The following is a 288,358-nucleotide window of genomic DNA, read 5'->3' on the forward strand; positions in this document are numbered from 1 at the left end:
GTATAATAATAATAATAATAATAATAATAAAAGAAAGAAAGAAAAAAAAAAAACAAAAAACAAAAAATTAATGAATCCAGGAGCTGGTTTTTTGAAAGGATCAACAAAATTGATAGACCGCTAGCAAGACTAATAAAGCAAAAAAGAGAGAAGAATCAAATAGACACAATAAAAAATGATAAGGGGGATATCACCACCAATCCCACAGAAATACAAACTACTATCAGAGAATACTACAAACACCTCTATGCAAATAAACTAGAAAATCTAGAAGAAATGGATACATTCCTCGACACATACACTCTCCCAAGACTAAACCAGGAAGAAGTTGAATCTCTGAATAGACCAATAACAGGATCTGAAATTGTGGCAATAATCAATAGCTTACCAACCAAAAAGAGTCCAGGACCAGATGGATTCACAGCCGAATTCTACCAGAGATACAAGGAGGAACTGATACCATTCCTTCTGAAACTATTCCAATCAGTAGAAAAAGAGGGAATCCTCCCTAACTCGTTTTATGAGGCCAGCATCATCCTGATACCAAAGCCGGGCAGAGACAAAACCAAGAAAGAGAATTTTAGACCAATATCCCTCATGAACATTGACACAAAAATCCTCAATAAAATACTGGCAAACCAAATCCTGCAGCACATCAAAAAGCTTATCCACCATGATCAAGTGGGCTTCATCCCTGGGATGCAAGGCTGGTTCAATATATGCAAATCAATAAATGTAATCCAGCATATAAACAGAACCAAAGACAACAACCACATGATTATCTCAATAGATGCAGAAAAGGCCTTTGACAAAATTCAACAACCCTTCATGCTAAAAACTCTCAATCAATTAGGTATTGATGGGATGTATCTCAAAATAATAAGAGCTATCTATAACAAACCCACAGCCAATATCATACTGAATAGGCAAAAACTGGAAGCATTCCCTTTGAAAACTGGCACAAGACAGGGATGCCCTCTCTCACCACTCCTATTCAACATAGTGTTGGAATTTCTGGCCAGGGCAATTAGGCAGGAGAAGGAAATAAAGGGTATTCAATTAGGAAAAGAGGAAGTCAAATTGTCCCTGTTTGCAGACGACATGATTGTATATCTAGAAAACCCCATTGTCTCAGCCCAAAATCTCCTTACGCTGATAAGCAACTTCAGCAAAGTCTCAGGATACAAAATCAATGTACAAAAATCACAAGCATTCTTATACACCAATAACAGACAAACAGAGAGCCAAATCATGAGTGAACTCCCATTCACAATTGCTTCAAAGAAAATAAAATACCTAGGAATCCAACTTACAAGGGATGTGAAGGACCTCTTCAAGGAGAACTACAAACCACTGCTCAATGAAATAAAAGAGGATACAAACAAATGGAAGAACATTCCATGCTCATGGGTAGGAAGAATCAATATCATGAAAATGGCCATACTGCCCAAGGTAATTTATAGATTCAATGCCATCCCCATGAAGCTACCAATGACTTTCTTCACAGAATTGGAAAAAATTACTTTAAAGTTCATATGGAGCCAAAAAAGAGCCCGCATTGCCAAGTCGATCCTAAGCGAAAAGAACAAAGCTGGAGGCATCACGCTACCTGACTTGAAACTATACTACAAGGCTACAGTAACCAAAACAGCATGGTACTGGTACCAAAACAGAGATATAGACCAATGGAACAGAACAGAGCCCTCAGAAATAATGCTGCATATCTACAACCATCTGATCTTTGACAAACCTGAGAAAAACAAGCAATGGGGAAAGGATTCCCTATTTAATAAATGGTGCTGGGAAAACTGGCTAGCCATATGTAGAAAGCTGAAACTGGATCCCTTCCTTACACCTTATACAAAAATTAATTCAAGATGGATTAAAGACTTACATGTTAGACCTAAAAACATAAAAACCCTAGAAGAAAACTTAGGCAATACCATTCAGGACATAGGCATGGGAAAGGACTTCATGTCTAAAACACCAAAAGCAATGGCAACAAAAGCCAAAATTGACAAATGGGATCTAATTAAACTAAAGAGCTTCTGCACAGCAAAAGAAACTATCATCAGAGTGAACAGGCAACCTACAGAATGGGAGAAAATTTTTGCAGTCTACTCATCTGACAAAGGGCTAATATCCAGAATCTACAATGAACTCAAACAAATTTACAAGAAAAAAACAAACAACCCCATCAAAAAGTGGGCAAAGGATATGAACAGACACCTCTCAAAAGAAGACATTTATGCAGCCAAAAGACACATGAAAAAATGCTCATCATCACTGGCCATCAGAGAAACGCAAATCAAAACCACAATGACATACCATCTCACACCAGTTAGAATGGCAATCATTAAAAAGTCAGGAAACAACAGGTGCTGGAGAGGACGTGGAGAAATAGGAACACTTTTACACTGTTGGTGGGACTGTAAACTAGTTCAACCATTGTGGAAGTCAGTGTGGCGATTCCTCAGGGATCTAGAACTTGAAATACCATTTGACCCAGCCTCCCTTTACTGGGTATATACCCAAAGGACTATAAATCATGCTGCTATAAAGACACATGCACAAGTATGTTTATTGCAGCACTATTCACAATAGCAAAGACTTGGAACCAACCCAAATGTCCAACGATGATAGACTGGATTAAGAAAATGTGGCACACATACACCATGGAATACTACGCAGCCATAAAAAATGATGAGTTCATGTCCTTTGTAGGGACATGGATGAAATTGGAAATCATCATTCTCAGTAAACTATCACAAGGACAAAAAACCAAACACTGCATGTTCTAACTCATAGATGGGAATTGAACAATGAGAACACATGGACACAGGAAGGGTAACATCACACTCTGGGGACTGTTGTGGGGTGGGGGAAGGGGGGAGGGATAGCATTAGGAGATATACCTAATGCTAAATGACGAGTTAATGGGTGCAGCACACCAGCATGGCACATGTATGCATATGTAACTAACCTGCACATGGTGCACATGTACCCGAAAACTTAAAGTATAATAATAATAATTTTAAAAAAATACAAAAATTAGCCGGGTGTGGTGGTGTGTGCTTGTAGTCCCAGCTACTTGAGAGGTTGAGGTGGGAGGGTTGCTTGAGCCCAGGAGACCCAGGCTGCAGTGAGTCGAGGTCATGCCACTGCACTCCAGCCTCCAGCCTGGGCATCAGAGTGAGATCCTGTTTTTAAAACAAGAATAGGGAGCCCAGAAATATACCCACATTAATATAGTCAACTGATCTTTGACAAAGGAAGTAAAGAGAATACAATGGAGAAGATAGTCTGTTTAACAAATAGGATGGTAATAACTGGACATCCACATGTAAAAACATGAACCTAGACACAGACCTTTCACTCTTTACAAATATTAAGTCAAAATAAATCATAGATGTAAATGAAAGTGGAAAAGTAAAAACTCCTAGATAATAACACAGGAGGAAATCTATATGACCTTGGGTTTGGCAATTATCTTTTTTTTCTTTTTCTTTTTCTTTTTGAGACGGAGCCTTGCTCTGTCACCCAGGCTGGAGTGCAGTGGCACAATCTCGGTTCACTGCAAGCTCTGCCTCCCGGATTCACGCCATTCTTCTGCCTCAGCCTCCCGAGTAGCTGGGACTACAGGCGCCTGTCACTATGCCTAGTTAATTTTTTTTTTGTATTTTTAGTAGAGACAGGGTTTCACCGTGTTAGCCAGGATGGTCTTGATCTCCCGACCTCGTGATCTGTCTGCCTCGGCCTCCCAAAGTGCTGGGATTACAGGCGTGAGCCACTGCGCCCGGCCTCCTTTTTTTTTTTTTTCTTAAAAACAGTTTATTCAAGCCACTATTTGAATATTTCTTTTTTTTCACCTTTTAATATTTCAATAGGATTTGGGGAACAGATAGTGTTTGGTCACATGGATAATTTCTTTAGTGGTGATTTCTGAGATTGGGTGTACCCACCACTCAAGCAGTGTACACTGTACCCAATGTGTAGTCTTTCATCCCTCACCACCTCCCACCCTTTCTCCTGAGTCCCCAAACCCATTGTATCCTTCTTATGCCTTTGTGCCCTCATAGCTTAGCTCCCACTTATAAGAGAGAACATATGATGTTTTGTTTTCCATTCCTGAGTTACTTCACTTAGAATAATGGTCTCCAACTCCATCCAGGTTGCTGCAAATGCCATTATTTCTTTCCTTTTTATGGCTGAATAGTATTCTATTGTATATATATCACATTTTTTTATCCACTTGTTGATTGATGGGCATTTGAGCTGGTTCCACATTTTTGCAATTGCGAATTGTTCTGCTATAAACATGCATGCACAAGTGCCTTTTTTGTATAATGATTTATTTTCCTCTGGTTAGATACCCAGTAATGGGATTGCTAAATCAAATGGTAGATCTACTTTTAGTTCTTTAAGGAATTCAGACTGGGCACGGTGGCTCACACAGTTTGGGAAGCTGAGGTGGGTGGATCACTTGAGGTCAGGAGTTCAAGACCAACCTGGTCAAAATGGCAGAACCCATCTCTACTAAAAATACAAAAAAAAAAAAAAAAATTAGCGGGGCATGGTGGCACGTGCCTGTAATTCCAGCTCCTTGGGAGGCTGAGGTGGAAGAATAGCTTGAAACCTGGAGGCAGAGGTTGCAGTGAGCTGAGGTCACACTACTGCACTGCAGCCTGGGTGACAGAGCAAGACCATGTCTCAGAAAAGAAAAAAAAAAAAAAAGGAATCCCCATACTGTTTTTCCATAGTGGTTGTACTAGTTTACATTCCCACCAGCAGTGTAAAAGTGTTCCCTTTTCACCAAATCCACGCCAACATCTATTATTTTTTGATTATGGCCATTTTTGTAGGAGTAAAGTGGTATAGCATTGTGGTTTTGATTTGTATTTCCCTAATCATTCGTGATGTTCAGCATTTTTTCATATGTTTGTTGGCCATTTGTATATCTTCTTTTGAGAATTGTCTATTCATGTCCTTAGCCCAATTTTTGATGGGATTATTTATTTTCTTCTTGCTGATCTGTTTGAGTTTCTTGTAGAGTCTGGGTATTAGCCCTTTGTCAGATGCACAGATTGCAAAGATTTTCTCCCACTCTGTGAGTTGTCTGTTTGCTCTGCTGGTTGTTTCTTTCACTGTGCAGAAGCTTTTTAGTTTAATTAAGTCCCATCTATTTATCTTTGTTTTTGTTGCTTTTGTTTTGGGTTCTTGGTCATGAAGTCTTTGCCTAAGCCAATGTCTAGAAGCATTTTTCCAATGTTATCTTCTGTAATTTTTATGGTTTCAAGTCTTAGATTTAAGCCTTTCATCCACCTTGAGTTGATTTTTGTAAGGTGAGAGATGAGAATCCAGTTTCATTCTTTTACATGTGGCTTGCCAATTATCCCAGCACCATTTGTTGAGTAGAGTATCCTTTCCTCACTTTATGGTTTTGTTTGCTTTGTTGAAGATCAGCTGGCTATAACTATTTGGCTTTATTTCTGGGTTCTCTATTCTGTTCCGTTAGTCTATGTACCTATTTTTATATCAGTACCATGTTGTTTTGGTGACTATAGCCTTATAGTATAGTTTGAAGCCAGGTAAAAAGATGCTTCCAGATTTGTTCTTTTTGCTTAGTCTTGCTTTGGCTATGTAGGATCTTTTTTGGTTCCATATTAATTTTAGGATTTTTTTTCTAGTTCTGTGAAGAATGATGGTGGTATTTTGATGGGAATAACATTGAATCTGTAGATTGCTTTTGGCAGTATGGTCATTTTCACAATATTGATTCTACCACCCATCCATGAGCATGGGATGTGGTTCCATTTGTTTGTGTCATCTATGATTTCTTTCAGCAGTGTTTTGTAGTTTTCCTTGTAGAGGTCTTTCACCTCTTTGGTTAAGTATATTCCTAATTTTTAAAAATTTTTTGCAGCTATTGTGAAAGGGGTTGAGTTCTTGATTTGATTCTCAGCATGGTCACTGTTGTATAGCAGTGCTACTGATTTGTGTACATTGATTTTGTACTCTGAAACTTTACTGAATTCATTTATTAGATCTTCGAGTTTTTTGGATGAGTCTTTATGGTTTTCTAAGTATATGATCATATCAACAGTGAACAGTGACAGTTTGACCTCCTCTTTACCGATTTGGATGCCCTTTATTTCTTTCTCTTGTCTGATTACTCTGGCCAGGAATTCCAGAACTATGTTGAATAGAAGTGGTGAAAGTGGGCATCCTTGTCTTGCTCCAGTTCTGTCAACTTTCCCCATTCAGTATAATGTTGGCTGTGGGTTTGTCATACATGGTTTTTATTACCTTAAGCTTTGTCCCTTCTATGCTGATTCTGTTGAGGGTTTTAATCCTAAAGGAATGCTGGATTTTGTCAAATGCTTTTTCTTTATCTATTGAGATGATCATTTGATTTTTGATTTTAATTCTGTTTATGTGGTGTATCACATTTATTGACTTGCGTATGTTAAACCATCCCTGCATCCCTGGTATGAAACCCACTTGATTATGGTGGATTATTTTTTGATATGCTATTTGATATGGTTTAACTGTGTCCCCAACCAAATCTCATCTTGAACTCCCACGTGTTGTGGGAGGGACCTGGTTGGGGGGTAGTTGAATCATGGGGGCAGGTCTTTCCCATGCTGTTCTGGTAATAGTAAATAAGTCTCATGAGGTCTGACACATTTATAAGGGGAAGTTTCCCTGCACAAGCTGTCTCTGTGCCTGCTGCCATCCATGTAAGATGGGACTTGCTTCTTCTTGCCTTCTGCCATGATTGTGAGGCTTCCCCAGCCATGTGGAACTGTAAGTCCGTTAAACCTCTTTTTTTTTTTTTTTTTTGAGACAGAGTTTCACTCTTGTCACTCAGGCTGGAATGCAGTGATCTTGGCTCACCACAACCTCTGCCTCCTGGGTTCAAGTGATTCTCCTGCTTCAGCCTCCCAAGTAGCTGGGGTTACAGGCACCCACCACTATGCCTGGCTAATTTTTTATATTTTTTTCTTTATAGTAGAGATGGGGTTTCACCATGTTGGCCAGGCTGGTCTAAAACTCCTAACCTCAGGTGATCCACCTGCCTTGGCCTCCAAAAGTGTTGGAATTACAGGTGTGAGCCACTATGTCTGGCCCATTAAACCTCTTCCTTTTGCAAATTGCCCAGTCTCAGTTATGTTTTTGTCAGCAGCATGAAAACAGACTAATACAATAAACTGGTACCAGTAGAGTGGGAAACCGATGAACAGATACCAGAAAATGTGGAAGCAACTTTGGAACTGGATAACAGGCAGAGGCTGGAACAGTTTGGAGGGCTAAGAAGAAGACAAGAAAATATGGGAAAGTTTGGAACTCCCTAGAGATTTGTTGAATGGTTTTGACCAAAATGCTGATAATGATATGAACAATAAAATCCAGGCTGAGGTGATCTCAGAGGGAGATGAGGAACTTGTTGGGAACTGGAGCAAAGGTGACTCTTGTTATGATTTAGCAAAGAGACTGGTGGCATTTTGCCCCTGCACTAGAGGTTTGTGAAACTTTGAACTTGAGAGAGATGATTTAGGGTATCTAGTGGAAGGAATTTCTAAGCAGCAAAGCATTCAAGAGGTGACCTGGGTGCTGTTAAAGGCATTCAGTTTTTATAGGGAAACAGAGCATAAACGTTTGGAAAATGTGCAGCCTGACAACGCGATAGAAAAGAAAATCCCATTTTCTGAGGAGAAATTCAAGCTGGCTGCAGAAATTTGCATAAGTAACAAGGAGCCAAATGTCAATCCCCAAGACAATGGGGAAAATGTCTCCAGGGCAAGTCAGAGGCCTTTGAGGCAGCCCCTCCCATCACAGGCCCGGAGACCTAGGAGGAAAAAGTGGTTTCGTGGGCTGGGCCCAGGGTTCCTCTGCTGTGTGCAGTCTAGGGACTTGGTGTCCTGCATCCCAGCTGCTGTAGCATGGTTTAAAGGGGCCAAGATACAGCTCAGGCTGTTGCTTCAGAGGGTGGAAGCCCCAAGTCTTGGCAGCTTCCACATGATATTCAGCCTGCGGGTGCACAGAAGTTAAGAATTGAGGCTTGGGAACCTCTGTCTAGATTTCAGAGGATGTATGGAAACGCCTGGATGCCCAGGCAGAAGTTTGCTGCCAGGATGGGGCCCTCATGGAGAATCTCTGCGAGGGCAGCGTGGAAGGGAAGTGTGGCATCGGAAACCCCACAGAGTCCTTACTGGGGTACCTCCTAATGGAGCTGTGAGAAGAGGGCCATTATCCTCCAGACCCCAGAATGGTAGATCCACTGACAGCTTGCACTGTGTACCTGGAAAAGCCACAGACACTCAACGCCAGCCTGTGAAAGCAGCTGGGAGGGAGGCTGCACCCTGCAAAGCCACAGGGGCAGAGCTGCCCAAGATCATGGGAACCCACCTCTTGCATCAGTGTGACCTGGATGTGAGACATGGAGTCAGAGGAGATCATTTTTGAGCTTTAAGATTTGACTGCCCACTGGACTTGCACGGGGCCTGTAGCCCCTTTGTTTTGGCCAATTTCTCCCATTTGGAATGGCTGTATTTACCCAATGCCTGTACCCCCACCATATCTAGGAAATATCTACTTTGCCTTTGATTTTACAGGCTCATAGGTGAAAGAGACTTGCCTTGTCTCAGATGAGACTTTGGACTATGGACTTTTGAGTAAATGCTGAAATGAGTTAAGACTTTAGGGGACTGTTGGGAAGGCATGACTGGTTTTGAAATGTGAGGACATGAGATTCGCGAGGGACCAGGGGTGGAATGATATAGTTTGGCTGTGTCCCCACCCAAATCTCATCTTGAATTCCCAGGTATTGTGGGAGGGTCCCAGTGGGGGACAGTTGAATCATGGGGCAGGTCTTTCCCATGCTCTTCTCATGATAGTGAATAAGTCTCACTAGATCTGATGGTTTTATAATGGAGAGTTTCCCTGCAGAAGCTCTCTCTTTTCCTGTTGCCATCCATGTAAGATATGACTTGCTCCTCCTTGCCTTCTGCCATGATTGTGAGGCTTCCCCAGCCACATGGAATTGTAAGCACATTGAACCTTGTTCTTTTGTAAATTGCCCAGTCTCGGTTATGTCTTTATCAGCAGTGTGAAAATGGACTAATACACTGCTGGATTCAGTTAGTATTTTGAGGATTTTTGCATCTTTGTTCATCAGGGATGCTGGTCTGTAGTTTCCTTTTTTTGGTATGTCCTTTCTTGGTTTTGGTATTAGGATGATACTGGCTTCATAGAATAATTAGGGAGGATTTCCTCTCTCTATTTTTTGAAATAGTTTAAATAAGACTGATATCAATTCTTCGAATATCTGATAGAATTCAGATGTGAATCCATCTGGCCCTTGACTATTTTTTGTTGGCAATTTTAAATTACCATTTCAATCTCGCTGTCTGTTATTGATCTTTTCACAGTTTCTATTTCTTCCTGGTTTAATCTAGGATGGTTTTGTGTGTATGTGTGTATATGTGTATATATGTCTGTATATATATATGTATATGTACATATACATACACAGACATACATATACATATGTATATGTACATATGCATATACATATGTATATGTACATATGCATATGCATATGTATATGTACATATGCATATACACACATATATATAAAAAATATATATTTTTTAATATATAAAATATATATATATATTTTTTTTTTCTTTGAGACAGAGTCTCACTCTGTTGCCCAGGCTGGAGTGCAGTGGCGTGATCTTGGCTCACTGCAACCTCTGCCTCCCGGATTCAAGCAATTCTCCTGCCTCAGCCTCCTGAGTAGCTAGGATTACAGGTGCACACCACGATGCCCAGCTAATTTTTGTATTTTTAGTAGAGATGAGATTTCACCATGTTGGTCATGCTGGTCTTGAACTCCTGACCTCAAGTGATCCACCCGCATTGGCCTCTCAAAGTGCAGGGATTACAGGCATGAGCCACTGTGCCTGGCCCTTCTAGGAGGGTTGTATATTTCCAGGAATTTATCCATCTCCCCTAGGTTTTCTAGTTTGTGCCTTGAATGTTTTTTTGTACTTCTGTGGTATCAGTTGTAACATCTTCCATTTCATTTCTAATTGAGCTTATTTGAATCTTCCCTCTTCTTTTCTGGGTTAATCTCACTAATGGTCTATCAATTTTATTTTTTGAAAGAATCAGCTTTTTGTTTCATTTACCTTTTGTATTTTTTTTTTGGTTTCAATTTCATTTAGTTCTGCTCTGATGTTTGTTATTTCCTTTCCTCTGCTGGGTTTCAGTTTGGTTTGTTCTTGTTTCTCTACTTCCTTGAGGTGAGACCTTAGATTGTCTATTTGTGCTTTTTCAGACTTCTTGATTTAGGCATTTAATGCTATGAACTTTCCTCTTAACACTGCTTTTGCTGTATCCCAGAGGTTCTGATAGGTCATGTCACTATTATTGCTCAGTTCAAACATTTTTTAAATTTCCACCTTGATTTCAACTCAACAATCATTTAGGCACAGATTATTTAATTTCCATGTATTTGCATGGTTTTGTGAGTTCCTTTTGGAGTTGATTTCCAATTTTATTCCAATGTGGTCTGAGAGGGTACTTGATATAATTTTGATTTTCTTAAATTTATTGAGACTTGTTTTGTGGTCTGTCATATGGTCTATCTTGGAGAATGTTCCATATGCTGATGAAAATGTATATTCTGCAATTGTTGGGTAGAATGTTTTGTAATATCTTTTAAGTCCATTTGTTCTAGGGTATAGTTTACATCCATTTTTTCTTTGTTGGCTTTCTGTCTTAATGACCTGTCTAGTGCTGTCAGTGGAGTATTGAAGTCCCCCACTATTATTGTGTTGCTGTCTATCTCATTTCTTAGGTCCAGTAGTAATTGTTTTATAAATTTGGGAACTCCAGCGTTAGGTGCATACATATTTAGGATTGTGATATTTTCCTGTTGGACTAGACCTTTTATCATTATATAATATCCCTGTTTTTAAAGTGTTGTTGCTTTAAAGTCTGTTTTGTCTGATATAAGAATAGCTAGTCCTGCTTACCTTTGGTTTCCATTTGCATGATATATCTTTTCTTACCCCTTTACCTTAAGTTTATGTGAGTCCTTATGTGTTAGGTGAATCTCTTGAAGACAGGAGATACTTGGTTGGTGAATTCTTATCCATTCAGCCATTCTGTATCTTTTAAGTGGAGCATTTAGGCCATTTACAGTCAATGTTATTGAAATGTGAGGTACTATTCTATTCATCATGCTAGTTGTTGCCTAAATACCTTTTCTTTTCATTGTGTTATTGTTTTATAGGTCTTTTGAGATTTATGCTTTAAGGAGACTCTATTTTGGTGTATTCTGAGGTTTTGTTTCAAGATTTAGAACTTCTTTTAGCAGTTCTTGTAGTGCTGACTTGGTAGTGGTTAATTCTCTCAGCATTTGTTTGTCTGACAAAGACTTTATGTTTCCTTCATTTATGAAGCTTAGTTTTGCTGGATACAAAATTCTTGGCTGATAATTGTTTTGTTTGAGGAGGCTAAAGATAGGACCCCAATCCCTTCTAACTTGTAGGGTTTCTGCTGAGAAATCTGGGGTTAATCTAATAGGTTTTCCTTTATAGGTTACTTGATGCTTTTGCCTCACAGCTCTTAAGATTCCTTCCTTCATCCTGACTTTCAATAACCTGATGACTATGTGCCTAGTTGATGATCTTTTTGTGATGAATTTCTCAGGTGTTCTTTGAGCTTCTTGTATTTGGATGTCTAGATCTCTAGTAAGGCCAGGAAAGTTTCCCTTAATTATTGCCTCGAATAAGTTTTCCAAACTTTTAGATTTCTCTTCTTTCTCATGAACACCAATTATTGTTAGGTTTGGTTGTTTAGCATAATCCCAAACTTCTTGGAGGCTTTGTTCATTTTTTAATTCTTTTTTCTTTGTCTTTGTCAGATTGGGTTAATTCGAAAGCCTTGTTTTCAAGCTCTGAAGTTCTTTCTTCTATGTATTTGATTCTATTTTTGAAACTTTCCAGATAGCTTGCATTTCTCTAAGTCTGTCTTTCATTTCCAGAAGTTGATTGTATTTTATTTGTGCTATTTTTCTGGAGATTTTTTATCCATATCCTGTATGATTGTTTAAATTTATTTAAATTGGTTTTCACATTTTTCTGGTGCCTCCTTGAGTAGCTTAACAATTGACCTTCTGAATTCTTTCTTTGGAAATTCAGAGATTTCTTCTTGGTTTGGATCCATTGCTGGTGAGTCAGTGTGATCTTTTGAGAGTGTTGAAGAACCTTTCTTTGTCATATTGCCAGAATTGTTTTTCTGGTTTCTTCTCATTTGGGTAGACTATGTCAGAAGAAAGATCTGGGGCTCAAGGGATGCTGTTCAGATTATTTTGTCCCATGGGGTGATCTCTTGATGTGGTACTCTCCCCCTTCCTCTAGGGATGGGGCTTCCTGAGAGCTGGACAGTGATTGTTATTGCTGTTGTGGGTCTAGCCACCTAATGGAGCTTGGGCTCCAGGCTGGTACTGGGGAGTGTCTGCAAAGAGTCCTGTGATGTGATCTGTCTTCAGGTCTCTCAGCCATGGATACCAGCAGCTGCTCCAGTAGAGGTAGCATATGAGTGAAGTGGACTTTGTGAGGGTCCTTGGTTGTAGTTTTGTTTAGTACACTGGTTTTCTCAAATGCTTTCTCTTGTCTTTTCTTATATGGGCGCTAGGGCACTAATTGCCCCAGGCTACAAGCCTCCCCACTGAAAAAGCCAGCAGGGCTTTCAGGCCCTACCTCTCCCAGCCTGCCACTGCTTCTGTGGTCCTATCTGCACTTCCCGTCCATGTCCCACCCCTGGATTCTGCCTAGGAAAATTCACACTTGGTCAAAATTATTACAAAGCTCAACTGGAAGTTTCCTTCTCCCTATGGTCCTTCCCCAGTTCCATTGGCAGCCCTCCCCAAGGACCCCAGTGAGCTAAAGTCAGAAATGGCTTCCCTGGTGACTGGGAGCACCTAGAGGGCTCTTCCCAGTGCTGCTTCTACTTTTATATTTTGCTCAGCTCTCTAAATTCATTTCAGCTCTAGGTAAGGTTAAATCCTTCTCCCGCGACCTGGATTTTCAGGTTCCCCAGTGAGGATGTGTGTTCGGAGGTAGGCTTTCCCCCTTCACACTTTGGGCACTCACAATTTTTCAGCTGTCTCACAGAGTTTGCAGCCACAAGCCACTTTTTCAAAGAGTCTGTGAATCCTTTCAGTGTTCCTGGTATATTCCTGAGGTAGTTCTTGGAGCAAAAGCTCATGATATCAGTCTCCACATGCTGTTCTGTTCATCTGAGTGGGAGCTGCAAGTTAGTCCTGCCTCCTATCTGCCATTTTTTTTTCCTGGAGGCTGACTTTGGAAATACAACACTGAAAGCATGATCCATGAAATAAATAATTGATAAATTAGGCTTTATTATAATTAAAAACTTCTACTCTGTAAAAGATATTATCAAGAGAAAGAGAAGACAAGCTGCAGACTAGGAGAAAAATACTTGCAAGAGACTTATCTGAAAAAAGTATTGTTATTCAAAATATATTAAAAATTCATATATTTTTATTTTTGAGATGAGGTTTTGTTCTATTGCTCAGGCTGGACTGCAGCCTTGAACTCCTAGGTTCAAGCAATCTTCCTGCCTCAGCCTCCCAAGTAGCTAGGACCACAGGTGCATACCACCAAACCCAGCTAATTAAAAAAAAAATTTCTTTCATAGAGACAGGATCTCTCTTTGTTGCCCAGGCTGGTGTTGAACTCCTGGCCTCAAGCAATCCTCCCACCTCAGCCTCCCAAAGTGTTGAGATTACCGGCATGAGCCACCGTGCCCAGCCTAAAGAATTAAAACTCAACAATAGGAAAATAAACAATTCCATTAAAAAATAAGCAAAAGACCTGAAGAGATACCTCGGTAAAGAAGACATACAGATGAAAAATAAGTATATGAAAACATACTCAACATCATACGTCATTAGGGAATTGCAAATTAAAACAACAAGATACCACTACACACCTATTAGAATGGCCAAAACTTGTAACACTGAAAATTCCAAATACTGGCAAGTATGTGGAGCAATAGGAACTCTCATTCATTACTGGTGCAAATGTAAAATAATACAGCCACTTTGGAAGATAGGCAGTTTCTTACAAAGCTATGCTTTTACCATACAATCCAGCTATTGTACTCCTTGGTATTTAAAAAAAGGAATTGAAAACTTGTCTTCACAAAAACCTGCACACAGATGTTGACAACAGCTTTATTTGTAATTGCCAAAACTTAGAAAAAAACAAAATGTCCTTTAGTAGGTGAATGAACAAATATGCTGTGACATATTCGTTCAATGGAACATTATTCAGTGCTAAAAAGAATTGAGCTATCAAGCCATGTGAAGACAAAGAAGAAGCTTAAATGCAAAAATGTCAAATGCTTAAATGGAAAAAGCCAATCTGAAAAGGCTAATACCATATGATTCCAAATATCTGAAAAGGAAAAACTATTGTGAAAGTAAAAAGGTGAGTGGTTGCCAGGGGTTGGAGGGAGGGATGGATAGAAGGAGCACAGAGGACTATTAGGGTAGTGTTTTCATCAATTTGGGCTGCTGTTACAGAATACTACAAACCGGGTGGCTTAAACAACAGAAATTGATTTATCATAGTTCTAGAGGCCACAGAATCCAAGATCAAGGTGCTAGCACACCTGGTGTCTGCTGAGGGTACTCTTCCTGGTTTGCAGACAGCCATCATCTTGTTATATCCTCATATGGTGGAGAGAGAGAGATATCTCTCTCCTGTTTTTTCTTATATGGTCACTAGGGCACTAATTGCATTCACGAGGGTTTGACCCTCAAGACCTAATTACCTCCCAAATGCCCCGTCTCCAAATATCATCACATTGGGGATTTAGGTTGCAACATATAAATTTTGGTGGGGGAGGGGGATTGGTAAAGTGGGGACAAACATTCAGTCCACAGCAGGCAGTGAAACTATTCTGTATGATACTATAGTGGTAGATACCTGTCATTATACATTTGTCAAAACTTACAGCCTGCACACAAGTGAACCCTAAAGTATGGACTTTGAGTGATAAGTTGTCAATGTATATTCATCGATTATAACAAATGTACTACTCTGGTGTAGGATGTTAATAGTGTGGGAGAGGCTATGCATATGTGGGAGCAGGGAATATATAGGAACTTTGTACTTTCTGTTAAATTTTGCAATAAACCTAAAACTGCTCTAAAAAGAGTCTATTTTTAAAAAATTAAAATAAGAATAAATATTTCATAATACATGGAACACAGCCACTCTCTTCTTTACATATTGTGTATGATTATCTTTACACTAGATAGTTAAATAGTTGTAAAGGAGAAAGTACAATCCGCAAAGCCTACATATTTATATCTGACCTTTTACAGAAAAAAAAATAGCCAACCCTGAATTATAAGATAGCTCGCTGAAAACTGGCTTACTTGATGTCGAAAAATCAAGGTGCATTAATATCTCCCACCACATGCAAAGTTGAAGTACAATGGAATTTGATATGAAGGATAAAACTATTACAGAAAATGCAGAAGAATGGTGAATTAAGGGTAGAGAACAACTTCTTTAAAAAGATCATAAAAGTACAAACTATAAGGATTAGTATCCTTAATTTTGATTTCCTATACCAAAATTAAAGACTTTCATCCAAGGAAGAACACCATGGACAAAAAGATAGATGACGACTGGAAGAAAATACTTATAATGTTTAAAAGTGGCATGGAATTAATATCTACAATATACAGAACACTACTTGTACATCAAAAAATTTTTGAAAGAATGTGAAAGTAGGTAAATAAAGAGCATCGTTTTTCTCTTATTTTATTCTATTCTCCCTCTCCATATTCTTCACAATAAATATTTTTTGTCTGCCCAACCTAGAAAATTTAAATTGTTGCATTGCTACTAGCCTGACTCACATTTTCTTTTCTTTTCTTCTTTTCTTTTCCTTTTCTTAGACTGGGTCTCTGTTGCCCAGGCTGGAGTGCAGTGGCACAATCTTGGCTCACTGCAACCTCGACCTCCCAGGCTCAGGCAAGCCTTCCGCCTCAGCCTCCCAAGCAGCTGGAACCACAGGCGTGGGCCACTATGTCCAGTTAATTTTTGTATTTTTGGTAGAGACAGGGTTTCACTATGTTGCCCATGCTATTCTTGCACTCCTGGGCTCCAGCAATCCACCCTCCTTGGCCTCCCAAAGTGCTGGGATTACAGGTGCAAGCCACTGTGTCCGGCCTATCTCACATTTTTTAGACTACTTTCTAAAAATTCCCTTTTAACACTAAATCAGTGAAACTTCCACATGAAGACAAACTGCTAGAGAAATTTAAGACCTTTAGGTTGTAAAATTAAAATGTCATATTATAAAACACTGTTGAGCAAAAGATTCTTGTGTTATTTGGTTATTGGTCATTACAAATTTGAGGCAGGACACAAAGCTTTTTGTGCTGTGATATTCAGAACAGAACACAAATGCTTGAAAGGATTAACATAGCACAAAACAATGTCTATTACTACCCACTGAAAAATAAGCCATGATCTTTACTACAAACAAGTGACTTTTTGAAAGTTAAAAACTTAATGCCTACTGAGAATTAAATTTACTAATTGAGAATGATTAGATTCAATGGCTGAAAACTTTAGTATGTGTTATATTTATAATAAATCCTTCAGCCATCTGACTCCAGTAATTTTCCACTCTTACTCTTCTCCCCCCTCAATTCCCGCACACACTCAGATTAAATATTTCTTAGAACCTTGCTACTTACAGAGTGGGACCAGCAGCAGCAGCAGCAGCAGCAGCAGTAGCAGCAGCAGCAGCACCTTCTTGCTAGAAATGCAAAACCTCAGGTCCTACTGAATCAGGCTGCTTCAATAAAAACTCTGGTGACTCATGTGCACATTAATGTTTGAGATCCCCAGATCTCCCTTTTGAAACTATTTCTCCCTCTGCAGGGGTCCCCAAACCCCGGGCTCCAGACTGGTACAGGTCTGTGGCCTGTTAAGAACCAAGCCGCACTGCAGGAGGTGAGCATTGAGCAAGAGAGCAGCGGTTCCATTCGATTCTCATAGGGGCAGAAGCCCTACTGTGAACTGCGCATGCGATGGATCTAAGTTGCAGGTTGTGTGCTCCTTATAAGACTCTAATGCCTACTGATCTGAGGTGCAACAGTTTCATCCCGAAAACATCCTCCCCTCATCCCCCCACCTGTCCGTGGAAAATATCATCTTCCATGGAACCAGTCCCTGGTGCCAAAAGTTGGGGTCTTACTATGTTGCCCAGGCTGGAGTGCAGTTGCTATGCACAAAGCTGGATGATTGCGCACCTCCGATGAAAGGGGCTCAAAACCAAGGAATTTTTGTCTAATAACCCCTTGGAAGTGCCTTAAAAGAGGGTCAATTATGTGTGCTTTATATACATCGTCTGTCCAACTGCTTCTGCCTGTACACGCATATTAAAATAATTACCTGGCAGAATATTCTTTGCCTGAGCTAAACCTGGAGATCTTTTAAACGCTTGCAGACTCACAGAGCCTGGCACTGTGGACTTTGCTGCTGCTACCTCGTGAAAAGGAGGGGTACGAGCTCTAGGAGGCTGTCGGCCACGTCCAAACTACCAAGCCAACATCACTAGGAGCCGAACACGGCTTTTGGTCATGTACTGACGACTCTCATCTCTATGACTCACAAATGGCGACCGACTGTCCGGTTTCCCACAGGCGTCTTCCTTTCGTGCACCAAGAGGAAAGAGCAGCGGCGGCTGCAGCAGGGCCCTGGGTTGCGAGTCCAGCCCTGGGGCCGTGCACCCTCCCTCCGCGCCCGCCGGGCCACGCTGACGCTCCCTCCCGGCTCCCTCCCTTTCATCCCGACGCGGGCGCAGGGCGACTCGCTTTTCCTATTCCTTGCGCGCCGGTCGCACTTTCTAACATCTCAGAAATATGGCCCTTGTCACAGACTTTCATGATCGTGCACTTTAAAGAAAAGCCAGAATGAATGCACTTGTCCGAATGAACTTGTCAGTTTAATGTGACGTCCTCGAGGGAAAGGACCATGTCTTTGTCATCCCAGAGACCACAGTACCCAACGGTCGGCTTGGCTCTCAGTGAGTGTTTCCCTAAGCATCAAAACAGGAATGACCAAAGCAACGGACAAATGAATGCATGTGGAAACAAGAAATGAATGCATGAAAGAGTGAAGAAAAGAAGGGGCCAGGCGCAGCGGCTTACACCTGTAATCCTAGCACTTTGGGAGGCGGAGGCAGGAGGATCGCTCTGGTCCAGGAGTTCAAGATTGCAGTCAGCAGTGATCGCAGCTCAGGCGACAGAGTGAGACCCGGTCTCACCCCCCGCCACCCCTCCCCCAAAAAGGCAGAAACCCCAGAGGGCCGGGAGTGCCAGGTGTGGCCGCCCGGGGGCGGTGTGGAGGGTGCGTGGGCCACTTTGCCGCAGGGCCCACCGCCCGGGTCCCTCTGTAAGGCGCTTCTCCGGCAGACACCCCGAGCCAAAGCGGGCCGCACCGCAGCGCTGGGCACTTGGGTGGAGAGCGCAAGGGCCGCGGGCCTGCGCCCAGACAGGTGTAGCCGTCCCACGCTAGGTGTCCTCCTGCCGCTCCCGGGCCGCGCCATGCCTCGAGGCATGGAGGTGCTGGACCTGCCGGTATGGAACCGCGCCTCGGGTCTGTTCTGGGGGCCGCACCACAGGTCAGTGCCCCAGGGCGCCCTTGGCGCGCCCCACGCCTCCCTGGGGGCCCCACCGCCGCCCCCTTTTGGGACTGCTTACTTCCTCGGCTCTTCTCGCGCGCGCGCGCCTCGGTTCCATCCCCTACGGCCCCCACCCCGCCTCCCCGTCGCCGACCCCCTTCTCCGGGAGCGCTGGGAGGCTGGTCCGCTGAAGCGTGGAATAAGTCCCCTAGGACTCCAAGTGGGGAAGCTCCGGTCCCGGGTGGGAGGCGGCGGGGCGGGGCGGGGCAGCCCCTTGGGGGCGGGGCGGGAGCGCCTGGCCACGCGCCGCATCCTGCAGGGAGCACACAGAGCCGCCTTTCAGCCGCCCGAGTAGGGCCCGCCGCACTCCGCGACTACCGCGCCTGCCCTCGGGCCGGGGTCTGCGCGCACCACGCGGCCAGCAGGAAGGGTAAGAGAAGGGAACCCCGCTTAGCAGGGCTCCAACTTCGGCAGACGCGTTCCGGCGAGGCGAAATGAGTCGGCCGTGAACGGTGTTTCCTGTTCCGAATCCCGAGAGCCCTGGAAAGTTTTGAAGGAGGAGGCATGGCCCAGCAGCCTTATCGTTTTCCCCAGGCAAGGATTCCGGAGAGAGGATCAGGTGTTTTCAGGTTAACCGTCAGGTGAGGAGTCTGGGCTTCATCTTTCAGGATGCTGGACTGGAGAAATCTTCCTAAAGTCGATGGCTTTACTTTCGTAGACTAGAGCTTGCTTGCTGCCTTGGGAATGCTTATATTAACTGCTTGCGTTAGTTAAATAAGGCTAGGCTGTGCCTTCCAGAACAAACAGGCCTTTCCCTCAGGTGGGAGGGTTGTAGTGTGGCTAACCCCAGTTCCTCGGCCTTTATGAAAAGGCGCACAGTTCAGCCGGTTGGCGCTGCCAGCGGGCCCCTCCTCCGTGGTCAAAGCTCCAGCCACCCCAGCACAGTTGAGCCAAAGTTGTGAGTACAAACAGACCTTGGCTCCCCCGTTTCCTGCTCTCCAAACATATATATATATGAAATATATACGTATGTGTGAGTGTGTGTGTCTCTGGTTGTACGGTACTTGTGGGAAACAAAATTGTATGTCATTGTAAACTGAGAATGGAAGAAAAGTTTAGTAAGAGAGAGGTGGGAAAGGTTTCTTATGGGTGTCAGGATGTAGACTCTGATATTTTATGTAGAAGGAACCAACTACGTAGTTCTCCCCCAGAAATGGGATGTGGGTTTCACTCTCAGGAGCTGCTCATCACCTTTGTGATGTGCTAACCAAAATCGCACAAGTTTTGGGAAATTTGATAGCTTTCCCCTATTGAGTCAGAAGTTTCTTGAGACTTTAGCCTGTCTTCCTCTTCATACCTTAAGAGGAGTCAAACTCCCTTTGCCGTGAACTTTCCACAGGCACACCCTTCTCCTTTAGAAAGTCCTTCATAGGTCAGTTTCTGTGGCCAGAACTCTAAAAACGACACATTTTCCATACAGAGGCCATCATAATACCAATTTTATTTAACCTCCTGTAATAAAAAATGAGTGAATCCTAATAAAGTGTTTGAGGTAGCCACATTCTTTTCTGTGAAGAAGAACATATCAAAAGTGTTTTTTTTTTAATAGAGTAATAGATATAAAATATTTTAATGAAGCAAATGAGAAGAACTGAGAGACATAGTTTGAGCAGAGGGGCATGAAATACAGAACTGAAAGTCAAGAATGATCCTATTCACAAGCTGATCTCTTTGGCTAGATCTCTGTCAGCAAAGTGAAACCTAGAACAAGACAATTTTAAAACCGGCGGAAAAAGAGATGGCTTCTTGTGACTATAGCTTTCAAAGTAAAAATAGTGGCCAAAGAAAACTCTTCTGGCCGTAAAAGTAAAAGTGGACTTTCCTGAAGCTGGGCTGTTTTCTTTAAGGCCTAGGGTCTAAGTTCCATGTGTCAGTCCTGAAGAATTAAATCACTCTTTAGTGAGCTCTTGTGTCACATGTTAAGGGGTTCATAGAAAAAAGTGCAGGCATACCTTGTTTTATTGTTCTTTGCTTTATTGCACTTTGTAGATACTGCATTTGATTTTTTTTTTACAAATTGAAGGTTTGTGGCAACCCTGTGTCCAGCAAGTCTATTGGTGCCATTTTTCCAACAGCATGTGCTCACTTTGTGTCTCTGTGTCACATTTTGGCAATTCTCTCAATATTTCAAACTTTTTCATCATTAATATTGTATCTGTTATGGTGATCTGTGACCACTGATCTTTGATGTGACTACTGTAATTGTTTTGGGGTGCCATGAACTGTGCCCATATAAGACAGGGAACTCAATTAATAAATGTTGTATGTGTTCTGACTACTCCACCGACCAGCCATACTTCTATCTCTTTTCCTCTCCCCAACCCTCTCTATTCCCTGAGACACCACAATATTGAAATTAGCCCAATTAATAACCCTACAGTGGTCTCTAAGTGTTTGAGTGCAAGGGACAATCACAGGTCTCTTACTTTAAAGGTAGGAATGATTAAGCTTAGTGAGGAAGGTATGTTGAAAGCTGAGACAGACCAAAAGCTAGGCATTTTGTGCCATTTAGCCAAGTTTTGAATGCGTATGAGATGTTCTTGAAGGAAATTATAAGTGCTATTCCAGTGAAAATACAAATGATAAGGAAGCAAAACAGCCTTATTGCTGTTATGGAGAAAGTTTTTGTGGTCTGGATAGATCAAACCAGCGCCAACATTCGCTAAAGCTAAAGCATAATCTAGAGCAAGGCCCAAACTCTCTTCAATTCTGTGAAGGCTGAGAGAGGTGACGAAGCTGCAGAAGAAAAGTTTCAAGCTAGCAGAGGTTGGTTCATGAGCTTTAAGAAAGGAAGCCATCTCTATAACGTGTAAGTGCACGGTGAAGCAGAAAGTGCTGATATAGAAGCTGCAGCAAGTTAGTTAGAAGATCTAGCTAAGATCATTGATGAAGGAGGCTACTCTAAACAACAGATCTTCAATGTAGACAAAACAGCCTTCTACTGGCAGGGGATGCCATCTAGGACTTTCCTAGGTAGAGAGAACAAGCCAGCATCTGATTTCAAAGGTGCAAAGGACAGGATGACTCTCTAGTTAGGAACTAGTACAGCTGATGACTTTTAAGTTGAAGCCAGTGCTCATTTACCATTCCAAAAATCCCAGGGCACTTAAGAATTATGTTAATCTACTCTGCCTCTGCTTTGTAAATGGAACAACAAAGCCTAGATGACAGTACATTTGTTTACAGCATGATTTACTGAATATTTTAAGCTCATGGTTGAGACCTACTGCTCAGAAAAAAAGATTTCTTTCAAAATATTACTGCTCATTGATAATACCTCCGGTCATCGAAAAGTTCTGATGGAGATGTACAAGGAGATGAATGTTGTTTTCATATATGTTAACACAACATCCATTCTGCAGCCCGTGGATCAAGGAGTAATTTCAACTTTCAAGACTTATTATTTAAGAACTACATTTTGTAAGGTTATAGGTTGCCATAGAAAATTATTCCTCTGATGAATCTGGACAAAGTAAACCCTTCTGGAAAGGATTCATCATTATGGATGCCATTAAGAACATTCATGATTCATGGGAAGAGGTCAAAATATTAACGTTAACAGGAGTTTGGCAGAAGTTGATTTTATCCCTCATGGATGACTTTGAAGGGGTCTAGATTTCAGTAGAGGAAGTATTAGGTCAGTGAAAACGTAATTGTGGGTTTTGCCCTTACTTTTAATGGCAAAAAAACACAATTACTTTTGCAGCGATCTGCTAACCACAGATGTGGTGGAAATACCCAGAGAACTAGAAGAGAAGCCTGAAGATGTGACTGAATTGCTGCAATCTCATGATCAAACTAGAATGGATGAGGAGTTGTTTGTTATGGATGAGCAAAGAAAGTGGTTTCTTGAGATGGAATCTACTCTTGGTGAAGATGCTATGAACATTGTTGAAATGACAACACATAATTTAGCATATTCCATAAACATAGTTGATAAAACAGCAGCAAAGTTTGAGAGGACTGACTCCAATTTTGAAAGAAGTTCTACTGTGGGTAAAATGCAATCAAACAGCGTTGCATGCAACAGAGAAATATTTTGTGACAGGAAGAGTTAATTGATATATCAGACTTCATTGTTGTCTTCTTTTAAGAAATTGCCCTAACCACCCCAGCCTTCAGCAACCACCACCCTGATCAGTCAGCAGCCATCAACAAGGAGGCAAGACCCTCCACCAGCAAAAAGATTACAGCTTGCTGAAGGTTCAGATGATTGTTAGCATTTTTTAGTATGAAGTACTTTTAAATTAAGGTGGGTTTTTTAAAGACATAATGCTATTGCAGACTTAATAGACTATGGTATAGTGTAAACATAACTTTTATATGCACTGGAAAACCAAAAAATTTATGTGACTTGCTTTACTGCAGTATTTGCTTTATTGTGGTGATCTGGAACCAAACTTGCAATATCTCTGAGGTATGCCTGTAATTTTATTTCCAGACTTCATTTTATCAAACTGCAATGTTCTGTTCAGTATTAAATGTTTACAGCCGTGTTTTTGGTTTGTTTATTTGTTTGCTTTGGCAATCATCTGAATTTTTTTTTCTTCCGACTCTTCTCAGCCTGCCTATAGCTGAGCTTTCTACTCTGTTTTGAGCTTGGGCCTCAGCCCCATTTTTCCTGGTATGAGAGACTGTGTCCAGCGAATGTTGTCCATATTCCTTTTCCCTCAGCTGGGTGGGCTGTTTCCTTTCTTCTCTTTTGAAGGTTGTGTTTTGTTTTCTCCCCTTGAATACATCTCTTTAATTTCAGCCTAAAACATCTGCCAGGCAATAATTGATAACCCATGAGGCAGAAGATTCTTGAAAATAGTCTTTGGTGTAATTCTAGAAGACCCACAATTTAAATGGTGGCCTTAAAAAAATCATACTACTTATGCCAACTACAGGGATTTGCTAGAGATAGATAGAATGTAGGGATTCACCAACATGACACTGAGTTGGGCTTGTCCAAAATTAAGGTAACCTCAACGCTTTGAGGAAAAAATGATTATTTCTTTATAACTTCTTTTCCTTAGGGAGAGTCATCAGCATGACTCTATTAAGTTGGGCTCTTACTGAAAATATTGGAGAAAGAAAAATGTTAGGAAATGTCATAATTCCAGTCATCTTCCTCAGTTTTAACTGCATGTGGAATCCTTTATTTCTGAGAAATGGAGTTTCCCTTTCTTTATCTCTTCCTCAGAGAACTATTTCTTCTAGTTTCCAAAGGAGTGTAGCTTGTTTAGAAGAAGCACTTTAAAAGTATGCAGCCCTAGTTCTGTTTTCCTGGTGTTCAGAGGGCAGCAAAGTGGTGATCAGAGGTGATTTTTAGGAACTTGGTGGCACGATTGTCTGTAGGGAAACTCCTGAAAGGTTAGCATGTTCATCTTTCACGAGTGGCTCTAATGGAAAATGAAAAGCCCCTATGGCCTTTCTTCAGGGGGTTTCTTAGGGTTAGAATGACCATGTCATTTATGTTCTGAGAGCTGTGCTGAGAAGGGAACCAAAGTTTTCTTCTTTGCCTTTTTCCCCTTCAACTTCACTTAATTGACATCTGCCTGCCCTACTCAGCTACCTCAAAACCTCAGTTGGCTAGATATTTTTCTTTCTTCCTCTCTTGTGAGACTAGCAGATCACGAGAAAATTTGTTCATTGTAGGAATTGGAGTGAAAAAATGACATGCGAGTTGTTAGGAATGGTCTAAAGTATTTCATCTGTTGGACTGCCCCTGGTATTATCCTGGGGCCAACACAGTCATTACTGTAGAAACATTGAATTTTAGTCTCCGTATCTATCACTCCTTCCACCCTCTACCCCAAACCAATCATGCACAAACTAAGGCAGGGAAATACCTGACTACCTGATACATATCAGACTCTTTCTTTTTGAAATAGCCCATTTTAATTCATAATAATAACTCAAGAATTCAGACGTTAACCACCAAAAATGAAAAAAATATGGAAAACTTAATGAAGAAAATTAAGATTACCTATAATACTACTTCACAGAGATTATAAAAATATGGAGGCTTTTTTGGCTGGTTCACATGCTTCTAGACTTTAAAATGTCTATATACACGTATAAATGCTAGCTTTTTTTTTTCCAGCTTGGGTCGTGTTCTGTCACCCAGGCTGGAGTGCAGTGGCACAATGACAGCTTACTGCAGCCTCAAACTTCAAGGCTCAAGCGATCCTCCTGCCTCAGCCCCCCAAGTAGCTGGGACTACAGGTGCCTGCCACCACTCCTGGCTAGCTTGTTATTATTAATTATTATTATTATTTCTAGAGATGGGGGTCTCCCTAGGTTGCCCAGACTGGTCTCAAACTCCTGGGCCCAAGGGATCCTCCTGTCTCAGCTTCCCAAAGCCCTGGGATTACAGGCCTAAGCCACCATGCCCAGCTTATGCTGACATTTTTTGAAAAATGAGATCTCACTATATCTATTCTGTAACTTTAAAAAAATTGCAATATGTTATAGACATCTTCAAGTCAGTGCAAAGGTACAAATAGGGCTGCAATTAACATTTCTGTAACTAACTCATTTTAAAACTTGTATTATAAATCCATAGAAGTTTGACTCTTTTTTTTTTTTTTTTTTTTTTTTTTTTGAGATGGAGTCTTGTTCTGTTACCCAGACTGAAGTGCAGTGGCGCGATCTCAGCTCACTGCAACCTCCGCCTCCCAGGTTCATGCGATTCTCCTGCCTCAGCCTCCCAAGTAGCTGGGATTACAGGTGCACACCACCATGCCTGGCTAATTTTTTTTGTATTTTTAGTAGAGATGGGGTTTCACTATGTTGGCCAGATTGGTCTTAAACTCCTGACCTCAAACTCCTGACCTCGTGATCCGCCTGCCTTGGCCTCCCAAAGTGCTGGGATTACAGGTGTGAGCCACTGCACCCGGCCCAGAAGTTTGATTCTTAAGTCACTTTTATAGATACTGCCCAAGTGCCAATCCAAATTTACATTTCTTTTAATAGTTTTAAAATCATTCCTCATAAATAAAAATTAAGATAGGTTTTTACCAACCTGATTGTTAGTAAATTTTTATTGTTCAATGTTCACTGGCTTGTTCAGATTCATTGCCTATTATATTGGATTGTCTTTTTCTTAATAGTCTGGAGCTCTTTAGAGATCATAATAGATAGTTAACTTTTGCCTGTGTAAATATATTGCACATTTTTCTCCAAATCTGTTTGTCTTTTAACTTTTTGAAGTCTTAAATTTTTATGTTAAGATCTGTCAGTCATTTTTACATCTTCTAAATTTTTTTGTACTTAAAAAGGCATGTTAAATTATTTTTAAAATCCTATATGTTATACTACTATCAATTTTGTTTTAAAAATATGTCTAAATTTTATTTTTGCACTCAGTTTGAGAGAATACTCTTTCTCTTTCCCAAATGGATAGCAAATTATTATAATAACAACTCATTGAATAATTTATTCTTTGGAAAGACTAGGAATAATGAGTAAAACAAAGTAGGATTTCTATCATCAGCAAACCAGGCAACTAAATTACCTACAACTTGCTAATGTATCTTGACTAAGTAAGATTTACTTTGAAATATATTTTTAATTCACTTTTTAATACTAATATTGTAGACTTTCTATTATTTTTATGTTATTAATATTGTTGTTATTATTATTTGATCACAAAAGATATTAACCAAGGAAAAGTTCATGTAGTCGAGGTTGATGTCTCATTATTGCTTCATTTCTTTTTCCAACAGATTTTCATTGAACACCTATTATGTGTTAGATACTATGCTGTATGCTGGGCTATATGGTTATAAACAAGACCCACCCTTCATAAAGTCCATTGCAGGGGAGACCGATAAAGATTGTGATTGCAATTATGAAGGAAATAAAGTGATGATAGAGGCAGTGGGGAAGACCACATTAATAGAGTGGCCAGAGAGCCCTCTCTACCGAGGTGTCATTTGTGCTGAGAGATGAAGGGTGACAGGAAGAAACCAGACACACAAAGAGCTGGGGGAACAGCAGTAGGGTGGATGAAATGGTGAGTGAAATGTGCAGAGCGGGGACCGTCCACACCCAGGAAGGAAGCCATTGTGTAGTGAGGAAGGGGAAGAGAGTATGGGAGGAGTGGGCAGGAGTCTTTTAGCAGGGGTAGGAGGTTTGGATTTTACTCTGAGAGAAGGGGAAAGCCCCTAAAGGGTTTTAAACAAAGAAGTGGTGTCTGACTTATGCTTTTAAAATTACCCCTCTGGCTACTACGTGAAGAATTGGGAGGCTATTGCAGTTGGGTAAGAGATGATAGTGCTTGGACCAGGGAGGCTGCAGTGCATAGACAGAGATGGGGACCACTACTTGTGGTTTTGAAGGAAAACTTGATAAATTGAAGGTGAGAATTGAATACAAAGGGAACTCAAAGTATACTTTAGAGCAGTGGTTCCCATACTTTGCGACACATTAGAATCACCTGAGTAGCTTATAAAAATCCTGATGCCCAGTTCACTCATCCTACTAATTAAATCAGAATGTCTTGGGGCTGAGAGGCAAGCGCTGAAATATTTTAAAAATCCTCAGGTGGGCTGGACAGAGTGGCTCACACCTGTAATCCCAGCACTTTGGGAGGCTGAGGTGGGAGGATCGCTTGAGTCCAAGAGTTCAAGACCAGCCTGGGCAACATAGCAAAACCTGTCTCCATTTAAAAAAGCAAAAATTAAAATAAAAAAAATCCTCAGATGATTCTGCTCTGCACCCAAGATGGAGAATGGACTAAGGATTGCAGCTGGGTCACTGAATGCACTAAGGATTCCAACTGAAGCATTTTTTAAAAATACTAATAGCAATGCATTTCTTTTAAAAAAATTATTTCAGTAGTTCTTAGGGAACAGGTGGCATTTGGTTACATGAATAAGTTCTTTAGTGGTGATTTCTGAGATTTTTGTGTACCCATCACCCAAGCAGTGTACACTGTACCCAATCTGTATTCTTTTATCTTTTACCCCATTCCAACCCTTTCCCCTGAGTCGCCAAAGTCCACTGGATCATTCTTATGCCTTTGCATCCTCACAGCTTAGCTCACACCTATAAGTAAAAATATATGATGTTTGGTTTTCCATTCCTGAGTTACTTCACTTAGAATAATGGTCTCCAGATCCATCCAGATTGCTGCGAATGCCATTATTTTGTTCCTTTTTATAGCTGAGTAGCATTCAATGGTATATATATACACATCTATATATATACATATACACATCTATATATATATGGCATATATATACATCTATATATATATGCCATATAGATACATCTATATATATGCCATATAGATACATCTATATATATGGCATATATATAGATAGGTAGATAGATAGATAGATAGATATACCTATATATATCACCTTTTCTTTATCCACTCACTGATTGATGGGCATCTGGGCTGGTTTTATATTTTTGCAGTTACAAATTGTGCTGCTATAAACATACGTGTACAAGTATCTTTTTCATATAACAACTTCTTTTCTTCTGGGTAGATACCCAGTAGTGGGCTTGCTGGATCAAATAGTAGTTCTACTTTTAGTCCTTTAAAGAATCTCCACATTGTTTTCCATAGTGGTTGTATGAGTTTACATTCCCATCAGCAGTTTAAAAGTGTTGCTTTTCACCCCATCCCCGCCAACATCTATTTTTTTGATTTTTTGATTATGGCTATTCTTGCAGGATACCAGGTGGTATCGCATTGTGGTTTTGATTTGCATTTCCCTCATCATTAGTGATGTTGAGCATTTTTTCGTATGTCTGTTGGCCATTTGTATATCTTCTTTTGAGAATTGTCTATTCATGTCTTTAGCCCACATTTTGATGGGGTTATTTTTTTTTTCTTGCTGATTTGAGTTCCTTGTAGATTCTGGACATTAGTCCTTTGTCAGATGTATAGATTGTGAGATTTTCTCTCACTCATTGGTTTGTCTATTTATTCTGCTGATTGTTTATTTTGCTGTGCAGAAGCTTTTTTTTTTTTTTTTCTGAGATGGAGTTTTGATCTTGTTACCCAGGCTGGAGTGCAATGGCGCTATCTGGGCTCTCTGCAACCTCCGTCTCCTGGATTCAAGTGATTCTCCTGCCTCAGCCTCCCTAGTAGCTGGGATTATAGGCATGTGCCACCACCATGCCTGGCTAATTTTGTATTTTTAGTAGAGACAGGGTTTCTCCATGTTGGTCAGGCTGGTCTCAAACTCCCAACCTCAGGTGATCTGCCCACCTCGGTCTCCCAAAGTGATGAGATTATAGGCATGAACTACCACACCCGGCCCAATTTTATTCTTCTACATGTGGCCTGCCAACTATTCCAGCACCATTTGTTGAATAGGGTATCCTTTCCCCACTTTATGGTTTTGTTTGCTTTGTCGAAGATTAGTTGGCTATAAGTACTTGGCTTTATTTCTGGGTTCTCTATTCTGTTTCATTGGTTTATATGCCTATTTTTATATCAGTACCATGCTGTTTTGGTGACTGTGGCCTTAGAGTATAGTTTGAAGTCAGGTAATGTGATGCCTCCAGATTTGTTCTTTTTGCTTAGTCTTGCTTTGGCTATGCAGGCTCTTTTTTGGTTCCATATGAATTTTAGGATTTTTTTTCCTAGTTCTGTGAAGAATGATGGTGGTATTTTGATGGGAATTGCATTGGACTTGTAGATTGCTTTTGGCAGTATGGTCATTTTCACAATATTGTTTCTACCCATCCATGAGCATGGGATGTGTTTCCATTTGTTTGTGTCATCTATGATTTCTTTTAGCAGTGTTTTGTAGTTTTCCTTGTAGAGGTCTTTCACCTCCTTGGTTAAGCATATTCCTAATTTTAAATTTTGGGTTTTTTTGCAGCTATTGTGAAAGGGGTTGAGTTCTTTATTTGATTCTCAGCTTGGTCAGCAGCTGAAGCATTTGAATGAGTGTGTACAGATCGCTGCTTTGAGCAGATGAGTGGAGGAGCAGGTGGAGGGCAGATTTGAGAGACCAATTAGACCTGTGGGTGGAGTTTCATAAAAAGGGTTGGATAAGGAAGTCTGCTCAAGAGAGAGATTTGCTGGAGATGCAAATATGGAAACCAACATCATGTAGAGAGTATTTAAAGTCATAGGATTGGACAAGCTGTTTTAGAACAGAGGATAGAGACTAGAAGAACCCATACTGTGCCCCAAGGCACTCTGACATCAAGAGGAGGGGAGTGTCCTGGAAACTGACAGAAGAGGTTGTCCCAAGGAGGTAGTGGTCAGCTGTATCAAATGCTGCTGAGCCAATAAGCCTGAAAAGTGTTTGTTAGAATCTATAGCAAGAGATGGTTTACCCTGAGCATTTTAATGGAGTAATAGAAATGGGAACCCAGTGTTTGTTCTAGAGAATCTGTGCCACAAAGTCAGCTTGAGGAGGTAAATGCTGGGTTCATTCCATCAGATGGCTTTAGTTTTTTTTTTTTCTTCCTCATTTTGATAATATGACCATATAGAAGCTTCTTGAATGTATGGACTAGGATGGCTGTTTGCCAAAATGTCACACATTTTTAATTTTATTTCAATTTTTCTTTTTGAGACAGGGTCTTGCTCTGTTGCAGACTGGAGTACACTGGTGTGATCACGGCTCACTGCAGCCTCGACCTCCCTGGGCTCGAGCAATCCTCCCACCTCAGCCTCCCAAGTAGCTGGAACTACAGGCACAAGCCAGCATGCCCAGCGAACTTTTTGTATTTTTAGTACAGACGGGTTTTGCCATGTTGCCCAGGCTGTTCTCAAACACCTGAGCTCAAGTGATCCACCGCCTTGGCCTCCCAAAGTGCTGGGATTACAGGCATGAACCACCACACTTGGCCATATTGGGTTATTTTATCCTTTGGTATTAATATATTGCTTTCAACATAACAGGAAAAAGAGAGGAATGGATACTGGGCAGGCAACTAGTAGTGTCTGTCACAGGAAGTCTAACAATTTACTTTTCAGGCTTCCTTTCCCAGGAAGGGATTGAAGGATATTCTCCACAAAATGAGAGAGTAAAGAAAGAAGCAGACATGGGATCCAAGAGATGGGGATTCCAATTTAGGAAGGCGGTGAATGAGTTCCCAAAGTCATGGCCTTGAAAAGTGATTAGAAAGCAATCAGGTAAATTTGAGCAAAAGGATGAGGGCTATAGGCATTGATGTCTCTCTGTGGAAGAAAGGAATTGACAGGGTACCTGGCTTGTGTGTATTTAAGGGTGCTGTCAGATTCAGCCAGAGTTTGGTGATAAAGTTATAGTTGGTATGCAGAAAACTAAACAAATGGAGAAAAGGGCAGTTAACTCCAGGAAAACAGTTTGAATGAGGAAGAATATAACATTACAGTATGTTGATAGCCCAACTCTGAAGAGTTTTTACATATTCACTTCATAAAATCTAATGTTAATTTATCCAAAATTTGCATTAAAACTTGGTTGGGAAGATGAGTAGGGAGGTGAAATGTATGTTGGGGAGAAGATATAAGAGCTAAATCCATATTTTCCAAGGGAGGATTCAAGTTGATAATATCTAAAATGAAAAAATAGTGGCATAAGTATCATTTAGAAATTTTAAAGTAGGGCTGGGCACAGTGGCTCACGCCTGTAATCCCAACACTTTGGGAGGCCGAGGTGGGTGGACATAAGGTCAGGAGATCGAGACCAGCTTGGCCAACATGGTGAAACCCTGTCTCTACTAAAAATACAAACATTAGCTGAGTGTGGAGGCATGCGCCTGTAATCCCAGCTACTCGGGAGGCTGAGGCAGGATAATTGCTTGAACCCGGGAGGCAGAGGTTGCAGTGAGCCGAGATCGCACCATTGCACTCCAGCCTGGGTGACAGGGCAAGACTCTGTCTCAAAAAAAAAAAAAAAAAAAAAAAAAATTTTAAAGTAAATGACTTTTAAAAAGACAGATAAAAGTAGTTGCACCTACAGAACAGAAATCAGAGGTGGGGTTTATTAATAATTCATTTAAAATTATGTACAGGCCAGGCGCAGTGTCTCACACCTGTAATCCCAGCATTTTGGGAGGCCAGGGGGAAGGATCATCTGCGTCCAGGAGTTTGAGACCAGTCTGGGCAATGTGGCAAGACCCTATCTCTACAAAAAAATAAAAAATAAGCTGAGCATGGCAGCATACACCTATGGTCCCAGCTACTCTGGAAGCTGAGGCAGAAGGATTGCTTGAGCTCAGGATGTTAAGGCTGCAATGAGCCATGATTGCATCACTGCACTTCCACCTGGGTGACAGAGTGAGATCCTATCTCAAAAAAAGAAAAAGAAAATAAAAGAAAAACAAAAATACAGTTATGTACATTATTAAATTTGGGGGAAATAAAGGTGGTGGGGAGTTAGGTGAGACCAGATTGTGCAGAGCCACACAGATTTGGGTTGCTGGTGTGGAGACCTGGGAGGCTGGTTTTGCCACTCACTGTGATGAGGATAAAAATGAAGGATAGATTTGGGAAGTGATTTGCCCTGCCTACCCTGCCCCAACCCCTGAGACTGGTAAGATATACTTGTGAATTAAAAAAAAAAAAAATTATCTCTGGGCTCAGTGGCTCACGCCTGTAATCCCAACACTTTGGGAGGCCAGGGTGGGTGGATCACCTGAAGTCAGGAGTTCGAGACCAGCCTGGCCCACACAGTGAAACCCTGTCACTACTAAAAATAAAAAATAATAATAAAAAAAAATTAGCTGGGCATGGTAGTAGGTGCCTGTAGTCCCAGCTACTCTGGAAGCTGAGGCAGGATAATTGCTTGAACCTGCAAGGTGGAGGTTGCAGTGAGTCAAGATTGCACCACTGCACTCCATTTTCTGTATTTTTTGTTTGTTTGTTGGGGCCGGGGGAACAAACATAAATTTCTTTAAAGCTAACAAGTTTATAATAGCAGCTGGGACAACAAAGAACAACCACAGCTAAGGGGTGGTTGGAGCTCTGAAACAATAAGGAAGTAGTTCCAAATATTTTTTATAACTTGTTCCGAACAGTTGAAAGAACATCTACCCTCTCTAAATATGTATTCATTTACATATCATATGCCGAACCATATGTATATTATGAAACAGATAAAATGAACATTTTAAGGCATGGGATAGATGAGGATATTAAAAATGAATTGCCAGGCTAGACACAGTGGCTCATTGCCTGTAATCCTAGCACTTTGGGAGGCCAAGGCCAGAGGCTTGCTTGAGGCCAGGAGTTCAAGACCAACCTGGCCAAAATAGTGAGAGCTCATCTCTACTTTTTTATTTAAAAAAATTAAAATAGAAAAAAAGAATTGCCAAATGCAGCAACTTTATGTTATAACTTAATAGTGTCATTAGCAAATATCTTATGGTACTATATATTTAGAGCCATGCACCTCATTTAGCAATAGTAGATTTAACCAATATTTTAAATAGTTTTCTTGATAAATCTGCTTACCCCCACCCCAGCTTCTTTTCAAATCAGATATGCTTTTCATCTTTTTTTTTTTTTTTAAACCCATGGCTAACAACATTTAGAGTGTTAGCTCTCCTATTTTTTGATATTAATTTAGGCTTACATTAGTTTTACAATAAATGTAATTTTTTGCAAGAATTTTTTATCTTATTTTTAATTTTGTGGGTACATTGTAGGTGTAATATTTACGGGATACATCAGATGTTTTGATACAGGCATGCAATGCATTATTATCACATCACGGAAAATGGGGTATTCATTCCCTCAAGCATTTATCCTTTGTGTTACAGACAGTCCAATTATACTCTTTAATTATTTTTAAATGTACAATTATTATTGACTGTAGTCACCTTGGGGTGCTATCAAATACTAGGTCTTATTCATTCTTTTTCTTTGTACCCATTAACCCATCCCTACTGCCCCTTTATCCCCCACCTCTCTGCCACACTATTCTTCCCAGCCTCTGGTAACCATCGTTCTACTCTCTCTGTCCATGAATTTAATTGTTTTGATTTTTAAATCACACAAATAAGTGAGAAAATACGGTATTTGCCTTTCTGTGCCTGGCTTATTTTACTTAACATAATGATCGCCTGTTCCATCCATGTTGTTGCAAATGACAGGATCTCATTTTTTATGGCTGAATAGTACTCCATTGTGTGTATGTACCACATTTTCTTTATCCATTCATCTGCTGATGGACATATATAGGTTGCTTCCAAATCTTAGCTATTGTGATCTGGTCTGCAACAAACATGAGAGTGCAGATATCTCTTTGATATTACTGATTTCCTTTATTTTTGGCATATACCCAGCAGTGGGATTGCTAGATCATATGGTAGCTCTATTTTTAATTTTTTGAGAGCCCTCCAAACTGTTCTCCATAGTGGTTGTACTAATTTACAGTCCTACCAACAGTGTATGAGGGTTCCCTTTTCTCAACATCCTCATCAGCATTTATTATTGCCTGTCTTTTGGATAGAAGCCATTTTAACTGGGGTGAGATGATATCTCATTGTAGTTTTGATTTGCGTTTCTCTAATGATCAGTGATGTTGAGCACCTTTTCTTATCCCTGTTTGTGATTTGTATGTCTTCTTTTGAGACATAATGAGTCTATTCAAGTCTTTTGCCCATTTTTTGATCAGATTATTAGGTTATTTTTTATAGAATTGTTTGAACTCCTTATATGTTCTGGCTATTAATCTCCAGAAATATTTTCTCCCTTTCTATGGGTTGTCTTTTCACTTTGTTGATTGTTTCCTTTGCTGTGCAGAAGCTTTTAAACTTGATTTGGTCCCATTTGTTCATGTTTGCTTTGGTTGCTTGTGCTTGTGGGGTATTGCTGAATAAATTTTTGTCCTGGAGATTTTCCCCAGTGTTTTCATGTAGTAGTTTCATAGTTTGAGGTCTTAAAGTCTTTAATCCATTTTGATTTGATTTTTGTATATGGTGATAGATAGGGGTTTAGTTTCATTCTTTTGCATGTGGATATCCAGTTTCCCCAACACCATTTATTTAAGAGACTGTCTTTTCCCCAGTTTATGTTCTTGTCACCTTTGTCAAAAATGAGTTCACTGTATGTGTGTGGATTTGTTTCTGGGTTCTCTATTCCATTCCATTGGTCTGTGTATCTGTTTTTGTGTTTTGTATCTGTGTGATACCATGCTGTTTTGGTTAGTACAGCTATGTGGTATATTTTGAAGTCAGATAATGTGATTCCTCCAGTTGTGTTCTTTTTGCTGAGGATAGCTTTGACTATTCTGGGTTCTTTGTGGTTCCTTATCAATTTTAGGATTTTTTTTCTATTTCTATGAAGAATGTCGTGGATATTTTGATTGGGATTGCATTGAATCTGTAGATTGCTTTGGAGTGTGGATGTTTTAACAATATTGTTTCTTCCAATTTATGAACATTAAATATCTCCATTTTTGGTGTCCTCTTCAATTTCTTTCATCAGTGTTTTATAGTTTTCATTATAGAGATCTTTCACTTCTTTGGATGAGTTAATTTCTAGGTATTTTATTTGTGGCTATTGTAAATGGGATTACTTTTTAATTTTCTTTTTCAGATTGTTTACTCTCGCACATAGAAATGCTACTGATTTTTGTATGTTGATACTGTATCCTGCAACTTTACTAAAATTGTTTATCAGTTCTCAATGTTTTTTAGTGGAGTCTTTAGTTTTTTTCCAAATATAAGATCATCTCATCTACAAACAAGGATAATATGACTTCTTCCTTTCCAATTTGGATACCCTTTATATCTTTCTCTTATCTGATTGCTGTAGCTAGAACTTCCAGTACTATGTTGAGTAACAGTGGTGACAGTAGGCATCTTTGTTGTGTTCCAGATCTGAGAGGAAAGCCTTTCAGTTTTTCCCCATTCAGTATGATACTAGCTGTGGGTATGTTGTATATGTTCTTATTATGTTGAGGTATATTCCTTCTATATCCAGTTTATAAAGGGTTTTTATCATGAAGCAATGTTGAATTTTATCAAATGCTTTTCAGCATCAATTGAAATGATCATATTGTTTTTATTTTTCATTCTGTTAATATGATGCATCACCTTGATTGATTTGCGTACGTTGAACCGTCCTTGCATCCCAGGGATAAATCCCACTTGGTCATGATGAATGATCTTTCTAATGTGTTGTTGAATTTGGTTTGCTAGTATTTTAGTTGAGGAGTTTTGCATTAATATTCATTAGAGATATTGGCCTGTAATATTTTTTATGTGTCTTTGTCTGGTTTTGATATCAGGGTAATACTGGCCTCATAGGATGAGTTTGGAAGTATTGTTTCCTCTTCTGTTTTTCAGAAAAGTTTGAGTAGGATTGGTATTAGTTCTTCTTTAAATGTTTGGTAGAATTCGACAGTGAAGCTGTGATGGTTAATATGAGTGTCAACTTGATTGGATTGAAGGATACAAAGTATTGATCCTGGGTGTGTCTGTGAGGGTGTTAAGGAGATTAACATTTGAGTCAGTGGGCTGGGAAAGGCAGACCCACCCTTATTCTCGGTGGCCACAATCTAATCAGCTGCCAGCTCGGCTAGAATAAGCAGGCAGAAAAATGGGAAAAGAGAGACTGGCCTAGTCTCCCAGCCTATGTCTTTCTCCCGTGCTGGAGGCTTCCAGCCCTCAAACATCAACTCCAAGTTCTTCAGTTTTAGAACTTGGACTGGCTCTCCTTGCTCCTCAACCTGCAGATGGCTTATTATGGGACCTTGTGATCATGTGAGTTAATACTTAATATATGTATATATGTATGTGTGTGTGTGTATATATATATATTTATACACATATACATTCCATTAGTTCTGTCCCTCTAGAGAATCTGACTAATACAGAAACCATCAGGTCCTGGGCTTTTCTTTGCTGGGAGACTTCCTGTTACAGCTTCGATCTCATTACTTGTTATTGGTCTATTCAGGTTTTGGATTTCATCCTGGTTCAATCTTGGTAGGTTGTGTGTGTCCATTTCTTCTATATTTTCCAATTTATTGGTATATAGTTGCTCATAGTATCCAATAATGATGTGAATTTCTGTAGTATCAGTTGTAATGTCTCCTTTTTCATTTCTGATTTTATTTATTGGATCTTCTCTCTGGCTAAAGTTTTGTCAATTTTTTTTTAGCTTTTTGAAAAACCAACTTTTTCATTGATCTTTTGTATTATTTTCTTTATTTCAGTTTCATTTATTTCTGCTCTGATCTTTATTTATGTTTCTACTAATTTTGGGTTTGGTTTGCTCTTGCTTTTCTAGTTCTATAAGATGTATCATTAGATTGTTTATTTGAAGTTTTTCCTTTTTTTTTGATGTAGGCAGTTAAAGCTATAAAATTCTCTTTTAGTACTGCTTTTGCTGTATCTCATAGATTTTGGTAGGTTGTGTTTCCATTATCATTTGTTTAAATAAATTTTTAAATTTCTTTCTTAATTTCTTTATTGACCCACTGGTCATTCAGGAGCATTTTATTTAATTTCCATACATTTGTATAGTTTCCAAAATTCTTTTTGTTATTTCTAGTTTTATTCTGTTGTGATCAGAAAAGATACTTGATATTATTTCAATTTTTTTAATGTTTCAAGACTTGTCTTGTGACTTAATATATGGTCTGTCCTTGAGAATGATCCATGTGCTGAGGAAAAGAATGTGTATTCTGTAGTCATTGGATGAAATGTCCTGTAAATATGTATTAGATCCATTTGGTCTATAGTGCAGATTAAGTCCAGTGTTTCTTTGTTGATTTTCTGTCTGGAAGATCTATCTAATGCTGAAAGAGGGGTGTTTAAGTCTCCAGCTGTTATTTTATTGGGGCCTATCTCTCTTATTAGCTTTAATAATATTTGCTTTATATATCTGGGTGCTCCAATGTTGGGTGCATATATATTTAAAATTCTTATATCCTCTTGCTAAATTGACCCCTTTATCATTATATAGTGAACTTTTTTGTCTCTTCTTATAGTTGTTGTCTTAAAATCTGTTTTGTCTGATAAAAGCATAGCTACTCCTGCTCTTTTTTGGTTTCCATTAGCGTGGAGTTTCTTTCTCCATCCCTTTATTTTCAGTCTATGTGTGTCTTTATTGGTGAAGTGTATTTTTTGTAGGCAACAGATCAGTGGGTTTTTTTTTCATCCATTTAGCCAGTCTATGTCTTTTGATTGGAGAGTTTAGTCCATTTACATCAATGTTATTATTGATAATTAAGGACCTACTCCTGCCACTTTGTTATTTATTTTCTGATTGTTTTGTGGTCTTCTTTCTCTCCTTCTTTCTTGTCTTCCTTTAATGAAGGTGATTTTCTCTGGTGATATGATTTAGTTTCTTGCTCTACTTTTTGTGTATCTGTTGTATGTTTTTTGGTTTGAGGTTACCATGAGGCTTGCAAATACTATCTTATAAACCATTATTTTGAACTGATAACAACCTAACCCTATTTGCATAAACAAACAAGCAAAAAAAAATAACTAACAAAAACTCTATGCCTTAACATTGTCTCCCCAACTATTAAACTTTTTGTTGTTTATATCTTATTGTACTGTCTTATGTCTTGAAAAGTTGTTGTAGTTATTATTTTTTATTTGTTTGCCATTTAGTTTTTCTACTTAGGATAAGAGTAGTTTACACAAGGCAGTTACAGAGTTATAATATTTTTTGTTTTTCTGTGTACTTTCTGATACCAGTGAGTTTTGTACCTTCAGGTGATTACTTATTGCTCATTAATGTCCTTTTCTTTCTGATTGAAGTACTCTCTTTAGCATTTTTTGTAGGACAGGTCTGGTGTTGATGAAATCCCTCAGCTTTTGTTTGTCTGGGAAAATCTTTTTTTTGAGATGGAGTCTTGGTCTGTCACCCAGGCTGGAGTGCAGTGGCACGATCTCTGCTCACTGCAACCTCTGCCTCCTGAGTTCAAGTGATTCTCCTGCCTCAGCCTCCCCAGTAGCTGGGATAACAGGCCTGCGCCACCATGCCTGGCTAATTTTTATATTTTTAGTAGAGACGGGATTTCATCATGTTGGTCAGACTGGTCTCGAACTCCTGACATCGTGATCCACCCACCTCGGCCTCCCAAAGTGCTGGGATTACAGGTGTGAGCCACTGCACCCGACCTTGTCTGGGAAAATCTTTATTTCTCTTTCATGTTTGAAGAATGTTTTCACCAGACATACTATTCTAGAGTAAAAGTTTTCCTCCTTCAGTACTTTAAATATGTTATGCCTTCTCTCTTGGCCTTTAAGGTTTCCACTGAAAAGTCTACTGCCAGATGTATTAATGCTTCATTGTATGTTATTTGTTTCTTTTATCTTGCTGCTTTTAGGATCCATTCTTTAACCTTGATCTTTAGGAGTTTGATTATTAAATGCCTTGAGGTAGTCTTCTTTGGATTAAATCTGCTTGGTGTCCTATAACCTTCTTGTATTTGGATATTGCTATCTTTCTCTAAGCTTGGGAAGTTCTTTGTTGTTTCCTTTTGAATAACTTTCTACTCCTATCGCTTTTTCTTCCTCCTCCTTAAGGCAAATTACTCTTAAATTTGCCATTTTGAGGCTATTTCCTGGATCCTATAGGCATGCTTCATTGTTTTTTATTCTTTATTCTTTTGTCTTCTCTGACTGTGTATTTTTAAATAGCCTGTCTTGGAGCTCACTAATTCTTTCTTCTGCTTGATCATTTCTGCCATTAAGAGACTCTGATACATTCTTCCGTATGCCAATTGCATTTTTCAGCTCCAGAATTTCTTTTTGATTCTCTTTAATTATGTCAATCTCTTTGTTAAATTTATCTGATAGAATTTTGAATTTTCTGTCTTATCTTGAATTTCTTTGAGTTTCCTTAAAAGAGCTATTTTGAATTATCTGTCTGAAAGGTCATCTGTCTCTCTTTCTCCAAGATTGGGTCCCTAGTGCGTTATTAATTCATTTGGTGAGGCCATGTTTTCCTGGATTATCTTGATACTTGTAGATGTTCATCTGTGTCTGGGCATTGAAAAGTTAGGAATTTATTGTAGTCTTCATTGTCTGGGCTTTTATTATCTGTCCTTCTTCAGAAGGCTTTTCAGATATTTGAAAGGACTTGGGCATTGTGATCTAAGTTGTATCTGCTTTGGAGGGCACCCCAAGCCTAGTAATGCTGTGGTTCTTATAGACTCATGGAGTTACCACCTTGAACAAGATCTAGGAGAATTCTCTGGATTACCAGGCAGAGACTCTTGTTCTCTACCCTTTTTATCTCCCTAACAAATGGAGGCTCTCTCTCAGTCCTGAGCCATCTAAAGCTAGGGATGGAGTGACACAAGCACCCCTGTGGCTACTACCTCTGTGACTACACTGTGTCAGACCTGAAGTCAGCACAGCACTGGGTCTTGCCCAAGGCCGGCTGTAACTACTCCCTGGCTACTTCCTGTGTCCGCTCATGGCTCTGGGGCTCTATAGTTAGCAGGCGGCAAAGCCAACCAGGCCTGTGTTCTTCCCTCCAGGATGGTGAGTTCCCCCAGGACACTGCTGGGTCCAGAGGTGCTGTCCAGGAGTCAGGGACTAGAATAAAAAACCTTGGAAGTCTACCCAGTGTTCTATTGTATCATGCCTGAGCTGGCACTCAAATTACAAGATGCAGTTCTTCCCACTCTTCCCTCCCCTCCTCCAAAAGCAGAGGAGCCCTTCCCCATGGTCATCACCACCAGAGGCCCATGGGCAGTACTGCCAGACTACCACTATGTTCTCTTAAGGCCCAAGGTCTCTTAAGTCATCTTGTCATGAAGGTTGTCTGGCCTGGGACTCATCCTTCAGGGCAGTGGGCTCCCTTCTGGCCCAGGGAAGGTCCAGAAATGCCATCCAAGAGTCAGCTCTTAGAACTGGGGACTCCAGGAGCCCACTTGTTGCTCCACCCCACAATAGCTGAGATGAACCTGAAGCTAGCAAGTCTCAGAGGCTCACCCAAGGCCCTAGATGTAGTACCTGGGTATCGCTGCTGATTATTCAGTGCCCAAGGGCTCTTCAGTTAGCAGGTGATGAATGCTGCCGGGACTGGGTTCTTCCCTTCAAGGCAGTGGGTTCCCTTCTGGCCCAGGGTGTGCCTAGAAGTGTTGCCCAGGAGCTAGGGCCTGGAACAGAGGCATTATGACTCTGACCCTATCATGCTGTGGCTGAGCCGGTATCCAAGATGCAAGACAAAGTCCTCCCCACTCTTCTTTCTCCTCTCCTCAAGCAGATGGAAGGGGTATTTTTTGGAGCCACTAGTTGTGCAGCCTGGTGTTAGGGGAGAGGTGATGTCACCACTCCTTTAGCCACCCTGGTAGTTTGGTAGATTGCATGCCCCTCTAGTCCACTGTTTCTGGGCCCAGTTCAGCGCTAGGACTCGCCTAGAGTTGCAGTCCTTGTGGCCTAAATTGCCTTTCAAATTCACTTAGAGACCCAGAGCACTTTAGCCTGCAATGGTAAAGTTTGTGGGAACTCAAGTTCCAACCACAAGGACCTGTGATTCCCCTCTGGCTAGGGCTGGTTTAAATGTTCCCTCTGTGGGTGGGCATCAGCTGAAATTGGTCCAGTTTTCCTTTCTGCTCTAACCAGACAGAACCGTTTACTGCCTCATTATTGCTGTGCTCTCCCTCCCTCAGCATGCAGAGGCACTCTGTGCACCAGGTGGCCACTGCTGGGGCTGGGGGAAGGGTGGTATCAGTGCTTCAGGACTGTTCTTTCTACCTCTTCAGTGCCTCTTTTAGCAATACAAAGTTAAAAGCAGGTAGTGCGAGTGCTCACCTGATTTTTGGTTCTTATGAAAGTGCTTTGCTTACATAGATAGTTGTTAAATTGATGTCCTCTTGTGAGGGGATGATCAGTGGAGGCTTCTCTTCTGCCATCTTGCTCCACCTTCTGGGCTTTTGCAAGAATCTTTATGTCCTTTGCCTATTTTGCAAGGGTTATTTCCATGCAAACTAGATGATACATTCTAAAAATGCTTAAGTGGGCCCACATAAACCATAACTGGTGGGAATATGCTGAAAATCAATGGGGGCACCACCATGAACCCCCTAATTTGGGAAACTTGACAATTTCCCCAGGATGCCTCACATACCTAAGTGAAACACAGGCACCTGATGTTTTGTTTTGTTTTATATACTTGAGACAGGATCTCTTTCTGTTGTCCAGGCTGGAGTGCAGTGGCAAAATCATAGCTCACTGCAGCCTTGAACTCCTACGCTTAAGCGAATCTACTACCTCTGCCTCCGGAGTAGCTGGGACTATAGGCATGCACCACCACACTGGGCTGATTCTAAAAAGTTTTTGTGGAGACAGAGTCTCACTATATTGTCCAGGCTGGTCTTGAACTCTTGGCCTCAAGTGATCCTCCTGCCTCAGTCTCCCAAAGTGTTGAGATTACAGACATGAGCCACTGTGTCAGTCCCATCAGATGTTACTGACCAAGTGAGGGCACCTTAGGTGTGATAGGTAACAATTCATATATTAAATCTTGGGAATTCTTTACTTCTCTATTTTCTAAATTAACACAATTAGAAGCCCTAATAGTTTCTTCTCACATACCAGTGAATGGTCTTGCATACATCCTCATGCACAAGGACCCCGCTTTGGAGACCACTGCGGCAGGGGATAAAAACAACTTTCAGGCCCCTTGTCAAGTAGGGTAAGGATCACATAAGCCAAAGGCAATAGCAGCCTGGGCTGGTTAGCTTATTTGCTGACAAAGTATCATCACTGAAACTGGTGTATGCATTTTCCTGGGGCAAAGGTCAAGAGCCTTTTTCTGTTCTCATAGGGGTTTATAACCCCAATAAGGTTAAGAATTACTGATATCTTGTTTTGTTTCAAAACTTCAGGCTTCCATTAGACTCTTAGTCATTGTTTTGATAAAGCTGAAATTGCCCTTGATCATATGATAAGCCTTAAACTTAGCCAATGTCACACAGTCCTGATTATTTGTGGAGAGAGTAGATTTTCTTAATGCCAACCTCATAGTCCTGATTATCTGTGGAGACAGTAGGTTTTCTTAATACCTGACAGTAGCTTTGTTGTGCCTTCCTCCTGTTTTCTTACCACAGTACCAGTCTCTGCCTTCTTTTCTTTCATTTTCTATTCCAGCATCTCTGGCTTTTATTTAGCCCACTGTATGGGTGGCTTTCTATTCTATTCCAGATCTTATTTTTATGCCTTCAAATACTATGCTTTTTTTCTTTGATATTTTGTTCTTTAGTGGTGCCATTATTAAGCTTATAAAAATCCAGATCATGCATTTCCTCTGGGTTAATGAAACATAAATAATTCATAAGAGCTGTGATTGCTCTTATTTATTTCATGCAATTTCAGTTGCGTGACAGCCCTGTAGCTGATGGGTCTGTGTAATTTAGATCTTCATTGATTTCTGTTCCTTAAGTGGTTTTACAGTACAGTTACTTTCATTCTCCTGACTTATGTTACCACAAGTTAGCAGCTCTATGCTTTTCTTAAACTGTTGGTGATTTTCATTTGTGATGGAAGTTGCAGTATTTCTCCCGTCTGCTGACTTAATTTGTTTGTTTGTTTGTTTGTTTTTGTTGTTATTGTTTGTTTTTGTTCCCCAGGTTGGAGTCCAGTGGCACATTCTCAGCTTACTGCAACCTCTGCCTCCTGGGTTCCAAGTGATTCTTGTGCCTCAGCCTCCCGAGTAGCTGGGGTTACAGGTTTGTGCTACCATGCCCAGCTAATTTTCTATTTTTGGTAAAGACGGGGTTTCGCCATGTTGGCCAGGCTGGTCTTGAACTCCTCTCCTCAAGTGATCTGCCTGCCCTGGCCTCCGAAAGTGCTGAGATTACAGGCATGAGCCACCATGCCCGGCCTCTGCTGACCTAATTCTTGGTTATGAAGCCTTGGTTGTAATTTAAGACTCCTGTAAAACACCCAGCCAGGTGTTCAGCATTGCAAGGTATATAGGGTAAATATGTGTTAAATAAAAGAGTGTTTTATTCCTATGATATTGTGTTGTCTCTCTCTTTCTCTGTTTTAAAATATTTTTCTCTCTTTACTTTGCACCATTTTTGTACCATTTTATTTTTGTTATAGCAATAAGATATCGTGTGTGTGTGTGTGTGTGTGTGTGTGTGTGTGTGTAATACCCTTCATCTACCAGGACAAACCTACAAATGGGGAAGAGGGAGGCAATAAAGAGCCCTCAGAAAAGTAAAGTTTAGAAAGTATATACATTTATATTTTCCTTGAAATATCAGAATTTTTAAATTTTTAAATTTTTAAATTTCATTATCTTTTCCTCCCAAATGTACATATTATTTTAAAACTTGTTAGGTTTATTAAAAAACAGTTATCTCATCATGCACCTTTATTATTCATTATCAGCTTTTCTCCCCTGCATGTCTATCATTTTTTCATCAGTTGACTAGTACTAGCCTGTATTTCACTAGTTGACTAGTACTAGCGTGTATTTTACTAGTTGGCTCATGTACTCTTGAGGGAAATGTTTTTCCTGCTAGTTTTTTCATTTTTCATCTTTCATATTGCTAAAAGTATTACAACTGTTCTGTAAATACCCAAATGAAACAATTATGGAAGGATAGATAGTATAAATAGTGTAACACAATGAGTGATCTCACAGTCATTATCTGCTACTTTGACCTTTTTCTTTTCTTTTTGCCTGAGACTTCTTAATAAAGTTTCTTAGGGCAATGCTAACATCAGTTATCATTTCTTGAACACTTAATGGCCGCTCAGTCAAAGGAACCCAGCAGTCAGAAGAATTATTTGAAGCCTCTTGAAAAAATTGGTTTTTTTGTTCTTGCGATAGTTTACTGAGAATGATGATTTCCAATTTCATCCATGTCCCTACAAAGGACATGAACTCATCATTTTTTATGGCTGCATAGTATTCCATGGTGTATATGTGCCACATTTTCTTAATCCAGTCTATCATTGTTGGACATTTGGGTTGGTTCCAAGTCTTTGCTATTGTGAATAATGCCGCAATAAACATACGTGTGCATGTGTCTTTATAGCAGCATGATTTATAGTCCTTTGGGTATATACCCAGTAATGGGATGGCTGGGTCAAATGGAATTTCTAGTTCTAGATCCCTAAAACCAAACACCGCATATTCTCACTCATAGGTGGGAATTGAACAATGAGAACACATGGACACAGGAAGGGGAACATCACACTTCGGGGACTGTTGTGGGGTGGGGGGAGGGGGGAGGGATAGCATTGGGAGATATACCTAATGCTAGATGACGAGTTGGTGGGTGCAGCGCACCAGCATGGCACATGTATACATATGTAACTTACCTGCACATTGCGCACATGTACCATAAAACCTAAAGTATAATAATAATAATAATGATAATAATAATAAAAGAAAAAAAAATTAAAAAAAAAAAAGAAAAAATTGGACTGCATCAAGCACTCTGTGTTTCCAGGGCACTCAGTGAATATTTCCAATATAACTCTTAACTCATTGTATCATACTTTTTTATCTATTCACATTTGCTCCTGGAAGGCAGGAAAATGTCTCCAGCAGAGCATGGCTCACAAGGTATTCTTTTATTTATATTTACTTATTTATGAGACTGAGTCTTGCTCTGTTGCTCAGGCTGAAGTGCAGTGGTGCAATCTTGGCTCACTGCAACCTCTGCCTCTTGAGTTCAAGCTATTCTCGTGTCTCAGCCGCCTGAGTAGTTGGGATTGCAGGCGTGTGCCACCACACATGCCTATAATTTTTTTTTTTTTTTTGTATTTTTAGTAGAGATGGGGTTTTAGTAGCCATGTTGTCCAGGCTGATCTCAAACTCCTGGCCTCAAGTGATCCACCCACCTCGCCCTCCCAAAGTACTGGGATTACAGGCATGAGCCACCATGCCTGGCCAGTATTCTTTAAGTATTTGATTAAATGCCTTGTTTTGCACCACTGTTTCAAGAAAACAACTTCTTCGTCCTTCAGTTCAGCGTTTCTCACCCAGAGGCTGTGTGTGTGTGTGTTGGGGGGTGGGGGGGGAGTCGGGGGGTAGATTCTATGGCTTTATTCTCAAGGGCCTAAGAATTCAGTGTACACCATTTCATATACTCTTTTTGTTAAATGAAAAAGCATATTTTGAGTCGTCAGGAGGGATGCTTTAGCAACACTGATCCACTACAGTGATAGCAGTTAACACTAAATTCAGTATTGCTGAAACGTGCCCACAGGGGCTTCTTATAGGCATGTTCTCAGGAGATCTGAAAGTTCATGTTTGAGGATGTTGCTCTCAGGCACAGTTAAGATGCACTTTTTTCTTGGAAATGCCTCCCTCAATGCGCCCAGTCACGTGCCCCCTGTAGCACTTACCACATCGTCTATTATGACTCATGGGCTTTCCCACCAGCTCTCTCACCCCTCTCTCCAGAGTCAGAACTCTGCTTCCGTAATATTTACTTATTTTACAGCATTCACGGAACTCTTTAATAATTATGCATTGACAAGTCTGTCTCTCCTACTGGACACTAAGCATGTGCAGTTCAGGGTTATTCAGCCTTGTGTACCCAGCACAGTGCTTGCTCCGCGGACTAAGTGCTCATTAAGTTGGTCAAGTTGAGTCAAGAGGTGACTGTGTCAGGCTCAGGACAAACACATGTTTAAGGCCTTCACATTCTTTGGAAATGAGACTCATTGTGGTGATTGCTTTTTCATTTCTTTCTTTTTTTTTTTTTTTTTTTTGAGGCAGAGTCTTACTCTGTCTTCCAGGCTGGAGTGCAGTGGTGCCATATCGGCTTGCTGCAACCTCTGCCTCCCAGGTTCAAACAATTCTCTTGCCTCAGCCTCCGAGGTAGCTGGGATTACAGGCGTGTGCCACCACACCTGGCTAATTTTTGTATTTTTAGTAGAAATGGGGTTTCACTGTGTTGGTCAGGCTGGTCTCAAACTCCTGACCTCAGGTGATCCACCTGCCTCTGCCTCCCAAAGTGCTGGGATTATAGGCGTGAGCCACTGTGCCCAGCCACCTCTGGAAATTCTGACTGTCCAACTTCAAGTTAGGGTTCCCATGACTCCCTCTTTGGGTTTGAATAATTTGCTAGGGTGGCTCACAGAACTCAGGGAAACACATTTACTGGTTTATTGTAAAGGATGTTACAAGGGATACAGTGAAGAATACATGAGGTAAGCTATGAGGAAGGAGTGTAGAGCTTCCATGCCCTCCCCGGGTACAACACCCTCCGGGAACTGCCATGTGTTCTGGAAGCTCTCCCAACCCTGTCCTCTTGGGCCTTTTATGGAGACTTTATTGGATAGGTATGATTGACAACCATGTAGAAATGTGCCTGGACAAAAAGGGTATGATCAAACACTAATAGACTGAGTGAGGGAAACCCAGCAAGCCCTGTCTGTTCAGCTCCTTCTGGCTTCTCTGTGCAGCCTTCCTTCTTCCAGGGTTTGGGCTAGGACCCCTTCTGAAATGGGAGTCTTGTGACCTACAATCAGACAGGGTAGGTCAGAGAATTTTTTTATGGCTGGCTCGTACACAGCAAGGTGGGGAAGATGCCTGTCTTTGGGACAAGAAGGAGCAGGTTAAAGGAGATCGGGAGAAGGTCAGAGAGATTATGTTTTCTGAGGCCTGCTCCTGAGGACTTAAGGTGCCTCAACATTATAACAAAAGCTATGGGAGTTATGAGCTAGGAGCTGCGGACAAAAACCAACATGTATATATGTCATAATATCACAGATGGTAAGCATGGTTATTTTCTAATGTGTCTGATTTCCAATATACTTAGTCCTGTTTCTGTTTTTAGTCTATTTCATGTCACTTGGTTTCCTCATGTGCTTAGTTATATTTAACTACCTGCTTGTCATTGTGTTTTATAAGTTGTTAGAGTGCCAAGTCTTAGGATGAACCTAAGACACAGAGTTCTGTGGGTGTTTCCTGGGATATGAAGAACAGTTCCAGTCTGGGTCCTCCAGAACCAAGCAGGCCCACAGTTTGAAGTTCCCTGGCTCACCCAGGTGTAAGGCTCAAAGGTTTATGAGCCTTATTTCATCATGGCCTGGTTTATGGGCATTCTTTATCAGGATGGGTCTATTTTTAAATTTCCTTTTTCTTTTCTTTGATTTGGAACCACTCTGGCCTTCTCCGTAGTCCTATAAATTTGAGGACAGGCAGTTTTGATGCCTTTGGGCCTAGAATCTTGGCTCTCTTGTTCCCCTTTCCTGAGGCCACAGAACGGAAACTGAGTGTACTTGAATGGTGGCAATTGGCTGTTACTCGTGTAGGTATCCCCCAAGATTGACCCAGAAGTTCTTGCTCTCCTTAACTCTTCAATCTTTTAAAGGTACTTCTTCACCCTCCTCAAGAAGTATGTATTGTATCTAGGATTTTTCTTTTCCTTCCTTCCCTCCCTCCCTCTCTCCCTCTCTCCCTTCTTCCTTCCCTCCCTCCACTACTTTCTCTCTCCTCCCTCCCTCTCTCCTTTTCTTCCTTCCTTCCCTCCCTCCCTCCCTCTCTCCTTCCCTCCTTTCTTCCCTTCTCTTCTTCTCTTCCTCTTTCCTTGCTTTCTCTCTTTCTTTCCTCTTTTCCTTCCTTTCCAGCAGGATAGTTCTGAATAATTTAGCCCACTAATCCTAGAAACAGGAGATTTAAAAATCTATTTAGAAATAGTAAATTATTAACAACTGACAATAAGCCTTAAAATGGGCATCCCCTTTTAGGATTCTTTTAGATTTGTCAGTCAAGGCAGATAACATAGATCATCAGTCAGTATAAAAATATGTCACTTACATATTTCCAGTAAACAGATCTTTAAAAAATGACCCACAAATATAAAACCTTTCCAAGAAATGAGTAACTTGAATGATTAGCCTAACTTACTAGAATTTATTCTTTACGCCTACCATCAAGATACTTCCTAAGGCAAGAAGTCAAACTCAAACTGGCTTAAGCCACGAAGGGTATTTGTTGACTCAAATAGAAAGACTTGGGATGGATTACTTCAGGAATAGCTGGATCCAGGAATTCAAATATTGTCATTAGGCATAGCATCTGTCTACCTGATCTTCAGTCTCTGACAAGCTCTCCTTTGGTGGTGAGATGGATTTTAGGAACTCCGGACTCACAGTCTATGCTTGAAGTCAATGATCTCCAAACTTTGTTGATTATGTACCCAACAGTAAAAGTTGAGCATAATAGTCCCAATGTGTATATATTTCTTTATATATGATATGCTACTGGATACTACTTTTATGTGTTATATAATGTATATTCTTTGTTATGGTGTACATATGCTGTAAGTTATATTGCTGCGTTGTATGTATATTCTATGTTATACTAATTATGGAGTTCAATTTTTAGTTTTTAATATAAATAATAAAATAGAAATACTAATATTTTTTATACTCCCAATGGATTGTTTTCTGCACCCCACTTTGGGGACTACAATAACAGTCCTGTGAACCATGTCTCATTGGTTCTTTTTGGCCTACCTTGAGTCATGTGCCCATTCCTGAGTCCAGAGTTCTTGAAATAGTAAAAGCAAAATTTTATTAATATAAAGTGACAAATATCTGACTAGGCTTAAATAGAGAGATGCTATTTATCTTTTTGAAGCTATTTATATTCTGGAATCATATAATCACTGATATTTTATCCAAAAAAGGAGTCATAGTCCTTCTCTCAGTACAGAGTTACAGAACAAAGATTCTCTTCTTCCATAACAATCTAATTCCATCTATTTATACTAAGTTTCTGTAATGTTGTACCTGGAGTATCATGAAAATGTCCTGTCTGGTTTTTGTTCATATACTCACTCACGTACAATTCATACACACACACTCACACAAACATAAACATATATACTTTCTGTAGTGACAGATGAATGCTCTGTGTTAAGATGTAGGAATTGATGAGTGTTGTAAGTAAAATCCAATTTTTATAATTCTTGAGATTGGCCATTTTGTTTTTTTTATTTTGTTTTTAATTTTTAATTTTTTTGAGAGGGAGTCTTGCTCTGTCACCCAGGCTGGAGTACAGTGGCATGACCTTGGCTCACTGCAACCTCCACCTCCTGGATTCAAGCGATTCTCCTGTCTCAGCCTCCCAAGTAACTGAGATTACAGGTGCCCGCCACCACACCCAGCTAATTTTTGTATTTTAGTAGAGATGGGGTTTCACCATGTTGGTCAGTCTGGTCTCGAACTCCTGACCTCAAATGATCCACCGGCCTCGGTCTCCCAAAGTGCTGGGATTACAGGTGTGAGCCACCACGCCTGGCCGAGATTGGCCATTTTGAACAAGATGGGTGGCTGTGTGGAAAGGTAGGAGGTAGAGGGTCTGGAATAATTTTTCATGTCATTTTAGAAATGGGAGAAGCTCCCTGCCATAACTAGAGTTGCTTTTTTATTTTGTGTTCATAAAGAGACTTTTCAGTATATGACATGTCATATGTACCAGCTCAAGTTTAGGGAAAGCAAGTTACTTCAAAAGGAACTGAGGGAGAGGCTTTCCTGGATATTTAAAATTAATCTTCTGTGGCAGAAATGCAATGGCACATCATGATTCTGAGATGAAAGAAGAATGTCTAAGGGAAGACCTGAAGTTTTACTTCATGAGCCCTTGTGAAAAATACCGAGCCAGACGCCAGATTCCGTGGAAACTGGGTTTGCAGATTTTGAAGATAGTCATGGTCACCACACAGGTAACTTATATTATTATTTCATTTGGTTTTTCCCTTACCCCAAGACAAAAATCTTTTCATGTGTTCTGTACTTGACTTTTGTTCTGAAAAGCCCACACTCAATTTCATAAAACTAAAATTATGTTGACTCTGGAGAGCAGAGGGTAGGTTGAAGTTCTGTTTAGACGACAACCTTGTCTTAGTAAGAGATCCTGAGGTCCTCTCTGTACAGATTCTATAAATGCTGAATAAATGTAGATCTGTGGTGAGGGGTTTCTATATCTGAGTGACACACATTTGTGTTCTGGAACTCTCTATTAAACACAGCTTATTCAAATATACTTTCAAAATCCGCATTTTTTTGTCTTCAGACTTATAGAATACTAAGTTTTCCTTTTATCATACCAGTGTGCTCTAAGTAAATACTGATCCCAGGTGCTATCAGGATTATACAAAAGCTACATTTAGACCTTTTGTTCAAGTTCATATTGTTGAACTCTTTATTACCGGTATCAAAACAGCCATCAGAGTTTTCCTCTAGTTTTGGGGCATTTATTGCTGAACCAGTATTGGGGAGGCTTCTCTGTAGGTCGGGGGTCCCTAATCCCTGGGCCACGGACCTGTTAGGAACCAGGCTGCACAGCAGGAGGTGAGTGGTAGGCAAGGGAGCAAAGCTTTATCTGTTTTTTTAGCTGCTCCCCATGGCTTGCAGTACTGCCTGAGCTCCACCTCCTGTCAGATCAGTGGTGGCATTAGATTCTCATAGGAGCGCAAACCCAATTGTTAACTGCACATGCGAAGGATCTAGGTTGGTATTCCTTATGAGAATCTAATGCCTGATGATCTGTCACTGTCTCCCACACCCCTAAATGGGACCTTCTAGTTGCAGGAAAACAAGCTCAGGGCCCCCACTAATTCCACATTATGGTGAGTTGTATAATTGTTTCATTATATATTATAATGTGGTAATAATAGAAATAAAATGCACAACTAATGTAATGCACTTGAATCATCCTGAAACAATTACCCACCCGCCCCTCCCGCCCCACTCCAGTCCCTGGAAAAATTGTCTTCCACAAAACCAGTCCCTGGTGCCAACAAGGTTGGGGATCATTGCTGTAGTTAACTATATTTGAAACACATGCCCTTTTAAACTGATTGGGGATATTTGGCTCTCTTGGCAAATAATCATTCTGTTATCAGTGTAGAGGTGTGTAAAGATGTTATTTCTGGAACATAAAAATAAATACTTAAAAATACCTTTATGTAGTTTTAGAAATTGGAGAAGGTCCCTGCCATAACTAGAGTTGCTTCTTTATTCTGTGTTCATAAAGAGGCTTTTCATTGTATGACATGCCATATGTACCAGCTCAAGTTTAGGGAAAGCAAGTTACTTCAAAAGAAACAACAAGGTTGAGATGCAAAGACATTGTTAAACGTGTATGCTTATTGTTAGCTTATTTTCATTCTTGGTTTTGAAGTTTTGGTCTTGGCAACCAATAAAATAGATACATTGATACATTGTTAGTATTACTTGGAAGGAGAAGAAATAATGTCCCCTTTTGTCAGCTGGTTAATTTTAATTGTTTCCCAATTTCTTTTCTTGCTAAACTAACTTCCTTTAATTATTTGATCTATTAACGTTACTGAAATTCTAATTTACCCAGGCATAAAATATCATTGCCATCTGTATTAGTGTGTTCTCCCATTGCTATAAAGAACTACTTGAAACTGGGTAATTTATGAAGAAAAGAGATTTAATTGACTTAGTTCTGCAGGCTGTACAAGAAGCATGGCTGGGGAGGCCTCAGGAAACTTACAATCATGGGGGAAGGTGAGGAGGAAGCAGGCACATCTTCGTATGGCAGAGCATGAGAGAGAGCAAAGGGGAAGGTGATACACACTTTTAAACAACCAGATCTCCTGAGAACTCACTCACTATCATGAGAAAAGCAATGGGGATGTCTACCCCCATGATCTAGTCACCTGTCACCAGGAGGCCCCTCCTGCAACATTGGGGATTACAGTTCAACTTGAGATTTGGCCAGGGACACAAATATAAACCATATCACCATCTTGGATTTACCTTCTTTTTCCTGATACCTACTAAATCTTATTGATTCTTCCTTCAAAACTGCATCTATTTATGTTTTCCCATACTCACTATCTTCTCTCTAGCACAGACTCTTTAGTTAATGAAAAATAAATGTGAAGCATCTCATATTGTGGGCCTTCTGTTGGGAATACAACTGTGACTGTATTACCAGTGCTGCTGACAGCTAACAGTTAGCTTAGTGTTTGCCATGTCCTAGGCACAATAAATGTTTTATGTACTTCAACTCATTTCATCCTCATTGCAACCCTATGAGGTAGGTTCAATTATAATCCCCTTTTTATGGATGAAGAAACTGGAGCAAAGGGAGTTAAGTAATTTGCTTACAATCCTTCAGTTAGTAAGTGACAGAACTGGGATTTGTGCCTGGGCAGTCTGGCTCTGGAGTTTGTACTCTTCTCAGACTGTTTCTGTTCTAGATATAGGTCCTGTCCTCAGAGTTTGCAGTGTTGGAATATAGATAAGTTAATTAGGCTGCTTCTAGCTTTGTCTTATGCCTACCTTTCTTATCCATATACATTCGATGCTAATATCAGCTTATTTTTTCGTAGAATAGACTTTATTGTGTCACTCTCCTGTTCAGAAACTCCTATAAAACTCTGCTTCCCAAGAATAAAATTTCACCTCTCTAGCCAGGAATTCAAAGAGTTCCAGTCTCCTTCAGCTTGTCTTTCCAACAAGTTTTCATCTACTATTTCCTACCCAAATCCCAGCCAGACAGGCCAACCCAATGATTCTCTTCCACATCCTGTTTGTTCCTCCAAGTCCAGGGTGATTCTTTTTCTCCCTCACCTTTCAGGTACTGTTTGAAGTCCCATCTCCCCCACTGGGCCTTGCCTGACCATCCAGCACATGGTTTTCTTTAGTACTTCTTCCTGTCTACATGACTACTTTTATTTTTTATTATTTTTTCAAGATGGGGTGTCTCTCTGTGTCACCCAGGCTGGAGTGCAGTGGCACAATCATAGCTTACTGCAACCTCGAACTCCTGGGCTCAAGAGATCTTCCCACCTCAGCCTCTTAAACAGCTGACTAAAGGCACATACCACTGCACCTGCCTTTTTATTTTCTTTATGTAGAGATGGGGTCTTGCTTTGTTGCCCAGACTTGATTTGAACTTGTGGCTTCAAACAGTCCTCTCGCCTTGGCCTCCCAAAGGGCTGGGATTACAGGCATGAGCCACTGTGCCCAGCCTACTAATTTTGCTTTAAATAACAAAATATTTCTGGGAACTATAGTTTACTTTTCATGTGGGCATACCCTGTTTCCCCTAATAAAATTGGGAAGGATTAAACTTTTGTTTCCATATAGGATCATTCTAACAGATTTTGCTATTTGGGTGATATCTAATTGGAGCAGATTTCTTGATTACCTTTCCTTGCATAATATCTCACTTTTCCCTCCCTCTCTTTTTCTGTCTTTTTGTGTTTCATCCTCAAGTCTAATGGGATGGGTATGAGGGCTGATGAGAAAGAATTTTTTTTTTAAATTCTTGCTCTGAATTCTGCAGTAATTTATAATCTTGAGGGAGGTGTCTACATTCTTTTGCTAGTTCTACTCTTTCTCTCCCATATCCTTTGTACATAATTAGAGCAGTATCTTGTTTTTACCTGGTACAGAATATTTTATCCTACATTGATTTCATAATGAGGTTTTAATTCACAATCTTTGCCAGACTACACTTATAAGTAATTATTTTTCTGTCTTGTATCATACTCTCAGCAAATCTTAATGTCTAATTAGTGGGACTAGGATGCATTTTGCTGTCAATGCCTTTAAAAAAAACCCAGTCATTTGGCCAATACCATCTTCCCTTACTCTTACTCTGCAGGGAGTGTTTGGTTCTGTCATAACAAGAAAGGGACTTTGCAGTTTCCTCCCAACTGCAAATGTATGGCTGGGCCATACATTTTTCTCTTGGCTTGTTCTATGAATAGAATGGAGGAAATTTCTTTCTCCTGATGCCAGATAGGGGAGGTTCCAAGCAGATTACAACGGAGTCCTCTCATCCTCAAAGCTGAGTTTTGATGAGCTTTGAGTTTAAGGTTGTGGCTTCAAATATCAGCAAACTATATACCACTTTCATGGTCAGTTTGTTCATTCCCTAGTTTACATTTTTTTTTTGTATTTCTTTAGCTTCACTATTAATGTGGGAGGAATGGGTCTAATATCCCTGCCTCTAGAGTTAAACTGGCAGCATTTCAGTTTAAGAGGTTGTGGGGCCAAGAGGTTGAGAGAACAAACAGACTCTAGAATCAAACAGACCTGGGTCCAGATCCTCACTCTAACATTTTCTGGATATTCCAACCTGGATAAATTACTTGACTTCAGATTGCATATGTATCAAATGGCATTATATTCATCAGCTGATTCAGTGTTTGACATTGTGATGGGCATTATTTCATTTCATTTCATTTCCTGAGTATGTAATAGCAGGCAAAAAGGAAAAACATTCCTGTCCTTGCAGAGCCCAGTGTAATAGCTCCCTCATAGGGTGTTGAGAATTAAATGGAAAATAATAATTATAAATTTTAGCACAATGCCTGGTTCTCAACAGATAAGAGTTGTTATTCAATACCATGCAGTGTTGTTCTTTTCCACGTTGTATCCCAGCTTGGCTTAGAGTAAGCACTTAGCAAACTTTGATTGAAGAACTTCATTCATGTGTGGTGTGTGTACCAGTGTTTTCATATGTGTCAGTAGTTTTAATAAAACCTTGAAGCAATCATGTATGTGTTGCTTCCCTGGTTTACATTTTAGCTTTCAAGAGCAACATGACCTTTTCTGGCTTCTCCTACAGGCACCATTGACTGACATCACATGCTTAGAAGAACTTATAACCTACTGTTGCTTAATTTTCAGCACAAGCTGGATGATGTGGGACTTCTTATCTGATGTTTTCCTTAGAATAGCTGAGTTTTAGCAGTTGCACAATCCTTTGACATGGCATTTGAAGAATGTGACATGGTGAGACTCAAATGCTGAACAGTAGCATCTGTGTACATTCTCAAGCGATAATTGCCTTTCCTAATTTTGAAAAGCTAGCACTTAAATTCGTTATAAGAAGCATCCCAAAGAACTTTTTCAGCAGAAGGAAGTTGTTTTTATAGCATAACACAGATGACTTTGGAATTAGACTTGGCTTCCATTCTGGTGACTTGGGCAATTTAATGAGGCTAAATCTCAGGTTGCACATGTGTAAAATGGAATAACAGTAGTAACATTTTCATAGACCGCTTGGGGTAAATGAGGCACTGCATGTAAAGCAGTTAGCACAGTACCTGGCATATAATAATTGCTGAAAATGGTGACTATTTTTCCTAATTGTTTAGTATTTTTTAAAACAACAAAATATAAAGGCTAAAAAATGTAAACCATGAAAAAACCTTATGCCTGTATGTTGTTTGCATATGCAAATTAATATTAGCTATTTTACTTTATTTTTTTAGAGACAGGTCTTGCTATATTGCCAAGGCTAGCCTTGAACTCCTGGGCTTAAGTGATCCTCCCACCTCGGCCTCCCAAGCAGCTGGGACTACAGCCACAGGCCACCTCACCCAACTAAATTAACATTAGTTTTATCTGAATTGTTCAGAATTGTATCTTGTATATTATTGTTCAGATGTATCATATTGAACCATGGAATGACAACAAATAACAGAACTGTCAGGGTCATCTAGTTACACTTGCTAATTTTACATAGGAAGAAAACAGTCCCAAAATTTGGTGGCTTAGTTGAGTGAGGACTTGGAGCAAACTTTCTAGTCTCATTGTTTTATAAGGCAGCTGAAGAAATCACTTAGGGAGGTGGGGAAAGATGTGTGGGACAGGGCTTATAGAGATTTGACTACCGTCACTGCCTTTGTATATATGTGAGAGAGACAGAGAGGACGCACGTGAGAGAGTGTGAATGTGCTTGTGAGAGTGCGTGTGTGATGAGGTATGTGTGTAGCTGTGTGTGTAGTTTCCTAGGTTTTTTGTAAACTTTTGGTGCTGACTAATTTTCTCCATTTATTGGGTTCCAAGAAGAAAACTTTCACTTCTGGTAAAGAGAGCCCTTGGGTGCCTAAATTCTGCCAGAATACAGTGAAAGGGAGAATAAGTGGGCATTTTTTCAGGAGTAGGTGGATGCTTGGTGACAATGAATGGGTTTGACATCATACAGGTAAAGCATGCTCTGTTATTCTTTCATGTGCTTTGATACTGTAGAATTTGGTGAGGGAAACTCTCAGGTGTAAATTTTATACAGAATTCTTGCAGAGCTGAATTAATTGAATTCTTTCGACAACTATTACCTCCTAGCTGGAGTAAGTATTTATGTAGGCTACTTTTCAAAAAACACTTTTAAAAGCCATATGTAAAACATAGTTGTGATTTTAAAAAATACTACAATTTCTAAATCTGAAATCAATACAATGAGTTACTGCTTTACTAAGTAATTGATTTTGAAAACAATTAACTTGAAATCCAAATATAAGAAAAATGGATTGAGACTTAGCTGATATGGATTCTTTCTTTCTTAATTAAAGGCCAGTAGAGTCAGTAGTCATTGGGAGCAGTAATCTCTTCTAATTTTATGCTACTTTGAATTGGTGGTGTAGCTTGATGAGGTTATTCTTCTGTGGGACTTGTATTTTGACATTGATGCTATTAGTATAAACCAAAAAAATTGATATTATTTTCTGATGTTTATAGGTAATGGTTGATGATAGTGAGAAGACATTTACCTCCCCTGATAAATGGTAAAATTCATGTATTTCTATTTTATTTTATTTTTTAGCTTGTTCGTTTTGGTTTAAGTAACCAGCTGGTGGTTGCTTTCAAAGAAGATAACACTGTTGCTTTTAAGCACTTGTTTTTGAAAGGATATTCTGGTACAGATGAAGATGACTACAGCTGCAGTGTATATACTCAAGAGGATGCCTATGAGAGCATCTTTTTTGCTATTAATCAGGCAAGTGTTTTGTTGTGAATGACCTATACTTTAACAATGTATTGATACTTGGCCTTGTCTTAGCAAACAAACAAAAATTATACACATGTTAAAATATTCTAATGTAAGTTTTGCAGTCTGCCAAAAAATGTTTATTGCTATTTCTGAAGCTACATTTCTACACAAAAGAGTTTGCCGATTTTGACTTTTTAAAAAATATTTATCTTTTTAATTTATCATTTCATACCTACTGCTTTTGGAAAATTACCCCAGATCAAATAGCAAGAGTAGATTTTTAATCTCAGAAGGCTTGATGAAAGCTTAATATAAAATCAAAAATTCCAGCCTGGCATGGTGACTCATGCCTGTAATCCGAGCACTCTGGGAGGCTAAAGTGGGTTGATCCTTTGAGTCCAGTCTGGGCAGCATTGTGAAAACCCATCTCTACAGAATAAATAAATAAGTAAATAAATAAAAAAATCAGGGATTCTGTGGCCTTAATTGTGATGTTTTAGCATTAATAACCCTACCTGAATCTTAAGAATACGGAATATAAAATAGTTGTATCTAGACAGGTATGAGAAAGCAGATTAGTAGACTTGAAGAAATAATTTAGGAAAGAGAAACTGTTCCTGCTCTTTTTCATTCATTCAATAAATATTGAAGTATCTCATATGTAGCAGGTGTTATTCCAGACATTGAGGATGCAGCAGTGAATAAAACAGACAAAACGCCTTCCTTTATAGAGCTTAATTCTAGAACGAAGAGCTAGACAAAAAGAAGTGAAATGTATAGTATCAAATGCTGGCTCCCTGAGAACACCACACAAAAAACATGTTGATGAGCAAAGCTGAGCTTATTACTTAGAGTGGTAAGGGAGATGCTATATTGATCAGATGCCATATTGCCTTGGGTGAGGAGGGAGTTCTTTAATGTGAGGGGAGCTTGATTAGAATTAGGTAAGGATGATGATATAATAATTTAGGACTGATGGACACGGCAAGGTGAGGATTGGGGAGGCAGTTTCAAAGAATCTTGGAATTGTTTTCAGACAAAATCTTCCAATTGTTATCTATTTCAATGAATTTTTTGGATGTTCCTGAAATAATACAGGGACTTTTATGGTCCAGGGCAAAAATTTTCAGGAATAGTAAAGTCGTATTAATGAAGACAGAGCTAGTAAAGCCCTATTAGTGCAGATAGCCAACGGTAAAGCCATATTAATGTAAGCTCAGGTAAGCTAATGTTGGTTCATGTTAGTCATTGACGCAAGCTGTGGAGTGTGGATGGCTCATGTCCTCAGTAGATATTAGAAAGTAATAACTGCTAAGGAGTAAAGCAGGGAAGGAGATGGGAAGTACCTGGGTGTGGTGATGGTTGTTTGTGATTTTCTTTCTTTCTTTATTTTTTACTGCATTTATTTTATTTTTATTTGACAGGGCATAATTGCACCCAGTATATAGTTATGGGGTACAATGTGATGTTTTGATATATGTTTGCAGTTTTCCTTGGCTTGGGGAGGGAAGGCCTCATTGAGGTGCGGAATTGAGAGCTGAAGGAGTGAGTAAACCGAGCGGGTATGTACATGGGTCTCCAGGCAGAGGAAACAGCAAAGGCCAGAGGCAAAAATATGCCTCTGTGTGAGCTCCAGGAACTGCCTGGAGGCCAGTGCAGCTTTGTGGGGTGGAGCCAAGGGACTGGAGTAGGAGATGAGGTCCTAGAGATAAGGCAGGACCTTGGCTTTGGCTGAGTGAGGTGGGAGCCGTCCATCACCTTGTTTTGTTTTGAGTTCTGTGAGGCAGTGTCTTGCTGAATAACCTGAGAAGATTTCTTTGTAGTATTTTAAATTGGGAAGTTCTATTGAGGGCCATGATGTAAACAATACAAAGTAACTGAAAGTACATTCTATATGCTGTAACCTCTGATCAAAGTTTTAAAAGGTCATATGTGGTTTTTATTTGACTATTTTTTAATAGTATCATCAGCTAAAGGACATTACCCTGGGGACCCTTGGTTATGGAGAAAATGAAGACAATAGAATTGGCTTAAAAGTCTGTAAGCAGCATTACAAGAAAGGGACCATGTTTCCTTCTAATGAGACACTGAATATTGACAACGACGTTGAGCTCGGTAATGCAGTGATAATTTCATGATGTACCTTTATCATCTTCTGGTAAGAGCAAAAATGCCCTCATGTGCTAGCAACCCAAATGGAACAACTTTGTTTTGGTGAGAGCTAACCTGTTAGGGGCTGACACACTCCAACACTGGCCTGCAGAGGGGCTTTGGCTCAGGAAACTGTGGGGTTGCGGCGATGGGACAGGGACAGCATTTGTGGATCTACTTGGAGCAACTCAAGATTGTTGGTTTTGGGGTATATTCACAGGTCCTGTTTTTTGTTTTTTTCCCCTATGAAGGGGTGATTAGGCTTTTTGAAAAAATGGTCTGTACGTGTTAAATGAAATAATATACATAAAGATGCTTTGTACACTTGTTTTTATTATTTGTAAAATATAGAAATTGTGATTAATAACTCATTTTCTCTCTTAGGAGATCCCTTGGCAACAAGTTAATGGCTAATCAAGTCGAATTGTTTTGTGCTATTTTGTTAAGAATTTAGGAGCATACCGTATGTAAATGCGAGGTGTTTGGCTTAAGACTTTTTGTTTTTTAAAATATTGTTTTATTATTTTATTGTTTTGTTATTCACTCAACAAACCTCTGGTGTGTAGTCATCATGTCCAGAGCACTCAGTTTTATGTGCTGGGGTTGCAAAGATTAATCAGTTGTGGCTCCTCAAGTACTAACAGTTTAGGAGTAGGGATTCTAACAGCAGTTTAAATTTGGAATGCTTTTATTAAAATTAGAGCTTCACATTGATGAGTTCATTTGTTCGTACTTCCTATAATCTGATCTTAAGGTGCCTCGATGACACAGCAGGAGAATACCCTATAAGACAGAGGTTTTAATTGTTTCTATAGGCTGCCCGCTCAGAATCTCTTCGTGAGTAAATGTGTCATGTGCTCTTGACTCTGAAAGAACCAGCCCATAAGCCGGCACCATCAAGGGTACATGTGGTATCTGGCTCCCACGGTGCTTTCAGAGACCATCCAGAGGAGAGTTACCTGGTTCTGTAGCCGGCAACACTGAAATGTCAGTTGTCACTTGTCTTATCTCCCTGGAAGCTTCTGCTAACCTGAGATGTGTTTGGAGTCCACCCACGGGGGCTAATCCTGTTTTAATCTTTTACCTGGGTGGTCAGCTATGCTCTTCCCTGTAGGTGATTCCAGTAACTGTGACAGGAGGACTTGTCCTGTTACCCTCTGTTTCAAGTAAGCCATCTGTCCCTTGCCCTTTTAAAAATAAGTGACTCAAATTGGATGTACCATACAGTGGTTTCCCTGTGATTCATATACTGTTTTTCTCAATTAATTTTTCTTGGAAAATTGATTGAAGAAATGTGGCCAAAGTCATGTCAGTGGCTAGATAGCACTGGCAATGCTGGAAAGCAGGATTTATTTCCTGACCATTGGACAGTCTTTCCCTTGTTCATTTCATTTCTCTCAGAATGTGGACTATGTTTAACTAAATGGACAGAGGTTGGTTATTAATTTGAGTTTATTTTAAGAGAGTTGCTTAAATATGTTAATTGTATTCTTTGACTTATTAAATAGAACTTGTCAAAGAGAATCTTCTGACGTATCCAAAAGGTATAATGAAGATTCTTCAAATATGTGATACCAGATTTTAGGCCCTCTTTCCTTGGATATATTGAAGGAAGCCTGCAGATATAAATAGGATTGAGTTTGACTTCATTCATTTGGCACTATATTTGATGTAGGTGAATTAGCAGAAGCTGTTCCAGATTAACTGCTCATGAATTTTGCACTATCTTTACTATTAAGGGAATAGTAATAGAGCTAGGAGGACTTTAAATATCCTTCAGTATTCTAAACACAGATATCTGCCTATACGCCCAGCTTTCCTAGTGGGCTTATATTTAGCTGCACAGCTGATTGTGTAGATCAAGATTAGTGTTTCCCTTAATTTATGCTAATGGGTATATCCCTCCTGGTTCTGCCTCTAAGAACTATAGCTTTCCAGGTCAGCCTCATTGGGAGGACTGTTATGAATCCTGTTAAAAAATGTTTGGCTGGGTGCAGTGGCTCATGCCCACGCCCTTAATCCCAGCACTTTGGGAGGCCAAGGCAGGTGGATCACCTGAGGTTGGGAGTTCGAGACCAGCCTGACCAACATGGAGAAGCCCCATCTCTACTAAAATTACAAAATTAGACGAGCGTGGTGGCACATGCCTGTAATCCCAGCTACTGGCAAGGCTGAGGCAGGAGAATTGCTTGTACCTAGGAGGCAGAGGCTGCGGTGAGCCAAGATTGCACCATTGCACTCCAGCCTGGGCAACAAGAGTGAAACTCTGTCTCGAAAATAAATAAATAATTTTTTTTACAACATTTGGGTAACTAACATTTTAATATAGTGTTTCATTTTCTGTAATACAATTTTTGAATGTCTTATATTCTTTTCCATATGTTCTTTGCATGAGACATTATGACCATTTCATCATTTTTCCTGCTGTTTTAAGAACAGCAGGAATCTAACCTCCCCCTGAAAGGGTTATTTCTTTGGCTGGAGTATTCTGTGAGATCATATTCATTTGAGTTATGAGGTTGTTACTGTAGATATCAGTTTATTCTGCTTGAAGTTTGATGTTTTACTTAGGGCTTTTGCTATCTTGAAAAAAAAAAAACCAAAAACTCAGTTTTGTTGCCACCACGTGCTTGGCGGCCTCAGTAGCAATGACGATAAGTGGAAAGTCAGCCAGACTTCAGAGTTCTGAATGAGTATTTAAACAAAATGTAACCCTATAATTACAAAATAATACAAAATTTGAACAACCAAACAGACTTTTATAAGGCAAATTTTACAAATAGTATAAAATTAACTAACAGAATTCTGTCCAATTTCTGTGACTCTAAGATACCATTTTTTTTAAAGACTCGTCTGCTTTAGAGATGCTTAAAAGTGAAGAAAAGTTACATCTTAGAATAAATGAAATACAGGAGAAAAAGGCCTAGGACAGTGTGTGGCACAGAGAGCTCAAACATGTTTCTTCTTTCAGAATATAGTACTCAGATCAGTTTAACTTTTTTTTTTTTTTTTTTTTTTTTACTTCACCTTAGAATAAGAATGTTAGAGGTAGGAGGACTTTAAATATCATCAGCTTGACCTTTACAGTTGAGGAAACTGATGCTCAGTCAAGGTAAGCAACTAGGTCATGTAATGATTTGGTGACAGTAGGTCTTTGCTACTGAAAGACCAGCAACATGGGCATCAGCTGGGAGCTTATGAGAAATGCAGAATCTCAGGCCCCGCCCTAGAGCCACTGAATCCGAAAGTACTTCTTTTTTTTTTTTTTCTTTTTTTTTGAGACAGAGTTTCGCTCTTGTTGTCCAGGCTAGAGTGCCATGGCGCAATCTCGGCTTACTGCAACCTCTGCCTCCTGGGTTCAAGCAATTCTCCTGTCTCAGCCTCCCAAGTAGCTGGGATTACAGTTATGTGCCACCACGCCTGGCTAATTTTTTGTATTTTTAGTAGAGACGGGGTTTCTCCGTGTTGGTCAGGCTGGTCTTGAAATACCGACCTCAGGTGATCTGCCCACCTCGGCCTCCCAAAGTGCTGGGATTACAGGCATGAGCCACCGTGCCTGGCCCTAAGTGCTTCTTAGCAGCAAGCTCCCCAAGTGGTTCACACACATTAAATGTTTGACGCACTGGTTCAGTGATCTCAAACTAAAGATCTTTGACTTGACATAGACATCTTTTTTACTGACTTCATCCAATTCCTCACTGTCCATCACCACCTCCTGCCTTCAGTGCCTTCTGGATCCTGCTTAGAAACCTTTGTGCATCAATATCACATTACAAAAGCTGTCAGAATGCTTGCCTTTCCTCTCTTCTCAACTGGATCCACTCAATCACCATTAGTCCCCAGCCTCTTCCATCCCTGTGCCCAGCTGATGCTTACTGGAGAAGTGTGCCAGATAGAAAGAACACCCTCATCTTCTTGCCGTCATGTCTTCAAAGCTTCTTGCATAACTTCCTTCCACTTCTTTTCACCCTTGTGTTACAAAGGAGCACAGAGGTGAAGCCACAGTTAAAACCCTCACCAGAGCAGCAGGACCCACTCCTTCCAGTTTCCGAGGAGTTGTGCCCTTTCTCTAGAAAGGTGTACCCAAATTTGCATCTCTAATCCAGACTTCCCTGAGCTCCACGCTCCTCATATATCCAACTGACTGTCTGACAACTCCACTGGGTTGCCTAATAGGAATTTCAAAACTGCTGTATCTAAAACAGAACATTTTAAGTCTCCCCCATCTCCCTACCTACCCCGTGGCCTAAGCTGTTTCTTACTTAGACTTCCCGATTTTGAAAATGATACCAACATTTTCATATCTGTAATAATCTCGGTTATTCAAGCCCCGTACTTGAAGTTGTCAATTTCCCCATTTTCACTGCCACCACTGTCATCCAAGCCACTACTTGCTTAGATGGTCTCCCTGCTTCTGGTCTTGCCTCTACAAGCCCCTGCCCTGCCCTGCAGAAACCGCAGTGGTAAATCAGGTCATATCTCTTCCAGGCTTAAAAATCATTAGTGGCTTCCCATCCCATTTAGAATAAAATCCACAAGTCCTTATAGAAACTAGCCCCCTGCCTGCCTCTCCAGACCCCTGTCCTCATTTCTCTGTTGTAGCATCGTTTCTGTTTGTTGAGCAAGCCAGGCTCTTTCTTGCTCAGAGGCCTTAGTGCTTGATTTTTTTCTTATTTGGATCTATGCATAGGTGGTTTTTTTTCCTTTTAGGAAAAAGGTTTCAGTTCAAACATCTTTCGCACCTTGAAAGTCATTCCCTAACTATCTTTCTTAAGGTGGACTCTCCCTCTGTATTAGTCCGTTCTCATGCTCCTAATAAAGGCATACCCAAGACTGGGTAATTTATAAAGGAAAGAGGTTTAATTGACTCACAGTTCTGCAGGGCTGAGGAGGCCTCAGGAAACTTACAATCATGGTGGAAGGGGGAGCAAACACATCCTTCTTCACATGGTGGCAGGAAGGAGAAGTGCAGAGCAAAGTGAGGAAAGCCTCTTATAAAACCATCAGATCTCATGAGAACTCACCCATTAACACAAGAACAGCAGCATGGGGGTAACTGCCCCCATGATTCAATTACCTCCTACTGGGTCCCTCCCACAACATGTGGGGATTATGGGAACTACAATTCAAGATGAGATTTGGTTGGGGACACAACCAAACCATATCACCCTCTAAGTTATTCTTGTTCACTTTATCTTCATAGTACTTCTCACACTGTGAAATTATCTTGTATATATTTTTACTTATTGTTATCTACCCCCCTAGAATGAGAGCTCCATGAAGATGGTAACCATGTCTGTCTTGTTCATTGCTTTACCTTCAGTGCCTAGCACAGTGCCTGGCTTTCAGCAAATATTTACTGAATAAACGAATGAGTTGGGTATGGAGCCTGGCTCTTTGATGTTCTTCTAAAATACGTGCTCAGAGGTCAACCTCCTCAGTGCACTGGTAGAGCTCAGGCTCTAGAACCAAGCACAAGTAGATTTAACTTTTGGATAGGTAGTAGCTACCTGTGTGACCTTGAGGAAGTTTCTTGGCCTCTCTGGGCCTTGGTTTGTTCGTTCGTGAAATGGCGGTAATAGTGCCTATCTCACAAGGTTGCTTTGAAGATTAAATGGGATGATGCATTAATTGAGAGAATATATAAAGTCCAGAACAGTGCCTGGTATGGAGTTAAGTGCCCAATATGTTTTTGCTATTTCTGTCATCAGTCTTTTCCTGCCTAAAAACAAGTTTCTTTTGACCAACTGCCCTCACTGTACTAATTAAGGTCTAGTCAGGAAAACCAATATTGAGTTGTTTTCTGACACTAATACTCCATCTGCCAAACACAGGGAGACACACTCTCTGCAACTGTCTTTTAAAAATATTATATCTATTGAGTCGTCTGTTCAGCTCTGGGCCCTGTTTTTGGCTCAGGACATCTAATTTTCATTAAACATAAGTGTATCCCGTGTATCAGGACATATTTTGAGTGCCAGCTAGATGCTAGGCAATGGGAGTTTAGCAAGGTGCAACAAAGTTGTGCTCTTGATCTCAAAGACCTTATACTCTAGTTGGAAGGATAAACAAGCAAATGAAGAGTTGCAGTTGTGGAATAACACTTTTAAAGAATCAGGCAGTGAGTTTTCCAAGATTCATGAATACCTACTAGGTGCCAGGCACTGCACAAGGCCCCAACTTTTCCATTTCAGAGTCAGCATTGGAAGGGGCAGCAACAGCCTGGGCGAGGTTCACCCATGCTGGTTTCATACCAGTTCTGTCACTAGGTTTCTATGACCTTGAAAGGTAATTGTCTTTAGAGCTCCTTGTTTCCTGCCCTGTAAAACAAGGGTGTTAGCCTACACAATAATGAGACTAATTTTTATGTGAGGTTCTTGGAATCATTCTTCTATCATTTACAGCTCATAATCTGTTTTTACTTGAATACAACCTGTGTTCTTTTTCTATTTTTTTACTTTGAAAAAGTGCCAGACTTACCAGAAAAGTTACAAAATAACACAAATATTTGCTGTATACCCTTCATCCAGATTTCCCCAATACTAACATTTTTTTTTTTTTTTGAGATGGGGTTTCGCTCTTGTCACCCAGGCTGGAGTGCAGTGGCGCAATCTCGACTCACTGAAACCTCTGCCTCCCGGGTTCAAGCAATTCTCCTGCCTCAGCTTCCTGAGTAGCTGGGATTACAGGTGCACACCACCACACCCGGCTAAATTTTGTATTTTTAGTAGAGACAGGATTTCACCATGTTGGTCAGACTGGTTTTGAACTCCTAACCTCATGATCCGCCCACCTTGGCCTCCTAAAGAGCTGGGATTACAGGCGTGAGCCACCGCGCCCGGCCAATACTAACATTTTATCACATTTGCTTGATCATTCTTTCTATGCATTAATATTTCTCCTGGAGGTGCAGACATGCTATTCCTTTGCCCCTAAATACTTCAGTGTGCATTTCCCCAAAACAAGAACATTCTCCTACACAACCACTATACAGTGCTCAAAATAATGAGTTAACATTGATACAATACTGTAATCTACAAACCCTATTCACATTTCATAAATTTTCCTAATGTTCTTTATCATAAAATAAAAACTGCACCCAACTCCAAGATCCTATTCAGGATAACATCTGGCATTTAGTTGTCATGTTGTGTCTTTTTAGTCTAAAGTTTCTTGGTTGTTTGTTTAACTTTTATGATCTTGATACATTTAAAGAGTAGAATGTCTCTCACATTGGGTTTTTCTGTTTCTTCATGACTAGATTGAAGTTATATATTTTTTGGCAGGAATACCACACAAGTGATGTCATATGCTTCTCAGTTCATTGTATCAGGAGGTACATGTCTGTTTATCTCATTACTGTGATGTAACTGATCACTTGGTTAGTGTGGTGTCTGCCAGGTTCACTTCACAGGTGTCTGTGAGGTTACTATCATTTTTCCTAAATAATTGGTAAGTATTTTCTAGGGAGATACTTTGAAACTCCCTAAGTAACCTGCTTCTTGTCACACTTTCACCCATTAGTTTTAGCACCTAATTCTTGCCTGAAACAACCATTTCTTGTTCTTTCATTGCCCTAGATTGTGTTCAATTAGACCTTCAGGACCTCTCCAAGAAGCCTCCAGACTGGAAGAACTCATCATTCTTCAGACTGGAATTTTATTGGTAAATACATTTTAAAGTGTTATTCCCCAAGAGATGAGGGTGGGAGAAGGAGAATAGTATATAGTAAGATTATGACAATTTATACCTTTCAATATATTTTATTCAGGCTCTTACAGGTTGAAATCTCCTTTCATCTTAAAGGCATTGACCTACAAACAATTCATTCCCGTGAGTTACCAGACTGTTATGTCTTTCAGAATACGGCAAGTATCATTTATACTTCCTTTTAAAAGGAATACTTTTATAAAAGTATTTTTATAAAAGTATTCCTTTTATAAAAGTATTTTATAAAAGTATTCCTTTTATAAAAGTATTTTATAAAAGTATTTTTATAAAAGTATTCCTTTTATAAAAGTATTTTATAAAAGTATTTTTATTTTATTTTATAAAAGTATTTTTCTATAAAAGAAATACTTCCTTTTATTTTTTTCCTACACTTTTTGTTGATGCAGAGTGTAAAACGCAGCAGCCTACAGATGTGTTAAATGCAGTCATGTTTAAAACAGATATAGTGATACAATATGGTACTCTTTTTTTTTTTCTGATACGTAGTCTCGCTCTGTCACCCAGACTGGAGTGCAGTGGCGTGATCTCAGCTCACTGCAATCTCTGCTTCCCAGATTCAAACGATTCTCATGCCTCAGCCTCCCAAGTAGGTGGGATTACAGGCATGTGCCACCACACCCAGCTAACTTTTTTGTATTTTTATTAATAGTAAAGACAAGACAGGGTTTTGCCATGTTGGCCAGGCTGGTCTCGAACTCCTGGCCTCAAGTGATCTGCCCACCTCAGCCTCCCAAAATGCTGGGATTACAGGCATGAGCCACCATGCCCGGCCTCATTATGGTATTATTGTTGATCCAGAGACCATTACTTCTGAAGATGAAGCAAGCCCTTTTCAACTTTTAAAAACCAAGTTTCTACATTGAAAAGAAGAGTTTAAAAAATTAGCTTTGACTTTCTACTCTCCTAATACATTTTTAAAAATGTTTATGAAGGTGTTTTAAATGTTTATTGTGTTCTTCCCAGCTTTAGAGGAAGGTCTTTGCAAATGCTGTAGCAAATATTTTCAAACCTCGAGGCATGAACTGCTCCACTGCTGTGAAGACCAGTCTGCAAAGGAGCAGTTGTTTCTCTTTTTATTTTGGGAGTGGGCATGTATAGCAGAAGAGACAGTTCACTTTTATGGGGAAGTAAGCTACCTTCTCATTTTCATAGACTTTCTCTGTCCTTCTCTCCTTCCTTCTTTTTCTCCCTCCCTCCCTTCCCTGTTCATTAAGGGACTAAACTGAATACCTAGTTGAAAGTGGTATATACTGTCTTTTAGCAATTCAGAAGAGTGTTTCATTCAACTATCAATAAATACTTAATGAGTCTGTACTATGCACCAGGCATTTTGCTATGCCCTAGAGGCACAGTGGCCCTCAGGAAAGCTTACAGCCTAGTGGGGGAAACAGAAAAACAAGTAAATGAAATAAAAGTAACTACAGGTTGTGATATGTGGTAAGGAAGAATGTCTCCAGCTGCAAGCTCTCTGGGGTGGGTGGGCCAGAGGAGCACTGGGAGCATCTGCAGGGATGAGGAGAAAGGCAGGAGAGGAGCATGGAGTTTGGTCTGCAAGGATGAGGTCATTGATGACTTTGTCATGATATGGTCAGAAATGTGGGTTTAAAAATATTGGCTTTTCATTTTTATTTTGTTCTTTGGACTTCTATCTGCTTTGAGAAAAGCATTTTAGGGGCTCTTCTGGGGGAAACAGAGACCTTGAGTGCCAGTGCTAGTGGAGGTTTAATCATAACTTACAGGTATAGAAATGAGGATGGTATGGTTTAATTCTCAAACCTCTAGTTTGAGCGTGTGATCTTCTTGGGCAAACTTGGCTTGTGTTCAGAGACAGGCAGGTGCATGTGGATTTGATCACCTACATATCCGGCTCTCCAAGCTCTGCCAGTGAACTTTTTGGTTTTCTTAATGTGTTCACCCTAATAAGTACTTGGCATATAACACTTATAAACTGTAAATGATTTAAATGATTGATTTAAATTTCATAAGATAGAAGATTGAGGGCATTTGGACATCTTAAATTCAGCCTGCAGTCTTGCAGCAATCTTTGTTCTTTCTGAAAGCATTATATGTAGCTCTTGAAACAAATAGAAAAATAATTTCTAGCCTAACAAAAACTAGAGTTTCATACCCAAAGAACTAAATTGAAGGAAATGCTTTTAAATTCAATTCAGAATAATAAATGAGATCATTGTGTTCTTTCAAAGGTTAGTTAATTTTGGTTTTTATTCTTAGGACTGGTTGTCTGTTTTTCTCTAGGATTTCTCTGAACCAGATATCTGATATCCTGTATTTAGTATAACTTCACATATTAGCCCTTTCAGTCATATTTGTTTCATTAATAACAGAAAGTTGTGAAGAAACCCTGTGATGTGAGCATTTTCATTGGCATAATTCTCTTTGTTGCCTTAATTTATGTCTTTATTGTGAGTTCCTTAGCCTCTAATTGTACTTGTTTGTTTTTTACAATTTTGACTTAAAACCTTCATACTAGAGGACTGAGAGATTTATATAGCACCATTCCAATACTGGGGTATTCTGAATTTGATTATAAACTTACCTCTACTGTTGAGTTTTATGCTTTCACATGTTTTCATGATAATTATTGTTCATTTCCAGTTTTAGTGGAATCCCTCAAGCATTTCTTGAAAGGCTGGTCTAGTGGTGAAAATTCCCTTAGCTTTTGCTTGTCTGGGGAGGTCTTTATTTCTTCTTCATTTCTGAAGGATGGCTTTGCTGGATATAGTATTCTTGACTGACAGTTTTTTTTTTTTCTTTAAACCCTTTGAATATATCATCTCATTCTCTCCTGGCCTGCCTGGTTTCTGCTGAGAAATGTTCTGATAGTCTAATGAAGATTCTGTTATGTGTGACTTCATGTTTTTCTCTTGCAGCATTTTTTCTGTTTTTGAGACAGAGTCTCACTCTGTTGCCCAGGCTGGAGTGCATGCAGTGGCACGATCTCTGCTCACTGCAAGCTCCGCCTCCCGGGTTCACACTATTCTCCTGCCTCAGCCTCCTGAGTAGCTGGGACTACAGGCACCCACCACCACACCTGGCTAATTTTTTTTTGTATTTTTAGTAGAGACGAGGTTTCACCATGTTACCCAGGATGGTCTCGATCTCCTGACCTCATGATCTGTCTGCCTCAGCCTCCCAAAGTGTTGGGATTACAGGCGTAAGCCACCGTGCCTGGCCTACTTGCAGCTTTTAGAATTGTCTCTGTCTTTGACTTTTGACAGATTGATTATAATGGGCCTTGGAGAGAATCTTTTTGGGGTGAATCTAATTGGGGATCTTTGAGCTTCCTAGATCTGGATGTCCATATCTCTCCAAGACTTAAGAAGTTTTCAGCTGGGTTATTTGAAAAGACCTGTCTTCAAGTTCAGAAATTCTTTTTATTTTATTTTATTATTATTTTTTTTTTTGAGACAGAGTCTCAATCTATTGCCTAGGCTGGAGTGCAGTGGTGTGATCTCAGCTAAGTGCAACCTCCGCCTCCTAGATTCAAGTGATTCTCATGCTTCAGCCTCCCCAGTAGCTGGGATTACAGGCACCTGCCACCGCACCCAGCTGATTTTATATTTTCTATTAGAGATGGGGTTTCACCATGTTGGCCAGGCTGGTCTCAAACTCCTGACCTCAAATGATCCACCTACCTTGGCCTTCCAAAGTGCTGGGATTACAGGCATGGCCACTGCACCCAGCCAGAAATTCATTTTTCTTTGCTTGATGTAGTCTGTTGTTGAAGCTCTCAATTGTAATTTTTTAATTTCACTCATTGAGTAATTCAGCTCCAAGATTTTTGTTTGGTTCTTTTTTATGCTGTCTCTCTGTTGAATTTCTCAATCAAATAATAAATTATGTTCCTGGTTTCACTGAATTGTTTCTATTCTCTTATATCTCACTGAGCTTTCTTAAGATCATTATTTTGAATTTTTCAGGCATTTAATGAATATCCTTTTCTTTGGGTCCTGCTACTTGCGAATTATTGTGTTCCTTTGGGTGTCATGTTTTCTTGCCTTTTCATGTTTCTTGTGTCCCTACACTGTTATCTATACATCTAGTGAAATAGTTGCTTTTTCCAATTTTATGGAATAGCTTTCACAGGGATACTTTTTCCTGTAGATGGGCCCTAGGGTGTTAGTTGGGTATAGTGGCTTTGGTTCTGGGCAGACTCAGTAGTATAGTGTCCATGCAGTTTGTTCAGTTGTGCTCCTTGTCAGTGATGTCTGTGATTGGCTCAGTGGCCTAAGCTGAGGGAGTTTTTAACAGCAATGACACAGTTTTGCTGGAGGCAGGGATGCTAGACTGGTTGTCAGGCTGGACATGTGCATACATGATAAGCAGCAGGCTGTGTGGCAGGCTCTTCAACTGGGTAGGGGCAATTGCTGCCCAGCTGGCTGTCAGGCCAGGTGTGCATGGTTGTGGTGGGCCAGTAGGCTGTGAGGCAGGCTCTTTAGAGATGCGAGGTTACTGCTGAACTGGCTGTCAGGCCTGTGTGGGTGTGGAGAGACAGCCAACTGTGTGGCCCAAGTGTGCACAAGCACAGCACACCAGCCAGCTGTTTGGCAGCTTCCTGCTGTGCAGTTCTGCGTGTTCCCAGGGTCAGGGGCAGGAAGGGGTGCTGCATGGATTCAGATGTTGGGGTCTCAGATGTTCCATCAGGTTTAGGCTCTGGGCAGCCAGTGTCATGGTGTTGCAGGCACCTTTGTGAACATGGTAGAATAATGGTAGGACTTCAGGGATGGAGAGAGACAGTGAGTACTGGCCCCCAGGGCAGAACACACTCTGTTAGCTATCTGGTCTCTAAATGGTGTCATGCCATAGCAGCTTAGGTCACAGAGGTAAAGAGTTCGCAATGTGTGCTTCCACTCTGGGGCAACGTGGCTGCATGAACTCCCGGCACCTCTCCAAACTGGATTCAAAGCCTGTGAGGACTGGAGGGCTCTCCTGTAGCAATGACTGCTGGCATTCTATGGCCGTAATGAGGACCACCAGAGTCTCTAGCCTAACGTTTTCCTATCCAAAGAGATCCCCCTGGCTCTAAGCTGATCCTGGCTGGGGAGACAGTATGGCAGAGGCAGGGTGCCTTGCTCCCCTTCCTATGTTGCTGTCCTGCGCTTTCATGCTCCACAGGATTTTGTTGCTACCCTGGTGCTCTCCAGTGTACTTCTTTAGTGATTTCAGTCAAAATATAGTTGTTTATTCATTATTTTGGTCCCTTGTGTGTGTGTGTGTGTGGTGGGGGGTGCAGGAAATGAGTGTCAAGTAATTCTAGTCAGCCATTTTGCTGGCCTGTGTAATTCTCTTTGGGTCAGCACACTGTTTGGATGTCAGTGATTTTTTTTTTTTAAAGCAGAGTTGATCTAACATGTTATACTTTCTTCTGTGTTGTAATCTCTCTATACATTTGTGTCTCCAGATTACCTTTGACAATAAAGCTCACAGTGGCAAAATCAAAATCTATTTTGACAGTGATGCCAAAATTGAAGAATGTAAAGACTTGAACATATTTGGATCTAGTAAGTAGCTATATACTTGCCCATGGGAATTATAGATGATTTTTTACACTTTATTTTGTGGCTTGGGGTATTTAAATAGTTTGTTTGCATGGTAATAGGAAGAAAACTGCATCTTGAGCATTAGATTCTGTAAAGAATATCCCAAAGCCTTGTATTTTTGTTTAATTCAGCAAATGCTTATTATATACCTCTTAGAAGAGGTAGCATGATTCAGTGGTTAGGAGCTTAGCTCTGGAGCCAGATTGCCTGGGTTTCTGTTCCAGTTCTGTTTACTGTGCCTGTGATCTTGGACAAATTACTTAACCTGTCTGTCTCAGTATCTTTCTATGTAAAATGAGAGTAATAGTATAGGTTGAGCATCCCAAATCAGAAAAATCTGAAATCAAAATGCTCTAAAATTTGAAACATTTGAGCACTGATATGACCGAAGCTCAAAGGAAATGCTTATTGGAGCATTTTGGATTCTGAATTTTTGGATTTGGGATGCTCAACCTGTAAGTATAATGCAAGTATTCCAAAATCAAAAGAAATCTGAAATACTTTTGGTCCCAAATCATTCTGGATAGGGTATACTCAGCCTAAACTTACCTTCCAGGATATTGAATATTAAATGAATTAGTATATAAAGCAAAGCACTGAACACAAGAGTTGGCATATATTAATTCGTAGGCATTATGGGAAGAGGAACAAAATTCCTTAGTGAGGGAGACTGACGTGCTTGTAAAATCTGTGACGTGTTATGGAGAGAAATAAGGGTATACATACAAAAAGTATGAGGAGAAAAAAAGCAGAGGTTAAGTTTGAGTGGGGCAGAGTGGGAAAAGAAATGATTCTTGGAGAAGGTATGCTTTGATCTGAGTCTTGGACAGTGGGGAAGGATCAGGGCTTCCAGAGCCCAGAGAGCAACCGCTGCAAATGCTGAGTCATTTACTCAGTCATTGCTCAGAAAACATCTCTTAATCCACATGTTTAAAATGGGCTACTGCTGAGCACGGTGGCTCACACCTGTAATCCCAGCACTTTGGGAGGCCTAGGTGGGTGGATCACTTGATGTCAGGAGTTCGAGATCAGCCTGGTCAATGTGACAAAACCCCGTCTCTACTAAAAATACAAAAATTAGCCGGGCATGGTGGCACATGCACCTGTAATCCCAGCTACTTGGGAGGCTGAGGCAGGAGAATTGTTTGAACCTGAGAGGCAGAGGCTGCAGTGAACCGAGATCATGCCACTGCACTCCAGCCTGGCAACAGAGTGAGACGTTGTCTCAAAAATAAGTAAAATAAATTAAAAAATTAAAATAAAATAAAATATAATGGGCTACCTATGGAACCTGTTCTGTTTGCTCAGTAAAGAATTGGGATGATGTTAATGATGGATGCTCAGTATTTTTTATTTTGCAAATTTTGTTTAAATGACTTTCGTTTTGACCAGGTTATCAGAATGAAATAAAATGTAAAATACCTGTGGCTTCTGTTTTATATTTGTTTTAAAGTATATTTGATTTGTGGCCTGCTGCTTTTCAGATGTATAATATGTCCTGACGATTGAAGTTTTGGTTTCAATAATTTCACTGACTGACTTAAGCCTCCGATTATAGTTTCGGTTTGTGTTGAAAAGTGGTTACTATTCCCCAGCATACACCACTCTCTTACAGACACAGAGAAATCAGGGGCATATTTTCTAAGTCCAAGTATAGGTTGCCAATTTTCTGTGAAAAGAAACTAACCTTTGTCAAATATGTGATTTGGAATATCATTATAAAGATCAAAATGATGGAAATTTCCAAGCTAGTCAGTCAAACGCATTTCCAGAACAGTGAGTTTTTCCTTCTGCTTGCTGCCCTCGTTGCAACATTAGGGGTTTTCCTTGCTTGTGCTCAGAAGAGAGTATCTCTAGCCCCCTCCTGTGGCCAATGAGGAGAAACAGAAGCCTCCTAGACCACTGGGTGAAAGCTCTTTAAGATTTACATATTCTCCTCGAGCTGTGTCTTAAGAAACCAGGTTCTCTCACTAGGAGAATGTGAATTTAAAATAAGATGATGTGATGTGAAAGCCTTAAAAAACTTATGTTTGGAAACCATCTTAGGAAATGGACTTTTTCCCCTATATGAAGCTGTCAGGTGGATTGAGATTGCCTTGGCTTTGGGGGAAGTGGACAAGGACAAGGGCGACATCTGGTGGGACACTTACACTATTTCTAACAGTTCAGAGGCTCATTCACACCCACATGCTTACCCCCAGGCTCCTCTCTCCTTTGTCATTACCCATATTGAAGCAAATGCAGGTGAATGTCCATTTTCACATACAAACCTCATGCTGCCTTTTGTGACTCCCAAGTCCCCTCTCTAAATGTGCCATGTCTTCATTTAACTTGGTTTCATAAATACAGGAATTTGGAGATGAGGGGCTTGGGGAGGAATTAGAGGGACTCCTTCTTGGCGGGATTCCCCAGGGATGGGTGATATAGATGTTTTTTTTTTTTTTCTTTTTTTTTGAGACAGAGTCTCGCACTGTCTCCCAGGCTGGAGTGCAGTGGCACGATCTCGGCTCACTGCAACCTCCACCTCCTGAGTTCAAGCAATTCTTCTGCTTTAGCCTCCCGAGTAGCTGGGACTACAGGCACACACCACCACGCCTGACTATTTTTTGTATTTTTAGTAGAGACAGAGTTTCATCATACTGGTCAGGCTGGTCTTGAACTCCTGACCTCATGATCTGCCCGCCTCGGCCTCCCAAAGTGCTGGGATTACAGGCGTGAGCCACCACGCCTGGCCAAGATGTTCATAAAATACATATTTTTAGCATACCAAACTAGTCTTCTCAGTAATTCAAAGAAAAACAGAATCCTATACTGGATTCTGTTGGGAGGACTGGTTTCTGTTTCTAAGCCTGCTTGTTTTCCCATCTGTAAACAAGGTCCAATGCAAACTGTCTTAGAGATTTGTGTTCTAGTTGTATGTCAGAAAGGAAGGTACTAGATTCTATCCTTGCATTTCATAAGATTTTCAGTCCTATCTTCCCAAGAGCTGCCTCTGTTTCCTCTGCCCCATTCCATGGATCCAAGGGAAAAAAAAAAACTTGCATTATGATAGCGCTAAGTTGTTTTCTTACCTACCCATTAGATGATACCTCAAGATAACTTTCTTGAGTGTAAATGGCTAAGGGTAAATGTAAGTGCTAGGCACTGGGCAGTATTCTAACGAGCACTTCACACAGACTGTTCCACATGATTCTCATGGCAGCCTCAGGAACCAGTACGCTTGCCCTCCCCATTTTGTAGGTGGGACATCTGAAGCTTAGTAAGATGAAATCATTTGCTCAGAGAGTTGCATTTACCGGCTGGCTGTCTCTGCTTACCACCCATTGTAAGAGCTGCTTTGCCCTCAGACACTCATGCCAGTGTCACCCACATCTTTGCATTACTAAGTCCATAGACACTCTAGCATTTCTCTTCAACGCTGTCTCTGCAGAGGTGTTGCTGTGGAAGACTCCGACCGCAGTCTGTCCTCTGAAGGTCGCCTGTCCCTGGTTCTGTTTGCTTCTCCTCTGGCCTTTCTGCTCCATCCCATTCCTGAGCTCATCTCCTTTTCTAATTCTCAAATGTCGCTCCCCATCCCCGACGCTGTCCTTCCCAGTGGTCTCTCTGAGGGGCCATCACTCCCATGGCTTTAACTGCCACTGAATAGTCTTCTCTTGTCATGAATATCCAGAGTAAACTTGGTTTGCCCAAGGCTGGGAACCAGGAATCATTCTTGGTTGTCCTTCCTTATTCCCCAAGTCCAGTTAGAGACCAGGCCATGACTCTCTCCATCTCTTACGATTCTGTGCCCTCGTTTGCTCTGCCACAACTTAGCTCAGACCAACATAAGTTCTAACTTATTCAGTGGTCTTATGTTCTGCTTGATTCTCTTCATTAATTTGAAAGTATACTGAAACATTATACTAAGCACAGGTGCTTTATTCAACACTCTGTCTTAGTCTGTTTTCTGTTACTTACAACAGAATGCCTGAAACTAGCTAACTTATAAAGAAAATAAATGCATTCTTTCAGTTCTGGAACCTAAGAAGTCTAAAGTCGGAGGACCACTTCTGGTGAGGACCTTCTTGCTGGTTGGGAGTCTCTGTGGAGTCCCAAGGCAGTGCAGGGCATCACATGGTGAGGGGGGGTGAGCATACTAGCTCAAGTCTCTCTTCCTCTTCTTATAAAGCCACCAGAGCCATTCCCTTGATAACCCATTAATCTGTGAGTGGATTAATCCATTTATGAGAGCAGAGACCTCATGACCCAATCACCTTTTAAAGGCCCTCCCTCTCAATACTGTCACATTGGGGATTAAATTTCAACATGAGTTTTGGAGGAGACAAGTAACTCAAACCATAGCAACTACCTATGGCCCCTGCTTCACAAAGCCTATCACTTGATGGGGAAGATGGACACTGAATGATAAAATAAAATGTAAGTGTTTGCTATTGTTATTTTCCTGGGGCTGTTTCATGGGCTCTTTGTATATGAACTTGCATAATTTTCACAATAGCCCTATGATGTAGGTATTTTTAAATTCTACCCACTTTTCAGAGGAGGAAACTGAGGCGCAGGGGTTAAGCAACTTCCTCAAGGCTCTACAGCTTCTGAGTACAGAGCTGAGATTCAGAGCCAGGCTGTCGGGCTCCAGAGACCATGTTCTTTCCCATTGTACACTGTCTCTGTGCTCCATGCTGTGCTGCCTTTGCAGATGTAATGAAAGGTCAGTGTCTGTTGTGCAGAGGAAAGTAAAGGAGCTCTGGGTGTGTGTAGTAACCAAGAACCATGAAAGTATATAGGAGGGGGCTAATAGAGATGAGAATTGAAGGAATTCTTTTCTGAGATGGGAGATTTTTCATTTGGAACTTGAGGCTGAAAATAAATAAGCTGAGCCATGTGTGTGAGAGAAGTGCTGTTCCAGGCAGACGGATCAGCATGTGCAAAGTCCCTGAGGTGAGAGCAGGAAAGAAGGAAGACCAGTGTGGCTGCAGGGTGAAGAAGGTGGGGGCCAGGCAGAAGAGAGCTGGGCTGGGATCAGAGACACTATCGTGAAGTCTGAGAGAAACTAAGGTTAGATTCATCTCCTTCCCATACATTCTTCTTGCTTCTCTGTGCTCCAAACCAAAAATCTGATTACCACTCTCCTCCTTGCTTCTGCTCCAAGAAGCAATTTTCTCTACGTACAGAGAAGGCTTATAAGATTGGCACTATGTCCTGGGAAAGTACACAGTGAGGTTGAGAAGCAGAAGTGGGGATTCTGAGTGGTGGTGTTTTAATTTGTTTGTTCTCTTATTAATGGTGAACTTGATGTCTCTGCTTTTATGTGAAAGAACTCAGAGTAGGTCAGCAGTTTTGCCTTTTTTTGAATGGAGCCCAAATGGATCACTTTCTGTTGAATTCTGTTCTACAGTAAATATTTATACATAAATTTGAGTGCATTTATTAGCAGCTCACATGTTTTTTGCTTTCGTTTTTGTTTTTTGTTTTGAGATGGCGTCTCGCTCTGTTGCCCAGGTTGGAGTGCAGTGGCGCGATCTCGGCTCACTGCAAACTCTGCCTCCCGGCTTCACGCCGTTCTTCTGCCTCTGCCTCCCAAGTAGCTGGGACTACAGGCGCCCGCCACCATGCCTGGCTAATTTTTTTTGTATTTTTAGTAGAGACGGGGTTTCACCGTGTTAGCCAGGATGGTCTCGATCCCCTGACCTCATAATCCACCCGCCTCGGCCTCCCAAGGCATGGGAGCCACCATGCCTGGCCCAGCTCACATGTTTTTAAATGTATAGCTTTGTATCAGGGAATGTTTTGCCTTATATATGTACTTCTGAATGAATGCAGTGTGATTTGTTTCTGATATTTACCATTTTGTTTTAACAATAGACAAAACATTTATTGTTTGAACTTCTTTTCACACTGCCATTTTGTTTGGAAATTATTCTCCGGTAAGGTGTGTTTAACATTTGAATTCTGTTTTATTCCTCAGCTCAGAAAAATGCTCAGTATGTCCTGGTGTTTGATGCATTTGTCATTGTGATTTGCTTGGCATCTCTTATTCTGTGTACAAGATCCATTGTTCTTGCTCTAAGGTTACGGAAGGTAAGAGTGTGTTCGCATTCTCTTCCTGCCCTCTTGGCCTGCGCCCTCAGTTTGCCCAAGCAGTGGACCACCGATATTGTGCACCTGCCTTTTTTGGAGACCTTTGACTAAATTAGATTCCTTTGAGTAGTTGCCCCCTATGAGGCATTCATCAGCCTGAGGTGTAGGAAGTGAGTAAAGGCTCTGAGTATGTCAGGTGGGATCAGATAATTATCCTGCTTAAAACTGAGCTGATGTGTACAGGCGCACAGTGGTGAACTCTCAGGCTTTTGAATGTTTCCAGAATAATAAGTCCCTCTTCAATTCAGGAGTGATCTGAAGAACAGAGTAATAGCATGTGTGGGTTTCATCTTTTGTCTTCAAATCAGAGTTCATTTTGACAGGGAGGCATGGTAAATGGATTATAATGAAGCATAAAATACTTTATTCTGTTTTTAAAATAGTTTTAAAATTCTCCCCTGAGTTTCATTTTGCCTTTTTACCCTCAGGGCTCTTATGAATATATACTTCTGCTCCCCACATATCTTATTTTGGCTGTGACATGTGTACAAATGCACACTGGGGTCAGGGGAAATCGGAAGTCCACAGAGTACCACTTGTGGAGCAGGGACGTAGTCTGCATTTGATTTTGCCTAATCCTGACCTTTGTCAATGTCCGTTGTAAATATCCACCTCTCTTACATGCTCCCCGATCCCCTTGATATTCTGAATACAAAGTTAAGGTCCTTTCCCTGCCAAGGTGAGGGGGCTCATATTTGGAGCACGCACTCTGGAGCCGGCCTGCCTGGACACGGATCCTGGCTTAGCCTCTCGGTGCCTCAGTTCCCTTCTCTGGGTGATAGACCTGCTCTTACCTGCTTCATTGGGTTGTCATCGGAATGGATGTGTTGGTAATATGAAAAGCATTTGGAACGTACTGTGTGTTAGCTATGACAAGAGCCTGCTGGAGTTACCACATACGTATTTCATATTTGAGGTAACTTCACAGACAATTGAATGCTTACTCAGATTACGGGGAAAAGTGTGTGCCCTAACCTCCACTTTCGAGATGGATCTGACAAGTTGGAAAGGCAATGCCATGTCCTTTTACAGGTGAGAGCACTGTTTTGCACTTGACTTCTCCTTCCAGAGGGCAGTGTGGTTTGTAAGAAATGCTTCTTTAAATGTTTGCCATAGAGATTTCTAAATTTCTTCCTGGAGAAGTACAAGCGGCCTGTGTGTGACACCGACCAGTGGGAGTTCATCAACGGCTGGTATGTCCTGGTGATTATCAGCGACCTAATGACAATCATTGGCTCCATATTAAAAATGGAAATCAAAGCAAAGGTGAGGGAAGCCCATTTAAAGTCTCTGTTCTTCATCTTCTCCTGGATGGCCCCAGGCATCTTAAGACGTATGATCCTTTGGACACCACTTTGATTCTCATGTCTTCCCTTTTCTTACACCGGCACAAGTGAGGCCTCCCCTGGCTTGGTTCCTCATGAAGGGAAAGTAAGGAAGCCGATGTTCCATGAAATGAAACTTGGCAACAGCTCCAGAATAGTGACTAAGCTTGAAAAGATTGGTTATTTGGGCCTCATTTTTCTTTTTAAGTTGCCAAAGGAGCAGCTTATCCATAAACCAGTCCCTTCCCTGAACCTGCATGTCAAGAACTTGTGGGGAGGATCTGTGACCATTGGGTGCTCTGACGGATGGGGTGAGGGCAGGAATGTCAGACTGCCCGCTAAAGCCTGACCCTTTGTATAACTTAATTGATTTGATCTCCTAACTAAGCCTCAACTCCTCCTTCACCGCACTATTCTCCCGTCCATTCTCTGCTGTGGGTCAGAGGTCCCTCCAGCCACACCTCCTGACCCTGACACGCCTACTCCTCTCCCATCCTGGCTCCCTCTGGCTTTCTTCAGGCTTCATCCTCTCTGGCCAACTGTGACAGCAGCCTCCTCACCAGCTTTCCCATCTTCTACTTCATACCCCTGAGATCCATTCACACAACTGTCAGAGGGACTTTTCTGGAAGTGTCTATCCAGCTGTTACCATCCTTTCTACCTCTTGGGGCCTACTTTGGGATGAAGCGGCCTCCCTCAGCAGCATGGCCCCTGGGGTCATCATCATCCAGCTCTGCCTCTTGCTCCTGCCCCCGCTCTGACCCTGCCCCTCTAGGATGTCTTGTCAGCGTTGTGCCTTTGTTCAGCTCTTGTCCACTTACCTGTGGTGCTTCCTCCCAGCCTGTCCTGCAGGCCTGTCTTTGCTCTGGGGTCACATCTGTGGTGTCCCTCTGTGATGAGCTAGGCATTGTGTCTTTCACTGCATTTAGCGTATTATATGAGAATCATGTTTGTGTGTTTGTCTTTTCAACTAGCCCTAGAATTTCTTCAGAGCTGGAGCTGTGTTAGCAAATCATGTTGGAGTTTTCTTTCAAAAGCAGCTGAATTGCATTGTTTCGTACTTAACAAACACCATTAATTTATATCCTCAAATGCCTAGGTCAGTGACAAATGCAATTTCTATTTGAGAGTAGTATTTGGAAAAAAATTTAGTTCAACCAATTGAAATACTAAAAGAAAATGAGAAACACATTTGGAATTATATCTGTTTTTCTTCTTTTTTTCTTTTAAAAAAAAACCTCTTACTATCATCTATAGGGAGGCAGATAGTTCTTTTTTTATTAATTGGTTTAATGTAAGGTTAATAAGCTAAATGGAGTCAAATATTTTACTCATTTCTCTCTTTCTCCCTTCTTTTTTCATTCCTTAGAATCTCACAAACTATGATCTGTGCAGCATTTTTCTTGGAACCTCTACGCTCTTGGTTTGGGTTGGAGTCATCAGATACCTGGGTTATTTCCAGGCATATAATGTAAGGATGCGGCACTGGGTAGTGCCACTGCAGTTGAGACTCATTTATTCTTTGGGTTCTAATCGCTACTTTTTCATTTCACCCATTCTGTTCTTTTTTTCAGGTGCTGATTTTAACAATGCAGGCCTCACTGCCAAAAGTTCTTCGGTTTTGTGCTTGTGCTGGTATGATTTATCTGGGTTACACATTCTGTGGCTGGATTGTCTTAGGACCATACCATGACAAGGTGTGTAGCTCACATTCTTCCTTCTGCACATGGGGCATGTGGGACCCTTGAACGTGGGTTTCTAGCACTTACTTGCTTCCTGGTCTTCTCTAGCATGTACCCTTGACATCAGTAAGCACATATCTGTGTATCAGTTTTCTTTTTCTTTTTTTTCCTTTTCAGGATATAGAAGTGACTACAGGATGTTGAAACAAGATCTGTACAATACTAGAAAGCATGTATTATAGTTGTCTGGGACTGGCTTAAGGGGTCACATAGTTACCCAGTGATCATCAAATGGGAAATGTTTGGACATAAGATCACTATATTAAAAATTAAAATTAAGTGAGGAAAATTATTATAAAAAATTTCCAATTTAAAGTATTATGTTTTTCATCCAAGTTAATTGAGAAGAATGAAGATGGGCAGAGACTGCCTAAAACGACCATAGTAGGTTTATGATAGAAATGGTGACACGTCTTGTCTCTGCAGATGGTTTTGATTACAGCATCATCTTTCTGCCTTATTAAAGATAAGTATCTGAATTCTAAACTATTACCAAACTTCAGTTAGCATTATAATCTCAGGGACATCAAAGTTGTGCCAAGATGTTCTTGTTATAAAATGATACATTTGATTGGTAGATACATCAGGAAATGAAACTAGGTAAGCCTTGTTTTTAACCCAAAAAAGTAAAGGGAGTTATTTTATCTTATGGCTTTTCCTCCATTTGGGCCTGTGGCAGTTGGAACAACAGAAACAACAAAAATAGCCGCAGCTAACACTTACTGCTTGTGTGTTAGACACTCTGCTGGGCATTTCGGTGTTCTTTCTTATTTACTCCCCACAACCCAGGGTACTGTTAGCCTCACTCAGGTGCTGTGCAAGGAGAAAAGAGGTTAAAAATGGTAAGTATTCCTTCCAAGTTTGTATACCAGTTCAGCCTTAAGTTTTGACCTTGTTAGTTGCATTAACCAAATCTGTAGTCAAATCTGGTTTACAAACTGTTATACATGAATCTTAAACCTCCGTGCTGTCCTACCAGAATAATGCCGAGTAACCTGGCACACTCAGACTTTCTCCTTTTTAGGTGTCACATTTAATATGTCTAGAGAGAATTACTGTTTTTCCTATTTGAGATATTATATAATTAACAAAGTGACAACCTCTGGGTTGGTAGTAAATCTTGATAATATTGCTCTTCATATTCCATGTCACTGCTTTAAAGGTGACTCATGAGAAAAAATTATTCTTTGATATGATCTCTCTGATTTGGAGAACTTAACTGTCTTAGAGCCTGGAAAAATGTGTTTTTCTTCCTTGCTTGCCTCATGCTCTGAAAGCTTTTCCACCTCTTTGTCACTAGAGGGCAGTGTTGCACTGTGTGGAATAAATACTGTGCCTGAGGATTCGGCTTTAATTCACTGACCCCAAGGTCTGTGGACAAGTGGTCCCATCTCCTTTGCACCCCATCCCCGTCTCCCCTACCTCATCATTATTCTGGAAGGTGCTCAGATAAGATTGCTTGAATTTTACTAGATGGCTACCATTCTCAAGTGCTGTCTGTTAGGCATGGTGCCCAATATTCTTCATCTCCCTTGCTGTGTTAACCCTTCCCTCCCCTTCTCTGTGAAGAAGTCTGATTGTCCTGTTACAGAGAATAGGCACCTTAATATATTAAATAATATTCCTGAGATTACCCAGCTAGAAAGTGGCAGAGATGGGATTCAAACCCAGGTCGACCTGACTCCAGTACCTGTGCTTTGACCCATACCCTGTAGGGCTTTTCTTGGTATTATCTAAAACAGATCATTGCAAGAGAGCACTTAGTCTGACAAGAAACAGTCTTGTACTTGGAGATCAGCTGTGAGAGGACAGCCATGTAATCGGTCTCATTCTTTCAATGGTGTTAAGGGCACCTCATGGAAAATGAGGTTATTTGTTTTGTGAGCCTGACTGCATTTCCATATGTTCAGTTTGTCCTTTCAAAGGATCCAGGTGAAACTGGGATGCTCTGAGCCAGCACTGTCCAAGAAAAATACAATTTGGGCTACAATTGAGAGCCTTGCCTATACTGTAAAATTTTCTAGTAGCTACGTTAAGAAATAAAAAACAGATGAAATTAATTTTAATTATATATTTTAAGCCTAATAAACCCAAAATATTATTTCAGCATGTATTCAGTATAAAATATTGAAATATTTTACATTCCTTTATACTAGTCTTTTTTATCTGGTGGATGTTTTATCCACATAGCATGTCTCAATTTGGACTAGCTACCTATTGGATGCTGGCTATTCACACATTCCTGGTGACTACCATTATGGACATTGCAGCTCTAGACTTATGTCTTTCACTTAATATCAGCTTTCCCTTTATACCCCTGGAGGAGGGGAGGGATAAGGGATGTCTGTAGGGTTGCCTGCAGATCTGTTTATGACATCTCTCACCAGGCTGATATATTGGGGAAATGCACAGCTGAGGTAATTCACTGAACGTACAAGTCAGCTGGGGGAGAGAACATCAGTCTGGTTTTGGCATTTTGTGCTTTTCTTCTCCATATTGCTGCCTCTTTGAATCTGAAGTTAGAATATTTTATTGCCCCTTGCATCCTTTCCCCCAAATTAATCCAAGCTGTCAGCATGTTCAGGTTCTGCCAGTATCTGAATCAGAGGACTTTCAGGTTACTCGAAGCCTTGAAAAGCTAGGCATTCCAAGCTGGCATTTTTGTAGGATTTTTAGAATCACAGCAACCTTGATTGTGAAAGCTAATTCTTTATTTAAAACAAAACAGCTAAAAAGGAGACATCAGGAAGACCGTTTGACTGATAGCTGGGGTCCCATAACACTTCAGCTTCCTGTCTTCCTGTTAGGCATCTGATTTCAGGGGCTCAATGGAAAGGGAGTCAAGATGCAAAAGGTTTCCTGCTAATGTGTATTCCCAGCACTAATGGACTTTGGCACAGTGCCCTTTCAAAATGCCTGGGCACAGAGGGCGAGAGACTGTTGATGTTCTTCCAAACCTCATCTTGAATTATTAAACATTACTCTAATGTGGCTTTTACATTTCCAGAGGACTTTTTTTCCTATGAGGAATAAATCATAGCCTTGCATTGTCCCCATTTTACAAATGAGAAGACCAAGGCTTGAAAAGTTGTTGGACTTCGCTGATGCCATGGGTCAAAGTTCAGCAGACTCTGCATTACATTTTCCTCCTTCCAAGGCCTCTGGTTTTAGCCAAGTACCTCTCAGCTAAAACATTTTGCCTAAAGTTTGCATGAGATTCTTGGCACCAGCTCTTAAAGCAAATATTTATGTTGCTCTCTGACATAAGTCATTGCAGGTTATGGTTTCATTGAAATTAAAGGTTTTTGGCCCAACTGCAAACTTATCATTTGTGAAATGAATGGTTGGGTTCTCACTGTGGGCCCAGAGAACCTATGGGGACTCTATGGAAATACCCATTTAATATGTATTAAATGTCTACTGTGCACCCAGCATTGCTGGGTTCTTGTAGACCAAGTTCTTGGAGGGAAGGAACTATAGTTTGTTCCTCTTTACATTCCCAGTGTCCAGCACAGCACATAGACCATGGTAGGTGCCCAAAAAGTTTGTTTTGAACAAACAAGAAGCAGAAAGAGAGTAGTACCTGTTTTCCAGGGGCTTATGATCACTCAAGATCCAAAGGAATGCCCTACAAATGTGGTCCTTCTAGACTGGAAGCATATTAGGACCTTGAGTATTTTTAAGCTCACTTCTACTATGGAATTTGGCCACTGAAATAGACTCTGGTTCACAGCCACTTCTTGTACAAAATGGCAGGGTGTTACCAAACACCTAAAATTGACTGGGTCTCTGTTTTAACTCTTTGGTGTGTTAAAATAATTCTCATGTTCACAAGACGAGGGGGTGGTAAAATGGTTATGAATAATGTTAATGTTGAGACAGATATTGTGTGTAGCCTGGTAAGTAAGTAAACAGAAAATTAAAAAACGAATGTGACATATACTGACAAACTAGCTATTTGCAGTTGAAACCTGAAGCACAGACAGTTGTGCTTGGAGTTAGGGGTTCTTGAAACTAGAGAAAGGAGTTGACTGGATTCCAAAAGAAACTGAGAAATATGAATTATTAATGGTGCTGTCAGAGTTGTAGTTGACATCCATAGAAACCAACTTTAATGTCAATGTGTTCAGTTTTAACTTCAATGTTTTAAGGCTCATGTAGGGTATGGAAAATATTTACTCTGGCAATCACCTGTTTTACTGTTAAATAATCTACATATTGTTAAGTGATCTGTTCATTTGGATATTTCCTCTAGGTCTTTTTGGAGAAGGACTTTAGTTCATCAGAGTTTTTGCTGATGCAGCAAAGCCATGGGTGGGATCCTTGTTTGGGGTGCATTTGTAGACCTTCTCCCTTGGCCACCAACTTTACCTTGCCTGGTCCAGCCATGTGGCTGGTAGTGTAAGGCATGGTGTTTGTATCTAGTTGGAGTACAGGGAAGTAGGTGTAAAAACAATTAGAAGACCGTAGTTCATTCTGTGATTCTTACCGATACGGAGTGCAGAGAAAGGACTAGAGCTGCCAGGGCACTCGGTCTTAAAGTACACTCTGAAATAACCCTTGAACATTGGCTTAATTGGACACAGAGAAGAGAAAGAAGAATATAGCAGGTGAGGAGAATAAATTTCATGAGGGAAAAATGTAGGGATGGGCCTGGTGTCGGAGGAGAAGATAAGCACAGCACGTTAATACTGTCAAGGAGGAGATATGATGAGGCCGCATGAAGGAGGAACTTATCACAACCTTCTTGGTTTAGATTTTTATTTTGCATCCAAACTTTGTGTAATCTCACAAGGGAGAAATGACCTGAAAGCCTTCTTCTTAAAGTACAGGTTTTCCTGCAGCTTTGACTGGGGAGGGTAAAGAGATTGAAGTAAAAGAGACTTCCTTGGAAGCTTCTGTAATCATTCAGAAATTTGTGTTGACATCACAGTGGAGTAGTAGGGGTGGATCGGAGAAACATGTGATAGGAACAGACAGGCCTTAGAAGACTGAAAGCGGGGAAGAGTAATCAATTCAACACAGAGTTTTAAGGACTTCATTATTTCAGAGTAAATGTTTCTTTGGTAGATTGGAATCACTGACAGAAATAGGGCAATTTAGAAAAAAAGCTCATTTTTCTGGTTAGGGTGGTGGAAAGTTTTGTTTTGTTAGCATTTTCAAGGAATGCTCTGTTATATAACAAATGCCAGCTGAGTACAGTGGCTCATGCCTGTAATCCAAGCACTTTGGGAGGCTGAGGTGGGCGGATCACCTGAGGCCAGGAGTTCGAGACCAGCCTGGCCAAGATGGTGAAACCCCATCCCTACAAAAAATACAAAAATTAGCCAGGCTTGGTGGCAGGCACCTGTAATCCCATCTATCTGGGAGGCTGACACATGAGAATCACTTGAACACTGGAGGCAGAGGTTGCAGTGAGCTGGGATTGCACTGCACTCCAGCCTGGGTGGCAGAGTAAGACTCTGTCTCAAAAAAACAAACAAACAAAACCTACAAATGCTCTCTAAGTGTAGAAAACATAAGAAGATGCTTATGTTAATTAGGAGAAAAACCAGGATCTAGACTTGTTAGATCCTGGTTTTAGATATATAAAAAGTACATAGGGAAAAACTGTGGGAATTGTTAAGAGATTAACTTTGAGAGTATGGAGAGGTGTGTGTGTGTGTTGTGTGTGTGTTTTAAAGAGACAGGGTCTCGCTGTGTCCCCCAGGCTGCAGTGCAGTGGCAGAACCTTGGCTCACTGCACCCTGAACCTCCTGGATGCAAGAGATTCTCCCACCCCAGCCTCCTGAATAGCTGGGACTACAGGCGTGCCACCATGCCCAGATAATTTTTGTACTTTTTATAGAGATGGGGTCTTGTAATCTTTCCCAGGCTGGTCTCAAACTCCTGGGCTCAAGTGGTCCTCAAAGCTTGGCCTCCCAAAGTGCTGGGATTGTAGGGATGAGCCACTGTGCCTGGCCCAGAGTGGGTTTTTGAATAATGTTTTCCTACTTCTTATGGTGTTCTAGCATCTTAAAATAAGTAAGTTACTGCTATTACAATGACAAAAACAATGTTAACAAAACATGCTAACTAGATACCCTCTGCGTTTTAGAATACTCTATTTCAGAAACTAATTTTTATTTCCCCCTACAGTTTGAAAATCTGAACACAGTTGCTGAGTGTCTGTTTTCTCTGGTCAACGGTGATGACATGTTTGCAACCTTTGCCCAAATCCAGCAGAAGAGCATCTTGGTGTGGCTGTTCAGTCGTCTGTATTTATATTCCTTCATCAGCCTTTTTATATATATGATTCTCAGTCTTTTTATTGCACTTATTACAGATTCTTATGACACCATTAAGGTAAGTAATTATCAATATTTGCTGCCAAAAAATCACTGCAAATTCTGTATAGATTATAGGAAAATATCACATTTTAAAAACTTAAAATATTACAGTTCAGATTTTGAGGTTTTATGGACAAACTTTTTAGACGCTGGAGATGAATTTTAGGACATGTCCCTGTTACCCACAGCAGGGTGGATCAGTTTGGAGGGGTGGTGGGAAAGAAAAGGGAAACAGGGTAAGGATGGGTTGAATGGGGTAAGTCAGGTAGTCAGGCTGCTGGTCTTAGCCCTGACAGATATACCTGCCAGTGTGGCTGCGTGGAACTTAAGTCATAAATTTCGGGGATGAGAGGTGACCAGCACCCTGACAACTCTCAGATATTGCTACAACTCACACTGGATAATACAGCTACTGGCATGGTGCAGGCTTCCTTTAAATTATGAAAACTAAGGCTTTTGTGACTGTTTAGCTTCCTGCTTTCTTAAGCTACCTGATGGGTTCTGTATCCTTTCAGACTATGCCATTTAACTATTTGTGGCTTGAAGGAATTTCACTTCCTTGGGTGCTGGTACCTTATTCACAGCAGATGGTCATGCTTAGAAAACCCTGCTTCAGGGTCAGTGACTGAAAAACCAGGGGTGCCATGCCAGTGCCTTTGTCAGGGCTGTTTTCTGCTTAACCGCTTTCTCAGAATAACGCAGAAGAAACCCAGTCCATCACCTTTTGAGAGTGTGGGGAGATAACTAAGTGTTCACATGGGAGTGGTAGTTGGCTCTCGCATCAGGGCTTGCATGGAGAAGGAAGAGGTGCACACTCCTGCCACAGAGATTCATGTCTTTGATGTGGCAGTGTCTCTGCGTGGTGGGGGCCAAGCCTCAGTGTTGAAGTAGGTTGTCTCATTAAGCATGAGGGGAGGGAGTCTTTGTGTCTGCTTAGAAAAAATCTCTCTTCTATTCCACTAAGTGACCAACTTCCGTAAAAGTAGAGGAAATAATGATTACTTCCCAAGCAGAGTCTACATTGCCAATGTGTGTGTGGAGTGGGAGGTCTTATCTAGTCTTGCTGTTAGCATTGAAGGTTTAGACTATTTCTTTTTTTTTTTAAAGAGAGAGTGTCTTGTTCTGTTTCCCAGGCTGGAGGACAGTGGTATGATCCTACCTCATTATAGCCTCCAACTCCAGGGCTCAGTCAATCCTCCTGCCTCAGCCTCTGGAGTAGCTGGGACTACAGGTGCACACCACCATGGCCAAAAAACTTTGGTATTTTTTGTAGAGATGGGGTCTCACCATCTTGCCCAGGCCAGTCTCAAACTCCTGGGCTCAAGCGATCCTCCCTCCTTGGCCTCCCAAAGTGCTGGGATTACAGGCATGAGCCATTGTACCCAGACTAGACATTTGACTTTTGATTATTTCCTTCATTACCTTTTTTTAACAAACCTCTCCCTGGCTCTTCTCTGCTTTCTTTCTGAAGTTTTTCTTTGGATTGTCCTCTGTTCCCACAGTGGCCCTGGCTTGGTGTTCTGGGACTGACAGATTGATTCATCATTGTTAATATCAGTTCTTGGATCTGAGCTAGCAATGTGGGAGAGTTTTATTTTAGCAAAGGTGGGCTTGGTTTGTTGACAAAAGAGCAATTTCTCATGCTTTATAAATAAGGTAACAACACTGTGTACTTTCTAAAGAAATTCCAACAGAATGGATTTCCCGAAACGGATTTGCAGGAATTCCTGAAGGAATGCAGTAGCAAAGAAGAGTATCAGAAAGAGTCCTCAGCCTTCCTGTCCTGCATCTGCTGTCGGAGGAGGTCAGTATCATGTTTATTCTCCATGCTCCTGAGATGGGCTGTTCTGTTGTCTTAAGAAAGAGCCCCTCCAAGATTACCATTACATTCAGAAACCAGCTTATCGTGGGAAATAATTCACCTTTCTTTTCTTTCCTCCCACTGAAATTGGCTTTAGAAATGAATTATTTCTTCTAAAACAGGGTTATGTAGAAAGCTACACGATGTGATTGGAATCTCTTAGAAGTACTGTGAGACTCTTAAGAAAAGGCATAAATTATGTCCTTAAAGTCAAGAGGCTGAACTCTTAAGTGGCCCAAGTAAGAGGTCAAAGCTCTTATTTTTAGAGGTGGAACTCTGGGAATGCCAGAGGTGTTTTCTCTTTTCACGGTATGTGGTACAAGCAATCTTTCTTGATGAGAGCAGGAAACCTCCTTGTGAGGAGGCTGTCCAAGTGCTTGCTTATCAGTGCACACTGGTAGCTCTTCCTTGCCTAGCTGTGCTTTGCCTGCTGTTCGTCAAGACATGTAGGGAAATGGCCCAGACCTCAGTGGACAAAGCATATTACATGGTGATTTGTGGACTAGAATGGGGTCAGGTGAAGACAATTTTTTTTTTTTTAATGTGCCTATGTTTGCTTTCATCTGAAGTCAGGGGTGCCAGTTTGTAACTAAAAGTATACCCTACACATGTTTTTTCTTTTTGGAAGGACTCTATAACCCAAATTCCTGAAGGAAGCTAGGAGAACATAATTGCTATTTAAAACCACAGGATGCATTTTCCTGTTAATCAATTCATACAGCATCTTGGGACTTACAATGATATGATTGAGCAGATCCAGAGAATGTCTGGTAAATAGAAAATGAGATGTGAGAAGAGTTGTTTTCAGAATCACACCTTTTTTTCTCAGAGCATTAAATTGTTGCTGTGAAAGCTGGGTTAAAGGAAATTAATTCTCTTAATAGGCAGCTGCCTCCTAAGAGGTACCTTGTATAAGGAAAGTCTCTCAAAATCTCTTTTTTACTATAAGGGGGATAAACTTCATTGAAAAGTGTAGTCATGAATTCTAAAATGTAAATGATAGGTCTTTGGTGTTTGGACCTTGGTTTGTGCCACACAAAGTCCTGGGAGGTTGTTAAATGTTTTGTCATGCAGCCCTATGGAACAAGTGAAAGATTTAAGGCGTGGACCCCAAGACATTTGGGTAAGATTGGGTCGGAGTGGTGAGACTCAAGGAGCAACAGCAGCAGACTGTTTGCCCTAAAGTGTGCTGAGGGTTGTTGAGAAGATGCATGGTGAGACGGAGGGTCTGCCCCTCATGAAGGGTGAAAGAATTCGAGGGAACAAGAGAGCCCACCAAGGAGATCAACTGAAGAACTAGGATGATGAAAGTTTTGAAAAAGAGGATATCAAAAAATAAAGACAGGTAGCTGTAACTATGTTTGGCCAAACGATGGTCCCGAGTGAAGTCAGCTATAGCAATTTCAGTGGAATCATCAGACCAAAGCCTAGATCCCAGGGGGCTCGCATGGACCCTTGCAGAGTGAATGAAGGGCCTAGGCTGTGATGGAAGGAAATGGATTGTAATGGGGCCTTGAGAACAAGTGATGGCTTTGACTCCATCTAAAATTAAGTATAGCTTGATATGTTTAAAAGCTAGGAATGGGGCTGGTTATGGTGGCTCATGCCTGTAATCCCAGCACTTTGGGAGGCCAGGGCAGAAGGATTGCTTGAGCCCAGGATTTTGAGATCAGCATGGGCAATGTAGTGAGACCCCGACTCTTAAAAAATAAAATAAAAGCTAGGGACAGAAGAATGGACTAAAATTGAGGAAGGCTGTGAATGGAGGCTAAAGATGAACATAAAGATTCAGCTCTGCAAAGATTGGTTTTTGTGACCCGTCTGGTGACCATGACAGATGACACCTGCTATTCCAATGCTGCTTCCTGCAGAGCATGGCTGTGGTGACTCTTCAACAAAGCAGTCCAACAACTAGCACACATTTGATTCTCCTTTGAGTTTTTAACAGAGCCTCTAGCCTAAGCATCAGAACACCTGGGTTTTCATTTTGGACACTGCCATTAACCAAATGTGTCCTGTGACCTATCCTAAACCTCTTAGATGGACCAGATGACCTCTGAAACCTCCTCCAGTTCTAAAGTGATGTGGTTCTTTGGAGAGAGATGCTTGGTTGAACAGATGCAGAGTTAACCTTTACCTTCCTCTATTGCAGTGAAGGAGTAAAATTGGCTGTTCTAGTAATTTATAAGGCCTTGTTAGCGAACGGACACAGAGATTCTTTTTTTTTTTTTTTTCAGAAACAAACCAATATATTTATTGAGTAAAACATAAATGTAACATATGTTTTTCTTTTTTAAAAAATTTTACTTTAAATTCTGGGATACATGAGCTGAACGTGCAGGTTACATAGGTATACATGCGCCATGGTGGTTTGCTGCACCTATCAACCCATCATCTAGGTTTTCAGCTCTGCATGCATTAGGTATTTGTCCTAATGCTCTCCCTCCTCTTTCCCCCTACCCCCCAACAAGTCCCAGTGTGTGATGTTCCCCTCCCTGGGGGCATGGAGGTTCTTAAGAGACAGGTGACTCCTCACAGTATTTCCAAAAGCATCTGCTCAAACCTCAAACAGTGTACATTGCCCTTCTTTATTTATTTACTTATTTATTCTGAATGTTGGTAAATAATCAGAATACCTTGCCTGTCTTTAATTTTTCTTCCTCTTCTATGTTTCACTCAACATGTCTATAATCTATGGGCCTAGAATATAGAGTATTCCTGTTGCTCCTCAAAGATGTTAAATTATTGTGTCTTTTCTCTTTTCTTCTTTCCCTTTCTGTTACAGGAAAAGAAGTGATGATCACTTGATACCTATTAGCTAAAGTTCTTCTGCTCAAGATGATTAAAGTTCAGGCATCCTTATCCAGCGGCTGGGCAGAGGAACCCCAAATGACTTGGACCAGCAGTTCCAAAATGACTCTCTTATTTAATTGTGGAGTGGGAAAGAGGACTCACAGTTAGCCAGCTGACCATGACTGAAGTTCCAGCTTTACTTTTTATAAACTTGAATGATAAAGAATAGACCATAGGCTGCTACTGGGCATTAGTGCAATATAACAGCGATAATAAAATTCTCTATTAGTCTGTTAATTTGTGACATGATCTCGGAATGGAAAAAGATCACATTTCAGAGTGTGCAAAATAATAGTCTTTAAAGCCATGTAATTAAATATGTGTGTTTATTGTCAAATAAGGATTTGTTTTAAAGGTGATTCTTGGGTTTGAAGACATTTGTTAATTCATGGTCTGTACAGAAATGAAGTTGGTTGCAATACCAATCTAGAGAGTCCAAGCTGGCGAACTATTGAGCTATTTAAAGATCACCCTTGGCCTGGCACAGTGGCTCACACCTGTAATCCCAGCACTTTGGGAGGCCTAGGCAGGCAGACTGAGCTCAGGAGCTTGAGACCAGCCTGGGCAACATGGCAAAAACCCATCTGTACAAAAAGTACAAAAATTAGTCGGGCATGATGGCAGGCATCTGTAGTCCCAGCTACTTGGGAAGCTGAAGTGGGAGGATCACCTGAGCTCTGGAGGTGGAGGCTGCCATGAGCCGTGATCGTGCCACTACACTCCAGCCTGGGTGACAGAGTGAGATCCTGTCTCAAAAAAAAAAAAAAAAAAAAAAAATCACCCTTAAATCAACAAAAAGACCTCATGCTCATGCAGTGGACATTTCTGGGCCTGTTTTCCTGTGGGTTTTCTTCAGCATGATACGAAGCAACTGTTGGCATAGCCAGTGGGATGAAAAAGAAATGGAATCATTTGGCTGCCTCGTCACTTGTGCTAATGGTCGGTTGTACACACATGACATGTGGAAGTGACTTGTAGCAGTGGTCACTCATTTTAACAATTGAACTCCGCTAGGTTGGGTATTTACCTTTGTCTAGCAAAGAAATATGGTATATTTTCCCTAAATAAATTTATTTTTATCATTCCATATGGCACTCTTACTATTTTATGCATTGTCTCTAAACAACTACCTAGTGAAACATTCAGATCACATCTCTCTTAACCACTTGGTCTCCAAAAGGGATTTCCCAATTTCTTAAAAGCAGTGAAGGACATACAGGGGCTAAGATATAGAAGTTATTCAATAAATATTTATGATGATAGCTTGAGAGATGAAGATCACTTCATGCATAGACTTATTTCATACCTGAGCTATCTCAGTGGCCAACTATTTTAAAGTTATTGGTGAAGAGGAGAATTTGAATTAAGCAGGACCCTCCTTCCAGGGCTCTTCCTCTTTCTCCTTGGCCTCAGTCGCCCTCCCCACAATCCCCTACCCAGTTTTCCTTCTCATATCACCTTCCCCCTCCTTGCTCTGACTCCATATGCCTGCACCAACTCTACGCAGGGAAAATCATGCAGTTAATACCATTAAAGTTTATAAGAGAGTAGATGACTCATGTCTACACACAGAATACTTTGCTAAAATTATTTTAAACTTTCTTTTTTACAAAATATGTGAAGAGTTATGTTTGATTTTTGAACTAAGACACCATTAAACTGATGGTTCTGGGGTCATTTGCGTGACCCAAGAATCAGATATGTAATTGGACCACTTGTTAACTTCTGAGTATATTGTCATATACTTAGTTTTGTCTCTGAAAAGAATTGCTTTTTTTTTTTCGTTTTTTCTTTCTTCTTTTTCTTTTTTAGACGGAGTCTTGCCCTGTTGCCAGGCTGGAGTGCAGTGTCATGATCTTGGCTCACTGCATCCTTTGCCTCCCAGGTTCAAGCGATTCCCCTGCCTCAGCCTCCTGAGTAGCTGGGACTACAGGCATGCACCGCCACACCTGGCTAATTTTTTGTATTTTTTTAGTAGAGATAGGGTTTCACCATATTGGCCAGGATGGTCTTGATCTCCTGACCTCGTGTCCGCCCGCCTTGGCCTGCCAAAGTGTTGGGATTACAGGCGTGAGCCACCACGCCCGGCCCAAGAATTGCTGTTAACATGGTGAAACCCTGTTTGTACTAAAAATACAAAAATTAGCTGGGTGTGGTGGGGGGCACCTGTAATCCCAGATACTCAGGAGGCTGAGGCAGGAGAATCGCTTGAATCCAGGAGGCGGAGGTTGCAGTGAGCCAAGATCTGGCCACTGCACTCTAGTCTGGGTGACAAAGCGAGACTCCGTCTCAAAAAAAAAAAAAAAAAAAAAAAAAAAAGCCTTTCATTTATTCTGCAGCTGTGACTGCCATTTGAATAGAAGATTAATGATGGGTTTTCATGCTGGTATTATTCTTCTATTGGCTTTCATGTTTTCTTTTATTTCTTTTCTCTCCAGCTGGACAAAACAGTTTTAGAAAGAAAAATGTTTTTCAGGGTTAGCTCACATCTATAGAAACATTGTTTTCTCCCTTTTTAATAATGTTAAACAATTGTCACTTTATCAACTGTATTGTCTATTTGGATTTTATTGAACAATGTTGTCTCGTAATTCTGCTAATAGATGCATCTGGGATAAATCATTTTCTCTCTTATTATAGGCCTCCACTTAGAGGGTTCCCTGTGAAAGTTAGGAGACACATTCTTTCTGCCTGCTGGTTTCATTCTGGGATCTCCAACCCTTGAATTTAACTCCTTGGCTTGTGACACAGTCAAAACTATACACAACATCTTAAAGCTTTTTCACTTGGGCTGGTAGGAGAGAGTGTGGGCATAAGAGCCATCTAGACAGACTTGAGTTGAAATTCCAGCTTAACTAACTTTAAGGCCCTGAACAAGTTACTTTCTTCCTCTAAGTGATGATAAACCTCAACCAAGACTGGCACTTAAGTCACGTAATTTATGCAGAGCCTGGTATTGAATTCATTCCTGAGCTGTTATTTCTCTTTGATTCTCTAACATGTTTGCAATAGTTTCCATGGGACCATGGAATAATGCAGACATGACTTTGCTTCTGCAACCTGTCTGCCTCAGCTGTCCTCTTCCTACTGCTACCTGAGTCTCCTTGGACAGGTCACGCCATGCATAGATTTCCTCATCCATAAAATGAGGGGATTATGAGGATTGAATGAGTCAAACGTAAAGTGCATAGAATAGGGCATGACTCCTAAGTGCTCAATGACTATTAGCTCTTCGAAAAAAATGTCTTACTAACATGGTCTACAAATGTACAAATCTATTCATCTGGGCCAGCCAGGAAGATTTTTATTTTATAATGCGCTCACCACACACTTCTGGTGGACTTTGTTCTAGTTAGAACTTTAAGTTTGCAAAAGTCCCCCATCCAGCCCTGTCCCGGAGGCAATGATCAGTTCAGCCCTAAGAAGCTCACACCTAGCCATAGAGGAGCAGCAAGGAGAAGCAGCCTAAATGGCTGGGGCACAGCTGTCAGTCCTGATGGAAGAGAAAAGGTCCAGGAGGTGCACAAGCTGTCACAAAGCCTCAGTCCTTCAACCTGGGTGAGACCCTCAGTCCTCTACTAGGACTACCCCCTTAACCAAACTTGTCAGAATGTATAAAATTCAGGCCCACTTCCTTCTCAACCCATTGCTGATTCAAAGTGGTGAATGCAAAAGAGTGAGAGAGGGTAGTTATGAAAAGCTCTTCGTGCGATTCGAGGCATTGTCCCCCACTCCTGCTGAGGACCTACACTCCAACAATTGTAAAAAGGGTACACTGATCCAGTGGAAGACCAGGCTTGGACTCATGGGTTCATGAAAAGCACAATAGCCCAGCCTTTTGATCTAGGGGTAGCCAGTTGCCCTCTTGTCCCTGTGGACCTTCACGTAAAAATGGCCCAGCACTGGCCGGGTGCGGTGGCTCACGCCTGTAATCTCAGCACTTTGGGAGGCCGAGGCGGGTGGATCACAAGGTCAGGAGATTGAGACCATCCTGGCTAACACGGTGAAACCCCGTCTCTACTAAAAATACAAAAAAATTAGCCGGGCGTGGTGGCGGGCACCTGTAGTCCCAGCTACACGGGAGGCTGAGGCAGGAGAATGGCGTGAACCTGGGAGGCAGAGCTTACAGTGAGCCGAGATCGTGCCACTGCACTCCAGCCTGGGCGACAGAGCGAGACTCCATCTCAACAACAACAACAACAACAACCAAAAAAAAAAAAAATTATATATATATATATATATACACACACACACACACATAGCCCAGCACTGTATTGATGTTCAGGGGGCTTTCTAAAGTCATTGGAAAGGTATATTCAATAAACTACCACCATGGTCTTGGCCACAGAGTTGTTTCTTGACAATATCAAGAGCTGTGATACTTACAGGTATGATTCCAGATACCTGAACAATTCACTTGTGACAGCCACATATTGCAGTAACATTAGATGAACAGACCTCATTTTACTTCTAATCAGCTCCATCTTTATTTTCTTGTAACTTGAGAAAATTTTATTTTGCTTTGCTTCACTTGAAGTTTGAACATTTTAACCATGTAGTCCCTCCTTGTTCAGAGAGAATATGTTTCAGGACCCCCAGTACAGGCCTGAAACTCTAAACAGTACTGAATCCCGTACAGGTTGAGCATCCCTAATTCGAAAATCCAAAAGCCGAAATGCTCCAAAATCTGAAACTTTTGCTGACATGGCTCCACAAGTGGAAAGCTTCACTGCTGACCTCATGTGATGGGTCACAGTCAAAATTTTGTTTCATACACGAAATTATTTAAAATATTGTATGAAATTACCTTTAAGCTATGTATATAAGGTATATATGAAACATAAATGAATTTCATGTTTAGACTTGGATCCTACCCCCAAGATATCTCTATGTATAGGTTAATATTCCAAAAGCTGAAAAAATCCAAAAGCTGAAACACTTCTGTTCCCAAGCATTTTTGATAAGGGATACTCAACCTTTATATATTATGTTTTTTCCTATACATACATACCTATGATAAAGTGTAATTTATAAACTAGGCACAGTAAGAGATTAACAACAATAACAATAAAATAGAACAATTACAATAACAATATACTGTATTAACAATGATAATAAAATAGAACAATTATAATAACAATATACTGTATTAATAAAATAGAACAATTATAACACTATATTGTAATAAAAGTTATAAGAATGTGGTCTCACAAAATATCTTACTACACTGTATTCACCCTTCTTATGATGTGAAATGATAAAATGTGTATGTGATGAAGTGAGGTGAGTGACACAGGCATTGTGACGTAACGATAGGCCACTACTGACCTTCCAATGATACGTCAGAAGGGGGTCCCGGATCACTGAGCCATGGTGATGTCAATGGTTAGATGTCAGGAGTAGACGATGCTGATGACTAATGGATGAGGAGCATCTCAGCATGGACACGCTGGGCAAAGGGAGGATGCACGTGCCATGATGGATGGGATGGGACAGCAGGAGATTTCATCACACCACTCCGAATGGCGAGCAATTTAAAGCTTATCAAGTATTTATTTCTGGAATTTTCCATTCAATATTTTCAGACCATGGTTGATCTCTAGTAACTGAAACCACAGAAAGTGGATAAGGGTAGCCTACTACATTGCAATGAGGTTGAGTCTTTCTCTACCAAATATCTAGAATTTCACACAGTTGGAAAAGCATGCATGAAGTAGCTCTTGCATGAAGGGTAATGAGGACTTTACAGGCTAAACCCTAAACACAGCATTCTGGTATCAGGAACTTGAGGAAGGACAATAGGCACAGGAACAAGAAACTGCTGGTCCTGTGTCTTGATGCAGGTGCTGACTGAGCACCTCTGCTTTTCCTTCCTACACTTGAGATGTTCCAGGCTCTGGATACTGCTGACATGCAGAGCCAGCTTTGTGGCTGCGTAATCCGTGCATTCTCAAAGAACCTTGTGCTTGGCTTAATGGTCCTCCATCAGTCTTGAAATTCTTAATATTTCTTGAACAAGGGACCCCACATTTTCATTTTTCAGTGGGCCCTACAAGTTACGCAGTGAATCTTGATGATGGGATTATATAACTCAGTGATTAAAGCATGGTTTTTAAAGAAAAGGCTAGGAACCCAGGAATGTACTTTTAAATTTAATAAATTTAATAAAAGAAAAGCATGAATCTTTTATTAAGATTCTAAAAAAACAGACTTTTTTTTAGAGCAATTTTTGGTTTACAGCAAAATTGAGAGGCAAGTACAGAGAGTTTTCATATCCCTTCTGCCCACACATGTGCACAGCCTCTGCCATTATCAACATCCCACACCAGAGTGGTATATTAGCTACCATTGGCTGGTATATAATCCAACCAATGAATGCTGCATTGGCACATCATTACCACCCAAAGTCTATAGTTTACATTGTGGTCATTCTTGCTGTTGCACACTCTGGATTCAGACAAATGTATAACATGTATCCACCATTATAGTATCATACAGAGTAGCTTCACTGCCCTAAAAATCCTCTCCTCTGCCTAGCCATTCCTCCCTCACCACCACCCCACACCTAAACTCCTGGCAACCACTGGTCTTTTTACTGTCCCCATAGTTTTTCCTTTTCCAGAATGTCATATAGTTGAAATCCCATAGTATGCCACCTCTCCAGAGTCACCTTCTTTCACTTAGTGATATACATTTAAGTTTCTGCTACGTCTTTTCATGGATTTGCTTTTTAACAGGCATTTGGGTACACCATTTTCCTCTGTCCTCACAAATAAGTGGCTGTGGAGCCACTTATTTTTTGCCTTACAAAGATGGAGATCAAACTTCTGTGTTTGGTGATATTGATCAAGGTTCCCACATTGTGCCTGCAGGCTGGGCGCTGAGCTGCTCTCCTTTATCCCATGCCCTACCCTCCATCAGTGAAAAGCCTCATTTTCTGGCTTTCCATTTAATATTTTACCCTTAACTGAGACTTTGTTTAGAGTGATTCACATTCTGAACTCAAGCATGTTTGCCTAGTTGCCATATGACCTCCAGCCTTGTTAGGAAAAACAATACAACTCATGATTGTTTTACTATGGGCTCATTTACAGCAAGTGCTACTGCAAACCAGTGCATGAAAAAGATGGCAAATGTTTCTCTTACCATCTGCCTCTGCCAGAGAACCAGGGAGTGAATATGAAGCTAAACGAGTTACAGACAAGCATTTCCACACCACCTTACATAACAAGGACAGCAAAACTTTGACTTCTTAAAGACATCCGGAGCTATTGGCTATGGTGAATGGGGGAGACAATTTATTAGGGTGATGTATGTTTCTTAGTTTCTAATGATACATAAATTATCCCATGAGCCATGATACATATGGCTTAAAGAGAATTTTAAATGAAAGCAATTTTTTTTCTAGCACCACTAATTACCTAGCAGCAGTAAATTACTCATCTCCCACGGCCTATGGGCTGTGGTCATTACTCTCTCCTCGAGGTTGAGTGGATGTCCCCCAAGAGGAATGTTTGCTCTGAAAAAGTGGATTTACATCCTCACTTGTGAGCCCGCCATGCTAGGTCTACAGAGGGAGCAGGTATTAATCATGCCTTTTGGACGTAGCACTGTGTTTGTGCCCTCCTACATGTGTCATTTATGATAGCAGGACAGTGGGTTGAGTCTTAGCTCTTGGTTTGCCTTTGGGGGAAAATCAGAGTGCTGCTATCAATAATTAATTTCCTCTGGCTGGTTGAGGGGCAGGGAGGCATGGTTTGAAAGATAGACTTAGCTAATAAGCATGGAAGTTTCCCAGGTGACAAGTTAAACAAGGGAAGTAATAAGCATCATTAGTTTTGGGAAACACTAGATAACTACATGATATGTAGAAGGAAAATGATGGTGCTATCAAAGACCATTAATTCAGCACATTTTTGTTGATTTCCACTACTGTGATAAGTACTAGGGATGCAAGGAATGAATGAGAAGATTCCTGCCCTCACCAAGTTTGGTGTCCAGTGGGAGAGAGAATCACAGAAAAAAAGCAAAGATAATACAAGGTCAGCCCAAGTTACTATATGAGAGCAGAAAGGAGATAGCTTCTGCCTGCCTGTTGAGGAGACTAGACAATGCTAGAGCTTAGATTTGAAGAATATGTTGTATTTGACCAGATGGCCATGATGTGGGATGGCCGTGGTGTGGGATGGATGAGGATACCAATGGCAAAGGCCTGGACATCAGAGACAGAACCTGGTCAGTTAGGAAAATGATGCTTTGGCGTGGTCAGCGTATAGGCTGTATACAGGGAAAATGATAGAAGACAGGACTAGAGAAGGGACAAGGCAAGGCCACAGGAGTATGTACGCCATGGGAGGGGGGGCTTTAGACCTGAGAACTGCATGACCAGAGAGGGCAGATCTGTGGAGGATGGGTTGAGGTGGAGGGAGGCAAGCAGGGAAATCAGTCACAAAGCTGCTGCAGTCACCCAGATTAAAGAGAGAGAGAGAAATGCCATTACCCTGTAATTAAACACAATCACAAACATAACGAGAAATTTGCCTTAAAATTATCTCTCAGAAATACACTAGATTGGTGTGTGTGCTTGTATATATATATATATATATATATAATATGTATTATATATCATATGTGTATGTATTGTATATATGTGTGTATATAGTGTGTGTGTGTATATACATATATGTTTTATCTATCTGTATATACTGTTATCCCCTGATATCCATGGAGGATTGATTCCAGGACCCCTGTGGAAACCCAAATCCATGAATATTTAAGTCCCTAATATAAAATATTTGCACCTAACCTACACATATTTTCTCGTATACTTTAAACCATCTCTAGATGACTTATAATACCTAATATAATGTAAATGCTAAGTAAATAGTTGTTATACTGTATTTAGGGAATAATGACAAGGAAAAAAATCTGTACATGTTTGGTACAGATGCAACCATCCATTTTTTCTGTTGGGTGAATCCACAGATATGGAACCCATGGATCTGGAGGATCAACTGTATATTTTTGTTTCTCACAAGACTTTTCTGCTAATTACCCTGTCATTTTCTTAAGGGTTCATGCTTTTGAACTATGCATTTGGAGGGGAGGGTCTCCTTTCATAGCTTCTATTATTGAGAAATATACATTTGTTAGGATGAATGGGTTGAATGCATATTTCCATCACATGCATATTGCTGCTTCTCACAATTTTAAGAAAAGAAGCATATCCAACACTTTCTGTTTTTGCATCATCCCTTCCCCATTACCCCTATACCCATGCACTCTGAGATGCTCTGACCTTGGCCAGCAGCAGTTTTGTGTCTATTAAGGTGTCAAGACTTGGTGTAACCACTAACAAAATCTGTATTCTGTATTCTGATGCTTACAAACTGCATAGGGACTTTATAAGGACTCCATCCTACCCTCAGCCTCCCACCTGTGACCACAATCAAGATTTGGGAGTGGGATCACAAAGGTTTAGAGCCTAATGAGGCTGCCTGGGAAAGGAGGGTCTTGCAAGTAAATGCCAGGAGGTGCTTTGCCTCTGCTTCCCTTAGGCTAGGGCGGTGTGTGGGGATGGGCGTGAGGAGACTGAAGGGGAGGGGAAGGAAGAGTGAACTGATGGGAGGGACGCTGAGACAGGATTGCTTTGTGCCCACTCCTACGACTGCCTTCATTTGGAAGGTGGTAGTAAATACAGTCATGTTGGAGGAATGTTTCTGGGCCAAGGTAGCCTGAGACTGGGGGAACAGAGCAAGGAGAGTGGCATGGCCCCCATCTCACAAGAAGAAAAAATGAAGTTGTAAAAATGCCTGAGTGCATGTGGTACTGATCTGCCTCCTTCCACCCAGACCCTGCAGAGATGGTCAGCAGTTTGTGTTGAGACCAGTCCCAGTGATGCTTCTTCCGACTCTCCCAGCCCCAGTGACTGCACCCCATGAGGATTAGAGGTGGTAAGCTCCTAACATTTCCTTAATTAAAACCCATTTATGCCGGAGGTTGCAACTTTTTGAATTTTTGCATGAGTGAAAAATCAGACCTTGGGAATGACCTTGAGTAGTAGGATATAAATAACTCCCATATGCTTAGTGTTCCAATAATGGAACACTAGGCATAAATAGGTTTAATGTACGGACCATATGGGGTGCAAGGACAGAAAAAAACCCATCAGGAATTTTCTCATTTCTCCAAGCCAGGTCAGGGGAGCCAGGCTGGACGTTGGTGTTGAGGGAGAACTCTTGCCACCCTGCAGGCTTACTATGAAGCAGGACACCCATCTCCAGCCCTGAGGGGCACAAAGGGCAGCCTGGCATAGACCCCGTAAGGTTCAGCTCTTGACAGCGTGCTCAGAGGGCTAAGCCACAGCCTTAAGGTGATCCACTCCAGCACAGTGACCCTGCACAACCAGTGAGGCACTATGAGGGGAAATCATCATTGTCCAAAGTCATTTCTGAACAATGAGCCACCAAGTCCTGGTTTGATCTCTGGGGAAAATGCATTTCAACCTCAAGCCAGAATAACATAAAGACTGCTTCCTATATCTTATCCCTCGACAGCCAAGTTTCTTGAACAGCTTTTAAGGAACCGTAGTAACAGTTGGAGGAAGGGGTGAGTGGATCAGTGATGATCCTTCTACTAGATTTTTATCTCCCTTGCATAAATGGCTCCATGGTCCACCTGGAAAAGGTAAGCGTAAGGAGAAGAGATGGCAGGCAGATAGGGTTTTAACCTAGGTGATGGGCAGATAAGTTTAGGGTGGGGAGTTGACAGGCAATGACATGACTCCACCCTCCTCCCACTTTTCTCCAGGATGAGGGAGGTTCTGACCTTTAGCCTTTACGCAAAATACTCTCGTCAAAGTTTCCACATTTATGTGATTGAGACAAGAGCCAACATTTATTATCCCACATTAAAACTGAAGCAACTAAATGAGATAAAACTCACAGATATATATTTCTTCCCCACTGGCCTTTTCAAAAATGGCAATCAATTTTCACAGCAGGCAGCTTAGAAAGTCAAGTTATTGGGACAAAAATGGGTAAAAGCCAACTGAAACAGTAACATCAACTGGTGTCATCCACATAACTATTCAGCACCTTATGACCATGTAGCCAAATAAATTCTGGATAGATTACAGATTTAAATGTGAAAAATTAAGCCTATAAAAGGACTAGAAAAAAATACAAATAAATATTGATCTGATCTCAGAAGTCAAGAAGGACTTTCTGAGTTTAAAGCTGCACAGTCTGGACATGGTGGCTCATGCCTGTAATCCCAGCACTTTGGGAGGCTGAGGCAGGTGGATCACCTGAGGTCAAGAGTTTGAGACCAGCCTGGCCAACATGACGAAACCCTGTCTCTACTAAAAATACAAAAAAATTAGCCGGGCATGAGGGCAGGAGCCTATAATCCCAGATACTCGAGACGGTGAGGCAGGAGAATCGCATGAACCAGGGAGGCAGAGGCTGCAGTGAGCCGAGATCGCTCCACTGCACTCCGGCCTGGGGGATGGGGGAGACTCCATCTCCAAAAAAAAAAAGAAAGCTGCACAAAACCATAAAATAACCAAATATATTTTATTATATAAAAACAAAACATTTTAGAAAAGTAAGAATGTAAACACAATTTAAAAAGCACACTGAGAGGCTGGGTGTAGTATTTCATGCCTATAATCCTAGCACTTTGGGAGGCTGAGGCAGTAGGATCACTTGAACTCATGAGTTCGAGACCACCCTGGGCAAGATGGTGAGGCCCCTTCTCTACAAAAAATAAAATAGAAATTAGCCAGGCATTGTGGCCCACGCCTGTAATCTCAGCCACTGAGAACTGTGACCGTGCCACTGAACTCCAGCCTGGGTGACAGGGTGAGATTTCGTCTCTTAAAATAAATACATACATAAAACCAAAAAGCACACCAAGGAAAAAACCATTGCAGCATATATGGCTGGCTTAGCATGCTTACTGTATTACTAGGCCAAGCACGGTGGCTCACGCCTGTAATCCCAGACTTTGGGAGGCCGAGGCGGGCAGATCACGAGGTCAGGCGTTCGAGACCAGCCTGGCCAACATGGTGAAACCCCTTCTCTACTAAAAATACAACAATTAGCCGGGTGTGGTGATGGGCACCTGTAATCTCAGCTACTTGAGAGGCTGAGGGGGGAGAATTGCTTGAACCTGGGAGGTGGAGGTTGCAGTGAGCCGAGATCGTGCCACTGCACTCCAGCCTAGGTGACAGAGCAAGACTCTGTCTTGAAAAAAAAGAACCGTTACTAATTCTTGGAGCCCCCTCCAAGGACTGTTTTCTGTCTCTATGTTTCATGTGCCTAGCAAGGTTCCTGGTGAATAGCAGGCAATCAACAAATAACATATTTTTAAAAAGCTGTATTTGGTTGAATGCACACTATGTCCATCTATTGTTGCCACTCATCTCAGCAAACATACAGATTACATAACAGGATCTCCATTTTCCCAAAGAGAAAATTGAGCACAGAGTAAGTAGAGAACCTGGATTCAAATCCAAAGCTTCTGACTCCAAAGCCTTCTCCATTTTTCCCTTTCCACTGCCTGCCTTCCAAATGAATGCTTATTGAATAGAATTGAATGGCAGAAAAAAATGTTTAGCCTACTTAATGAGAAATGTGACTTCTATTTTCAAACAACACCTTGTTAAACAACATTCCTTGAACTCAAATAATGCTGGTGTTCAACGGAAAATAATTTTTACCTTGGTGGGGGAGTCGAAAGCCCCATAGAAGTTCCCAGCTCTAACACTAAGTTGCTTAGTGATTTAGACAAGTTGTTAAGCTGCTCCAAGTCTCAGAATCCTCATCTGTAATACAGGGATAATAAAATTGAGAGTGCAGAAAGGTTACGTAATTTGTCCAAGGTTACACAGTAGTAACCGCCTGAGTGGGCAGCTTGTCTTTACAGCTGGGTAGTTCACAAGGTTGATGTAATATCTAGGAGTAAATGAATGTGAACAAGCTTTGAAAAGGATAAACTGGACACATTGGGTGAATGGAGAGAAAACTTAAAGTAATAAGCCTGTTTTCTGTGCAAGAATTATGAAAATTAGTTTGATATGAACACCTCAAATGTCTGGGTGTGTTCTTCTTGACCTACTATCTATTTTTAAATTTCTATAGCTGAAAATATACACTAGTAGCCGATTATCCGCTCCTTTCTGCCCCCTTTACAGTAAACCAGTGCAGCAGTACTGATTAATGAATCCAAGTCAGCTTGCCCACAATTATAATCTTATCTAACTAGCTTTTTAAAAAAAAGATAATTGCATCCACTGGGGTGGAGTTTCTGGCATGTGCAATAATGAATCACCAAATCATGATTTTTAAAAGATAGTTACCTCATAAAATCTGGACTCAGCACCTCTTTCATTTCACTGGCTAGAAGCCAAGACAGTCCGTGTTAATAATGTATTTTAATACCTCTCATGTACTTTTCATGCCTCGATGCAGTATTTGATCATTGATGAAATCAGCAGTTGGACATGCATCTCAATTACTGTACCTTTCAGAAGATGCCCTTCATATTCTCTCTCTCATTTACAGAATTTATTTTACTAAACTATTCAAGAGAAGGTTGCATATACTACTATGAAAGGGGTATAATACAAATATTATAAGGCATAAAGTGCATAAAAGTTGCATAAATATGCAACTTCAGTGCATATTTCCTAAGAACAAGAATAATCTCTTATGAACACAGTGTTCAAATTCAGGAACTTTAATATTGATGCAATATTTTCATCAAATCTGCAGCCCATAATCCAGCTCATCAATTGTCCCAACAATTCTCTTTATAGCATTCTTTCCCCTCTCACACAGGATCCAATCCAGGGTCACTATTGAATTTAGTTGTTGCACCTCTTTTATTTCCTTTAATCTGGAACAGTCCCTCAGCCTTTCTTTGTCTTTCATGGCTCTGAGATTTTTGAAGAATGCTGGTCATTATTTTACAGATAGCCCCTTAATCTAGATTGGTGTTTCCTCATGATTAGATTCAGGATATGCGTTTTCGGCAGGAATACCACAGAAGCAGTGTGGTGTCATATTATAACCAGAGATCCACGCATTGGTCTGCCTCTCATTAATGACATTTATTTTCATCCTACTCACGGCGTTGTCCGGCTTCTCCATTGTTGTGGTGGTTATAGAAATGCACCGCCCTTATCTCCTGTTGTGAGGAGCATAATTGATATGATGTCCTGGCTGATGCACTCAGACTCCGTCTGTGTGGGGACCACGCTTCCCACTGACTTCTGGCCAATGACTCTATTAGTGTCCCAATTACTTTCTTTTATTTTTTTATTTTTTTTGTTTTTTTGTTTTGTATTTTCTAACTCATGTCAGCCACCTCAAGAATTCAGAATAAGGCCCGGTGCAGTGGCTCATGCCTGTAATCCCAGAACTTTGAGAGGCTGAGGTGGGAGGATTGCTTGATCTCTGGAGTTTTAGACTAGCCTGGGCAACAGGGCAAAACCCCGTCTCTATTAAAAATACAAAAATTAGCCAGCTGTGGTGGTGCATGCCTGTAGTCCCAGCTACCTGGGGGCTGAGGTGCTAGGATGGCTTGAGCCGAGGAAGTAGAGGCTGCAGTGAGCTGAGATTGCGCCACTGCACTCCAGCCTGGGCAACAGCATGAGACCCTGTCTAAAACCATAGCAAGGCATGGCAAGACATTCTGGTCTCACGCTTGCAAGAGCGCCAAAACCCATCACTAAGAAAAAATCATTGTTTACACTAAACACTTCTACTAGTTTTTCTTCATTTTGGATATATATGTAGCATGTTCAGTGATAGAAAGGTGAATGGTGTGAACTATTTTACCATTACCATTTATTTATGTAAAAGTATAAATGATGGTAGTTTTACTCTTAAAGGTTAGACAAAGTGTACAATAACAGATAAGTGAGATATTACAGGCATGTTTAAGAAGTGGTGGGTAAAGCTTTTAATACTAACAATCCATCATAGGAGCATAGGTTCAAAGTAAGAATAACACCATACGTTTACATAGTACTAAAAGGTTTGTGAAGGCCTTTCACATATATTATTTAGTTTTATCCACACAATAGCCCTGTGCTAGGTAGAGCATGTATTGTTATCCCTACTTTATATATGGCACAATCATATTATTTCACAAACAGAAAAAGTAAAGAAAGAAAGCTAATCGAAATGCCCGTGGATTATAAAATATGTATTTGAAATCTGGCATAAGAAACACCCACTCTGTTTCTGAAACTACCTACTCTTAAGCCTGGACATTTTTCTTTTATAATATTTAATGTAATTGCTAATACACGAGAATCAGTGTTCTCAAGCTGCAGAGAACCCTCACTTAAATCTGTAATTCCTTTTGCTGCTCTTTGCAATCAGGATTTAATAAATAAAATAACACAAGTACTGAACATGAATCCTTTTCTTTGACATTACTGAACACTTTAAGCAGCTTTTAGATTGCCATGGGGTTAATTGAAAAAGAAAGATGAGAAGAAAACTTAGTAATTTTAGATATGATTTACTTAGGAGGTGGGATAAGAAGGTGTTGTTATTTTTTTCCCTAGTAAAAACACTTCTTTAAAGGTTACAATGAAAGTTGTGAGAAAATGGTTTTATAGACAAAATCTTGCTTTTTAGCGTAGTGACTTTTTGAAGAATTATTCTATTTGTGGTGACCCTCTTTGTCCAAATAACACATTTTTTCTTAAGGTCTCTTTTGATGGATATTAATAGAGTTACACAGGCTTTCTTTTAGTTAGTATTTGTTTAGTATATATTTTTTATTATGATGATCTAAACGTATCTCATTCAAGTAGCATGTAGCTGGATTTGTTGGTTTAATTGCAATATCTCTATTTGAACCCAATTGTTTATTTTGCTTACATTTACTGTGATTACTGACATATTTGGATTTATTTCTATAATCCTAATTTGTGTTTTGCATAAACCATGCTTTTTTTCTTATTTATTTTCCCCCGTCCTTTTCTTCTATTGGATTAATGGAGTTTATTTCCTTCTATTCCTTTTTATTTAGTATTTACTCTTAACCTCTTTACTTTTTACCTGACTTAGAAAAATCCAAAATTAATAAAAAGTCTCTATGCTACTCTTCAATAATATAGGAACCCTAGAGTTTACGCCTTAGCCCATCCCCAATCTCTGTTCACTCTCTCTTTATGTTTTTCTTGCCTAGTATTTTAGTTCCTTTTTTCATGTCCTTCCCTGATTAATTGTTATTTTTACTTATTGTCTGGTATAGACAATGATTATTCGAATTTACATCTTTTATAGCTTATAAAAGTGAAAAATTTAAAACCCTAATTTACTCGTGTTGGTACCATTTGCAAGAGGAAAAATGCTTTTTGCACACACTGTTTCTTTTTGGGTTTGATGTTATTCTTTCTTTAGTAGCTCTTTGAGGCTTAGTCTTCATCTCAAAATCCTCACTTAACCTTCAGTTTTCAATAATTCTTTAGCTGAAAATTAAGTTCTAGGTTCCCCAATATTTTCCTTCAACTCTTTGGTAATGATATTCCGTATTCTACCTGGTCTCTTTTGAGAAGTCTGTTATGAGTCTAAGTAATTTGTCTTTTCTTACTGGTTGCTTTGAAGGCTACTTATACTTCAGTGTATGTGTGTGTTAAATTTAATCGTTTGAGATACTGTAGTTGTGCTTCTGGAATCTAAACATTCATGTCTTTCTTCAATTCGGAAAAATACCGAGTCATTTGTTTCAGAAAAATATTATTTCCTTCGGCCCATTCTCTCTTGTCTCCCTTTCTGAAACATGTTGACCTCTTTATCTTTTCCATATCTCTTCATCTCCCTTTCACAATTTTCATCCCCTTTTCTCTCCAGTCTCATGAATTTCTTTAGATTTATATTTCAGTTCATTAACTCTCTGTTTTGGCTGTTTCTAAAATTTTAAGTTTTTTTTTAATTTCAGCTACTCAATTTTTTATTTCTAGAAGTTCTTTTTGTTTCTTTTTGTTTTCTTTATTTCTTCTTAAAAAAATGGGATACATGTACAGAACGTGTGTAACAGAACCTGTTACACAGGTATACGTGTGCCATGGTGGTTTGCTGCATCTGCTAACCTGTCCTCTAAGTTCCCTCCCCTCAACTTCCCACCCCCTGACAGGCCCTGGTGTGTGTTGTTCCCCTGTCTGTGTCCATGTGTTATTAATATTCACCTCCCACTTATGAGTGAGAACATGCGGTGTTTGGTTTTCTGTTCCTGTGTTAGTTTGCTGAGGATGATGACTTCCAGCTTCATCCACGTCCCTGCAAAGAACATGATCTCATTCCTTTTTGTGGCTGCATAGTATTCCATGGTATATATGTACCACATTTTCTTTATCCAGTCCATCATTGATGGACATTTGGGTTGGTTCCATATCTTTGCTATCATAAACGGTCCTGCAATAAACATACGTGTGCATGTGTCTTTATAGTAGAATGATTTATATTCCTTTGGGTATATACCCAGTAATGGGACTGCTGGGTCAAATTGTATTTCTGGCTCTAGATCCTTGAGGAATCACCATATTGTCTTCCACAGTGGTTGAACTTATTTACATTCCTACCAAGAATGTAAGAGCATTCCTATTTCTTTGCAGCCTCACCAGCAACTATTGTTTCTTGACTTTTTAATAATTGCCTTTCTGACTGGCATGAGATGGTATTTCATTGTGGTTTTGATTTGCATTTCTCAGATGATGAGTGATATTGAGCTTTTTAAAATATGTTTGTTGGCTGCGTAAATGTCTTCTTTTGTGACGTGTCTGTTCATATCCTTTCCCCACTTCTTGGTGGGGTTGTTTGTATTTTTCTTGTAAATGTGTTTAAGTTCCTTGTAAATTCTGGATATTAGTCCTTTGTCAGGTGGGTAGATTGCAAAAATTTTCTCCCATTCTGTAGGTTGCCTGTTCACTCTGACAATAGTTTCTTTTGCTGTGCAGAAGCTCTTTAGTTTAATTAGATCCCATTTGTCAATTTTGGCTTTTGTTGCAATTGCTTTTGGCGTTTTTGTCATGAAGTCTTTGCCCATGCCTATGTCCTGGATGGTATTACCTAGGTTTTCTTCTAGGGTTTTAGGGTTTTTATGGTTTTGGGTTTTACACTTAAGTCTTTAATCCATCTTGAATTAATTTTTGTATAAGGTGTAAGGAAGGGGTCCAGTTTCAGTTTTCTGCATATGGCTAGCCAGTTTTCCCAGCACCATTTACTGAATAGGAGTTCTGTTTTTATACTGACATATTTTCTTTTTAAAGTGTCTTCCTATATTTTAGGTTTTTTTTTTTTTTAACAAGATGAACTCACGTGTGAACAGAAGATAAATACAGTATTTCCCAAATTACCCATTTAAACCTAATATATAGTCTGGCCTTTTACCTACCTTTTGGGTGAAATCTTGGACAGGTCTCATAAATATTCTAATTGTTATTAGATAACTAGGCATCTTGTGATTATTGTCAGACAAAGAACAGTCTTGTTTCAGTAACTATAATGACCTACCTGGTATAATAATTAAATTTCTGAATTTCATTCAAAATTAAATCTTCTCTCCTTCCAAGGTTTGAGTTTTTCAAGTCAAGAAACTGAAATGGAAGAGGGGAGTCTGGTTGTCTTTCATTTTCTTCTCCTTGTCTGTGTCCCTCTAGTCAGTAGCCTTAGTTTCTAATCTCTCCATGGTCTAACCCAGGAGGTTAGAGGAACAGGAAAAAGGGCATATTCTAAGGCTGATACTGTCTGTCGGTACAGGGACCCAATTGCTGTCTCTTTTTCTCATAGGATGCTTTTCTGGGTTTCTCAGAGATAACACTCCTTCCCTCCCCCGACAATTAGAATAAATTCCCATGAGTCAGCAATGCCTTACTTGTAGTTAATGCCACACTTCTCCAGTCTTGACCCTAGCCTCTTGTATTTTCCCCCTATGAATCACGTTGCTCTCAAAGAGGCTTCTGCAACAAATTCCCCTTAAATCCAGCCTCAGGCTGATGGCACACTGTGTGAATATTTTTTGGCTCATGAAAACACGAACAGCCTCTGTGCTGCCATGAATGAAAGTGCGGTGTGCTCCCAATGTGGCCTTTTTCTCCTCTCTGCTCAGCCAGCTCAGGGCAACTTGGCACAGCTCCTCATTCTGATTCTTATGCTCACCTAAACTCTAGGGCAGTGCCTCTCAAACTTTAATGCCCATACCAGTCACCTGGGGAATATTGTTAAAATGCAGATTCTGATTCAGCAAGTCTAGGTTGGGGACTGAGATTCTGCATTTCTAACAAGCAGCTAGGTGATGCCTATGCTGCTGCTCCATGCACCACGCTTTGCGTAGCAAGGCTCTGGAGCATATATGTCAGGTTTATTGAACGTTATGTTGTTCTCATTTGCTTGAGATCTAGGGGAAGCACACTTCTCTTTTGCTTGGGAGTGGGGGAGATAAAGCACCTATTTCACTTATATTTTTCAAAGAAATCCCCTTGCTTGACCTCTTCCACTGGCATTCTTTTATAGACTGGAGGGGACAGATTGCCAGTGCTGAAAGAAATAGTTTTACAATCATTTATTATACTTGCACAAGTGGGGTCTAGCAGGTCATTTAAGAATACAGAATCCTGCTATCTACTTTATTCTAGGCCTTTGGGACTTCATCCACAACATAAATGGAAAAAAAGCCATTAAAATCACTAATTAGAATCATTTTATATTTTATAATTTCCATAAAATGTTATTACAGAAATGAAAAATATACCCCAAAGCAGAGAGAATCATAACAAATACCAATTTTTAGTGGGAAGATCAATGGTTTTGAAAAAAAATCATAATATAGAACATTTCCATCACCCCCAGAAGTTGTCTTGTGACTCTTTTCAGTGAATCCCTGTTACTCTGATTTCTCTCACTATACTTTAGTTTTATTTGTTCTAGAACTTCATATAATAGAATAACACACTATGCACTCTTTTATATCTGTCTTCTTTCATTCATCCTAATGCATTTGATACTTGTCCCAGCTATTGTGGTATCCATAGTCCATTGCTTCTTCTTTAATAGAGTAGCATTCCATTGTGTAGATGTATAATTTATTTATCCATTCCCCTGTTGATGGACATTTGTGTTGTTTCCAGTTTTTACCTATTACAAATAGAGCTACTATGAATGTTACTATACAAGTCTTTTTATGAACATGTGTTTTCATTTCCCTTGAGTAAACAATTATGAGTAGAGTTACTAAGTCATAGAGTAGGACTATGGTTAAATTTGTAAGAAACTGCCAAATAGGTTTTCAAAATGGTTGTACCATTTTTTACTCCCATTGACAATGTATGAGACTCCTAGTTGGTTTACTTTTCACCAACGTTTGACATTTTTAGTCTTTTCAATTTTAGTCATTATAGTATACGCAAAGTGATATCTCATGGAAGTTTTAATTTTTATTTCCCTGGTGCCTTTTGATAATCTTTCCATGGGTCTATTAGCCATTCATTTACATTCTTTTTGCAAAGTGCCAGTTCAAGTATTTTGCTCACTTTTAAATTGGGTTATCTTTTTATTATTAATTTTTAGGAAATCTCTGTGTATTCCAGATACAAATTCTTTATCAAACACATGTATAACAAATATTTTTTCCCAGTCTATGGATTGCATTTTCATTTTTTTGATGGTATCTTTTGAAGAGCAGACATTTATAATTTTGAAGTCTGATTTATTAATTTTTTTCTTTTAGTGTTGTTTCTTGTCTCATAAATTTTTGCCTCTCTCATTATAGTCTCCTATAACCTTTCTTCTAGACATTTTATAATTTTATATTTTATGCATAGGTCTATGATTTATCTCTAATTAATTTTTGGTATGAAATTGAGGTGGAGGTTCACCTAATTTTTCCATATAGATACCTAGTTGTTTTGGTACCATTTGTTGAAAGACTATGCTTTCTCTTTTTCCTCTTTTTTTTTTTGTTTTTTTTTTTTTTAGTATTTATTGATCATTCTTGGGTGTTTCTTGGAGAGGGGGATGTGGCTGGGTCATAGAATAATAGTGGAGAGAAGGTCAGCAGATAAACACGTGAACAAAGGTCTCTGGTTTTCCTAGGCAGAGGTCCCTGTGGCCTTCCGCAGTGTTTGTAAGACTATGCTTTCTCTATTGAATTACCTTGGCTCCTTTGTTGAAAATCAATTGACTATGTATGTGGAAGACTATTACTGGACTCTATTCTATCCTGCGATCTACTTAACTAACCCTGCCTCAATATCACACTGTCTTGATTACTGTAATTTTATGTATGGCCTTGACATCAAGCAGTATAAATCCTCCAACTTTGATTTCTTTTTCAAAAATTTTTTGGTCATTTTAGGTCCTTTTCTTTCTTTCTTTCTTCTTTCTTTCTTTCTCTCTCCCTCTCTCTCTTCCTTCTTTTCGAGAGAAAACCACGGAATAAAGAAGCTTTTTAAAATTATTTTATTTAAACTTATTATTATTTTAAAATTTTACTTTAAGTTCTGGGATAAATGTGCTGAATGTACAGGTTTGTTACATAGGTATACATGTGCCATGGTGGTTTGCTGAACCTATCAACCTGTCATCTAGGTTTTAAGCCCCACATGCATTAGGTATTTGTCCTAATGCTCTCCCTCCTCTTGCCCCTAACCCCCAACAGGAACCTGTGTGTGATGTTCCCCTCCCTGTGTCCATGTGTTCTCATTGTTCAACTCCCACTTATGAGTGAGAACATGAGGTGTTTGGTTTTCTGTTTCTGTGTTAGTTTGCTGAGGATGATGGTTTCCAGCTTCATCCAAAGGGTCCTTTGCTTTCTTATATAAAATTAGAATCGGTTTGTCAATTTCTACAAAAAGGCCTGGTGGAGTTGTGATTAGATAGCGTTGATTCTACAGATTGAATTGGGGAGAATTAAAATCTTAACCCATCAACATGGTGTAGCTCTTTATGTATTGCCAATCTGGATGACTTTTTATTTCATTTAACTGCTTTTTTACACAGGTAGAATTTCCAGTAGAATGTCAAATAGAAGGAGTAAAAATAAACATCTTGGCTTTCTTCCTGATCTCACATATAAAGTGTTCAATATTTTGCCATTAGCCATGCTGTTAGCAGTAGGTCTTTCATGGATTCCTTTTATCAAACTGAGAAAAATTTCCTTCTACTTCTAATTTGCTAAGTTTTATTTTTTACTTTTTTGAGACAGGGTCTTGCTCTGTTGCCCAAGCTGGAATGCAGTAGCGTGATCTTGGCTCACTGCAACCTCCACTTCCTCAACCCAAGTGATCCTCCCACCCTACCCTCCTGAGTAGCTGGGACTATAGGCATGTGCCACCACACAACATCCTGCTAATTTTCTGTATGTTTTGTAGAGAGGGGTCTTGCCACGTTGCCCAGGCTGGTCTTGAACATCTGGACTCAAGCAATTCACCACCTCAGCCTCCCAAAGTGTTGGGATTATAGGTGTGAGCCACCGTGTCCCGCTGGTATTTTTTTTTTAATCAAAAAATGGGGCCAGGTGTGGTGGCTCATGCCTGTAATCCCAGCACTTTGGGAGGCTGAGGCAGGTGGATCACCTGAAGTCAGGAGTTCAAGACAAGCCTGGCCAACATGGTGAAACCCCGTCTCTACTAAAAACACAAAAATTAGCCAGTCATGGTGGTGGGCGCCTGTCATCCCAGCTACTCAGGAGGCTGAGGCGGAGAATCACTTGAACCTGGGAGGCAGAGGTTGCAGCGAGCCAAGCTCTGCCACTGCACTCCATCATGGGCGACACAGTCAGACTCAGTCTCAAAAGCAAAACAAAACAAAATAAAAAACAAAAAACCACAGGTGCTAGCTTTTGCCAACTGTATTTTCTGCATAAATTGAAATTATGATATAACTTTTATTCTTATTTTATTAATCTGGTGAATTACTGCACTTTGATTGATTTTTAAAATGTTGAAACCACCATACATTAATGAGTTAAATCTCAGTCATACTATATTATCTGCATATGTTGCTACATTTCATTTGCTAATTTTTTGGAGAATTTGTATTCTATGTTCATAAATGATATTACTCTATAATTTTCCTCTTTTATAATCTTCTTCTAAGGTTTTGCTATTAACGCTATGTGGGCCTCATGAAATAGGTAGAGAAATTTTCCTTCCTATATTTCCTTAGAAAGTTTTTATAAGATAAATATTATTTTCTTCTTAAATATTTGATAGAATTCATGAGCGAAGCCATCTGCACCTAGAGTTCTGTTCATGAGGTTTTCCATTACATATTCAATTTCTTTGATAAGCATAATGCTAGCCAGACATCTTATTGCTTTTTCTGTCAGTTTTGGTAAGTCATGTTGTGTTCGGAAGTTATTCCTTCCAGTGGGTTCTTGGTCTCACTGGCTTCAAGAATGAAGCCGTGGACCCTCGTGGTGAGTGTTACAGCTCTTAAAGATGGTGTGTCCGGAGTTTCTTCCTTCAGATGTTCAGATGTGTCCAGAGTTTCTTCCTTCCGGTGGGTTCATGGTCTCACTGACTTCAGGAGTGAAGACGCATACCTTCGCAGTGAGTGTTACAGCTCTTTAGTCCAGAGTTGTTTGTTCCTCGTGGTGGGTTCGTGGTCTTGCTGACTTCAGGAATGAAGCTGCACACCCTTGCGGTCAGTGTTATAGTTCATAAAGGTAGTGCAGACCCAAACAGTGAGCAGCAGCAAGATTTACTGCGAAGAGCAAAAGAACAAGGCTCCCACAGCATGGAAAGGGGGACATGAGCAGGTTGCCACTGCTGGCTGGGGTGGCCAGCTTTTAGTCCCTTATTTGGCCCCGCCCACATCCTGCTGATTGGTCCATTTTACAGTGCGCTGATTGGTCCATTTTACAGAGTGCTGTTTTTGGAGTGCTGATTGGTGCGTTCACAATCCTTTAGCTAGACACAGACACTGATTGGTTTGTTTTTACAGAGTGCTGATTGTTGTGTTTACAGTCCTTTAGCTAGACACAGAGTGTTGATCGGTGCATTTACAATCCTTTAGCTAGACACAAAAGTTTTCCAAGTCCTCACCCGACCCAGAAGCTCAGCTGGCTTCACCTCTCAATGTTTTTAAAGGAATTTCTCCTTTTCATCAACTTGTCAAATTTATCTAATATTATTTTTTAACTTTTTGATGTGGGTAGGAACAATAGTGATGTTCCCCTTTCATTACTGATTTGACGACTTGTGGAGTTTTCTTCTGTATCTTGACCAATCTACTACAAGAATATTAGTTTTATCAATCTCTTCAACAGAACAACTCTTGGTTTTCCCTACTGTTTGTTTTCTCTTTCATTGCTTTCCATTCTTGTTCTTTTATTTCCATTTTCTACTTTCTTTGGGTTGATTTTGCTCTTCTTTTTTCTAGCCTTTTAAGGCAGATGTTTAGATCGTTAATTTTTTCACTTTATTTTTTTCTAATACAGGTGGCACCTATGGCTTGACTTATGATTTTTTTTTTTACTTTAAAATTCGTCTATCTGTACATAACCTCATCATAAGTAGAGAAGCATCTGTATAACCAATTAAAACTATAAACATCTTTTTAAGTACTGCTTTGGCTGCAACACATAAATTTTGATGTGTAATGTTTTCATTATTATTCTGTTCAAAATTTCTAAATTCTCTTGTGATTCTTTCTTTGATCCATGGGTTATTTATATGTGTGTCACCTAATTTCCAAATATTTGTGGATTTTAAAGATATCTTTTTGTTGTTGGCATCTAATTTACTATCATTTTGGCCAGAGAATAATTTCAATTATTTTAGATTTATTGAAACTTGTTTTATGATTCAAAATATGGTCTATCTTTGGGGGACTCAAGGGGAAAGGCTGGGAAGGGGGTGAGGGATAAAAGACTAGAAATTGGGTTCAGTGTATACTGCTCGAGAGAAAAGTGCACCAAAATCTCACAAATCACCACTCAAGAACTTACTCATGTAACCAAATACCACCTGTTCCCCAAAAACTATGGAAATAAAAAATTTAAAAAATACATGGTCTATCTTGGTGAATATTACATGTGTACTTGAAAACACATATTTTGTAGTTGATGGGTGTAACGTTTATAAACACCAATCAGGTAAGTTAGTTGATGGTGTTGTTCAAATCTTCTATAACCTTATTTTTTTGTCTACCTGTCCTATCAACTATTGAGAAGTGTTAAAATCTACAACTATAATTAGGGATTTGTCTGTTTCTCCCTTTGGCTCTGATAATTTTTATTTCATATACTTTGAAGATTCATTATTTGATGAGCTGATCATTTTATCATCATGAAATAATTGGTTTTCTCCAGGTAATAAGCTCATTTAAAAAATTACCACAATATATTATATCTTTTTAATTTCCACTGCATTTGGTTGTAGGTACTATTACTCCATTTATAATTGTAGAGTCTGAGTGAAATTGGCCAAGGTTTTTAACTAGTAAATATGGTAGAACATATAAAAGTTTTCAAACTTGAAGGCTGGGTGCGGTGGCTCAGGCCTGCAATCCCAGCACTTTGGGAGGCCGAGGTGGGCGGATCATGAGATCAAGAGATCGAGACCATCCTGGCCAACATGGTGAAACCCCATCTCTACTAAAAATACACAAATTAGCTGGGTGTGGTGGCGCGTGCCTGTAGTCCTAGCTATACTCAGGAGACTGAGGCAGGAGAATCGCTTGAAGCCGGGAGGTGGAGGTTTTAGTGAGCCGAGATTGCGCCACTGGACTCCAGCCTGGTGACAGAGTGAGACTCCGTCTCAAAAAAAAAAAAAAGTTTTCAAACTTGACAGCGAATCTTAGAAGTCATGGGCACTTTAATTAAGTCCTATAACATGTTTCAGTTTTATTCTTTTGTTTTTCACAACTTTTTACTTATATGCTTATTTCTACACACATTGGTCATTATTTTCCTCACTCATATTTATACGTTGTACCCGTCATTGTTATTCGCCTTTGCTATACTAGTTCTATCACAACATGGCATAATGAAAGTAAGCCATGTCCAAGTAATTAAAAAACCTAATACTGAACCTCCTAGAAAATCTTCTATTACAGCAAGATCATTTATCATGACATATTTTCTTGCTGGTAAGTAATAACTAAATTCTTTCAAAGTGAAGTATAAAATTATGTGATTTACTTGTTTTAGAATGTTTCTTTCATAATATTATAGAATCCTATTTAATCTTATATATTTTTTATTTCAAACTGTATGACATCAAAGGCTGAAAACTTCTTAGCCCTTGATCTTCCATTTTAAAGGCATCAGCCCTCTATTTCAGAGGAACTAAAGGTTAAAGCTCTGATTTTTTAAATTGTGCATTCACAGTATCTTAGTCTACTGTGTTAGTATTCAAATTACACAAAAACATTAAATATTAATCTGGCCAGTTCCCCTCAAATCCAATTGAAAAAAAATCAGTCCCGGAGATGAGAATGTTAGTGTCATATTACAGCTTTCTTTTGCAAAACAAGGATAAAAGTTTAGTGCATAGAATGCAGAAAGTTCTGGCAGGATTTATTTACAACTATTTCCTTTTTCTTTTTCAGGTTTACTAGAATAAATATTTGTGCAGCTGAATGTGTTGCTAGAAGCAGGTCCTTGATGGCTGCCTTAGGCAAAGCCAGTATCTAGGCATAGCATGGACATCAGGCTTGGGGGAAGGTAGCCTATTATACAAGCTGCTATCATTGTCCACACATGACTTCATCTTTGCCTGGGTGGACCCTCAGAATTCCACAGTTGTTGAACTCATGGAGTCTCCATAATGTTCTCTTCTCTTGGTGAAGTGCGTATACATATCTCAGGCTGCAAACTTAGGCAGACAAACATACAACTATTTTTGTAAAAGCGGATCTGAATTCTATCTTGAACCTCCTATTTCTTTCTTTCTTTTTTTTCCGAGACTGAGACTCACTCTGTTGCCAGGCTGGAGTCCAGTGGTGCAACCTCGGCTCACTGCAACCTCTGCCTCCCAGCTTCAAGCGATTCTCCTGCCTCAGCCTCCCGAGTAGCTGGGACTACAGGCACCTGCCACCACGCCCAGCTAATTTTTGTATTTTTAATAGAGACGGGGTTTCACCATGTTGGCCAGGATGGTCTCGATCTCTTGACCTCTTGACCTCGTGATCCGCCCGCCCTGGCCCCCCAAAGTGCTAGAATTACAGGCATGAGCCACCGTGCCCGGCTGAATCCCCTGTTTTTATCACTGACTGAATAATTTAGTCGTATGGCTTTCCAGGTAAACTTGGGCAAATGCAACAGTTTCAGTCATTTTAAGTTTATATTTAGGCTTCTGCCCCTCTCATTTTCTCCGTGTGGCATCTAGGTTCTAAAGAGACTTTAAGGTGTTCAGGTGTTGGGGTAGAGTGGGTGGGTGGTAAACACCTGGCTCACTACATTCCTTTGGGGGTGATTCTCCCTCCTAATCTTTGGATGCTGGCCTCTGTCCCTGCTGCATTCACCATCCAGGTTTCCTTTTAGGTATTTAGCAGCAAAGAACTGACTTGAGTGCTATTCTCCATCACTCTGGGGCTCACAGGAAACTGTGGATTCAGTCCCTCCTGTGTCTATTTCTGCCATGTCACCACTTCAGTACTGCTGCTGCCCATATCAGGTTGGTATGAAGCACTTCCATTAATATTTTCTATCCAAGTCTCAGATGGAAAGCAGGGCACAGTACAATATTTCAGGGGTCCCTAACCCCGGGGCCACAGACCAGTACCAGTCCTTGGCCTGTTAGGTACAGGACCACACAGCAGGAGGTAAGCAGTGGGCCAGTGAGTAAAGCACCATCTGTATTAACAGCCACTCCTCATCACTTGAATTATTGACTGAGCTCCACTTCCTGTGAGATTAGCAGTGACTTTATTATAGATTCTCATAGGAGCACAAACCCTATAGTGAACTGCACGTGCGAGGGATCTAGGTGCGGCTCCTTATGAGAATCTAATGCCTGATGATCTGTCACAGTCTCTCATCACCCCCAGATGGGACCACCTAGTTGCAGGAAAAGAAGCTCAGGGCTCCCACTGATTCTACATTATGGTGAGATGTATAATTATTTCATTATATATTACAAGGTAATACTAATAGAAATAAAGTGCACAATAAATGCAATGTGCTTGAATCATCCTGAAACTATCCCCGCTCTGCTGTCCATGGAAAAATTGTCTTCCACAAAACTGGTCCCTGGTGCCAAAAAGGTTGGGGACCTCTTCTCTATTTGTATCAGTCAGGGTCGTCTGCGTTATGCTGTGGTAACAAATGCTCCCCAAATCTCAGTGGCCTAGAAAGACTAAGGTTTATTTTTCACTCGGCTGGCCTTCCTGGGTCAGCCATGGTATTTCTCCATGCCTTGTGCTCTCCTAGAGCCAGGCTGGCAGAGCTGATATTGCTGATATCAGGGTAGAGGAAAAAGAGAATAAAATGAACCTTGTGCTGGCTAGAAAAGCTCACACTTTATTGGCTAAAGCAAGTCAAATGGATAAACCTGACATCAATAAGGCAGAGAAGTTGAATTCTCCTCTGGAAAGGGGCAACTTATATTATTTATTTATTTTTATTTTTATTTTTTGAGACGGAGTCTCGCTCTGTCGCCCAGGCTGGAGTGCAGTGGCACGATCTTGGCTCACTGCAAGCTCTGCCTCCCAGGTTCATGCCATTCTCCTGCCTCAGCCTCCCAACTAACTGGGACTACAGGTGCCTGCCACCATGCCCGGCTAATTTTTTTTTTTTTTTTTTTTTTTGTATTTTTAGTAGAGATGAGGTTTCACCATGTTAGCCAGGATGGTCTTGATCTCCTGACATCGTGAACTGCCCACCTCGGCCTCCCAAAGTCCTGGGATTACAGGCGTGAGCCACTGCTCCCGGCCAGGGGCAGCTTATTTTTTTTTATTTTTTATTTTTTGAGACAGAGTCTTGCTCTGTCGCCCAGGTTGGAGTGCAGTGGTGCGATCTTGGCTCACTGCAAGCTCCAACTTGAGGGTTCACGCCATTCTCCTGCCTCAGCCTCCTGAGTAGCTGGGGCTACAGGCGCCCGCCACCATGCCTGGCTAATTTTTTGTATTTTTAGTGGAGATGGGGTTTCACCGTGTTAGCCAGGATGGTCTTGATCTCCTGACCTCGTGATCCGCCGGCCCCTGTCTTCCAAAGTGCTGGGGTTACAGGCGTGAGCCACCGCACCCGGCCAATATATTTTTAAATAATAATGCAATCTACCACTTTATTCCTGGGTTCCTAAACTTAAGGGGAGACCTAAGTGTCCCTAATAACTTAGCCTGAGGAGTGGTGAGGGGTCAGAAACACCATGCTCATGGCTTTCAGTGCTATCTCTTCTTCAATTAAAATTCTCCTCCCCAGGTCAGGAAACCCTATCTAACCTCCGGGGAGGGTGGTCTTGTTCTTCATCTGTTCTCTTCTAATTGACTGTTTATGGACAAAACATTCATGTTTCACTTCTTTCTGCACTTAGCCCTTTGAAGCTCCAGAGAACCCATCTTTTACAAAATCACAAACCTTGGTGTTCAAGATTAGTTTTTCTGCTGTGAATTTAAAAAAACCTATTTACAAGCTGAGAACTGATTTCTTTTATTCTTTCTCTTTTCTTACTTTTTTTTTGAGATAGGGTCTTGCTCTGTCACCCAGACTAGAGTGCAGTGGTACAATCATGGCTCACTGAAGCCTCTACCTCCTGAGCTCAAGCAATCCTCCCACCTCAGCCTCCTGAGTAGCTGGGACCACAGGTGCACATCACCATGCCTGGCTAATTTTTTTTTTTTTTTTTTTTTGTAGAGACGGGGTTTGCCTTCTTGCCCAGGCTGGTCTTGAACTCCTGAGCTCAAGTGATCTGCCCACCTTGGCCTCCCAAAATGCTGAGGTTACAGGCATGCCAGGTCTGCTTTCTGTTTTTTCTTTTAAAAATTTTTTGGGTTTTTTCTGTGGTTGTTTTGTTGTTTTTGTGTCCACCCTTGATAAATGCTCTCAGAAAAATAGATTCTCTTGCCTCAGTGAGCTGAGGGGTCATGAGGGCAACAAGGAATGGTATTAAAAGAAAACCTCAATTATTGTCTCCAAATAGAATTTCCTCAAAACTGGAAGGTAGGTAAAGTAGTTGTGAAAATAAAGGCTGCTTGGATGGGAGCTTTAGGGTGTTGTTGTCCTGAGTGACTGCTCTAAAGCATGCTTACTGTAGTAGCGGTGGATTATCACTTTCCATCCCATAATCTCCAATGCTCTTTATAAAGGATTTGTAAAAGATTTACAATGCTAGCTTCCTATTTTCTGCTTGAAACTTCCCCTTGAGAATTACAATATTTGCCTATAGTTTCACACTAGCCAAGCTCACATGTGTGCTGAAGTAATATTCAAGTGAATGTACATGAAATTACAATGAACCAGAAACCGAGTAAAACAGGGAGCTTACCTTAGATTCTGTTTTTTCAACATATGTTGATTTTTATTTTTGATTTTTTTATTTATGGACTATTTCCATGACTTTCAATTGAAGTTACTCATATACTACTGAGAGATACTCCACAGGGCCACCTACCGTTCTTGTACTCTCTTTGCCAGTAGTTTCTATGGAGTTAACTTTGCTCAGTCTTTTCTCAGAACTGTTATTTCAGGTACCACTTTCATCTCTCACATTACAGCTTCCATTCCACTTTCTCACACTATCCACCTGCTGTAGGCATCCTCATTGCTTATTAGTATAAATGAGCAAAATTCAGCAGAGATTCAGTTCAGATACTTCCCAAAGTTAAGAACAACACATCTGTGAACTCCTGCCCATATGATTGAAGCCCCAAGGTGAGTTGGGGACAGAGGAACATGGCCTCTTTCCATAAATCCAGAGAGGAAGAAGCCTTGCTTGAGTCCCACATTGCTTCTCACTGTGGCAGGAGGCAGGCAGTTTTGTGTTTTTTAAATTTACTTTGTTTTTTGAGACAGAGTCTCACTCTGTCACCCAGGCTGGAGAGCAGTGGTGTGATCTCGGCTCACTGCAACCTCTGTCTTCCGGGTTCAAGCTATTCTCCTGCCTCAGCCTTCTGAGTAGCTGGGATTACAGGTGCACGCCACCACGCCTGGCTAATTTTTTGTATTTTTTTTTTTTTTTTTGTAGAGATGGGGTTTTACCATGTTGGCCAGGCTAGTCTTGAACTCCCGGCCTTAAAGTGGTCCACCAACCTTGGCCTCCCAAAGATCTGGGATTACAGGCATGAGCCACCACATCCACCCCCAATTGTTCTTTCAGCCATCACAATTTCATTCTATCAAGCACTGTGGAATGCCCCTTTTACCTCCTTATAGAAACAACGTTATAACTCTTTGTGTTTCCAAGAACACAAAACACAACACTTGTATACATGAAGCTGACCAGCAAATGTTTGTTGAAAGTTTTGAATGACTTTCCAGCCAGTGATCTCTAAGACAAAATACACCCTCAGCCTTCATGCTTGCCATTTTGATGTTAATTTTAATTTGGCTTTGCTAATAAAAACATTTTGGTAGAGAAGTGAGACACCACAGGCCAAACAAGGATTTGTAGGAGGTTCTGGTGGATAATCCCTGGGCTACCTTCTAAAAACTAGGAATTGGGGGCCACATCTTTCTTTTTAGTTGTCGTTTGCCTCTTGTCTTTTCTTTCCTGCTTCTCCCCGTATGTGTTTGTTTGTTTGTTTGTTATCACTGCTTTTCCTCTCTGAATCTGTTTCTCTGTAACACCTTCTGGCCTTCCCCTCACATCTGACCCATCTAGCTGTTAAAAACCATCTAGATGGAAAGTCTCTTTCCTTTCGCAACACAGCTCCCCACGCCCCCTTCACTTTCCTCCTTTTTTAAGAATTTAGATTCAACTCTGAGGGATCCCTGTTCTGCTTTGCAATTACCTTGAGTTCAGGAAGTTCCCAAGGTACAACAGAATGCAACATAATGTGTTTCCCAAGTGCCTTTGTTAGTAAGTTGTTTGGATTCAGAACAGATTTTCCCAGCAAAAAGAAGGCTCTTAGTGGTGTTTACAGTCTAGCCTCCAACATCTTACTCAACATACTACACATTTGTTGCGTCAAGTATTCACTAAATGCTGGTGGTTGAGTATTTCCGTGATTACCAGGTTGCCCTTCAGCACCGTGATGTTTGAGCTGAGCTGTTTACTCCCTTGACCGAGCTCTTTTTTTTTTTTTTTTTTTCCGAGACGGAGTCTTGTTCTGTCGCCCAGGCTGGAGTGCAGTGGCGCGATCTCGGCTCACTGCAACCTCCGCCTCCTAGGTTCAAGCGATTCTCCTGCCTCAGCCTCCAGAGTAGCTAGGATTACAGGTGCGTGCCACCATGCCCGGCTAACTTTTTGTATTTTTAGTAGAGACGGGTTTTCACCATGTTTGCCACCGAGCTCTTTTTATCATATGCAAAGCTTCTGCTTGTAAGGGTAAACACATGATCTTGCCTTAGCCCTAGCTTCGCAAGTTGTACTTCTCTCTACACAGTTCAACTGCAAGACACCGCAACAGTTTTCTCAACACTCAGATGAAACAATAATTTTCACATGCTGATGAAAACTTAGCCGTAGCCCCGGGGAGGTTTGAGGCACATTAGGCTATTATGGTCTATAGGATGAGACCCACGGAGTAAGAGACGTAACCTTATTAAAACATCCTCTGCAGAGAAAACAGAATCTCTTTGATGGTAGGGGACAGATTATGTAACAGGTTGTTTGCAAGGATGAGGTTCCTAGCTGGCACACAGAAGGGCGCAGTATTAATGCTGAATGCAAGATGAATGAATGAACGGATGGATGGATGGCAAAGGGTCACAGGAAGACATCTGGGCACACAACTCTCATTGAAGTCTGAGTGGGAAGGACTTCACCTCACAGTATTTCCTTTTTGTAAGGTCACCAGGAAAGCACAACTTTGAATATTTCTGTGACTTCGTTATTGTTTTGCAGAATTCAGAGAGAACAACGCCTTCATGACATTTGTTTTACTTTGCATCTTTATTCTTTACTAAAGGTGGGTCAGTGGAAGTTTTATATTTCAGCTTTGAAAAACAAAGTATCCAGGACTATTTGCCCCAGGAGGCCAAGAAACCTCTTACAAGAACCTTAAATATTTTTGGTTGCCTCTGGGGGCTGTCCGCACCCTCGGGTAGCTTTGGGGTTGAGGTTTCCAGCGTTAGGTCGGGCTTGGAGTAGAGCCTGCCTCCCACGAGGGTGGTGGGTGTGGGCTGCACTTCCCGCAGCCACTTCAAACAAATCTCTGAGGACAGAGGGGCAGAGGGACTGTGTTCTAATACGGAGCTCCGAGGTATGGCTCCGTGAGGCTTGTGGGTACTAGCGGTCCTTTAGTGGGCGCCTTTCCCCCTCGGGGCCGACCACCCACCTGGGGATGATCCCAGGCAGGAACGCGTCTGCAAGAGCGCTGCCCTCCCGCGGCTTGCACGGGCCCCTTTGAGCGCAGCTCGCGGCCTTGCCGGTTGGGGACGCTCTCTCGTGGGAACGTCGAACGCACCCGGCGGGGCGGGGCGGGGCGGGGCGGGGCAGGGCGGGGCCGCTGTCCCTAGATCCCTCCCTCGCACCGCCAAACTTTCCTACGGCTCTGGGCGCGTCGCAGCGGTCGCTGGAGAGGAGGCGCTCCGCCGCCCGCCCACCCGCCCGCCGCGTCCTCCGCTGCTTCTCCGCGCCCGGCTGGAGCCCGGCGCCCGGTCGCCCCGTCGCGCTCGGCCCCGAGGGCATGCGGCAGCCGCAGGGGCCCCCGCTCCCGGGCTCGGCGGCGCGGGTGAACGTGAGCGGTGAGTGAGGGTCCGGGCGCGGGGAGGGTACCCTGAGCCGCCGTCACCAGGGCGTGCGTCGTGGGGAGGCCGGAGCTAAGAGGCGCCTGCCGGGCTCCAGCCGGCGGCTTTTCGGGGTTGCCTGGCGTGCAAGCCTGGGCTCCAGACCCACTCCAAACCCCTGGGACAAGACTCTCCCGGCGGGTGTATAGCACAACTCGCTCTTTTCCCACCTTTTCCCCCGCTAGGAGCAAAAAGCAATCTAGATGCAAAATCGGCGTTGCGTCCGCTGCTGAGGGCTGGCAGGCTGGGCGCAGAGGCTAGGAGAGCGCCGCACGGGTTGCCTCTGCCTTTGCACATGTGGTTCTTTCCAAACTCAGTCTCATTGCCGTCGATGGTGATTAGGAAACTGGGGTTCTCTCGTGAAGCCTAGGGATATAACGTTTTTCAGCCTCCAGTTACATCTGGTACTGTGCTGTGTCCGCTGGGGAACAGCTTGAACCATGTGCAGGCTTCTAGAGATTCGGGAACTAGTAACTAGCAACACTGTCGGGGTTGTTTGTTCAGGGTATGCCCCCTCACCACCACGAGATAAAAGTGCTTTTGTTCTGTAGCAGAGTTACTTTATTGCTTTCCCTCAACAAGTTGCAGCTACACAAAATTGCTTAGAAATTCCGCACGCATGTAATTTGAGGAGTGACTGTGAATATTGGAAACAATTTAGTCTTCTTAAGGTAATCATTAAAATGGCCCTGAAAAGCATTTGTAGATTAGTATTTATTTATTTATTTATTTATTTATTTATTTTTGAGACAGTCTCGCACTATCGTCCGGGCTGGAGTGCAGTGGCGCGATCTCGGCTCACTGCAACCTCCGCCTCCCAGGTTCGAGCGATTCTCCTGCCTCAGCCTCCCTAGTAGCTGGGATTGCAGGCGCCCGCCACCACGCTAGGCTAATTTTTTGTATTTTTAGTAGAGACGGGGTTCCACTATGTTGGCCAGGCTGATCTCGAACGCTTGACCTCGTGATCCACCCGCCTCGGCATCCCAATCACGCCACCGCGCCCGGCCAGGTCCGTTTTTTTAAACTGAGTAATTTCCACGAAATGTTTCCCCCATGATTTGTTATTGTCATTACAATGCTTTTCTTCCTCCTTTTCCTCCGAAAGTAGCATTACCTGTTCTTGAGATGTCGTTTAGAAATAAAGGGCTTTCTCACGGTTCCAACTTAGTCTGTAACAGAGAATAAAGTAAATTGTCAATTACAGACAGACAATCAATCTCCTCTTTACAAATTCCATGTACTGCACAACGTTTCATTAATGCATGGACTTTTGTATTGCTGAGAAGAGTTGTTGGATTTTCCCGTGATCCATCAACAGTTGCTAACCCTGCTTTCCATGGACAGTGGATCCGATATTATTTAGTGGCCTGAGTCCAGTAAACAGAGTTTTCCTCTTTTTGGGACAGAAGCGATACAGTTAGAAACACACACCTTGGCTCTGTTAACCCCAGGCTTGTCTAAACAAACTGGGCTGTTCTAAAAAGACGAGCAAGCAAACCCTGCCAGTCGGAGTTGTGTACTTGAGATAAGCTTCCAGAATTGTCTCTTGTGCCTTGAGACAGCAAGGACCTAGTTATCCTGTGGAGATCTGGACGTCTAACCATTTGGACAACACTTACATTGATTGTCACTATCATATAACTAGGAAAATCGGTCATTTTGGCAAAAATTTTTTCTTTGTCTTTAGAATTCGAAACTTTGAGGTTTTGATTTAATTACATATGAGACTCTGCTTGTCTAAACCTTTCAAATGCATTTATCAACTACCACTCTTTTTTTTTTAATCAGATCAGACCTATTTTAGATATCTTGCTGTTCTGCAAGATATTTGTTAGAACAGGCCTGCATATGTTTTCTATGAATGGAGACTGAATTGAAAACATTAAAGTATGAGATTGTTTTTCATGTGTGTTCACCGGAATCTATTTAAGAAACTACAGCATGTTAACTCTCCATCTCATTTTTCAGAAACACACGTGCACAGTGGAAGAAATGCACACACAGCATTGTAGCCAGGCAGCACCCAGACACACAGTCTCAACATCACTTGTACACACATGCCTAAGGCTGGCTGCTTCTCCTCCCAAGTTTCTCAGCCTGCAGCTGAGGAGCAGCAGTGCGTGATAACTTAAGACCAGCCTCTTGTTTCTTTGGGCTGGGGCAAGGGGAATCGCTATAACTCAAATGGGAATTACTGTAACTCATATTACCCATTGGCCATTCTCCTTGGAGTATACATTAGTTCAAATGCTTTCTGGCCTGTGATTATACCCAACAGAGCGGTTAAGTCTGTTTGCAAGCTTCTAAATGGCAGAGACCAGGTCCAAGGCATTATTAATGCGGTATAAAAGGAAGACCAAGGCTTTGCAGTCAGACCAGCTTTTGTTCCAGTCCAGGCTTTATGACCTTGGGCACATAGCTTCACCTCTCTAAGTCTTAATTTCCTCATCTGTAAAAATGAAGATTATATCCATCTCCCAAGATTAAAAGAGAAAGCACTGAGCATGGTCTCTCATATACAGGAAGTACTCCTTAAATGCTGGTTGCCCTCTTTTCCTCCTAGATAAAAATTTAAGTATTGACACTTGTGTAAACATGGGTGCAAATGTATATTCTGGTAAAAGTGCAAAGATAGATTTCTAAGCCTTAGGTGACTTAGAGATGTTATACACACTTTTCTTACATGCTTTCTCTTTTCCTGGCCATGGGCCTTTTGTTCCTCCCTTCGTCATTCCTCCTGCAGGTACTGAGCCTCCCCTTTTCCGGCCTTGATGATCCTTTGTTCCTCATCCTGGATTCTGTATTTGTGGAGGAGTCACCCGGAGCTCAGTCCTGCTATGGATGGCAGAAGTGGTGGTGGGGCTGGGGAGCTATCTGCATAAGTGCAGAGACTTTGTGCTTTTACAAACGGTGGACTAGAGGTACTTGGAGCACAGGGTTCTGTCTTTGAATCCTAGTCCCGCTTTTGTGAGTTCTTGTGACCCTGAATAGATTGTCATGTTTAAGTTTTTTTCATTTATATAGTGGGGATAATAATTACTTTTCTACCTGTCTGCATGGATTGTTGATGGGTTCCATTAACTTATGTATGTGAAAAAGCTTTGTACCCTATGAAGAGCGTATAAACATTGGAATTAAAGAGGCAGGGCATCCAGATGTGGGCCACCCCAGGCAGGCCCACTCAGCTCTGGCTATTGGGGGTTAGTGGTATCTCCACAAGCATGTTTTGAGTGCTAAGGGGGCACTGCTGCAGTTCTTCCATATTCCTCTCTCCCGTCCTCTGACATCATACTGGACTTCGAGGAGGAAATAGCATCAAAGGTTGAGAAACTGCTCTGTGGGGAATATGAGAGGAAGACAAATTTCAGGACTGAGGTTACCCAACACTACATGATCGAAGGCATAGGGCAAAGTTCCGAAGAAGCTTTAATTTCGTGTTGGAATCACCTGTACTGTCTGCGCATCTCAATTCTTAGTGGACAAACACAAACAGCTGGCCACCCATCCCACAGGTCAGGAGGAGAGTGCTGATGGCAATGTTGGACAATGTATTGGGTCCACTTATACCATCCTCACTCACCTGTGCCTTCTTGCTGACTTGGGTCTCTAGTTTACTCTGCAAAGTTTTAAACTGACCCAAGGCATTGCCCCCCCACCCCCAAATTAAGCTAGTTACTTAATTCAGTCTGAAAGATATTTGTTGCTCTCTATCTGTCCTGGCAGGCCAGCTGGGGGGTGGAGGAGGAGATTTAGTACCATTGAGAGGAAGTTTCTGACATCCTGGGTTATACCCACCCCCCTCTTCATCACCCCCAGTCTTATGTCCTCCTCTTTATTCCTCTTCCTTGGCTGGCCTCTTGTCCTGTCTATCTACAACCTTCAATTCCTCCCTTGCCCATGACCCTTGATACTGCCCTACTCCCATGATTCTGTTACCCCTCCTCAGATGTGAATCATTTGTATACCTCAGGCTGGGCCAGACTGGGTGTCACTCTGGAAAGCAACCTGCCCAGCACAGTCTGCCCCACCCCTTCCTGAGGATGTTCATCAGCCCCTCTAATTACTCATCAGCTAGTCCTGTGTCTACATTGTTCCCTGGGACATTAAGCTGGAGCTTCTACTAGCCCTGGCCTTGACTCACCCATGTGCAGATTGACCAAGGTGTTATCAAGGGATGGCTTGGCAGGTGGCGTGGCTGGGTTGGAGGGCACATTAGCCCCTCCATAAGTGCACTAGTTGGTCCAAAGGCCTTCCAAGCAAACATGCAGTCTAAATAAAAGCAGTGTATTTGCTTTATAAATGCAGCTTTAAGGCAAGCCCCTGGTCTCCCCTTTTAAACCAAGCTGTCCCAAAGCACATCCTGTGTAGAAATTCTGGAGCTGCCCCCAGACAGACTCAGACCATGTAATTCAAAGATAGGCAGCGAAGTCTATCAGCAGCATTAACTCCCTAAGGAGGTAGAAAGCCAGAGTTAAGGCTCAAAGCCATTGGCAGTGACTAGTTATAGAAAACCAGAGCAAGGGATCAAGTATAGAATTTATTGGGAGCACATCAGTGAATCATTTACCTCCTGCCCTGCTTGATTTTTAGTAAGTCAGTTCTTTGAATGGGGTTAAGGAAGGCCTTTCTCTGGACAAAAACTATCACATGGGTCTGGTGAAGAGAAAATAAGTAGTATAATCTTTTTCTATATCTCCATGGCATTAGGATTGAAATCTCAATTTCTTCCTCTCTGTCTCTCTCTCTCTCTCTGTGTATATATATATATTATACATCATCAGTCTTTATTCTGAGAGGAAGTCATAGACGTTATTCTCCATCATCCTTGAAAACACTCCAGCATTAAAAAAAAAACCTAGCACTCTGTCCTCCTATATAACCAGCATACACCCATCAAATCAGGAAATGGACATTGGTACAAAACACTATCATGCAATCCACAGAGCCCGTTCCTATTTCGTCAGTTATCCCCCAAATGTCTCTTCTACCTGTCTGATCTAGGATTCATGTTACATTTAGTTACCATGCCTCTTCTGAAACGGTTCCTCAGACTTTCCCTGTTCCTAAAGTGCTTGCAGTTGTATAGGTCCTACATGCTGTAGGGTGACTCCCAACGTGGGTGTATTGGGTATTTCTTCACAGCCTGACTGAGGTCATGCGTTCTTGGCAGGAATCCTTCAGAAATGAAACTTGGCTCTTCTTAGCTTCTCACAACAGAAGGCACATGGTGCCAACCCATCCCACTGCTGGGATATTGACCTCAATCACCTGGTTGTGTTGGTGTCTGCCAGATTTCTCCACCTTAAATTCACCAAAGGTGTTTGAAAACAGCTTTGTACTAGTGTTTGTGGGGAAGTATTCTAAGGTTTGCAAATAGCCTGTTCCGCGTTAAACGTGTACCTACAGAAACTACCATTTATTGCTGGCGTCTGCCTGCATCAGCCACCTCTGTGAATGTTGCCAAATGGTGATTCTTTTTTTTTTTTTTTTTTTTAAGACAAGGTCTCACTCTGTTGCCCATGCTGGAGTGCAGTGGCATGATCTTGGCTCACTGCAGCCTCAACCTCCTGGGCTCAAGTGATCCTCCTGTCTCAGCCCCCCAAGTTGCTGGAACTACAAGTGCACACCACCACACCTGGCTTATTTTTTTTTTTTTTTGTATTTTTTGTAGAGATGGAGTTGGGTTCACCATGGTGCCCAAGCTGGTCTCGAAATCCTGAGCTCAAGTGATCCACCTGTCTTGGCCTCCCAAAGTGCTGGGATTACAGGCATGAGCCCCCGCACCCAGCCTCAGGTGATGATTCTTTATCGCCGTCACTCTTTCTACATTTGTTAGTTGGCATTCTACTATAAGGAAGAACTTTATTTTTCTGCTTTTATTAAGAAGTGTTCATGGATTCCTTCTGTATTCAATAAGTTGAAGTCTCACGATTGTTTTTTATTTTAATGCTCAAATTGTGCTCAATTTGGCCAGTGGGGACCCCTTGGAGCTGCCTCCTGTGTCCTTTTAACACATCCCTATTATTCATTGAGCATTTCTTTGTTTTCTGTCTCCACCAGATCATCTTGTACTTTCTTTGACCTAGTTAGGCCTCCCTTTTAGTAGAGAATGGTACTTTTGTCTTATTTATATTTTATGTATTTAAGGCATACAACATGATATTTTCATGTATTTGTCTTGATAAACATAGATGTAATGAAGTGATTACTACAGTCAAGCAAATTGACATGCCCATCATAGTTACCTTTCTTGTGTTTGTGATAAGAGTACCTAAAATCTACTCTCTTGGCAAATTAGCAGAATACAATATTTATTAATTTTAATTTTTTTAGAGACAGGGTCTTGCTCTGTCCTACAGGCTGGAGTGCAGTGGCGTGATCATAGCTCACTGCAGCCTCTAACTCCTAGGTTTGAGCAGTCCTCCTACCTCAGCCTCCCAAGTAGCTAGGACTCCAGGTGCTCACCACCATTCCTGGCTAATTAAAAAAATATTTTTTAGAGGAGGGGTCTTGCTGTGTTGCCCAGGCTGGCCTCCAACTCCAGCCTTAAATCATCCTCCTGCCTTGGCATCCCAGGTGCTGGGATTACAGGTGTGAGCTACCACGCTCAGCCTCAATACAGTATTAGTAACTGTAGTCCTTGTGTTGTACATTAGTGGAAGCAGGGAAAAACAGAAGATGTAGATTAAAAGGTATGAAGTTGCAGTTATGTAGGATGAATAAGTCTTGAGATCTAATATACAATATGAGAATTGCATTTAGACACCAATACATAGAAGGTTGATGTGCCCATTGTTACTGGGGTATCATTGCTTCTAGATCTCTCAGAGGACAGAGCTAGGAAATATATGTGTATATGTGTACACACATTTAAAAATTTTTCTGTATTAGGCTGTGTATTATAAAATCATGATTCATACTTATACCTACAATTTCAGTCTAACACCCAAAGAGCTTTCTGTTCTTCCCCCTTTATATGTTTGTACATATCTTCTCTGGCAGTTAGAAAACCTGACTCTCATTATCTTCAATATTTTTGCTTATTTGCATAAAGTAACCAGTCTTCCAAATGTGAAGGTCATCCTGCCTCCTCTGTGTCCACCACCTTTGCTGCTGCCTCTTGTCCTTGGCTGCCAGGCCTGCTAGCCTGTGTCTCTATGTAGCTTAATCATCAGTCTCCAGTCCCTCTAGCTCACAGCTCTTCCCAGCCATAGCTCATGCCTCTATGTACCTCCCCAAACTCCCCAGCCTCACGTTGCATTCCCAGCTACATGCTGATTGCCCTGTTCTGGGGAAGGAAGAAAAGAGAAGGGAAAGGAAGAAAGAAGATAGGAATGGAAGGAAAGCAAAGAGGAATAGTGTATATATTTTAAAGTCTTATTATACATTGCCAAATTGCCTTCCCCCAAAGTTCTATCAGTTTACATTCTCACCAACATGTTATGAGGGTACTATTTTCCCCACATTCTTGCCAACGCTGAGTAATAGCCACTTGTTTAAATGTTGTCAATCTGATAGCACTCCACTTTTAGCTCTATTACAGCTCTGCCACACTTAACCCTGTATTATATGTCTCATCTCACCCTCTAGGTCAGGATTTCTCACCTTAGCACCACTGACATTTTGGACTGGATACTTCTCTGTTGTGGAGAGCTGGCCTGTGCATTGTAGCATGTGCAGCAGCATTCCTGGCCTCTGCCCAGTAGATGCCAATAGTACCCCCCTCCCCCAAGTCATGACTGATGCAGATGTCTCTAGATCTTGCTAGGAATCCCTGGAAGGAGGAGAGGATTGGCCCTAGATGCTCTAGATAATGAGTTTCCTGGGGGAATTTTGCATCTTTATACATGTCTTCATGCACCTCTGTCTTTGACTTACATATGGTGAACAGTGAGGGAATGTTAGCTGGACAGGGATGAGAGGAATAAAAGGTTAGGTAGAATCCACTACAACAGGACCAGTGGAACTTGTTCACTGCAAGTATGCAACAAATGCAGATTCCAGGAACATCCAACAGAGGGAAGTGAAGAGGAATGTCAGCAAGGTTAACTTTCCATGGATTGCTACCAGGTTATTACTTGTATTTCTGAGTTTGTTTTCGCCCCAGTTTCGTATAGACAGACAATGAGGTCTGTGGCCTATTTCAGCTGATATACTCTATTTTGTTGATGGGGAAAGTAAAATGCTTTAGGAGAAGGTGTTAATTAACATCATTTAACATTGTAGAGGTAAACTGAGTTTATTCTGCGCTTTCTCTGAAACAGGCAAACTGACAAATGGTTGCTACTTTCTATGATGTATTTAGAGTTTTACTCTGATATTTTCATTTGATTATATGGATTTTCCCCCATAAACTCTTATCAAAAATTCTAAGGAGAGATGTGCTTCAAGATTTTTATTGACATTTACCACAATCATTATGTTAGAAATGCAAAATGCTTGTTCCCCGGTGTCACAAAGAAATAGCGCTTGAACATAAATTTAATTCTCTCAGTAAGGCAATTTTTACTTTCTGCGGAAAGGGTATACTCACCAGCAGTCTTGTCATGAGAGTACACCAAACAAAGGAAAAGCAGACATATTTATCCCTTACACATTTGGGTTGTCCTCACTGCTGTGTCCTGCATCCATTGGCCGGAGCCAAACCTCACAGTCTAAACTGATACTCGATTTGCTAAGAGCCTAAAACTTTTTTAGATAGGTAAAGGCAAGGGTGAACAAAGGAAAAGAGGAAGTTGCTTACGAAAGATTTAAAGAAGTAATAACATTAATAACATTTCCAAATAAGAAAGGGGCATAGGCTGTGAGCTGCAACATGCCTGTGAGCATGTCCAACAGCCACATAGGATAGGGCTTAACAAAGAGTTATTAGCACAAAGCAAGGAGGCTTGAAGAAAGTTTTTAAAAGAAACTATTATTTCTAACATTTATGATTTATTATTTAACAAGAGAAACTTTGAAGAGGAAACTTTTTACTTTCTGCAATTATATTTCTTCTAGATTCAGTAAATGTTTGCAAAAGGCATTAATGTCATTACGGAGAACAAATCTACGTCTTTCATTTCTCTGGGGGTCAGGTGGCAGAGACTTTGCTTCCAAAAAGAGGCTCCAGTGGTCAGTATTGCTTAAAAAAAAAAAAAAAAAGCCCTGGGCCAGAAGGATGAGGGCTGGTCAGAGTGAATCAGTCCCCAATTTCTAGATTTCTTCTCTGTAAAATGGAGAATGCTGCACTGCCCATCTCACTGTGGGATCAAATGGGGAAAGAGATGTAAACTTTGAAATTTGTTCACTAGTATATCAGTGAATGTGTTTTGGTGGATTACTCCAAGATCCTGATGGAGTGGTTTAGAGGAAGTGTGGTAATATAGTAAGAATGTTAAACATTAGGTTTTCAACCCAGCTGGCTAAACCCCTCTTTCCTGATTGTACACATTCATCTGGGACTCTGGGACTAAAAGGTAATGAAAAACACCAGCTAGTGACTCTGACTAGAGTGGTAGAGGAGAGAAGGCTTTGGCTTTGGGGTGTTATTGTGGTGACCCACCCAGTGTGAGGGAAAGGATTCTTCCTTTGGTCTCCTCTTCCCAGTATTCTCTGTTGGGGTCCCTTTTCCCCAGCCTTTTGGGAACAAGCTCACCCTGGATCTCAGTGGACTTTCTCTGACTCTTCTAGACCTTGGAGTGGACTGGGGCTTTACATTTGCTACGTCATTCACTTTGTCCCACTAACCTGACAAGTTAGATCTTATCTCCCTTTTACAAAAAAGGAAATTGAGGCTCCATTTCTCAGATCCCACTGATAATAACAATAATTAAATTAGAACTGTTTGTTAGGGGCTATTCTAAGCACCTTCTTTAAATCTCTTAACAGCCTTAGGAGGAGGTTGCCCTTATTATCCCTGTTTTGTAGATGAGGAAATTAAGACAGAGAAGATAACTAACTTGTTGGTAAGCAAGGCTTTAAACTCAGTCTGGCTAGCTCCAGGGCCATGCTGTTTTGCATGTGAATATCTATTTTTTTCTAGCACCATTTTTTATTATTATTATACTTTAAGTTCTAGGGTACCTGTGCACAACGTGCAGGTTTGTTACATATGTATAGCACCATTTGTTGAAGAGACTGTCTTTTCTCCATTGTGAATTCTTGGCACCCTTGTCAAAGATTGGTTGATTATGTATGTGTGGATTTATTTCTGGGCTCTCTAGTCTTTTCTGTTGGTCTATATGTTGGACTTTATGCCAGTACCATACTACCATACATAGCTTTGTAGTATGTTTTAAAATCAGGAAGTGTGAGGCCTCCAGCTTTGTTCTTCTTTCTTATGATTGTTTTAGCTATTCAGGGTCCTTTGTAGTTCCAGATGAATTTTAGGATTTTTTTATATTTCTGTAAAAAATGCCATTCAGATTTTTGTAGGGATTGCATTGAATCTATAGATTGCTTTGGGTAGTATGGACATTTTCACAGTATTAAGTCTTCTGTTTCATGAACATGAAATGTATTTACCTCTATTTGTGTCTTTAAAAATTTCCTTATCAGTGTTTTATAGTTTTCAGTGTATAAGTCTTTTTTCTTTCCGATTAAGTTTATTTCTCAGGGTTTTATTCTTTTTAATGCTATTGTGAATTTAATTGTTTTCATAATTTCCTTTTTTGGATTGTTTGTTGTTAGTGCATAGAAATAAATGCAACTGATTTTTGTATGTGCATTTTGTATCCTGCAACTTTACTGAATTACTTTATTAGTTCTAATGGGTGTTTTGGTGGAGTCTTTGGTGATTTCTTCATATAAGATCATGTTGTTGATGAACGGAGATAATTTTACTTCTTTGTTTCCAATCTGTATGACTTTTATTTATTTTTCTTGCCTAATTGCTGTGGCTGGGACTTCCAATACTATGTCGAATAGCAGTGATGAGAGTGGGCATCCTTGCTTTGTTCCTCATCTTGGAGCAAAAGCTTTCAGTTTTTCACCATTGAGTATGATGTTAGCTGTGGGGGCCATGCTCTTTAAATACTCGGCTCACCTGCTTATCTGCTAGTGTTTGGACCTAAATCCTGTGTTCTTCTGCTGCACTGCATTGCCTCTCTTCTCCTCTCCCTTCTCTTCCCCCTTTCCAATCCTGCCTCCCTGCTTTGTTTCAAGCTACAGCAGAGTGAATGTGGTACTGTCTTAAGCTTAGTCACTACAGCACTGAGCCCATACTCAGGCAGGGGGAAATTCTTTCTTGGACTATAGTTATTTTAGTGTATTTACAGGATGATTTTGTCACCATTCCTTGTTAAATTTAGGTGTTAGAGCATGAACAGTTAATCTCCCAGAATGCCAGTTGTATGTTTCACCGAACTTTTTAGAAATTTTGAGTTATACCTTCTTGGGAAGTGCTGTCTGCCATTTATTGAGTGCATCCTGTGTACTAAGCATTTCCTTAAGCACTATAGAAATAATTGCTTTAATTTAGTCCATCCAACAATCCTATACAGTTGTCATGATTATGCCAGTTTTAGAGGAGGAAAAAGTTCTGGCCAGATCAGCAGTGTGCCAGGTGAGAGCCACTGCTAAAAGTGATGTGCCTGCATCTGGCCCAGGTTCAGCTGATGCTGAAGCTTCCCCTCCCCTCCCCTCCCCTCACCATCCTGCCCCTGCCGTGCCTCACAACCTGCCATGCTTTCCTTCAGCATGCAGGTGACCCCAGAACTCCACAGGTCTGGCTGTCCCTTCTCTAACCTCTGTTTTAAATACTCACTCTAAAATGTCCTTCTGTTCTTTGTTCTGACAAACATCCACTATTCAGTGGACGAGTAGAAACAAGAAAACTTCCCATTCAGAAGAATTGAAGACAAGTAACAGGGGCCTAAAAATGATGAAACCTTGCTGGACAGGAATTATTAACACCTCCCTGCCCTGGCAGTGGAGTCAGTTCCATGGTTGGTCCATGCTTCCCCTCTCTGGGTGGGGCCTCCCAGAAGCCTTGACTTTGTCTTTGTCCCCTGGGAAGTCCTTCCTTCTTCTGTACCCTCTGTGGCCACATCTGAAGGGTGTGGAAATTGTGTACTCCTTGGGGGAGAATGAATGTGGGCCTTTCTGGGCCAAACTGTGGCTTCCCTGGCACTACAATTCCTTATAAACTTGATAGACTTCTAGTCAGTTCCACAGGTCAGTTACTGCATCCAAATCCCACTCTGGGTCAAGCTCTTAAGCATGACTTATTTTCCAGCTTGCATGCTTGGCTCATCTCTCTGCCTCTCTTCAGTAGTGTGTACTCTGAGATCCTCTGCAGCATAGACTTGGGTGGGAAGATGCACCCATACTCTGATCATTACTACAGACCTGCCTGGCATTGTCCCTTGCAACAGTTTACTGAGAGGTCTTTGAGATAGGCTGCAAGTGGTAATACTATTTTCTACTGTTTGGAGCTACACGGGCAATTGACTTTTCTGATTCTCCAAGGCCCTCCGTTTCTGGACACTGTCCATTCCTTTCCACCTTTGCTTACATACTTGCAAAAAGTCTTGCCTGAGCTCATCTCTTTCTTGTCTCCCTTGCTAAAAGCTGCAAGGAGCAGCCAAAACAAGCTCATGTTCTGGTTCTGTTCAAGCAATTCTCCTGCCTCAGCCTCCCGAGTAGCTGGCATTACAGGCATGCGCCACCACGCCCAGCTAATTTTGTATTTTTTAGTAGAGATGGGGTTTCTCCATGTTGGTCAGGCTGGTCTCGAACTCCCGACCTCAGGCAATCCTCCTGCCTTGGCCTCCCGAAGTGCTGGGATTACAGGCATGAGCCACCACGCCCAGCCCATTGTGATGTTTTGATACATGTACTATATAGTGATCAGATTGATCAGATCAGAGTAATTAAATTGCTATAAACATTTCTGAGTGTTTATTTTCAATTTCTATACATATTTTCTTGTTGATGGAAACTAGTCCGTGGACTACGTGGATTTAGGCTGCCCAGAGGCTTTTCCCTACTGGGTGTTCAAAGTGGATCACAGGTCTGTTTATGTTCCAACTTGCAGGTAGGGAAAAGAGCACGGAGGAGGGCACCTTCATCGTTTTGGGGCTGACCTGGCAGTAGCACACTTCATTTATGCTCACATTCTAGTGGCAAGAACTTAGTCACACAGCCACCCTAGCTGCAAGGAGGTACAAGGAGGCTGGAAAACCGAGTGTACAGTTGGGCGTCCTGGTGCCCAGCTATAAGCCCATTACTCTGTAAGAAAAGGAAAACGTGGGCTGGGCACGGTGGCTTACGCTTATAATCCCATCACTTTGGGAGGCTGAGGTGGGCGGATCATGAGGCCAGGAGACTGAGACCATCCTGGCTAACACGGTGAAACCCTGTCTCTACTAAAAATACAAAAAAGTAGCCGAGCATGGTGGCGGGCACCTGTAGTCCCAGCTACTCGGGAGGCTGAGGCAGGAGAATGGCATGAACCTGGGAGGCAGAGCTTGCAGTGAGCCTAGATCGCGCCACTGTCCTCCAACCTGGGCGACAGAGTGAGATTCCATCTCAAAAAAAAAAAAAAAAAAAAAAGAAAGAAAGAAAGAAAAAAGAAAAGAAAGAAAAGGAAAATGATTTAGCAGTCTGTCCTGCAGAACATAAAGCTAAATAATAATACAAAGAAATAATTACAAAAGAAGTCACAGGGCAATATGCAATTATGGGCAAATGAGTTAGAACAGCTGTGAGTTTAGTGTCATACCACCCATTGCATGACTTCTTAGAAATGGAGCCTGGGGTCCTGCAGCTTCTTCAGTGTAGCCTGAGGGTCGAGTCTAGAGGTTAACCATGCAAAGTTCAAGTGAGAAGAGGCTAAGAACCATTCTCAGTGGGAAAGTTCAGAAACCAGATTCCTAGGTTTGGAGCTGAGTTTGAATTCACAAAGCTATGTCCAGAGTAATTGGTCAGGAGCAGATTCAAAGGCAGGGAACACTATAGTAGTCAAGACTAGGCCTCAGGTAAAGTGGCTTCAGCAGTCTACCCTGAGCCCAAGAAAAACACCAGAGAGAGGGAGAGTGAAGGATCCTAGCCAGTGTAGTTTGGACAGAGGCTTTCCAGTTCCAAACCATCCTGCCAACTTGCCAATGCTTCATTACAAACAACCCGGGGGTCCTGAAGTCACCATGATTTTATCCTCTGTGTTAAAATCCTGGTGTTTAAAGTTGAAACTTTTTTCCTTATGGTGGCCTCACTATCTTCCAACAGCTGAGCTGAGGTAGGTTGAAAATTCATTTGAGAGTGCATACATGCTGCCCTCATGGTGCCTTTCTTCTTGTTTTAGCTCCAAGGCACATTGGGTTCCTGACATGCAAGTGGTAGCTTAGCATGAAAGAGAGGGCGTGAGAAGTGTCGGGGCTTGTGGTAATTATTTGGGGTCATCCACATAGAGGAAATAATTTAAGCAATAATATTTTTGGTAGAAGAGAATTTAAAGGGAAAAGAAGAGAGGGCTGAGAACCAAGTCTAGAAGTGTCTGCAATTCAAGAATGGTGGAAAAACAGGAGACAGGAATACTGAGGAGATTGGGAAAAAACAGGAGCGTCAAGCCTTTGAGGTGGCAGGAGGGGAGTTTGAAGAAGGGAATAACTATTGTCAACTTCCACAGTGAAACCAAAGAAAATAAGGACTGTAAACAGAAGATTTGGGAATTATTCAATCAAATTGAATACTTTAAAAAAAATTTCTGTCAGATTCTGTTTGTGGTTCAAAAATCAGAGAGAAGGATACCAGCCCTGCTCCTAACAAATTTAGAAGTGAGGTTAAGTCAAATATTTAATAAAATATGCTGAATGTCATGTGAGGTCACAAGTATTTCTCAGCCTTTTTTTTTTTTTTCAAGAATACCCTATACTTGCTTTCTTCTTCTGTATCATCCTAACATTGTTCAACACACTTGTCATCAGGTTTCCAAATCCCCTTATAACCAACTAACTGAAAGTAACCAACTAACACATCGACCAGAGATTTGTTGTGTATCTACTTACTACATGCCAGTGTACTGGACATGAGGGGCACAATCATGAGTCAGAAACTGTTCTTTTCCTTAAGAAGCTCATGGTCTGGTGGTAAAGGCTGACACGTAGGCGGAGAATGCGTATACAGTGCAACGTCAGGAGACTGCCCACCCCACCCTGTGACTGAGAGTCCGAATCTAGTAAATAAAAATCCATTTTAGGAGCATCAATGTAACATTTATAAAAACTCCAGTTGTACAGATTACAGAGGTTCGAAAGTTGAGCGTTGCCTCTGATCTTCCCCAAGCATATTTGTATTCAGATTGGGAGGAGCAGGTGAAGGAACAGAGGTTAAGAATGCTACAGTGAGGTGAGGCTGTGGAATATGGAAGAGCTTATTCCTGAGCCCCCTTCTCTGTGCTCTGAACCCCCAAGCTGCTTTGTCTACTTGGGGACTATGTCTGACTTATGTTCCCAGAGTCTAAAGATCATCTGCTGTGATAGTAGTTCCACTAAGGCTGCAGGCAACAGAGCTTTTCTGAGAGCAACACTTACCTGACATCCCCCATGGCTGGCCAGCCACTGGAAACACCACTGTGTAGGATGAACCATAGTGCACACCTAAGTGCAGCTCTGTAGCTACATTTGCATTGCTTTTGCCTTGCATCCAGCTGCAGCTTCCCCTTGGCTCAGGTTGTCATTACCTTACCCCTTGCCAGACATCATAAGAAAAGTCAATTGCTTCCTTCTCTGTAGTGTCTAAATTCAAATGTGGCTAATCCTTAGAATTAAAATGTAAATCCATATCATGTATGAACTTTCCATGGTGCACAAGGCTGGAATACAGTTAGAGTTGGAACTGATTCTGAATGACATTGAAGGACATTTGTGAGGTAGACTCCAGTATGCAGTAAACCGTGAGTAGATCACTCATTATTGAATCACTTACTATCTGCAGAGAAATTTACTAGGGTTTTGGTATTTGTGCAGGGACATTGAGGACATCAAAAGAATTGTGCTACTGGTCCATGCCCTTGGGAATGTGATATATTCCCCTTTCTTTCTCTGAGAGTTGTTATATTTATAATTAGGAAAAGTGTACTAGATCATTCTAAAATATTTAAGAAAATCCATAACATGTATGACTTTTCAAATAACAGTTTTTGTTGTTATTACAATGTACTTTAAAAGACAACTGTAGAGTTCCACAGGCAAGAGGTGATATAGTCAACCTGGTAACTGGAGCGACGGGGAGGGGATACCGTTTACAGAGTGAGGGCAGAGATCGTAGAAACCAACAAGAGATGGTACAGTGTCCCCGAGCTAGAAGCAACAAGGAGTGGTTAACACCTCTCAACCTGAAAGCTAGAGGAGGGAGAAGGGGAGGCTACCTGTATATAGAGGGATGCCTGACAGTGGTTAACCCAGCCAACCTACAGCAACCAGGAGGGGAGGAGGCAGGAGAAATCAGTATCTCGACCTCACCCTCCTCCCACCTTCCAATCTCTTGCTGTTCCTCTCATTGGCAGAAGCTGGAAAGCAAGGAAGCAGTCCCTAAGGGCCAGCCCTGTAGGATACAGGGTAGGGAGGGGAGCTGGAAGATGCATGTGATGAGATTAGGCACCACATTCAAATGTGTGTTATATTCATTTACATGACTTGGCTACCTTTACTACCAGACAGACACGGGGTAGGAGAGGGAGGCAGGCAGGAGAGGAGGGGTATGAGGTATGAGCTTTCCTCTCCAGTGATGGATGCTGCTTCCTGACCAAGGCATAGCGTTCTCGAGGAGCCCCTCTGGCTTGTTTGTTTAGCAGTAACAGTGCTCTTCTTTAGTATCTTTGAAGCCTTGATTAGAAGAATTGTTTCCCGCTACAGCTGCATGCATTAAAAATATTATTTTCCTTCCTATGTAGAGTTTGAGGATTCAGACAGGCACTAACCTGGGTGTGTATGATCTCCAGAAGCAAGAAGGAGTTGCTGTAGGTCACTGTTAACCTGTTGCTGGCAACAGGATTATTTGGAACAAACCGTATGGAGCAAGAGACTCCTGACTGTTCTTCTCAGGACAGGAGACAGGAGACAGGTTATGAAAAATGGAATGAGAAAGGGAATATGGTACCACAGTTGGATTAGGACAGATAATTTAAACCAAAATTTTGTCTGTTGTGAATTTTACAATGTAAAGAAATAGAATTTCCTTGTCATGAGAATTTGCCTTAGTTCATTTTCTGGTGCTATAAAAGAGAATACCAGAGACTGGGTAATTTATAAAGAAAAGAAATGTATTTCTCAGAGTCTGGAGACAGGGAAGTCCAAGAGGTTGGCACTAGCATCTGGCAAGGGCCATCCCATGGTAGAGGGGTGGAAGGGAGAGGCGAGCATGCGAGACAGAGAGGAAATCTGGCCAAACTCATTCTTTTTTATCAGGAGCCCACTCCTGTGATAACAAATCCACTCTCACAGTAACAGTGTTAATCCATTAATCCACCTCTTAAAAGTCCTGCCTCTCAGCACTGCTGCACTGGGGATTAAGTTTCCAACACATGAACTCTGGGGGACATATTTATACCATAGCAGAAGTCATTGGTATAAACAAGCACTTGGAAATGTCTCAAAATATATTTTTGCATATGACAAGGTCCCTTGTATAAGAAGAATATCTCTTTCAGCTATGAATGTTCACACTTTAAAATTTGACATTCTTGGCCGAGCATGGTGGCTCACGTCTGTAATCCCAGCACTTTGGGAGGCCAATACAGGCAGATCATCTGAGATCAGTAGTTTGAGACCAGCCTGGCCAACATGGTGAAACCCTGTCTCTACTAAAAATACAAAAACTAGCCGGGCATGGTGGCGTGGGCCTGTAGTCCCAGCCACTCAGGAGGCTGAGGCAGGAGAATCGCTTGAACCAGGCAGGTGGAGGTTGCAGTGAGCCGAGATCGTACCACTGCACTCCAGCCTGGGTGACAGAGCTAGACTCCGTCTCAAAAAAAAAAAAAAAAAAAATTGACATTCTCAACCCCTTCAAACAGTAAAGCTACTGAAATGTGATTATACGATGGTCTAAGGCTTATTTGCTGTATAATAGATCATGTCCAGTTATATTATGTATAAATAATATTAATTTTAAGCATTTTGATTAGCATCTTTTACTTTTTTTGTCCTTTTATGTGTCAAGGGACAAAATGTATTAGTCATCTTTCTAGCCTAGTGAGTTAGACAGAGATTAAAATTTTATATAAAGCAAACACAAGTAAGGATTTGTGTTATGTTTGGATAAACTAAGTCAAGGAATTTGCTGATCCCATAAATTCATCTGTCACCTCTTTTATTTAGTTCAATTCTGTATGTTTTCATGTTTGCTTTCCTGTTTAATGAATATGCTTAAGACAGTCTTCGGCCATCAGGAACATCTGGGGAACAATATCTTTGATTCTAGTTGTTTGTTAAACAAGTCCTAGGGTAGAAGCTGTGTGTATATACCAAGACCTTCTGTAAACCCCACTTGATTGGGAGAGAACAGTAGGTGAGCCCCCGACGTGCCACGGGCTGTCCTCCCTGCCTAAAGGGCTCCGAAACTTGCACTGACACAAGAACCTGTTTATTCTGCTAAGCTCAGGCTACAGTTTTCCCTGCGTGTTGCCATCTCTGAGCTGAAGATGACCTGAGATGCTTAAGCTTTGCATTTGTATTAAGTATTTTCCCAAGCACACCCATTGTACGCTTGCCTCTCTGTGGCTTCTCCTCTTGGAACCTCTACTGACCAGTATTACGGAGACCAGTATTGTTGCTACGTGAAACAGGATCTAGATCAGAGCAATTTTAGGCGTCCGAGTTTAAGATTTGTTCTAAAGAGGCTGGGCACCATGGCTCGTGCCTGTAATCCCAGCACTTTGGGAGGCTGAGGCTGGCAGGTCACTTGAGGTCAGGAGTTCTAGACCGGTCTGGCCAACATGGTGAAACCCCGTCTCTACTAAAAATACAAGAATTAGCTGAGCATGGTGGCGGGCGCCTGTAATGCCAGCTACTCCAGAGGCTGAAGCAGGAGAATCACTTGAACCCGGGAGGCGGAGGCTGCAGTGAGCAGAGATCGCGCCACTACACTCCAGCCCGGGTGACAGAGCAGAGACTCGTCTCAAAAAAAAAAAGTGTTCAAAAGAAGCAGAGTAACCAAACCCAAACTTCAGCAACACTGAGAGTTTTGCTTTCTCAAGAGAAATGATCTAGAGTATAAAGATACAGAAACTGAATTGTAACCCTACCCTTAACAAGCACCCCTCTAATAAACATATTCGCTTTATCCAGGAATATCAGAGGCATCTCATTCTCAGTTACAATGTCTGTTTAAATTTGATCTTGAACAAATTGCCACTCCTCTGTGTTTTTTTTTTACCATATCAAAGAATAAAGTAACTGCTTATGAACACAGGGGCTTTATTTATTTTAAAATTAGTGTAGTAGAGTCAACAACATGCCTCCTCTTTAAAAATTATTTTTAATATTTGTTTATTTACAGAGCAGTCTTCTATATACAGAAACATTGAACGGATAGTACAGAGAGTTCCTATGTTATACCCCCTCCCACACACAGTATCCCTTATTATTAAATCTTACATTACTGTGGTATATTTGTTGCAGTTAATGAACTGATAGGGATATGTTAATGTTAACTAAAATCTGTACTTTGTTTAGATTTCCTTAGTTCTTACCCCTGTCCTTTTGGTGTTCCGGGATCCCACCCAGGATCCATGTTCTATTTAGTCATTATGTCTCTTTAGGCTCCTCTTGGCTGTGACAGGTTTTCAGATTTTCCTTGTTTTTGATGAGTAGCAGTTTTGAGGAGTACTGGTCAGAAATGTTGTAGAATGTTCCCCAACTGCGGTTTCTGTGATGTTTTTCTCATGATTAGCCTGGGGTTCTGGGTGTTTGGGAGGAAGGTCACAGTAAACTCTGATTTACTCTCCCATCTTCATCTGAAGTAACACATCTTATCAAGATTACAGACTAGCAACATGACTTATCACTGTTGATGTTGACCTTGATCATCTGGCTGAAGCAGTGTTTGGCAAGTTTCTCTGCTGAGACGTCACTAACCCCCCCACCGCCCGCCCCATTTCCATATTGTGCTCTTTGGAAGGAGGTCCCTATGTACAGCCTACATATAAAGGAGCTATGCTTCCCCTCCTTTACAGTGGAATATCTATATTATTTATTTGGTATTCTTCTGCCTGGGAGATTTGTCTCATCTTTCCATTTATTATTTTTTTCAATCATTTATTTATGTCAGTATGGACTCATGGATGTTTGTTTATACTTTGGGTTATAATCCAATACTACTTTATTTTATTACTTGGATTGTTCTAGCTTTGGCCATTGGGTCCCTCTTTTGAAGTATTATTCAAAGAGGAATCTTTGTTTCTGGTGTTCATACTAATAGAGAGAGGTCTCTATTATGAGACTGTCCTTCAGAATGACCCTGACTGGTCTGCTCAGGTGAGCTGCTTTTCTGGAGGTAGGGAACCCACTTGTTATACCTCTCAGCTTGCAGGACTTGGAGCCAAGTCTCCCCAGAGGAATGAATGAGTTGTGAGACTCAAATTAGAGAATATGCAGAAGAAGCATAAAGTAATAATGCTCAATTTGGGTAAAGGTTAGGGGGCATGTAGGCATGAGTGCACAAGCATTACTTCATTTAATTCTACATTTAACAAGTATTTGCTGAGCGCCTAATATGTGCTGGGCGTTGTTGGAGGCACCATAACAACATACGTTCTCTGCCTTCCTAAGCATACCTTCATCAAAAACAAGGAAAATCTGAAAAACTGTCACAGCCAAGAGGAGCCTAAGGAGACATAATGACTAAATAGAAGTTGGGGAGATAGACTGTAACCCAAGTAGATAGTTGAGGTGTAGAGAAATACTGTGGAGAAAAATAAAGCAGGGTAAATGGCTTAAGTGCCGCAGGGGGTGGAGGCGTGGGGTGCTCTTTAGAGAGTGGCGGGGAAGGGGTCCCTGAGGAAATGAATTTGAGCAGGAATGAGGTAGAGAAATGAGCCCCCTGGGTATCTTGGGGAAAAGTCTTCTGGGCAGAGGGAATGGCAAGTGCAAAGGCCTTGAAACTAATGGCTAAAATGAACCTCCGGGATTTCATGTGGATTTAAATCTTCCATGCTATCCTGATTTTGCCATTAACATGAATTATTAAAAGGAATTCAGTGAACAGACGTGATTGCTGACCCAGGATTGGTTGCTAGAGTACCAACTAACCTAACATCCACCTCCCATCTGGATAGAGTTTCTTAAGAGGAGAGGACTGGTCTACATTTGTGAACCATAGAGAAAGCAGATATGCGCAGTATTGACTGACCATGTCTTTGATGTACCATATTTCTTCTAGGAGGAAGAAGAGATTGTTATTGAAAGCCAGCTAAAAGGCCAGGCAGCAACTTGTCTCGTAAGATGTAGCTAGAAATAAAAGCTGCTTGAGTGGTTTTCAAATGTCTTAATTTTCATAATTGTTTCCACATTCTGGGCTGGCTGGACATTTTTTTCAGGGAAGCAAGTTTGGAAGAGTCTAAATGAAAGCTTTGCTCATGAAGTTTTCATTTGGATTCCACATATAGACTTTCTAAACCATCATTTTATGAAGTCTAAAATTACTGAAGTTTGAAGTTGTGGTAATTGCTCCAAAGTTTAGCATCTTTTGTTTCTAGGTTAGAACTATCAAACCCTCTAAACCTTTAGTATAAAAACAAACAAACAAAAAACAGCTTGGGATTTGACAGAAGTAAAGTTGAGCAATGTTAACCTGATCCTGAAATTGACCATATTGTATCCTACTTACCATAAAAGTTGAAAACATATTTTCAGAAAAGTGTCTTCTACCCTTCTCAGGGTTAAGAAAAAAAAAGAAAAGGCCAAAGGCTATTTAAAATGCCCCCTGTTTTTTATAGTATGGGGTAGTCTTTTAATGTGATTTGATCAGATCATTCTATTTTGGTAATTCTATAACTCTTGTAAGTATAAATATAGTCCTTGGTTCTGTCTGGCATTTCACATGCCTGTGGAGATAAAGTATAGTGTTGCAGATAAGAATGCAGGCTGTAGAACGAGGCTGCCTGAATAGAATCCAGCGTCTCCCACTCCTAGCTGTGTAACCCTAGGCAAGGGTGCTTCGGTTTTCTCAAATGCATAATGGGTGTAATAATAATATCTACATCATTGTTGGGAGGATACCGTGAGATAATCCATGTAAAATGCTTAGTTCAGCACCTGGCACAGATAAGCACTCAAATATTAATAATGAAAAATAGTAATAATAAAGTAGAGATATTAAGTAATGTACCTGAAAACACTTAGTTAATAGGTGACAGAGCTCGCTAATTGTCATACTTAGTGATTGATGTATAAGTCAGCAAAGGCATTTCACAGAATCTTTTCATTTTAGACATGGAAAAAAATAGTGTAGGACAGAGATTCATTCATTCATTCAACAAATACCGATCCTGTAGATATGAGCATAATAGGCAGGTTCCCTGCTCTGCTGGAGTGGAACGGTTTAGGGGTGGGAGATGGACAATAAATTCTTAAACGCAAAAGAAAATACTGGGTCACAAGCAACTGGGTAGCTCTGATGGAGGTAAACAAGGGCTCTCTGAGAATGAGAGCTGTGGAGCTATCTTGAACTAGTAAGAAAAGTATCTTTGTGGAGGGGACATTTAGACTAGGACTGAAGTAACTGATTAATTTGTTGAAAATCACAGAATCATATTTTAAGGATTAAGGGAGGCCAAGAGATAGTAATAAATCAGTCATTTGTTATAAACTTGCTAAAAATTTTTGGTAATTTCTAGCTAAGACAATATGATAATCTGTAGATAATGTGTACTGGGGAGATCTGTGGTGATGGCATTAGGAAATGTTTTATAGGAGAATTGGTGAAAGCTACATCCTGGTGTGGTCAGGGTTTAGCAAGTCAAGTTTTGGTTATGTGAAGATTAAGTAGAAAACTATTTTATTTTTGTTGTCACTGAAAAACCCTAAAGTGTGCTGTGCTCGTAAGAATAAACTGAACATATGCAAATCTTTGAGGCTTTTCCTTTGAACATTAATTTTGATTTTTCAAAGCCATAATTGTAGAAGAAAGATAGAATACATTAAGTAGAATATATGCTCCTAATTAAAAGTCTTGATTTACTTATTACAGAAAATGTGGTAGACGGAAAAAATTAGAAAGAATTTTTTAAAAATGACTCACAGTTCCGCCATTCTTAACTATTTACATTTCGAGATTTTTTTCATTATCTTTTTCTATATAGTCAACACAAATAAATTTTTGTTATGTGTATTGTATATTAAAGCAATGACATGGGCTTTTTCTTGTATTACCGCAACTTCATAGTGAGTATGTTTTTCATGGACTGTATAGTATATTCCATCCTGTGCAATCTTTTTCACCAATTTCCTATGCGAAGTTTTTTTCTCTCATTGCCTGTTTCTCTCAAAAGTAGGATCTGGAGCCAGAGTGCAGTGCTGCTTAGTGGGAGTTCTGGCTAATCATAGTTTTTCTGTGATGTCTCAACTTTGTAAGACAAATTGCTTTGCAGTCTCAGGGCAATTTTTGCTAAAAACATGTCTTAAACTGTTTTGGTTGTGACAAGGGACAGTTGAATTTGAAGATTTTTGAAGTAAAAATCATTGAGGTTTTAGTGCTTGATATCATGAAAAATTCAACCACATGTAAGAAATAAAACTAAAATGTTAAGATCCTTCAAAATAAAATTAGGAAAATTTGAGCAGTATTTTTGTAGTGTCTTAATTCCAATGTCTTTGTGACATATTCATCTTTATATTTCTAATAAATTAGTCAAAGATAATATAACTTTTAAATTAGAAATGTTTCTCTTAGATATATAGAGCATGTAACAAAGTAAAATATATACGTTATTTTTAATTAGAAAAGACACATAATAATTGTGTTATTAAAATTTCCCATGTGGTGTCCTAGTCTATTCCTGTTGCAATAATAAAAATACTTTAGGTAATTAATAAATAACAGAAATTTATTGCTCACTATTCTGGAAGCTAGGAGGTCCAAGATCAAAGCATCAGTAGATTTGGTGTCTGGCGAGGGCCTGGTCTCTGCTTCCAGAAGGGGGCAAATGCTGTGTCCTTGAATGGTGGTGTGGCAAAAAGGGTCTCACGAGTTCTCTCAGGCCTCTTCAATAAGGGCACTAATCCCATTCACTTCCCAAAGTCCCCACCTATTAATATCACTGCAGTTAGGGTTAGGTGTCAACATGAATTTTGGAGGCACACAAACATTCAGACCATAGCAAGTGGTTCTCGGATTGTTTGTCTTGAATTTCTGTATACTTCCAACATGGTTGAAAGCTGTATTTCTCTTTAAATATTTAAATTGAATTTCACTAGATTAGCACCTTGTATTTAACTCTCATATGCTGCTGGTAGAATTAAAAATACGATCTCTCAGGCTGGGTGTGATGGCTCATGCTTGTAATCTCCGCACTTCGGGAGGCCAAGGTGGGCGGATCACCTGAGATCAGGAGTTCGAGACCAACCTGGCCAACATGGTGAAACCCCGTCTCTACTAAAAACGCAAAAATTAGCCGGGTGTGCTGGCATGCGCCTGTGGTCCCAGCTACTCAGGAGGCTGAGACAGGAGAATCGCTTGAACCCAGGAGGCAGAGGTTGCAGTGAGCCAAGATTGCACCACTGCACTCCGGCCTGGGCGACAGAGCAAGACTCCATCTTGGAAAAAAAAAATACTATCTCTCTTAAGTGCAGTTTGACAAGATGTATCAGAAACCCTTAAATAGATTTATATCCTTTACTTCAATTTGAAATCTATGGGTTATTCCTAAAGAAAGAATTGGTTAGATATATAAAGATTAATGCACAAGAATGCAGCCTTGCTTATAAAAGTGAAATACAGGAAGCAACCCTAATGTCCAGTATTTAGGATTAGTTAAGTAAGGTGTGGCCTATTCATATAATAGAATATTGTGAAGCTATTAAAATTATACTATATTTTTAATTTGGGGAAATTATGATATAGTATAAATATATGATATCATGAATTTATTTGATATTTACAGTGAAATATTGGTGACTGTCTGCCAAAGAGAGTAATTTTTATTTTGTCATTATGAAAATTGAGTCTTCCTTTCTTGTAATTGAAAGATACTGGAACCATTTGTCTCTTGAGACTACTCCCAGTTTTTTTTTAAGCATATAAAATGATATTTACCTCCCATTTGCTATGGCTGAAAAGCAATATCTAATTCATGTAAAAGTATCATTATACCATTAAAATATAAATTAAAAAGAAGACTGAGATACATTTCTATTTTGTACTACTTAATATTGTTATCTGGTCTTCTTGATTCTGGTTGTGGTATTAGATTTCAGAATTTTCAGGAACTTTAAAATCTGGGGGCTTCTACTGAGCTTTTACTGTCACAGCTCCCAGAGGGCTGCTCAGTCCCTCTGCCGACTGAATCTCTGGTTCTCCAGGGAATAAGCTGCAGCCTCATTTCTCAGTGAGGGAGCAAATGGTCATTCTTCCCAGAAGCTAGAACCCTGACCCTAAGCCCAATCTTCTTCCATAGGACCGTTCATGGCTGTGACCAGACCGCTGTGAGGCAGAACACTTGGTTTTCCCCACCACGTGTAGACAGATGGGCATCCGTGGGGCTTCTGCCCAGCCCTTCCTTGGCCAAGATCCCTCGCTTTTGGGATTGAAGAGATCTTTTACTGGGAGGATTGGTGTCTTCCCTGTCTGCCTGATATCCCAGTTTGGGGTCTTCTTTCAGACAAGTGTCCCAAGAACATGCCCTCACTTAGTAGATATGTTCTCACATCCACATTGAGTTGGAGATCTGCCCCAATTCCAAATCTCAGTCTTGCCTATGGAAGCCCGATCCTCCTCCACCTGCCGTGTTGAGGAATGCTGGAAAATCCAGTGAGCAGTTTCACATTGGTACAGTTTGGGTTAGGAGACTATAAGGAAGAAGTGAACAAAAGGTAAGGAAGGGAGATATTGGGACCAAAGTCTCCATCCCTGCATCATATACCTAATATGTGAATATCAGAGTTGTTTGTTGAAACCAAAAGATGGCAAAAGGAGGATCAGGAGTGGAATCAGAAATCATAGAAAACTGGTCTCTTGGGGAATCTATTTGGTTATATGAATGGTAATTCAACTCCTATTATCTTGGGAAGAATGTACCTGGAATTACCAACCTGCCGTTGATTAATGAACGTATCCATAAATAACTAATGAACTGGGAGCCAGGAGGAGGCATTAACATAATGTGTTGTCATTGTTACCAGTGCAGAGTGGCTATTGCAGGGCTCAGCACATTTGCCCTGTTGATGCCTCCATGAGAATTCATTCATTCATTCAGCCAGCCAGCCAACCTACCAATAATTACCCGCCATGAGGCAGACAGAGCAACTGAATCCTAGGGTTATAATGGTGAACAAAATAGAGATACGCCCTCCTAACCTGAGCAGCCTAGCCTGGGAAACAAACAACTAAAATGTGCACTAAATGCTGTGGTAGGAGGTCAGGGGCTATGTCCTGGAGCAATAGACATTTGCACTGAGACCTGACACTTCAGGTCTTCAACTCCCTTGATGGGAGTTAGCCAGAAGGGGCTTAGAAATAGCAATTGGTGGCTTAGTGACTGATTTTACAAATGATATTTGTTTCTTCTTTAAATTTCTTTCTAGGATGTTCACTTCTTCTCCACAATGAATGAGTGTCACTATGATAAGCACATGGACTTTTTTTATAATAGGAGCAACAGTGATACTGTCGATGACTGGACAGGAACAAAGCTTGTGATTGTTTTGTGTGTTGGGACGTTTTTCTGCCTGTTTATTTTTTTTTCTAATTCTCTGGTCATTGCGGCAGTGATCAAAAACAGAAAATTTCATTTCCCCTTCTACTACCTGTTGGCTAATTTAGCTGCTGCCGATTTCTTCGCTGGAATTGCCTATGTATTCCTGATGTTTAACACAGGCCCAGTTTCAAAAACTTTGACTGTCAACCGCTGGTTTCTCCGTCAGGGGCTTCTGGACACTAGCTTGACTGCTTCCCTCACCAACTTGCTAGTTATTGCTGTGGAGAGGCACATGTCAATCATGAGGATGCGGGTCCATAGCAACCTGACTAAAAAGAGGGTGACGCTGCTCATTTTGCTTGTCTGGGCCGTCGCCATTTTTATGGGGTCGGTCCCCACACTGGGCTGGAATTGCCTCTGCAACATCTCTGCCTGCTCTTCCCTGGCCCCCATTTACAGCAGGAGTTACCTTGTTTTCTGGACAGTGTCCAACCTCATGGCCTTCTTCATCATGGTTGTGGTGTACCTGCGGATCTACGTGTACGTCAAGAGGAAAACCAATGTCTTGTCTCCACATACAAGTGGGTCCATCAGCCGCCGGAGGACACCCATGAAGCTAATGAAGACGGTGATGACTGTCTTAGGTAGGTAAGAGGACCCAAGCAAGCCATCATTCCCATTCATTCAGCAAATCTTTACTGAGCATCTGTGGTGTACCAGGCACTTACTAGGCAGTAAGAATGCAGCAGTGAACAAGAACGGACATAAATCGCCACCCACCTGGAGCTTACACTCTAATAAGGAAAGATAAAATAAGTATTCTAATGGGGGTAAACAAATTAAGTGAAATAAGATGAGTCTCCTGTGGAAAAATGAATCGGGGAAGGATGGAAAAATAAAGCAGGGAAGGGAGCTGGAGAGTGCTAAGCTAAGCAGGTATCGTTTACACTTTAAAAAAGTGTGTGAGGGATGCCTGGAAGATGACTTTTGAGCAGAGGTGTGAAGGCAGTCAGGGAGTGAACCATACTGGTGTCTGGGGAAGGGTGTTCCAGGTGGGAGAAGCGGTAAGTACAGGAGCCCTGACCAGCCAGGAAGCCACTGTGGCTGCATGGATCGAGCAGGAGGAGTAGGAGAAGATGAGATCAGGGAGCTGATGGGGTAGGGGGTGGGCTACTCAGATAATGTAGGGTCATGTGGTTATAAGGACTTCCGCTTTTCATTTTTTTTCTTTTTTCTTTTTTTGTCGGAGCCTCACTCACTTGTCACCCAGGCTGGAGTGCAGTGGCGTCATCTCAGCTCACTGCAACCTCCACTCCCGAGTTCAAGCGATTCTCCTGCCTCAGCCTCCCAAGTAGCTGGGATTACAGGCAGCGCACCAACATGCCCGGCTAATTTTTGTATTTTTAGTAGGGATGGGGTTTCTCCATGTTGGTTGGGCCAGTCTCAAGTGAGATGAAAAGCTATGGGAAGGTTTTAAACAGGGGAGTGACATGATCTGACTTATATTTTAATGGTATCTCTCTGGCTACTGTTTTAAGAAACTGCTGTAATGAGGCAATAGCAAAAACAGGAAAATTGTTTAACCTATTTATGCCTAGTGTTCCATTATTGGAATGCTAAGCTTGTGGGAGTTATTTATATCCTACTGCTCAAGGTCATTGCCAAGTTCTGATTTTTCACAAAAAAAAATTTGCAACCCCTGGCATAAATGGGTTAATAGAGTATTTCAGTACTCGGGAGAGATCACCATGGCCAGATGGTAGTCGAAGGTGATGGTCAGATTCTGTTTTTTTTGTTTTGTTTTGTTTTGTTTTGTTTTTGAGATAGGACCTGGCTCTGTCATCTAGGCTATAGTGCAGTGGTGCAATCTCAGCTCACTGCAGCCTCCGCCTCCTGGCCTCAAGTGATCCTTCTACCTCAGCCTCCCAAGTAGCTGGGATTACAGGCCTGTGCCACCAGGCCCGGCTAATTTTTGTAATTTTTTTAGAGACAGGGTTTCACCATGTTGCCCAAGCTACTCTCGAACTCCTGAGCTGAAGCCATCCGCCTGCCTCGGCCTCCCACAGTACTGGGATTACAGGTGTGAGCCACCACACCTGGCCAGATTCCGGATATTTTTTAAAGGATTTACTGACGGGTAAGGTAGAGGGGAAGATGAGAGGTGGAGGAGAAGGTGGGGAATGTCATTAACCAAGATGAGGAAGACTGAAGAGGAGGAGGTTTTGGGGGAAGATCAGGAATTTGGTTTTGGACAAGCTAAATTTAGGAACCTATTAGACATCCAAGGGGTGTGGCAATTTTATTGAGTGGACAGTTGGATGTATGACTCAGGAATTCAAGATTTAGGTCTGGGCTGGAGATGTACATTTGAGAGTCCTGGGGGGAAAGTGGTATTTTAAATCACAGGACTGCATGAGCTCACCATGAACGTGAATGTGGATATGAAGGAGAGGAGGACCAAGGATGGAGCTGTAGGGCAGGCCCTCCAGTGTAAGGAGGTCAGGAGGTAAGGGGCAGCCAGCAAAGGAGCCCTAGAAGGGATGGAAAACCCAGGAGACTCTGGGGAACTAGAAGAAAGAGAAGAAGGCAATCGAGGAGAGGAAGCATTAGCAGTGTTGGTACCCCTGAGAGGTGGTGTAAGACCAGGTGTTGCTGGCCTTACCAAAGTGGTGGACTTGTGCTGATCTTGAGATCATCACATTTGGTATAGCCAAGAGCCTGACTGGAGTAAAATTAAGAAAGAAAGGAAGAGCCTGGGCAACATGGTGAAACCCCATCTCTATGAAAAATACTAAAATTAGCTGGCCGTGGTGGTGCATACCTGTAGTCCCAGCTACTTGGGTGGCTGAGGTGGGAGAATTGCTTGAACCTGAGAAGTTGAGGTTGAGTGAGCTGTGATCACACCACTGCACTCCAGCCTGAACAACAGAGCAAGAGCCTGTCTTAAGAAACAAAAACAAAACCAAAAAAAAAAGGGAGGAGAGAAAGGTTGTGAGCCCTGTACCAAGAAGACATGTGGTTTTATAGAATTTTCCCTTTGTTTTATTTTCTCTGAAGTAGGTGGCCTATTGCCCCCCGTCCCCAGTTCTAATTCTGGGTTACAGGTAGAATTTGTAATGTGTGGGCAAACAAGAACTTTTGTGGTTTCACAGACCTTGTCTTGTAAGGAAGACAGGCTGTTTCTCACCGTGTGTGTGGCTGCAGCAATGGGGACTGTTGCTGAGAGAGGTTCAGGAGTACATTTCTGTCTACTCCTTATGAGAAGGAATTATAAAATGAATTATCAGGTAGCAGTTCATAGTGGAGGATACAGAGTGTGTGTGGTGTGGTATAGAAACCCTCACAATGCCTCTAGGTCCTGAAACTGCTAGTAAGATTTGGAGGTCAGCAGACACAGACTGTGATTGTTAAAATAATTTCAAACTGAGGATTTATTTAACAAATATTTATATAGTGCTTAATATGTGCCAAGCATTGTCCTAAGTGTTTTTACAAACATTAACTTATTTAATTCTCATGGAAACCCTGTGAGATAGGTGCTACTATTACACCCATTTACCAGATGGAGAAACTGAGAGTTTAAGCAGTGTGTCCAGTCACTCAGCTGTTAACCGAGACTCACTGTGCAGCTGGCCTCCAGAGTTCACATATTTACCACCATACTCTGTGGCTACTTTTGATTTATCTGGACTTTTTACGCTCATCTTTTTGTCCTGTCTTCTGCTTTGACACTGTTGACGCGTTGATAAGAAAATGGACAAGACCAAGAAAGAGAGGGTTCACAGTAATCAGCATTTCCACTCGAGCTGGAGAAGATATTGATGTTTTTGATAAAGAATGAACTTTGGTATTTACAGATAGTGTCAATGAACTGTGCTGCTGTCCCTGCTTAACTTGTAGGCATAATCATTTGCTTGGCTATGTGTCTTGAGAAATTACCTGCCTGCTTAAAAAGAAAACTATCTATCTTTTCTCATCATATTATAATATAGTATACAGCATGATAGAGACAAGGATTCCAAAGCCCTAGGTGGAGAGAACAGGACCCTTTGTGAGATAGTCGTGGTCACAAGCTTGTTTTGTATGTAATTTTGTCTGCAACAGTTATGAAAGGGGTTAAAAGAAAGGAGCTGGGAGGTTTTGGCAGGTGTGGTATTGGCTAAGAGAAAAACCAGAATCAACAATTAAATTTCCAAGTAGGATAAGAGAAGTCATGCTATTGAGATAAGACAACATTGGGGAATTGGTTAATGGAAGGAAGACAGTTTGGTGTCAAGGACCTCAGAAGTTCCTTAATGGTAAGACAGAGGAAACTGGTGGAAGACGGGAAGTTCAGGGACAAGGGAAATGAAACTCAAGAGCTAGGTGGTGTAAGGCTTAAGACTTCCAGCTCCTGATTTCTCTAGACAACAGAAAGATTTGGGTTTTACCCCCAATTCTTTCGTTTTCTACAAGGATGATCTGCAGCACATCAGCTCATCTTTTCTTGGTTAGATTCCCTCATCAGGTGGCATAGATCATCTTTAAGTTCTTTACAAGTTACAAAGTTCAATTATCCTTTATAACAGTTAGTAACCAAAGGTGGGAATGAAAAGGAAGAGTGGAGAGAGAGAGAGGGAGAGAGAGATTGAGAGAGAGAATATGAATCTTGTGGGGCAGCACCAAACAGTTCTGTGGATCCAAGCACAGAGCCTCTTTCCTTGACAGCAGCACCTACCACAGTATCTTTCTAGGGAGAAAGCCCCCAGTTCCCTATATACTGCATGTAAGAATTCAATTGCCTAAAACGAGCATCTCCCAAATGATAGTATATTAGAAAAATCAACAGTGCTGGCATTAACCATCATCTAATCACTGGTTCTGATTTTGTGGAGAGGAATAGCTTAATACTCATGTTTTTAATAATTGCAGGATTTAAATGTCTTTATGATAAAATGCTAAACATTTCCATTTACTCCTTGATACGTATTTTGTAGGAAAGATTCATTTAAGATTAAATCCGTCCAGGTGTGGTGGCTCACGCCTATAATCCCAGCACTTCGGGAGGCCGAGGCGGGTGGATCACTTGAGGTCAGGAGTTTGAGACCATCCTGGCCAACATGGTGAAACCCTATCTCTACTAAAAATACAAAAATTAGCTGGGTATGATGGTAGGCACCTGTAATTCCAGCTACTCAGGAGGCTGAGGCAGGAGAATTGGTTGAACCCAGGAGGTGGAGGTCGCAGTGAGCCAAGATGGCACCCCTGCACTCCAGCCTGGGTGACAGAGTGAGACTCCATATCAAAAAAAAAAAAAAATTAAATCCTAAAGTTTCTTACAAACCTTCTTCTTTTACATATTAGAAAGTCAGTCTCTAAGTACATATTGACTGTCTATTAAACAGTATCTAAGAGGTACATGGTTGCATGAATTCAGTGAGCTTAATCGTATTTCAGAAGAGGAAAGGATGGACAGGGGCTGTTGAGTGTGGAGACGGCTTCTTAGTGGGCTGGGATGTAATCTGGAAGGATAGGTGGGATTTGCCTGGGCTGGAGGAAGACACATTCTAAGAGGGAGAAATGGCATACTCAGAAGTGTGATGATAGAAACATTTAAAGCTTGTGCATTACCATGAGGAAGGCCCCACAGAGCACAAATACTTGCTGTGGTGCAGTGGAAAAATAGCTCACCTGGGAACCAGCAAAGTTTAGTTGGCTATCCTCTTTGGAAGGAGAGTAGACCAGAGGACCTTTGTGTTCCTTTCCAGCTTTGGGATTTTGGTTGAACACAAAAGCTAACAGCATGGGGATTCAGACTCTTTCCTTGAGGGTAGTGGTGGTAGTGATGATGGTGATGTGAGTTTTCAATTTGTGTGTGCATGATTGGAAAGGCATCAAGGCATCATGTTCCCGTTTCAGCAGCCCTGAGGCAAAATGCTTGCTCACTTCTGGGTTAGAATGTGTGATGGGGCCCTTTATATGAGAAAAGTTGCTTATTGAATGTTCTCATTGAAAAGGCATTGGAGACATATGGTCCTGCTTTCCAAAGAGCACCAAGGCTTGGTTTTGAAATCTTACTTGTCAGCAAGCCTAATCAGCTACAGCAACCAAACACACAAGAAACCCCACATGGAAACGTCTCATTTATTGTCAAACAACATACCATGTGAACTGTGCACCCAGAAATGTTTTGTTGTTTCCCAGAAAATGGGCTGGACTTTGCTCTATTTTGCAGTGTCTTAAAATACAAGAGAAAAGAAAGAGTGAAGGGACTTGCAAACCATTCTTTTGAAGTCTGCCATGAACTCTCCTGTCTTTTAGTGATGTTTTTCAAACTGTAAGTTTTGATGCACTGATGAGATTGTAAGCAACACTTTTTAAAATGACATAAAAAGAAGAGAAAATGTCAGAGTGTGTTGCATTTAACAGGTATCAGTATTGTTTTATAACCTTTCTTTGCGTGCCTGTGTGTGTGCTGGGTTGTGATATAAAATGTATTTCCTATCATGAGTTATTGTCAAGAACGTTTGAAAAACCATGATCTTGAGGGTCAAGGTTTATTTTTCTGCCAGAAAGCACTGAACTCTTTTAAAATATGAAACATTATCATTGTTAAGGGACTTAGAAAAGGGACTTAGGGCTTATGGTCATTAAAACAGGGAGCTGGTTGTTTTTCTTCTCACTTCTTCCTCCCTCCTCTCCACTTAGATTGATGCTAAATCATCCTCTTCCTTCTCTTAGGGGAGAGAGGAAGGAGGCAAAGTAGCAGTAAGCAAAGAAACAGTAGCTCAAGTTCTCATGCTAGGAGGAAATGGGTGAAAATTAAGTACCATAAAGAGCCTTGCTAGAGTACTAATAATAATCACACATGATGTTTCTGCAGTACTGTGTCTTTTTCAGTTTTAATACACTGTTCTCTTTGGTCTCATGGAAATCCTGCCAAGCAAGTAGTTAAGGTATTATTATCCGATTTTCCTGCAACTCCCCTAGATGTATCCTATGTTCAAGCTATAATGAATTATTTGTACTTCCCCCATTTTGACTCTTTAAGCCCTTGCAGATGTTGGGATACCTTTCCCCTAGTTCTGCCTGGGAAACTCCCATTCACCTTGTAAGACCTAACTCAAAGGTCTATCTTCTTTGAATCTTCCTTTGCCCTACTGGAGTAAATCTGATTACTGCCTCCCTTGGGCTGCCTGTCAGTCTTGTCCATACAACAATCAACGTACTTAATTGTTTACATGCCTTTATTTTGCACTAGAGTATACATCCTTCGAAGTCAGGGACTGTACCTTATTTATCTGTCTTTACATATCTAACAGCTAGTACTCTCAGCTAGCACCCTATCTGGCACACACTTGTTGAGATGTACTGCAATGAATAAATGAGGAAATTGAGGCTGAGGGGAAGGTAAGTGGCTTTTCAAATGCTGGAGCTAAAAGCAGAACCCAGGTTTCCTCACTTCCATCTTGGCCTTAGATGGGCTCTGGCTGAGACATGCCTGTGAGGTAGACAAGGGCAGGAGAATAGGTAAGAATCATGTTTTTTAGGTTTTTTTTTTTTTTGAGACAGTCTCGCCCTGTCGCCCAGGCTGGAATTTCAGTGGTGTGATCTCTGCTCACTGCAACCTCCGCGTCCTGGGTTCAAGTGATTCTTGTGCCTCAGCCTCCTGAATAGTTGGGATTATAGGCATGTAGCACTATACCCAGCTACTTTTCTTATGTTTTTAGTAGAGATAGAGTTTCGCCATGTTGCCCAGGCTGGTCTCAAACTCCTGGCCTCAAGTGATCTGCCCATCTCGGCCTCCCAAAGTGCTGGGATTGCAGGCATGAACCACCGTGCCCGGCCCTTGTTTTATCTTATAATTTTATAATATGAGAAGCTGAGGTCTCTGAAGGTTAAGTAATAGTATTATCTTGGGAAGGAGAAAAGAAATGAGCATTTTTTGAATGCTTCTTATGATGAGGTCAGCGTGTTCCATGCTTTTAGGATTTTATTTCACTTAACGCTCATAACAACTCTATGCAGATCTGTTTTTAAGACAAGGAAATTCGAGTGGACTTAGCCTCTTGCCCACACACCCATATTGATAAAATTGTTAATAGTTAATATTCATTGTGGGGTATACATCGTTCTGAGTAATTTGTATGTTTTATTTCATTTAGCATTCATGACAACCCTTGAGGGAAGTTCTGTTATTACCAGATGAGGAAACCGAGGCCGTAAAATGTTCAGTGTCTTGCTCAAGGTTAGTAGCAGAGCTGAGATTCCAACCCCAGGAGACTGGCTCCATACTCTACTCTTCACAGTCAGTTAATAGCCTCTTGGAAGTGAGGGGGCTGGAACGATGTGGACCCAAGTCATGAGGTTTATAACTTGTATCTCCCTTGGTTTATATAAAGTTTATTTCTATAAAGTCACATGCTTTTTCAACATTTAGCTCGCCCTTGATCCAAATGTTTTGCAGCATGCTAGTGACAGCTATGAAAACATCTCCTGGAAAATGACAGCTCTATACTCTTCAAACTTTATGCTTATTAAAATCATTGGTAAGAATAGGGGCTTTGGAGTCAGGGGGGAACAGGATTTAAATCCTAGCTTTGTCAATTCCAAGTTGTATGACCTTGAGCAATTCATCTAACCTGTCTGTGCCTTAGTTTTTTCATCTGTAAGAAAGGGATAATAGTATCTTTGGCATGGTGAGGTTTTGAGGATTCAATGAGATAATACACGTAAAGCACCTAGCATAATGTTTGGTACATAGTAAGTACTAAGTAAATATTAACTACTCTTAGACCTTAGCTTGATTCTAAAGAGCCATGCCCTGTATTCAAGCAGAATGCCCTTTTATGTCTAGTTCTATCACCAAGTAACCTGGACACAGGGACTAGAAGCCTACTGTTGGTGCCATCATGATGGCAGATTTTATAAAATGGACAAGTAGCCAAGAGGAAGCTGACCGGGTGTGCTTTGCAGAGGCTGCCTTGACAGATGGCAAATGGTACCAGCTCTGTTAATGGAGACCCAGGACAGTCTGAACACATGGTCACCACAGAACTGAAAAGCTCTGTGCTTACATTGCTAGTCCCTGTTAACCACCCTCTCCCCTATGAAATTCTGTTAATGATTCCTGACTCTGACAGATGATCTTTCCATTAATAATTCATTTCACTTTTGCAACATTTATGAATAAAACATTATAAATGAGACCCTGGCCACCAAGCATTAGCTTGACAAGAGTCCTGTGATACAGCACCAACATCTTGTGTATAGAGCTCTATTATAGGATGGTCCTCATAAGAAACTGTCCCCCTCTTGCTAACAAATCCTTCGAGAGTAGCTAGTTCGTCAGCTGCTATTATCACCTTTGCTAGAATTGGAAAGTTTGCCCTGTGACTGAAAAGAGTTGGGACCAAAACACAGGCCTTTTGGTATTGTTCATAAGCTTTATCAATGAACTGTCCTTACTCCATTAAAAAAGAGAGAGAGAGAAAGAAAAAAGTACATGTGCCTAAGTTCGTGAGGAATTCTGAAACATTTGTTTTCAGCTTCTGTGGCCTTGTAGTTGCTTCTGCAACACAGAAGCCTGCTTTCAATGTTTACTGCCTGCATGCCTTAGTAATCAAATATCTGTTAAAATAGAAAAAAAGAAAACAGTTAAAGCTTTGCCTTAAGAAATGCTGAGTGAAACGAACAGATTGTTGGCACACAGGGGCTCTCTTGTTGCTGTGCAGAGAGTCATATCAGATGGAGAGTGATTATTTTCAGAGTCAAGCCATCCAGGCACCAGTACTCAGTACATTGAGTCCAGGGGTGTTCGCACTTTTGTCTTGAAATGGCTAGTCCCAGGAGCACCTTTGTCACAGATGATTTTCCTGTGTGCTTCATGGTATTGCTACAGAGGCCTATGGGAGGGAGGCATTTGCTTTCAGGGCAGGTCGTCAATCAGTGGGTGCAAAAATGCAGTTGCCACTCAGTTGCTGCCCCTACGCCACTGTTTGACACATCCCCTCCTGTTCTGAGGGGGAACATGGGGACTGAGATGACCTCAGTGTCTGATGCTAGAAGGAAGACAGCTTCAAATTAAAAAAGAAAATCTCTCATATGGCACTCCATCCCACTTGTTCAAATGCCATCTTGACACCTCTTCCAACACCACATTTCCAGGAGTCTGTCTTCTTTCCTCTGTCTCTGCCATATGTAGCCATTTGTTACCTCAAGTCTGGCTCTTGGTTCTTTCTTTTCCCCCCATGCCACTGTTTCAGATACCTCCCTTTGCAGTCAGTTTAGAAGTGCTTTTCCCAAATCAGTGTTCTTGTTTCCAATGTAACCACTGCCTTGCCATCTTACTTATTCCATTTACTCCAGTCCAGACCCCTTCAGTTCTGTTACACCAAATGCACTCGGCTTCTTTTATTCCCCTCTCATGCCCCCTTCTTCAGAACTTCTGGCTTTTCTTCTTTTTAGAAAACTGAAACCTTCCTCTTAAGCTGAAACAAACAGTTATTGAATATTTTCTGAGTGCAAGGTACAGAAACATTTCTCAAATTTGACCTCTTTGAAAAGAAGGTTTAGGGAGAGGTTCCAGTACCCAACTACATCCAACCCTCCTGCCAACACCCAGCCTCCTGGAAGGTTTCATGTTCCAGAACTCAGTAACACCCTCTCTTAGGGCTTTGATTTCTGCCAAAGGAGAAATGTGGTCATCGTCTGTGACTCAGGCGTCACATCACTGGGCTAATTCAACATCTGGAATAGTGTGGTGTGTGCTGGCCAATGGTAGAATTTTATTAAATTCCATGTTAACATTGTACTTTGAAAATTTCAGCTGGAGACTACTATGTTCAGTGTGTAGCTATGGCAAACATGTTGGGTGGGAACTGGGAGCAAAGGGTGTTTGCTGGAATTATGCCCTGTCATGGACCTAGGGATCAACACAGAAGCTGGGATAAGGGGTAAGGGAACCAAGAGTTATTGGCAGGAGTCATCTTCCCTCCTGCACTGACAGTTGTCCCTCCAGCCCAGCCACCTGCTCTCCCTCACTACCAGATTGTTGTTAACTCTGCAGAATATGTGGTGGAAAGATCCCATTACCTCAAAGAATCAATACTGTTGAGAGATTTGACCAAGTAAGTTCACCTTGTAAATTACTGCAGCATTGTGGCTGCAGCTCTGGACCTTCTAGTTCCTGCTTCTTCTAGTGGGTCCCAACTTCTTGCCTTGGCAAAATATACCTGTCCTTGGATGCCTGAGTGACAGTGAATCACAACAGGGGTTGTTTTCGTCAAGTCAGAGAGTTTACTGCTCAGTAGTGAACCTATTTTATTCTTTATGTTTTTTTCTGCATTTTATATTTTCTCATCATAAACATTTATTGACCACCTTGCTAGGTTTTAGGCAGTGTACTAACTATGAGACATGGCCTCTACCCTGAAGGCACTGTGAATCTGTGCTTGCTCTAGTGGTTTATGGTTGTCAGGAAATGACCAAGATTTATGCGTCAACGGTTGTGTCACATGAGAGATAGATGACATGGAGGCAGACCTGTTCTGTGTGGCTTTTCCTGTGTGTGACTAATAGAGAACCCTATTTCCAGGCTTATTTGAGGAAATGAGAAATGTACTCAAAAAAGATAACTGAAGGCACAAAGAAATATACACAAGGGCCGAATGAGGGGCCCCAGGCTGAAAAAATGCGTGGGCTTGGATGGTCCATGGAGGCCTCTTTGAGGAGGTAGAATATAAGCCTGATTTCAGTGTAACAAGTGGAGAGGAAAGGGCAAGGCATTGCAGATAGGAGGAAAGGCAGGGTGGGAGACAGGGATACATACGTCTAGGGAGGCCATGCCAGGGCCATGGGTAGAAAGGGGAGACTGGACAGACTGATTTCTGGAATAAGGAGTTTGAATAGTAATGACAATCTGGTTTGAGAGACATAAGGGAGCCAGAGACTGGAAGGCCTTGGACCCTAGGGTCCTGTGGACTTCATTGTCAAATATCTAACAGAGACCAGGCAGATAACATGGGTATATGAATTGGGTCTGGAGTGGATCTAAGGAAATAGGGAGGGGTGGTGCCTGTGGCTAACTAGACAGATCATGCCCTGTGTAAAGACAATCAGTTTCATTTTTGTTAAAAGACCATGCAGGCCAAACTAAATAGGCCTGTGGCCAGTCTTCAGCCCACAGCTGAACTGCCTCATCTGGCAAGAAAGAGCCCATGTAGGATCTTGAGGGTTGAGAAGGTGGGAGTTGCAAAATGCAAAGCAGGGTTTTAGAAAGACGAGAGGTAGGTTGGAGAGGGAGAGATCACTTAGGAGACAATAGGAGAGTCCCCAGGATCCAGGGATGGGAGGTACCTCAGATGCCAGAGAGAGGCGGAGCTGGTCCATCATGGTAGATGCTGTAGGAAGGCACATTTGTCAGCAGCAGCTAGAAGGCCCATCAGGGCTGCAGAGGAGGAGAAGAGAAGCAGGCCAGTGGGGTGTGAGCTTATGAAAATCTGGCAGGAGGCAGAGAGAGAAGAAGCAGAAAGAGGGATCCATCATGGGAACTAAAATTCAGAGGCAGGGTCAGGCAAGAGCAAGACCTAATCAAGCCTTGCCACTTTCCCCAAGGTCTTTGAGCTTTGCCCTTTCTCATTCCCCAGCTGACCTCCCGATCTTTGCTTTCTTCATCTGGCATGAACTCCCTTAATTTCCCTCCCTTCATATCTGAGTCCACCTGCACAGGTCACATCCTTACCATCCTAGTTTTTCACTAGGGCCCATTCCTTCCAGCCAGGAGCTGGGGGATCCACGAGCCTACTCTTGTCCTTATTCTTGTTTTCCTATGAGCTTGATCATTCAAAAATGTAAGCCCTGACCTTAACTCCCCTTCTAACTACTGCTCTGTCTCTCCCTCCCTTCATTACCAGACTTTTCTTCTTGTTTTTTTTTCTTTTCTTTTCTTATTTAGAGATTATTTAGAGATGGGGTCTCCCTATGTTGCCCAGGCTGGTCTCAAACTCCTGGGCTCAAGCGATCCTTCCGCCTCAGTCTCCCAAAGTACTGGGATTATAGGCACAAGCCAGTGTGCCCAGCCAATTTTTTTACTCTTGTTTATTTTCTTTTCTTAATACTTCAAACCGTAGTAAGCTAGCTTCTTCCTATACTATTCTAATACTACTGTGTTTGATTAAGCCACCATTGTCTTCCTAGTTGCCAGATATAGTGATCTACCTTGACCTTCCTGTTATGCGCCTGCTTGCTTCATGCTCCCTTTGATAGTATCTTCCTCCTTCTCTTCCTTCTCTGCTGCTTGTCCAGTCTCTCCCATTTCTGACCATCTCTGAAATGCCCTTTGTTCCTTCTCCTTTGGGTCCCCAAGTTCTTTCCAGGTGATTTTACTCCTGCAGCTTGAACCAACCCCACCATGTGAACGTCTCTCAAAGCAGCCTCTCCATCCTCAGCCTTTCAGGAGATCCCAATCTCTGTTTCCAGCTGCTGTCACGTGCACACCTGGATGTCCTGGAGGCACCACAAGCTTCAGCTGCCCTGCAGACCTGCTCTACCTGTTATATAGGATCTCTGCAATGGGTTCCATCTGCCTTGCCTTCCAAGCTGGAAGGCTTGGTAGTACCATCTCTCTCACCACCTATAACCAATTAATCACCAAATCTAAAATTATTCACCAAATCGGCCAGGTATAGTGGCTCATGCCTGTAATCCCAGCACTTTGGGAGGCCGAGGAGGGCAGATCACGAGGTCAAGAAATCGAGACCATCCTGGCCAACATGGTGCAACCCCATCTACTAAAAATACAAAAATTAGCCAGGCGTGGTGGTGCACACCTGTAGTCCCAACTACTCGGGAGGCTGAGGCAGGAGAATCGCTTGGGCCCGGGAGGCAGAGGTTGCAGTGAGCTGGGATTGCACCACTGCATTCCACCCTGGTGACAGAGCGAGACTCCAACTCAAAAAAAAAAAAAATTGGTCACCAAATCTACTTCAGTGGTGTCTCAGATCCTACTACACCCCTTTAGACCAAGACTTGCTGTGTGTTGCTAATGGTCATCTCCGTCTGGATTCCCTCCTCCAGCATTTTCTTGCTCCAGGCCTTGCCCCCACCACCAGCTGAGGCATTTTCCTAAAAAACACAGTTAACTCTGATCTTTTCTTGTCTACTCTTGCAAACTGGATAAAGCCCAAATTAGTTGGGATTACAAGGCTGCTTTCCCAGTCCTGTTCCCAACCTCCTTTTCCATGCACTCCCCCCACACAGCCCCTGCTTCTGTCATGCCAAGCTTCTCACTGTCCTGCACATGTGCAGTGACTGCCTGAGGCTCCTCAAAGTTTTCTGTAGCATGGCAAACTCGTGTCCATCTTTCAAGATCCAACTCAAGAGTCTGCCTTCTCTATGATATTTTCTCTGATTCCCCAAGGCAGAGTTAATTATCCAGTGCTTCTGTAGTATACTATTTATATATTAAAAGAACTAACTCATAAAAGTAACCCACTCTATTAAAATTTATTTGCTAAGTGCCTCTCTTACCAGACTGTGAGCTTCTCAGGGACAGGACTGTGTGTGTGTGTTTTCACTTGTGCAGTGCCTGGCACACAGTAGGCACTCAGTAAATGTTTATATAATGAGCCAACAAACATGCTTATTGGGTGGGACCTGGGGTGGGAACTGGCAGTTAGTGGAGGGTCTGGTCACAAGAACAAAGGTAAGAGGGACTGGGAAGGAGAACGTGGAAGAGAATCAACATTTATGAAGCACTTTGAATTGTCAGGCATTTTTATGGATAATTGTCTCATTTCTAATAACAGCTCATTTCTAATAACAATTCTATGGAGAAAAAAGGAATTTTTAAAAATTGACCACCACTTTGTGTCAGGCATTTATACATACTCTGTTTAATCCTCTTGGAAGGTGTTGCTGCCATTATTTTAAATATGAGGAAATGGAGGCTCAGAGAGATGGAAACCTGCCCCAGGTCATATATCAAGGTGTGGTAAAGGCTCCCCCTGCCCCAGGGCATACCCTTCTCACAGTGCTGGGAGCCACCATCTCAGCAGCCCACAGTGGGTGGGAGAGGCAGCCTGGGTGACAGTGGTTCTGGGCTGGTCCACCCAGACTGGCTCAGCCTGGGTCCTTGTGCTGATCATAACTACAAGGACTGGTTCTGCGTCACCTGGGACCCCTCTTACTAACTCTGCGCATCAGCCATGAATTGCTTCCTGGAAAGCAGGCCTCCTATGTCCTGGTTCTCACCAGTGGTTATCTTGGCCTGAGCTGGGGGGATCTGTGGTACGGAGTTAGCCTAGGTCTGGAATTGACTTTTGTGAGTGACCCAAAGGCATGAAAGATTTGTTTGGTTAGGGTTGGGACTAGAGGTTGGGGGATCTCTAGAGTCCCTGGTGATTGTTAGTTTTGTTTCTTTTTTCCCTTTCAAGGCAACATCTGGCTCTGTCACCCAGGCTGGAGTGCAGTAGTGTGATCTCAGTTCACTGCAACCTTTGCCCCTACCAGGTTCAAGCGATCCTCCCACCTCAGCCTCCTGAGTAGATGGGAGTACAGGCGCACACCACCATGTCCAGCTATTTTTTTTCTTTTTTTTTTTTTTTTTTTGTAGAGACAGGGTTTCACCATGTTGCCCAGGCTGGTCTCGGTCTCCTGGTCTCAAGAGATTCTCCTGCGTCAGCCTCCCAAAGTGCTGGGATACAGGCGTGAGCCACTGCTCCCAGCTTGATTGTTAGTCTTTAACTCCCTCCTTTGCACGGTGGCTGGTTACATGGGAGGTAGTTCCATCAGGACTGCTGACAGCCTGCTATGTAATTTGTGGGTCTTTTGTTCAAAAGGCAGGGGAGATGTGCCACTGAAGGTACTAAAATATAAAGCTCTCTCCCTTCTTCCGCCTGTCTCCTCTGCTCATCCTCATGCTCCTCTGGCTCCCTTACAAAATACAAGTTCAAAGAGAAAATTGTTGAAGATTTCAAGAACGTGACAGCAGAGCTGTCAACCAAGTGCAGGCCCTTCTGAGCACAGACCTGCGTGATCACACAGGGCCGCCCATCCAAGAGGCCAGCCCTGGAATGCTTGGCCTTAACTTAGCCTAGGACCAACCCTACTATGATCCAGGGAGCTTCAGGAGACTTAGGTGTCATTAAATTAGCTCTCCTGGGATCATGAGGGTTAGAGGGTTAGCTGTATACCTTGCCTCTGATCAGCCTCCTTGGTTTTGAGAAGTATTTTCTTTGAGGCCTCTTTGTCTTTTCTAGGGCTGGTATCTTTCCAGAGGGTGAGACTCCTTATCACCAGCCTCGAGCACTGGCAGGAGGGACACTGGTGCTATGTGGCAGAGACCTTCTTTTAGTTATCTTAGCAACTGGTGAATCCCAGGGACTCCCCTTTAGAGTTTCTACATTACTGGGCTTTCAGAACTGGACTCACCAATGAGTCAGGGAGACAGTGTTCCTGCTCTCTATCTGTGCTGAGTCTGCCTATCTGGGCCCATGACAAGGCTTATGATGTAAGTGTTGTATCCAGAACAGTCTTCCTCATGACTCAGTTGACAGCCTCAGAATCCTATAAATGGGCCCCAGACCAAAGTTCAGGACTTTTCTTTTTCTTTCTTTTTTTTTGAGATGAGTCTCGCTCTGTCACCAGGCTAGAGTGCAGTGGCGCAATCTCGGCTTACTGCAACCTCTGCCTCCCAGCTTCAAGCAATTCTCCTGCCTCAGCCTCCCGAGTAGCTGGGACTACAGGTGCCCACCACCATGCCCGGCTAATTTTTGTATTTTTAGTAGAGACGGAGTTTTACCATGTTGGCCAGGATGGTCTCGATCTCTTGACCTTGTGATCCGCCCGCCTCGGCCTCCCAAAGTGCTAGGATTACAGGCGCGAGCCACTGTGCCCAGCCAGAACTTTTTATACAAGTTAAATAACTCTTCCCTTGGAAGGTCAGTGTTTTCCTCCCTAGGATATGTTCCAAGCTCCTTGGTTCTAGGGCGTCTTACAATTAGGCCTGATGTCTATTGAGGGATCTCTAGACATTGTACTGTTCTGTTGAAAGATGCTCCAGAGACGTACTGAGTTTACTTCTGAGGGTCCATATGTTGCAAAACATGTAGCAGAGTTCCTAGGATCTGCATGACTGCTTAGACATCCCTCTGTGACTCCTGACACGTGGCAAACTTATGAATGCTGTCTCAAGAGTGGAGCTCTGTGCTTTCTGCTGGGACTGGGAGAACTAGTGAAGATGCTGAGGTGACACAGCAGACCCAGGTTGTTCTGGAGGCTCTACCTGAGTTTTCATGCAGCTTAGAAACTAAAACTGTGTCTTCTCAGTTGCATGGAGTGGACTCTCAGAAGGACATAGAGGTTGTCTTACAAGAGGTTAATGCTCATTTATGGGATGTTAACTGGACCCTTCTTCATTTGTTCCAACTTGGAAAGGAAATATTATATCTCTGGTCTAAGGCAACTTGCAGCTCAGGGAGGGCAGCTTTTGGGTGAGCCTGGAGAATATTTTGGCTTCTCAATTCTTCTTTGCTGGCCTCTGCATGACAAGGGATCACACAGGGCCTCCTGGCTCAGGGAGGCTCTGTGAATGTGGTCCACAGGGACAGTGCTAAGAACCAACCACTGGATTCTGTACTTCTGTCATTTGGGAGGGAAAGTGGCCAGCCTCAGGGCCCAGCAGGGGCATTCTGGGGTTCTTAAGTCAAAGGCTTTCTTGGCAGGACCTGCATTTAAGGTGAAGGAAGCCATATAAGATGGTGGCTGGCCACATCCAGATGGACAACACTTGTCCCTTCCAACAGCCACTATCTGAGCTCTGCAGTGGGTGGAAGGCTTCGGTGACTGGCAGGCTGTGGCCAGGCTTGTTGGACAATTCAGTAGAGGGAAGGAACTGGCTAGATCTGGGTAGACTCACAAAGGCCCATGCCTGCTGTTCAACGTGGTGTTAAGGGAGTGCTGCAGACAGACCAGTGTTAAGTGGCACCTCCTAGATGACAGGGCAAAACTGCAGTTCCCACAAAAACCTGGGCCCTAGAATAGTGCCCAGGAGCCAACAAGGAAGGGGTGGGACCTAGGCAGGAGATTCAGGGACCACAGATGCTACTTCCTTTAACAATCAGGTGCTTAAATCCACTTTGGGCCCTGTAGTTACAAGTCAGCGTCAGGGAAACCTGGCAGCAGTTAATGAGGCCATGGATGTGGGCCATGGATGTGGGCCAGGTTGGGAATCAGGAAGGGTAGATGCATCCTCTGGAGTGATGGTAAGTCCCTGAAAGACTGACAGGAGTTGAGGAGGACCCTGGCATCAGCAGAGCTAGAGTACCATTCAGGCTACCCTGGAGACCCCAAGTAGTGGAGCTAGGATATAAAACAGACACCCAGGTCCCAATCAGCAGGCACAGCTGAGGACTGGGGGTCTTCAGATTCCCTGATAGGAGGTGGACTTGCTTCCTGGGCTTGTTGATGGACTCCAGCTGGCTCCAGGCACTTGGGTTTGGAAGTTTGCCAAAACAGGGCTGGCCCAGACAATTCTTCATAGAAATGTGGTTTCAGGAGGTGGTGTGGTGCTTTGTATCAACATCACCAGGGCAACATGCCCAGCGTATGCATGAGCTCTCCCTCCACTCCCACACACACATGCTGGTTTCTAATCCAGTGATCCACTAGTACAGCCCTGACATCCCTGTTTTGAAGAAACAACTGAGGGATTCTGAAGGCCTTTACCCCAGGCACAAACATTTCAGAAGCAAGAATTACTATGAAAGCAGTGAAAAAACAAAAGGGAGAATGGATTTAAAATACATTAAAATGATGAAACTTCAGGAGATAGTGACACATTGAGCCTGAGGGGAGTAGCAGAAGGATGAATCCAGCTTCAGCGTTTTAAATTTGGGTGACTAAAAGAACAAAGAAGATGGTGGGTCAGAAATGGAGGAAACTCAGTGAAATAGAAAAGTCCAAAGTGGAATCTCTGATATTTCCAGGGAACATAAGATATAATTTCTTGTAAAACCTTTGGGAAATACCTCATACCCTCCCATTTCTGGGAGAATAAACTACAGGGTAACCCCCTCCAAAATTTCCAGATAGCATATTAAAACTCTTGTAGGACCTATTTAAAAAATACATTTCTTCTCTTCTGCTTGTATGTCATAAAAAGGCTTTACAATTTTTTGTCATTGTCTTGTTCTTCTAGTTATTAGAAATAAACTATTTTATTAGGTTGAAATTATCCAGTTTGAATTTGAATGAGATCTTATTTGCTCTGACACAAATAACCCCTTTGTGGGTAATGAAAGCAATTTAATGGTGTGGTCTGAAGGAGAAAACAATATTACTCAAGCTATTAACACCAGGAGACTTCTCACTGACCTCTTACAGTGACCTGCAAACTGTGCTTCCAATATTACTGCACTCTTGAGGATGCATGGAATGAAGTTTTGCCCAAAAATATTTTAGAGAATGCTTCATGTGGAAAGTCATAAAGAAAAGCAGAGAAATATAAGTAGCTATAAATGAGAGGGGAGAAGGGACTTGTAAAATTAGCCTGATGACAAGGTTTACTAGTTTCAAGCAGAATGTCACCAATCTGAATTGGACACAGGAGCCTATCACTATAGCATTACGAAAATAAAAAATTGTATGCAGTTCTGTAATATTGTGTTTTGAGACTCTCTAATAAGACTGGAACTTTCAAGGAAACACAAATTAGAGCATTTCTAACCTTAATTGGAGCAATGTGATTTGTAGTTCTCTACTATCCCTTTATGTAGCTGAAACATCTTTAAAATGGCTTTTTTAACATAAGAATTGTCTGGAAAGTCTTTTTGACATATTTTATGATCTCAATAAACTTACAATCTTGAATTTATTTATTTTCTTACTGGACCTGTGGTACCGGGAAATTGATTGTATTTTGTAATATCAGACCAAAATTTGCTTACTTGAAGCTGAGGGAATTGGAGCCTACCTACCTTATTTAGAAATGAGCCCTCTTATATGAAGCTTTGCTAAGAGTAATGACTTAGGATTGTGGCTGTGTGGAATTGGTGGAACGTGTCCTGTCGCTGTGTTTGTATACCTTGTTTGTATGTATTGCTAGTATTCCTCTAACAAGCAAACTCACAGAAACTTCCCAGTGGATAAAGTATCCTTTTCACAGCTTGGTGAATTCACTTCCCCCTACTTTTTTCTAAAAATCTCATTTTTCCTCAAGTGAATATATGTTGAGTTTATCAAAGCCTACATTTTCTTTTCTTTTTATAAAACGTTGAATATATATTCTGGAGAGGTTTTCCTAAACTGTTCTGATTTCTAGTTTGGAGTGCATAAAAAGGTTTGAGCATAATTAAAAAGATTAATTGGTTTTGGTAATGATGGACCAACACAGTGCAGGATAAGAAACATACAATTTTTTCACTGGAGTTTTATTTTCTTTTCTAGTTCAAAAGGTGCTTATTACTGCTCCTGACTATAATCCTAGTCCCTTTCATGTTTGACAGATTTATAGTTTACAGGGCCTTTATACCTACCTGCTCTCTGAGTAGTGTGGGAGATGGAAGAGGAATAAAGTGTGGGATAAAGTCTGAGTGTTTGATTCTAGTTCTGCTTTCCAAGGAAGAAAGTCATTTTCTCTACACCTCAGTTTCCTCATCTGTAAAAGTCGTAACACAAATCCCTCCTAGAGTGTATTCTTATGAGTCAATGACATACAGGTAGAACGCTAACAAGAAGCTTCAACAGTGTATATAATGGCCACTTGGAATTAATTTAGTGATTTAAAAATGCTTTTCAATGTTCTTCCCATTGATTTTATTTAGCCATCCAATAACCCTAAGCAGTAGAAGGAAAAGTATTTTTAGCCTCATTTTATGGATCAGGAATAAATAAAGCCTGGAGGAGTTACCAGATTTGTTAATGTGGACATTGGGCCCAGAGCTCAGAATTTAAATAGTTTTGTAAATATTGAAGTGCTTTGGCACTAGAATTTAAATGAAGTTTAAAATCTTAATTGTTTTTGTTATTGTGGATGTAATTTGCTTGTTTCTAAAATGTACACATTGTAGAATATATGATTTAGAAAGTGGAAGTCCCCCTTAGTTCTCTCTTTAGAGATTTTAGAACCACTGTTAACAGGTTAATATGCTGGCTTGCAGACACTTTCCCTGCAAATAATAAAAGACTGTGGTGGGGTCTGGGATGTGTGTGTGTACAGTACTCACAGAATAATGATTTTTGTACAGAAATGTGTTCTTAATAGTCATAATAGTTCCCCATCTTTTTACGCTTGACAACATATGAATATTTTTTCATGTCTGTATAAACATATGTCTAATTCTCTCCAGTGGCTATATAAGGCTACATTGTATTACATACTGATTGGTGATATTTTATGAGCTATTTCTAATTTTTTGCCATTAAAATATCCCTGCAATGAGGGTCCTTTTATATGCATCTCCAAGCATTCCTGGGTCTATTTTTGTGAATTGTATTTATTCAAGAATTAGTAGGTCAAGAAAATGCATGTTTAAAATTTTGTTAAGCTGTCTCTAAATTGTCCTCCAACAGATTGCATCAATCTCCGCTCCCACAAATCTTCCTCCTTACGCTTTCTGTCAACATCAGGTTTTTATAATTCACACACATCTAAATGAAACATTTCTGCTGCAGCACAAGACATTTGAAAAGACCAGAACTATCTGTCTGTCAGTGCCTGTCAGCAAACCAAGGGCAGGAAACATAGAAGAGTAAATTAAAGCTGACAGGGCAGTGAGCACATGTTAAGCTAGAAATTGAGATATTTGGCCACCATTCTTATTCATTCATTCATACAACATTTGCTGAGGTCTGCAATGGGCCAGGCCCTGTTTAGGACCTGGGAACACAGCGATGAGCAAGACAAAGTCCCTGGCTTCATGAGCTTACATTCTAGTGCAGGTGATCCATCAACAAATAAATTAGAACAGAATGTCAAGAATTGTTAAGACCTCTGATAACAAAGTGGGGAGAGGGATAAGGGTGGTAGGACGCAGGTAGGGAGGCTGCTTTAGACTGGGTGGTCATGGACTTCTTAAATAGAAACCCAAATGCAGGGTAGACTGAGCCCACTGGCCACCTGGGAGAGCCCATCCAGGCAGAGGTGGCAACAGCAGATGCAAAAGGCCTGAGAAAGGAGCCAGCTTGATGGGTTCCAGGAATAGCCCCAAAGCTACACTGACTTTTGATTTACCGGAGAGGATAATTGGGCTACTTACTTTCTTTATAGAATGCCATGTTTGGGCAAATGAACTTGTGAAGCACTTAGATCTCTTTAGAAAAGTGATGTTATTAGCATAGGGTAGGATTTTAACCAGTAAAATCCATCAGCGAGTCTCTGCCAACACCCAGCAGGTGTGGCGTTTCACGCAACCCCTCTCCCTAGCTCAAGACTGTCCTTGTTGAAACTTATACCAGTGCAGAATAGATCCACTGCACCTCCAGCTTGGAAAAGTCTAGACCAACACACTTTCATGACTGGCAAGTCCTTCTTCTGCTGCAGCTTTGCCTTGTAAGAACCCAGTTCATTAAATGTGTTTTAATACCATTGGAGAGAAGAAATCACAGTTGAAAAAAGAGGTTTGTTGGAAGGTGGTCACAAAGAGAAACTTTCACTTACCAAGCCTGGGACGTTTCTTGGATGTCTAAGACTAGTACACTACTACCCCCTACTCAGGATTCCAGTATTGGCTGAAAGCAGGAGGTGAGGCGTAGCTGTGTGGAGGGCAAAAGAGGACAGGATAAAAGGAGAAATGGAGTTTTAAATGTGAAGGTGAAGACAGGAGTTAGATTTTCTGCAGGCCAGAGCCTCCACAGGCGTTGCGCTTGTGGCTCAGCCCTGTCCCCACCCCAGGCTTGATTGACTTTTAAGCAGCATGAAGACCAAGGCGGGAGCTCACTTTCTCTTCAGTACTTGGTCCTCCTCCTCTCAGACCTCATCTTTTAAGGGGAGGATTGAAATTGCCTTGACAGAATGCTTACAGGGACTGAAGCACTGCTTATTGGGTGGCTTTCATTTCCTGCACTCTAATTCTTCCATGTCTCAACATGTAGGGAATCTTTTTTTTTCCTTCTTTGCTCTCCTCCAAGAGTCTTATGCAAGAGAGCTCAAACAAGAAAAACCTCCTTGTGAACAAAACAGCACCCCTGGAAGACTTTGAAATCCATGCCAAATGTGATCTTGAACTTGAAATTCAAACATAGGACTGTTATGATTATCTTCTACTTCTGAAAAGAACTCCCAAGTCTACCCTCATTTACCTACATAAAGAAAAAATGTGCTTACTCGTAAGTACTTTAGCAGATAAATTTTTTCAGAAGACAATTTTAAAGAGTGCTATGAATAAGCAGACTGATGAAGTTTATAATTTGTACTAATACTTTTTATTTTATCAAAATGAAAACTAATCTACTTAAGTGCATTTCTTTTAAAACATCTTTTCAAACCTATAACTTATGGAGCTAAAGGAAATGTAAGGAAAATGATTTCTGCTCATTCATTTGCATGATTAAAATTCAGCTTGCATAACCATATGTTATAGGTTTGTTTCAAACCCTGGAAACCTTTTGGCTTTTGACCAGTGACTGAATTTCTTTTGTTTGGAACTCAAGAACTATAGCAAATGATTGATCCGATAGTGGTGGTGGTTATGACTTATCTGGAAGGAACTGTGTGTTTCAATTTCTTGCCCTATACTTAAATGTAGAATTCCATTCAATGTATTAACTATACTTTTGATTGCAAAAACAAGAACCAACTCACGTCAGCTTAAGTGAAAAAGGAGAGGAACACTAGTGTCTCATACAACCCAAGGGTGTGGAGATTACCATGCCTAAGGAACATCCTGGAACTAGGTGTTGGAAAGCCCTGTGTTATTCAGGAAATTCTTTCTCTTCACTTCTCATCTGAGTTTCTTTCCATGTGCTAATTTTATTCTTCCTCTACAAACTTTTTTTTTTTCTGTCCTGCTTCTTCTGCTTATGTTGTACCAAACATGGCAGCCAGTAGCTCCTAAGTGTATATATCAAGGTCTCTCTTTCTTTCATTTGCAAATTTTCTGGGAACGGACTCCGCTGCTCCAGCATGGAATCAGATGCCAACCCTTATATCATTCAAGTCTGACCAGATCTGGGGTCCAGGGAAGGACTTATGATCAGTCCACTCTGCCTCAGGTGCTTTGAAGCTAACAATTTTGGTCAGGAGTGAAATCACATTTGTCAGGAGCCTCACCTGTGTAACTGTATGAATGGAAGATATGTGTTTGTGTAGCCACACACGGGAGTTTGATTGAGAGGGGTGTGCAGGTAGAAGCAGTTACCATAGAAGAGGGAATCTTTGACTTGTAGATGTCTATTTTATTTATTTATTTATTTTAGTTTTTCTGGCATAACGTTGAATAGAAGGTGTCGATTTTAATCTCAAAACATGAAGTTGTAACATTAAATGACCTGAAAGTATAGACATAGAAGCTTGGAGACTGACAGGAACCACTGAGAATTTCCTAGACTCTCGTGGGGGTTTCATTCATTTTTCTTTTCCTCCAAAGGACAAACTCCACAGCCTAATCCAGGGACTCTCCAGATTTTTAGTTGTAATGGGTTTTTTTGTTTCAAAATGTTTTTAATAATGAGTAAAGCAAACCTTAATTGTCATAAGGGGCTGTCGGTTGTCCTTGTAAACCTCTTAAGTAAATAAAAATTTTCATGATTATGCTGTGTTTTAAATAGGATTTAATATGTATCACAAAAATGGGAAATGGAGTTTCAGGAATTCATTTTTGATCTGTGATCTAGAAAGAAAGGATCCCTCAGTGAATACTTATTATTTTCATTGCCAAAGCCTGGATAACTGTTGAAAACTGAAGGACTGGTTACCATTTGAGGTAAAAATTCTGGTAACTGTTTCACAAGGAAATTCCAGTGAGCCTTTCAATATGTTGTAGACATGAGGATCAAGGCTTTGGCTTGCTCAGAAGAAGGTCTACAGTGAATAAAACTTTTCTGTGTTTCTGTATCTTCTTTGGTAAAAACCGGCCACTGTTTTCAGGAAATGGGGTTTCTATTCCAGTAATCTTTGAGCAAAAGACTGTGTCCCTGACAAGGGATGCAATACTTAATTACACTACAAAATCCTGGCACAATGTTGGCTCCTTTGATTATATCTTTTCTTAAACACAATTATTGTTTTAAAGAGACATCAGCTTCACTTTGAAGAATATACAACTTAATCCCCTGTCAAAGTCTGAGGATGCAGTTTTTCTTCAATGTCAGTGACTAAATTGTTCAGAAAAGTTTCCTCATAAAATGGCATTTCTTTGGTCCTAAACATTCTCAAAATCTGAGGAAACATTTCCTTGTAACTTTATTATAAATTTGGCCCTTATGCATAAAAGTTTTTTGTTTGTATAAGTAAGTGGGCTCTGACTGATACTTCTGGATTGTTTCCTCTTTAGGGTTTGCAAGGAGCCAACTCATTAATCTGCCGTTGTTGGTTTTTGTTATTGTTAAAAGTCTTCTATAAGATTTTTTAAAGGAATTCTTAAGCTAGATATTTGATGCTTTGTAACAAATTTTGGGGTGATGATATTTAATTCTAGGACCAGCACATATTTGACAATTGTCACTTTATCTTGGTCAGTTCTTCTTGCCTGTGAAATTGTGTTAATGATATTCATTTAGTCTTACAAGTGCTTTTGGTTTCTTCATTAACACTAATGCTAATAAAAGCAAGCACTAGTCAGGCATGGTGGCTCATACATGTAATTCCAACACTTTTGGGAGGCCAAGGCAGGAGAACTGCCTGAGCCCAGGAGTTTGAAACCAGCTGGGCAACATAGTGAGACCCCCATCTCTACAAATAAATAAATAAATAAGCCAGGTGTGGTGGCACACACCTGTGGTCCCAGCTAATTGGGAGGCTGAGGTGGCAGGAGTGCTTGAGCCCAGGAGTTCAAGGCTGCAGTGAGCTGTGATTTTGCCACTGGGCAGCCTGGGCGACAGAGTGACACCCTGTTCAAAAATAGAAGCAAACACTTACATAATTGTATTTGACAGGAGCTTAAATAAGCACTCTATGGATATTTACTTATTTAATTCTTATATGAAGTGTGTATTATCACCATTCCTATTCTAAGCAGAGAAGTTAAATAAGTTACCCAAGGTCACACAGTAATTGGAAGAGCTAAGATTTGAGTGCACTTTGGTCCTAGGATGTGTACCTAACCCTTACATCATATTGCACAGTGTTGTCATCGTTTATTTTGTTTTATTTTATATATTTATTTATTTATTTAGAGACAGGGTCCTGCTCTGTCATCCAGGCTGGAGTGCAGTGATCATAGGTCACTGTAACCTTGAACTACTGGCCTCAAGTGATCCTCCCACCTCAACTTCTCAAGTAGCTAGGACTACAGATGTGCACCATGCCCAGCTAATTGTTTCTACTTTTTGCAGAGACAGGTCTCATTATGTTGCCCAGGCTGGTCTAGAATCCCTGGCATCAAGTGATCCTCCACCTTTGGCCTCCCAAAGTGCTGGGATTACAGCCATGAGCTACTGCACCCAGTCCACATTTATTAACTCAGCAAACACTTATTGAACTTAATCTAGGGAACCATAAAAAATCAGACATGTCTTTTCCCTTAAGAACCTACAGTCTGTGGTGCAAAAAAATTGGGAAAACAGATCATTATGAAAACACATAATTCTAATTTTTATAATAAACAGTGGGAGTTCTGGGAGCACATAGAAGATACATATGATCCAGACTTGAAGATCATTCACTTGGTTTCCACACCAAATGCTATCTAAATGGTGGCAGTTTCTTAATCTATGAAAAGAGACCATGATAATACCTACCTCAAAGGGTTGATGTGAGGGTTAAATGGCAGAATGCATAAAAATGGTTTGAATGGAACCCTGCACAATAAGTGTAAGCTACCATTTTCATGAAACAGAGCACTGAAACCTGTGGTGGTGTGTGAGGATCTGGATTGTGGACCTGTAAGGCATGTTGAAGGCAAAGGTAGCTGCAGGGACAAAGCCCAGAAATGAAAGATGGAATGGCCAGTCCGGGGCACTGCAAACGACAAGACAGGAACAAGGGGTTAAAAGAGAGGTTAGTCAGAGGAGCAGAGAGGTGGGCGGGTCAGTTGGGGAGAAGTCATGAACACCTGCCTGTCTGGCTGTGTCCTTTGGCCCTTATCTGGAAGACTTTGAAGCAAGGAGATAGTCCTGTCAGACTTACCTTATATTTAATATAAAGAACATTGACCACACTATGGAGAATGAATTAGAGAGGCTGAGACTGGAGGCAAGAAGGCCATTTGGCTGTTAAACTAATTCAGACTCAAGATGATAGTGGTCTGATGTAACCACCGTCAGAGGGATAGGATAGTTAGAAAGAAATGGATGGATTAGGGAGATAACTGAGGAGGCAGAGTCAATGGTACTTACTGATTGTTCACATGCTGGGGTGGGGAGAGAGAAGTCAAGGATGACACTCAAATTTCTATCCTGGACAACTGGGTGCACAGTGATACTGTTCACTGTAACTCAAGGCATGTGGCCCATATATGAACGCAGTCTGTAATCTTTGAGAATGGGACCATGAGAAGATGGTGGAGTACACCATGCAAGAGGGTGATCTGTGAAAGAATCCACCACGGATCCCCATGTCAATGCTGGCTGGCACAGATTTCTTAGCATTCATGCACAGAGGCTAATGGCTAGAGTATTGGCACAGGGCTGTTGGCAAGTGATCCTCACCCTCAGATACCTTTTGCCCCAAGGATCCCCTGCTTGTCCCCAACTCCCAAGGACTACTTTTGTGGGAGGTGAATACAGCTTGTATCTCCAGGAGCTGGCCTGTGCTCTTTATGCCCAATACATGCTAGAACTGTGTTTTGCAGAGCTGTAGTGTTCTAAGGAGATGTTTTAATCACATCACCTTATACTAGTAGGAACAATAGGAGCCATCTAGTTAAACAACCCCAGGATATTTCACAAGTAGATGTCCTAGAAATGAATTATGTATAACCTAAGGATACCATTTCTGAATTGTATCATTTTTCTTCTAGCTCCAAATAACAGATACCCTGGTTTTGTGCAAATAGGAACATACATTTCTTTTCAGAGTTGGAAACCATATACACTTTGATTTTGCAGTGGTCCAGAAAAGAAGTGGTGTGTAAAAGAAAGTGAAGTTTGATTACAACCTGCAGAAACTCTTCTAGCCTTACTGCCCTTCTGTTTCTTTATCTTATTACCACCATTATTAGCATTTCAGACTTTCTTTTCAGTGTCAACAAACTTACGAATATTATTTATGTGTAGGTGTAATAACATATGTAATAAAGACTTTGCTAATGCACTGTATTTCCATGTTTTATAATGAGAAACTTCTGCCTTAAGTTTCGCAGTGTATACACTCCTCTGTTGACTCTATCAGAGGTGATGTTGTCTTGTTTTTTTTTTCTATAGTGGGAAAAGACTCCAAATTCTTGCTGGCCCCAGACTGGCTCAGAACCTGCAGGGAAGCATACCTGCTGGCTATGTGGGATTAGCCTAGGGGAATTTTCTTTCTTTAAATAATTAAAGTGTGATATTTATATCAAGTGTGGTTTTTAAAAATTAAAGTGGCCAGGAGCGGTGGCTTACACCTGTAATCACAGCACTTTGGGAGGCCGAGGTGGGTGGATCACGAGGTCGGGAGATGGAGACCATCCTGGCTAACATGGTGAAACCCCGTCTCTACTAAAAATACAAAAAACTAGCTGGGTGTGGTGGCACGTGCCTGTAGTCCCAACTACTCAGGAGGCTAAGGCAGGAGAATCACTTGAATGCAGGAGGTGGAGGTTGCAGTGAGCCATTGCACCATTGCACTCCAGCCTGGGTGACAGAGCGAGACTCCGTCTCAAAAAAAAAAAAAAAAAAAATTAAAGTGATAAAGTAAGGTTTTTTCCTTTAGTGATAGAATTATTTTTTTCTTAAGAATATAAGGCTTTTGGATATACTAACTACGCTGATTGGATCATTATACAATGTATATATGTATCAAAACATCCAATTGTAAATAGTAAATGTATACAATTCAATGTATCCATTTAAAGCAAAAATAAATAATATAGGGCTTTTAATTTGCAGGATAAGATTAGCTTTCATTATATTATTTGCTAATATTTACTTAGCCTTAGTCTTCTCATCTATAAAATGAGGCAATTAGAAAGGACAGAAATAACTGTTAAATTTGAGAACTGTGGTTTCATTTTGTTTTGGTTTTCCTAAAAGGCCATCTCAGCTTCAGAGAGAACTATGATTTTAAGATTTTGTTATAATTTTCTAAATTAAATTCCAAATAAGTTATTCTAATTGATTGAAAATGAAATAAGTTCTTATTCTTCCCCAGGACATAGTGTATATTTGAGAAGAAAGGAACATGTCAGTTTTAAACAGTAGAACTTTAAATTTCATTTTCTAACCACATTCAGAAGATTGGAAATATTTTATACGAGTGGTTTTATATTAGACATGAATTTATATTGGTTAACTATTTTAATGTTTGATGACAAATTATATATGCTCAGCAAAATTGCAGAATGGTTTTGTTTTTTGTTTGTTGTTTTTTTTTTTAAGACAGGGTCTCATTGTATCGCCTAGGCTGGAGTGCAGTGTTACGATGATGACTCACTGAGGCCATGACTTCCTCGGCTCAAGCAATCCTCCCAGCTCAGCCTCCTGAGTAGCTGGAACTACAGGTGTGTGCCACCATGCCCAGCCAATTTTTGTATTTTTTTGTAGAGACAGAGTTTTGCCATGTTGCCCAGGTTGGTCTTGAACTCCTGGGCTCAAGCAGTCTGCCGGCCTTGGCCTCCCAAAGTGCTGGGATTACAGGTGTGAGCCACCACACCCAGCCATGTAGAATGGGTTTCTAAGTAAAAAAAAAAAAAAAGAAAAAAGAAAAAAAAAAAAAGGCTAGGGTTGGGGGAGCATTCATACAACACCAGGTAAATTAAACAAATTAACTCAATTTACATTTTGTGATAAGGTTGCTAGTTAAATAAAGAAAATGCTCTAGAAAGTATGTAGTATATGGATGTCCAGAAGGCCTTTGATAATTGGACACAATATTCTGTTGACCAAGAAGTGTGGGCAGGGTGCTAGAACAGTTAGGAGATTCATCAATAACTGAACAGTTACACCTGAAGTTTGGTGATTAAGACAAGATTGATGTCAATCTAGCAAGAATCTCAAGGAGTGTCAGAGAAATCTGCACTTGGTCTACATTTCTTGAGCAAAATAGTAATATTGGACTTGTAGAAGATATTTTAAAAATTGCATGTAAGTGGCAAAATATGTGGGAAGAATAGCTAATAGGTTAAGTAGGAGGCTCCAGATCTAAATAGCCATCAACAGAGTCAAATGTTATGCCAAAACAAGCAAGAACAGCATTTTAAGAGACTAGATATGCTCATTGTTTAGATAAAACACACACGTACACACACATACACACATTTGCGAATCACAGCTCCACAAAGATGAGTAAGACCTTCTTGATAACAGTGCATGTTCAAGGAAAACAAAAGACTTAAAGGTTTCTATGAACCGGAAATGCTGTGGGGTAGATTACATCATGCCCACGTGGTTCTCCAAAAAGGGACATGCAGTTGCAGGCACGTTAATCAAAGGTGTAGAATCCAGAGTTGGAGAACAAATTGTTTTGCTTTCTTTGGACACAAATCAGACCACGGTGCATCTTAAGGCCAATTCTAGCCATCACATTTTAAGAGGAATTTAGTCGGTGTAGTAAGCACCTGTAGAAAGGTAACTGGAGTTTTGAAGGATCCAGAACAGATGAAAGAATTGAGGGAGTGTCACCAGAGAAGAAATGACATAGCAATTCTCTTAAAACATTTTAAGAATTGTTACCTGGAAAAGGAATTTTATTTCAGAGGTCTGGAAGTTAAAACTAGGACCAAATAGAAGTTACAGAAAGAATATTTTAACTCATTGTCGGAAGACTTTTCTAAAAATCGGAGCTCCTCTCCAGTGGACCAGGCAGCCTGGTGCAATGAGGTGAAGTCCTTGTGGGAAGTGTTAGGTAGATGTTGATGACCCTTGCGTGTAGTGCCATTTAGGGGATTCCTTCATAGAGTGGGAGGATACATAGACACCCTGTAAGAATTCTTGTAAGTCTCAGAGTCTGTGATTCTACCAAAAAAAAGTTTATGAGATTTATTGCTAAGACTTTGTATAAGAATGGGCTGATGACCCGATCTCATTTTAACTAGGCACAAACATTAAATACTTCAATTGCATGGGTATGTGTTATGAATCATCTTGTACACACATACAAAGAAAAGGAAAGCAGTCTTGCCAAAGGCCCCATGAAATACATTTGCTCTGGCTGGACTAACTGGAATTGCCAAGCAAACAAGGTGATTCATCATAAAACCTCTGTTCAGTAAAATGGACCCATAGGAACTGTAAAATTGATTTTCCAGGTATAGCAACATCACTTCTGCTCATCTATCTTCTCATTTGCTATCATCTCCAACCTGGTTACCTAAGGGTCAAATTCTACTCTTATTAGTATTTAAAGGTCTTCTTGCACTTGGGGAAATAGCTACCTGTATCTTCAGATTGTTCATTTATGCACTCATTTGATCATTTACTCATTAATAAATATTGATTAAATGCCTGTCTTATGACAGGCACTGTGCTACACACTGGAAGTATGAAAGTAAATGGTACCAATATATAGTCCCAATCCCTGATATCTATATGATCTAGTTGAGAAAGTGGACATGAAAATTTTTTAAAAATATTTGCAGCATGGCTAGGCTTTAATAGAGACATGCTGAATGGCTCAGTCTCAGCACACTACTTCTACCACACAGGTCTTTTTCACTTAGCTCCATCTGGACAGCTTTGTTTCTAAATGACTAAATTTATTTTTTGAAAAGTCAACACCCCTCCAGAATTAGTTAGAAAAGAATAGCTAATTTCTGCATCTCACTTAGCTCTCGTGTCTAAGCATTTTTTCCAGCTCTTCCCAGACTCTTGAGTTTGAGTTTGACCGTCTTTAAAGCTGGAGAGCAGTGTCAACAGCAAGAATGGCTGACAGATAGAGGCTTACTCTGCGCCGAGCACTGTCCTGGACACTTTAGGTATCATAAGCCATTTAGCCCTTACAGCCACCCTTGCAGCTGGGTGTTCTTATTATCCCCATGTGACAGATAAGGTAACGAGGTACAGGTGGGCTAACAGGTTAAATACACCTTGCCTAAGGTTACCTATAAGGAAGTGATAGATTTGGGATTTGAATCCAGCAGTCTGGCTCTAGAAGCCACGCTGCTAAAACACTGTGCCATTTGCCCCTCTGACCGATGCTGTTTTAGGTTTTCAAATATCAGACCCCACGAGGCCTTTCCTGGAGTAATAAAGCAAGCTAATGATTATGATGATGACCCAATGCTAGAGGGCTTATATCCATTCTCTCGCTCAGTGCTTACCAATCCCAGGAGGGGGATTTACTGTCTCTGTTTTACAGATGAGGAAACAAGGCTTAGGGAGTATTACCCAAGTTTACCTAAATAGTAAATCTTTCAGTGTATCTATATCATTAGGTAAAAATGCCAAATGAGTCATTGTTTACAATAATAAACACATTTGTTTCAGGAAAATAAAAAGGAATATGTTGAAACAGGAAGTTTTAATGTTTTTCCTAGGGGGCAGCGGGAAAATCTAAAGGACATGAATATGAGCTTTTTGTTATTTGAGTGTCATGATGTCTTTAGTTCCACAGTTTAAGAGAGATGGTATACCACCTTCCCATTACTGAACTTAGGGTGTTTGATTTCTCCCGTATCCTGAACCAAAGCAGACGATCTCTAATTCAAAGAAAGAACCATTTAAACGTTAATCTTTCTTAGCCTTTATATTTATGTGGTTTAGAAGTTTCTTCACTGATTAACAATTTACAAAATATTTATTGTTGTTTACACATTTTGACTTACTCATCTCATCTGACTACTAAAATAATACAAGTAACTTTTTAAATAGAGGATTCTTTCAAACTATGACATAATGTGGTTTCAATATATTTGATGTACCCAAATGTGGAAACCCATGGCCTGTAAGAAGAGCCTCACACTCTTCTGTTCTAGGTTATAATAAAACATTCAAAATTAGAGGAGAAGCCCTAGCTGCCCAGCCACCTGTGATAACAGTCTTTGGGTGAAACGTGCACTGGAAGGTGACCCAGCTTGTTGTTACTACAGCACAAGGGATGGTGCCTGATCTCAAAGGTGTTTAGTGTATTTGTATGTTACATATTTGGCCAGAGGGGTAGAGGGACAAATTGAGAGTACTCCTTTTCCCTAATAATTCAATTCCTGCAACTCCTTCATGACCCTGCCCCTAAACCCTATCTTCTTTATCACGTCGTCCTGAATTACCTCAACCTGTGATATCTTCTCTAAGTTCCTGACTCATTCGCCTATTCCATTTACACAATATGTGTCATTTACTGCCTATGACAGTTATTTCTATGTATGTGCCCATTTTGACTTACTAGAGGGCAAACACTTGGAGGAAGGGTATTGTCTTTCAAACCATCTTGACTTCCCAACACTTATTACAGAGATTTATAAATGAGTTGGTGATTGTAGGAAGAAACAAGAAAAGGCACATTAGAATTTTATATCAGTGTTCCTGGATGGGGAGGGTGCCTGTTTATGGCTGACAACACAGATTGTAACTGTGACTGCCCTTTTGTGAGGGATCATGGTGGATCGGCAGTACAGCACTGTTAGCGCAAGTGGTCCTTGTATTTGAGCTTGCTGCATGCTTTCCAGAACAAAATGATAGAAACTCAGTTCAGTCAAATTTTCAGTAGGAGCAATGTCTTAATAGGGAACTGGGTTTCCACCCAAGACCCTGGAATGTTCAACATTTCTCTAATGGGAGTTTTACCAATATTCTATTTTATTGACTCTGAATTACCTATATATAACATAAAGCAAGCCTGTATCTTTAAAGTATGTGTGTGTATGTGCATATGTGTATATATATATATATCATACAATGTAAAGAGGGTAATCAGTTATATGTTTTAAGATTTAATTTAGCTTATTTTATTTTTTTAGAGATGGAGTCCTGCTATGTCACCCACGTGGGAATGCAGTGGCACAATCATAGCTCCCTACAGCTTCAAACTCCTGGGCTCAAGCCATCCTCTCACCTCAGCCTCCTAAGTAGCTAGGACTACAGGTGTCAGCCACTGCACCAGGCCAGCTTATTTTCAAATACGGAGGTGTAAGAGATATCAGGAGTGGTGGGAAGGACTGAGGGGTCTTGAAGAAATAACCAAAAAACCGGAGACAGACCAATTCTACTCCTTGCAGGAACTGGCAGGGTCTCACACAAGGTGAGGTTCACTGTTTGAGAGGAGATTTTTGGAACTTCTTCTAAATATTAGCAAGGGTAAAAAAGGTTTAACTGGCCAAGAATTTTTTTTAAACTACAAATTAAATTGTTCTAAGTCTGGAATTGCCTATAAAGTAATCAACTATACATAGGTGAAATAGGCTTTCCTAAGTGCCCTATGAGCCACATGTATCAGTGTGCTCATGATAGTGTCTTTTGAATTCCAAACAATCAACTTGCAAAGCTTGGGAACAGAATTGGCTATTGAGTAAATCCATAAAATGGGTCTCTTGTGGTGCTGTAGCCTTGCATTTACCCAGGGATAAGGTAAAAATGATCAGGGTCGATTGCTTGAGAAATGTTCTGTCTGAAAACAGTAGAATGGAATGAGCCATTCTACATGAAATCCTGGCAGGGAGCACATTTAATTTTCCATTGCATTACCTCTGTGTTTCCTCTCTGACGTTTCATCTTTCCTTTGCTGCCTCTCTGAAAATTGAACACCTACTAAGCATCTGGTCGGATCAGGTGTCGAAAATCCAAGCTGAAAATGGCAGTGTTTCTGCCCTTGAGGTGCTCTCAGTCTAGCTGGCCAGATGGATAATCCACTGATGGTGTCTGATTTGACAATAAGTGTATAGAGTGTGCTGTGGAATGGGGAACGTTGGACTCAACCTAGAGGAGAATGACTGGGGAAAGATTCGCACACAGGTGACAAGTGAGCTGGCTTTCAAAGAATGAGGAGGAGGTCACCAGGCATTAACAGTGGCAGGAGGAAGAACATGAATGAGGGATGGAAGTCCCAGCTAATTTGCCTCTTTCCCTCCTCCCTTTGGCTTGCCCTGTCTCTGGGTAGTCTGTATATGTATCTAATTAACTAGAATGGGGGCGTGTTTATTTGGACAGAGGAAATATAATTACCAAGGAGTTCAGATACTCAATACTTGCCAAGTCCAGTTACAAACAGGTTGCCTTTTGAAGAGAATCAGAACAAGAGAGAACTAGCAGAACTAGCTACGAGAACAGGCTGACCTTGACCAAGAACTTTTCTCCCTGGGAATTGCATAAGGTCCTTCTAGACATCCCTGGCTCTGGTGACGTTCTTTCTTCTGAGATGTCATTGCCTTCAGTCAGATTTCAGTAAAGGTTTTACAGGTGTGGGACTACAATATCTCTGTATGGTGACTTTGGTTTAGGGCTTAACTCAAAGAGCAGCCTTTCTTCTCTCTTCAGGTTTTTATGGGATACCTTAATGGCATCGCCCTGTATTGCTTGCCCTGTCTGTCTTGCTTTCCTTCCCTTGCTGTCTCTTACGCATGTCTATTTATGTCCTCTGCCTTACTTGGCCGCTTTCTGCTTTCCTCCTTATTCTACTCCCATTCCCTCATATTCCTTCTATCAAACTTTGAAAGTTTGCTCAGTGCAAACTAAGGAAACATTTCTGAAGAATGTTTCTTTTTCTTTTTCTGGATGCATATTTTCATCATTATAGTACATTATTAACCAAATTGTGCCTTGCCATTATTTTTTTTCTTGAGCATGAGCCTGACTGGCATGACCTTTTGTAAGTTCCTACAGGCCCTTGCCATTCATTATTACCAAGTGACACTTCCCAGGAGCCTCCAGAGTGTATCACAGTTGAAGATCTTTTCTTTTCCTTCCCAGCAGAAGGATCCCCCAGTGGGATGGAAGCAGATATGGTCATCAAACTTTTAGATTGGCAGATGAGTTAGAGGTCTGGGTTTGTATAAACTCCGGCACCTCCCACTTTCACCTGAGCATAGGAATCCCTCAGAGAATTTGGTAGACATTCAAATTCTTGGGCCCCATTCCAGACTCATAGAATCAGAATCTCTAGAGGGGAACTAGACAGCACCTTATACATGGAAGGCACCTGTAGATGAATTAAATGGACAAAGTTCCCACTTTCAAGTTTACTTTCCAACTAGGGTAATGACAACAAGCAAATCAATCCACCAATCAACGAATAAGCAAAGAAAAAAAAATTGCAGAGAGGGATACAAGGAAATCAAGCAGAATAATATTTTAAGGAATGGCTGGGCTGGGTATTAATTTACATGACACAAAGGAAAACCTCTCCAAAGATATCCCCTTGGAGCTGAGACCTAAACTATGAGAAGGAGCTGAGGAAGTCAGGAGCTAGGGAAGAGCTCATGTCCATCTTGTTTACCTGTGTCCTGAGTATTAGCACTAACGTTGGCTCCTGGTGGGGGCTTAATAAATACTTGTTGGATGATGCATGAAGTCCTTGGACAGCAATGTCGTACCCATAATCTGAACAATGGAATCAATGGAGTGCTCTTGAAGTTCAAAGGGGTTACTAAATTAAGAGAGGTTGCTATCACAAATAGAATATTTACAGAATATCTGAGGAAATTCTGCAAGAAGCAGAATTCCTGAGGAAAAAGAGAAAATGAAGAAAATTATATAAAGGAAAACGTGAGAAAAGAGGCCTGGGGGGCCATGGGACAGCCAAGGAGCTTAGGAACAAGGAGAGGAAGAAAACAAGTCCACGCTCGCACCTCTGGCCTTATGACCTGCCAGTTCAAAGGGTTATCAGTAATTATTGCCATATTCTTGGGATTGAACACTGTGCTCTTACTAACATTGCTTTGTATATTACAAAATAAACTTTTAAAAAGCCTTTAGAAAACAAAGATGGTGTTATATTACATTCCTTTGAAGAAAATTAGAATAAATACCAATTCTAACAAGCTTAGGGAAAAGTTAGATATGATCAGAAGTCACAAGTGGAAGATACTTCAATAGAATTTGAATGCTGCTCTGAATCAGTCCGCTGCCAATTTAAAACTATAAATGATTGCCATTCGAATTTTTTCCCCTCCTGGCAGCAAAAAGCATAAAAAAGCAAAATGCATTATTGGAGAAGCTGACTATTTAAGAATTATCAGGGTACACGCACAGCAGTGTATCTCTACATGTGTGTGTGTGTCCATTCAGGGTACATACACAGCAGCATATCTCTACATCTGTGTGTGTGTCCATCGCTCACTTAGCCTGCTTTTAGTGAGGGCCTGGAATAGAAAAAAAAAAAGAGAGAGAGAGAGAGATGAATGTGTTTTCCTGGCAGTGTCCAGATCTCAGATGAAACTTTGTAACTGAGCTATAAATACTTGCTAAATAATTATTTCTTCTTTTTCTGCCTCCCCTCCACCCCCTCTTCTTCTTTTGGTTTAGCAGTTTTTTGTTTGTTTTGATTTTCAGTAGTCACAATGGTGGAGTATTGTCCATCTTTCATGAGAAAGAACGAATTCTTAAAATTAGCCCATGTGGATATGAATTGTGTGCTCTTGGTGTCCCTGGACTTATTTAATCTATGAAACAATCTTTTAGCACCTACACCCATGGTAGAAAATGTCCTCTGAACACAAATAGTTGTCTCAAAGCCTTTCAATGTGCTTTATTCATGGTGTCATTCTTCAGAGCTCTGTTGACTTTATTTAGTTGCAGTTCTTACCAGATGTGGTCATCTGCATTCTAAGTCGACTATAAATTAGCAAACTGAATGGTCAGCAGTGCCTGTTAGGGGCACAGGGACCACAGGTATGGCTGCATCATGAGGGCACAAATGAAGGGCAGCTCTCCAGTCATATCGCCCACTCTGGGGGTAACATGCTCATGGTGATGACAGTTGGTCAAGAAAAGACAGAGGTGTGATCAGTAGGCTCCACTTCTCAAGAAAGGGAGGGTATGCTTCTATTTTAAAGGTTTTTAAGCTTTGGTTATCTGGAAGATGGAGTCGTTGACCTTCATCCTCTGATAATAAATGAAAGAATTTAACAACCCCTACCCCCATAATACATAATCTGTAGTGATTTCCATCTCCCGCAGCCCCTGTTTTCTGATGGGGACCAGCCAGAGTTGTGCTCTTGGAGAGAAGGGGAAAATGATCATTTGTGACTTTTGGCTCAGTGTACAGTACAATATGTTTCCCTGTGCTTTTTGTGATTTAATATACAACTAATAGAACAAATTTTAAATTAATACTGCAATAACAAGGTGCACATTGTACACAATTGATTTTTATTGGTTCCACTTCAAAGATTATGTTGTGGTTTTACCATTGAATGACTCCCTCATACAAAATGCATTGCGGTGCATTTTTCTGTTTAGTAAACTGTAGATAAAATTAAGTGAAACTGCCATTAAAAGATTAATTGGGAAAGTCAGTCATGACTTTAGAGTTTCTCAACTTGTATCAATCTTACAGTGTTTCTTGCCGTAGAAATCTAGTGCATGCAAATGTATTTGTTCCCAAAATGGCAACAGGAGTAGTTTTAGTGAGGATGTATTACTTAAGAGAAAGACATGCTCATGGCAAAAAATTAAGACAACAATAGAAGATGTAAGGAAGAGGTAAAAATCATTTGGATCATGTTGCCTATAGATGATACGTGCTAGGATTTTGGGATATTTGTTTCAGGATCTTTTTTAAGCACACACATGCACAGATGCCTGCTTAATTTATTAATCAGTTTATTTAATGAATTAATGTAGTCAGAATGGAATCATACTATGCACAGTGTTTTGTAACCTGTTTTTTTGGTTAAAAACAATATATAATAAACATCTTTCATATCAATATTATTATTTTCAATAGCTGTATAGTATGCCACTGTTTGGATTAATCATGATTTTCAGGGGTGTTAGCTGCATTATAAAATTCCTAGATATAGCTGAGTTTACTAAAATGTAAAGACTTAAAGATTTTACGGTTTACTAAATTTAAGATTTAAAAAAAAACAAGTTCTGGCAACCATTCAAAGAAAATGTCAGCTAGAAAGGAAAAATAATCTTGAAAACCTATAGTATTCCCAGAGTATTTGTGACCTAAAAGCTTAAAGTTCTTGTTGAATTTTTCTGATATGATTTCATCAAAAATGACAAATACTAGCATGATGAAATGAGTGAAATTCTTCGGACTATCTGTAAAAATCACATCTATTCTTTTTTTTAAGATATAGCTGTTGAGCACTATATATATGTATATATATACACATATAATATACATATTATATGTGTATATATGTATGTATATAATATACATATAATATATGTATTTATTATATGTTGAGAAAATATGTATATATTGTATGTTGCTATTATACATAATTCAAAAAATATATGTAAAATAACTCTTGAGCTCTAGAGTAGTGACGTAGTGACGTTTCTTCACATTGCACAACTTCACAAAGCACCATTATCATTATATTCTCTAGTGCACACCCAGCAAGACCTTACACTCAGGAAAGTCACGTCCATATGGTGTTTTTATACTGGTTTTCACATCATTTAAATAGCCTGAAGGGTTCTATTAGTACTTAGTGTGATTGCTCTGTAACTTTGGAATATTGTTTTTACATTTGTTCTTTTATTCATTATCAGATTTTCTGAGTACCCACAGTAAGCGGGGATTGAGATCCTCAGGGTTTGCCCACCGTACTGATGACCAAGACAGGGTAGTAGGCCCGGCCTCCTGGGCCTTTGTCTGTTTGAGATAGGAACCTCTTACCGTCATCATCAAACCTGGCAACATTTTGAAACAGAGGTGCATTTTCAAACAGAGGGAGCTTATAAACATAGTGTAGCAATCATGGATTTGTGACTAGAATAGAAGATCAGAGAGATAAAGTACAGTGCTGGAGACCTGGAGAAGGAGTGGATGTTCAGTGAGCCCCTTTGCATCACCTCCTATAATGCCCAACCAGAGGGATTCTTAACATTCCTGTCCATTTAAAAACACAGAGCATGGTGGCCTTGCAGAGAACATTAAATTCAGCCCTTGTGAAGACAGTTAGGCAGCGTGCCCTTACATCATCTTGGGTATGTCTTGCCTGGAATCATTTACTCCTCTGTCTCCTTATCTTGCTGTTGCCAGTGATGAGCCACAGTGCCTGACACTTAACAAATGCCCATTGCATGTTAGATATTGAATATCTGAGAGCATTCCTGTACTCCATCAAGATCCCAGTTTTTGCTGGAGTCAGGTGACATGCGTCTTAAATTTTACCACAAGATTCTGTCACATTGCACAATGCAGAGCATCCATGTTTGCCTTTCTCCTCAGTTCCTAGCACTGCGTGTTGGCTGTGACTAAAGGAAGCTATGAGAGAACCCCACAACCATCAAATGTAACAGCAGACAGGACCCTTACAGGGCATTCTCATCCAATTCCAGTGACATATAGATGGAGATACTGGGAACAGAGAAATAGAATGGCCTTTTAAAACTCACACTCTAGTCCAGGATCTGAACTTGAATCAAGACTCCTTGCTCCTTCATTCAGCATTTATTAAGCACCACTAGGTGTATAGCATTTGGCTAAGCACTGGGTAATCTAAGTTGAATAAGACACAAAAGAGATCTCCCCTGAGGGTGTCAGTCTAGCAGGACAGCCAGATGGATACAGAAACAGGGCAGAGTGTGAGAAATTGTGTGTGCACACATGTGTGGGCACACAGCAGCAACTGAAATACTCTCCCAGATCTGCTTATAAGTTGCCTAAGAAGGACAGCAGAGGAAGTAACCAACACTATCTGAGTAGTCAAAACTAATATTTTCTGAGTGCTTTCTGTGTTGGACACTTTCCACATATTATCTCATTAAATTTTCACAAAAATCCTGTTGGGTCATATCATCATGCTCCTTCCATAGCTAAGAAATGGAGGCCCAGGAAGGTGATCTGATTTGCCCTTAGTCATAACCAGGATTTCAACTCAGGGTCTGCTTGATTTCAAGTCTATGCTCATTTTACTGTAATGGGGATAAGTAGGTTTCATTTCAAGGCTGATTCTGTTTGATTGCCAGAGACTGCTTGGAGCATTGTGCTGCAAGAGATTCTAGGTCGTATCTGAGCCCAGAAACAAATAGTGTCATGGTTTCTTAACCATGAGTGGAGGATGGGAAGTGGTAGCCTGTGTCAGGACCATGTCATTCCTGAGCTGTACCATGCTATGGTTCTTCCAGGCCCGTCTGTCTGTAAGGCAGCGTGGTTTCAAGCACTCCCCCAGTGCCTGCCACTTCATTCATACTCCTTTCCTCTGAGCTCAGAATGATATTTTATGCCATCTGTTATGTCCAGAATCTTGTGTCCTAGGTAGGTCAAGTTTCTTGTGCAATGCCTAATGCTGTAGTCCTTTCAAAATGTCTCAACCCCATCAGAGATATCTCTTATACATTCCCCCAGGGCACTGTTCTGTGCTCATGACAGTTTATGTGATTAAATATTACATGCCCACAGCCTAATATGTTAGCATTTCTAGGTAAGTTGCAACAGAGGACTTCTGAATCCAAAGGAGTGACTTCAGCAGGAAGAATGTCCAGTCTTTGGGAAGGTTAGTTGGGATCTGTCATTCTTTAAGATTATACCAGGCAAATAGCTGCTACTCTGACAGTACACACAGCTGACCTCACACCTTTTCTTAGCTGCCACAGAGCCCTTGATATAATAGCTAGTGAAGTATTGAGGCATTGCTGTTTAGTACACGTAACACTTAAAGTGGAATCTGGAGGTGGAGATGGTGTTTTCTTACACGGTTTATAACTTCCAGCTGTTGCCTGTAGTTAAACACTAGAATTAGGTCTAGGCAGTGGTTCTAGCTGGTATGCCTCTGCTTTAAGTTTTATCTTTTATTGCCCTTGGTATCAAGATTTTCAGTTTTTCAAAGCTGGAAAGCTGGCCACAAGGTTAAAACAAGTATCTAAAACCAGTTGTTAGAGTCAAAATACCCAACAGTAGTAACAATAGTGTTAAATGAATCATTTATGGAATGTTTAACTGCTCATCATCTATTTGAAGCATCTTAGTGTCCTTTTTTCTACAGTAAAAACATAAGTCAGATTTACTAAAGGTGTATATTTTCATTCCTTTCACATATGTGGCAATCTATTTTCTGAGTTACTGGACTTCTGAAATGCTAAATGAATATGAATTTGACTGCATACCACATCTGAAAGTGTTATTTTTAAATTGTTAAACAAATTCTTTAATGTCGTAAGAGCATTTTCACTTAAATATTCTGTTAATGTGTGACTTATACATTATAATGCTTCTAACCAAAAGTAGATGCTTACTTTGAAATTCTACTTTAAAAATTCTTTTTCAAATAAGAAGAATGCCTCCCTAGGATGAGGTCCACAAACCTGACTTTTACGTAGAGTTATAATTTTCTATTTTAGTAAATCAGATGGCCCTGTGGCTTACTAGGTTAGTATTATTGCTTGTGCCCTGCTGCTTTTTCCTGGACTGAAAACAAAGAATAAGAGAGTGAACAGATTTAAAATATATCCTCCCTTTTGATGAAATTAGTAGTCTATGTGGCAGTGAGAGTATTCTGCGTGATTGTTTTTATCATTATGTATGTTTTATTTGTGTGCCACTCATATGTCCACATTCTTTGATTAATTGCATGTGTGAATTTTTAAACAGATGGAAATATGGCTGCAAGTCTAAATAGAAGGAACAGAAAAGTTTGAGTGTTGAACAGGCCTTGTGTAAACTGAGACCTTATCCATCACCAAAACCCCAGGAATGCTGAACCATCTTAAATACGTTCCAGTGAAGGGTGCTTCTCCAGATGGGAGGGTGTTCTCCCTTCTTATTTCCTATAATGTGGAGATGAGGTATTCACCAAGGTACTATTTGAGGTGTTTTGTAAACTTCCAAATTTGGGTGTGGGGGTTGTTATCGAGTATGTAAACAATAATGTTGACCAGGGACTTTGCAAGATCTTTTACTTCGCTTGTCACCAATATAATTGTACCTTCCAAAGTGTTAGACATTCCTTAATTTGATGTTTCTGATTACCTTAAATTGCAGTCATTAAGATATCATCTCAGTGCTGTAATTGAATATTCTAGCATACTATTCACTAAACTTTAAAAATTAACATTGAACTCATGTTATTGATTTTTGAGTACAGCTCTCAAACTAGTTTAATTACTAGAGGAAAGCTTATTTATAGTCTAATTCAATTATTAGTGAGTCTCTTAAACGGGTACTGAAGGAATGTAGAACATCATTAAAATAAAACAAATGGCTGCTTATCAATATAACTGACCTGTTACTTGGTCACAGAAGGAAATAGTTTTGTTATACAAACTGAGTCATCATAAAGGCATTCACTGGCACATGGTAGGTAATTGCTTAGTAAATATTTATTAATAGAAGGACATTTGCCTCAGTTACCACCTACTGCTGTTGACTCCCAAATCAGCATTTCAATTTGGAGCTCTCAGAGTTCTGACCCATGTTCCTGGCTGCCTTCTACTCATCTCCAACTGGAGAAGCCACAGACGCCCTAAGTGCCTGATGCCTAAAACTGAACACTGTCTCCTCTTAAACCTGTCCCTCCTGTCTCCTTGCTTAGTTATCATAGCCACATGCTACCCACTCACCCTGGAGTCTTTCCTCCCCTCACTTCCAAATATTCATCAGGTCTCACATTTCCTTCCCCCTTACAACTTCTCTGACCATCTCCACAACCACTGCTTTTTCAGATCCTGACAGTTTCACCTGGATTTTAGCTAGTCTTCAGATGAATCTCCCTTCGTAGGCCAGCAGTACTCAGATTTTACCAGGCAAAAGCATTCCCCAGGGAGATGGCTAACATGGAGATGCCTAGATCACACCTTCCTCACTTTCTCATTTGGCAGGACTAGGTTTTAAGAAATCAGAATATTAAGCAGGCAGCCCAGATGATTTTGATGCAGATTGGAGCTGACTTCTATTTCCACAAATACCTCTAGTCTGTCCTGAACACTCAGATAAAGATTTACTCTAAAATATGATTTATTCATATCCCTGATTCAAAATCTTCAAAGAACTACCATTCTATAACAGTATTTTTAAAGTAGTGGTCAGTAGAGTTGCCAAGAGTCCCTCAGAGGGGCCTCAGCTTGTGGATGTGTATGGGGAGAGGGTGTTTGGAGTATGAAGATGAGAGCCCCGGGAGAGGAGCCAAGATGGCCGAATAGGAACAGCTCCAGTCTACAGCTCCCAGCATGAGCGATGCAGAAGACGGGTGATTTCTGCATTTCCATCTGAGGTACCAGGTTCATCTCACTAGGGAGTGCCAGACAGTGGGCGCAGGACAATGGGTGCAGCGCACCGTGTGCCAGCCGAAGCAGGGCAAGGCATTGCCTCACTCGGGAAGCGCAAGGGGTCAGGGAGTTCCCTTTCCTGGTCAAGGAAAGGGGTGACAGACGGCACCTGGAAAATCGGGTCACTCCCACCCGAATACTGCGCTTTTCCAACAGGTTTAGGAAACAGCACACCAGGAGATTATATCCCGCACCTGACTCGGAGGGTCCTACGCCCACGGAGTCTCACTGATTGCTAGCACAGCAGTCTGAGATCAGACTGCAAGGCAGCAGCGAGGCTGGGGGAGGGGCGCCCGCCATTGCCCCGGCTCGCTTAGGCAAACAAAGCAGCCAGGAAGCTTGAACTAGGTGGAGCCCACCACAGCTCAGGGAAGCCTGCCTGCCTCTGTAGGCTCCACCTCTGGGGGCAGGGCACAGACAAACAAAAAGCAGTAACCTCTGCAGTCTTAAATGTCCCTGTCTGACAGCTTTGAGGAGAGCAGTGGTTCTCCCAGCACGCAGCTGGAGATCTGAGAACGGGCAGACTGCCTCCTCAGGTGGGTCCCTGATCCCTGACTCCTGAGCAGCCTAACTGGGAGGCACCCCCCAGTAGGGGCAGACTGACACCTCACATGGCCAGGTACTCCTTTGAGACAAAACTTCCAGAGGAACGATCACAGCAGCATTCGCAGATCATGAAAATCCGCGGTTCTGCAGACACTGCTGCTGATACCCAGGCAAGCAGGGTCTGGAGTGGACCTCTAGCAAACTCCAACAGACCTGCAGCTGAGGGTCCTGTCTGTTAGAAGGAAAACTAACAACAGAAAGGACATCCACACCAAAAACCCATCTGCACAACACCATCATCAAAGACCAAAAGTAGATAAAACCAGAAAGATGGGGAAAAAACAGAGCAGAAAAACTGGAAACTCTAAAAAGCAGAGTGCCTCTCCTCCTCCAAAGGAATGCAGTTCCCCACCAGCAATGGAACAAAGCTGGACGGAGAATGACTTGACAAGTTGAGAGAAGAAGGCTTCAGACGATCAAACTACTCCGAGCTACAGGAGGAAATTCAAACCAAAGGCAAAGAAGTTGAAAACTTTGAAAAAACTTTAGACAAATATATAACTAGAATAACCAATACAGAGAAGTGCTTAAAGGAGCTGATGGAGCTGAAAGCCAAGGCTCGAGAACTACGTGAAGAATGCAGAAGCCTCAGGAGCTGATGCGACCAACTGGAAGAAAGGATATCAGTGATGGAAGATGAAATGAATGAAATGAAGCGAGAAGGGAAATTTAGAGAAAAAAGAATAAAAAGAAACGAACAAAGCCTCCAAGAAATATGGGACTATGTGAAAAGACCAAATCTGCATCTGATTGGTGTACCTGAAAGTGACGGGGAGAATGGAACCAAGTTGGAAAACACTCTGCAGGATATTATCCAGGAGAACTTCCCCAATCTAGCAAGGCAGGCCAACATTCAAGATTCAGGAAATACAGAGAACACCACAGAGATACTCCTTGAGAAGAGCAACTCCAAGACACACAATTGTCAGATTCACCAAAGTTGAAATGAAGGAAAAAATGTTAAGGGCAGCCACAGAGAAAGGTCGGGTTACCCACAAAGGGAAGCCCATCAGACTAACAGCGGATCTCTCGGCAGAAACTCTACAAGCCAGAAGAGAGTGGGGGCCAATATTCAACATTCTTAAAGAAAAAATTTTCAACCCAGAATTTCATATCCAGCCAAACTAAGCTTCATAAGTGAAGGAGAAATAAAATACTTTACAGACAAACAAATGCTGAGACATTTTGTCACCACCAGGCCTGCCCTAAAAGAGCTCCTGAAGGAAGTGCTAAACATGGAAAGGCACAACCAGTACCAGCCGCTGCAAAATCATGCCAAAATGTAAAGACCATTGAGACTAGGAAGAAACTGCATCAACTAACGAGCAAAATAACCAGCTAACATTATAATGACAGGATCAAATTCACACATAACAATATTAACTTTAAATGTAAATGGACTAAATGCTCCAATTAAAAGACACAGACTGGCAAATTGGATAAAGAGTCAAGACCCATCAGTGTGTTGTATTCAGGAAACCCATCTCACGTGCAGAGACACACATAGGCTCAAAATAAAAGGATGGAGGAAGATCTACCAAGCAAATGGAAAACAAAAAAAGGCAGGGGTTGCAATCGTAGTCTCTGATAAAACAGACTTTAAACCAACAAAGATCAAAAGAGACAAAGAAGGCCATTACATAATGGTAAAGGGATCAATTCAACAAGAAGAGCTGACTATTCTAAATATATATGCACCCAATACAGGAGCACCCAGGTTCATAAAGCAAGTCCTGAGTGACCTACAAAGAGACTTAGACTCCCACACAATAATAATGGGAGACTTTAACATCCCACTGTCAATATTAGACAGATCAACGAGACAGAAAGTTAACAAGGATACCCAGGAACTGAACTCAGCTCTGCACCAAGCAGACCTAATAGACATCTACAGAACTCTCCACCCCAAATCAACAGAATGTACATTTTTTAGCACCACACCGCACCTATTCCAAAATTGACCACATAGTTGGAAGTAAAGCTCTCCTCAGCAAATGTAAAAGAACAGAAATTATAACAAACTGTCTCTCAGACCACAGTGCAATCAAACTAGAACTCAGGATTAAGAAACTCACTCAAAACCGCTCAACTACATGGAAACTGAAAAACCTGCTCCTGAATGACTACTGGGTACATAACGAAATGAAGGCAGAAATAAAGATGTTCTTTGAAACCAACGAGAACAAAGACACAACGTACCAGAATCTCTGGGACACATTCAAAGCAGTGTGTAGAGGGAAATTTATAGCACTAAATGCCCACAAGAGAAAGCAGGAAAGATCCAAAATTGACACCCTAACATCACGATTAAAAGAACTAGAAAAGCAAGAGCAAACACATTCAAAAGCTAGCAGAAGGCAAGAAATAACTAAAATCAGAGCAGAACTGAAGGAAATAGAGACCAAAAAAACCCTTCAAAAAATTAATGAATCCAGGAGCTGGTTTTTTGAAAGGATCAACAAAATTGGTAGACCACTAGCAAGACTAATAAAGAAGAAAAGAGAGAAGAATCAAATAGACGCAATAAAAAATGACAAAGGGGATATCACCACCGATCCCACAGAAATACAAACTACCATCAGAGAATACTACAAACACCTCTACGCAAATAAACTAGAAAATCTAGAAGAAATGGATAAATTCCTCGACACATACACTCTCCGAAGACTAAACCAGGAAGAAGTTGAATCTCTGAATAGACCAATAACAGAATCTGAAATTGTGGCAATAATCAATAGCTTACCAACCAAAAAGAGTCCAGGACCAGATGGATTCACAGCCGAATTCTACCAGAGATACAAGGAGGAACTGGTACCATTCTTTCTGAAACTATTCCAATCAATAGAAAAAGAGGGAATCCTCCCTAACTCGTTTTATGAGGCCAGCATCATCCTGATACCAAAGCCGGGCAGAGACACAACCAAAAAAGAGAATTTTAGACCAATATCCTTGATGAACATTGATGCAAAAATCCTCAATAAAATACTGGCAAACTGAATCCAGTAGCACATCAAAAAGCTTATCCACCATGATCAAGTGGGCTTCATCCCTGGGATGCAAGGCTGGTTGAACATACACAAATCAATAAATGTAATCCAGCATATAAACAGAACCAAAGACAAAAACCACATGATTATCTCAATAGATGCAGAAAAGGCCTTTGACAAAATTTAACAACCCTTCATGCTAAAAACTCTCAATAAATTAGGTATTGATGGGACGTATCTCAAAATAATAAGAGCTATCTATGACAGACCCACAGCCAATATCATACTGAATGGGCAAAAACTGGAAGCATTCCCTTTGAAAACTGGCACAACACAGGGATGCCCTCTCTCACCACTCCTATTCAACATAGTGTTGGAAGTTCTGGCCAGGGCAATTAGGCAGGAGAAGGAAATAAAGGATATTCAATTAGGAAAAGAGGAAGTCAAATTGTCCCTGTTTGCAGACAACATGATTGTATATCTAGAAAACCCCATTGTCTCAGCCCAAAATCTCCTTAAGCTGATAAGCAACTTCAGCAAAGTCTCAGGATACAAAATCAATGTACAAAAATCACAAGCATTCTTATACACCAATAACAGACAAACAGAGAGCCAAATCATAAGTGAACTCCCATTCACAATTGCTTCAAAGAGAATAAAATACCTAGGAATCCAACTTACAAGGGACGTGAAGGACCTCTTCAAGGAGAACTATAAACCACTGCTCAATGAAATAAAAGAGGATACAAACAAATGGAAGAACATTCCATACTCATGGATAGGAAGAATCAATATCGTGAAAATGGCCATACTGCCCAAGGTAATTTATAGATTCAATGCCATCCCCATCAAGCTACCAATGACTTTCTTCACAGAATTGGAAAAAACTACTTTAAAGTTCATATGGAACCAAAAAAGAGCCCGCATCACCAAGTCAATCCTAAGCCAAAAGAACAAAGCTGGAGGCATCACGCTACCTGACTTCAAACTATACTACAAGGCTACAGTAACCAAAACAGCATGGTACTGGTACCAAAACAGAGATATAGATCAATGGAACAGAACAGAGCCCTCAGAAATAATGCCGCATATCTACAACTATCTGATCTTTGACAAACCTGAGAAACACAAGCAATGGGGAAAGGATTCTCTATTTAATAAATGGTGCTGGGAAAACTGGCTAGCCATATGTAGAAAGCTGAAACTGGATCCCTTCCTTACACCTTATACAAAAATTAATTCAAGATGGATTAAAGACTTAAATGTTAGACCTAAAACCATAAAAACCCTAGAAGAAAACCTAGGCATTACCATTCAGGACACAGGCATGGGCAAGGACTTCATGTCTAAAACACCAAAAGCAATGGCAACAAAAGCCAAAATTGACAAATGGGATCTAATTAAACTAAAGAGCTTCTGCACAGCAAAAGAAACTACCATCAGAGTGAACAGGCAACCTACAAAATAGGGGAAAATTTTCGCAAGCTACTCATCTGACAAAGGGCTAATATCCAGAATCTACAATGAACTCCAACAAATTTACAAGAAAAAAACAAACAACCCCATCAAAAAGTGGGCGAAGGATATGAACAGACACTTCTCAAAAGAAGACATTTATGCAGCCAAAAGACGTATGAAAAAATGCTCATAATCACTGGCCATCAGAGAAATGCAAATCAAAACCACAATGAGATAACCATCTCTCACCAGTTAGAATGGCAATCATTAAAAAGTCAGGAAACAACAGGTGCTGGAGAGGATGTGGAGAAATAGGAACACTTTTACACTGTTGGTGGGACTGTAAACTAGTTCAACCATTGTGGAAGTCAGTGTGGCGATTCCTCAGGGATCTAGAACTAGAAATACCATTTGACCCAGCCATCCCATTACTGGGTGTATACCCAAAGGACTATAAATCATGCTGCTATAAAGGCACATGCACACGTATGTTTATTGTGGCACTATTCACAATAGCAAAGACTTGGAACCAACCCAAATGTCCAACAATGATAGACTGGATTAAGAAAATGTGGCACATATACACCATGGAATACTATGCAGCCATAAAAAATGATGAGTTCATATCCTTTGTAGGGACATGGATGAAATTGGAAATCATCATTCTCAGTAAACTATCGCAAGGACAAAAAACGAAACACTGCATGTTCTCACTCATAGATAGGAATTGAACAATGAGAATACATGGACACAGGAAGGGGAACATCACACTCTGGGGCCTGTTGTGAGGTCGGGGGAGGGGGGAGGGATAGCATTAGGAGATATACCTAATGCTAAATGGCGAGTTAATGGGTGCAGCACACCAACATGGCACATGTATACATATGTAACTAACCTGCACATTGTGCACATGTACCCTAAAACTTAAAGTATAATAATATTAAAAAAAAATAAGAAAAGAAGATGAGAACCCATTCTGCTACATAGGACTTCAGTCAACACGCGCTCCTCCATCTGTTTCTTTAGTCAGAGCAGCTCTGATTTTGAAGTTTAATGAGATATTTCCTTTGGGAAAAGTATTCCTCTACTTAAAAAAAAAAAACAACAAAAAAAAAACGGTTTGAAAACCACTGATCTATTGAAGTGGATTTCAAACTTTAAAAAAAAATAAAAGCAGGACCCACAGTAAGAAATAGTGTACATTTTGTATCACAGCCCAGTTCACACACTTATTTTTCTGTGTAATTGAAACAAGTTTTATGAAACATGCCCTTACTATACTTGATGCACTCTGATGTTTTTTGTTTCTATTTCATTTTTTTAAAAAATTGGTGGTTGCAACTCACTAAATTGATTTCACAACCCACTGAATTGCTACTGTGTCTGGAAAAACTTTGATCTAGCCTTTCTCAGTGGGGTTCCTTTATGAACCATGGAACATAGAAATATTTTCTTAATCTTTTCAAGGATGGTACATAATTCACACCATTCTAGATGCTTAGAAGAGAAGTTAGTTCATTATATACAATGGGTGCCTAAGGGCATTCAGACTTAATTTTCTGCATGAACTCCTGGTTGAAAAAGGCTTATCTGTAATAAATCCAAACTACTGATTATTGCACACAGGGCCCTTCTCAATCTAGCCCTGTGTTCACCTCTCAGACTTGACTTTACTTCCTCAATCATCTTCCTGGGTTAAAACCATCCTGAACCACTTGGAATTACCCAGATGCTTCATGCTGTTTCTCACCTGTGCACAGTCATTCTTGCGCTTCAGCACCATCTCAACTGAGTGTCACTTCAACTGAGACCCTCATTGACAGGAGTTAGTCATCAGGTCCAGGTTCTGTCCCTGTCAATCCCTGAAGTTATTAATAAATTTCAGTCACATTCACCTGGCTCATCTCCTGTGCTACTGAGTGTGGGGGCTAGATACTTAGTTCTAAGAATACAAACACATGAGGCACAGCATACATGCTTAGGGAGCTTAGAACACACCTGGGACACAAGACATATGTATTAAAAATTACCTCTAGTATAGCTCAATGCTCAAGAGTTTGCATGGGGAAGTCAGGCCTGAGTTCAAATGATAACTTCTATTTTTTGGCTTGTGCACCTAGGACAAACTGTTGAGCTACTCTAAACTTCAAATTTATTGTATGTTAGTCTAGGATAATAATAAAAGTAGCAACTTGTAGGGCTGTGAGTTTTACAGGGGAAGTGCATGTAAAGCCCTGAGCACACTGCCTGACCCAGAATTCTCAGGAAATGCTAGAGAGGAATTAAGCAGGTAATGTGTACAGTGCCACGTGAATGCTATAGGTAGCAAGTGCTACAGGAGTTGAGAGGAGGAAATGGACACTGTGGTGGGAGAGATGGGAGAACTCCAGTGGAGAAGGCAGAGTATGCACTAAGCTTAGAAAGAAAAGCAGACCTCAGATTAGGTGATGAGAAGGCATTCCTGGCACGGCAAGCCAAAGAGCAGCAGAGGAGGACTGTGGATGCCTTGCCTATAGACTACTTTTGCTGCCACTCTTTGTATATTTATTTTTGCATATGTGCTCAAACATGTTCCCAAATGCAAATTGAAGTTATTCATCTCTAGAGATGCTTATTTTCTCGTTTGAAAAAACTCTGCTGCCTCTCTCTTTTCCATGGCTTTTTGCTAAGTCTGTATGGTATCTACAATTTTGCTTATGGAGTCAGCTTGATTAAACCTTTTTGGGTCAGCATGGAGAAATAGGTTACAAAACTGGCTGTGCATCATGATCACCCAGGGAACTTTTTAGTCCTGCAGATTTCTGTGTCCCACCCGAGACTCTGACTATTGGGTCTGATGTGGGACCAGAGAATATGCATTATTTTTAAAGTTCCTTTCTTTTTCATTTGGCTTGGTCAAAAGTTTGAAAAACACTGGTAATCTTTAAGGCCTCACCCAGCTCCAGTGATCTGTATTTCCCATAACAGTAACACTTTCATTCTCTTTGCTATTCCCAAGAGAGGGTTACTGTGTTGTCAAGAGAGAAAAATTAACAAGCCAGACATCAAAAGCTGTAGCTACCAACTTTGATGTGAAGAGTCCTTTCTGTATGAAATTGTATAATTCCAAAAAATCCAGGTGGGAGTGTTCCAAGGTCCTTATGTTGACTGGAAGGAAGGACAAACACTGGCCAACTTTATACTTTGTTAAACATATAAGTCGAGATTTAATAGAGTCTACAACTTCCAAACCAGGGGAAGGGGGAAAATGAAACCAAAGAAAATGAAAAAATAAAAGATCTCAATACAAAAAAAGAGAGGGGGAAAAAAGCGAAACATAGAAAAAAATGAAACAAAGAACAAAATAAGATGCTAGAAGTGAATTCCAATATATTGATAACCAAAATCAATGCAAATCATGGTACGGTTAAAAAACAGATCAACCTGAACAATATGATGTCTAACATTACATCCATATATTGGAAAACCATGAGAAAAAGCAAGAAGATGATTAGCCCAAAATGTATGATACGTTTATCTCAACAGGAGAGAGGGCTACTGGGGTGGGCACCCAGCAGGCTCTAAAGATACGATAGTGTTCTTTTACGTTTCTTTGAGTTCTTTAAGTTGGGTAGTAAGTAGACAGGTATTCTTATTTTTTTATTCTTTTAAGCATTATTTTTTAAAGTTCATATTATTTTTTGTAGTTTTGTTTGAATAATATAGTACACCCCCCTTGCATGTGTGCATCGCACACACACTCAAAAAAGGATAAAAATAAATTGCCAATGTTTTCCTAAAACCCCACTCTCATATTATTAGATGTGAATTTTTTTAATGTGATTTTTTATTCTTTAATGACGTGATTTTTTTATCATGAAAGTTTTCTCCCCAGCACAAAACTCTGTTTTGAATTAATCATGTGACCCAACACTCCAAATAAGTCTTCACATTGATGCTGTTTGTCATAATATGATAATTCCTACATAGTTCCCCTTTTCATTGAATTACATAAAATAATTCATTCAATTAAAAACCTTATAAGCTTTTTATTGAGCAATGATTTTGTGTCAGATGCTGTTTTAATCATTGTATATGAATTAATCCATTTAATTTTTATAAAAACCCTTGGGAATGATGCTAATACTGCCCTCATTTTAAACCTGAGGTAACTACAGCACAGAGAAGTTAGGTGATGTGGTCAAAGGCACATAGCTGATCAGTGGAAGAGCCAGGATTTGAACCCAGGCAGCCTGGCACCAGAGCCATGTTCCTGACTTTATGCTAGGCTGCTCAGCTGTGGCCCATAAAGCATCTTACTACTAAAGAGAGTGAAGGAGGAGTGGGAGGGTACCTCTGGACTTCAAGGGCCCCTCCGTAGTATGTCATGTCTGACCATAAAGCTGCATATATCACAATTACATCATTCTTTGGTTTGTTAAAGGAAAGATTTTTTTTTTTTTTTTTTTTTTTTTTGGCCAGGAAAGGAAGAAAGGGAGGGAGGGATGGAAGGAGGGAAGGAATCCCACAAAAATATTGGCTGATTGGCTGGCTGTGGTGTCAGAAGAGAAATAAAAATCTACTGATCTCATCTTTGTACTGTTTCCAGTGAATAACAAAAGGCAAATCTTTTACAGAACAGCACAAACATACTAGGTGGCTAAACTAGAGAACAGGTGCTTCAGAGATGTTGCCTTGAGCAGATGCTCCCCGGCAGTGACCCTGGGAAACACAGCTGTTCCAAGCCTCCTCCACCTGGAGGCCAAGATCTCTCTCCAAACACATCTCAGAAGAGATGCACAGTTTATCTAACAGTTCATTCTTTGGGGAGGTTTGCTCTATGTTAGCAGTTAAACATAAGACCTCCCCACACACCTCCACACCCTGGGCTCTGTAGTCTTGGAGAATTCATAGAGAATGTGGAGATGTCAGGAACGTTCAAACAGGTAACTGGACTAATTCTTAAAAGTGAGAGGTGTGTGTGTTTATGTGTGTGTGTGATAGATCCTGGAAAATATTTATCACTCAGTTGCCTACCGATCTGCATAAATCCAGAATAAAAAAACTAAAAGGAATGTCTTTTGAGTATTTAGCCTCAATGCTCAGACTATGACTGCTGGGAACCAGCAGGGTTCAAAGAAGAGTTTGTGTGATGCCCAGATTACTTTAAAAAAAAAAAAAATCTCGGCATTAACAAATATGAATGAGTCCAGAGGTATCCATCTGGGAACTAGTAGATAAAATTAAATATGTGTCTCCTGGAGAAAAGGCTAAAGAAAGACAGAAAGCATTAACTGTCTTCAAAAACCTGAAGGGCATCACATAGAGAAAGCACAGACTTTTCCTGGGCTATTGCAGAGGATCACACAAAACAAATGGAAGAGTACAACAGGCAGAGTTTGGATGCAAGCCTTCTTTTCAAGTAAATGAAGGTATTTATATATTTTTTTTGCTTTTTACTTTTTTGGAGATGGAGTCTTGCTCTATTGCCCAGGCTGGAGTGCAGTGGCACGATCTCGGTTCACTGCAACTTCCGCCTCCTGGGTTCAAATGATCCTCCTGCCTCAGCCTTCCAAGCAGCTGGGACTACAGGCACCTGCCACCACGCCTGGCTAATTTTTTGCATTTTAGCAGAGACAGGGTTTCACCATTTTGGCCAGGCTGGTCTCAAACTCATGACCTGGATGATCCACCCACCTCAGCCTCCCAAAGTGCTGGAATTATAGGTGTGAGCCACCGCGCCCAGCCTAAATGAAGTTATTTAAGAGAAGAAACCATTCATTGTTCAGCAGGTGTAGAGCCTCGCTTGACCAGGGCATTTCCTTTGCCTGGATTGTCATGAGATGTACAAAGGGAAGGCCTTTTTCCTGTGAATGAAAGATAGGGCTAAGCGGCTTCTGAACTCTTTTCCAAGTAGGAAACTGCTGAATTCTGTGAAACTGGCTTTTAACTCTCCATAAAACTCAAACAAATTTGACTTGTTTCTCAGACACAATTATCGGGTGGTATGGCTAAAAACTTACTAATATGAATTCTCAAGTTGGTAGTTCCAAACTTGGCTGCCCATCCAATTCTTTCATTTGTTTCAAACCAGTCTGAATAAAACAAAAAACCAGTCTGAACCTGTCACATTGATTGCACACCCACTAACAAGTTCTGACCCACCACTAGAAAAACTCAGACCTAGCCTAAAGTCAGTCCTCAGTTTACAGCTGAGGAAGCTGAGCCCAGTGCGATGACATGGGTCTCCCAGAGTTGTACAGTAAGTGAATAATTAGGACCCAAATCTCTGATCTCTTATCTCCAAGTCCAGTTCTTTATTCACATATATCAGCCAGACCGAAAATAATAATACAAGGTGGAGAAAAAAGGGAACCACTGCTGAACTGTAATTATGAAATAAGGAATTCAACTCCCCTGCTAGCTACTAAACATATAGATTTTTTTTTTTTTTTTTTTTTTAATTTATGAAGTATTTATTGATGATTCTTGGGTGTTTCTCGGAGAGGGGGATATGGGAGGGTCATAGGATAATAGTGGAGAGAAGGTCAGCAGATAAACACATGAACAAAGGTCTCTGGTTTTCCTAGGCAGAGGACCCTGCGGCCTTCTACAGTGTTTGTGCCCCTGGGTACTTGAGATTAGGGAGTGGTGATGACTCTTAAAGAGCATGCTGCCTTCAAGCACCTGTTTAACAAAGCACATCTTGCACCGCCCTTAATCCATTTAACCCTGAGTTGACACAGCACATGTTTCAGAGAGCACGGGGCTGGGGGAAAGGCCGGAGATCAACAGCATCCCAAGGCAGAAGAACTTCTCCTAGTCAGAACAAAATGGAGTCTCCTATGCCCACCCCTTTCTACACAGACACAGCAACAATCTGATCTCTCCTTCCTTTCCCCACACTTCCTCCCCTTCTCTTCAACAAAACCGCCATCATCCTCATGGCCCGCTCCCGATGGTCGCTATCTCTTCGGAGCTGTTGGGTACACCTCCCAGACAGGGCAGCCGGACAGAGGCGCTCCTCTCCTCCCAGACGGGGCGGCCGGGCAGAGGCGCTCCTCACTTCCCCGACGGAGCCGCCCGGGCAGAGGCGCTCCTCGCTTCCCAGACGGGGCCGCCCGGGCAGAGGCGCTCCTCACTTCCCAGACGGGGCGGCCGGGCAGAGACGCTCCTCACTTCCTCCCAGACGGGGTGGCGGCCAGGCAGAGGCGCTCCTCACTTCCCAGACAGGGCGGCCGGGCAGAGGCGCTCCTCACTTCCCAGACAGGGCGGCCGGGCAGAGGCGCTCCTCACTTCCCAGACTGGGCGGCCGGGCAGAGGCGCTCCTCCCTTCCCAGACGGAGTGGCCAGGCAGAGGCCCTCCTCACCTCCCAGAGTGGGCGGCCGGGCAGAGGCGCTCCTCACTTCCCAGAGTGGGCGGCCGGGCAGAGGCGCCCCTCACTTCCCAGAGTGGGCGGCTGGGCAGAGGCGCTCCTCACTTCCCATAGTGGGTGGCAGCCGGGCAGAGGCGCTCCTCACTTCCCAGATGGGGCAGCTGGGCAGAGGTGCTCCTCACTTCCTCCCAGACGGGGCGGCCAGGCAGAGGCGCTCCTCACTTCCCAGATGGGGCAGCCGGGCAGAGGCGCTCCTCACTTCCTCCCAGACGGGGTGGCAGCCAGGCAGAGGCGCTCCTCACTTCCCAGACGGGGCGGCCGGGCAGAGGCGCTCCTCACTTCCTCCCAGATGGGGTGGCGGCCGGGCAGAGGCGCTCCTCACCTCCCAGACGGGGTGGCCGGGCAGAGGCGCTCCTCCCTTCCCAGACGGAGTGGCCAGGCAGAAGCCCTCCTCACCTCCCAGACGGGGCGGCCGGGCAGAGGCGCTCCTCCCTTCCCAGACGGGGCGGCCGGGCAGAGGCACTCCTCACCTCCCAGAGTGGGCGGCCGGGCAGAGGCGCTCCTCACTTCCCAGAGTGGGCGGCTGGGCAGAGGCGCTCCTCACTTCCCATAGTGGGTGGCAGCCGGGCAGAGGCGCTCCTCACTTCCCAGATGGGGCAGCTGGGCAGAGGTGCTCCTCACTTCCTCCCAGACGGGGTGGCGGCCAGGCAGAGGCGCTCCTCACCTCCCAGACGGGGCGGCCGGGCAGAGGCACTCCTCACCTCCCATACGGGGCGGCCGGGCAGAGGTGCTCCTCATCTCCCAGACGGGGCAGCCGGGCAGAGGCGCTCCTCACTTCCTCCCAGACGGGGTGGCAGCCGGGCAGAGGCACTCCTCACCTCCCAGACGGGGCAGCTGGGCAGAGGCGCTCCTCACCTCCCAGAAGGGGCGGCTGGGCAGAGGCGCTCCTCACTTCCCATATGGGGTGGCAGCCGGGCAGAGGCGCTCCTCACTTCTCAGACGGGGTGGCGGCCAGGCAGAGGCGCTCCTCACTTCCCAGATGGGGCAACCGGGCAGAGGCACTCCTCACTTCCTCCCAGACGGGGTGGCGGCCAGGCAGAGGCGCTCCTCACCTCCCATACGGGGCGGCCGGGCAGAGGTGCTCCTCATCTCCCAGACGGGGCGGCCGGGCAGAGGCGCTCCTCACTTCCTCCCAGACGGGGTGGCAGCCGGGCAGAGGCGCTCCTCACATCCCAGATGATGGGCGGCCGGGCAGAGGCGCTCCTCACTTCCCAGATAGGGCGGCCGGGCAGAGGGGCTCCTCACATCCCAGACGATGGGCGGCCAGGCAGAGATGCTCCTCACTTCCTAGACGGGGTGGCGGCGGGGCAGAGGCTGTAATCTTAGCACTTTAAGAGGCCAAGGCAGGAGGCTGGTAGGTGGAGGTTGCAGCGAGCCGAGATCACACCACTGCACTCCAGCCTGAGCACCATTGAGCATTGAGTTAGCGAGACTCCGTCTGCAATCCCAGCACCTCGGGAGGCCGAGGCAGGCAGATCACTCGAGGCCAGGAGCTGGAGACCAGCCCGGTCAACACGGCGAAACCCCGTCTCCACCAAAAATACAAAAACCATTCAGGCGTGGCGGCGCGCGCCTGCAATCCCAGGCACTCGGCAGGCCGAGGCAGGAGAGTCACAGGAGCCCGAGGCAGGGAGATTGCAGCAAGCCGAGATCATGGCGGTACAGTCCAGCTTCGATAATAGTGGGAGACCAAAAAAAGAAGGAGAGGGAGACCGAAGAAAGGGGAGAGGGAGAGGGAGAGGGAGAGGGAGAGGGAGAGGGAGAGGGAGAGGGAGAGGGAGAGGGAGCCATATAGATATTTTGTGGAAACAAAGCACCTCATGATAACTGCTGCTCAGTGAACCCACCACAGTGTTGGGTACCACTTTCCATGACCTCTGATCCTCACAACCACCACCTCACATAGTTGGATTTATTAACTTTATTGTATAAAGGAGGGAATGGAGGCCGAGAAAAGTGAAGTAATTCCCATAATTCGGGTTCCTCATAGGTTGAGCTGTGCATACGTGTCTGACCCCAAAGCTCGTGGCTCTTCCCTGCCTTACACTGCCTCTTTATAATCCTTGACTTGCCCTGCTTAGTATTATATCTCTTAGAAGTAAGATAAAGCAACAAGAGAAATACTGTGCAGAACTAATTCTAACAAGTAGAGTAGTTGGTGATATCATCTATAGACTTGCTTGTTTGTCGTCTCCTCTGTTAGTATTTTAGCTCCCTGAGTGCATGGCCTTCACCTCACTCACTGTCTAGTACAGCTCCTGGCACATTGTTAGCTTCAGATGAATATTTATGAGTGGACAAGCAAGTGCATTTAGAAATGACAAGGACGTTCGCCGAAAGCAACCACATCATACTACAGAGACGGGTCATATAGTGGCCCAGGGCACAGCCTGTGGAGAAAGACGGCCTCTGTTCAAAATCGTGTCTCTTAAGAGTTATTTGATCATAGGCAAGTTACTTAACTTCTCTTGTGCCTCAGTTTCCTGGGGATAATAATAATGCCAGTGTCATAGTGTGGTCCTGTGAGTTAATCAAGGGAAGCATTTGCACCAGTGCCTTGCTTATAGTAAGTGCTGTATAAAGATTAGTCGTTATTGCTATCTGAGGTTATGATAATAGTAGGGAAATAGTGGACCCATGTCTTAATGGGAGAAAAATATCATGAAATTTAGAGGTAAGGTAAGTATGATCCTGTGGCTAGAGACTAAGAAAAGACTACGGTTCATATTCAATTGCAGAGTCTGAAAAGTAGATTTTTAACTATCTCATCATGAAAGATTTATTTCTGACTAAAAAATCTAAATGTGGAGCAGATGATTATGCAGATGGCCCGTGAATATGTCAAAAAGAATATAGTGCTTACTAAGCATCCACATGAATTTATGAAGAATGAAATTTATGAGCCCGTGATTTAGTTAAACCACCAGGAGAATGCCGTAGACTCATTGTGTCGTATTTTCAAGAGCACATTTAGAAAATCTGATTTCTATAACAGCAGAATGTAGGGTGAAGAGTGGGAGCCCTGGAGTCAGAGAGTTCTCCCCTCATCTCCCCCTAGAATTGGGCCTTGTTTTTCTTATCTGTCCAATGTGGATAATGAGTGCAACAGCCTCCCAGTGTGGTTCAGAGAACTAACGGAGATCATGCATGTGCACTGCCTCCTAAACAGAATGTAAATGTGAGCCTCTCATAATCACAAGACCTGGGTAAGCAGAAAAGAAAGTGAAATGAAATGTGATTGATAGTCAAGGAGGTTCCCAGCTATTTGCCTGTACCAAGCGTAGGTCTCAAATGCTCAGATGGTAGGTGGAAGTTTGCCTTGCAGTTGTCAAAACAAATCATGAGGGCCCCTTGATGCCACTGACTGAAGGCTGGGAGAGAAGAAAACCTGAATAAGCCCCCTAAGGTCTGAGCGTCTGTTGCTTCCTCTTCTCTCCTTGCAGGGGCGTTTGTGGTATGCTGGACCCCGGGCCTGGTGGTTCTGCTCCTCGACGGCCTGAACTGCAGGCAGTGTGGCGTGCAGCACGTGAAAAGGTGGTTCCTGTTGCTGGCGCTGCTCAACTCCGTCATGAACCCCATCATCTACTCCTACAAGGACGAGGACATGTATGGCACCATGAAGAAGATGATCTGCTGCTTCTCTCAGGAGAACCCAGAGAGGCGTCCCTCTCGCATCCCCTCCACAGTCCTCAGCAGGAGTGACACAGGCAGCCAGTACATAGAGGATAGTATTAGCCAAGGTGCAGTCTGCAATAAAAGCAGTTCCTAAACTCCGGATGCCTCTCGGCCCACCCAGGCCTCCTCTGAGAAAAGAGCTGTTAAGAATGGTTACCTGTCTCTAACAAAGCCCATGTACAGTGTTATTTGAGGTCTCCATTAATCACTGCTAGATTTCTTTAAAAATTTTTTTTCATAGTTTAAAAGCATGGGCAGTAAAGAGAGGACCTGGCGCATTTAGAGAAAACACAGAAACGGGAGAGGTTTGGTGGGTCCCTGCTTGTCCTGTGAACTGCTCAGAGCTCCTGTCAGTCCGGCTGGGCCTTCTGGGTTCTGGCACCATTTCATAGCCATTCTCTTTGTATTTTAAAAGGACATTATGAAAGGGCTTAGACCAAAATAAATAATAATGTTACTTGAGCCACCTTATATATAGCTGCTTGGAAAGTCTATGTAGTTCTTTCTGCATGCATTAAAAATGTTTAGAAATGCTTCAGCAATGGTATTTTTTTCCTCAAAGAAACCATGGCCAGTAGCTAGGTGTTCAGTAGGAACCAAAGAAAAATCAGTAAGAGCTCCAGATTAAACCTGATTTTTAACTGAAGGAACATTCTGAGGAAAAATACTTACTTAAAAGTAACAAAAAAGGTCAATGTGAAAACCCTTTTTGACCTGAAAAAGGCCTTGATATGGTCCTCCATGCATGTGTGCGTGTGTGTGTGTGTGTGTGTGTGTGTGTGTATATTCCTGTTTTTACTGATTTTTATTGATTTTATTCAAAGATATCTGGGGATTGGATTGAGGAATGCTTAGTCTGACTATTGAAAGAAACATGGATCCCTGGAGTATTTCAGATACGGGGTTACCACCCCAGACTGCCTCCCACCAGCCCACATTAGTTCTCATTTTCCCTCATGATGGTAAAAAACAGTAGAGAGCTAGTAAAGGGTTTATGCAGAAAACAAGGAGAAGAGAATGTGAAGTTTGAAGTGCCTATGGAACATCCAGCTGATAATCTTACCTAGTAAGAGCAAAAGAAGCCAAGAGAACACCAACGTTTAAGGAGCAGGTAGAGAAAACCCAGCAAAGGGACAGAGGAATAAGAGGACCAAAGAACAGTGTTAAGAATCAAGGAGAGAGGTCGGGCACGCTGGCTCATGCCTGTAATCCCAGCACTTTGGGAGGCCGAGGCAGGTGGATCACTTGAGGCCAGGAATATGAGACCAGCCTGGGCAATGTGGTGAAACCGTGTCTTTATTAAAAATACAGAAAACTAGCCAGGCATGGTGGCACATGCCTGTAATACCAGCTACTTGGGAAGCTGAGGCACGAGAATCACTTGAACCCAGGAGGTGGAGGTTGCAGAGTGAGCCAAGATCGCAGCACTGCACTCTAGTATGGGTGATAGAGTGACACTCTGTCTCAAAAAAAAAAAAGACTAGAGAATGTCAGGGAGCGCATGTGTATATTTAAACAACTTCACTTTGCATTTAAAGACTTGAAGGACAGCGAAGGTGAAATCAATTCACGGGCCACCTAGACTTTCCAGTCTAGGACTAGAGCTGTAGCAATGATCTGTTGTGCTGTACAAGAAAAGAGAAAGAGGTATTCATTTGAAAACAGATGTTTTTATACATCAGAGTAAAAGCTGTATTGACAAGCAGGCTGAATCCCTTCCATATAGAATGAAATATGAGCTTGACCCCAGTCCTTATCTTCAGTTACCTCCATACCAACTGGTGGCATGTTGGATTTAGCATGTAGAATAATTTCACATCTCTTATTTTTCCCAAGGTTAACGGCATCCTTCTGGTACCTGGCTTACATGTGAACTGAATTTTGATCTGGGTTCTATTTTGAATTTTTCTCCTTCAGAGACCTAAGTAGGCAACATGAAAGACAAGTCGGTAAGAAAGAAAAAATAATGTTTCATGCACGTAGGCTACCGACCAGAGTTTTCTATGTAAAACATTTAGAGTGTATTCTGATTTAAAATGAGAATAACTTCAAGGCAGATATTATAGTATTTATGTAGTTTGCAAAAGAAGTTTACATTTTTTTGCTATTGTGATATAACATTTATGTGCAAGAACTACTTGTAATAAAAGGATTTGAGAAGTCATGCTTCTAAATATAATAGCCTAAAATAGAGAATATTATGATTTGAAAGTGTAGATTTCACAAACTCTGTATAGTATGTGGGTCTATCTGAAGCTTTTATCAAAGCTACCTATAAAATAAAATTTTAAAAGATCTGTTCTCTCTTGTTGAGGTGCATTATTGCTTTGTGTATTTTCTAAGTAAAAATATAGTTTGTGGTAACTACAGCATAAATTTCTATTGCAGAAGAAAAATCAAATTTGCCATGAAGTACATACTCTCAATGTTTTACATAAGCATTTTGAATCTATAGCTGGCCAAAGGGTGGAGAATTGAAATTGAATTGCAGTCCCCAAATAGCTACTAAGGGATCTTTAAAGGTTTTATTTTGAGGAAAGAACAATTTTTAGTACCCTGCAGCAGAGTGTCATATTCAGAATGGTGTCTGGAGGGGTTCAAAGTGTGGAAACTCAGGGTAGAAATACATAGCTTTTGTTTGTATGCACACACACATCTCAGCAAGGGCGCAAGAGTAAGGAAGTCGGGAATATTTAGAAATGACGAGTGGCAGGGGTCACAGAGCTCACCAAGGACTCTTGACAGACCTGGCCCTTTCTGTGTGTTTGTGTGTCCTCAGATTCTAGGATCCAAAGCTTATCTGCAAGTTATCAATATGGTAGTCCTGAAAATTTCATCTATACCTCATCAGACCAGCCCTTGACTCAAAGCAGAGGCTACTCCCTAGCTAAATGATATTTAATTTTCTTCTTAGATTTGTAGCACTGTCCAAGATGTTCTGATAAATCTGTACTGGTGAAAGAATTTAGTACTTCATGAAGGCAGCTTGCTTGGAAAGAAATAATCCTGTGGAAATAAATTGTTGAATTTTTTGGTGAATTTTTTTTCAAGTGAGTAGTAAACCCGGAACCAGTTTGTGACCTTAAGAAGCCCTAAGCACGGAAATGATTATCGCATCACCCTGCCCCCATTCATGTAATTCCAAATAAAAACAATACCAAACCTTAAAATAAATGTAAGCCTCCAATAAAATTCTAATTTTCCTCACACTCAGCACCTTGATGCTTTTTATAAACACTAATTAAAATTTAGAAATTCTGGTGTCCCAGCTTCATCGGCACACTGAGCACACACTCGGCCCCGGTTGGATGGACCAAGACCAAGGACCCAATGGAATTGGCAGCAGCAGCGTCAGGCGCTACAGGGGGTGCAGGTCTCTTCATCTGCAGATGTCACCCCTCGCAGACCACAGAGCGTGCCATGCTCTGCGTTTGTAGACTAGTGTTCCTCCTGAGCTTGAGAGTGTTTTGTTTAGCTCATTAATCCTCTAATCATTCTGGGAAGGGGACAATAAGATTACTTGACTCTCTTTTTTAATTGGTTGAGCAGACATAATGAAGGTAAGGCCTGTGAAGATGCCCATGAAGGTCACTTAGTGACAAACTCCGGCCCTGTTAGAGCCTGGAGTAAAAACACATGATGATGCATCTCACTGTATGCTAAAAGGAATTAAAAACCTGCAAAAGCAGATCTGACTTCTAGGAGACTTACCAGAGAAGTATATCTCTTTGTGGACCAGAAATGTGGTGCTAAATTGGAAACCCCTAGGGCTCCTTCCAATTTTACAAATTGTCTTTCAGGCTTAGGAGTAAATAAGAGTTTTTAAAGTCAGGGAAGCTGAATTTTTGTGTGAGGGATGCCCTCCTGAGCTCATCAAATGGTTTGAAATACTCATAATTTAAGGCTAGTTTTCACAGATAAATAAACATTCGATGGGAGATGCTGTTGGTGTGGGTTATTTTCTTTTTATGGCCCTAATGCCGTATTTTATCTTTACACCATTCTCTTCAGTGCTTTCTGGTGTGTGCTCACTCCTAAATTAACAGATGGTAAGCTACTAATGGCAGTTGTTAGAGGTTCAGAGTGTTATGTTATCTATAACTACTGAGTTAAAGGTTTATAGTGCAGGCTGAGCATGGTGGCTTATGCCTGTAATCCCAGCACTTTGGGAGACTGACGCAGGCAAATCGCTTGAGCTCAAGAGTTCAAGACCAGCCTGGCCAACATGGAGAAACCCACCCTGTCTCTACTAAAAATACAAAAATTAGCCAGGTGTGATGGTGCACACCTGTAATCCCAGCTACTCGGCAGGCTGAGGCAGGAGAATCACTTGAACCTAGGAGGTGGAGGTTGCAGTGAGCTGAGATTGTGCTGCCACACTCCAGCCTGGGTGACAGAGTAAGACTCTGTCTCAAAAATAAGTGAATTAATTATTAATTAAGTACAAGTTTATTGTACAAATAATAGCACAACGGTCACTGGAATCACATGCAGGCAGGTTCCAGTGTACATCAATAAAAGTGTGGGTCACATCCTGCTACTGTAATGCAGCGCCTCTGCATGACAGTCCATGAACATGGTTTGCAATTCACTGCACCAGGCCATTTTATAATTTGCAGTTCTTGGCAGTTGTTTAGGAAGTTGCAATTTTATGCAGCAAAACTTTGTAATATTTTTCTGCATCAGCAATATCAACTTTGTATAATTCAAATTTTCTCAAAATGCATCTGTATTGTATTTTGTTACTGAGGTTAGAGCCTCCACACTGTATATTAATAAGATATATGAAAGAAAAAGGGGGAGGGCTGCCTGCCACAAGCCCATTTACATCTTTGTGCATATTAGAAAAATGATATCTCTTCCTCAAGATGCTTGCATCTATTGGAAAAACTTTACTGCTACCAGCCAGAAAACTCTGCTAATACATATGCCTGTCCATGGTACGACTGACACATGGAGATAACACATCGGACTGAAATTCAAAATACCTGTGTTCTGAATTCTGTTCTGCCCTAAAATGCCAAAGAAACTCTAGATATGATTGCTGATCTTCTAAATGAGAGGCTTAAATTAAATGACCTATAAGGACCTTTTCAGCTCCAAAATTCACTTTCTGTGCATCATCTCCCAAATGTGAATCCTGGAAAAGAGACCCAAGTCTTTTTGGATTCTGTGCATTTCACTCTTGGCATAGAGATTTCAAAGAAAAGGAGCTCTGTTTTCATTTGCTGCAGTGGTTCTCAGGCTTTAGTGTGCATCAGAATTACCTAGGGAGACAACCTACAATCTGTGTGCTTTAGGCAGGTGTGAGATATCTCATCATAAATTCATCATCAATACAGGAGAAAAAGGATTTTCAAAATAAAATGGAACCGCTATCCCATCTGGAAAACCTAAGAGCTTGATGATTTTCTTATGTTTCCTGAGTGAACTTAATTTGATATGTGTGAGCTGCTGTTTACTCCATCAAGCCTAATAGAAAACCACACATTTGTTTTACATTTAATTTAACCAACATCTTTAGAAGATTTCCTAGGTGCTGGAGACCCATCCCAAAAAAAAACCCTGCACTTAAAAGAATAAACAAAAATCATAAATCAAGCATATGCACAAGTACACAAATAAGAGAACTAAAGTGAAAGGGAGGTGAAAATATGAAGGATGGACATGTTTGTATTGCTTTAGCCACCCTCAAGGCATTATACTGGAACACTGGTGATATTGGCTATTGGCATTGGGGTTTTTAGATTGGGCCTCTGTAATTTGATATATAATTATCTGAGACCTAGAGGAATAAAAGGAAATCATATAAGCAGGCTTATTTTTTTCTTTTTTCTTTTTTTTTTTTTTTTTTTTGAGACAGAGTCTCACTCTGTCACCCAGGCTGGTGTCGCGATCTCAGCTCACTTCAACCTCCGCCTCCCAAGCTCAAGCAATCCTCCCATCTCAACCCCCCAAGTAGCTGGGACTACAGGTGAAGGCCATCATGCCTGGCTGATTTTTGTGGTTTTTGTAGAGATGGAGTTTTGCCATCTTGCCCAAGCTGGTCGTGAACTCCTGAGCTCAAGTAATCCACCCACCCACCTCAGCCTCCCAAAGTGCTGGGATTACAGGTGTGAGCCACCGCACCCGGCTAAATAGGCTTCTTTTTGGGTTAAAGACATTTTACAGTTTATGATTTGGGGATCTGATACTGATCACGTAAACTAGACTTATTTGTTTGTTCTGTTTTATCGTGCTTAGGTGGATGTCTGACCACAGGTTTACATAAGTCTTAAAGATGAGACTTATCAGTCAGTATTCAGTCAGAAAAACAGAAACCATTCTGGGTATTTGAAGCAGGAAGGTATTGAAAACAGACAGATACTTATAAAACAGTTGAAAAGGCTAGAGGGAACAGAGGCAAAGGAAGCCCATAGTTAGCTCTCAGATTTGCAGTTAACTTTTAGGGAATTAGGTCAGAAACTACTGGAAAGTGCCCCCTGACGCTGTGACTCGTGGAAGGACACCACAGGCCACTCCAAACTCTCAAATCTGCCACTAGTAGAAAAATATGCGTTCTGCTTCCCTCTGCCCTCCTCATCTCTCATAATTGTCTGAGATATTTACTGGGTGTGTATTCTGGGAAATATAGTGCCCAGGCTTCCAGCCTTTCAGATACAGGGGACAGCATAGAAAGGAACAGCAATAAAACTGTCAGCAGACAAGTTGGCACACACAGAAGGAAACAAATGAACGGGAGAGGGGTCTTCTTGGCTTCTGAAACTTTCTCCTTTCTAAAAACAATTGTATTAGTTTTTTATGACTGAGGGAAGAAGATAATAAAACAGTTTTAGAGTAAGGTGAAAATTTTCTTAAAAATAAAATGCTGAGGCCGGGCATGGTGGCTCACACCTGTAATCCCAGCACTTTGGGAGGCCGATGCGGGCAGATCACAAGGTCAGGAGTTCGAGACCAGCCTGGCCAACATGGTGAAACCCCATCTCTACTAAAAATACAAAAGTTAGCTGGGCATGGTGGCAGACGCCTGTAATCTCAGCTACTCGGCAGGTTGAGGCAGGAGAATCGTTTGAACCCAGGAGGCGGAGGTTGCAGTGAGTCGAGATTGTGCCATTGCCCTCCAGCCTGGGTGACAGGGCAAGACTCCATCTCAAAAAAATAAATAATAATAATAAAAATAATAATATATTGGTACATATAACATAGGACTTCCACATTGTAGTATAGGGATCATCCAAAGGCTGAACAGAAAAACACCTAAAATATAACATCAGGCCAGGCGCGGTGGCTCACACCTGTAATCCCAGCACTTTGGGAGGCTGAGGTGGGTGGATCACGAGGCCAGGAGATGGAGACCGTCCTGGCCAACATGGTGAAACCTCATCTCTACTAAAAATACAAAAATTATCAGGGTGTGGTGGCACGTGCCTGTAATCCCAGCTACTCAGGAGGCTGAGGGAGGAGAATCACTTGAACCAGGGAGGCAGAGGTTGCAGTGAGCTGAGATGTAGCCACTGTACTCCAGCCTGGCAACAGAGTGAGACTCCACCTCAAAAAAAAAAAAAATCATAGTTCACTTATCATTAGCTATTCAATATCCAAATCTGTGATATTAAAGTTGAGTTTAGAGCATGAGAAATAAAAGATGTGTGGTCACAGTTAATATAAAACCATGGCAAATACATCAATACGTAATCTTTCCTTCAGCTTTCCAGATGGTGAGTAGAATAGGATCTTGAAACAATAACGAATGAGCAAAGGGAGGTGTAAAATTTGGATATGCAAAGTCACTTTAAAAGTCAGACTCAGTGTTCTATGATCTTAAAAGATGCAATAGATCAAAACCTTCTTAGGATGGAACAATAATAGATCGAAGTTTCAGGATTTGTGGGAAATAAGACAAACTTTTTAATATAGAAATAAGAGTCTCATTAGTGCATCTTGGGGGAAGTTGTGACTTAGGGATTATCTTGATTTTGCAGATGAAGAAAATAAAGACTGGAAGATTGAATGAGTAGAATACATAGTGATTAAATCAAGGATCAAACTGCTCTCTAAGCTCCCCTTTAGGTCTTCTCTATTCAGAAAAAAAAAAAACCTAGTTTCTGAATAACTGGATATAAATTCAGATTTCAAAAAGCCAATGTTTACTGAGAATTAGGCTATTTTAGGAATTAAGAATGTTTGTGCTTTTTGAGTAATTCAGCTCCCGAGAATGTATGTTGAAGAAATTGTTCTAAATTAGGAAAAGGCTTTGTACACAAAGGTGGCTAAAATGACGTGATTTATAGGAACTGGAAACTTCTAAACAATCTAAATATTTAAGTACAGCATAAATATAAAGCACTGTAGTCAAGTACATGGACTCTGGAACCAAATTGCTTAGATTTTCCTCTTAGCTCTTTTACTGACTAGCTTTGTGTCTTTGGGCAAGTTCCTTTGTGCCTCAGTTTTTATTGTAAAATGGGAATAGCAATCATACCTATCTCATAGAGTTTTTGTTCAGATTAAGTTTTATGTAAAGCACTTAGAATAGTGCTGGGCACTGTGTATTTGCAGTTATTATTATTGATGGATTCCATATAGTGATTTAAAGTTATAGGTGTGAATAATCTAATAATATTGAAAAACATGTATAATGTAGAATTTGATGATGGATTGGCTATGGTATCAAGAGATGTGTTTTAAGGATGACTTTAAAAATTTTGGTTCAAACTACCACAAAAGTGGAATTGCTTTTTCCTGAGACAGAGAAAATGCTAGGAGCAGCAGATTTGGGAGTGGGTGGGAATCAGGAATTCCATTTTAGATGTGTGACATTGAATGTCACAGAGACACAATCAGGTGGAGACGTCAAGAAGGCAGCCAGGTAAATACGAAGCTCAGGGAAGAGGTCCACACAAGAGATATCAATCACCAGTATACGGATGCTGTTTAAGGTCATAAGGTTAGAGAAAATCGCTTGAACAGTGAGTGTTGATAGAGATTACAACAGGTCTGAGGGCTTCCAATGTTTGAAGTCAGGGAAATGAGGAGTTGGTAAGGAGATTGAGAAGGAGAAGCCAGTGGTATAGGAAGAGAGCTCAACGTCAGTGGAGACCCAGGAGAGGACAACCATGTCAGATACTGCAAGTCAAGGCTTGAGAGGTTATTGGTGGTTATTGGTGACCCTGACGAAACTGTTTCAGTCAAAGGGCTGAAAGCCTAACTGGAAGGAGTTCAAGGGACAATGAAAGGAGAGGATTGGAGACAGTGAGGACAGGCTATTTTTGAGGCTTTTGTTTGTTTTTTTCCTGACAAAAGACCAGAGATATGGGGCAATAGTTAAAGGGGCATATGAGATCGAGGGAGGGGTTTAAGATGGGAATTGTTACAGCATATTAGCTCTTGGTGGGAATGACCCAGTGTGGGACGTATACAGGTGAAATAAGTGATAACTCAGGTGAGTGGTGACAATTGCTGGAAGGAATGGGCTTTAGGATATAGGTGGAGGAGTCTGGTTTTTGACCTGAACAGGGACATTCCATCCATAGTAAGAAGAGAAAGATAGAGTATGAATGCAGGGAGTTAGAAGATAGGGTGAGAATGTTCACTTTTTTCTCTCCTGTCTTGTCAGTGAGTGCCCCAGATCATTAGCAGAGGGTAATGATAAAGGAGGAGGTTTGAGGAGAGGGGAAGGTAAGAAATCATGCTCCCGAGGAGTAGGGCAGTGAGTGGACCAGGAGATTTAGTAGGGCTGCTAGACCAAGGCCCCCTCAGTGAGGGTAGGGGGCACAGATTTAAGGTGCTACCATTCAGAAAGGCCATATGTCCTTTCCAGCCCATCTAGCTGCCTGGATGTCGTTATGCTGTAGACATAGTTGAATTATTTTGTCAGGCAATGTCTGGGCTCCACTAATTAAATCAAAATCTCTGGGGCTTGGGCCCAACCATAGATACACCCAAAGTGATTGTCATGTGCAGCCAGGGTTGGGAACCATGGATTAAAGCAAGAGGGTGAAGGGAAGGTACAACGAAGAGCCTGAGCTCCAGGAAATACAACTGTGAAAAATTCAGTGTATGTTTAATTACATAAGCATGAGCTATAAATTTAACTGCTATTGTAATTCAGAGAACAGGAGCCAAAGAGGGGGAACCAACATTGATTGAGTACCTACGATGGGTTAGGAATTGTGTTAAACGCTGTATATGCTTAGTCTTGAAACAACTGTTGGAGATAAGAATTTTAACCTCTACTTTAGAGTAAATATGCTGAGACTGAGAATGAGGATGTGAGTTGCCCACAGGTCTACAACTAATAAGGAGTAAGGCCAGGATTTGAATCCAGAAGCAATTTACTCTAAGATTATTGCTTAAGATTTTGTGGAAGATGTGTGACTTCAGTTGTGTGTTAAACGAGCAGTAGAATTTTTATTTTGGAGATGTAAGAGGGTTTCCTAGCTAGAGGAAAAAAACAGGTCTGGAGGCAAGAAAGAACATGAGGAATTCAGGGAATATTCAGGGAGAAGGATGCCTCCCAGGGCCAAATGGGTTGAAATAAATGAAAGAATGAATGATCTAACCAACCAACCAAGGAATAAATGAATTAGGAGAGTGTCTGTCTTCAATGGCCAGTTGGCTGGGCAGGCTGACCATGTACTCAGGGCCCAAGGAAGTTGCATTGCAGAATAGCTAAGTGAATGTTCCCTGCATTGTTTATACAATTCATTATTTTTTAAAAATGATAGCTGTTGGGCTCCATTGAGATAAAAGATGGCCCCTGAGTATAAGCTCATTATCATCTGTCACCATGGCTTGGGAGCTTTATGTGTCCACAGAATCTCAGAATCTATATTTCCCCAGCTTTAATCTCAGGGTCAATATCCCAACACAGCACTGCTCATAATAAATAGCTAGTATTAAATGATAAAGTAGGCTACTGTGTTTTATTTTATTTGGCTTTCAAGCCAATCAGTTTTATAGCTGTCTGTCTGAATGCTGAAAAAAAATTCTAGAGACAGCTAAGAATCATAAGAAAAACTACAATATACTGACAAAATGAACCTTTATCTTCCCCACTTCTCCCACAGAAAGAGGCCCTAGGCAGACTGTTGATGATACATTTAATAAGGTAGATGCTTATGGAAATGGTCCTTTTGATTGGTTTGCAGAGTCACTCTATTTTATGCCCCTTTGGCCTGTGGATACAGCTTCTCGTCTGCACCTGTGTGATGTGCTCAGTGACAACATTGCTTTGCTTGCCTTCTCACAGAGATTTTTTTTTTTGCTTTGATAATATGGAAAATCATAATTCCTGAATTAGAGTATGAGAAATAAAATATGTGTGGTCACAGTTGATATAAAATCATGGAAAAAATGGGGTGTATGAAAAATAAACTAGCATCTGTCCTCATCAGCGCTGCTGATTAGAAAGCTGCATTTCTCCTTTCTTTGCCTAGGTATTCCTTTGGGAAATACATGTGGTTCAAATAAGGTGGCATGTATCTTGCCTGTCCTTGGGCAGAAAGCATTCACTTTTGAGTTTTTGTTGTTGTTGTTGTTATAGAAAGAAAAGGACTACAAATGACCCAACCAGAAAGTATGCAATAAATTTAACATAAAAGGCAACTTCTAAGTGTAATTGTTACGCTTGTCTGAGTTTCAGTTTCTGTCCCAAGAAAGTCTTTTTAGTTTAAGTCATTCATTGATGCAGCTTGCACTATTCAGCCGTTTATAGAGCAAACCTGTATAAAGTATCTACCATGGGCTAAACAGTGTGCTGGGAACCGAGAAAGATAGTGAGGGAAATAAAATGGACCCTGAGCTCAAAAAGCACTTACATTAATGACTAAGGCTCTTCCAGTAAATACTGTGAAGCGATAGGCAGGGCACGGTGGCTCACGCTTTTAATCCCAGCACTTTGGGAGGCCGAGGCGGGCAGATTGCCTGAGCTCAGGAGTCCGCGACCAGCCTGGGCAACACGGTGAAACCCCGTCTCTACTCAAATACAAAAAATTAGCCGGGCGTAGCGGCATGCGCCTGTAGTCCCAGCTACTCGGGAGGCCGAGGTAGGAGAATTGCTTGAACCTGGGAGGCAGAGGTTGCAGTGAGCCAAGATTGTGCCACTGCACTCCAGCCTGGGTGACAGAGTGAGAGTCTGTCTCAAAAAAAAAAACAAAAAAACAAACTGTGAAGCAAGAAAGGAGCGACATACTCACCGATTGCCTATGCTGTCTCTCACCAGATTTATGACTATCAAAAAGTGCCATTTGGATTGCCTTTATACATCTTGCAGCATATGGTATAAAACTCATTATTGCTATAGAACCAACTAGAATTTTCCAAAGAACCAATGACTTCAAGGACATTTGTGTATGAGATACACATGTTCTGTAGATTATATAAATGAATGACAGACATACTTTAAAAATTATTATTGCTACCCTGAAGCATACTCCATGATTTTTGTTTCCATTATTATTTTTTAATTATTAAAATCCATTTGGTTCCCTTACAGAAGAATGCAGAAAGGCAAAATATGTTTAGCTAGAGAGGACGTGTTAAGGGTAACTGGGAGTGCTAGGACTGGTGTCACCTGGACTGCTAAGGGGTTGACTCCATTGTCATCACATGGAGGAAATTCCCACAGAGTTAAATGCAGACTCTAGCACCATAGAGGACACAGCTCATTGGCTTCCAGGACACCATATTCCCTTGGTTGCCTCTTCCAAGTCTCTTTTACTGGTTTTTACTCTTCTCCCTGGCTTGTAAATGCTGGAGGGCACTGCCACTTGTCCAGTTCTTTTTTCTATCTACCCTCACTCCTTTCATAATCTGATCCAGTCATATGGCTCTAAATAACATCTATATGTGGACAACTCCCACATTTCTATCTATGGCCAAGACCTCTCCCTCTCAAACTCCAAACTCATGTAGAAAATTTCACTTAAACAGCTCACATACATTCCCTCCTGCCCCCAAACAACTCTACCCGCAGTCCTTCCCATCTCAGTTGATGGTGACACGATTCTTTAGATTGCTCCGGTCAAAAATCTTAGACTCCTCTTTCACTTCTCTTTTTCTCACACTCTTTGTCCAATATGTCAACAAACTGCCTTGTTTCTTTTTAATGTAAAACCAGATCTGACCACTTCTCACCGCCCCCCGTACTATTTCTTGGTCTGCACTACCTTGATCTCTTGACTGGATTCCTGCATACCCTCTCATTGGTCTTCCAGCCCCTACCCTTCTTCTCCTACATCTATTCTCCACACTCCAGCCAGAGTGAGCCTTTTACAATTCAAGTCAAGTCATGTCACTCCCCTGCTCTGAACTTTGCAGTGACTTCCCATCTTATTAAAGTGATGTCAGCAACCTTCATGACTTACCCGTGTCACCTCTTTACCTCTCCTCCTTCTACTCCCCCTCACTCACACCATTCCCATTACATCATCCTTTTGCTTGTCCTTGAACATGCCAGGGATGCTACCGCCTCAGGGCCCTTGTGCTCTTGGTTCCTCTCCCATATATCTGCACATGGCTTACTTCCTCAGCTCCTTCAAGTCTGTACCCAAATGTCTCCTCCTACATGAGACTTTCCCCAACCATCATATCTAAATTGTAACCCACCCCACTCCTGGTTCTGACCTTCCCCCTTCCTCTGCTCCATTTTTTTCATAGTACTTATCATCTTCTAAAACCCTCCCCCCACTAGAACCTAAGCTCCATTGAGGCAGGGATTGTTGCCTCTTATGTTCAGTGATCTATCCTAAGCACTTAGAACAGGCTGGCAGATAGTAGGTGTTCTGTAAATATTTGGATATAAATAATAAAGAATGAATGTATAATATACAGGAGGGAACCTCCTTTTAAGGAATATTTCCATCTGCTGAATTTGTTTTTTAAGCTTTACTAAGGTATAATCGATACAAAAAAATTGCACATGTTTAATGTATACATTTGATGAGTTTGGACGTATGCATACACGTGTAATACCATCATCACAATCAAATTACTAAACATATCCATCCACCTCCAAATATTTCCTGGTGTTCTTTGTCTGTGTGTGTGCATGTGTGTGTGTGTTCTAAGAACATTTAACATGAGCTCTATCCTCTTAACATATTTTAAAGTGTGCAATACTGTATTGTTTCTTTCCATTGAATTTGTGTTCATATAGTCCCTAAGAGAGAATGGGAACACTCTTCTGAACAACTACTCTAGGCACACAAATTCAAGTATTCTGTTTTGTTTTGTTTTGAGATGGAGTCTTGCTCTGTCACCTAGGCTGGAGTGCAGTGGTGCCATCTCGGCTCACTGCAACCTCTGCCTCCCAGGTTCAAGAGATTCTTCTGCCTCAGCCTCCTGAGAATCTGGATTACAGGCACCTGCCACCTCGCCCAGCTAGTGTTTTTTGTATTTTTAGTAGAGACGGGGTTTCACCATGTTGGCTAGGCTGGTCTTGAACTCTTGACCTCAGGTGATCTACCTGCCTCAGCCTCCCAGAGTACGGGATTACAGGTGTGAGCCACTACGGCCGGCCAAATTCAAGTATTCTAATCACTAACACTTATTGTGTGCTTATAAGTTGAGCACTGTGGGAAGCATTCTGCATGCACCATTTCTTTAAATTCTCAAAATCCAATGAAGTAACTTGGAGTGATGTTACCTCCATTGTATAGACAGGAGTACACCAGTACACCAGATCAGAAAGGTTAAGTGATTTCCCCAAACCACACAGCATATATAGGTATATATAAATTTTTTTCTTTTTTTCTTTCTTTCTTTTCTTTCTTCTTTCTTTCTTTTTCTTTCTTTCTCTTTCTTTCTTCTCTCTCTCTCCCTCCCTCTTTCTTTCTTTTTCTTTCTCTTTCTTTCTTTCTCTCTCTATCCCCCCTCCCTCCCCCTCCCTCTCTTCTCTTCTCTTTCTTCTTTCTTTTCTTTTCTTTGCAGGGTCTCAGTGTATCACCCAGGCAGGGGTACGGTGGCATGATCATAACTCACTGCAGCCTCAAACTCTTGGGCTCAAGCCGTCTTCCTGCCTTAGCCTCCTGATGAGGTAGGACTACAGATGCAGGCCACCATGCCTGACTAATCTTTTTTTTTTTTTTTAGAAATGGGGGTCTTACTATTTCCTTCCTTCCTTCCTCTCTCTCTCTTTCTCTCTCTCTCTCTCTTTCTGTCTCACTGTGTCACCCAGGCTGGAGTGCAGTGGCATGATCATAGCTCACTGCAGCTTTGAACTCTTGGGCTTAAGCCATCCTCCTGCCTTAGCCTCCTGAGGATGTAGGACTACAGGCATGGGCCACCATGCCTAATCTTTTTTTTTTTTTTTTTAGAAATGGGGGTTTTGCTATGTTATTCAGGCTGGTCTCAAACTTCTAGCCTTAAGCGAACCTCTTGTCTTGGCCTCCAGAAGTGCTGGGATTGAGTTTCTTTATCACTCTACAATTCTACCTCCTTTAAGCAAAGACCTATTGTCAGGATTGGTTCTTTGGTATTCCTTTTTCAACAGTTGCCCAAAGCCCTAAAAGAATTCTTACCCAGCTGTTTGAAACAGTGGAAAGACCTCAGAAGTGTGACCAACTAGTCAGGCAAAGCCATAAGAGAGGTGCCAGAATTTAACTGGATGTCATTTTAATAGCCCTAAGAATTAATTATCCTAACAGATTGAAAGAATGCAGGATTCTGTCTATCAAGTTCAAATGTCTTTGGAGAGAACCAGAAAAAAATATACATATATATATATACACACATATATATATGTATATGTATATACACAAATATCTATCTATCTATATGCAAAACCTAATTGGGTGAAGTATGCAGTCCAGGGGAGTGGGGTGGGGGTGCTGCAGGCTTCTGTGAGGAGATAAAGAAACTCAGTAAAGTAGAATGTGAACCTGGGGACATGGACTGTGAGACACATCATTTGAAGGGCATTGATAGCGCCGCTATAAATAGAATGAAGCATGTTCCAGCAGCATTGCTGACAGGAGGCAGTCAGCTTCCCAGATACCATCTCTGGGCGTTACCATGACTCATGGGAGTGACAGCTCTTTTGTGGGTGCAGTGGGTTGAATGGTGGCCCCTAAAAAGATATGTTTACCTCCAAATCCCTAGAACTTGTGCATGTTACTTTATTTGGAAAATTGATCTTTGCAGATGTAATGAAGTTAAGAATCTTAATATAAGATTATCCTGGAATACCTGACTGGGACCTAAATCCAATGACAACTGTCCTTATAAGAAAATTGGAGACATGTGGAGGCAAAGATGCTGTGAACATGAAGCTAGAGATAGCAGTGATGTGGCCACAAGCCAAGAAAGCCCGGGGATGCCAACAGCCACCAAAAGCTGGAAGAGGTAGGGAGGGATTCACCTCTAGAAATTCCAAAGGGTCATAGCCCTGCTGACACCTTGATTTTGGAATCCCAGCCTCCAAAACGGTGAGAGAATAAATTTCTGTTGTTTGAAGCCACCTGGTTTATGATGATTTATTATAGCAGCCCAGAGAAACTAATACAGTACAGTGGGTAAGTATCACTCAACCCTAGGCTGATTTCAATTCAAGTATGGATGTGTTTAAGGAAATTAACCTGTTGTATATTAATACTTTATGTGAGATAGAAGCACTTATTTGGTATCTCACATGCATGTAACGTTTAAGACAATTTGGCCTAATATTAAAATGAACAGATTTTAGATTCCAATTTATAATGTGTGAATAATTGATTTAGTTTTAAAGTTATAATTTTACTAAGTTTATATAGATCACTGAAATATTTAAAGGAACTTAAAGTTAACCCTATTTATGAGTATGATGTATAGGTATGCTGTGTTAAGTACTCAGAAAGATTATATTAGTTTAATCAGAAAATTGAAGTAATTTTAAAAGATAAATAGAATATATTGATTTATAAATTCAATTTAAAATCCTTGAGGATGTTAAATTAGCTAAGCTTATAAATAGGATCACATATTATTCAAAGGCCCTTAACACAGTTCTTGAAAATATGACAGACCATATACAATATACAAGAAACAATAAGATTTTATGCAGAATATAAAACCTTTAGGAAAAATAGGGCTTCTTAATCTGTAACTTTAATAAATTTAATATTAACTTTTAAAAAGCAACATCAACGTCTGAATAGTTTTTTCTGCCCTCAAAACCACTCGAGGACACCAAAAAAAGCTCATACTTAATAGAAGCAGCATAAAAAAAAAACTTTCTAATTATTCCATTCTTCAGGAACAGGGCCAAGGGAGGTGGTCCGCAAAAATGAAGCACTGTCCGGACGGTGTGAAGGTGATCTATGCTATGGTCAGAACAGCGGAAGGCCATGAACTTTGCCGGCGAGTGCCTTTGTTCTGAGTCAAAGTGTTCCTTGGTATGTGAAGGATATCAGGTCCAAAGGCTGCTAGTGACTGAACAGATAACGTGAATTCCATCAAAGCTTGACTTCTGCTCATCCCTACCTCTCCTCCTGAAGATAGTACGGTGAGTGTGGCATCCAGGCAAGCGTCTGATTTTCTGTTTCTTCTGTTCAATTGAGGAACCAACTCTGTTCCTACAGAGAAAACCACAGAATGATTATTTTGAAGTGGTAACCATTTCTGGCTTTAGTACTTTAGTTCCCATTTATTGCCGTGTGTATCCTTGGTTTCCTTCTGTGTGGTTGCTGGTCCTAAAATCTCCATTTGCTTCCAAGTTGGTCAATTGGTCAGGCCCTTTCTGTCTTGAATATGGCCAGACTGTGACTTTAATTTCAACTAATACAATATGGCAAAGGTGATAGGATGTCCATTCTGGATTATATTACCCAAGACAGAAGCTTACAGAGCTTAAATGTTCACCTTGCTGGGAGACCCTGTCCTTGCTGGCTGTGAGGAAGCAGGCTGCCATATTGTGAGCACGGAGAGGAAAGGTGGCAAGGAACTGAGAGCAGCCAACAGCTGACAGCCAGGAAGAATCTGAGACCACAAGGTGCTGAATGCTGTCAACAACCACATGAGCTTGGAAGCATGTTCTTCCCCAGGCAAGCAGAGGAATGAGAACCCAGCCCTAGCTGGCACTTGATTGCAGCTTGCTGGTGAGACCCTGACGCACAGGACCCAGGCTAAACATATCTGGACTTCTAACCCACTGAAACTGTGAGGAAATAAATGCATGTTCTTTTAAGCTGCTGATTAAGTTGTTATGCAGCAATAGATAATTAATACTTAATTATCTAATTAATACATATTAATATTTTGGCAACATACACTATGTTCCTAAGGTACCTCGGAAAATCCTCAGAACCATGTGTTGCAAATGGCAATGCTGTGGTACAATGGGGTCCCCCAAACACTGATAATGGGTGATGCAATCACTTTGCAAAACAATTTGACAAGAGCTAGTATAGGTGAGGCTGTTCGTCTCCTGTGACTCCTAGAAATATGCCCTAGGAAAACTCTTGCACATGGTACCAGGTAACAAATTGGAGTCAGCATTGTATTAACAACAAATTGAATACAACCCAAGTGTTCACCAACTGGAGAATGGAAAAATCAATTGTGATTCTTCATAAAACAGCTATAGCAGTGAAAATGAAGCCCTCTTCATTAGGAAAGGCTTTCCTCTTAAAGCCACTGACCATGTCTTATTCATCTCTGAGTTTTCTCATCTGCAAAATAGGATAATAATAGTGCCTACTGCTTAGGGCTATAAATTAGACACTTTAAGTCATGAGCTTAACACTGTGCCTCACATTTAGTAAGTAAGTGCTCATTAAATGCTACCTCTGAATATCCAGGGCTTCGCACAGAACCCGGCACATACTTTATAAACATTAATTGAATAAATGATTAAATGCAAGGATTGATGCAGAAGGCCAGTACATCAACACCTCATGTCCAAAGAAAAAGTGTCCGAAGTTATCATCCCTCAAGGTCTGCCAGAAGGAACCAAACATGTAGAAAACAGACCTCCCACGGTGATTGAGCAAACCCAGGCAGAAGCTGGCCTCATGAAGGGGTGTCTGCTAGAGGCTGCTTTTTGGTTCTACCCACTCTGGGCACCAGGTTCTTGACTGGAATAGATAATAGATATGTGGATTTCGGCCAAGTGCAGTGGCTCACACCTGTAATCCCAGCACTTTGGGAGGCCGAGGCGGGCAGATCACTTGAGGTCAGGAGTTCACGACCACCCTGACCAACATGGTGAAACCCTGTCTACTCAAAATACAAAAATGAGCCTGGCGTGATGGCGCATGCCTGTAACCCCAGCTACTCAGGAGGCTTACTTGAACCTGGAGGGCAGAGGTTGCAGTGAGCCGAGATCGCCCCATTGCACTCCAGCCTGGGCAACAGAGCAAGACTCCATCTCAAAAAAGAAAAGAAAAGAAAAAGATATGCAGATTTCACCCAGGGTTCTTTAAATTCGGGGCTTTATAAACCCATACCTTGTGTTAAGAACAACAAGCAATGTACATAACTATAGACAATGAAATATATACGATAATCGGCAGATCCTGATATGACTTTTTGATTCCATTGTTTGAAGGATCAGATAATGATAATAACATTCAATGCTGCATTTGCTCTTTCTCTCATTCACTATGGCTTCATGCATTCTACCCACAAAGATTTATTGAGGACAACCCTATGCCAGTCACTGGGTTAAGCCCTGGAATACTGCAATGAGCTCAACAGGCCTGCTCACTCTCCTCGGGCTTGCTTAAAGACAGATCTGGTCTGAACCTCTTCTACATGTGCTGAGCAGCCCATACCCTCCCTGCTAGCTGTTTGTGCTATGCTGGAATGTCTTGCTGTTGTTGCTGGATCCTTATATTCTCTGCAAAGTCTTTATCCTTTGCTTGCGTACTTGCTTCAAGAAGATTCTTTAGGTCTTGAGCCTTGACATCAAGTAAATTTTGAGAAAGGCTTTTCTCCCTCCAGTGAGCTCCTTCCCATGGGGCTGGCAAGTGATTTTGCAACTAATCGCCTCTTTCACCTGGGTGTTCGTGTTTTCTTTTCTGATGTTTTCTCTGAGGGATGTGAGCTGGGAAGATAGGAGGGATTTTTATGGTTAAAAGGTCTTTTATGGCTTGGAACACGAGCTTAAACTGGATCCCGCAATGAATAACACCCCACACTTGCAGACATTGTGAAAGGTAGATGGTGGGTATCTGACCGAGTGTATTCCATCAGCAGCTCCTGAGTATTAGAGTGGGGTGAGCTGATCGCCAGCACAGCACAGAGAGAGAGAGAGAGAGAGAAGAAGAAAGCCCAGCTACAAACCATTTGACATATCCCCACATGGCCAGGGAGGATCAGCTCCTGACACTCTAGCCTAGTCTACAGATACTGCTTATTTTTTTTAGTAAAAGTTTTGGATCCACCAAGTGGAATTATAAACAATGAGATTTGCTTTAATGTTTTCTTTTTAAATAAAATAATGCAATGAGCAGCCATGAACCTACCACTCAACATAATAAATAGAACGTTATAAATATCATTGAAGCTCTCTCTGAGTAGGGTTGCCAGATTTAGCCAAAAACAAACAACAATAGTGAGAAAAGATGCCCAACTAACTTTGGATTTCAGATAAACAATGCATAATTGTTTAGTGTAAGTATGTCCCATGCAATATCTGGGACATACTTATACTAAAAAATGTATTCATTGTTTAAATTCAAAGCTACCTGGGCCTCCAGGTAATGGCAGGTAACCATTACCCTAAAGTTGGCTTTATCATTCCATTGCTGTTGTTGATAGCCTTACACAATTATATGTATCAATAAACAAAGTATTGCTTTCCTTGCTTGTTTTCCAAGCTTATTAAAATATCATATTTCATGAATTTTCCTCTCAACATTCTATATCTGACATTCCATTTCACTGCTGATTCATTTATTTTCATTGCTGTAGCTGTTTTATGAAGAATCACATTGATTTGTCCATTCTCCAGTTGGTAAACACTTGGGTTGTGTTCAGTTTGTTGTTAATACAATGCTGCCTCCAACTTGTTACCTGGTACTTATGTGCAAGAGTTTTCCGAGGGCCTAGGAGTCATAGGAAATGTGCAGTCTCAGCTATACTAGCTTACGTCAAATTGTTTTGCAAAGTGATTGCATCACCCATTATCACTGTTTAGGAGACCTTGTTGTACCACAGCTTGTCAACACTTAAAACTGTCAGATTTTTAATTTGTACAAATCTGGTGGGCATAAAACTATCTCTCATTGTGATTTCATTTTTCTTTTTCTTGGTACTTATTATATTAAGATACATTTTGTATATTGATTTGCCATTTATGTTTTCTTTGCTGTGAAAAATCTTTTCATTCCTATTGGCCATTTTCTATTGGGTTGTTTGTATTTTCTCTCACTGATTTTTAGGACGTCTTTACAGATTCTCAATACTAATCTTTTATTAATTATATGCATGGAAAATATGCCCTCTAGATTTTTGGCTGGTCTTTTCACTTTATGGTGTCTTTAGATAAAAATTAGAAATTTTTTATTTGAATTTCTTTAATTTATCAATATTTTCTTTTATGGCTTGTATTCTCTGAGTGTTGTTTAGAAAATATTCTCTTAGCCAAAGTCACGTAACTATTGTTCTATATTGACATTTAAACATGTTAAAGTTTTTTCTTTTACATTTAAGTCTTTATTTTACCTGGACTTTATTTTATAAATGGTACAAGGGAGGGATCCAATATCATTTTTTTTCAATATGGATAAACTCTTGTTCCCCCACTACTTATTGAACAGTTCATTCTCTACCATGCCTTCTACCCCAGCCCCACACCTCAGCCACTATGCAATGCCTGTAGGTAAGTCTTCATATATTCATGGATTCATTTTGGGGCTCACTATTCTTTCCTCTGGTCTATTTGTTTATCTGTCTTCCAATACCACATTATCTTATTTACATAGATTTGTCGTGACTTACATGATTTACATAGATTTACCACAAATTGCAGGGCAACCCCTACCTCTACCCCATCTCACACACACACACACACACACACACACACCTTGTTGTTATTCCTCAAAAGTATCTTGACTATTTGTAGGCTTTTACTGTTCCATGTAAGTTTTGAAATCAGATAATAAGGTTCATGATAAACAATTGAGATATTAACTGGAATTGCATTGTATTTAGGGAGAATTGGCATATTTATGAAATTGGATCTCTCTACCTAGGAACAGTATATCTCTCCATTAGTTTAGGTCTTCTTTAACATTTTTCAATAGCATTTTTTCCATAAAGATCTTGCTTTTATTTTATTATAGTTTTATTTCTATTTTACTGGTATCTTTTAAAAATTATATTACTACAATTTTTATGGCTACTTTACGGAAGTGCAATTGGTTTTTGTATACCCAACTACCTTGCAAAACTTAAACTCTTTTTAACTCTAATAATTTAACTATAGATTTTAAAAAATATACTCCATAGGCAATCATATTATCTGCGAATAATTATTATTTTATTCTTTCTTTCCAATTTGTGTACCTTTTTATTTTCCTTTTTAAAATTTTACTGATGAGAATCAGTAGAATAATGTTGAATAGAATGATAATATTGAGCATCTTCAACTTGTTCCTGATTTTAAAGGAAATAGTTGTAAGTTTTATTATTAAGAATGATTATCTGCCATAAATTTTTGTTTTTGACCTTTATCCTGTTAAAGGAGTTACCTTCTTAATTATAATTTTCAGTGTTTCTATCACAAATTAGGTTGCTTTTTCTCAAATGCTTTTTGCCATACATTAAAATGATAAAATTGTCAGCTGGGTGCGGTGGTTCACGCCTGTAATCCCAGCATTTTGGGAGGCTGAGGCTGACAGATCACCTGAGGTCAGGAATTTGAGACCAGCCTGGCCAACATGGTGAAACCCTGTCTCTACTAAAAATACAAAAATTAGCTTGTTGTGACGATGCACCTCTGTAATCCCAGCTACTCAGGAGGCTGAGGCAGGAGACTCGCTTGAGCCCAGGACGCAGAGGTTGCAGTGAGCAGAGATCATGCGACTGCACTCCAGCCTGGGTAACAGAGTGAGAGTCTGTCTCAAAAAAAAGGAAAAGGAAAAGAAATGATAAAATTGTCTTCTTTCTCTAATCTGTTAATATAAGGAATTGCGTTAATTAATTTTATAATGTTAACCCAGCTTTGCATTCCTGGGATAAACCCAACTTAGTGTGATGGATTTTTTTTCATACCCTGCTGAATTTGGTTGATAATAGTTTGCTTAGAATTTTGGCGACTTTGCATATGAATAAGATTGGCCAATAATTTTCCTTTATAGTACTATTTAATTTGATTTTAGGATCAGTGTTACACTGATCTCAGGATGAAAAGGAAGAATTTAAGAATGGTGAAAAAGGATGTTAAATTAAGTTTCAATTGAAGCACCAAGATTCAAAAAATATAAACTTTCAAAGTGAAATGTTAGACCAAGATTGCCTTTCCAAAGGAAATATCCAGGAATCATTCCTTCACACTAACAACTCCTTGCCCTCTCAAGCAAATAAATGTCTAGAAAGTGGAGTTTAATGGAGATTTGAAGAGGATTTCTTTGGAAAACATTGCTAGTATGAACTGAGCCAACTGAGAAGGGATTCAAGTTTTCCCTGCAGAAAGCTCCATATGCGTCCTCTCCACCTACGCAGGTCAGCAGACTTGTGTCCAGCTCCCATCTAGAACACAGAAGACAAGAAAAGGATAGGCTAAATGGTTTGGTGATGGATTGAATGAAAGATGCTGCTGGGCTTGAATCAGCTCGTAATCCCCAAATTTGCCTGGACAAAGCAGTACGATGGTTTCCTTGGCTCATATGTGGCTATGTATGCACAAAAGAGCTGGGAATTGGGTCATCATAGATGAACTCAGAGTCAGGTTAATTGGAGAGGTGAACAGGTTTCATTACAGCATGAGCTAGAGGTGGATACTGCTTTCCTTGGCAGTAAGGGGTAGTAAGTAAGCAACTTCCAGAACACTGTGCATTCATTCAGATCAAAGGAAATCAGCAGTGATAGGGTAAGAAAATAGGTTCTCCAAAGTACACATGAAAGCATTCCATAAGAGAAAGAATCAGCTTCAAATACCTTGCTGATACCCGTTAAGTAAAGACTTTCTGCCTCTCTTCCTTCCCCATCTCCCAAACCTGAAGAGGATCAGAAACAGCAGTAAATGGATGGGGGATGTATGAGTTATTAATTGTCTTTCAGCTCATTCCACCCTTTTATTCCCTGCTTTTTGGTGCTCAGGCAGGAACCCTGGAAATCATTTTTCTGCTTTGCCAGCTATTCCCTGTTGGGCTCTGCTAATTGGGGTGCTAGAGGGAAACTCAAAGTCTGGAGGAGCAGAAGGAATGTGCTCCTCCCAGTTGCTTGCTTTGGACTTCCTTTCTGCTCATAGTTCTTGTGAGTGTCACTCCAGCACTGCACCTTCACTGCATTGGTGGTAATTCCTTCCATAGCAGCAGCTGATCCAGTTCGCTGTTTCTACCAAACTTGCAGGACCAGACTTGTCACATTCACCCCTTTAACCTGAGACATGACTATGTGCTGACCAGTGCCCCCTGTTCAGAGTCCGGAACCCAGCCTCCCCCGGCTGCTCTTCTGAGCTGAGACACCACCATCAGTCAATTATCTCCCCCTCCTCAGGGTCAGGGTTTCAGCTCACCAGGATCCTTTGTCTCAGCTTTTAGATTTCAAGAATTCCAATCTCTTCCTTTTATTTCTTCAGTCCTGGGCAGGATAGCCGTTTCCTCAAATGATTGCTTATGACACCTTAGCATTCTCTTCTCTCTTCTTTTACCTGGTTAGTAGCTTTACATCTAGTTAATAATTCTTTATATTAAATTCTTTCTCAAATAACTGGTGTGTTTTCTGTCCCCTGACTAGTATAGAGGAGGGTGATTGACAAGGTGAGAGAGAAAAAAGGAAGAGATTGGATTTTATGTCTTTCCCCCAAACAGGTGGCCTCCCTGCCACAGCCCTTAGCTGGGGGAAAAGAAGGTAGAGTGAAGAGAAGTCTTAACTTTTAAATTGAAAGCCTGGGTTTTCAGGAGTTGAACAATGAGAACACATGGACACAGGAAGGGGAACATCACACACTGGGGCCTGTTGGGGGTGGGGGATTAGGGGAGGGATAACATTAGGAAAAATACCTAATGTAGACAACAGGTTGATGGGTGCAGCAAACCACCATGGCACGTGTATACCTATGTAACAAACCTACTCATTCTGCACATGTATCCCAGAACTTAAAGTATAATTTAAAAAAAAAAAGCCTGGCTTTTTATGTCAAGTTACTAATTTGAGTCTGGGTTTGTGTCTGAAAGTGAATAAAGGTATTTCTATTACTCAACAACAACTATAAAAGTGAATATTTTATAGTTATTTTATATAGGGCTTGCCTGAGTTTTCATCCAATGGCAGGGGAAGGATTGCCTTCATTGAGAAGATTTAAAGGGGCCATAGGAGACAAAACTAATAACTTTCTGGATTATATCCCATGAATCCTGCTTCTTTAACATACTGGTATAATCTTCAGCTGTAATTGAAATGCCTTGTAAAACTCACAAATAAAACTCTCCAAGCCTAGGATTTATTTTGTGGGAAGATTTTTACTGCTGGTTATGCAGGCTTTCTATTTCTTTTTTTGTCAGTTTTGGCAAATTATATTTTTCTAGGAATTTGTCCATTTAATGAACATTTTCAAACTTATTGGATAAGGTTTTTCATTTTATATTTTTATTATCTTTTTGACCATTTGTATTCTACTTTCTCTGCTAATATTATTTGTGCCTTATCTCTTTATATATATTTTTAGTTTCCTTATACAGACTTTCCAGAAGTTAGTCTCTTCAAAGTGTTAATTTTTGGCTTCGTTGATTGTCCTTATTGTATCTGTTATCTAATTTAAGGTTGTCATTTCCTTCTTTTTATTTTCTTTGGGAATTTTCTGTTTTCTTTCTACCTTCTTACGTTTGATGCTTAGCTTATTAATTTTATGTTTAAAGTAGCATTTTTTCCCAAATAAACATTCAAACCTATACATTTGTATTCATACATACTTAAGAGAACCCATTGCCGTCCTCTACCACAGCTGATTTCTCACCTGCATCCCTTGGTCTGAATAAATGCACTGCAAACTGCACATTTTTAATGTAGTCGTCATACAGTTCTTAGCTTTTTATATTTTCCTGTACAATTTCTTTTTGACCCATGAGTTAAGTAATATATTTTCTTTTAATTTTAAAACTCTTTATTTGAAGCATAATATAGAAAATGTAAATATACACATTTAATACAGAAAGTTTACGTGTTATAAGTGAATGGTTTGAAAAACTTTCATAAACTATACACACCTGTGTATCCACACATTAGAATTTAAACACAGAGGTCAGGCATGGTGGCTCATGCCTGTAATCCCAGCACTTTGGGAGGTCGAGGCAGGGGGATCACGAAGTCAGGAGTTTGAGACCAGCCTGGCCAACATGGTGAACCCCGTCTCTACTAAAAATACAAAAATTAGCCAGACATGGTGGTGTCCACCTGTAATCCCAGCTACTCGGGAGGCTGAGGCAGGAGAATCACTTGAACCCAGGAGGCAGAGGTTTCAGTGAGCCGAGATCGTGCCACTGCACTCCAGCCTGGGTGACAGAGCGAGACTCCATCTAAAAAAAAAAAAAAAGAATTAAAACACAGAGATATGAGCACTTTTTTTGTTGTTGAGGTGAAATTTACATAGCATAAAGCATAAAGCATAAAGTATACAATTCACACTTTAGTGGCATTTAGTACATTCACCATGTTATGTAACTACCACTTCTATCCAGTTCCAACATATTTTCATCACCCCAAAAGAAAATACTCTATTCATTAAGCAGTAATTCCCCTCTCCTCCCACCCCCTGGCAACCACCAATCTGCTTTCTGTCTCTATGGATTTTTAAGTGATGTGTTTTAAATTTCTAATTGTATGAAGATTTTTAATTATAATTTTCACTTGTTTCTAAATTAATTGTGTTGTGGTCTTATGATACTTATTCTTTGAATTTGTTGAGATTTGGTATTTGCTTTATGCCCTAATTCACAATTAGTTTTTGTAAAGGTAATATGTGATTTTAAAAAGAATGTATATTCCCCAGTGGTTGAATGCAGTGCTCTATATAAGTCTTTTATATCAAACTTGTTAATCATCTTGTTCAAATCTTTATAACTTTACTGAATTTTTTGGCTGTTTGATCTATCAATTACTAAGAAAGACATGTTAAAGCTCCCACTCTGATCACAAATTTGTCAATTACTCCTTGAAGTACTGTCAGTTTTTGCTTAGTGATAGACTTTTCAAATAACATGGAGAGGCACTAATCAAAACAGAAACTTCAGATGTGCTAAACATGCAAAAAGACCATCAGCTGTATCAGTTTCTTTCTGCCATATTAGCCTAGTTTGGTCAAAGTCTTCCCAGAATAAGGAAGCCCCGGCTCTTGCACTCTCTCCCCTTCTCTTTTCCTTCTTCCCGTTCCAGAAATGCATATGAGTGAAATCAAAAGAATGGTCTCAGAAGATGCTGAATAAAAATACTCTAGATCCTTGGAATTTCCTTATTTTATTTCAGTAGTGGAGCTGAAAATATCTTTAAGTTATTGTTTCACTAATTACCATAGAACTTCATAATTTCCCATTTTCCACAAGGGTCACTGTGCACCAAGGATGGTGCTGGACTGAACATAGGCTGAGTACTGTTGGCATCTCATGTCTGCTATGCTGCCTCTTCATCAGGCAGTGAATGATGAATTGAGACTCAGTCCACTTGCGGGGAAAGGCTCCTATCATCCCACAGCTGAATTCATTCTGTTTACTGCTACTTTAGCTAGAACAAGAAAGAGAAGCATATGTGGTGAGTTATTGAACTTAGTTCAGCATCTTTATTCCTCATTACCTTCTACATCTAATTCAATTGCTAATTGAAATAATTACTGTCTTTACCTGGTAGAAAATTCTATTTTGCTTGTAAGACAAGCTGACTGATGTGCTTTGAAAAAGCAGCAAAACATCTTTCACCGTGCTTGGATTCATTTCCCTTAGCAGATGATTTCAGTAACTTCACATCATTTTTCATCTGGCAAGTCAACATAAGCCAAGTTTTGAGATAAATAAAGCTTGTTTCTTGGAGTGGAACAATGCCATGGAAGGTGAAACAACTTCATTTTCCATGCAGACACGCAGGCCCGTCTTGTACTTGCAGAGAGAGGTGCCTGAATTTGCTCAAATCAACTTGTGGTGCTCATACTAATTGGTTGTTTGAAATGGGCTGTCCAGCTGGCAGCTTTCAGGGCCACTGGAATGGCCCTGGGGTTGCTGATTCATTTCTCTCCCCAAGACTGAATGGCCTATTATTTGACCAGGAGGAAGAAGCCAAAGTAGTCTGCCCCAGCTTGTTGCAAGTGATACCCAAGAAGGGGGCCGGCTCTCCAGGGCCTCTCCTGACCTTTGGAGGAGTCATACGCACCTTAGCACAAGAAATGCCTGGGGAACCGGTGCTGCATCTGGGACCCTGGAGCCTGGAGGTCAGAGAAGTTCACGACGTTTCCTCAGCCAGTGTATAGTGGGAAGCAGAGATACAGTGATTAGCTGGGGTGTGCGAACCAGTCAGACAGCATAGTCTACAGTCCTTTGGGCTCATTACCCACCTCATGAACCTATGTCTGCCCATTTTCCTGATGTGGTGGCAAAGGCAAGGACTGTGGGGCAGATTATCACTTGCCGAGTATTGTGGTGATTAACACTTTAATACTTATAGAGCCCTTCTAACATTGAGTCAATCTAGATCTATTTATTGAATATCTATGACATACTGGAAATAGTGCTGGATTCTTTTTTTTTTTTTTTTTTTGAGACGGAGTCTCACTCTTTCGCCCAGGCTGGAGTGCAGTGGCACGATCTCTGCTCACTGCAAGCTCCGCCTCCCAGGTCCACGCCATTCTCCTGCCTCAGCCTCGCCAGTAGCTGGTACCACAGGCACCTGCCACCACGCCCGGCTAATTTTTTTGTATTTTTAGTAAAGACGAGGTTTCACCACGTTAGCCAGGATGGTCTCGATCTCCTGACCTCGTGATCCACTCACCTCGGCCTCCCAAAGTGCTGGGATTACAGGGGTGAGCCACCACACCCGGCCAGTGCTGGATTCTTTGAAGGATATGAAAATACAAATCTAACAAGATCCCTGCCTTCAAAGTCCTAACAGTATAATTAGGGGGCCAAGATATAAACACAAAACATGAAAGAACAATACCAAAGTAATTAACATTAAAAATTGCCAAATTCATTTCTCACAGTAGATAAATTTCTCTCTATCCTCAGAGGTATAAATGACCTGAATCTTTGGCAGAACTATCCTTTTAATCATAATGAACATAGACAATATTATTGAGAGTTTACTATAGGTAGGGCATTTTTAAGCACTTTACTCATTATTTTATTCAATCTTCAGAAAAATCATTAAAACATAGCAGAAATCTCAAAGAGTGAGGCATGATCCAGATTTAAAACTAGACATTACAATAGACAGCCCTCTTTTGAATGTCAGCCTTGGCCTACCTTGTGCCCAAGCCTGAAGTTGATTCTTTCCTATGCCGTGACACTTCGCTTATTGCATTTCAGAAGTTGATCCAGGATGTCATATTATGATACTGGTCCATAAGTGTACAAATAGGACTGGGTACTCGGATGTGCAGAGGTGTGTTCATGATGGTAAGAGTGCATTGTAGCAGTTAAGGGCAAGAGGTGGGAATAAACTCTTGTTTGTAGGAAAGGTTTGTGGAGAAAGCTTTTCAATAGTATTCAAAAGGTCTGTTTACAGATTAGGAACTAAGGTAGAGACTGAACATTTCACCCTATAAACTGTCGACCAAGTATCTCAAGATAAGCTATCTAGTTAGCCCATTTGTTGGCTGAAGGAGCACCACGGTTGTAATATGGCTGGAGAGTAGCTGCTTGCAATACCAGTCACAGGAGACTGTGATCTTAGAGGGCAACTCTTCAAAGTTCTCAGGAGGCTTCCTTAGGGTAGTGGAATAATGAGCAAAGAAGATGTAAAGCTGACTATGTCACTCTTTTGCTTCAAACTCTTGTAGGGTAAGGTCTTATAAGATAAGGTCCTGGCATTTAAGGCCCTCCTCAGGTTCGGGCTTCAGACCCTCTTCAGCGCCATCAACCCTCACAGGCCAGCGTTCACGCACCTGTAGCGCTGACTGCTGGCTACCTGCTCCATCTGTCAGCTCAGTGTGTGTGCTGACCACCTACTGTGTGCCAAGTACTGTGCTCACCTTGGAGGCACATGCCATGCTGTCCTATGCCCACCACTCTCCAGTCCCGGGGAACCTGCCACATGTCTGCCAAGGCCAACCTCAGGCTCCCTTCCTTTCCAGGAAGCCTAGGTTGAGTTCCAGCCCCCTCTGTACTCCCATTTGTTGGAATAATGCCTCTGGGTTTGACTTACTCCCTAATCTGTTCCTTAAGAATGGAAACACGTCTTATGCATTTTGGATCCCCTCACCTGGCATAGGGCTTGGCACGTAGTAGGTGTTCAATAGACGTTTGTTGAACCGAACTGAAGAGGAAAGTTCAGTTGGGGTCATAGGAGAGGGTCATGTATGCAAGGTCCCCTGGGAGAGGTGGGGGCGGGATAAGATGGGGCAGGATAAGTGTTAAGTGGCTTGTTTGTTTCCTGGGGAGGAGGGAGAGACATAGATTACTGGGCTTCCCTTTTTTGGTCAGAAGAAACTTGGCTTCCTGTGGGCTCATGTCCATGCCCACCAGAGGCACGTCCTACTAGAGAGGGTGTATGTGGACTCAGGCCCAGCCCCTCCCTCCCACATCCAGGGGAGAGTAAAAGTGAGACCTTCGTCTACCAAAGATAAGGATGTGGGCATAGGACAGAGGGAGGTTTGAATCACAACTCAAGATTCTATGGCTGGTTGTATGACAAATTGTTTAGTGATCATTGTCAGGTAGCCCCGTGTGGAAACTGGAGGGCTAAACAGCCCCCAAAACCGGGTGGCCCACTGTCTGCCAGTAGCTAGCACTAACAATCACAATGCGAATGACAGAACACTGCCTCCTGTTCTAAGTGCTTTATGTATACATTTAACAGGAATTGCAAAGGAAGAATTGGTCCACGTCTATGAAAGGAGGCCTCTGAAACATGCTGACTTCACAGAGGAGAAGGAATGAGCTCAATTTCAGGCACCTCCTCGGGGGCGGTCAAGAGCAGAATGAAGGAGAACATGTATGGCCCTAGGTTGGCCTTGAAGAATTAGAGAAGCGGCTGGTGCCCCTCCCCCAACCTGGCACAACAGCAGAGCCTCCGCTAGGGGGAGCCGTGGAGACCTGATTTCCTCTGCGCCGCCTTTGCTCATGTATACCCCAGGGAGCTCCTGGCAGCACCCTGTGGAATGGCCCCGCGGAGCCCTGGCCCCTGGCATTTGCCCTTCACGATTATGCTCCCTGCTGGGAGAAGTATAAATATGGATGGAGCATGGCATCTTTAAACATGGCACAAGAGTAGAGGAACAACCAAGTCCAAATGATAATATTTTGAAACGCCACGGGGAGCCTCTGCTGCTGTTGAGTTAGAGTTGCTTCTCTTTCATGTGATTAAACAAGCCCTTGTGGGTTTTTTCTTTTCCTTAGAGACATATCATGGTTTCTCCCCTCGCACTACAGCACTGAACGATTTTTAAGTTTTCTAAGTGCACTCCATTTACATTTCCTACTCATTCTCTAAATGAAAGGCAGGCTAAAACACATTAATGAGCTTCCTGATTACTGCAGCCCTTGAGAAATTAATTAATGACAATGCAGCCACACTTAACATTCCTCCTCCTTTCTGACTTTGGAAAGCGGGAGGAGCTGCGCTTTAATCCACGCCCAACCAAGAGCCACCATGTGTCTTTAGCCAAGGAGTTGGTTTGCCAGGACACATTTCAGATTGCCTTTCCTAGAGAAAAGCCATTCCCTGAATAATTAAGAGACAGCATCTTTTTCATTGTCTGGAGTTTTTTTTTTTTACCCTAAATTAGGTGGTTTAAGCTGGTAGATGTTGGGTATGACTTGTTTCTTTTCTTTTCTTTTCTCTTTTTAAAGTAAATAAGTGTCAAGCACCAGCATTTACCTGGTCCTTCCCTAATAATAATAGCCAACACTTTAAAGTTGCTTGTCAGGGACTGTTCCAACTGCTCTGTCTCTCTTTCCCTCTCTCTGTGTGTACATATTTACTTATTAAATCTCACAATAACCCTGGGGTAGGTGGTATTATTATCCCCTATTTACAAAGAGTGAAGAAGAAGAACAAGACATATCCAAGGATCTACCAGCTAAAACTACCTAATTTAGGACTTTAAAAAATTCCTAAGCCATGAAAAAAGATGCCATCGCTGAAGATCATACAGTGAGAAAGTGGAAGAGCCACGATCTGAGCTCAAAGGGATTGGCTCAGAATCCATGCCTTAGCCAGTAATTACATCTACAGCCACCCATATGTACATTTGTATCTTGAGTTGTTTTTATTTTTTAATCTGTGTTTATTTTATTATTTATTTTCTATTGTATCTATTTAAGGTATACAACATGATGTTTTGATATACATAGTGAAACGATTATTGCAGGTAAGCAAATTAACATATTCATCACCTTCCCTACCTTCTCTAGTTACCCTGTTTTTAGTAAGAGCACCTAAAATCTAGTCTCTTAGCAACTTTTCAATATACAAGACGGTATGATTAACTATACCTCCTGCTGTATGTTGGATTTTTAGATTTGTCCTTCCCACATAACTTTGTACCTTTTGACAAACTTCCCATTTCTTTCCCCTCCGCACCCTTGGTAACCACTGTTCTACTCTGTTTCTATGTATTAGACTTTTTGTTAGATTCCACGTATAAGCGAGATCATGCAGTAATTTTCTTTCTGTATCTGGCTTACTTTTTAGCATAAAGTACTCCAGGTTCATTCATGTTGTAGCAAATAGCAGTATCTCCTTTTTAAAGGCTGAATAGTATTCCATTGTAGGTATATTGTAATATATATAGATATCACAATTTATTTATCCATTCATTCATCAATGGGCACTTAGGTTGTTTCCACATCTAGGCTATCATGAATAGTGCTGTGTTTACTGAGATGTTTTCCAGTCATCTTCATTCCACGTGCCTTCAGTGCTGCTTCTGCCTGCAGAGATGCCCTCCAATCACCATACTTTGCCTCCGGTAGGCTGGCTGAGGACAGAGAATAGTCAACACACACAACCACTGTTAGAGCATGGGTAAATCCCAGAGTGATTTTATAGCATGTAAGCATTTCACATCCAGCAGATAGGCATTGGGCTTTGCACCATACATTTTATCTTGTTTCCTCCTCTCTTCTGGGGAGAGATGAAGGAGATCCTCTGCAAGAAGCATATTCTCATGGGGGTGTCATCACTGCTGAAAACAGTGGACAGAGGTTAGCAAGACTGCTCCTATTGTTACAATAAGGACCCTAAGGCTTGGAGGACTACTGATTTATTTGCTCAGGATTGTGCAGTTTGGTTACTTTGTCTTCTTGTTTTTGTTTTGTTTTTTATCGGACTCTGCAAACGTGTAAACTGACTGATTCCAAACTGCTGTTCTTTCTTCTGCGCCACTCTGTGCCCATGTGGTTGTGGGGATGAAGCATGCACCTAGGTGGCTACCCTTGGAGAGTCCTTTCTGGTCTCAGAGCTGACATAAGAATGAAGCAGCCTTACAAGTGTGAGTCCCCGGTGCCAGGGCCTTGAAAGAATTGCACAACTTTTTGGCAGCCCTAGGAAGCCCTGAAATAAAGCTGGGGACCCAAGTGTACTTTGTGGGCATCCTGGTAGCAACAGCATTCACCACATAAAACGATGAAGCCACAAAGACTCAGGAAGCCACCCAGAGAAGCAGCTTTGGCTGGACAATGTTTCCAAGCAAGAGAGAGAAAACAGAAAAGAAAGTGGCTTTTCATGATGAGCAAAGCTTCTTCCAGGCAAACTAGGTCTCAAAAGTATCCTTTCCTCCGCACGAAGTGCTGTGGGCCTGTGAGCGCTCTCCCACTACAACAGAGTGGAGCAGTGGGTCTTGGAGGAGGTTGGGAACAGAGGGTTTTGGACACAGACTAGATACAGGCTCAAGTCTCAGCTCTGTCATTTCCTAGCTCTGTGACAGGAGTGTCCAATCTTTTGGCTTCCCTGGGCCACCTTGGAAGTAGAATTATTTAGGGCAACAGATAAAATATACTAACAATAGCTGATGAGCTAAAAAAAAAAATTGCAAAAAAATCTCATAATGTCTTAAAGTTTATGAATTTGTGTTGGGCTGCATTCAAAGCCGTCCTCGGCCACTGGTTAGACAAGCTTGCTCTGAGGCAGGCTAGGTTATCTTTCAGCCTCCGTTTCATCATTTATAAAATGGGAACAGTTGGATCTACGTCACAGGACTGTTGTAATAGTTAAATGAGACCATGTTTCTATGGCGCACAAAAGGCGTGCAAAGTGCTTGATACATAGTAAGCTCTTAATAGATAGCAGCTGCTTTTTAGAGCTCATAGTGCTCCCTGCCAGATTCTTCCTTCTGCTAAGCACTGGACCCGCGGCTCCCTCTGAGATGCTCTGTCCTAGGCAGCCCCGAGGCTTGCACCCTCTAAAGTCCGGACTCTCTGCTCAAAGGATGGCTCTCCGGAGACTGCCCCGACTGCCTGACCCAGAGCAGCTCCCATCCTTCTACCCCACACTGCATGTTTCTCGGCATCTCTCACTATGGGAAGCTGTGCTGTAGATTACCGTGTTTATTTGTTTATTGTCCATCTCCTTCCCCTAGAACAGCGGTCACCGTTCTTTTTGGCACCAGTGACTGGTTTTGTGGCAGACAATTTTTCCATGGACCCAGTGGGGGTGGGGAGGGATGTTTGGGGATGATTCAAGCAAATTACACTTATTGTGCACTTTATTTCTATTATTATTACATTGTAATATATAGTGAAATAATTATACAACTCACCATAATTAGAATCAGTGGGAGCCCTGAGTTTTTTTTCCTGCAACTAGATGATTCCTTCTGGGGGTATTGGGAGACAGTGACAGATCATCAGGCATTAGATTCTCATAAGGAGTACACAACCTAGATCACTCGCAGGCGCAGCTCACAATAGGGTTTGCGCTCCTATGAGAATCTAATGCCGTAGCTGATCTGACAGGAGGTGGAGCTCAGGTGGTAACACGAGCAATGAGGAACAGCTGTAAATACAGATGAAGTTTGCTCGCTTACCCACCACTCCTGCTATGTGGCCTGGTTACTAACAGGCCATGGGCCAGCAATGGTCCGTGGCCGGGGGGTCAGGGATCCCTGCCCTAGAACATTAGCCCCATAATGATAGCAATTGTGTTGTGTTCACTACTGGATCCTTGGTGACTAACACAAGTGTCTGGCCTAGGGGAGGTACCAAGTAAATAGTTATTGAACACATGTGAATACATGGCCTCCCTCCTGTATGGATTGTGAGTCCTTACAATGGCACAGCATAAAACTGTTCATCAGTTACAGAAGCTCCTGCAGATCTGGGAAAGCCTTGGGCTTCAGAGCTACCAGCGTAGTGACCCAGATGGCTTGGTCACTTGGCGCTGAGCTGTGCTCCATAAGCCCTACAGCCCTGAAGGGCAAAGCAATCACTGCATCGGGCTGGAGGGGGTCTGAAATGGCTCAGCAGTTTTCTTTGTTAGGAAAGTTACAGCCTGAAGTGACTAATCTCAGGCGCTCCCCACCCTGTGTGCTTCCCAGACTTTGCCTCTTCACACTCCCTCCAGGATTCCTTATTAGGTAATGCCACTTTCTCAGGGACAAAAAGCAGGTCTTAAAACTAACCTGTGACAGTGGATAGTTTACAGCTTTTAAACTTGGAAATTATTATTATTATTATTATTATTATTATTATTTGAGACGGAGTCTCACTCTGTTGACCAGGCTAGATGCAGTGGCGCTATCTTGGCTCACTGCAACCTCTGCCTCCTGGGTTCAGGAGATTCTCCTGCCTCAGCCTCCCAAGTAGCTGGGACTACAGGCGCCCACTACCACACCCAGCTAATTTTTTAATTTTTTTATTTTTAGTACATATGGGGTTTCACCATGTTGGCCAGGCTGGTCTTAAATTCGTGACCTCAAGTGATCCACCCGCCTCGGCCTCCCAAAGTGCTGGGATTACAGTTGTGAGCCACCACACCTGGCTTTGGAAATTATTTTTTAATGGCACCACATAGCTTATCTCATGATTTTCAACAAGAAAAAGCAAAAGTGAGATTTGCTCCTGGCCCTACCTGGCTGCCATCATGGAGCTGCACCAGCCTGTGCTCACATGTCACAGCCCCATGGACGGAACCTGGTAGATGGAGACAAGGCAGCTCCACGGACAAACAGCTGCCTCTTTACTGCTGCTGCCTGGAGAAGTTCAGAGTAACTGAGGTTCAGTGAGTGCTAAACACCCCGGCACTGCCCTGCCAAAGCTCCTGGTCTCACACTCCATTAAGATCCAGATCAAGGGTGAAGAAAATATAGAGTTTGATTTGAGCTGCACCATAAGCACCTGAGAGCCACCAGTGGAGATGGAATTACAGGCCCTTCTGAAGGGCATGGAGTTTCTCCAAAATGGAAGACTTGGGTATTGCAAGTACTTTCAGAGGTTGCAATAGGCACATGTGTGGCTTCCCAAAGCCCTCACAGATCAGAGAAATTGAGCAAGAGATAAAAATACATAAAATAAAATAACAAATAGCAGAAAGGAAAGAAAGCATGTTCTATGACCTCTAGCATGGCCCAGCAATTGCTGTAATTCAAGTTAGAATTTTGTTTCTCTGTGTCTACCATGAGCAATGAAATCAGCAATGCAAGTTGAGCTGCCTTTGGTCCTTGGTTGTCAATTAGTATCTATGCTGTAGGAATCCTAGGCAGCAATGCCATCTCATTTCCATGTTAATATATGTGATATATAAAAGGTAACTCTGGCAGTAGCTCTGCAGAAAAGTCTCATGAAAGGATGCAATTATTAAGAGCTATAAAACCTGAATCATGGATTTGGGCACAGAGAGAACCACAATTGTCATGATGACGTGGCGGGGTAGGCCTGTGAATGTGCAGTAAAAGCGTTTTCCCTTAGCCATCCCACATAAAATCACATGTCTCTGGTCTCACTAGACAAACCTAGCAAGATTTCCTGGGCAATATTCAGGTCTCTAGCTGTGGATGGATGGTTTCTTCTTTTTCTTTTATTCTCCTTTTTTTTCTCCACAACTTGGAATGTTTCCTAGATAAACATAGCTCTTATTGAAGCAAACCTCTATTTGGGGTTTCCTGGGCAGGGTTGTGCCCCAGAAGGAGTGGCCTCTGTTCAGGCAGTTATACCCTCTCATGCACAAATATAGCTCCCATTGTGGACAAGTAAGATACTGACAATCTCTTGTCCTACCCATCTTCTTGGAGCTTGGATAACTTGACCCACCCCCCAGATGCTGGTCCAACCAGATGGGCAGGCAGACAACACGATGCCTGACATGCAGATCCAAGAGTACACATAAGAGCTGCGTGTTAACTTTTACCCCCAAAACAACTCCAGATGTTAGGTGTTGGGAGGCTTCACTGGCCCCTCACCCTGAGTTCAACTCACTGCCCATCTAGGAAATGACTCATTCCTACTCTGTGCTCCCATGGAGCCTAATACTTAAGTCTACCACAGCACCTGCGTCATTTTGTACTTTTCATATCTGAAGGCCCCATGAGGATCCACAGGAGACGCTGAGCCTGGCACTGTGCCAGGAATATAGTAGATGCTGAATAAATGCTTGTTGAATGAATGAACATTCATGTATTTGTCTGAGGACCTTCCTCCTGAGGGTGGCAAGGAGTTACGCACAGGAAACAGCCTCTGCCTTGTCAATAAAATGCAGAGAACTGCGTGATGGATCCGAACGTGAAATATGGCCAGATGGGTAAAGAAGCTTGACATGACAGCTTGGGTCAGGAATCCTTACAAAACTTACCTTATCCAATCCCAAAGGCCAGGATGCCTTGAGTAGTTAGGATTCATCTTAGTCTAAACAATGGAATGTGCTCTCTTCTCTTGCAGGGTCCTTCGTGGAGTTCTTGGAGACAGGAACTTAGTCCCTGGTCTCAGCTGGTTTATAGCAAATTCCCATTTGACAGTGATTTAAGGCCCCTCAGGACCCAAATCATGTTCAGTTTCTAACCTCTTGGCAATAATCATGGTGTGGAAATACACACAACTCGTGCTGCAGACATCCGGCCTCTTGGGGTTTCCTTATTAGAGGAATGTGTGGTGATGGCAGCAAAGAAGGGAGCAACCTCCCAGAAGAAAGCCCAGGCACCTTGGAGTGTGAGTAACTACTGGGCTCTTTTTTTTATTATCAGACATCTTGGTGCATCAGAACCAGGACCTGTAAAGGGTGATACTTCGTTAGCTCAAAGAGTCAGGTGAGAGCAGGGTGGACCCTGTTTGTGAACCAAGCATTTCTCCCGCTGAGAGGTGGCGCTATGGAGAGGATGGAAAGGGTTTGCCCTGAGGCACTGACTGGAAGGTGAACCGTGCTCCTCCGCTGCTCTGGGACTTGGCTTTGGTCATTCCTCACTCCTGAGTTGCCTGCCAGGCAAGGGAGGGGCATGTGTTGGGGGAGAAATCCCATCATCATCAACAGCCAGGCCCAGGCCTTTCCTGTGGAGGGTTTATAGCCTGCAGAGCTTAAGGAATTCCTCCCTAGCAGCAAGTCAACCACACCCCCTTTACCTGGGATTTTGGCAGCGTGGATGCTTTTTAAAAGGGCAGATTTTATTTCACTGCAAACAAAAGAGGCATTCAGGCTCCAGGGCCCTCTCCTCCCTGGCAGTATCCTCCCAGGCCTGGTGACAGCGCTCCCTGCAGACCCTCAGGGCAGGCCACACTGCCTCTCAGATGAAGGAGAGGAAGATGGATGGACTGCCATGGGCAAGCCTTCTCTGTGGGAACATAAAGCCCAGCATCTGCTCGGGGCAGAAGCCCCGGGGTGCCCCATGAGAAAGCCGTCAGGGCCCTTGGTGTGCAGTCAGGTGAAGCTGATGGGCTGGGCAGCCGCTGCCAGTTAGGGAACACAGAATGCTCCTTCACAGTACAGCGAGTCCATCTGGGCAGGAGCCCTCCACAGCCAGCCTCTCTGGGAATGTGTCTTTGCCATTTGGAAGGCCAAGAGCCATCATCGTTCATTGAGATGCCCCCTGTGAGGCCAAGGAGGCTGGTCCATTGTTCCTGCCTCCCCATTCCCTCTGTCCTCCCACCCACAGCCTGGGGTGCACCTCTCCTCCTCACAGCGCTGCCTGTGAGTTGTGCAAGGCAGACCTCTTAGACGTCTCTCTTGGAACTGCCTAGAAGGAGATAGGCATGTTTTAATGGGAATGTAGGCATTTGGTGTGTTTACTGATGTTTCCTGGACAATCTCTTGTCAAAGGTTGAGCCTTTCTGTGTCTCAGAAAGGGAGAAACACATGTGTGGGTTTACACATTGCTGACAGAGCAGGCAGAAAGCTGCTGCCATACCATCAGTTTCATCCTCATCATCGGAAAGTATCTTCTAAGCACCTGATTGCCCGTCACACCAAATAAAGAGGAAGTCTTGAGTGGCAGGCCGCTGAATTTGAAGGGAGGAGGTGTGGATTCCTACCCCTGCTCTGCTTCTAAGCAGCTCTGTGCCTTTTCACTCGGCATGGCTTCCCTTGCTCCAATTCCACAGTGCTATCCCAGATACAGCCCTTGCCTTCTGCATTCCCCAGCACCTGCCCACGGCAGACATGGCTAATCAATCATGTTCCCATGGTGCCTTAGAGCATGGCGTCAGAGACATTAACACAGAGCTCCCGACAGCCACTGCTCATGGATTTGAAGGGCCCTCAAGATTAAACTTGTTTGCTATCACTTCCCTAAAGGAATTTATCACCTGGGAATGAAATTCTATACCAAAAACAGTCCAGGTCACTGGAAAACAAAAGGTTACAAATCAAGAAAGCATTAAGCCCACCTGAACAATCTGGACTGACCAGGTAAGTCATACTTTGGCAAAGACAGATATCCTCGCTTAATCATTTTACTGGGACAGATCCAAGGTTAGAGAAAGTGAAACACCCCCTAAATCAGAAATGCCCTTTCTTTCACATATGGAGTTCTGGGAGGGAAGGTACCTTACTCCTGCCCTCTTCGCTTCCTAGATGGGGAGAGGGAGGCCTCAGTGGTTGTGACTTCCCAGGCCCCTCAGTTTGGTGGTGACCTTGTCAAACAAGAGTCCAGGTTTTTTTGGTCCCCAGCCCAGTGCTCCTTCCACCCACTGACACCCATTGTCTTGCTAGGCAAGGAAAAAAGCCCACACTGCTATTTAAAGCACAGGCAATTAATGGTTTTCAATAGTGTTTGTGATGAAAATTAATGAACTATGAACCAAAGGCCCCTCATTGAGATCATAAAAACAAATGCCCAAACACTGCGTGATTGAACAAGGGAGTCAGAGTTCCTTCATGTTATTGTAACTCCACCACTCCCTTTGGTTATGTGAGGAGTCACTGAACCTGTTTTCAAACCTTGGTTTTCTTGCCCATACAATGGGCACCAACAGTGCTGCCTGTGCTTGCCTCGCCAGGACATAGAAGCCAAAAGCAAACGACGTGGAACTTCCAGATCCAGATTAACAGCAGTCACCATGAGCGGAGTGACATGATGTCTGCTATTAGGTAGTCAGCTGCAATTCTGGAATCACCGGCAACATTTGACAAATCCCAGGATATGTTGGGTAAGTGCTCTACAGCTCAGATGATTCCAACTCTAAGGGTCATGCAGGCTTCAGAAGTGGTTTTTATTTAGATAGGAGTGTCAGGGGAGGAACCTAGAAAGACCTTCCGTCCGATGAAGGATTTCTCCAGATCAGCAGTACACCCAAGGGGTCCCTTGCCTCTTTTTGCTTCAGGTATCTGGAGGAGGGTTCTGACAGCAGGGCTGAGGCCCAGGATGAGAGTGCTGCATGCATGCCTAATGACTGTTAACCAGGGAGCAGCTGAAAGCATTAAGGATCAGTGTGTAACAGATCAGCATACAGAGAGTAACCCAAACACATCTCTTCTGGGTGGTATTTATCAGGGCACCTTGCTGGGTGTTCTTGACATCAGAACCCTGGCTTTGTAACCACATGCCCACCGCACTAAGGCCTTCGCCATAAGGAATGGCAGTGTGTTCACACAGCATATCTTTCTAGGACATGAATTAAACATGTGTTCCTCCCAGGTCTGGCAGTTTGCCACAGTCCTGCAAAGGGCTGAAATGGCTTTGTTCTCTTGTTCCAGTTGAGGCGGGACCTGAACGCAGAAGGGAGAAAAAGGCCTCTGAGTCCACCAGTAGGTGGCACAAGAGCTCTACTGGTGAGACTGGCTGGTCCAAGGCCCTCTCAGCGAAATTCTGCAAAGGAATTTGAAGCTTCCAAAAATTTCAAAGCAGAATAGGGCCTTAGAGGTCATCTAATCCAACCCTATCATTTTAAGGCCAGGAAAGTAGAGCTCAGAGAGATGAAAGATCTTGCCTGGCATAAACAGCTGGTTAAGTGCAAAACTCTAGTACTCTAGCCAGGACTAGAAACCAGTCTCCTCCTCCCAGTCAATCTCATTGCATCCAGCCACCAGGTTTTCCCCTCTTTAGGCGTATTTGTCTTGGATTCTTAACTGCATTTGAAGCAGGAGTTGGGTTTGGTGTTGAGAGTTAAACACAGAAAGGGAGTGAAGTTGCCAGGACTACTTCCCAGCAGTGTGGACAGGGCCTCTTAGATGATACACGGGCGTGGGCCACAAGGTGGCCTCTTAGATGATACAGGGCGTGTGGCCCTGCCCATCTGGGCTTAGTCTCTGGGGATGCTGCTGTCCTGCCCTGAGATTTACTTGGTCAGATCATGAGGGTCAAAAAAGGTTGGGGATCCAGCCAGGAAATCTTGATTCCAGCTCCACTCTGCCCACCACTGGCCAAATGCAAGTTGCTCATGTCCCTAAGCCTTGGTTCCTTGGTTTATTAAAGCAACAGTCAAAGAGAGGGTGAACCCCACCATCAAGTTTCCAGCCAAAGGCCATGGGGATCCAGAAAGTGAACCTGCAGTTATTTTTGTTCTATTTCATTTTTCTATATTCATTATTATTTTATGTATGTTCTACCATGTTCCATAAAGGAATTAAGTACAACTGAACTCTACAGAAATTTCATAGAGACCAAGAAATGTCTGAAGATAATGATGATTCTTTCAACAAAATCAATCTAAAAATATTTATTGGATGCCAAGTTTGTTTTTATAGACAAGTCTGCTTTATTGGACACTCCATCAACCAGAAATCACATTTATCTGGCACATCTGCACGTTTTCTGCCAAGTAGTAATTCATATTTATAATAAATGAGGCGTTTACACTAGTGGAGAGGTTAAGAGTACAGAATCTGCCCTGGTTTGAGATTTTGTCTGCCAGTTCTGAGCTGTGTAATGGTGGGCAATTGGGTACCCTCACTAATCTCCACAGTTTTCATCCTCGAACTGAAATATATTTTGATTCCAAATTATCTTATAATGATAAATAATGCCACATAGAGCCTAGATCTTATTTTCTAATATATTCTTCAATAGAAGAAACCAGGGCTTTTTTGTATAAGGACTGAGACAGGAAATATCCAAGACGGGCCTGAAGACTGTGGTGGTACCAGAAAGTAAGGAAGTACCCCAAAAAGGTTGATGGCATCTTGGACGAGCATGGGAACTTACCTGAAAGAGTGGCCAGAATGGGAACAATTTATGCAGCAAAATAAATAACCATAGCATTGGATTATAATTTATAGAGTAAAATTAATATCTATGAATCAATAATTGTATAAATAAATAGTATAATAAAATAAATAGGAGAGAAAAGACAAATCTTCCTTTCTGAAGAATTACAACTAAAAAGGAATACAAAACATATAAAATCACCTTTAGAATACCATAAGCAAGATCCACAGATGGATGCTAATATTAGTGGGCAGAAGTTTGAAGGGAAATAGAATACTTGAATAGCCTCGAAGCATCTCTCCTAAGACACTTACTAATTACAAAGGGAAAAAGTAATGACTTTACAGTGGGAAAACCAGCAGACAGCACCTTAACCCACTGCTCAGGGTCAACATCACCATAATAAGACATATTGCCCTCATGTACCCCTGCCACGATGAGCTGAGTGCATCACTTTCATGGCATTCCTGCCAAAAATGCAGGATCTCAATCTAATCATGAGAAAACATCAGACCAACCCAATGTGAGAGACATTCTACAAAAATACCTGAGCAATACTCTTCAAAAGTGTCAATGTCATGAAAGACTAGGAAAGACTGAGGATGTCACAGATTGGAGAAGACAGGAGATATCACAGGAAAATTCAGTGTGGGATCCTGGATTAGACCTTGGGGGAGAAAAAGACATTAGTTTTCCTGGAAGAGGGGATAGCAAGAGAAAAAAACCATGGAGTCAGCCAAGATGTGGACCCTTCAGCCTCTGGCAGGAGGGAGCCCAGATCAGCCAGCCTCCGTTACCCCCCAGACTGCATGAATATTATCACTTTTAACATATGCCACAATGGGAAAGAAGTTGAACAGCACCAAGGTTGAGAACCAGATGACAGAAAATTATCCACTCCCCCTCCTGCTTCCATCTTGCAGATTGGCAAAGGGCCAAGAGTAGCCTCTGAAATTAGTGACTCCAACCAGGCTAGAGCTGGTGTGTTCTGGGCATAGCTCACATCTTGTGGGCTCCGATTTTTCAGAGATGGCTGAAATACAGGTTAATAGGGAAAACCCTAGAATAAAACATATCAAGGCTTAAATTTCACTGTCAGCTGTGATCTTGGACAACTTAATCTCTCTGATCTTTGGTTTCCTCACCTATAAAATGGGGATTAATAATGGCACCTCATAGAGATGTTGGTTGGAAGGATTAAACAAGGCACAATAAAGACTCAATTAACAGGTTGTTTGCCTCTTTCTGCATTAGCGTCTTTGATGGTGTTGACAAATTAACAGCAGGTGACCCTGGAGGAATTAGACTTCTGTTTAAGTTAAGAGTACAGCCTCGTTGGGTGGAGTTGCTCAGTCTGTCTGGTTGAAGAGCATCACTAGCCACAAATGGCCAATCCATACAGAGAATAAATAATAAACATTAAAAGCAAAACACTGATTTAAGGAAGAACTCAAACCCAAACAGATCTAAAGTCACAACTTAGATGGGTCTTGGTGGTGAAACAGGGCAAGCAGAGTAAAGCTGGGGTGAGACACGTGCCTGTTGTTTCGATGGAATATTTATTCTCCCGGGCTTCCTTAATAATGAGCTACAGTTATGCATGGTGACGCCACACCCAGCAGAGAGACTACGTCTCCTAGCTTCCCTTGCATATAGTTCCCATAGACTAAATTTGGGCCAATGAAATTTAAATGGATGTTGCTGAGTGGGACTTCCAGGAAGGCTCTTGAAAGAGGGAAAAATAGTTGAAATATGATCTTTTTCTCTTCTTTCCTCTCCCTCTGTTTTTTTGCTCCCTATCTGTAAAGCAGGTTTAGTGACTGGAGTTATTGTAGCCATATTTGAGACATGAGGCTGGCTTGAGGATGGAAATCATATGCTAAAAGAACGAGATCGAAGCACTTGAGTTCCTGATGACACTGCAGAACTGCCAAACCTACGCTATCTACCTCCACACTATATACTTATTACACATTTTTTTCAGTCTGTTATTAGCAGCCAATAGAGATTCCTAACTGATACAGGAGTATGGAAAGATATGACAGAGTGAGTTTTGATGACTGATGCCGATCATCACAGTGTAAATCTCTTTATCTTGAACTGTAAAATTTCTATGCTTAAGGAAGAAAGAAACCTTGGAGGTAAGAATGGACTGAAAACACACACACATACACACACACAAATACACACATACACACACCCACACCCACACCCACACATACACACACACAAATACACACATACACACACACATATACACACATACACATACACACACTCACACACACATACACGCATACACACACATACACAGACACACACACACACACACACACACCCCCCCCATGGCTCATTTGCAAAGATGAGGGATATCAGACTATACAGGAAAAAAACCAGTGCTATTGCCTGAGCTAATTGATCAGTAGCTTCAAAGCATGTTATAAGTGTTTGCATTGATCCTCAACCCTTGATTCAACATCTATCCCCAAATTTAGCATCTGCAAATGAGAGAATAATATAGTTACCTGGAAACTGGATTATCTCATCTAGCAGAAACCTCAACAGAAGTTGGTTATTGGGAATAATTTTTTTGTGTGTGGCCCTGATAGTACAATGAAAACATAATCACTTTTTCTTTGCAGTAAGCACTTTTCTTAAAACTCCTCTGTGCAAGTCATCTGCTTCCTCTTGGAAAAAGAAAGTCACATTATATAAAAGCCTTACAGCATATTTAGACATTTCATCAAAGTAATAGACAACTGGCTCATGCTGGGCTGGGAGAACACTGGATTGTATTCTTTGCCCAGATGGGAATCTCCCTTGGTAGACTATAAAACATCATTGGTTAGGGTTTCAAGGTCAGAAGTGCCAGATTCTCATAGAAGTCTGACTTTGCATTTCATCATGTGTGTGTGTTATATAGAACAAGAGGCTACCAGGCATGACGCTAGGTAAGAAGGGATTCTGCAGCTGGCTCTGGGGTTAGTTCACTTGTCCGTCTGTCCCACCCATTCATCCATTCACCCAATCACCCACCAAGAACACCAATGGAGGGCACTCTATGAGCGAGGCACAGAGTTCATTGATTCATAAGACTCAGTGTCTGGCCTTGAGAAATTCCTGTTCTGGAAACCCAAACGAGGATATAACTATTCAACAAGGGCAGTTGAACCTGTGAGACTTCACCTCATTTTTCAGCACAAGCATAAATTGGGGAGCTAGTGAGATTGAAAAGTAGGAAGTTAACCAGCAAATAATACTATAATCCCAGCACTTTGGGAGGCTGAGACGGGAGAATCACTTGAGCCCAGGAGTTCAAGACCAGCCTGAGCAACATAGTGAGACTCCACCTCTACAAAAAAATACAACAATTAGCTGGGTGTGGTGATGCATGCCTGTGGTCCCAGCTACTCAGGAGACAGGTGGGAGGATCACTTGAGCCCAAGAGTTCAAGGCTGTAGTAAGCCATGATCTTACCACTGTATTCTAGCCTGGGTGACAGAGCAAAAACCCTGTCTAAAAAATAAAATAGGCCAGGCACAGTGGCTCATGCCTGTAATCCAAACACTTTGGTAGGTCTAGGTGGGTGGATCACAAGGTCAGGAGTTCAAGACCAGCCTGGCCAAGATGCTGAAACCCCGTCTCTACTAAAAATACAAAAAATTAGCTGGGCGTGGTGGCGGGCACCTGTAATCCCAGCTACTAGGGAGGCTGAGGCAGAGAATTGCTTGAACCTGGGAAGGGGAGGTTACAGTGAGCAGAGATCGCACCACTGCAGTCCAGCCTGGGCAACGGAGTGAGACTGTTTAAAAAAAAAAAAAGATAAAATAAAATAAAATAGGCATTTATGAGCCTGGGAGATCAAGGCTTCAGTGAATTATGATTGTGCCACTGCACTCCAACGACAGAATGAGACCTGTCTCAAAAGAAAAAAAGCAAATAACAGTATATCTTAATTTTCCCCAGGTATTAATAATAAGAATTATAGGTTATCATTTATTGGAATAATAGCTTTGTGCCAGGCACTTGATATGCACGATCTGAGTTCCTGTTTCTTCTGAGATCGGAATTTATATTGGTTAGAATGCATTAAGACTCAAGAATCTGAACCCTCAGCCAACAGTGGCCTAAATCGTAGAGTCATTTAATCTTCTCCCCTAACAAAGAGGTGAGAAGTTCCAGGGTAATTTAGCATCCAGGACATGAGTTGGGCATCTCTACACACTCTTGGCTTTGTCTTCATGGTGACATGGTTATGGAAGCCCCAAATATCACATTCTCTCTTGACACCCTCCAAAGTGGGGGAGAGAAAAGAGAAAGAGGAATCTCCTCCTATGCCTATGATTATGGAGGAAACGATTTCCCCAGGGTCCCCAGCAGATGTCCACTTTCAGCCCCTTGGCTAGAACTAAGTGGCCTGGCTGCCCCTAGCTGCAAGGGAGAAGACACACCAAAGAGTGTGTGTCTGCTGCATTCAAGGCAAGGAAGAGGTTTTGGGCACAGCTGTTGGGTAGGCAACCACTTGCCTTCCGCTGCATTTATATTATTATCTCCCTTTTATAGACAAGGAGGCTGAGACATGGAGAGGTTCTATTTCTGTTTCCCCAAGTCACATACTTGAAAATGGCAGAATTAGGATTAAGCTTCAGGAAAGTCTGACTTGAGCCCAGATTCAAACACCACCAGATACTTTTCTCATCTGCTGTACAAGGCTACACGGAGCTTAACAACTTGCCCATTAATTGTACTTCCCTGCTCTTTCCATTAACCTTAGATTGAGGTCCCAATGTTGTAAATTCTTTCTATAAGGCAAAGAGGCACGTGCCGTGTCTCTACAACATAGTGAGATAACTGAAGCGACCATTGAAATAATAAAACCCCTAGGAAGGGAGTGATTTAGCAGAGCAGTAATAGAGGGATGAGTGTGGGCCAGGCGATGCAGTGAAATAGTAAGTTCATCACAGTCGCTGGAAAACCGCCATTCGGACGAGGCCAGCCGATGCATGTCTGCTGCTCAGCAGCACTTTTGCCGTAGAAATGAAGGTGAAGGTGAAGGTGAAGGGTATGTCTCAGCCACCCAACAAACCTGTTTAGCACATAATGGACCTTGAGCACAGTACAATTTTATTGATTTCTCTTTGTGATTATTAATGCTGTTTTTATTGGAAAGTGTATTTTAATTTCTGACAGGGTATGCCGGGACTCGAGCACGCCTTGTGTCACAGTGATTCAAGGACTTTCAAGGACTGCTTCTAGCCAGTGGATGAGGAACAGAGGGCAGGGAAAATCGTTTATTAATTCTCTACATCTGCCAAGCCCTAGGGAGAAGGCAAACCTGAGGCATAGCAGGGAAGAGTTATGCCTTAGGGGGCCCAAACTCATGGGTACGGGCAGAGGGGGTCTCCACTCCTGGTGAATTGTCCATCTTGAAGGTGGCAGAAGTGGGAGGCTGTCCCAGGAGTTGCAGTATTTGAGCCAGACAGGATCAGTGGATGAACTGGCAAGCTCAAGTAAATGCCAGCCACACCATCCATCTGGTAAAGAAATGCCAGCCATGCCATCCCTGGACCCATCTGACTCACCTTCACTGTGGCTCTGGAGCTGCAGACCTGGGACAGCCTAGTGCTTCTGACACCCTGGCTGCTGAGACTGTAGTGAGATGGGGTGGGCAGAATCATGGCCCCCAAAGATGTCCATGTCCTAAACCCTGGATCCAGTGAATATGTTACCTTACATGACAAAAGGGGCTTTACTGATGCGCTTAAGGATTTTAAGATACGGAAATTGTCCAGGTGGGCTCAATGTAATCACAGGGGTCTTTATAAAAGCCAAAGGGAGGCAGGAAGGTCAGAGAGAGGTTTGAAGATGCTACATTACTGACTTTGAAGATGGAGGAAGGAGCCATGAGCCAAGGAATGTAGGTGGTGTCTAGGAGCTGGAAAAGTCAAGGAAATGAGTTGTCTCTTAGAGCCTCCCGAATGGACGAAACCCTGTCAACAACCTTGATTTTAACCAAATGAGACCCATTTTGGACTTCTGACCTCCAGAACTATGAGAGAATAAATGTGCTTTGTTTTAAGCCACTCAGTGTATTGAAGTTTGTTACAGCAGCACAGGAAACTAATTCAAGGGGCCAAGGGAGAGGCAGGCGCCCCGTTGATGCCCACAGACAAGGCTGAGATGGTCAGGGGACGTGCACACAGGGAGGGGGCTGTCTGGGTGAGGACACAGCCCCAGCTGCCCTGCACCCTCCCTCATCCCCCTGTGCTGCAGGCTAGAGTTGTGAACTCTCCTCACCTCCCCGGACGCCTTCCCAAGGCACATGGAGACCCCTGTTTGCAACTAACCACCCACCAGCAGTCTCTGTGCTGGAAATACACTACATTAACTTGTTTCAGGGCTAAAGGGCTGACAGCCAGTTCCTCAATTTCTGAGTTCCTGCCTATGTTGTGTTCCTGCCCATACTATATTGTTTCAAAGTGCTTTCCTTGCTCTAGTTTTAAATGATCCGGCTGATGGGACTGCTCTCTCTTGCTTCCCTGGGAGGCTTGGTTCATTACGTCCATTAGCACTTCCCCATTTCTCCCCAGCAGGAGATTTTAAAAAGCATCAATTCAAATGGCAGCCGCCTCCCCTCCAGCGGAGCATTGGCATCCGAGCTGTGTTCTGTTCCCTCCCTCGTCCCTTGACAGTGGAGACATCCCAGGCAGCCCCTCACACTGGGAAGCACGTTGCTGGTTAGAGAAACCTGTGTGCCCCGGGGCTTTACAAGGATTGCATTCCTTTGCAGTGGTTGTTCCCTGATTGGGAAGATAATCACTTTCAGAGCCTACAGAGAAAGTGGAAAAAACAAAAACAAAAAAAAACAGAGGGAATAAAACCTGCTTTTAGCCCCAACTCGGGAGGTTTCCTTCTTTTTATTTTTATTTTTTATTTTTTTGGTGACTTAAACAGAAAGCATTTACTTAGTTCATGAATGTGCAGGTTGGTTGAGCTGTTCTTATCGGGGGCTGGATTTGCTTATGCGTCTGCGATCAGTTGCCTATCTGCTTCTGTAGGAGGATTGGCTAGCTGTCAGCTGAGTTTTTCACATGTATAGGAGCTCAGCTGGGATGGCTGGAGTGGATCATGATTGTTGTGGTCTTTCATCTTCTTCCAGCAGGTTAGCCCAGGCTTCTTCATGTAGCAACTGGCTTTCATGAGCACCTAGAGAACAAGCCCCAATGTGCAAGCACTTTTTTTTTTTTAATTAAGTATTTATTGATCATTCTTGGGTGTTTCTCGGAGAGCGGGATATGGCAGGGTCATAGGATAATAGTGGAGAGAAGGTCAGCAGATAAACACATGAACAAAGGTCTCTGGTTTTCCTAGGCAGAGGTCCCTGCGGCCTTCCGCAGTGTTTGTGTCCCTGGGTACTTGAGATTAGGGAGTGGTGATGACTCTTAAAGAGCATGCTGCCTTCAAGCATCTGTTTAACAAAGCACATCTTGCACCGCCCTTAATCCATTTAACCCTGAGTTGACACAGCACATGTTTCAGAGAGCACGGGGCTGGGGGCAAGGCCATAGATCAACAGCATCCCAAGGCAGAATAATGTCTCCTCCCAGACGGGGCGGCCGGGCAGAGGTGCTCCTCACTTCCCAGACGGGGCCGCCGGGCAGAGGCGCTCCTCACTTCCCAGACGGGGCAGCCAGGCAGAGGCGCTCCTCACTTCCCAGATGGGGCGGCCTGGCAGAGACGCTCCTCACCTCCCAGACGGGGCGGCGGGGCAGAGGCGCTCCTCACTTCCTCCCAGACACGGGGTGGCAGCCAGGCAGAGGCGCTCCTCACCTCCCAGACAGGGCGCCCGGGCAGAGGCGCTCCTCACTTCCCAGACAGGGCGGCCGGGCAGAGGCGCTCCTCGCTTCCCAGATGGGGCGGCCAGGTAGAGGCGCTCCTCACTTCCCAGATTGGGCAGCCAGGCAGAGGCGCTCCTCACTTCCTCCCAGATGGGATGGCGGCCAGGCAGAGGCACTCCTCATCTCCCTGACGGGGCGGCCGGGCAGAGGCGCTCCTCACTTCCTCCCAGAGAGGGTGGCCGCAGGGCAGAGGCGCTCCTCACCTCCCAGATGGGGCGGCCGGGCAGAGGCGCTCCTCACTTCCCAGAAGGGGCAGCCGGGCAGAGGCGCTCCTCGCTTCCCAGACGGGGTGGTCAGGTAGAGGCGCTCCTCGCTTCCCAGATGGGGCGGCCAGGTAGAGGCGCTCCTCGCTTCCCAGATTAGGCGGCGGGGCAGAGGTGCTCCTCACTTCCTCCCAGACGGGGTGGCGGCCAGGCAGAGGCGCTCCTCACCTCCCAGACGGGGCGGCTGGGCAGAGGCGCTCCTCACTTCCCAGATGTTGGGCGGCCAGGCAGAGGCGCTCCTCACCTCCCAGACGGGGCGGCCGGGCAGAGGCGCTCCTCACTTCCTCCCAGACGGGGCGGCTGGGCAGAGGCGCTCCTCACCTCCCAGACGGGGCGGCCGGGCAGAGACGCTCCTCACTTCCCAGACGGGGCGGCCGGGCAGAGGCGCTCCTCACATCCCAGACAATGGGTGGCCAGGCAGAGACGCTCCTCACTTCCTATACGGGATGGCGGCCGGGCAGAGGCGCTCCTCACTTCTCAGAGGGGGCGGCCGGGCAGAGGGGCTCCTCACATCCCAGACGATGGGCGGCCAGGCAGAGACGCTCCTCACTTCCTAGACGGGGTGGCGGCGGGGCAGAGGCTGTAATCTTAGCACTTTGGGAGGCCATGGCAGGCGGCTGGGAGGTGGAGGTTGTAGCCAGGCAAGATCACGCCACTGCACTCCAGCCTGGGCAACATTGAGCATTGAGTGAGCGAGACTCTGTCTGCAATCCCAGCACCTCGGGAGGCCGAGGCGGGCAGATCACTGGAGGCCAGGAGCCGGAGACCAGCCCGGTCAACACGGCGAAACCTGGTCTCCACCAAAAATACAAAAACCAGTCAGGCGTGGCGGCGCGCGCCCGCAATCCCAGGCACTCGGCAGGCCGAGGGAGAATCACAGGAGCCCGAGGCAGGGAGGTTGCAGCGAGCTGAGATCACGGCAGCACAGTCCAGCTTCGGCAACAGAGGGAGACCGAAAAAGGAGAGGGAGACCGAAAAAGAAGGAGAGGGAGACCGAAAAAGAAGGAGAGGGAGACCGAAGAGGGGAGAGGGAGAGGGAGACCGAAGAGGGGAGAGGGAGAGGGAGAGCGAAGAGGGGAGAGGGAGAGGGAGAGAGGGAGGGAGAGGGGGAGGGAGAGGGGGAGGGGGAGGGGGAGGGAGCGGGAGCGGGAGCGGGAGAGGGAGAGGGAGAGGGAGAGGGAGAGGGAGAGGTTTCCTTCTTTTACCTGAGTTGACTTTGATCACAGGACACTCGCGGCCACCTGACTTGCATTAGAAAGGAACCTCACTGGGAATCGCCTGTACAGAGTCAGGGGACCTGGCTTGAGCTTCAGGCATGAATTTCTCTGTTGTGGGCACCCAAATAAGGATGGGAAGAGGTATATTTAGTCTTTTGCAAGAGCATTTTGCTCTCCAAATAGCTGTATGAAAATCAGACTGTGCTTCATTGTTAGGCATCCAGAACATGTTATTAATTGAATGTAGAGACAGCATTAGGCAGGATTAGTTATGCAATCAGCAGCATTCGAGGCTCAGAGCATTGAAAACAAAAATTCCAAATAATTATACCTTAATCATTCCAAATATCAATGGAAGGTATTAATAGAGCTGCTTTTTAAAAGGTTTTATTTTTGCTTATTATTTAGCCCGAGCTATGGATGACAGGAACTTTTATAGACGTGCAAGCCTGCAAGCATCTATAGGCCAAATGTGGATAAAGTCAATGAGGACAACACACAGATGAATAACTGTAGCAACCAACAGCATATTATACTGACAGAAAAAAAAAAATCATAAACAAGCTGGGCACAGTGGTTCACACGTGTAATCCAGTGTTTTGGGAGGCCGAGGCAAGAAGATTGCTTGAGGCCAGGAGTTCAAGACCAACTTTGGCAACATAGCAAGACCCCGTCCCTACAAAAAATTTTTAAAAAATTAGCCGGGCACAGTGGTGTGCACCTGTGGTCCTAGCTACTCAGGAGGCTGAAGTGGGAGGATTGCTTGAGCCCAGGAGTTCAAGGCTGCAGTGAGCTATGATCTTACCACTGTACTCCAGCCTGGGTGACAGAGCAAAATCCCTGTCTCTAAAAATTAAAATAAAATAAATGATTAAGATTATGTTAACAACCACAAAAAGGTATGTGCCCTTTGGAAGTATCCAGTGAAAGGATGGAAAATGGCATGCATGTTGTCGTTCTCTCCTGTGACTGCAATAGACATCATGAATCAATCACCATGCTTTTCCTGGTATACCAAAATGTTGCATTAAAATCCTTCTTTGCACTGTGCTCCAGCTAGCTGCTATCAATTGACAGGGTTTGGCATGCAAGATAAAACTCTGGTCTGCAAATTAGAGTCATCTATTAGTAATTTCATTCAAAATCACTTCATGATCTGAGGATTTGCCTCATGAGGATGCCTGCGTGTCTAAGGCAATGTGCTAGGTACTGGAAGAAAAGGAACACAGTGGATGTTTTGTTGAGCTAAGTGGAACAAATGTGTGTGTAAGTTAGGGGTAATCTTATCAAGAAAGACAATATTTGAATTGGACCTATGAGGAGAAGAGGGAGTACAGACCTTCAGGAAATGAGAAACAACCAACAGGATGAAAGTACACCTCTGGGGCTCTTGCCTGTAATCCCAGAACTTTGGGAGGCTGAGGCAGGCAGATCACTTGAGGTCAGGAGTTCGAGATCAGCCTGGCCAACATGGTGAAACCCTGTCTCTACTAAAAATACAAAAAAAAATTAGCTGGGCATGGTGGCACATATCTGTAATCCCAGCTACTTGAGAGGTTGAGCCAGGAGAATCGCTTGAACCCGGGAGGCAGAGGTTGCAGTGAGCCCCAATCGTGCCACTGCACTCCAGCTTGGGCAACAGAGGAAGACTTGGTCTCAAGAAAACAACAAACAACAAACAAACAAACAAACAAAAAAACCCCGCTACACTTCTGAGATATTCTGGGATACAAAAGAACGAGATGGGGCATGAGGCTACAAAGATAGGCTGAAGTCATTGTGTAGGGGCCGTGAATGCTGTGCTGGGACTTTCCTATGGCGAATGGAGAGCCAGTGATTTGTTGTTGAAGAGCAACCCAAAGCTATCCACGTTTTAGAACAGTAACTGTCAGAGCTTGCAGGGAGGTTTGCACAAAGGGGCCTGGAGAAAGGAATCAAATATCTTAAAAGAAAGATGTAATTCCTTCATCTCCCTTCCTCCTGCAACATTGCAGAGCTGCTTGGTCAGTTCATTTCTGGGCTGGTAATCTTTAAATTGTTTGAGATGCCTGTTTCTGAGTTGTAAGAATCCCTCTTCTGCTCCGTTTCCCAAAAGTCAGGGGATGTTGAGCCCTCCAGTGACCTGGCCCCCTCTAGACTGAGCACTAGGTTGCAAGCTCCCTGAGGGCAGGGACCAGATCTTCTGTCATTCTAGTACCTGCCCATGCCTGCCACACAGCAGGCACCCACAGAAGTTTGTTGAGTTAATAAGCTTAGGGTTTCTGATGACAGGCAGACCAAGCCGTCATGCCAGAGCACAGGCTTCATGAACCTATGGGATTTGGGCCTACATAATGCACCTGTCTTAGAGGAAAAGTTTGCTGCCTAATTTTCCCCTAAAGGCTCTGTTAGCTCAGACTCATGAAATGTCCTAGCTGGAAGCAAATGGATGGTGGGGAAAACTGAAGCCCTATATTACCCAACTTGTGAGCAGCAGAGTCAGAATTAATACTGGGTCTTCTGAACTTCAGTGCTCTCCACCCTCTACAAAAGCTCACAGCTGCCCATTCTATTCGTTGAGTGCATGATCTGTGAACTTTCAGCAAATAGTTGAATTAGTGGAGGTGACAACTCTGTATAGATTACTGACTTTGAAAGAGGTAACATTTTTCAAGGAAAATCAATTTTACACTACAGTGGCATGGAACATGAATTTTAGGAAGTGGTGGTTCTTCAGAAGGCATTTGGCAATCTCATGGTGTTTACAGAAATCCCAGTTGATATCACTGTATCTGGCACATGGAATTAATACAGGCTGCTACTGGACCAGCACAGTTAGTAGACAGAACTGACTGAGGTAACAGCTATAAAACCTACCACAGGGTTGACCCACACTTAAGTCTCAAAAGTGGTCATTTTGTTGTTGTTATTGTTGTTGTTGGTATTTCCAGATGCTGCAGTTGAAGCCTAAGATGTTACCAATTCATCCCCTAAACAATCCCAGAGAAACTGTGGGAAAGACTGGACCACGGGTTTTAGGAAACAGCCACCATTCATTAAGTCCCAGCTCAAAGGCAGGGACAGTGCCTGAAACTTCTATATGTTATTTATTCCTCTCAAAACCAACAAGGCAGGTGTTGTCCCTCAGGTGGACTTCCTGATGCTGCTAGTACCTCAGAGCCTGGTTATTAGTTACATGCTAGTGTTGCAAAATTGTATTTTGTGTTTATTTATTCATCTTTGCATTATGCACACTGTTTAAAAACATAAACTGCTTACATTAATGGATTTTCTTTCTGTGGAAAGGATTAATAACAGTTACTATTTCATAGTGTGGTCATAAGGATTACATGAGTTCATGCATGTAAAATACTCAGAACAGTGTCTTCCACAGGGCATCCTCTCTAGTTTCTTTATAAATTGCAACTACTGTGATGATGATGATTGATAGTGCTTTGGTTTATCTTTCCTTCTTACCAGCATACTCTTCAGCCCTGAGACTCGTAAGACAAATGTTACATGTTTGCTTCCTTTTCCAAATAAAGCTAATTTTTTTCTAATAATAAAAGCAATACATGAAAAACAGAAAATAGAGACTAGCAATAAATAATATTAAACATGATTAATACCTTGAACAGATTATTTTATTAAATTAATATAACTTGTTTTTTAGAGCAGTTTTAGGTTCACAGCAAAATTAAAGCAGAAGGTATAGAAAATTCCCAAATACCCCCTGCACCACGCATGCACAGCCTCCCCATTATCAACCTCCTCCTCAGAAGGGTGCATGTGTTACAATCAGTGAACCTACATTGAGACATCATTATCACCCAGAGTCTATAGTCTACATTGCAGTTCACTCTCGGTGCTGTACATTCTATAGATAGATTATTTTAGCTCCTTTTTGTATACTTATATGCACTCAAACACACACACACGCACACACACACAAAACCATGTGTTCCCAAAACACATTTTAGGCTATCAAGAATTTAACCCAAGAAGCAGTCATTCATTTAAACACAATTCACTTATCCAACCGAAATTACTGAGAATTTATGATGTGCCGAGCACTGCCCGGCCTGAATAAGTGGTGAGGAAGGCTGTGCTGCCTTCTTGGGGCTTAGGGACGCTCTTCACAAATTGAAGTGAGTGACTTTGAGAACATGCAGGATTTCTGGAGGAGAAACCAACCTGGCCAGCTGGTGGCAGGACAGACCTAGAGGCTCCTTCACTGGACTATTTTCATCAAGAGCCACGAGGCCATTCTGACCCTGCTCCTCTCCCTTCTGCACACACTCCGGCCTCAGCCTTCCCCTCCACGCCTGCACTCACACACATTGGTCAAGGGGGTGGGCCATCCATCGCTCCAATAGACTTTGCAAGAAGCTTTTTGGATTGTGTGAAAACAAATATCTTAATTTTTTAGGGAAACATGATTTTTTTTTCAGGGAAAAGCTGATTAACTATTCACTGATTAAATATGAGAAAAGCATTATTTACGGTTGATAATTAATCAGACTTAATCCATCTGGTGGCCAAGACCAGCCCTCGTACTCAGCCATGTTCAGGGAACAATTGGGGCACTTTGAGCCACAAAGACTGCTGGCAAGCTCTGCCCAGATTGCTGGGGAAGGAGTAGTGGGTGTGTATTATTTATGTTCCCCTTTCAAAACAAAACCATCAAAAGAACAAAGCCTCCCTTCTGCTGGCATCGGCGGCAGCTCTAACATATGGCGCTCCCCAGTTCTTGCTGCGGAGGAGTGGGCGTCGGGGCTGCGTGAAGGTACTGCCTACAGCCATCTGCTGGGTGCCAGTTCTTTCCACTCCGAGCTGCATTCTAATTGTGAAACAGGGCCACGGGAAGGAGGTGGGGAGGGTGCTGGGATGCAAGACACAGTTCTGTGACAGAGGAAATGTGCCCGTCCAGATTGCCATTTCTTATGCACGTGGTCCAAGTCCATCCCCCGGGAGGAGCATGTGATCCTGTGTGTGAGAAAAAAAGAAGGTGAAGGGCAGAGGTATGGCGCGAAGGGGGGACCAGGGAACAGGGGGGCGGAGACGCTAAAGGGAAGCTATTTATATGTCCTGACCACAGTTTATCTCCAAATGATATTTTGATATTTCTAGCCTATCCCGCAGATGCCTATGAAAATAGTCACAAAGAAAGCACCCACAGTGGGTGATAACTGTGTCTTCAGGAGCTATTTGGGTCACAGCATGAATGTTTAGTAAAATGTGGTATGATCATAATCCTTTTTTACTCGGGGATTTCTAAATGGAAGACAGGGAGAATCCATGCATGGCTCGTAGCATTAGTCTGGCTTTTTTGTGTGCAGTAAACTTTGCTCTGTGTCCCTGTAATCTGACAAATAGGGTAGGAGGCAGTGGCAGAAGTCACACAGCACTGAGCTGGGCTGTGTGTGTGTGTGTGTGTGTGTAATTCCTTGAAGCAATTAAACATACCGTGTGTGATTCTTCATGTCACATACTGCATGCTGTTATCCACAGATGACTTGCCCGTGTCTAGGCACTCTGCCACCGGAAAGACGCAAACACACATAGATACACATTTATAAAACCAACTGGAAACACGTATTTGTCCTTGGAGAGAATGAAATCCTCCAAAGACTGTTGTTCTGACTTGAGCCATGGAATTTATGACATTAAGCTACCATTAACTGGGTTATGCCAGGGTTTTCTCCTGCTTTACTTTTCTTTCTAAGACCCAGGAATCACACTGACATTACTGAAACCATCACTTCACACCTGGGAGAGTCACAAGACCAGCCATTTTCTTCTTGCCCCCGGCATGCCTGGAGACCAAAGCCTTTCAAGGGTTGCTAATCCCTCAGCAAAGGCAGAATAGGTGGAGATGGCATTTCTCTAAGCTAAGAGTTTTTTACCCCTAGACTTAGAGGGAAAAACATAGGAGAAAAAAATTGAGAAAACTATGAACACTTTTGTTTCCTAAGGGCATTTCTCTTTTAGGGTAAAAATAACATAATGGTCCCTGGCCTGTGCATCTACCATCAAGAGACGATGGCCTCACCTCTACCATCTTCCCTGGTGGAACCCCTAAGAATGGCCCAGAGCTCACTGGGCCTTGTTTGTGGCATTGATGTAAGGGGAGGTCTGGGTGGCTTTGAAATGTGCCCTGTTTCTGCTATTTACATAGTGAAGCGCATGGAGTTGTCTTTCTCCCTAACCAGTGAATAAAATCTGAAAGTATAAAATTTAATTTGTAAGACTGAGGAGAGAAGTACGAAATGATATTTGTATATCCCAGCAAGCATTACCTAACACTAGATCAAGGCCGATTTCCAGAGACTGTCAGTATCTAAAAGGATGCTCTACCCTGGCCACAGTAAAGCAGTTTTAATATCGAGTCATTTTCATTGAGCCTTCATGAGAAAATGAGGTGTGCTTCAGCTCCCAGAGCCTCAGAGTTGGGAAACAGCAACTCCTTAGAGTAGGGGTTGGCAAAGTTTTTCTGTAAAGGAGCAGATAGCTGACATTTTAGGCTTTGTGGGTGGAGGCAAAATTGCGCAACTATTCTCACTAAAAGGCTTTTTTTAATTTTACAATTTCAATTTAAAATGTAAAGACTATTCTTAGCTCTCAGGCTGTACAAAACTTGCGGCAGTCTGGATTTGACCAGCAGGTGGGTGTTCAAAGTCCCTCTGCAGCGTTCTCATAGGTGGCTGTCTGCACTTAGCTTACGTTCCTCTAAGCCGCAGAAAGCTCACCACCTCCCAAGGTCACTAAATCCGCTTTGAAGGAGGCTAAGATGGCTAGAAAACACTTTTTTATATTGAATTAGAATTTGCCTACTACATCTTATAACTGAAGCGTTACTTTAAGAACTGATTTAAATCATTTTAAGAACTGATTTAAATTTCTAGAAATAGTTATTGATGGAAATCATTCTCTATTCCCTATTCTCCTGCCTAGTAGCCATGTTCTAAGGTTGTCTTCGTGCGTTCCAGTCATTACGAAAATAAATTACTGTACTGTGCTGTAATGCAAAGAAACCCTCAAGACCATTGGGGTTTACAAAGCTATTTGCCTTTATACTAAATGTCTCCACACTGCAATGCTCCATGAATTCTTGTTTCTTTTTTTTTCTTTCAGTTTTTCTACCTGATTACTTATTACAAAGATGTTATCCATGTCTCTTCTTCTTCTTGTCTGTGTGCCTACTGAAACAGTTCACCTCCTCCTCCTAATTAAATGTTTCTAATCTTCCATGGGCTAAAAGTAGCTCTCCATGAGAAAAGATCCCAGGAGCCCTGGGGCCTTTGGTATTTGACTTGAGAACTTTCATCAATAAAGTATTTAAACCACTTGGAGCCTCCTGCTCGCTCTCTTCTCTCTCTCCCCCCTCCCCCCCTCTCTCCCCCCTCCCCCCTCTCTCTCCCCCCCCACCCCCTCTCCCCCTCTCTTCCCCTCTTCTCTCTCTTTCCCCCCTCTCTCCCTCCCCCTCACCCCCCTCCCCCTCAACCCCCGCAGTCCCCCTCACCCCCGCAGTCCCCCTCACCCCCCCACACCCCCTTACCCCCCCTCACCCCCCTTCACGCCTTCTCTCTCACCCCCTCAATACTAGATAGGCTTTTGAGTAAATGTGAAAGTTTTCTAAAAGTCATTATCACCATCTGTGAAATTTGCTGACTATAAATTCCTTGAGGACAAGTGACTTTCTTTCTGAACTTCACAGCCTTAGATCCTAGTCCAGTTCTTCACATACAGTAGAAGTTCAGTAAATGGTTCCGAAGGACTGAAGGAATAAGAGGTTTGAGGGTCGTTCTAGGCTGATTTGTTCCAGTATATCTCAATTTTTAGTGGAGGTTTATTGTGTTTGTTTTATTAACACTAACATTAAGGCTGTTAAATAATATCACTTAGAAACCAAAAGAAATTAACCCTCAGGGGTATAATTTGATATAAATAGAGGTAGGCGATTTCCAGTATGCTCTCTATTTCTACAGACCTAACATGGGCTCTCGTGAAACCTGGATCTATGGGATTTATGTAAATGTGAACAGTCTGCACCGGGCTCACAGATTGGCTGTGTAGAAGTGGTCTCTGTTTGTCGTTCAGATGCTGGGAGGTAACAGTGAGCTTTAACTAATTACACCTCAAATCACCCCCAGGAGGTAGGTAATGATTATAGATGTACTTGGCTGAAGTAACTCAGAATGTCTTAATAATCACTTAATAGAATCTTATCATGAGAAGCAAATTGCATTAAATGGGCTAATGAAGTTGACTGTGAGAAGCAGAGTTAGGAAATAAAATGCTATGGGGTGTTTTATATGGGAAAAATCCAATTAACACCTTTTTAAAAGAGTTGGCCCCATGGCTTTTTTCATATCTCTCACAGTACCTATCACAGGGTTATGCCCTGAATAAAGACTTTCTCAATCGATGCTAAAGAAATTATAGGTAAAAATGAAGGATGTGAAAAGATACATTGCAGGGGGAGGAAGTGGGAGGTGCACCTAGAAACCAACATTACAATTCTACTTAGCAGCAAATGGCAAAATAATTTCATTGTGAAGCTACTGTGCAATCTTTGCAACGATGATCCATTTCTTCCTTATTCTCCAGCAAAATGGCCATTGTCGTGTAATAAACACAAAATGCCAACCAGATAGATTGAATATGTACACATGAATGTGCTCTGGACTTACCCAAATTTGTGAAACCCTAGGGCTGAAAAAGCCAAGCCCAGGTGTTAAGGCAGCAAGATGACAAGAAGCTTGGCCAAAAGAGTTTGCGGGTGGAAGACACACTAGGAATTTTGTGTCCCACCCAAAGATAAGGAGACATCATGGAAGCTGCTGGAGATTTTTGTGGCACTGGGTGGGGTAAAAGAATGGGTGGATTTTCCTCGGATGAAATTATTTTGGGAGCATGTGGTCACTGTCAAAGCTGTGCTTTTCAAGAAAACCAAACGGCGGCAGGAACATGAAGAAAATCCAGACTGCCCATTCGTGATGCACAGATCCAACAGGCAGGGCCCAGGGGATGGGGTGTAGGGAGGCCAGTGGAAGGTCCTGCGGGGGTGGGAGGAGGTCAGATTCTGGGACAGGCCAAAGCAGTACAGACCAAAAAGTCGTGTGCCTGAGACTCAAACTGGACCAAAGTCGAAAGAACAGTCAAGACTGCACTCTAGAAATAGCACGAGATAATTGCATCATTAAGGGGAATTTTACGCCTAAATTGTATACATGTATGTGTACAGATGTATATATACACATATATATTTATAAATGTGTATGTGTATCTCACACACACACGACTTTCACTTTCACACTTTCACAGTTCCCTGTCATATGACCTTTTTTCTTACATAAGGGACATGCATCAGATTAAACAACGAACACATATTTATTATTTTTTAAAAATAAAATGAGCGGGGTGGGGAGTGGAGTGGAAGCACATGCCGCTAGCAAAATGGGCACCGGGGCTTCGGTGAAATTGTCTCCATTTTTATATGAAGGACAAGATGGACCCTAAAGCAAATAGTAATGTTTAGGAGAGCGCTGAGATCTATTTTTTCTCGCAATGTAAGGAAATTTTACCCCAGCCCTCCTCCTGGGTTAGCTCTATAAATATTAGGAGCCTTTCTGCAACCATTGTTTGTCTGCACTTCCTTTACTTAACACCTCCATTTGCTGCCATTTGCCTACCGCGGCGATGGCGTCGGGCATTGGCAGCGTCACTAAATCACCCTCATTTCCTGGCCCTGGGACTGAAGCGCGCCCGGGCCATTATCGCCTAATGGCGTGTTCTGCTGCTGCGGCTCTTCTCAAACCCGCGATGGACAGGCCTTGGGATGCATTTTAGCGTCATTGTAATCGAGCGCGGAACGCTCTGGCTTTTTTAGACCAGTTTTCCGGTCTTGTAGGGGGTGACTGACGAGAGATAGCAAGCAGGTGCGATGGGCAGTGGGGGGTCACCTTTTCACACCGAGGACAGCAGCAGCAGAGAACGATTCGCTGGGGGACGGCGGAAATGAGAAGCTAGGGCAGGCTTTTCAGCATCACCTAAAGACGAGTTGTCAAATGCAGCGTCCCTGCCAGCGCTGATTCTGCCCACAGCGGCTCTGCTAACCTAATGGGTTTCCAAAATCTCCTCGGGGTGCTCAGATGTGAATCACCGACTTCCAGAATGCATGCTGTCTCTCAGCGGCACAGATTCCTGCTGGCCTCCTGGGGAATTTTAATAACATGTCATTTAACAAATTAGAAGGTGAAGCAAATTAAATACAGTAAATCAAAGCAAAGCTTGAAAAACAAAGTAGAAGCAAGCAGGCCTTTTCAAAGCATGCAGATTTGAAAAATGTAAGGTTTCCAAATGGTTAGCAAAAAAGGGAAAAGTTACCATAGCAACTCCTAAAGTCTGTCTGTCTAGTGGCCACATGCTTTCAAGTGTCCTCCTCTATAGTGGGAGATATTTGAGGGCAGTTTCTAGATTTTTTTTTTAAATTAAGGAAATGAATAAACAAGCTTAATGGATTAGTATCCACCTTAAATTACAAGCATCAGCCTTCCAAGGCCTGAGATTTCCGGCAAGGAACAGCTGCTGTGGGTAATGCGGACTGGCCACTTGGTGTCGCTGTTGTTCCGCTGCTGGGTTCTGCGGCGCGTCCCTCGCTGGTGAGATGTCCTCCCTTTCAAGTAGATGCTTTCTGTCAGCCGCCCTAACATGCATTGATTCAAAATGTATTTATAGTGTCTGCCATGTGCCAGAAACCATGCGAGTCTCTGGGGATAGGCTGGTGAACAGTTTGTGGAGTTCACAGTCTAGCAAGAGAGACAACCAAACAAATGAAATAATTACACGTTGTGATTAGGTCTATGAAGGAAAAGATCAGATTCCTAGGATGGAGACTAAGGTGGGCAACAGCTTTTTTGCAAAGTTGTCAGGGAAGACCTTCCTGATGACTTATTAGGCTGAGACCTGAAGGATAAGAAGGGCCGTGGACCTGGAAGGGATAGGTGAAGGGTGTACGAAGAAGAGGGACAGCGAAGCCCACCAGGGCTGCTGCACAGTGAGGGAAGAGGTTGTGGCCAGGGATGAGCAGGTAGGAACCGGATCATGCAGAAACCTTTAGGCCAGGGTCACGCTTCTGTTCAGATGTTATTCCTGGCCAAAGGAAAGGTCTTGAAGATAATTCGATTATTATTATTTATTTAAATAATTTCCTTTTCACACCGTATTGCAATTCCCACTGTATCACCTGTTGCTTTAGACATATGTGAACACTTAGAAAATGCATATTCGATATTATAACAATTTAGTTTTTTAACACAGCTATTGTTTTCCTAATACAAACTGTGGGATATAAAGCTTAACAAAATATTTGCTGGTGGGGCAGAGTTTAAGAAATCTGAGAGGCTGGGCACGCTGGCTCACGCCTGTAATCCCAGCACTTTGGGAGGCCAAGGCAGGTGGATCATGAGGTCAGGAGTTCAAGACCAGCTTGGCCAGCATAATGAAACTCCGTCTCTACTAAAAATACAAAAATTAGCCCGGCGTGGTGGTAGGCGCCTGTAATTCCAGCTACTTGGGAGGCTGAGGCAGAGAGTTGCTTGAACCCAGGAGGTAGAGGTTGCAGTGAGCCGAGATCGCGCCACTGTACTCCAGCCTGGGCGACAGGGCAAGATTCCATCTAAAAAAAAAAAAAAAAAAAAGAAGTCTGAGAGAAGCAGTCAAAAAGCATATGGTGAGAGAGCACTGGACTGTGACATGAGTTGGGAGACGTGAGTCACTGCCCCCCTTATAGTGCTTCTCACACTGTGGTCATTACTCCCTCACTTGTCTTCTGCTTCACTAGACTCGGGATCTAGAGGCAGGCACTGCCCTACCCACCTTAGTAACCACCATGATTAGCACAGGAACACAGCAGGTTCTCAATAAGTGCTGGATGGGAGGATGAATGCATGGGAAAATGGGCAGGCACAGGGTAAGAGGTGGCTCATGCCTGTAATCCCAGCACTTTGGGGGGCTGAGGTGGGAGGGTCACTTGAGGCCAGGAGTTTGAGACCAGCCTGGACAACATAGACTCTTCTCTAAAAAAGAAGGAGAAGGAGAAGGAGCAAGAAGGAGAAGGAGAAGGAGGGAGAAGGAGAAGAGTAAGAAAAAGGTAAGATATGTGGGAATACCAATGCTGATAAGTGAGCCTCCTGCAGAATCCTAGTGACACCATCTCAAAGATAAATCATTCTCAAGTTCCGAGAATAGGTGGCCCTTCATATCCATGGGCTCCACATCCATGAATTTAACCAACCTTGGGTCAAAAATATTCTTAAGAATAAAATAAAAAATAACCAAACAAGAATAAAAAATAATACAAATAAAAAACCAATACAGTATAACCACTATTTATATAGCATTTACATTATATTTGGTATACAGTAATCTAGAGATGATTTAAAGTATATGGAAGGATATGCATAGGTTATACGCAAATATGACATCATTTTATTTTGTTTTTATATATTTAAGGGTTATAAATGCCATTTTGTTACATGAATATGTTGTATAGTGGTGAAGTCTGAGTTTTTAGCAACATTGTACCCATTAAGTAAATCCTCATCCTTCACGTCCTCCCACCCTCCCACCCCTCTGAGTCTTGAATATCTAATATTCCCCTCTGTATCCATGTGCCACATTATTTTACTAGACCATTTTATATAAGGGACTTGAGCATCTGAGGATTTGGGTGTCTGCAAGGTGGTGGTGGGGAGGAGGGCGGTTCCTGGAACCAATTCTCCATGGATACAGAGGGATAATGTAATAAGACAAAGCATTTCTCTGGCCTCTTTGTGTATGTCCTAAATGCTGATTGAGCACCTGATATGTGCAAGGCATGTGCTAGACACAGGGATACAAAAATGAGTAGGACATCATCAAAGTCCTGATGCTACTTACAGTCAATAAAGGAAAAAAGCTGAAAGCATAGTTTAGAAAGTGTTATGTACTCAAGGTGAGAAATAAATTATGTGCCCTAGGGGTTAAGAAAAAAGAGGACTTTCAACTGTAAGGGTCAAGGAAAGTAGACCCTTACCAGACCCATCAAGGAAAGGGATGATGACATTTGCATTTCCTCTCAAAGGATGGGAGATTTCCTCGTGGGTGACAGAGCTCTATGAGCCTCCCCTCCAAGCTAAGAGAGGTGGCTTGTTCCTGAACACCATGCTAAAGGAGAAAGAATTCAAAGCCATCTCCCATCCCTTCTCCCCATTTTGTGAGCCCATGATACTGCCGCTATAGTGCATCCAGACAGCCTGGCATCCCCGATCACGAGCTGCAGGCCACACTTGATGAGCACATTCTGGGTATGGATTTGACCACAACATTCCCAAACCTTCCAAGCAGTCTTTGTGGCTTCCTGTTAGAGTCTTTAGTTTGGGGTCACTCTTCATTTTTCTACTGCAGTATTTTTCCAACTACAGATCACAGTCCATTAGTGGGTCAGGTAATCAATATAGTGAATGTGACCAGCATTTTAAAGAAATGGACTAGAATAGAATGGAAACAATTAAGGTGCATTGCATAGTAAGGGAAAGCTTTTATAGGTCAAGCATTATGTGTGAATAGTGGCAGCCCTGCTGGGTGATCCTTCTCTGAGAGGCTTCAGGGAACAAACTTCCTTGCCAGAGTATTAATGCCATACTCCCATGGCAATTCCAAGCTTTGATAGAATTGAAGAGAAGCCTCCTAATTTAAACTTGGATATCCTCTAAGGTCCATGAATATGTAAATGCATGCCATAATTCCATGGAATATATTTTTGTGCTAAACATAAACATTTTTTGAAAGCAGATGTCTTTTTTGGAGTGGCACTAACACATTCTCAATTCTCCATCCCATTCTGCGTGTGTGCACACGTCCTCCCACGGCTGGCCAAAGGAAGTTTATGTCAACACTCTGAGTAATATGCCTCATCGGGCAGGAAAATACAAGTCAAAGTGCCACGGAATGTTTGTGCCAGGGAGTCACCCAGAGCCTCACAAAGCTGTGGAGTCTTTTAAAGTCCCTCCAGGTCATTTTGTTAGAGTTGTTTGCAAATATGTACTTCTGCCACTAACAGATTTTAGTCTGATTCAATAAACCACTGTTTTCTACTTCCCTAGTGTCTTATAGAAGCCTTTGCATTATTGATGGAATGTGAGGCATGCCTCACATTTTCACTTCCAAAGGTAGATTGCGAAACCGTGGAAGCATGATTCAATTTGATAGAACCAAGTAATGCCCAGCTTGTCACTTGTTGATTAATTCTTTCATTCAGTGAACATTTACAAGCACCCAGTAAGTGCAAAGAATGTTGGTAGCTTCTGGGGATCCAATGATAGACAAGCATGGTCTCTGCTATCAGTAAGCTCAAATCACACTGAGCATTCAGCAAGTCATTGTGACATTTTTGCTTTTGGGGATGGAATTATGGAGAATAATACATTTGGGAAAAAAGAATGAACCTCAACCGTTTCTAGACAAATGAAGACATTTGAATGATTGTATCACAGCAGCAGTGCAAGTGATCTGTGGCTACTATAAAGTGGCTGCCCTCCTTTACACAAGATCCAAACCAATCTCAAGAATTGAGCAAAAGCACACATATGCTGTCTGAACATGTTAGGAGAACTTGGAATGCAGGTGAGGCTCAGGCAAGGGTGTGCAGAAATGGCTTCAAGTCCCTCTTCTCCCTGTAGTTCTCACGTTGTTCACACAAATTGCAGGCAACCTGTGGCCAGTAAGATTCTAAAGGGAAGGAGTCAAATTCATCTTGACGCTTTCAGTATCGGCTGTCATGAAGTGGCAACTAACAAGCTGATAAGTGCATTCAGGTTAACAATTACTCACTTCTTCAGACTTTCACATTTCTTAGAAATTTTGCTGATTCCAGATATACCAGTGATAATTTTCTAATGCTATAGTTCTTGTTTGACAGCCTTTCCTGGAGAAGGGGAAAGTGTGACCTCATGTAACTAGAGGGAGTGACCCTCAAGGATTGTGGTCATGTCCAGTGCTTGAGGGCTGGGAAGATCCATAGACGCCAGCCTGTGTCAACCTATCTTGAAGACTGTGACCCTGTCACCAGCCAAGGCTTCCTCTGTTCCAAGACCCCTGAATCTTTCTGTGGAAGATTCAAAGAACAATTTATTTTAAACACTGGAATCTTAGCAAACGCTGGCATCACTGAGCTTGGTCATAAAAAAAGTCCCTGACCCAACTGCTCACTGTCCCCAGAGTTCTCAGGAGCAGAGCCAACCTGGAGATGACCCACTCTGGTGTCACTGCCTAAAGTCTCCGTCAGGATCAGTCCAGATGCGTATCAACAGGGCGTATTAGAAGCCCACTGTTCCCAGAAGGTAAGGCGACCTGACACCATCCTGAATTGAACCAATAGGATAGGAAAGGTGATTGTGAGAGGTGAGAAAGTCTGCGTTCTCCCGCCTCATGTAAGTAAAGATTTGCTTGTCTGTAATGAGTAGGATTGCCAATGTAAATATTCCAGAGTGAAACCACAGATTACCAAGTAGAGCCGACCTGCCTGACAACAGCCTTGTCCATGACTGTGAGCAACTCACAAAATTTCCATTATACTTACATCAGTAAAGTCCAAACATTTTTGTCACAAAATTTAAGCTGATGAAAAGCTGGATAAATCTAAAGCAACTGGATTTTGCAATGTGTGGTGGGAGTTAACGTGTGGGTGTTCACTTCAACTCTTCTTTGAAATTCAGCCTTTAAAATCTATCATTGGAATGTAAGATGTTAATATGTTATCAAAGGACCCACTGGCTATGGGAAAGGGTGGGGCCAGGGCGGTACTGAGATTTCAGGCACTGGTAGTAGTTAGGGCACTTTCTAAAGGCTTGCTTAGCTTTTACCACCTGGTGTGAAAGGAGGACTGTTTTCTGTATAAGCGCTGTGAGCACACTCTCATCTTTTTCTCTCCTCTTCACATTGTCAGCACTGTATAGGCAAAGAGGATCTGCAGCCTTTGTTTCAGAGGCCCTAGTCAAGAGTCCTTCCCCATAGGTCCAGGTGCCTACAGATGGCAGCTACTGATGATATCAGTGCTCCCTAGGGCAGGCTGCAGGGGGCGGCAGGGGGTACCACCTACCTAAATTGGACTCACTAGAGTTGCACATCAGACCAGCAGATCCCAGGTTCCACTACAGACTTGCTGACTGGAATCTGAGGGAAAGGGCAGTTCAAGGGTGGGGCCAGCAGGTGCCTGCCTTCTGGTGCCTAATGCTCAACCCCAGTGATTCTTATTCCAAAGGAAATTTCAAAAACATTGCCCAGTGCGAACTGCAACCAAGTGCACATCCAAATCATTTGGGGAACTTTGAAAAACACCTCTCACAGACCAATTCCTAGGGCTGGGCATGGTGGCTTATGCCTGTAATCCCAGCACTTTGGGAGGCCAAGGCTGGTAGATCACCTGAGGTCACGAGTTCAAAACCAGCCTGGCCAACATGATGAAACCCCGTCTCTACTAAAAATACAAAAATTAGCTGGGCGTGGTGGTGGGCACCTGCAGTCCCAGCTACTCGGAAGGCTGAGGCAGGGGAATTGCTTGAACCCAGGAGGTGCAGGTTGCAGTGAGCCAAGATCATGCCATTGCACTCTGGTCTGGGTGACAAGAGCGAGACTCCATCAAAAAAAAAAAAAAAAAAAATTCCTTTGGTCACATCAGAATATAATAGCTCTCCTCCAGGTGATTCTAATTTTCAGCCAAGGCTGAGAACCAAGCGACTCATTAAAACAAACTTAATAACAGTTTTCCAGGTCCCTTAGGGAATAAGTCTGTGTGGCATCTTAAGGTCCTGTCCTAGGACTTCTCCTGTGCCCTGAGGTAGGCCCTGAGCTCCTTTGGATGTTAAGTGGAGCCAAACCAGGGATTGCAGGATATAACCATAAGATTCCTTTCAAGAGTGTCTCACTTCTTACTTGGTCTGGCTAGGACTTTCCCAGCTCCTGCGGGCTTTCTTACATGTGACAGAGGAAACTTGACAAGACTCTTAACTTCATATGCCTGTAGAGCGAGGGCACCAGTGAGCATTAATGACTGGCAAGATGTGTAAACTCAGCCTAGATAATGACACTGGGATACAGAATTTACCTTTTTTTAGAGAGAGAGAGAGAGAGAGGGCCTTGCGCTGTCTCATCTAAGCTGGAGTGCTGTGGCACAATAGTAGCTGGCTGCAGCCTTGACATCCTGGGCTCAAGCAATCCTCCCACCTCAGGCTTCAGAGTAGCTAGGACCACAGGCATGAACCACCATGGCTGGCTATTTTTTTAATTTTTTTTAAAAATTATTTTGTAGAGATGAGGTCTCATTATATGTAGCCCCGGCTGGTCTGACTCCTGGCTTCAAGCCATCCTCCCATCTCAGCCTCCCAAAGTGCTAGGATTACAGGCGTGAACTATCTCTCCCTGCCCAGGATTTACTTTTAGTTGATGTAATTTTTTTCTTCTGCTTTCCTGCCTGGAGTAAAGTAGAAATAAATGGTTTTCATATAAGGAAAAGAAAAATCATTTGATCTCAAAAGAAAGTAATTGGCTGGGCGCAGTGGCTCATGCCTGTAATCCCAGCACTTTGGGAGGCCGAGGCAGGAGGATCACAAGGTCAGGAGATTGAGGCCATCCTGGTTAACACGGTGAAACCCCGTCTCTACTAAAAATACAAAGAATTTGCCGGGTGTGGTGGCTGGCGCCTGTAGTCCCAGCTACTCAGGAGGCTGAGGCAGGAGAATGGTGTGAATCTGGGAGGCAGAGCTTGCAATGAGCCGAGATCATGCCACTGCACTCCATCTTGGGGGACAGAGTGAGACTCTGTCTAAAAAAAAAAAAGAAAGTAATTAAGTATAAGTGATAAACATTAACTGTCAATCTCAAAGAGACTCATTTTTGGAATTATTACCTTTTTTGGAATCATTACTTTTGATATTTAAAACCATCATATTCTAATGTTAAGAATTCATATAATCCAACATTGATTGACTTACATGAGGTGCTTCTATAATACAATTCCTTCAATGTCTCTGTAGTTATTACCCAGCAGATTTTTTTTGAGCACTGACCATATGCTAGACACTATGGATACTATGCCAGGATAAGAACATAAAATGAGCAAGACAAGTTCTCTAAGGAGGTGGGAGATGTAGGTAAGTTTATAAGTAAATACAAAGCAAAATAACATTAACATTTATCATGAATAAATATTGGGTGGTCTTGGAGTTGAAGGACCATGTATAAATTCCTGTTTGAATCTGCCATTTTGAGCTGGGTTTTGAAGGATGAATAGGAGTTTTCCAAGTGAACCAAACAGAGCACTCCAGGCAGAGAAAATGATACATGTAGAAAGTATAGATAAGCAAGTCGCCATAAGAAAGAAAACTATGTGAATTTGTTTTCTATTGCTGCTATAGAAAATTACCGTAAATTTAATACCATAAAATAATACAAATTTATTATCTTACAGCTCTTTAGGTCAAAAGCCCAACATGAGCTAAAATCAGGGTATTGGCAGGGCTGCACTACTTTCTAGAAACCCTAGGGAAGAATCTATTTCTTTGCCTTTTTCAGCTTCCAGAGGCCACCACATCCTTGGCTCATGGTCCTCTTCCTCCATTATCAAAATCAGCTATGAAGGTCAAATCCTTCTACATTCTGTCTCTCTAACCCTTCTCTCATGATGTTATCTCTCACTGATCACAACCAGAAATGATTTTCTGCTTTTAATGACTCATGTGATTAGATTGGTACCACCTGAATAACCCAAGATAATCTCCCTTTCTCGGGGTCCATCACTCAATCACATCTGCAGAGTCTCTTTTGCCATGTAAGGTAACATAGTCTCTGGTTTTGGGGATTAGGACACAGACATCTTGGGGGCCCATTATTCTGCCTGCCATACTATGGGTCAGTTTGCTGAGTGACTTCTTTGTGCCAGCATGATTAGAAAGGACGAGTTGTAGCCAGACCATAAAAGGCCCTTAATCAAAAAGAGGGCGAAGGATATGAACAGACACTTCTCAAAAGAAGACATTTATGCAGCCAAAAGACACATGAAAAAATGCTCATCATCACTGGCCATCAGAGAAATGCAAATCAAAACCACAATGAGACACCATCTCATACCAGTTAGAATGGCAATCATAAAAAAGTCAAGAAACAAAAGGTGCTGGAGAGGATGTGGAGAAATAGGAACACTTTTACACTGTTGGTGGGACTGTAAACTAGTTCAACCATTGTGGAAGTCAGTGTGGCAATTCCTCAGGGATCTAGAACTAGAAATACCGGTTGACCCAGCCATCCCATTACTGGGTATATACCCAAAGGATTATAAATCATGCTGCTATAAAGACACATGCACACGTATGTTTATTGTGGCACTATTCACAATAGCAAAGACTTGGAACCAACCCGAATGTCCAACAATGATAGACTGGAATAAGAAAATGTGGCACATATACACCATGGAATACTATGCAGCCATAAAAATGATGCATTCATGTCCTTTGTAGGGACATGGATGAAACTGGAAATCATCATTCTCAGTAAACTATCGCAAGGACAAAAAAACAAACACCACATGTTCTCACTTATAGATGGGAATTGAACAATGAGAACACATGGACACAGGAAGGAGAACATCACACTCTGGGGACTGTTGTGGGGTGGGGTGGGGGGAGGGATAGCACTAGGAGATATACCTAATGCTAAATGGTGAGTTAATGGGTGCAGCACACCAGCATGGCACATGTATACATATGTAACTAACCTGCACATTGTGCACATGTACCCTAAAACTTAAAGTATAATAATAATAATAATAAAGGCCCTTAAATGTCAGATTAAAGAGTATTCAATTTATCATGTAAGTGAATGGGAGCCACTGAAGGTTTTGAGCTTTGAGTTTTCTTTTTAGAACCGCCTTTGGCTATACTGGCTCCTCATAAGAATCAACAGGAGGTGCTTATTACTAAGACTGACATGAAGGCTTGAAGGGAGGTGGTTATTACTAAGATGGACATGAAGGCTTGGGGATTGTGACTTAGTAGGTTCAGGGTGAGCACACAGGAACTTGCTTATGATCAGTCAGCTAACAGACATACCACTAGAGAATACAGCAAGGCTGGAGGTAGAGAGACAAGTGAGAAAGCTTATGCCATCAGTCCAGGTGAGAACTAATGACAGCATACACTAAGGTAGCAAATAGCCTATGGAGGGAAGGAAGTAGGTGGATTTTAGTCAAGACTTAGGCAAATTTGGCAGAACTGTTGGTGCTCTATTGGATGCAGCCCTGTGTGATATAAAATGCATATGCTTTAGAATCAGAGAAATGTGGGTTTGAATCCTGACCCCAACTGCCACCTACCTGCAGGTGAACCTTGAGGAAATAATATCTCTGAACCTCAGGCTCTTTGACTTATAAAATGAGGATAATAGTACAAATTTTGCAGGATTTGTAAGGGTTCGCAATAATATATCTAAGATGCTTAGAATGTAATAGGCACTCAAAAAAGGGTTGCCACTATTATTTATTGTCATGGTGGTGGATGTTACATAGATGTGAAGAATGATGGTAGGAGACAGGACAAGAAAGAAAAGAATGAGGATGACTCCCCAAATTTTGCTGAATGGGTGGAAGGGCAATTTACCCAGGTACAAAATAGAGGAGGAAGAGCAAGCTGGGAATGAAAGGGGCTAAGTTTCGATTTTGAACAACTCAAGCAGGAGGGTGGGATGGGGCCCGTGAGTAGAGTGTCCAGAAAGCAGTAATGCATGCAGATTTGGAGTCAGGAAAAAAAAGTCTGGGTAAGAGATATTGCAGCTTTCCCATGAATCTGAATACTTTCAAAAGATGTCTTTGAACATGAGCCACAGAACTATAGGAATCAAAAGACCTACTAATTCATCAAAGCCCTTTTTACTGCTTAAATCACTTTGTGTATTGTAATAATGCACAAATAATTATAGTGTTCCTGTTTAATTAATAATACCCTGACAATTGAAGGGTGTGCTTAGAGAACCACCAGGCCCTAAACATTCATTTTGAGCCCTCACAGAGCTTGTTGGTTTGTGGTTCTCCCAGTTTCCTAGAAGTAAGGTCATGAGGAAGTTAATAGATTGGGCTGTATGTGTTTCTTCTGGGATCATTGGCAGAAGCCCAAGTCCAGGTCTCCGCTTCCTGCTGTATCATTTCATCCATTTTCTTGCTTTATTAACCCAAGACTGGACCCTCCCTCAAAAGCATTCCCTGCATCTTGTAGTGTGTCCCCTTTGGGGTCTGCTAATATGATTCTCCTTCATGCTGGAGCTCTAAAGTGTCCAGTTCCTTCCATCTATAGATTACTGGACTTGAGAGGAGGTCAGTGTAGTGTTTCTCACTAGTACCTGCTGGCCTCAGGATGAAGCACTGGTGCTCTTGGGTCCATTGGCTCTCCCAGGCATGTTGATTCATGGGACTTGTCCTTCCTATCTAGGCCCTTCCTTTCCTGCTCAAAGATTCCATAGTCCAGGAATTAATACCTGGATCACCTAACAGATGGCGGTATTTATTCCCCTTTCCAGTCCCCCTGGCCTGCCACCAGA

General features: G+C 41.8%; 2 protein-coding genes across 11 annotated transcripts; both read left to right on the plus strand.

The window, feature by feature from the left end:
- Positions 1-18,532: 18,532 nt before the first annotated feature.
- MCOLN2 (mucolipin TRP cation channel 2) lies at positions 18,533-94,202 on the plus strand. Of its 8 annotated transcripts, none has more exons than XM_054494354.2 (15): positions 18,735-18,753; positions 43,314-43,412; positions 50,228-50,387; positions 57,260-57,433; positions 59,389-59,542; positions 67,159-67,243; positions 67,350-67,446; positions 72,732-72,831; positions 78,833-78,945; positions 80,122-80,271; positions 81,700-81,801; positions 81,905-82,027; positions 88,211-88,417; positions 90,084-90,205; positions 93,048-94,202. In XM_054494354.2, the coding sequence occupies exons 3-15, from the start codon at positions 50,235-50,237 to the stop codon at positions 93,082-93,084; spliced, it is 1,617 nt and encodes a 538-aa protein (XP_054350329.1). In that variant the 5' UTR covers positions 18,735-18,753; positions 43,314-43,412; positions 50,228-50,234; the 3' UTR covers positions 93,085-94,202. The 8 variants fall into 8 exon arrangements, with proteins under 8 accessions (XP_054350309.1, XP_054350329.1, XP_054350319.1 ...); XM_054494344.1 differs by lacking the exon at positions 18,735-18,753 and adding an exon at positions 19,071-19,394; XM_054494334.2 differs by lacking the exon at positions 43,314-43,412 and having other exon boundaries at positions 18,533-18,753.
- Positions 94,203-98,512: 4,310 nt separating this feature from the next.
- On the plus strand, positions 98,513-217,733 carry LPAR3 (lysophosphatidic acid receptor 3). Of its 3 annotated transcripts, XR_008494178.2 has the most exons (8): positions 98,513-98,663; positions 100,278-100,426; positions 102,967-103,068; positions 120,626-120,758; positions 153,688-154,444; positions 214,296-214,592; positions 216,364-216,476; positions 217,442-217,733. XR_008494178.2 is itself a non-coding variant. In XM_054451423.1 (6 exons), exons 4-6 carry the CDS (start codon positions 120,723-120,725, stop codon positions 214,619-214,621), a joined length of 1,119 nt encoding a protein of 372 aa, XP_054307398.1. In that variant the 5' UTR covers positions 98,548-98,663; positions 100,210-100,426; positions 102,967-103,068; positions 120,626-120,722; the 3' UTR covers positions 214,622-216,824. The 3 variants fall into 3 exon arrangements, 2 of the variants coding, with proteins under 2 accessions (XP_054307398.1, XP_054307415.1); XM_054451423.1 differs by lacking the exon at positions 217,442-217,733 and having other exon boundaries at positions 98,548-98,663; positions 100,210-100,426; positions 214,296-216,824; XM_054451440.2 differs by lacking the exons at positions 98,513-98,663; positions 100,278-100,426; positions 102,967-103,068; positions 120,626-120,758; positions 217,442-217,733 and adding an exon at positions 126,741-126,928 and having other exon boundaries at positions 214,296-216,824.
- Positions 217,734-288,358: the final 70,625 nt, after the last annotated feature.

This window comes from Pongo pygmaeus, chromosome 1, assembly GCF_028885625.2.
Source record: "Pongo pygmaeus isolate AG05252 chromosome 1, NHGRI_mPonPyg2-v2.0_pri, whole genome shotgun sequence".
In the NCBI taxonomy this organism is placed as follows: Eukaryota; Metazoa; Chordata; class Mammalia; order Primates; family Hominidae; genus Pongo; species Pongo pygmaeus.

What these genes read in the sequence shown, in the direction of transcription:
- LPAR3 (XM_054451423.1), top strand. Translation starts at nt 120,723, where the DNA reads ATGTCACCACTTCAGTACTGCTGCTGCCCATATCAG. An exon ending in ACTGCTGCTGCCCATATCAG is followed by an intron (nt 120,759 to 153,687) that starts GTTGGTATGAAG and finishes ATTTCTTTCTAG; the next exon opens with GATGTTCACTTCTTCTCCAC. An exon ending in GACGGTGATGACTGTCTTAG is followed by an intron (nt 154,445 to 214,295) that starts GTAGGTAAGAGG and finishes CTCTCCTTGCAG; the next exon opens with GGGCGTTTGTGGTATGCTGG.
- MCOLN2 (XM_054494321.2), top strand. Translation starts at nt 19,617, where the DNA reads ATGAAAAGGCGCACAGTTCAGCCGGTTGGCGCTGCCAGCGGGCCCCTC. An exon ending in GTTATGTCTTTCAGAATACG is followed by an intron (nt 67,447 to 72,731) that starts GCAAGTATCATT and finishes TTGTGTCTCCAG; the next exon opens with ATTACCTTTGACAATAAAGC. An exon ending in ATTCTTATGACACCATTAAG is followed by an intron (nt 88,418 to 90,083) that starts GTAAGTAATTAT and finishes TACTTTCTAAAG; the next exon opens with AAATTCCAACAGAATGGATT.